General features: G+C 48.3%; 2 protein-coding genes and 1 pseudogene across 5 annotated transcripts; all 3 read right to left on the bottom strand.

Moving 5' to 3' along the window:
* Positions 1 to 37,899: 37,899 nt before the first annotated feature.
* On the bottom strand, positions 37,900 to 159,016 carry sdf4 (stromal cell derived factor 4). Of its 4 annotated transcripts, none has more exons than XM_038774000.1 (8): positions 158,879 to 159,016; positions 142,511 to 142,579; positions 135,032 to 135,371; positions 91,691 to 91,827; positions 75,113 to 75,226; positions 57,311 to 57,469; positions 51,948 to 52,123; positions 37,900 to 39,821 (listed from the first exon to the last, which is right to left on the bottom strand). In XM_038774000.1, exons 3-8 carry the CDS (start codon positions 135,340 to 135,342, stop codon positions 39,645 to 39,647), a joined length of 1,074 nt encoding a protein of 357 aa, XP_038629928.1. In that variant the 5' UTR covers positions 135,343 to 135,371; positions 142,511 to 142,579; positions 158,879 to 159,016; the 3' UTR covers positions 37,900 to 39,644. The 4 variants fall into 4 exon arrangements, with proteins under 4 accessions (XP_038629928.1, XP_038629929.1, XP_038629927.1 ...); XM_038774001.1 differs by having other exon boundaries at positions 135,032 to 135,352; XM_038773999.1 differs by lacking the exons at positions 142,511 to 142,579; positions 158,879 to 159,016 and adding an exon at positions 135,439 to 135,746.
* LOC119950972 lies at positions 125,065 to 125,521 on the bottom strand (annotated as a pseudogene).
* b3galt6 (UDP-Gal:betaGal beta 1,3-galactosyltransferase polypeptide 6) lies at positions 149,553 to 159,051 on the bottom strand. The gene is made up of 2 exons (XM_038774003.1): positions 158,879 to 159,051; positions 149,553 to 151,601 (listed from the first exon to the last, which is right to left on the bottom strand). The coding sequence occupies exon 2, from the start codon at positions 151,565 to 151,567 to the stop codon at positions 150,575 to 150,577; it is 993 nt and encodes a 330-aa protein (XP_038629931.1). The 5' UTR covers positions 151,568 to 151,601; positions 158,879 to 159,051; the 3' UTR covers positions 149,553 to 150,574.
* Between the last annotated feature and the right edge of the window lie 97,695 nt (positions 159,052 to 256,746).

Genomic DNA, 256,746 nt, shown 5'->3' with positions numbered 1-256,746 from the left:
AGGGAGTCAGGCTCACCATTATAAGCAGGTGATAATACAGGAACCAGTTCATTGATTTAGAACTATTCTTGCCTCACAATGAGCTTACCTACACACAACACTGGGCCATTCATTGTGTTTGTTACCTACACACAACACTGGGCCATTCATTGTGTTTGTTAAACCTTCACTAACTGTGAAGGAATTTTATTTATCTAAAAGTTTAAAAGCGGTAAGTTTCACCACTTTATCTGCTCCTTTCAAAAAGCAGTCGCAAAGGATTGTATTCCCTCATGTCATTCTGTCTTCCGTAACCCCGTCTTGCAGCCTTTTGTGACCAATTCTGTTTTAAATGAAAAATGAAAATTGCTTATTGTCACGAGTAGGCTTCAATGAAGTTACTGTGAAAAGCCCCTAGTCGCCACATTCCGGCGCCTGTCCGGGAAGGCTGGTACGGGAAGGACAGTTGCAGCGAGAAAAAAAACATGTTTGCCTGCTCACTTGCAAATGTGTGATGTGATGGTTTGAACTCCATTAATGTCACCATGATATGACACGTGAGCCTGTTCCTCGCCAGGCAAAATCTTTGGCTTAAAAGTGCTTTGATGCCTTTTTAATGGTGAGTGTTGGGGAGACACAGTTCCACTTTTACAGGCAAAGCTGCTTGTAAGTCAGTGATTCCTTACCATTGAGATACTGCCAACCCAGCAGGTAACCACAAACGGGCATTTCAAGGACCTGAGGCCTACAGCCCCTAATTTTTGCAAGTCAATTTTTATATTTTAATTCTGCTTTGCTGTTCCTTTTAAGCATATATTGAATATTTAAAGTTATTTTGCATTGAACCTTACTTGGTAGACATTGATTTAAACCAGGATGTGATTGTGCTTTGATCAATTAATTATATGATCAGTAATATTGTTAACCGTAGATTTTGACATCTCCCCCCAAAGGGTTTTTCTTGCACATCATATTCACAACGGCTGTTTTGACTGAATATTGTAGATGAGCCATCACTAAAGAAAAAGTTATATATTTCCCCCACCCCATTGTTGGAACGGAAGAGATTAGGAAGAGATGCAAGATGGCGCCCAAAGACATCCTGAATGGGAATAACTGACTATGGAAACATAGGAACAAGAGGTTCCTATTGCCACATCTTGTGGTGCTTTATAGAAAGGACTCTTTTCAAGGCTGCCCCATGAATAAGGAGTAACTTTCCACTATATTTAGTGATGTCTACCAATTTGTATAAATATACTTGTTTACGAACTTCAACTGTACCTGCATTGTACTAATTAATACAGGTAGAGGCTTTTTATTCTCATTGTTACTTTAGATGTGCTGGAGATGGAGTTCAAGCCATTTTCTAGCTTCAATGAAACCAACAACTCCAATGGATCTAACTGTAGTCATCTCAATTTATGCTCCTATTCCAGAAACTCTACCTATGCTGCTTAAAATTGGTCCAGAAATAGCCAAAATGTCAGTTAGCTAGACATTTCATTGCAACATACAAATATAAATCCAGTTGTTCGACTTTTACTTCCAGATTTTTATTGAATGCATATTTCACCATCTACTGAGGTGGGATCCGAACCCAGGTCCCCAGAGCATTGGGTTTCCGGATTAGCATGTTGTTACATGCAGCCATAGAGTGTGACCAAATGTGTCACGAGATGTACTTGCAGGAGTGACACTGAGCCCATGCTCATATTTGATATATGTAACATAGGTCCAGCAGGCCGCTCGTGATCAATGGTTTAGGGAAGAGGTTGTGGTTCCTAAGTCTGTTTTACTGCAGTGGGAGTGAAAAGAGGAGAGGTGGTAGTAACACCAAAGGCAGTGGCAGCTTGGAAAAGCATGGCTGACATACAAGATGTATTGATAAAGCTTCCCCAGTGTACCCTTGCCTGATTAATTTTGAGGAGACACCAAGCCTGGTGATCCAGATGATTCTTTTTAAAAAAAATACTTTTATTCTCTTCCTTTTTCACATTTTCTCCCAAATTTGCACCCACCGACAATAAACAATAAGCAATAACGAATATAACGTCAGTCCCCATATTAACAACAACAATCCCATCCTCTCCAACCCCCAAACAACTGCCCGCATGTTAACATAAACAAATAACAAAAAGGAATCAGGAATCACCCATAGTCACCATTAACACACACGGTCCCCCCCACCCCCCCATTAATGTTCGATGTTATCCAATTCTTGAAAGTGCATGAAGAATGACGCCCATGAATTGTAGAACCCCTCCATCCTTCCCCTCCGTTCAAGCTTAACCTTCTCAAGAGTCAAGAATTCCAACAGGTCCCCCCGTCATGCCAGGGTACAGGGTGGAGAGGCCGCTCTCCATCCCAGCAGGATCCGCCTTCGGGCGATCAACGAGGCGAAGGCTCCAACATCTGCCTCTGCACCCGTTTCCAACCCCGGCCAGTCCGGCACCCCGAATATGGCCTTCTGGGGACCCGGGTCCAGTTTCAAGTGCACCACTTTAGAGATTACCCTAAAACCTCCTTCCAGTAATCCTCCAGCTTTGGACAGGACCAAAACATATGAATGTGATTTGCAGGATACCTTCTCCACACCTTCTCCACTGGGCAACTCCATACCTTCTCCACATTCACCGCCCAGTAATAACACATCAGGTTCGGAAGACCCAAACCCTCTGCCTGCCTTCCTCTCTGTAGCAGCACCTTTCTAACTCTGGCCACCTACCCTCGCTATATGAACGAGGTAATCATCCCTTCAATCTCCCTGAAAAATGCCTTTGGCAGGAAAACTGGCAGGCATTGGAAAATAAACAGAAATCGCAGCAACACATTCATTTTAACTGCCTGTACCTGACCCGCCAGTGACAGAGGGAGTCCATCCCACCTTGCCAGATCAGCTTTGATCCAGACGAATCTTACTGTTTACCTTTGTTACAGGACATTAAATGTTAATAGTTTCATACCTGTATTCCATCGTTTGTCTTTACCACATGTGCATTGAGCGTTAGCTGTGTTATTACATAGCTTTTTATACGTGGCACCATGTTCTGCATTAAAACAAAAAGCATTTTCACGAAATGGGCTTTTTATTACACCAGGGAGAAAAATATTTTAACGTTCATCTAATGTACACTGATTAAAAAAGAATTACAACATACAACAGTACATTCTCTCATTGGCTCCCCACTGTCTTCTTCAGTCAAGAAAACAAATGTCCAACTTCCTGCTCCTCCCAGGACATCTCTGATAACATAAATTTATTTAGGGAGATTCAATCCTGATGCTGTTGAGAATTCAATGCCACTAATGTAACAGTCTTACCCAAAGACGATCATAATTGTATAGGCCAACAATGGGACCCTCAGCTGGGACAGTAGGAGGGACTTTTTATGGACCCGTCCGTCTCTCTTATTTGACAATTTTCTCTCCCTCCTTCTCTCTCCTTACTTCCCCATTTCTCCAGCTCCTCCTCCTCCTTCACATCTGGACCAGATGATGGCCTTTTTCTTTTGTAACTCCCTCACCTTAATGCTGGCAGTAGCCGTCCCTCCATTGAGGTAAAGATTATGTCGTCATTAAAAAAAATGCCGTTGTTTTCAAATATTAGGAAAAGAGATAATGTAAAGAGAAGCAGAGAGGGAGCAGCCAAATGGACGTGTGTGGAAAGCCCCTGCTGAAGTTTGGACTTGGGTTTGACGAAAGGAAGATAAGACCATAAGACATATGTACAGAATTAGGCCACTCGGCCCATCGAGTCTGCTCCACCATTCAATCACGGCTGATATTTTTCTCATCCCCATTCTCCTGTCTTCTCCCCATAACCCCTGATCCCCTTATTAACCAAGATAAACCTTCTAGGCTGAAAATAGAATTGTGGATACAAAATTGTATGCGTGTGCCCGTCTTCATTCTTTGATTGAGCGATGAAAGCAATAAATACATCGAGAAACTCAATAATCGTCAAGAGACTCACCTTTGTTACAAACTGTGCAGAGGTGACAATAGCCGGACGTGTTCCATCCTTTTGAATACTTTCCCGAGGGGCATGGTTTACATGCTGCAGGCTCTCCACTGCGTTTACATCGCTCCTCCAAGTAGAATCCTATTTTAAAAAATGGCAGTAGTGCTGGTGAGTCTTGGGGAATTAATGATATGCCTGTATTATGTTGGAATGCTGCACTCTTGAATGGCTGGATAATTTTAACTAACGACTATTTGGAGCCTTTAGAAATTCTGACTGCAGTAACGGGGGGTGGGGGGGGGGTGGGATTCAGCCCCTTGTATCTGCTCCACCATTCAGTTGGATCGTTGGCTGATCTGTACCTTAACTCCAATCCGCCCACTACAGCCCCATCTCCCGTAAGATCTTTAACAAATCAGCGGAGAATCCGAGTCAGGAACAATGTAAAACTCGCATTCTGGATGTGGAGATGCCGGCGTTGGACTGGGGTGAGCACAGTAAAAAGTCTTACAACACCAGGTTAAAGTCCAACAGGTTTGTTTCAAACACGAGCTTTCGAAGCACTGCTCCTTCCTCAGGTGAATGAAGAGGTATGTTCCAGAAACATATATATATATATAGACAGAGTCAAAGATGTCAGACAATGCTTAGAATGCAAGCATTTGCAGGTAATTAAGTCTTTACAGAGTCTAGAGTCATGGATCATCTCTTGATCACCAGGAATAAAAATCCTGTGCTGGAAGAATGCATGGTAGAGCTGAAGATTAGAGAGTCCACAATATAGACTAAACTTACTTTGGATATTTTTATCCATTCTGTATCTATAGAATAGAATTTAGAATTTAGAACAGTACAGAACAGGCCCTTCGGCCCTCAATGTTGTGCCGAGCAATGATCACCCTATTCAAACTCACGTATCCACCCTATACCCGTAACCCAACAACTCCCCCTTAACCTTACTTTTTAGGACACTACGGGCAATTTAGCATGGCCAATCCACCTAACCCGCACATCTTTGGACTGTGGGAGGAAACCGGAGCACCCGGAGGAAACCCACGCACACACGGGGAGGATGTGCAGACTCCACACAGACAGTGACCCAGCTGGGAACCGAACCTGGGACCCTGGAGCTGTGAAGCATTGATGCTAACCACCATGCTGCCCAATACTTAATGCCTTACATAGAGATACAAACATTTTTAATCTGCAGGATTGCACACTTATCTTAACAAAAGTGACTAGTTAGGCTTATTGCAATTATATTTTTGAATTGATTCCCAGTGCTTGGGACAAAGTGGCCGAATGCGAGACATGCACTTCCTCCTTGTGTACAGAATCAAAACAGTGAAAGAGTCAAATAAAACTTAGAATGGTATATCATTACCACTGTGTGATCACCAATACAACGGTATTGCTGTCCCGAACACAAAATAGCTACTCAATTTGTGCTTCCTACATTGTATTGATAGTGTCCACGAACCCTCTCTTATTTTTAAATTTATTATTTTATGGAATAAGGGCATCACTGGCTAAGCCAACATTGCTCATTGTCTTTGGGCCGAATGGCTTGTAAGACCATTTCAAAGGGCAGTTAAGTGTAAACTCAATTGCTGTGGGTTACCTTTAGACCAGACCAGGCAAGGAAGCCAGATTACCTTTCCTCAAGTGGCATAGTGAGTCAGATGGGTTTTTAACAACAAACAATGATCGTTACTCAATGATCACCATTATTGAGATTTATTAATAGAATTAAAACTCCACCAGTTGCTCTTGTGGGATTTGAATCCATAATCCCCCAGGCAATAGCCTGGGCCTCACGATTACAAATCCAGTGATATTACTACTGTACCACCATCTCTTACAATAAATAATAATGATGTGGCAATGCCGGCGTTGGACTGGGGTGAGGCAGGAATGTTCCCTTCCAGTCGGGGAACACTTCAGCAGTCAAGGGCATTCAGCCTCTGGTCTCCGGGTAAGCATTCTCCAAGGCGGCCTTCAGGACGCGCAACAAAGTAGAATCGCTGAGCAGAAACTTATAGCCAAGTTCCGCACACATGAGTGCGGCCTCAACCGGGACCCAGGATTCATGTCGCATTACATTCATCCCCCACCATCTGGCCTGGACTTGCAAAATCCTACCAACTGTCCTGGCTTGAGACAATTCACACCTCTTTAACCAGGGGTTACCCCTATCTCTGCATCTGTAAAGATTTAATTACCTGCAAATGCTCGCATTCTAAGCATTGTCTGGCATCTTTGACTTTTTCTACATGTTTCTGGAACATTCCTCTTCATTCACCTGAGGAAGGAACAGTGCTCCGAAAGCTAGTGTTTGAAACAAACCTGTTGGACTTTAACCTGGTGTTGTAAGACTTCTTACAATAAATAATAAGTCTAATTATGGGCAATGGCATGGCTGCATAATGTTTCAATGCAATGGGCCATTTGTGTCATTTAATTAGCTTTGACAAGAAGTTTTCCTAGGAATGCAATGGAGTATCACATGACTCACTGTACTACTGACTGCTGTATTAAGAATGCACTGTTTTGCCATACACACAAATTCACTTAAATTCAGCAGCTCTTTTGACAGGAATAATTTGCAGCGCTATATGAATGAGCAATGGAGAGGGCTAAATTGGATAGCTCTTACAAATTACAAAAAGCCGTATAGACACAATTGCCAAAAGTTGTCCCTCTGTGCAGTTGTGACTTGATGATTCAATGACTTTCAGCATTATGTTGAAAAGCAATATTTAAAAAAATAATTTCTCATTTTCCAAAGTGGCAGATTATTACCGACTACAGCAACAGTGTTGGTGAAATACTGGAAGGTTCCGTCCAAAGTGTCCTTCAACAAATCGCATATTAGCTTACCACAGGAAATATGCACAGAAAACACAAGCTGTTGACTCAGTGACCAGTATAAGCTGTACTTATCTGCAACAGTGTGTATCTGAGCCAATTACTTTTACCGTGTATCAAAATGGCATAATGCCCATGTTAAATCTGGCTTCAAATTGGCTTCTCATGCCACTTATTGTCGAGTGAGGTGGCTATAATGATGTGCTTGCAAAGGTCATCTGTCTAGATCTATAATGAGGAAAATCATTATTTTGCTTAAATCATCAGTATGAAAGTTAACTATAGAGCCATATATTTACACACCCAATATCATTCACATGTAATAGTAGAAAACAGATAGAAGACCTTCCATTCTGTTAATTGTATAATCATAGAGAATTTAATTGTATTCAGGCGATGGGCATTAACTGGGGATTTACTTGGGCACCCAGAAATAGGGGCAGTTTAATTGAATTGCTTTACTCAAAGTAGTATACATATGAGCAGACTGAAGATGTGGCTGTTGGTTTATGAGGTTTGGAATGTCTGTCATTGTAAATAAAAGCTTGTTAAGTGTGTGTAATGATTAGGCTCCAGTTCTATTCTTCACGATCTTGGGAATTGGAATAAAACACATTCAGTCGATGGTTGTAAAGAACATGTGCTTTCTTAGGGACAAAAACTAAGAAACAAGGTACACACACAGCAGCCACTTTCTGCAGTAACCTGGAACCCAAAATCTTAAGGAATTCACTGTGAATTGCTTTGCAATTTATTGAATAGGAATAACCTGGAACCCAAAATGTTGGGGAATTCACTGCGAATTGCTTTGAAATTTATTGCATGTTCTGTTTTACTTTTAAGAACTTTGAATTGCAAAGAGGAAGCTTCGGAATCTAAATTGTCACGAGACTATCAATGCTCTTGACAGTTGTCAAAATATCAACATTTTTGGACAGCATTATAGAGGCGACAGTTATTTACTTTAATTTGAGCAAAGCACCCACAAAATAGGAATTTACAGATTATGCGTGCTCAATATTGAGACCGCTGGTAGAAAATACTATGGATTTCAATTTCTGGTCACATAATGGAAACATTCATTTTATTGTTTACTTCAGCGGAATTTACTATGATACCATTTTTAAATTTCCTTTACAATGACTCACTTACCTTTCATATATTTTCCACAGCACTCTTTCAGCAAAGTCTCTGGATCGCCCACTTTTTTGAAACATTTGCCCTTCATTTGCTATCTACTCCTCATAAGAAGCAATAGCTGTGTTTTTTTTCTTCTTTGGTACATTCTTTCAGTTGTAGTTATGCACCTAGCTATTTGCTATTGCTGCCCACATATCATTCGGTTCTTTATGCAGCTACTGATTACCTTGCATACTCAGCACCATATTTGGTTTATAAGTACTTTTGGTCTTTGCAGCAAGTTATAAATGTCTGATTAGTGTCTTGCTCAGCTACATTCTGCTTATAAAAACTATTTCCACTGAAAGTTACTTTTCTCTTTCGAATGACTGAAAGCACAACAACTTTGCAAGAGATTCACTTGAGCAAATTGCCGTCTGTCCTCCGTGTCAGACTGTACAAGTTCTAGTAACCAGCCTGAAACTAGGTTTTAATTTATTAAATAAAAAGATCAGACATCAGAATAAGGAGCTTTGCATGTCATGGATGTTGTCCATATATCTTCCTTGCACTGACATATCTGTGTTACACCATTGGTGTCATTCAATTATTCTGTCAAACCCTTCCAATGAAGTTGTAGTCTTCATGGTTAATGTAGCACGTTTAAAGCAAGCAAATCTGTTTATACACAAAAGCGGGACAAATGTTCTTCATGCTCTTGATCCCTGGATCTTACGGCAGTTCCAATGACTTTAACCAGACTTGTTTGAATAGTTCCTTTCATAATTAAAGATTCAGCCTTAACCTTGATGTAAACTGCACAGAACAGCAACTACTTTGGGGCCTCACGGTAGCATAGTGGTTAGCATCAATGCTTCACAGCTCCAGGGTCCCAGGTTCGATTCCCGGCTGGGTCACTGTCTGTGTGGAGTCTGCACGTCCTCCCCGTGTGTGCGTGGGTTTCCTCCGGGTGCTCCGGTTTCCTCCCACAGTCCAAAGATGTGCGGGTTAGGTGGATTGGCCATGCTAAATTGCCCGTAGTGTAAGGTTAATGGGGGGATTGTTGGGTTACGGGTATAGGGTGGATATGTGGGTTTAAGTAGGGTGATCATTGCTCGGCACAACATCAAGGGCCTGTTCTGTGCTGTACTGTTCTATGTAATCTATGTACTTCAATGCTCTATTTTATTGTGCTGAGTCAAGTATTATTGAAGCAATCACAGAACAATCATAGAATTTACAGTGCAGAAGGAGGCCATTCAGCCTATCGAGTCTGCACCGGCCCTAGGAAAGAGCACCCTACCTAAGCCCACACCCCCACCTTATCCCAGTAACCCCACCTAACCTTTTTGGACACTAAGGGACAATTTAGCATGGCCAATCCACCAAACCTGCACATTTTTAGACTGTGGGAAGAAACCGGAGCACCCGGAGGAAACCCACGCAGTCACGGGGAGAAAGTGCAAACTCCACACAGACAGTCACTCGAGACCAGAATTGAACCTGGGACCCTGGATAAAAGCAAATTGCTGCGGATGCTGGAATCTGAAACGAAAGAGAAAACGCTGGGAAATCTCAGCAGGTCTGGCAGCATCTGTAGAGGAAAGAGCTAACGTTTCGAGTCCAATGACTCTTTGACAAAGCTACATTCTCTGACTGTTAGCTTTGGCAAATATTCATTGGACTCGAAACATTAGCTCTTTTCTCTCCCTACAGATGCTGCCAGACCTGCTGAGATTTTCCAGCATTTTCTCTTTCGCTGGGGCCCTGGAGCTGTGAGGCAACAGTGCTAACCACTTCAAGATTTAGGATGCTTTAGGATTAGAAAACCAAAGCTGTCTGGGTCAGCTGTACATGTTTCTTTCGGGGTCCAATTTGCAGGTGGGGTTAAATGGAAGTTCTGGTCAGAAACATATCACATTGGGAGCCTGCAGATTAAACTGAGCACGACAATGGTTTCAATGCAACCCAATTCCTAATTATGAGTCATTAGAAGCAAAGTGTAGGCTTCTGAATGAAATCCCCTCCCTTTCTTAAAACCATTTCCCTTACAAGACCTTTGCCTTGCCTACTTTCGCCACACTATGTCCTCCATCAGCTGTCAAGGTAGGTGACTGACTCCCAAGTCTCCTCCCACCGCTCTGCTAGGCTCAATTACCTGGAGATGACAGAGAGACATGGGGAACTTCTAAAATGCTCTCCTTTGTGTGAGGAATTGCCTGAACTCTGCTCAACACTTCCAACAATGACATGGCGCAGTGTGTGAGGAGCCACAATTGTAAACTACTGTTCTACCACCTGCCGAGTCTTCAATGTACCATGCCACTTTGGTGACTCTTGTTAATACATACTCTTTATCTGACACCATTGAGGTTATTTTATAGGTCAGGTGGCTGATCAGACAAATATTCCCAACCCCACACCCATCATTTCACAGTTATGGACGATAGTTACACTTGTTATTTTCAAACTTATAAAGTTTGCTGCATAGGTCCCATTGTCACAAGCTCTCGAACTAAGGGTGACTTACACCCCCGTGCAACTTAGAAGGGGTTTAACTGAAATAGCAGCTGAAAAATAATAATTGACGTATATGTCCACTATTTCCTACGCTGGGTTAATTTTGCGTGTTTGTAGATGCGCTGTTTATGAACATAGGTGCTTTGAAATACTGTACACAATGGAAAATGTTGGGGATGGTGTGACAGACACACTCGGCTGTGTGGAAAATATGTGCTGCCATGTCCACATTTATTGGTCTTGATGCATTTTATAGTCATCATCAAAATCTCTCTTAAGGCCTTTGTGTCATCAACTGTATGAGACATTGATATTAAAATATCACACCACCAGCATGTTATTGGAACTACTTTATCACCTCAACAGCCTGGGTCCTCAAGTAACCTCAGCAGAAGGTAGCGTTGTGGTAATGTCACTGACCTAGTCATTCAGAGGCTCATGGGTACCTGGGTTCTTTATGGTAGCATTTGATTTCCGTTTGAACATCTGGATTAGAGGGCGGCATGGTGGCGCAGTGGTTAGCACTGCACCGAAGACCCAGGTTCGATCCTGGCCCCAGGTCACTGTCCGTGTGGAGTTTGCACATTCTCCCCGTCTCTGTGTGGGTCTCAACCCCACAACCCAAAGATGAGCAGGTAGGTGGATTGACCACGCCAAGTTGCCCTTTAATTGGATTTTCTTTTTAAAGAACACCTGGATCTGGTCACCATGACAACTATTATCAATAAAAAAAAACCCATCTGGTTCACTATTTCCTTTAGGGAAGGAAATCTGCCATCCTTATCTGGCCTGGCCTACTTGTGACTCCAGAGACCCAGCAAATGTAGTTGACTCTTAAGCGCCCTCTGAAATGATCTAGGGCTCAGTTCAAAGGTAACAATTAGGGATGGGCAACAAATCCTGACCTTCCTGGACATGGAAGAACAAATAAAACCCTTTTTAGAATTGACTGTTGGTCATTACATAGGAAGACTCCAAATAATTACGTGGCGATAGCTAGAAAAAAATGCCTCCAATCACCAGGCTCGCAATATTTATCGTCGGATCTCTGCATCACTCGCTCGTTCCTCACTCAAACATTTCCTTTTCATCCCACTCACCCCCACTAACCGAGATGAGATGGCAGATGTTAAACATTTTTGTCACTTTTTTTCGGTCAGGTTATTGTGCCTCAGCCCCTTAACTCTTCGCTATTTGTCACAATTCTGACAGTGGAGCAGATTCAGTGGAATAAGACATCCTCCAGACATTTCCTGCTCAGAGCTCGCCTTCCTGTTCCCCCTGCCGTCGCCTCTTCCCTGTCCCTTCTCGTCACTGAAAATCCCCCTCCCACTTCAGGTTGCGAGACTTCTGCTTCAAATCTTCCCTCCTCAGCCCACTTCCTTAGCTATCTGAAGCCACATCATGACTTTCCCCCGACCGTTACCTCCGCTGCGACTGCTGCACCTTCCACTCCCGTCACCTTGACTTTCACTGAGGTGCCAGAGCCACTGTCGGAATCCCAGCGGCTGTGTGAAAGGGCTACATCCCTTTCAGTGACATTCCGAATTCTGGGATCACTTTGAATAATTCCACCCCCACTTACACTGCAGCGATGAAGCCAAGGAGGGGTCACTAAACAGCGGCCATGCAGGAAACTGCACGGTCTGCCCTGGTGTAGGTGGAGACTGAGGCGTACAAGTGGGCGGGGGCTGTGAGTAAGAGAGAAGGCTGACAGTTCAATGCTAAATGTGTAAAATGATGTCAGCTGCCCATGTTTATTTTGGCTACATCAGGATCGGAGAGGGTGGTGTACCATTATACTGAATCTCTGCAACAATCAACTCGCAATAGTGCTCCTCTATTTTCCTGTTGTATAATAATAATCTTTATTAGTGTCACAAGTAGGCTTATATTAATACTGCAATGAAGTGACTGTGAAAATCCCCTAGTCGCCACACTCCAGCGCCTGTTTGGGTTCACTGAGGAAGAATTCAAAATGTCCAATTCACCTAACAAGCATGTCTTTCTAAACTTGTGGAGGAAACTGCAGCGCCTGGTGAGAACATGCCAACATGGTGAGAACGTGCAGACTCCGCACAGACAGTGACCCAAGCGGGAATTGAACCAGGGACCCTAGCGCTTGAAGCTACAGTGCCAACCACTGTGCTACCGTGCCGTAGCCGTAGTCTAATGTCATGTGTCCAGGCCCTGAATAAATAGAAGATAATATAAAATGAACACACGTGGATTAAACACGCCAACATATCACACAGGAAACCTGGGCTAGCTGGTAACTGAGGCAAATGGAAGCATAGGACTTGAGAGCAGGGCTTGCCCCTTTAAGCGTGCTACACCATTCAATAAGATCATAGTCATAGAGGTTTACAGCGCAGCAAGAGGCCCTTTGGCCCATTGTGTCTGTGCTGGCCATCAAGACCTATCCATTCTAATCCCATTTTCAGGCATGCGGTAGTCACCACTGTTGTATATATCACATACGAGATGTAATACGGTAAGGCTCCTGTACTACAGGTACGGGGTAGATCCCTGCCTGCTGGCTCCGCCCAGTAGGCGGAGTATAAATGGGTGTGCTCACTGAGCTGCAGCCATTTCGGCAGCAGCTGCACGAGGCTGCACATTTCTGCTTAATAAAGCCTCGATTACTCTCTACTCTCATCTCGTCGTAATTAATAGTGCATCAATTTATTAAGCATGGATTTTACAACGATGGACCTCCGCATCAAGCCAGATCGCCTGCAGCTGCACCCTCAAGCAGACAACGCCAAGTCGGCCTTCGCACATTGGCTAGCTTGCTTTGAAGCCTACATCGGATCTGCAACAGAACCACCCACAGAGGCACAGAAACTCCAGATCCTGTATACACGGCTGAGCTCCGACATCTTTCCCCTCATCCGGGACGTGCCTACCTATGCTGAGGCTATGGTGCTTCGGAAAGAGAACTACACCCAGCAGACCAACAACCTCTACGCCAGGCACCTCCTGTCCACACGGCATCAACTCCCCAGTGAGTCTTTGGAAGATTTCTGGCAGTGCCCTGCACGCCCTGGCGAGGGACTGCGATTGCCAGGCTGTTTCGGCCGTTGAACATTCCGAACTTCTAACCAGGGATGCTTTCATTACGGGCATAGAGTCAGCGTACATCCGCCAGCGCTTCTTAGAAAGGGCTACCCTCCACCTCAAGGCGACCAAGAAACTCACGACCTCACTAACGGTTGCCTCCCGTAATGTACAAGCGTACGCCCCCGCCCGCACGGCGCCCCCCTCCTGGACATCGTGGACCCCATCAGCGAACACCCCATCGTGGACCCCACCAGCGACCGCCCCCAGCCAACCCCAAGCCTGTGCCGCATGGCAGCCAGCCAACCCCGGGAACCCAAAGCACCCCTGGCAGCGCTGCCCGGCGCAGAGCGCACTCTGCAAGGCCTGCGGGAAGAAAGGACATTTTGTTGCGGTGTGCCAGGCCTAGTCGATCACTGCTGTAACCAGGCCCTGATGGTCGTGGCCGCAGATGGTGACATTATCCAGGTACGGGAAGGTGGCCCGCAGTCCGTACCAGTCAACCATTCAGTCCATCTCCCGTTGGAAGACCGAGACCCATTAGTGACACCGAAGGGAACCCTAAGGAACTGGTAAAGGCGGCCATCCGTTTCAAACGCAGTGTACGGGCCCGGTAACCATTGTTCCTACACCCCCCACGTGCGGCCCGTGGGTGTCACCATCTTCCTCGCTTCAGAACACGTGCGGCCCATGGGCGTCACCATCTTGCTTGCCTCAGGACACGTGTGGCCCACGGGCGCCGCCATCTTGCTTGCCTCAGGACACGTGTGGCCCATGGGCGCCGCCATCTTTAACGCTGTCCACTACGTGTGCCCTGTGGGCGCTGCCATCTTCCCCGCCTCAGGACCCCTGCTCATCAGGCACCTCATCGGGCCGCTCATCGCCTGCAACCACCGCCGACCAGCCAGGGGCCTTCCAACACCAGCTACAGCTCGCCTCCATCACGATCGACCAGTCCCGGCCGCACAACCTCGCAACCGCATCGATGACGGTAAAGGTCGATGGGCACAAGACATCATGTCTTCCTGACTCCCCTTCGCCGTCCCATGCCCCGATATGACGTCTGCCACAGTCATCGAAGCACTCAACACCACCTTCACCCTGTTCGGTTTCCCCGCCTACATCCACAGCTACCGGAGATCCGCCTTTATGAGTGATGAGCTGCGTCAGTACCTGCTCAGCAAGGGCATCGCCTCGAGCAGGACGAGCAGCTACAACCCCCGGGGAAACGGGCAGGTGGAGCGGGAGAATGGGACGGTCTGGAAGGCCGTCCAGCTGGGCCTACGGTCCAAAAATCTCACGCCGCCCTTCATTCCATCCGATCGCTACTTTGCACTGTGACTAATGCAACCCCCCATGAATGTCTCCTTGCCTTCCCCAGGAAGTCCACCACCGGGGTTTCACTCCCAATGTGGCTGGTAGCTCCAGGACCCGGTCTCCTCCGCAAGCATGTGCAGCTCCACAAGGCGGACCCGTTGGTCGGGAGGGTACAGCTACTCCATGCTAACCCGCAGTACACCTACGTGGCGTACCCCGCCAAGACACAATCTCCTTCAGGGACCGGCACCAGCTGGTTCCCCAACCCCCATTCTGCCCCAGCGCACCTCACCACAGCTCCCACTCCAGGATGATCCGTCCTCCCCTTGGTCCCACCCGGGGATGAAGATATGGTCTACACGCTCCCGGAGTCATCGGCGTCCGAGCCGGCGCCTGCATCGCCACCGAGACTGCGGCGCTTACAATGGAGGATCAAGGCACCCAATCGGCTGAATTTGTGAACTTTCCTCAAAATGTTAACCTTAAAATGCATGTAAATAGTTTTTCCACCACCCCCGCTGGACTCTTTTTTAACAGGGGGTGAATGTGGTAGTCACCACTGTTGTATATATATCACATACGAGATGTAATACAGTAAGGCTTCTGTACTACAGATACGGAGGTAGATCCCTGCCTGCTGGCTCCACCCAGAAGGCGGGGTATAAATGGGTGTGCTCACCAAGCTGCAGCCATTTCGGCAGCAGCTGCAGGAGGCTGCACATCTCTGCTTAATAAAGCCTCGATTACTCTCTACTCTCGTCTCGTCATAATTGATAGTGCATCAAGGCACTTGGCCTGTAGCCTTGTTGGCTGTGGCATTTCAAGTGCTCAACTAGATACTTCTTAAATGGTGTGAGGGTTCCCGTCTCAACCACCCTTTCCAGCAGTGAGTTCCAGATTCAGGCCAACCTCTGGGCTGAACAACATTTGAGGTGTTTTGCCTCAAATCACCTCAAACCTCCTGACGCTTACCTTAAATCTATGCCCAATGGTAATTGGCCCCTCTACGAAGGGGAAATGTTTCTTCCTATCTACGCTATCCATGTCTCTCATAATTTTGTACACGGCAATTAGGCCCCCCATCAGCCTTCTCTGCTCCAAGTAAAGCAACCCCAGCCTACCCAGCATCTCTTGAAAACTGAAATGCTCAGGCGACTGAAATGCTCAGGCAACATCCTGGTGAACCTCCTCTGCACCCTCTCTAGTGCAATCACATCCTTCCTATAGAATGCCGACCCAGAACTGGACACAGTACTCTAGCTGTGACCTAACAAGCATTTTATACAGCTCCAGCATAACCTCCCTGCTCTTATTCATGCTTCGGTTAATAAAGGCAAGAATCCCAAATGCCTTCTTAATAACCTTAACTACCTGTCCTGCTGCCTTCAGGGATCTATGGACATGCACCCAAGATCCCTCTGGTTCTCTGTACTTCCCAGCCTGCTTTTGTTCATTGTGTATTCCTTTGCCTTCTTAGTCCTTCTAAAATACATCACCTCACAGGTCTCAGGGTTACATTCCATTTGCCATTATTTTGCCCATTTGACCAACCCATCTAGATCGCCCTGTAACCTAAGGCTTTCCTCGCTATTTACCACACCACCAATTTTCGTGCCATCTTCAAACATACTGATCATACCACCTACACACCCATCTGGACCATTAATGTACACTTCAGCCAGAAAGGGACCCAGCACCGATCCCTGCGGTACATCACTGGACACAGGCTTCCAGTCACAGAAACAACTTCGACCATTATCCACCGCCTCCTGCCACTAAGTCAATTTTGGATCCAATTTGCCAAATTGCCCTTGATCCCAACTCAGCTTTGAATAACTTCAATTACGCAGCCTCCACTGTCTTTGTGGAAAGAGAATTTCACAGATTAACGACCCATTGAAAGAAAATAAACTCTCCTCATCTCCATTGTAAGAGGGAGACTTCTTATTTCTAAACAGTGAACCCTCGTTCTGGACTCCCCTACAGTGGAAACACCATCCCAGTATCCATCCTATGAAGACTGAACCATATCAAATCCTACATAACCTTGGTGAAACATCCAGTATAGAATTTGATTCTGTCTTGCCTGCTGGAAATGACTCTCTTAAACTGTATTAATGACTGCAGAGCTTTAACAATGGCCACTGTACTGCTCTGTAGCCTGACTACAGGATTGTTTGGAAGCAACTTCTACCTGTCATTGCATTTTTAAGCATGTAAGTCATAAAACATTAACAGATTTATAATTGGAAACTTGCCCATCTCCTGATGAGTTGGACACAGGGACTCAACCATGTGTAGTCTTCAGGTAAAACAGGGGATGCATTTGAGAAAAATAAATCTATGATCATTTGAAAACCATGCTCTCGGTCCAGAGTTCATGCACTTCCATTTTATAATTCCAGAGTAAAATGTATGCTAATTTGGAAAGTTACAATTTCTTTGCAGTAAAGTTCGATGGTAGACAACAAGAATAAAATGCTATATCACCACCAACGGTGGGAAAGTGAAATTACAGTGCTACAAATTTACATAGGCATAGAGCTATACAGCAAAGACTTTTCAGTCCATCGTGTCAGCATCAAGCACCTATCTATTCTAATCCCATTTTCCACCATTCGATCCATATCCTTGTATGCTCTGCTGTTTGAAGTGCTCATATAATTCCCACTTGGTTTACTGTCTGTGTGGAGTCTGTACACTCTCCCCGTGTCTCCATGGGTTTCCTCCGGGTGCCCTGCTTTCCTCCCACAAGTCTCGAAAGACGTAATTGTTAGGTGAATTGGACATTCTGAATTCTCCCTCAGTGTACCCGAACAGGCGCTGGAGTGTGATGGCTAGGGGATTTTCACAGTAACTTCATGGCAGTGTTAATGTAAGCCTATTTGTCACACTAATAAAGATTATGAATGCTTCTTAAAAGTTGTGAACATGGGTAGTTTCAATTATTATATTAAGTCTACGATGGAAAAATTGACAGAATTGCAGGCAAATCTAAGAATTTTAATAAATTGTAAGATCTGTTGATAACAGTGAACTGAAAAGACATGAACTGAAAATATCTTCACGTTCACTCCATCACTGCTTCTTTCAGCTCTGTCTTCTGCTGTGCCATCTTAATGAATAGAAGATTATTTGGTGAAAGGCTAGTGGTTTTTCCAACAAGTGCTGCATGTCGTTTCTTGAATGATTCCAGGATTCACTATGCTTCGCAAAAAATCTATCCCATGTATTGATCAGGCTTTGTGGGAAGCTCAACATTCTATCAATCCTATTTTTGCCCCTCTTATGTTTAAACGTGTGAGCCTCATTATTCCTCTGCAGTTTAGTTACAAATAATTATCTGACATTAGCTTTTTTTCCATATCATTCATTATCTGACACACTCCCATCAGATTACTTCTCGGACTTCTTTTCATGTTGAAAAATCCGACTTTGTTAAATGGAAACAGCCTTGCAGCTCTTCTCTGCCTGGGCTTCTCTGCCTGTATCTCCCTTGTCTCTCAGTAACCAGAACTGCATTACCAGAGGGATAGATAGTGTAACTAGAGCACACGACAGTAAGATTGCATCTTCCTCTGACTTATGTTCTCCTGGCCACATTGTGCAACATCCTTTTGATTCCTTTTGTTTTACCTTGTTTGGTAATGTTGGCATCGAGCCTCTTGGGACTCCTGTGCTTCTCAATGCCACTCACACTCATAGGAACATGTGTGACTTATATTTCCCGTGTGTCTTAAATTTCCCATGTGTGACTTATATTTCCCACGCATGCCTTAAATTTTCCTCTTATCTGCGGCATGCTACAATTGACTTTGTTACATTTCATCCATCAGGGTTCTTCCAGCCAATGATCCATTTTTCCCAACTTACTCTGCTATTTCTGTGTTGTTTCCTACCAATTCTACTGCCCGACTAGTCGGCTGGACTTGCAAATTTGATTGATTTTCATTCGGTTTCCTCACCAAGTTACTGATGTCAACAAGAAGCACAAGCACCACCGCCCCCCCCCCCCCCCATCCCCGTTACTCAGCACTGAAGACATCCCATTCCCCACACCCCCAGCATACTCCTCAACAAGTACAGATTCAGCTATTACACAACAGTACTGACTTGCAAATATAATCGCTGTTCCTTTACTGTCGCCGGGTCAAAATCCTGGAACTCCACCCCCTGCCCCAACAGCACTGTGGGTGTACCTACACCTCAGGGATTGCAGCGGTTCAAGAGGGCAGCTCACCACCACCTTGAGGGCAACTCGTGGCAGGCAATAAATGCTGGCCCAGCCGGAGAAGGCAGCTAAATTTTCGAATCTGGATGACTTTGACAAAGAGTCACCCCGATTCGAAACGTTTATCACTCTCCACAGGTGCTGAGATTGTCCCGCATTTTTTGTTTGTCCCACAACCTGGGGAAATGAATTTAAATCAAATTTCCAATGTCTACATTTTATCTCTTCAGCATTGAGCTCACCCAATAAGAGAGCTTCATGCAGAACCTTTCAAATACCTATTGGAATGTTGGTACTGCACCTGGCATGACTCCTCACTTGAGGAGGGGGGCAGGGGAGGTTGGCATTACTTCAGGTAAGTGGGTACGGGTGGTCTGGACCAATGTCCCCTTTCAACCCACGTTGTCTGTTGTTATGCAGCCTCATTCGATAGATCGACCACACTTTCAAATATCCCTGTCAGAAATTGGACTGGTAACTCATTCCTGGTACAGTTAAGTGGCCTGGGTGGATGGGTAAGGGACACATTTTGATGATTCTCCCAGTTAGAACTACCTGGTGGTCCAGTGCGCCTCAATAACTTGCCTTGCTAACATCCTGCCAATATTGGCAGACACACACCATCCTGCTCCAGGCAACTGATCTACAACATCAAGAAGCACCAGGAGGGGGAAGTTAGAAATAATCTGACCACTAACCCAGGTTATAGTTCACATCTCGAACGTAATTGAAAGCGCGTCCAAATTAAAATGTTCGTTTAGAAAGATGCGATGACTGCTCGAACAGACGCCAGGACGCACACAGCGCTTCCCAAAATCTCACTTTAAACACGGGGCCCTATCCACCGGTTCGAACCCCAGGAATGACTCTTGAGAGTGGGGCAGATTTTTAAAGGGGTACTTACCCGCAGGACACTTGGGGCAGCAGTGTTGGCCACCCTCGATAGACCAGCTGTACTGCTTAAGAGAACAAGATTGGGTTGTACCAGGAGAGGCGATGAAGAAAACGGTGAACAGGGGCAGCTGTTTGCAAAGCAGATGCCACATGTTGTCGCTGCTGCTGCTGCCGGATTAGCTGGTTCCAGAGGCAAGCCCACAGGAAGATGTCTGTCACTCAGACCCGAGCAGCCCTCCTGAGCCTGCTCTTTATACAGACAGCAGGGAATCCCCCTCCCACCCACCCAATTTCCCATTAAAGTTTCCTCTCGATGGTGAACTTCACAGGAACTTCACAAATGTAGCAAACTCAACAGACTGGAGAAGCAGCAACCATTCTCCCCCCCTGGAAACGGTGGAGGTTTTTATTTGATGGGAGAGAGGTGACCGATTTAGGATCATTGCAATAAGGCAGCAGAAGAGGGTGTTTCATTTTTTTACCCAGCCACCTATTGGGAGTCGGGACACTTCCCGATAGAGACGGCGTGTATCCTTGGAAACGGGTCACACCGAAGCTGCAGGGAAAAGGGCAACCAGCAGTGGAACTATGTTAGGTCTTTCAAAGAGCCAGCACGAAGGGGCGAATGGACTTCTGTCCTGTCTGATTCGCTGAACACGGACCACAGAATGGAAACACAGCAGAGTTACAGCACAGAGGGAGGCCATTCGGCCCGTCCTGACTTTACTGCCTCTGTGAAGGGGCACAGGAAGAAGTCTTACACCAGGTTAATCACCAGGACCGATTTGCCTCAACCACTCCCTCTCGCCTTCTCCCTGTCGTCCTGCACATTCTCCCCTTTTCAGATAACCGTCTCATTTCCTCTGGAAAGTCTCCATTGAAGCTCCCTCCAGCACACCTTCGCAGCTCATTCTACATCCTAACCACATGAAACATGAAAGCGTTTTTCCATCTTTCACCGTTGCTTCCTTCGTCCATTGTGTCCTCTGGGTCTCAATCCTTCCACCAATGGGAACAATTTCTCCCTAACTATTCCTTCCCGATGTTTCTTACTATTCCCCACTCTCCATTCGTCTGCTCTCTCCCTGGGCTCCTGCTCTCTCTTGTGCTTCTCCTCTCTCCCTGTTGTGTTATGTAATTTGGAAATGAAAATGAAAATGAAAATCGCTTATTGTCACGAGTAGGCTTCAATGAAGTTACTGTGAAAAGCCCCTAGTTGCCACATTCCGGCGCCTGTCCGGGGAGGCTGGTACGGGAATAACACAAGCTGCCACTTGATGCAGTTTTGACTAAAAGATGCTCCAGACTTTGAAGTGAGTTCAATGTGTTTTATTGAAATATTAGCACAGTTCTCAATGAGTTTGACTCTGCTAATCTAAATGTAGTAACTCAGTCTAACTGAACCAGCCTTGCTCTAAGCCATGTGCTGGGGTGTGATGCTGAGGATACACCTTGTCTCACTCTGTAGATGTTGGTCTGTGGAAAGAGGCGGGGTGTGAGTGCCTCATCCCTTTTATAGGTAGATACCACCCCTGAGTGTCCTGACTGCTCATTGGTCATGTCCTATTCTATGTGTTCATTAGCTGCATGTTTGCATATCATGACATCTCCCCTTTTTTATGTTTTGTTAGCATATGTGAATATATTTACATGTCAATGAGTCTGTCTAACGTGACTGACGGAGGACAACAGAACAGAGCAAACAAAACAAACGTTCACGGGTCCAGTCTCTGAAGCTGGGGTCTGATCCTGGTCGTCCGCCGGAGAGGTGGCGGAGGGGACAACGGTGCCTTGGCAGGTGGGATGGAAGCCTGACTGGTGGCCTCATGATGCGAGGTATCAGGAGGTGGCAATTCAACAAATGGAAATGGAGGAGAAAGTGGTTGCGGGCAGGCAACTTAGCGCAGTGCCCGTCGATTCATTCGCACGATGGAGCCATCAGCCATACGTACAACATAAGAGCGAGGCGCAGCCTGTTGAACAACGACAGCCGGGACAGACCACCCACCATCCGGTATCTTGATCCTGACAGTGTCTGCCGGGGATAGCACGGCCAGATCGGTGGCATGGGCATCATAGCCCTGCTTATGACGGTCTCTGAGCTGCTGCATCTTCTGCAGCACCGGCAGGTGATCCAGGTTGGGCAAGTGTATGGCTGGAAGCGTCGTCCGCAGGTCCCTGTTCATCAGGAGTTGAGCCGGCGACATGCCAGTGGACAATGAATTCGCCCTGTATACGAGCAGTGCAAGGTGTATGTCGGAAGCAGAGTCTGCGGCTTGCAGATGAGCTGTTTCTCTACTTTTCAATTGGACTGCGGATGGTGCGGACTGGAGGTGACATGCTGGAAATTGTATGACCTGGCAAACATGGACCATTCTCGACTGGTAAAGCACGGGCCATTGTCGCTCATGACGGTGATTGGGATGCCATGCCTTGAGAACGTCTCCTTACAGGCTTTGATGACAGTCTGAGAGGTGAGATCCGGGAGCTTCAGCACCTCAGGGTAATTCGAGAAATAGTCGATGATCAATACGTAGTCGCGACCATTTGCATGAAAGAAGTCGATGCCAACCTTGGACCACGGAGAGGTCACTATGTCATGCTGTTGAAGCGTCTCCTTGCTCTGTGCTGGCTGGTAGCACAGTTCAGGACCATGTTCGTAATGTCCTGACTGATGCCAGACCAGTAGACAGCTTGCCTGGTGCTGCACCTGCACTTCTCGACGCGTAGGTGTCCCTCATGAATCTGGCGCAGCACCAAGCTCTGGAGACTGAGCGGAATGACAATCCTGTCCGACTTGAGGAGTATACCATCAATTACCGGCAGGTCATCCTTCACATTGTAAAATTGTGGGTACTGCCCTTTCTGCCAGCCATTGGTGAGGTTATGGATGACGCGCTGCAAGAGGGGCTGTTTAGCTCACTGGGCTAATCGCTGGCTTTGAAAGCAGACCAAGGCAAGCCAGCAGCACGGTTCGATTCCCGTAACAGCCTCCCCGAACAGGCGCCGGAATGTGGCGACTAGGGGCTTTTCACAGTAACTTCATTTGAAGCCTACTCGTGACAATAAGTGATTTTCATTTCATTTCATTTTCATTTCATTTCAAGAGGGGGTCTTTGGCTGTCTCATCATGGATGAGAATTACCTTCTTATCTGTCGCCGGGAGAGTGCTAGCACACAGCTGCACCTGCGATTCGATGTGCTGGATGATCTCCAGCGGCTCACTGGGCGAGGTGACGGAGCGGGACAATGTATTAGCGATGATGAGCTACTTGCCAGGTGTGTACGCCAAGTTGAAGTCATACCTCCTAAGTTTAACCAGGATTCTCTGCAACCGAGGCGTTACGTCGTTCAGGTCCTTGTGGATGATGTGGACCAGAGGCCTATGATCCATCTCGACAGTGAATGTCAGCAGGCCATAGACATAATCATGAAATTTGAGGATGCCAGTGAGAAGACCCAAGCACTCCTTCTCAATCTGAGCATATCTGGATTCAGTGGGCGTCATCGCCCTTGATGCGTAGGCTGCTGATGCCCAGGATGATGTGTCACCTCACTGAAGCAACGCTACACCAATGCCATCCTGTCTCCCGGTCTGGGTCAAAGAATGCCTGGTGCAGTGGTGAGCTTGGCTTTCAGCTCCAGCCACTCTGTCTGGTGTGCCGCCTTCCACTCAAAGACAGTTGACATTTTCACCAGGTTGCGTAGGGCCGTGGTGTGTGTGGCCAAGTTTGGAATGAACTTGTCCAAAAAATTGACCATACCCAAGAAGCGCAGCACCACCTTTTTGACTTCAGGGATCTTCATAGCCTCAATGACCTTGATTTTGTCTGTGTCCGGGCACACACCATGCTGTGAGAGCTGGTCGCTTAGAAACTTGATGTGGCAAAACAACATTTGGACCTGTTTAACTTTAGGCCGTTGGCATGTACTCAGCGGAATACCTTCTGGAGATGGGGCACATGTTCTTCAGGGGTCATGGACCATATGATGATGTCGACCACGTACACATGAATCCCTTCAATGCCTTCCATCATCTGCTCCATGATGCAATGGAATATCTCCGATGACGAGGTGATGCCAAATGGCATGCGATTGTAGCAATATCTGCAGCACAGTAGCACAAGTGGATAGCACTGTGGCTTCACAGCGCCAGGGTCCCAGGTTCGATTCCCTGCTGGTCACTGTGCGGAGTCTGCACGTTCTCCCCGTGTCTGTGTGGGTTTCCTCCGGGTGCTCCAGTTTCCTCCCACAGTCCAAAGACGTGTAGGTTAGGTGGATTGGCCATGATAAATTGCCCTTAGTGACCAAAAAGGTTAGGAGGGGTGATTGGGTTACGGGGATAGGGTGGAAGTGAGGGCTTAAGTGGGTCGGTGCAGTTTTGATGGGTTAAATGGCCTCCTTCTGCACTGTATGTTCTATGTTCTAAAAAAAAAGGTGTGTTAAAGGTGCAGAGCCTTCTGCTGGACTCTTCCAGCTGGATTTGCCAAAATCCCTGTGATGCATCGAATTTGGTGAAGAAGTGCGGGTGTGCCATCTCACTCTGAGTTCCTCCCGATTCAGGATGAGGTAGTGTTCCCGAATGATATTCTTATTGAGATCCTTGGGATCAATGTAGATGCGCAGGTCCTCCAAAGGCTTCTTTACGTACACCGTCGAGCTGACCCAGTCAGTCGGCTCGGTGACCTTGGATATGTTGCCTTTTTGCTGAAGATCTTTGAGCTGTGCCTTCAGGTGCTCTCTCAGTGGAGCAGGGACACGTCGTGGTGCGTGGACCACTGGCTTTATTTTTCTCAGAGGGACGTGAGTCTCAGGAAACCTCTTCCTCAAAGGGCGGGGTTAGCACAGTTTTTGAATATTTTTAAGGCAGAGCTGGGAGATGCTTTGCATCTTAATTTTTTCCAATTAAGGGGCAATTTAGCATGGCCAATCCACCTACCCTGCACATCTTTTGGGTTGTAGGGGCGAAACCCACGCAAACACAGGGAGAATGTGCAAACTCCACACGGACTCCACACGGACAGTGACCCAGAGTCGGGATCGAACCTGGGATCTCGGCGCCGTGAGGCCGCATGGAGGGGTTTCAGGGGTCAGCAGGAATGTAGACTTGAGGTTACAATCCAAAGAACCATCACCTTATCGAATGGCAGAGCAGGCTTGAGGGGCTGAATGGCCTACTCCTGCTCCGAATTCGCATCTTTATAAAGTTCTTCCCAATATCGGTTTTAAATTTACTTTCTACGGGGATCACATTCCATGAATGGGGGAACGGCTGCGTGTTTGCAAGCTCTGGGTCTGCTCATTGCATAATCCTTTCTTTTATCTTGGTGCACATTTAATTTTTGTCTTTTTCTTGGGATATATGTCTTGTGCTATGACCCTGGAGGATACTGATTGGGATTTTGCGAAGAGGAGCCGAGATAAATTACAAGCAATCCATGTTTGACTGTGGTGGTCGGAGTGGGCTCAGCTTGCAGTGGTATCGTTGCTTGTGGACAGGCTTTCTCCTTGGCGGTGCTCTGTGTATCCGATCCGGATGATCCGTTGAGAATGTTGTTCTGGATGAAGATCTTGGCTCTGTAGTCCAGGTCTTTAGAGCTCACTTTGAAGATTTGAGACGTATCCTTGAGAGAATGGCAGAGGCGCGTGAGAGAGGCCTTGCATTCAGAAGAGCACTTTCCTTGGGAAGGGTCCGCATTTGAGATGTTCAGATCCTGCTGCATGGCGTCACATTTATCCTGATGGTTTGGGAGGTATGGGCCAGGCAAGGTGTGTCTGTGAGCCCGGTGCCTGGTGAGGAGTGGGAGGCGAGTTCCTGAGTGAGTTGAAGATTAGCTGCCATGCTTTAATTATCCTGATTTGGGGGCTGCTGCATCAGGTTTGACGGAGAGATCCGAACATGGCCTGGGGTCGGCTGGGTCTCCTGACCACTGGTCCTAAATGATCCTATCCTCAATGCTCACCATGAGGGATTGGTGGCCAAGCAGGTCGAGTCATTTCCTCCCGGGACCAGGATCAAACCGGGGTCCTCGGCGCCGTGAGGCAGCAGTGCTAACCACTGCACCATTGCCACCCAATAATGCCATGGGATCTTTTATTTTCTTTTTTAAATTTAAATGTCCAATTAGTTTTTTTTTCCAACGAAGGGACAATTTAGCGTGGCCAATCCATCCAACCTGCACATCTTTTTGGGTTGGGGGGGGGGGGGGGGGGGGAGGCGGGTAAGACCCACAAAAACACAGGAGAATCTGCAAACTCCATACGTACAGTGACCCGGGGCCAGGATCAAACCTGGGTCCTCAGCGCTGTGAGACAGCAGTGCTAACCACTATGCCGTCGTGTTCGACCAACATAGATGGTGCCCTTATCGAGCAATTCTTTTATAATCCTGGATGTTACTCCCTAGTAATTGTGATGTTGATTATTTATTGTTGTCTTTTCTCCTGCAAAGGTGTGAGTACGAGGCGAGTGTCGTTTGTTTCCTGTTCTAGCAAAAATTATATTGAGCCGATTTTGTGAAAAGTGGCCTGTGCCGAGTTATACTCCTTTTTGTCATTATGTGTTATAATCCTGCGGTTGTGGGAGTGAAGTGTTTTTTTTTTACATCCCCTTATCTTGTTTCTAATAAAGATGAGTGGAGCAAAGATGGGTTGATGGGCGGGTTGGGGCTAAGGAGGACAGAGACATGAGGGACAATGGGCTATTGTGATGTTGGATGGGAGGAGAGGGCAATGACGGCAGGCAGAAGAGAGACTGAGTGTGGGGAAGCTGGAGTTTGACATGGAAGACTAGAATGCAGTGGATGGGTTTCAAACTCTATGAATGGGAGGGATGCACGCAGGCTCTGGAATGGGAAGTGGGGGTGTTATGTTAGTGTGGCACAAGAGGGATTTGTTACACAGAGACACATGGGCTGGGAGACAGGGAAGGGAGACTGTGTTGTGATCAATCATGAAGGAACGGGACAGCTCAATGAAAGACAGTCCCTGGTCTGGGGCCAAGAGGTAGGAATGAGATATTAATGGCAGTCCCGGGGTTTTGTGCACCTCATAGCCAGCATGAGAAATTAACGGCAGTCCTGGGGCCTTGTGGGTCATGCTACTGGGCTATGCATGGCACACACATTGTAAGCCTACTCCCAGGATGGGCAAGGCCTGTGTGCTCAATTGGGATACGGCTGGGTGTTTTTTTATTCGCTATAGGACATGGGCATCACAGGTTCATAGAAGTTACAGTGCAGAAGGAGGCCATTCGGCCCATCGAATCTGCACCGGCTCTAGGATTAAGCACCCTATCCAAGCCCACACCTCTGAGAGTTTGGTCAAGTTAAAAATCAGAGCTTGATGGGAAATGTAATGTCAAGTTTGTGCAAAATGTGTACGTGCATTTTAAAATGAATCGCTTCTGTGAGAAGGCATTATCATGGCCTTGGCTGTCTGGAAAGCCTGTGAACTATCTGTGGGAGTCTAACTGTTTGTGAGAACTACACTCCTCAGGACTGTCGATAAAGACTTGCTATACTATGAAACATGTGAACTAACTATTACTAATGATGGGCTGGTTTAGCTCACTCAGCTAAATCGCTGGCTTTTAAACCAGACCAAGCAGGCCAGCAACACGGTTCGATTCCTGCACCAGCCTCCCCGGACAGGCGCCGGAATGTGGCGACCAGGGGCCTTTCACAGTAACTTCATTGCCAACATTTATTATCCATCCCTAATGTCCTTCCATGCAGCCCTAACCCTTGAAGGGCAGTGAAGAGTCAACCACAAGGCTTGGGGTAGGGAGTCACATATAGGCCAGACCAGGTAAGAATGCCGGATTTCCTTCCTTAAAGGACATTCGTGAGCCAGATGGATTTTCCCCGACAATCATCGTTGGACATTTTAATTCCAGATATTTTATTGAGTTTTATATTCCATCACCTGCCATGGCGGGATTCGAACCCGATTCCCCAGATCATTATCCTGGGTTTCTGGAATACTAGTCTAGTGACAATACCACTACGCCACCACTGGTGATGGGGTTGTCTGCCTTGGTACCCGACTAGAAATGGGATGGTCATGGTTAGGGGAGGCAATGGGGAAAAGGTAATGGGGGGGGGGGGGGGGGGTATTCAAAGCTCTCTTGCGCTCCTCGGTATGTGACTATGCACAAAGCCTCAAGATGGGAGGGGTGAGGTCCACATGGGGCTTGATGGATTCTGAGGGGAGGGCAGGAATGTCCATCACAGTGACAATGGCATCCACTGGAGGAGGCTGGAGAATAACTGGAGGGAGCCTGATGTGCACATTGGGGGGGGATCCAAATACTGCCAGTGAGGAGGGTCAAAGCTGGTCTTAAAGTAAAAATGCAGAGCCGCCACCTTGAAACCCCAAAGTTATTGTGCAATTGTTTCATTAACAGAGAGGGGCATGTGACTTCCGGTTGCGGCTATGACTAGCTAAGCCGCACATTTGGAAGCTCCTGCAACAAAGGTGTTTTTGGGCCAATTGGAGGGCCCCAACGGCGCTGGAAAAAACGAATCCCGGTGGGGGAAGGTCCCCTGAGGAGAACTAGACCGATTTTATGGTCGGTACCTGGAGTGGAGCGGCAAGAAAAACGGCAGCAGCTCCCCAAAAAAAGCGGGGGAAGAAAATCAAAATGGCGGCCGGCGGTGCATCGGAGGAGTGGAAGAAATGGGCGGAGGAGCAGCAGGCCGCTCTCCTCCGTTTTTTCACGGAGATGAAAGTGGAGCTCTTAGAGTCCATGAACGCGACGGCCACCAGGTTGGTGGGAGCCCAGGCGATCCAAGAGGCGTCGATTAAAGATCTGCAGCAGGAGATGACCGCGAGGGAGGAGGAGGCCACAGTCATCGGGGTGCACGAGGCACTCCACATGAAGTGGCAGAGCCGCTTCGAGGAGCTGGACACTCGGATGAGGAGGAAAAATTTGAGGATCCTGGGCCTGGAAGAAGGCCTGGAGGGGTCGGATCTCCCGGGATATGTGGCGGAGATGTTGAGCTCCCTGATGGGGGAAGGGGCCGGTCCGGCGCCCCTGGAATTGGAAGAGGCATACCGGGTCATGGCTAGGAGGCCTAGGGCAAACGAGCCCCCGAGGGCGGTGCTGGTGCGGTTCCAGCGGCTAAGTGATCGAGAGAAAGTCCTGAGGTGGGCAAAAAGGGAGAAAAGCAGCAAGTGGCAGAACTCGACGGTAAGGGTGTACCAGGACTGGAGTGCGGAGGTGGCAAAGCGGCGGGCCCGGTTCAACCGGACAAAGGCGGTGCTACACGCGAAAAAGATCAAATTTGGAATGCTGCAACCGGCGCGCTTGTGGGTCACCTACAAGGACCAACATCATTATTTCGAGTCCCCAGAGGAGGCCTGGACCTTTGTACAAGAGGAAAAGTTGGACACGAACTAAAACCTGGGAGCACCGGCGGTCGTAGCCGCCGGGGGACTCTTGATTGAGCAAGTGGCCCTTTTCTTTTTCAGGCCAGGTCGGAACTGGGTAACAGTTTCGTGGATTGTTTGGGGTGTTTTTTCGCGAACGGTGGACTTTTCTGAATATTTTGAAGGTTTCGAGTTGTTGGGTGTTTCTGTATATTTGTACTGTTGAAATCTCTATTGTGGGTCGTTGGCTTCTTATGGGGTGTTTCTTCCCGTTTCCAATTTCCCTTAGTTATTTACCCCTCTTACCCTTTTTCTTTGGGTGCTTGGGGGGGTTTTTTGTTCTTTTTTTCTTTTCGGGTTATGGTTATCTGCGGTTATTTATACTGTTTGATGGAGGGTGATGGTTGGGCACACTGTTAGTTGATAGCTAGTTAATTATTTTGTTATTTAAGTATGTAGTTAAGTATTTATGTATTTAGTTGCCATTGGGTATTTATATCGTTAAGTTGGGGAGACGGGACGGGGGGGAGCGGGTTGATTATGCGGGTCTTTCTCGGGGGTTTTAAGGGGATCTTTCACGGGCGCAGATGGGGTGAACCGGGAGGAGTCGGAATGTGGCAGGAGCAGCCGGGTCAGCGGAGACCAGCTGACTCTCGGGAGTACGATGTGGGGTACATCGCGGCTAGGAGGGGTCCTAGCCAAGGGGGGGGGGGGGGGGGGGAGAAGGGGGGGGGGGCTGGGGGGGGGACACCGGGTTGGTGCTGGAAAGACCAGGGACGAGAAGGGGAGAGCCGGGGGGGGGGGGGGGGGGGGGGGGGGGGGCCATCGCTATGGGAAGCGGGTCAGAAAAGAAGGGATGACCCGGGGCGAGCAAGGGACAAGACATGGCTAATCGACAGGGAGTAGGGACGGGTCGCTCTGCGACCCGATTGATCACGTGGAACGTAAGGGGGCTGAATGGGCCGGTCAAAAGATCAAGGGTCTTCTCACACCTGAAGGGACTGAAGGCTGATGTAGCAATGCTGCAGGAGACTCATTTGAGGGTAGCAGATCAGGTCCGCCTGAGAAGGGGGTGGGTGGGACAGGTGTTCCACTCAGGCTTGGATATCAAGAACCGGGGGGTGGCGATTTTGGTGGGAAAGAGGGTGTCGTTTGTGGCGGCAGAGGTGGTGGCAGACAAGGAGGGCAGGTACGTGATGGTGAGGGGTAGGCTGCAGGGAGAGAATGTGGTACTGGTAAATGTGTATGCCCCGAACTGGGACGACGCGGGTTTTATGAGGCGCCTGCTGGGCCTCATCCCGGGACTGGAGGCAGGGGGCCTGATCATGGGAGGGGACTTTAATACGGTGTTAGACCCTGGGCTGGATAGATCGAGTTCCAGGACGAATAGGAGGCCGGCAGCGGCAGAGGTGTTAAGGGGGTTCATGGAGCAGATGGGAGGGGTGGACCCATGGAGATTTGGTAGGCCTAGGGCGAGGGAGTATTCTTTTTTCTCCCACGTCCACAGAGTGTACTCTAGGATCGATTTTTTCGTATTGAACAGGGGGCTGATACCGAGAGTGCAGGACACGGAGTACTCGGCCATTGCGATATCGGACCATGCACCACATTGGGTGGACGTGGACATGGGGGAGGCGCGGGACCAACGCCCGTTGTGGCGCCTGGATGTAGGGCTGTTGGCGGATGAAGAGGTGTGCAGAAGGGTGAGAACGGGCATTGAGAACTATCTGGGTACGAATGACACAGGTGAGGTGCAGGTGGGGACGGTCTGGGAGGCCTTGAAAGCAGTGATTAGAGGAGAGCTGATCTCCATAAGGGCACACAGAGAGAGGATGGAGAGGCAGGAAAGGGAGAGGCTGGTGGGGGAGCTCCTAGAAGTAGATAGGAAATATGCGGCGGCACCAGAGGAGGGGCTATTAAGGGAGCGGCGTAGCTTGCAGGCCAGGTTCGACCTACTGACCACTAGGAAGGCGGAAATGCAGTGGAGAAGGGCGCAGGGTGCGGCGTATGAGTACGGGGAAAAGGCGAGCAGGATGCTGGCACACCAGCTTCGTAAGCGAGATGCAGCCAGAGAGATTGGGGGAGTGAGAGAGAGGGGTGGGGACGTAGTGCAGAAGGGGCAAGAGGTGAATAGGGTCTTTAGGGACTTCTATAGGGAATTGTATAGGTCTGAACCGCCGAAGAGGAGAGGGGGAATGAAGAACTTTCTCGACAAATTGGGGTTCCCAAAGGTACAGGAGGAGCTGGTGGAAGGGTTGGGGGCGCCGATAGAGCTGCAGGAGCTAATTAAAGGGATAGGCCAGATGCAGGCGGGGAAGGCGCCGGGGCCGGATGGGTTCCCGGTGGAGTTTTACAGGAAATTTGTGGACTTGGTGGGTCCAGTGCTGGTGCGAGCCTTTAATGAGGCGCGCGAGGGGGGGGTTCTGCCCCCAACAATGTCGCAGGCCCTGATCTCCTTGATTTTGAAGCGGGACAAGGACCCGTCCAGTGCGGGTCCTACAGGCCCATCTCCCTCCTGAATGTTGACGCCAAGCTGTTAGCAAAGGTCCTGGCAACCAGGATAGAGGACTGTGTGCCAGGGGTAGTCCATGAAGACCAGACGGGGTTCGTGAAGGGACGCCAACTTAACACAAATGTCCGGAGATTGTTAAATGTGATTATGATGCCAGCAGTGGAAGGGGAGGCGGAGATAGTGGTAGCGCTGGACGCGGAGAAGGCATTTGACAGGGTGGAGTGGGAATACTTGTGGGAGACGTTGGAAAGGTTTGGGTTTGGGGAGGGATTTATCAAGTGGGTAAAACTGCTCTATTCAGCTCCGATGGCAAGTGTGGTAACAAACGGGAGGAGGTCAGAATATTTTGGGCTCCATCGAGGTACTAGGCAGGGATGTCCCCTATCCCCCTTACTCTTTGCATTAGCGATTGAGCCGTTGGCGATGGCACTGAGGGGTTCAGGGGGGTGGAGAGGACTGACAAGGGGAGGGGAGGAACATCGGGTCTCGCTCTATGCGGATGATTTGTTGTTGTATGTGGCAGACCCGGAGGGGGGAATGCCGGAGGTAATGGGGATACTAGCGGAGTTCGGGGACTTTTCGGGATATAAATTAAATCTGGGGAAAAGTGAGGTCTTTGTAATACACCCGGGAGACCAAGGGGAGGGAATTGGGAGGCTCCCCTTCAAAAGAGCAGTTAAAAGTTTTAGGTATTTGGGGGTGCAGGTGGCAAAGAACTGGGGGACCCTCCACAAGTTGAACTTTTCCAGACTGGTGGAACAGATGGAGGAGGAGTTTAAGAGGTGGGACATGGTGCCGCTGTCGCTGGCAGGGAGGGTGCAGTCAGTTAAAATGACGGTCCTCCCGAGGTTCTTGTTTTTGTTCCAGTGTCTGCCCATCTTCCTCCCCAGGGCCTTTTTCAAGAAGGTAACGAGTAGTATCATGGGGTATGTGTGGGCACATGGCACCCCGAGAGTTAGAAGGGTCTTTTTGGAGCGGAGTAGGGATAGTGGAGGGCTGGCGTTACCCAACCTTTCAGGATATTACTGGGCGGCAAATACATCGATGGTACGAAAGTGGATGATGGAAGGGGAGGGGGCAGCCTGGAAGCGCATGGAGAGGGCGTCCTGCGGCAACATAAGCTTAGGGGCACTGGTAACGGCACCATGGCCGCTCCCTCCCACGAGGTATACCACGAGCCCGGTGGTGGCGGCCACCCTAAAGATCTGGGGGCAGTGGAGGCGACACAGGGGGGAAGTGGGAGGTCTGATAGGGGCACCACTAAGAGGGAACCACAGATTTGCGCCGGGAAACACAGGAGGGGGATTCCAGAGCTGGCAGAGGGCGGGTATTAGACAACTGAGGGACTTGTTTATAGAGGGGAGGTTTGCGAGCCTGGGAGAGCTGGAGGAGAAATTTGGGCTCCCACCGGGGAACACGTTCAGGTACCTCCAAGTGAAGGCATTTGCCAGACGACAGGTAGCGGGGTTCCCCGCGCTCCCCGACAGGGGGGTGAGTGATAGGGTGCTATCAGGGGTCTGGGTCGGGGAGGGGAAGATCTCGGACATCTATAAGATTATGCAGGAGGTGGAGGAGGTACCAGTAGAGGAGCTGAAAGATAAGTGGGAGTTAGAGCTGGGGGAACAGATAGAGGACGGGACATGGGCAGACGCCCTGGAGAGGGTCAACTCGTCGTCGTCATGTGCGAGACTAAGTCTCATTCAATTTAAGGTACTGCATAGAGCCCACATGACGGGGACAAGGATGAGTCGGTTTTTTCGGGGGTGAAGACAGGTGTATTAGATGTTCGGGAAGCCCTGCGAATCATGCACATATGTTTTGGGCATGTCCGGCACTGGAGGAGTTCTGGAAGGGGGTGGCAGGGACGGTGTCGAGAGTGGTGGGGTCCAGGGTCAAGCCAGGATGGGGACTTGCGATCTTCGGGGTTGGGGTGGAACCGGGGGTACAGGAGGCGAGGGAGGCTGGAATATTAGCCTTTGCGTCCTTGGTGGCTCGGAGGAGGATCCTGATTCAGTGGAGGGACGAAAGGCCTCCGAGTGTTAACACCTGGTTAAACGACATGGCAAACTTCATCCAATTGGAAAGGATCAAATTCGCCCTGAGAGGGTCGGTGCAGGGGTTTTTCAGGCGATGGCAACCCTTCCTAGACCTCTTGGATCAGAGATAGAAACTGAGGCCGTGACAGCAGCAACCCGGGAAGGGAAGGGAGGGCGGGAGGGAGGGGGGGAGGAGGGGGGGGGGGGGGGGGGGGGAGGGGGAGGACAAAGACGAAGGAAGTACGGTAGCGGTGGTGGCACGGGCAAGGCCTGCCCGAGGACGCTGCTAGAAATGATAAGTTGGTCTGACTGTCGGTTCGCCGGCGGGGGGGGGGGGGGGGGGTGGGGGTGGTGGGGGGGGACGCGCGAGTAGGGGGGGGGGGGGGGGGGGGACTTTTCTTTTCTTTTCTTGTTAAGTAGGGGGGTTTGACTTTGTTTTGTTATAATTTAAATGTAAATGTAGGGGGGGTTAAAATGTTTGTATTTTGAAAAATTTCTTCAATAAAAATTATTTAAAAAAAAAAACAGAGAGGGGCATGTGAGAATGGATAACGTAGATAACCAGTAAGGAATAGAGCTGCTCCATATCTGCCAGATCATCAACGAAAGCCTTGAATGCATGTTCTCCAATTGGCATGGATAACATCTAGTTGCTGAAGAGCAAGTTGAGCTTAATCAGCATTCCAGATCAGATTGCAGGAATGCATTTGATAAAGTGGCACATTTCCCACATGCGTCTAAACCTCTTCCAATCTCTGTGGGACTGAGATGTCATCTGGATGCGAGTCAGCACCTCAGCTGCAAGGCTGTATCAGTGAAAAGCTGGTCTTACAGATACAACTGTAGGGCATGACAGTGACTTCCTTTTTGCGAGTGGGAGTTCTGCTATATTTTCCCAGTGTTCGTTCGCCTGTAACACCTTCAACCGTCATGATTCACCAGACCGTAATCTTTGGAAAGGTCAGTGGGGAACCCTGAATCCGTGCACTCTGGGAAGTGAAAGTCAGCTCAATAGCACAAACATTGCATCAAAGGACTGTTGTTTTATTATAAATTTAGAGTACCCAATTCTTTTTTTTCCAACTGAGGGGCAATTTAGCGTGGCCAATTAACTTAGCCTGCACATCTTTTTGGGTTGTGGGGGTGAGACCCACGCAGACACAGGGAGAATGTGCAAACTCCACACGGACAGTGACCCGAGGCCGGGATCGAACGCGGGTCCTTGGCGCCGTGAGGCAGCAGTGCTAACCCCTGTGCCACCGTGCTGCCCCTGCAAAGTACTTGATGTCGACATCATAAACTTTTCACCAGACACGGAGATGCGTGCATGGTTGGAGAGACCATCATGACTGTAGGTCTTGCGCTTTGGCACAACCAATGACGGCAGCAATCTCATTTGGATAAACATTTACTCAAAGGCAACTGAGCCTGACTCCACGTTTTCTGGTAAGGAGTAGAGGTTACCAACTCATTTTGCAAACAATTTTAGCCATCTCCCTGACGTATCACAAGGATCCAGTAGCTATCATGACTCAGTTGCACATCACATGAATGAGACTCATAAAGGGAATAATTACGGAGGGCACAATTCAAGGGCACATACAGGCATATGATGAATGCTTTCAAATCACAAGATCGCTCTCGTGAGCAGCAAATGTATTTACAAAAGGTGCAAGTTATAAACAGCGATGGGGGGCAGCACGGTGGCGCAGTGGGTTAGCCCTGCTGCCTCACGGCGCCAAGGTCCCAGGTTCGATCCCGGCCCTGGGTTACTGTCCGTGTGGAGTTTGCACATTCTCCCCGTGTTTGCGTGGGTTTCACCCCCACAACCCAAAGATGTGCAGGCTACGTGGATTGGCTATGCTAAATTGCCCCTTAATTAGAAAAAATGAATTGGGTACTCTAAAAAATAAAATAAATAAATAAAGTGATTGAACACCCGTGACCCAGAAGCGATGTCAAAGTTTTTTAATGTTTCTAGCCCGACCGCTATGTTTCGATGCATCCCCGATATCAGCAGCCGGAATGGAGGCAGCCCACTTACTCCTGCACCCTGTTGTCTTTGGTGACTTTGGCGAATGTCCTCTAGAGGGCCATGATCCAAAGGTCACCAGCCTGCTGTGGATGTCCTGCTGTGGGGTAGGTGCACCACCCCTTGGTCTGTCCAGTTTGAGGTGATGGGGACAGAGGCAGAGGGGCTTTGGTAAGGCTGGCCTCTCTTGGGGTCACCTGGGTCTCCAGCAGTTGGTCGTCCCCCCGTGTGTGCATGAGAGCCCCTGCCTGACTCCCTGAGGAGAAGGGGTGTCTAACCACTGATGGATCCCACCAATGCCTATAGAACATAGAGCATAGAACAGTACAGCACAGAACAGGCCCTTCGGAGTGCAGGTCCGAGCATAAATCCAGCAGTCTCTGCTGGATCAAGGTCTCCAAGGCACCTGCCACCCTTCCCATGGAGACCTCAGGGCGCTTGCATGACGAGACCACGACATTAGACAGAACGCAAACGGACTCTTCCATCCTTCGCTCGAGTCCAGGCTTGTCCAACCTTTTAGCTCCGAGGGCCACATTTGAATATTATTTTTATTCGAGGGGCCGATTTCAGAAAGATAAGGGGCTGGATTCTCCATTCCTGAGTCTGTGCTGACACCACCGGAGGATCCGTGGAGTTCCACGTCAGAAACATCGGCGCTGCACCTGCGCCAATTCCGATGTGGGCCCAGCACCGGCGCCGCGTGGAACACCGGTACACTGGAAAAACGGCGGGGGATATCTCCGGGTCCGTGAAGGCCACTCACAGGGCTGACAAGCTGCAGCAGCGCTCACACTGTACACCCCCCCCCCCCCCCCCCCCCCCCCACACACACACACACACACACACACACACTGATCAGGGCCGAAAAGAAGGCACTGGTTGTTCTGGACCGCTCATACAGCTGATGGGACGTCTGGGATCAGAGGCCACTGTGATTTTCACAGTAACTTTGCAGTGTTAATGTAAACCTACTTGTGACACTAACAAAGATTATTAAAGCAATATCGTGGTGATAAATTGTTGAGTTAAAAAAGAGCAAGCAATACAAATCACCCGACTGTTGGAGGTTGTGTGCGTCGGTGCATAATAATAATCTTTATTGTCACAAGTAGGCTCACATTAACACTGCAGTGAGGTTACTGTGAAAAGCCCCTAGTCGCCACATTCCGGCACCTGTTCGGGTACACAGAGGGAGAATTCAGAATGTCCAAATTATCTAACAACACGTCTTTTGGGATTTGTGGGAGGTATCCGGAGCGCCCGGAGGAAACCCATGCACACACGGGGAGAAGGTGCAGACTCCACACAGACAGTGACCCAAGCCGGGAATGGAACCTGGGACCCTGGCGCTGTGAAGTGACAGTGCTAACCACTGTGCTACGGTGCCCACGCCATAAAATGTTTGGTGCGGGTAGCAGCCCAGGAGCAGGAAGCGTGATTTTTAACCTGAAATGGTTAGAGGGCCGGAAGGAGTAAAGGGGAGAGGGGATGGAAGAGACAGAGAGAGAGAGGGTCTCACTTCAGGGGCTGCCCTTTGCTGATTGCGGATTGGCCATCCTCAGTGCGACACCCCCCCCCCCCCCCCCCCCCCACACCTTCCTTCCTTCCTCTACGCTCCCTCCCTTAAACCCAGTCCCTTCCTCCACTGCCCCTCGCCCTAACCCTCCCCCAGGCAAGACCTTGGGACTTACCTGCTCCAGGGATCCTGGGCTTTGGGGTCCGCTCTTCACCTGCAGTCCCGCCAGCTGCCACTCACACCTTCCCGGCACTGTCGAGGCTGAGGGAGCTGCTGGCCAATCCAATAGGAAGTTCCACTCGGCCCTGGTTATTGAGCCCCACAGGGGTAAGGAGAACGGAACATGCCAGCTCCAAAATGACATGTGCTGTCCGCCCCCACCCTCTGAATTACCCCCCCCCCACCCCACTGACCCTCAACTAAATACTTTTCAAAGGGTTATTCATCATTTAGTCCAATAAAAACATTTGTAAAGTATTTATTTCTCTAATCCACAATTTTATTTGATTTGATAAGCACATGTGTGATAAACAGATTCACAGGAACAACAAATAGCAAGAGCGATAAAGGTAATCAAAGTCAAACCCAAGGAATAGCAAGATAAAGCTGGTTCAAATTTTTGAAGTGAATGATCAATTAATAATAAATTACCAAGCTTCTCCGGAACTCCGATGCTTATTGGCAATGGCGGTTCACTGAACCTCCAGCAACACAACAGCATTTCACGGCACAGTTTCTATGTTTTAAGAGAACTATGCTGGAGTTCATTCTGGAGCGGTGGTTCAAACGCTTATTGTAAGCTTTTTTGCAAAAACTACGAAATCAAATGCATTAAAAGAAGCGGTTTCAAAAGATAATTCTGAGAAAGAAAAAGGCGATTACTGAAATAGTCCCCCCTCCCCCCCCCCCTCACCATGCACTATCCTGAAAATCTGCCATGCCACAAAACAGTTGATTTATTTCGTTGATATAGATGTGTCGATTCAGATTGCCGTTATCAGTTGCCAAACACTAATCTTGCACCAGAGAGTAACACTTGGATGAACACCATAGATCCCCAACTATCTGGTGTGAGCACAGCACTGGAGTCTCTGGGAGCTCCCGTTTCTTAATTCCAATCTGATAGCGCTCTGCAGTGCTTCTTTTGATGAGCAGAGGAGTTTCAAAGGAAACAACTTGAGCTGTGTACATTTTCCAATCGGGAGACAATTATTTTGCTTATTCACATAAATCTGTGGTGCAATATCACACATACACACACACACACACACACACACACAGAATTCTAGAAATAGAATTAAAGAATCCTGGTGTCCACAACTGTATGAACTTTTACTCGGTTTGCACTAACACTAGTTTTGCACTTTCAGAGGCACAATGAACCAACCTCTTTTCAGCCCAAATAATTGACCATCGTTATAAACACGTGCCGTGGATATCAGAAGGAAACTCCACCCCCAGCATGTCTACGGACTATTTCAAAACACTTCAGTTAGCGGTCATGGTTAGAGGTCTTGCATCCTTAGCAGGTGCTGGTGTGTTTGCTTCGAGATGCATTTGAGGTGACTGGGCAGGTCCCGGTGTGCAAACCAACTGGAGCAGCCAGGTTGCTACGAAAAGAAAAAAGGCCTGTTTACAATTTTGACCATTGAAGGGACTGCGTAACTAAACCACCGAGTCCTGGTTCCAGACAGCAGTGCCATTTGGGACTGCAGGATGAGCTAGAAGCTCTTCAGCACAGCCTAGTGGCGTTTTAATTTTCCATTTAAGCGATAGTGTCTAGGTGGTGCTTTGAAGATGAACGGAAACTAGACGTGATGCAGCTACTGTTACTGCTCAGCATGACCATCCTAGCAACGGTGCAGCAAGTATCCTCTGTGGGCCTTGCGTGCCAGTGATTCACAATGCCAGCCACACTGGTGGTTCCCTGAACACTACTCCGTCAATCTCACTTAGCGGTCCTTCAGTAATTGCAGCATCCAAAGCAGGGCCTGTTCTGGCCTTTTCTGTGATACAACGAGATTTCAAACAAAATTATCAAGTGGTCTTCCTGCTTTGAAGGTTAAGAAGTTGTCTCAAACAGTTGGGGAAATTGTACGCACAAGGGATACAAGCAGCAGGATTATGAAAAGCATTTTTTTTTTGTTCTGTTAAACACATTTCTGGCTGATAAAAAGTTTAAAGAAATTCCCCAAGTATGTGATCTGGGATCCTCTCATTCTTCAGAATTCTTCATGTACACTCTGAGCATAATTCATCAGTTTACTCCCTGTGAAGTATTCGCTGTATTTCAGGATCTCTTCCAGTTCAAGATAGTGGTCCTGGTTCTCGTCCGCTACAGCTATCATCTGTTTCGCCTCATTCAGGGCACTGTATTCATTCATGGGATCCATATATTCCTGTTGATAAAACAATAATGAATTACTCACAAGTGTATTTAATTTCCCTATGTGGGAGAGCGAGACAGGAACATGAAGGGGCAGAACCATTTTTATTTTAAAAAGGAAAGCGATATTAATTAATACGAGAGAAGATGGTGGCGTCTTGGTAATGTCATTGGACCATTAATTCAGAAGCCCAGGCTGATACTCGGGGGGCCATGGGTTCAAATCCCACCAGGGCAGCTTGTGGAATTTAAATTCAAAGACTAAAATCTGGAATTATAAAACAAGTCTCAGTAACGGTGACCATGAAACTATCATCGATTTTAAAAAAAACATCTGGTTCACCAATGTCCTTCAGGGAAAATAAATCTGCCGTCCTTACCTGGTCTGGCCTACATGAACAAGAGCATGGGGGAGTTATTTGTGATATCCTGGTCAAGATTGATCCCTTAATCAACTTCGCAAAAACAGACGGCATGATCATGAACACATTGCTGTTTTCATGCTGGCTGCCGCATTTCCTATATTACAACAGTGGCTGCACTTCAAAAAGTACTTTGAGGTGTCCGGTGAAGTGAAAAGCGCCATAATAAAGATTATTTATTTATAAGTTGTAACTTTTTATTTAAGTCAATTGAGCTAACAGCAATGTATTTAACTCTAATTACCCTCTGAAATGGCCTAGCAAGCGACTCAGTTCAAGGGCAATTAGGGATGGGCAACAAATGCTGGCCCAGCCAGCGACGCCCACATCCCATGGCAGAATAAGTTGATAAAAAAAAAGCCCAAATATATTATTGTTTCAAACAATTATCTAAATTTAATTGAAGATTTGGGTCTATTGACCGTAGCCGATTATTGATATTTATACTTCCAGGAATAGACAGGGTAGATGCAGGCCACATGTTTCCCTTGGTCGGGGAGTCTAGATCCAGGGGACACAAGTTCAAAGTAAGAGGGAAGCCACTTAGCACCGAGTTGAGGAGAAATTTCTTTCCACAGAGGGTTGTGAATATTTGGAATTCCCTATCTCAGAGGGCTGTGGAAACTCAATTATTGAGTATGTTTAAAACAGAGACTGATAGATTTCTGATCAACAATAACATAAAGGGTTATGGGGATAGATGGTGTAAAAGGCATCCAGGTGTGCAATCAGCCCTGATCGTATTGAATGATGGAGCAGGCTCGAGGGGCTGAATGGCCTACTCTTGTTCCTATATTCATTTAATTTTGAAGGATAGGATGGTAAGGAGCAAGGAAACTGGACACAGCGACTGATTCAAATGGCCTCTTCCATCTCTCTGGGTTGGGGTCAGAGATCGAATGCGGCTATAGACGGTGGAAAGGGTCAAGGAAGAGTTGGAGAAGGGGTTGGAATTCATGTCAATCATTTAAATTCTCTTCTCTTGCTGACATGCGGCTTCCCACCCCCCCCCCCCCCCAACGTTCACCGTGGTTCTGCACTTGGAATAAACATTCTACGTCTCTTTCCTCCAAGCGTTTGCCCACTTTCTTCCAGGTCATTATCCACATCGGGATGGCAGCATTTTAATGAATACAAACCTGTGCACTTTCCTCACCTTGTTGCCTCCAATTTTGTGTTTGTCCAATTGCAACCTCCTGATGGAACCATCAATTCACTAGACACGTGCTTTTAAGATATGAACAGTGGTTTTAATCTACTTACTACAGAGCCAGCCTGTTACCCGTTGAACTCTCGATGAACTGACAGGCTGGCTCTGGACAAGGGTATTTATACAGCAATCCAGGGGGAGGAGTCATGGGCGGAGCCAAGGGTGGAGCCCTGTACAAACTCCTGAGCATTCCTAGAGCTACTTCCCCTAGTGGTCGGATAACGCTACTGCGTTTACAATGGTATTGGTAAATACAGTGTGAATTACTAAGTTACATTCACCACACCTCCTATCTCTCTATGCCGTGACTGTGGTAGCCGCACCCCCGAGGCACTTGGCAGCTTTGCTTCCAGCAGCAGCCTTAAGAGTGTCAGCCGTGACTTAGCTGATTGTACCTTCGCCTGTTGAGTCTCAAGGTTCAAGTCCTACCCCAGGGGTCGAGTACAAAAATCAAAACTAGCACTCCAGTGTGTCCTGAGGGAGCACCGTTGGCAGCGCACTCTATTACGTGAGATATTAAAGATCCCATGGCTCTATTTTGAAGAAGAGCAGAGGGAGTTATTAGACTGATTCTGGCCAAGATTCCCTGTGGAGTTTGCACATTCTCCCCATGTCTGAGTCTTACCCCCACAACCCAAAAAAGATGTGCAGGCTAGGTGTCTTGGTCACGCTAAATTGCCCCTTAATTAGAAAAAATTGGGTACTCTAAATTTATATTTTTTAAAAATCTGGCCAACATTTATCCCTCAATCGACTTCACAAAGCTAGACGATGTGATCGTCAGCCCATTGCTGTTAGTGTGAGCTAAGCTCACTCTGCACATACTGGCAACTGTATTTCCTACATTAAAACAGTGACTACTCTTCAAAAAGTACTGTGAGATGTCTGGTAATGTGAAAAGCACTAGATAAATTGTAACTTTTTAAAAAAAAAGTGGATTAAGGTGGCAATGTGTGCTCTTTTGTTGCTAACCTCATTTTCCTTTAAGAAAGCAGAGTGCTTTCAACATCAACCTTGCGGGGAGCCAGGAAATGCAGCAGCACCATGCCTCTCTGTAGTTTGCCCAAGGACAGAAATCACAGATTCATAGATTCACATTCTCCCCGTGTCTGTGTGGGCCTCACCCCCACAACCCAAAGATGGGCAGGGTTAGGTGGATTGGCCACGCTAAATTGCCCCTTAATTGAAAAAAAAAGAATTGGGTGGCCAGTGGTTAGCACTGCTGCCTCACCGCGACAGGGACCCAGGTTCAATTCCGGCCTTGAGTGACTGCATGGAATCGGCACGTTCTCCCTGTATCTGCATGGATTTCCTCCGGGTGCTCCGGCTTCCTCCCACAGTCCAAAGATGTGCAGGTTAGGTGGATTGGCCATGATAAATTGACCCTTGGTGTCCAGGGATGTGCAGGTTATGTTAAAGGGTAATAGGAATAGGGTGGGGAATGGGCTTGGGGGGAATGCTCTTTTGGAGGGTTGGTGCAGATTTGATGGGCCGAAGGGCCTCCTTATGAACATTCGGGATTCTATGATTATATTCAGCCCATTGAGTCCGCATTTTCTCTCCGAAACAGCATCCTACCTCGGCTCACTCCAATGCGCCATCCCTGTAATCCCACCTAACCTGCACATCTTTGGACACTAAGGGGCAATTTATCACGGCCAATTCACCTACCCTGCACATCTTCGGACTGTGGGGAGAAACCGGAGCACCCGGAGGAAACCCACGCAGTCACGGGGAGAAAGTGCAAACTCCACACAGTCAACCGAGGCTGGAATTGAACCTGGGACCCTGGCGTTGTGAGGCAGCAGTGCTAATCACTGTGCCACTGTCCCGCCCTAAATTATTTTTTTTTTCCTTTCTTTTTTTTTTAGGGAGGGTATGCTGTGGTCAGTTTTTCTAAGGGGGAGGGGCGACTGTGGTCAGATTTTCTGAGTGAGGGAGTGTTGGGGTCAGTTTTTTTATCAGGGGAAGGGGATTGTGGTCAGTTTTGCTGAGTGTTGTGGTCAGTTTCTTCTGAGTGGAGGGCGATTGTGGTCGGTTTTCCTGAGGGAGGGAGTATTCTGGTGAGTTTTTCGGAGGGGAGGGAGTGTGTGGTCAGTTTGACGGGCTCCCTGTCTGTTTGTAATTAAATGGGGGGAGAATGCAGTGTTTGTTTGCCTGGATTCTCGGCTTGGCTGCAGCGATTGTCACTGACCGTCCTTTGGCGGCCATTGTCCAGCGCCGGGACCCACAGGAAATGAATCCACCTGAAATGATTATTTCAGGGTTGAGAGTAGTGAGGTCACGAGTAAGGTTTCAAAGTTGCAGGAGTGTACCGGCAGGAAGGAAGGTGGTTTAAAGTGCGTCTACTTCAATGCCAGGAGCATCCGGAATAAGGTGGGTGAACTTGCGGCATGGGTTGGTACATGGGACTTTGATGTTGTGGCCATTTCGGAGATATGGATAGAGCAGGGAGAGGATTGGTTGTTGCAGGTGCCGGGGTTTAGATATTTCAGTAAGCTCAGGGAAGGTGGTAAGAGAGGGGGAGGGGTGGCATTGTTAGTCAAGGACAGTATTAAGGTGACAGAAAGGATGTTTGATGAGGACTCGTCTACTGAGGTAGTATGGGCTGAGGTTAGAAACAGGAAAAGAGAGGTCACCCTGTTAGGGGTTTTCTACAGGCCTCCGAAAAGTTCCACAGATGTAGAGGAAAGGATTGCAAAGATGATTCTGGATAGGAGTGAAAGTAACAGGGTAGCTGTTATGGGGGACTTTAACTTTCCAAATATTGACTGGAAACACTATAGTTCGAGTACTTTAGATGGGTCCATTTTTGTCCAATGTGTGCAGCAGGGTTTCCTGACACAGTATGTAGCTAGGCCAACGAGAGGCGAGGCCGTATTGGATTTTGTACTGGGTAATGAACCAGGACAGGTGTTAGATTTGGAGGTAGGTGAGCACTTTGGTGACAGTGACCACAATTCGATTACGTTTACTTTAGCGATGGAAAGGGATAGGTATATACCGCAAGGCAAGAGTCATATCTGTGGGAAAGGCAATTATGATGCGATGAGGCAAGACTTAGGATGCATCGGATGGAGAGTAAAACTGCAGGGGATGGGTACAATGGAAATGTGGAGCATGTTCAAGGAACAGCTACTGCGTGTCCTTGATAAGTATGTACCTGTCAGGCAGGGAGGAAGTGGTCGAGCGAGGGAACCATGGTTTACTAAAGCAGTTGAAACACTTGTCAAGAGGAAGAAGGAGGCTTATGTAACGATGAGACGTGAAGGTTCAGTTAGGGCGCTTGAGAGTTACAAGTTAGCTAGGAAGGATCTAAAAAGAGAGCTAAGAAGAGCCAGGAGAGGACATGAGAAGTCTTTGGCAGGTAGGATCAAGTATAACCCTAAAGCTTTCTATAGATATTTCAGGAATAAAAGAATGACTAGGGTAAGAGTAAGGCCAGTCAAGGACAGTAGTGGGAAGTTGTGCGTGGAGTCCGAGGAGATAGGAGAGGTGGTAAATGAGTATTTTTCGTCAGTATTCACACAGGAAAAAGACAATGTTGTCGAGGAGAATACTGAGATAGAGGCTACTAGACTAGAAGGGCTTGAGGTTCATAAGAAGGAGGAGGTGTTAGCGATTCTGGAAAGTGTTAAAATAGATAAGTCCCCTGGGCCGGATGGGATTTATCCTAGGATTCTCTGGGAAGCTAGGGAAGAGATTGCTGAGCCTTTGGCTTTGATCTTTAAGTCATCTTTGTCTACAGGAATAGTGCCAGAAGACTGGAGGATAGAAAATGTGTCCCCTTGTTCAAGAAGGGGAGTAGAGAAAACCCCGGTAACTATAGACCAGTGAGCCTTACTTCTGTTGTGGGCAAAGTCTTGGGAAGGTTTATAAGAGATCGGATGTATAATCATCTGGAAAGGAATAATTTGATCAGAGATAGTCAACATGGTTTTGTGAAGGGTAGGTCGTGCCTCACAAACCTTATTGAGTTCTTTGAGAAGATGACCAGACAGGTGGATGAGGGTAAAGCAGTTGATGTGGTGTATATGGATTTCAGTAAAGCGTTTGATAAGGTTCCCCACGGTAGGCTATTGCAGAAAATACGGAGGCATGGGATTCAGGATGATTTAGCAGTTAGGATCAGAAATTGGCTTGCTGGAAGAAGACAAAGTGTGGTGGTTGATGGGAAATGTTCAGACGGGAGTCCAGTTACTAGTGGTGTACCACAAAGATCTGTTTTGGGGGCACTGCTGTTTGTTATTTTTATAAATGTCCTGGAGGAGGGCGTAGAACGATGGGTGAGTAAATTTGCAGATTACACTAAGGTCGGTGGAGTTGTGGACAGTGCAGAAGGATGTTACAAGTTACAGAGGGTCATAGATAAGCTGCAGAGCTGGGCTGACAGGTGGCAAATGGAGTTTAATGCAGAACAGTGTGAGGTGATTCATTTTGGAAGGAATAACAGGAAGACAGAGTACTGGGCTAATGGTAAGATTCTTGGTAGTGTGGATGAGCAGAGAGATCTCGGTGTCCATGTACATAGATCCCTGAAAGTTGCCACCCAGGTTGAGAGGATTGTTAAGAAGGCGTACAGTGTGTTAGCTTTTATTGGTAGAGGAATTGAGTTTCGGAGCCATGAGGTCATGTTGCAGTTGTACAAAACTCTGGTGCGGCCGCATTTGGAGTATTGCGTTCAGTTCTGGTCGCCGCATTATAGGAAGGATGTGGAAGCATTGGAAAGGGTGCAGAGGAATCTTACCAGGATGTTGCCTGGTATGGAGGGAAGAACTTATGAGGAAAGGCTGAAGGACTTGAGGCTGTTTTCATTTAGAGAGAAGAAGGTTAAGAGGTGACTTAATTGAGGCATACAAGATGATCAGAGGATTAGATAGGGTGGACAGTGAGAGCCTTTTCCTCGGATGGTGATGTCTAGCATGAGGGGACATAGCTTTAAATTGAGGGGGGATAGATATAGGACAGATGTCAGAGGTAGGTTCGTTACTCAGAGAGTAGTAAGGGCATGGAATGCCCTGCCTGCAACAGTAGTGGACTCGCCAACACGAAACGCATTCAAATGGTCATTGGATAGACATATGGACGATAAGGGAATAGTGCAGATGGGCTTTAGAGGGATTTCACAGGTCGGCGCAACATCGAGGGCCGAAGGGCCGGTACTGCGCTGTAATGTTCTATGTTCCATGTATTCGGGCGCGATATTGGGCCCAGGCCCTGGGCCCCTCATACACTTTCCGCACGTCTGTATTGTGCATACATTACTTTGGTTGTAGGGCAGGCAAGATTTAAGGTGCTCCTGCCCTTTTCGATGACTCCAACATGGGTTCGAGGAGCAGCTGCTCTCACGAATGCTGCATGGGTTGGAGGTGCCATTGGTTGAAATGATAAACTGAGTCCCCTCATGCCAACAATTATGAAGGCAAGCAGCAGAGTTCCCTCTGGTGTCCAAGTCAATATGTGTGGCAAAGCCAACATGGCTAAGACAGATTATCCACTCATTGTCATTGGCTGTGGAAGTTAGGTGTGAGCAATTTCAAAGTAGGAAACACAGCAGTCAATGGTGGCAATGGGCTAGATTTTTTGGCTGTTCCTGCCAGCGGCGGCCCCTCCTCCCCATGGTGGATTCCCCAGTGGCGGACAGTGCGAACAATGGAAAACCCTGCTGGACAGTGGTGTGACTGGAAAATCGCCTCCCGCTGCCAGTTGGTGGCGGGCCGCCTCCGCCAAACACACTTTGGGTGGGGGGGTGGGGATGGGGGGCGGGGGGTGGGGGGGGGTATGGTGGAATATCCCACCCTATACTTACAAAGGTACTTAATTGACTGTAAAACATCTTGGGATATCCTGAAGGCTCTAACTAAATGCAATCTTTCTCTTTTTTAAAAAAAAGTCGTGAAGTGACTTTGTGACTCTGAATCTAAGTCCTAGAACCGGAGGGAAGAAGAAAAATCATTTAATTGGAATTGTTACCAAGTTGAAAATGCCAGTAAACGGGTCCACACAAAGGAGACATTAAAAATCGATATCACTCAGCAGAAAGCTATGAGCAAGAAGCCGAACCCACTTCCTTTTGGCAAAGGTAAGGTACACGGTATCTAAACCACTCTTGCAAAAACGGCTAATTCATCTCATCGCTTGGGTTTTACACAGAATGAGATTTAACCATAAGGTCTTTATTTTTAAAAAAAGGTATATTTATCAAGATTTTACATTTTAGCTGGCAACACAACGAAGCCACAAGAATGGTACAGCACATCAAGCAAAAAAAAGGCTCTGCAGACATGAATCTAGAGGGGGAACAGGAGAACATTATAACTCGATCAATACAATCATGACACATAGCTAGTTGCCTCTGAAAGCTCAATCAGAGTCCAAGGGATAATCAGGATAATCAGGAAAACATGGTAATGTGGTGCGCACCCTCCCACGATGCACCTGCCCGCAATTGCCATGAGAATTCAGGATACATTTCTCACACCATGTTCGGGCGCGCACCAATATACTTCGCCCTCAACTCCAGCGCCAGACACCAGTGACACACCACCGCCACTTCCTCTCCTCTCCTCGGATACCCGACCCGTCTGCCCCTATGCAGGAACCAGTCACAAATTCTTTATACCCACCGTTTAAAAAGAAAAGGGAAAACATACAACGAAAATTCGCAACAAACCCGGTTCTTAAAGGGTAATACACATGCTCCACACGACGCAACATAAACCCAGTCTCAGGGCCATTATGCAACCAACATCATTTCATACAATTATCTAGAGACAAGACCGACCCCGGTGCACACCCACCACCTATTAATGAAGAGGAGAATAAGTTGCTCCTTCAAACAAGAAAGCATCCCAGCCATTAATGGGGAGGGGAGGTGGGGTGGGGAAATTACAACAGGATATCAATCAAAGTACAAGACTCAGCTCAATCACAGCTCCCCCCCCCACTGTGTACAGAAGAAGCAAAACCCAACCTCTGAGGACGTCCCTAATAAATGCCTTCAAGATGGAACATCCCAAGCTCCAGGGGACAACAGGATACCAGCCACAGCACCAGACCTGGCCTAGCCCAGCACACCCTTCCACACAGGAATCAAGACCTCCGGCACACCCCAAAACCTACACTCCAGGTCTTTATATTTCTATCTACAATGTTCACACATGTCACGGCTTTCTCCTGATGTGACTAGCCTTGAAAAAAAAAAAATCTGCTGGTTCATTGACGAGGTTGCAAAAGCACAGATAAAACCACACACATTTCAGAGTTTAACATTTCCTTTTGGTTCTTGGTCTTTTAATATGAAACTGTGCGAGACCACAGCCTAATTTCACGTTGCTTGTGATGGGAAAAACGTCTTCTCATTCAACAACACAACAGTTTTGTTTCATCAAGGTGGTTCAACCAATTGACTTCCAATGGTTAGCATTCTAAATATCTCTGACAGAAAGACAAGAAGTTACATTTATGGCACGGTTCGTCAGCTCAGGACATCCCAGTGTGCTTTACAAGCAATTATGTACTTTTGTATTGCAGCCACTATTACAATGTAGGTGACACAGAAGTCGATTTGCACTCAGCGAATTCCCACACGTAGCAATGACCAGATAATCCACTTCTGCACCAGATAATCCACTTCTGCAATGATTGAGGGGCGAATATTGGTCAGGAGATTTGGGAGACCTCCTCTATGCTTCAAAGTAGGGCCATGAAATCTTTTACATCTACGAGAGAAAGACAGAGGGCAGGATTCTCCAAAATGGAGGTAGTGTCCGCGATGGCGTTCACGTCGGCGCAAAACGGGCACGGGCACTACCAATACTGGCCCCCGATGCAACATGGCATGGGGGGTCAGGAGCCGGCCGTGTAACAAAATAGGGCCGGGGCTGGAGAGGCGGACCCGCCGATCGGTGGACCCCGACCGCGGGCCAGACCCCATCGGAGGCCCCCCCTCACCCTCCCATGAAGGAGCCCCCTTCCATCCCCACAGGCCGCCCCCGACCCTACATGCAGAGTTCCTGCTGGCTGCGAACAGGTGTGAACGGCGCCGGCGGGACTCTGCCGTGTCCACGGGGCCGCATGGCCATCAAGGCTGGCGAATCGGCGGCCCGGCCGCGGACAGCAGCCCGTGACCGGCGCCGCGCCAAAAGCGCCGGCGCAAATGGCACCGATTCTCCGCTCCTCGGTGAATCACGTGCCGGCGACGGGGTGGCGTGGCGCAGTTGTGGCAATTCTCCGGCCCAGCGCGGGGCTCGGAGAATCCTGCCCCCTGTCTAGGTTTAATGTCTCATCGAACAGTTGCACCTGTGACAGTGCAGCACTCCCTGCTGCCATCCTTTTAAGGCACCAAAGCCCCTGATGCAGACAGTTAACTGCCTGATCGACATCTAATTTGTTTTCTGGCCATTAAGCCAACAAGGTCAATTGTAGTCCATGAACTGCTGGCTAGGCTGATGGTAGGTAACCAAGTACAGACTTGGATTAAGGTTTGTGAATGGTGTGGGTTAATGCTACACGAGGCAACGCTTAACGCTCTGGCCTTGGATTAAAGCTTGTGAATGGTGTGGGTTAATGCTACACCAGGCAATGCTTAACCCTCTGGCCTTGGATTAAAGCTTGTGAATGGCGTGGGTTAATGCTACACGAGGCAACGCTTAACGCTCTGGCCTTGGATTAAAGCTTGTGAATGGCGTGGGTTAATGCTACACGAGGCAACGCTTAACGCTCTGGACCTTGGATTAAAGCTTGTGAATGGTGTGGGTTAATGCTACACGAGGCAACGCTTAACGCTCTGGACCTTTACAGAATCCCATAGAACCACATAATTGTTATGGCTACGCAGGAGGAGGCCTTTTGGCCCTTCCATCATGCCTGCACCTGCTCGCTCAATGAGCATTATGGCTTAATGCCATTCCCCTGCCTTTTCCCTCCCATCACCCTGCACATCGGTCCCATTCAAATAACCATCGAAGGCCCTCTTGAATTCCTCAATTGAACCTGCCTCCACCACGCTTCCAGGCTGTGCATTCCAGGCCCCAACCACTCACTGTGTGAAAAAGGTTTCTTTTGCAAATCACTTTAACCCTGTGCCCTCTCGTTCTTTCACAAGCAGGAACAGTGTGTTCCCATCTCCTCTGAGCCCCCTCATGATTTTGAGCATCTATAACGAATCTCCTCTTAGCCGGCTTCTCTCCAGGGAGAACAGTCGCAACCTCCCCAAATCCATCCTCATAACTGAAGTTTCTCACCCTTGGAGCCGTCCTTGTAAGCTACAAAGTCGGCATCAGGGACTTTGAGGTTTGTTCCTGCAAGACTAAAGAGTCAGGAACAATATCTTGTTTTACAATGATAAAGGTAAACCATCCTTCCTCATTCTTCTCAACCTGTCAGGAACTTTGACATTGCTGACCATATAATTCTTCTCCAGGTTTCTCCACTGTCATCCAACTGAGTGGGACTGCTTTCTTCTAGTTTCCATATCCATCTTTCTATAGCCAGAGTATCATTGCTGCAATATCTTCTGTTGGCACTCCCAGACCGTTACCTCTGATCTATCCCTGATTTTCCACCACCACTCCTGTTTCTCATCTACATGTTGCCCCATCAGCAGTACAATCCAAAAACGCAGCGCTAATTTTCACGTGTACTATGGTCGGCACGGTAGCACAGTGGTTCGCCCTGTTGCTTCACAGCTCCAGGGTCCCAGGTTGACTGTCTGTGCGGAGTTGCATGTTCTCCCCATGTCTGTGTGGGTTTCCTCTGGGTTCATTGGACAGTCTGAATTCTCCCTCAGTGTGCCCGAGCAGGTGCCGGAATGTGGCGACTAGGGGCTTTTCACAGTAACTTCATTGCAGTGCTAATGTGAGCCTCCTTGTGACACTAATAAAGATTATTATAATGTTCAGCAAGCATCTGTAGCCTCCTCTTTGGCTGACAGACAGAGCAGAAGAGGATGCTAATCACCTCCTGAAGCAGTCAGTAAGCCACTAGGAACTATCTTCAGGTTCTTATAGTTTGCAGCAGATGAATAAACCCAGTAGAGTTCGGAAAGGTTAATCATGTTACCTGAATGGTTTTTGTATGATCCTTATTTGCCTAAATTTTGAAGTAAAATGGGTTTCTGAAAGTTTGTAACTAATAATACAGAACGCAGGAGTGACACAAATGACAGAGTCCATTTTACTAGGAAATAATTATTTTTTTCTGTAGGTTTTCAGCCAGAGTTGGAGTTTCCAATATAGAACATAGAGAGGTGTTGATGTCAACTGTTGATTGGGAGGTGGTGGAACAGGAAAACAACACACCAATTTATACAGCAACAATTAAAATGCTTGCATGACTTGGCCAATTGTGTGGCTGCCAAACTCTCCCCTCCCATATTAAGTAATTTTACAGAGAATCAGCTGAACCCGAAATGTTCGTGTTTTCAACACAAAAGTTCACAAAGAGAAAAAAAAAAGCTGTGGTTTAACACTCTTACCATTAAAGAATGTTTGAAGAAAATACCCACCTCCAGCTCTTCCATTGTGACAATGCCATCGTGATCAGCATCAATAACCTCTTCAAACTCCTTCCTTCTCTCTTTCACCCAATCATCATCAATGTCTTGAGCCTCTTGGTTCTCCACGGTGCCAACTGGCAACGAAATGAACTCCGATACAGTCAACCTTTTGTCTCCATCTTGATCTGCAGGAGAGGTCAAATCCATTATTAGCATGATGTGGAGATGCCGGCGTTGGACTGGGGTGGGCCACAGTAAGAAGTCTTACAACACCAGGTTAAAGTCCAACTGGTTTGTTTCAAACACGAGCTTTCGGAGCGCAGCTCCTTCACCTGAGGAAGGATCAGTGCTCCAAAAGCTAGTGTTTGAAACAAACCTGTTGGACTTTTACCTGGTGTTGTAAGACTTCTTACATTATTAGCACACCAGAGACAAAAAATAAATAAATTCCATCAGGCAAGGCAGAGGGCACCTTTCAAACCTGGGCATTTTTTTCCTTTGTTCAACTGTATCGACTGCGCGGAGGATGCGCAATAAAACAAAAACAGGTGTCGTATAGAACGCAAGAACTCTAGTGATCAAAGTATCAGCAATTAGCATTGACGGTGCAGTATACCAAGACTCAAATGCCAAAAGGTCCATGTATTGTACAATTGCTGTCCAGAGATCCACTATTCAACCTTCTCCCCTAATCGTGAAAGAATTTCTGCAGCTTTCCTTGTGGGTGTCAAAATAATTATTTTTTTCTAGTTCATGGGATGTGGGCGTCGCTGGCTAGGCCAGTATTTATTGCCCCTCCCCAATTGCCCTTGAGAAATTCTACCCAGCAGGGCTTTCACCCATCACTAAAAAGGGATTGGTTTACTCTTTCCATGTTTCTGTCTGGATTCCATTTTGGCACCAAAACTGTTTTCTCCATTGGGAATGAATTGTGTTCTACTTTACACCCTCAGTTCATTTCGAGTGTCAGACCCGGCTAGTTTGGGGAGTCAGACGCTGCCATGCTCTCCCTCCCACTCCTTTCCCAACACAGGGGCACTCCCATTTTCTAGCACCATCTTTGTGAATGTGTCTCTGTTGCGTGGCCAGGCAACCTTTCCAAAGTGTTAAAATGGGCCTCCACATGGGGGTCACAGTAGCCTTCTAGAGTTGTCACCAGGAGCGTCACCTCCGGCAACTCCAGGGGCCCAGGTGTGAATTTAATTCCCGTTGAAAAGCCATTTCGTATTCTTCCCTCACACACTTTTTGAGATGTCTTGGCAGCAAGCACCATTTCCCTGGCAACAGCGGGTTGTGTTTTTCTGGGTTAAGGCCCTCTCGGTGTGGGTCATCTGATTCCATATTCACCAATTAGGTTAATGCAAATTTCCACCCATTGGCAATTTGAAAATGAGACGGATCTGGATACGAGAAATCCGCACAGGAACCCACAGGTTGGGTCCATAGCTGAAGGAGAACAGGAATTAGCCATCATCTTAAACCTGTCAGCAGGTTTCTGGGAAATTAGGTCAGCTGTGAAAAACAAAAGAATTTCAGAGCATTCACTCCAATCTCCAGTAGTCCCACTTAGCTGGCTCAAACAAAATCCTGATGGAAAACCTGCTCTTCCGGGCCTACTTCTCTTCAGAGTGTCATACCACACTTTACAATCAATTCCTATGTTGGTTGAAGGACGAATGCCGACAAGGAAATCAAAAGGACTCATTTTCTTCAAACGAAGCCATGTGGATACCATGTGAACTTTTACAACACTTTATTTCATTTATGCACCTGGCTGTGGACCGTGCAGCTTGATGTCAAGGTGAACAATCCATTCCACGGCTCCCGCTGACCCAGTGACGATGCCACCAGGAACGGATCTCTCAGGGCCGAAGTTCGGTATGTGGGTGATGGTCCGACTTGGATGGCCCTCCCGTCACAGTTTCAGCTGTCCCTCACATTCCACTCATTCCACATCATCCCTGGCCCATTCCTCAAGCAGCTCGAGGTTTGTCCAGATTTTCTGGGGCAGGTTGGAACCAGAGACAGCACCACTCGGCTCAGTTACCAGTCAATGAAGGGGGCGCTTGCAGTCAACAATGAGATGTGCCAGCTGGCTGTTGTAAGGACGTGGAATGTGGGGGTTTTCAGAAGCGTTCGTGGGTTTAGTTTAAATTTTAGGTCTTGTATCAATGGGAGTGCTTCCTTAGTTGAGAGTCGATAGTATTCTGTAAGTAAGAGGCTTTCTCCCTGGGCATAATGAGGTTCAATGTGCGCTAACAAGCCACAGGAACATCCGCCTGAAACAGACAGGTAGAGATTCATTAGAGGCGACCCAGTGGCACAGGGGTTAGCGCTGCTGCCTCACAGCGCCAGGGACCCGGGTTCGATTCCGACATTGGGTGACAGTCTGTGTGGAGTTTGCACGTTTTCCCCATGTCTGCGTGGGTTTCACCCTCACAACCCAAAGATGTGCAAGGTAGGTGGATTGGCCACGCTAAATTGCCCCTTAATTGGAAAAAATAATTGGGTACTAAAAAGAAAATGCATTTTTTACAAGATTTAATAAATGGCTCTTAAGATTGTCGAACCGCTGGGAGAGACATATATAGTTTTTGAAGTATAGACATTTAACTATATATGGCTTAATATGAAATGGAACTTAATATAAATTAATTACTTTTATGTAAGGTGGATTCCTTTACAGACTCTTGTTCCTGATCTCCAGCAGGAGATGGGATTAATCCTGGACAGAAGCTTCTAACTCGGAGGCGACACTGCCGCTGACTAATTCAAGCGGATATGTGAAACCTCAATTGAAATTGTCTTTGTGCCAATGTTTCTGCTTTATGAATGACTTTTCTGGCGTGAGTTGATTCAAAGTGCCACTGCAGCGGAACCACAAGAGTTGGCTACAAGAGGCTGAAAAGCATTGTGACGGCTGCATAGCGGCCCTACTTCAATGGCACAGAAGAGGGATCTCTGAGTCAAAACCAGCCAGAAATCATATTCAAGTTCTCAATAGCGTATATGTTAGACCAGCAAGAGAAAAGATAACCTTTCAAGTTTTTGCAAGCACTGGAGTACATGCAGGTTGTAAAAATATGTGGAGGACTGTTTCCAGCGTGTCAGGTGGAAACCCAAAGTTGAAAGGAAGTATGTCATATCTCACTGAGTATCTGCAAAGTTACGTTAAGTGCTATATTTTGAGTAACGTTTTGCATAATTTGAGTTTCCAAGCATTTTTCTTGAAGACCTATATAATTTCTTCCCAGCCTCTTGTCTCTAATCCCCCTCCACCAACCGGTTATCAGGCCTTTTCCAAGACTTCTGCCAAGGTTACTCCATGAAAACTGGTGCCAGAATCGATTGGGAAGGCATTTTCCCTTCCTCCCAGAGTCAGCATTTCCCAGCAGATCACAAATGAGGTCTGTGCGATGAGACAGTGATCACTCACCCTACCCTATTGATCAAAGATGGATGTGTGGATTTTGGCAGCTTCTTGCAGTAGCTAATGGGACATTTGTTCTTTCCGACGCCCCCTGCTAACAGGTTAGATATACGACAGGTTTGACACAGGGCAATACTTCACTCAGCAACTTCCTTCACATCCAACTTCAGAACACCATTTCCAAATTCTCCTCTGTTGCGCATCATCCTGAATGGCACGTACATTTACCACTAGGTGACAGAATTTTCTCTCAGAAACATTGGGCGGGATTTTCCATGGCGGGTTCCCTCACGATCGGCACGGCAAGTCAGTCAAAAATCCGTTGATTTCAGCAGGGCGGGAAGATCCTGTTGGCGGGCGCGGCTGGAAAATTCCGGCCATTTTGGGGAACATCGTCACTGCCGACCTGAAGACCATCACCCTCTCTGAACAACTAAAAGGGAACGGGCGTGCCGACAACCTTTAAGCAAGTTTTTTTGTTAAAAAACGGTGTGTTCAATTGCACCAGATTTGATATTTCAGCTTCCTACTTTTCATGACCTCGGGGGAAGGAGCTGGCAACCCTTTCCTGCATGAAACAACTGTCATGGGTCAGAGTGGTCATCAGCCATCAAAGTCCAACTTGCTGAAACTGCAAGTGTCCCCTCCATGCACATGGTGAGGCACTGGGTTTTGAATCAGCAGAGAGCCAGATGCAGAGCTGTTGCCAATGTGTACCATCAGGCTGGCGCAGCCAGTTAGTCAACTGGTCAACTTATACCCACCATCAGCCCCCTTCCAGATAATCGGCAGGAGGTAATTATGGAACGTCAATTGGAGCAATCATTCTCGTAATCAGCTGGCACACATCCTTCTCCATTACATAAGGAGCTACTTCCATACAGATACCTCGACTTTCCTTTCCCCTCCAGTTTTGCCCATCACCCCTTAATCCTTTCATCTTTTAGGAAGACACAGATTGTCTGTGTCTGTGTGAGTATGTATGTCTAATAATAATAACGTGCGTCTGAGTGTGTGTGTGTGAGAGGTCCGGGTTCAATTCTGATCTTGGATGACAATCCAAAGATGTGCAGGTTAGGTGGTAAATGCTAAATTGCCCCTTAGTGTCCAAAAGGTTAGGTGGGGTGACTGGGTTTCGGGGATAGGGTCTGGCGTGGGCCTAGATAGGGTGCTCTTTCCAAGGGTTGTTGCAGACCCGATGGACCGAATGGCCTCCTTCTGCACTGTAGAGATTCTATGTCAGGCGCAATCGAAAGGCCTCATCGCGCCAGACTTGGTGACGCAAAAAGGTCGGTCAATCACTCGAGGCATCTTGCCCTCGCTGGGTTCATTTAAATATGTCGGCACACGATTCTCCCGAGGCTGAGGAGCGATTTCTCATATCCCTGGAACCATTCCTGTAAATATTTCTAGTGCCTTCTCTAACGTTTTCACAGCCTTCCTAAAATGCAGAGCCCAGAATTCCACAGTACTCACTTTGAGACTAAACCAGTGTTTTAGAAATGTTCATCATAACCTCCCTGCTTCTGAACTCTATGCATAAAACTCATGAAGCCTTATTAGCTGCTCTCTCAACCTGACCTTTTATAATAGCGATATTTTAAAAAGAAAACTTTGTGTAATTTGCATATGTTCCATACCAGCCATCGCACAACAAACAAAATACACAAAGAAAGCAAGGTTCAAATTTAATTTTACAAGACATTCCAGATTCCAATCTGTGAAGTTCCCTCATCATGCGACAATTGAACTCCAACTCACCCAAAGACTGTTTACTTAACAACAGAGGGTGTGAATGCATTACATGGCATTACAAGCCTTATAAATCAGGCCTCTCTCACCACACATATTGCGAGTAATGCTCAAGAAGCTCCGCCAGGTTTTATTGAAAACAATTTTTAAAAACACCTCACTCCGTTAAAATAGTTGAAATCATTTTTACCTAAATCACGGATAATCTCCTTCACCATGAACTTGAGCATCCCACGGCTGTGTTCCGGGTGAAGGAAAGCCAAGAATTCTTCTTCATTCAGGAGATGGTCAGCTGGAGGTTCATCAGCCTGAAACCACCGATCTTTCAGATTATCCAGGACTTCCTGAGCTGCAATCCAACAGAAGCACATTTTACTAATCATCGTTTTTCAGGACGACTGCCTACTTGGGATAGAAAATTAAGTACGTTGAAGAACAGAGCATTTCCCGGTTCACGTTCAGCCGATAACATCCAAATAGGATTCTCAGGAGATCAAAGTGGGTGGACGCTGAGAGGTTGCTTCCGCTTGTGGGAGAGTCGAGGACCAGAGGGCATAAACTCAGAGTAAGAGGTCATCCACTTCAGACAAAGGTGAGGAGGAATTTCTTCTCTTAGGGGGTGGTGAATCGGTGGAATTCTTTACCGCAAAGGATAAAGTTAATGCACCATCACATACCATGCTTAGTCCTTTTAATGGACAGTTCAACTTGGTTGGGTTTTTATGGAATGAGCAATCACATTAAGTTATTAGGTTTTCAAACAATAACGACTGGAATTTTCTGGTCTCACCAATAGGTGGACAAAGTCATGGAAATCGGAATGTAAAAAAAAATTTAGAGTACCCAATTATTTTTTTTCCAATTAAGGAGCAATTTAGCATGGCCAATCCACCTACCCTGCACATCTTTGGGTTATGGGGGTGAGACCCACGCAGACACGGGGAGAAACTGCAAACTCCACACGGACAGTGACCCAGGGACGGGATTCAAACCCGGGTTCTCAGTGCCGTAGACAGCAGTGCTAACAACTGCGCCACCGGGCCGCCCCTCGAAATGGGAGAATTTGGAGGAGAGCGGCCAAGCATCTTTATCCGACTCGCCGGACCAGTGTGTCCGTCAGTGGCAACGGCCCCTCTTCGTGCTCCAGAAGTGGACAGTACAAAATGTAGTGGTTCCAGTGCCTAGGCGCTACACAGCATGTGCCCTCTGGGATTACTCTGCTGACCACGTCTCCCAGAACGAGGTCAACTCACTTTTAATCAGGCCGTTCAGCACCTAATACCCTTGGGCATGGGTAGCTCGCAAGGTCGGGGACTTAACCAGCAGCTGTTAAAGGGCTGCTAGCTGCTCATAGAACTGTGTCTCCATTTCATTTTCACAACATGAGGAAAATAAGCTGGTTGGGGAAGTCTGCTCCTCTTGTTGATTACGGAAGGTGCTAGAATGAAGGGTCTGTACAGAAATGGGAGTCACACACGATAAAACCAGAATGTGACGCGATTCAGTGGCCCAAGTATAAAAGCGAAATTCAGGCCCATTTTAAAGATTTATTTCAAAAGGAGGTTTTAAATTTCTATATTGATATGAAGGATCCAGCAGTCCTCCGTTAGCGAACACCGAGGGTTTACAATAATTTCCCGTGCTCCTCTCGGCGAGCTACTGTGGCACACTGGGTAGCTTCCCTGTCTCTGAGCCACAAGTTCCAGGTTCAAGCCCCACTCCAGGAATTGATGGCCACGAGAGGCGTGTTCACAAAGCAGCCAAACGTCCCAACATGCCTATCGCAGGTGGTAAGAGTGGGAGAGATTCCTGGCCAGCCATGGAAGATATAGCTTCAGGATAGTGACCTGCTCCGGGAAAAACAAGCTATAGAAATGGACATGCTCAGTTTGCCTCAAGTTCCTGTCGAGATGGAATGTCTTCTAAGTTTACGTCTCTGTAATGGACCCCATGGCTCATGTACAGGAATACTGTAATCCAGGGGCAGCACGGTGGTGCAATGGATAACACTGCTGCCTCACGGCACTGTGGACCTAAGTTTGAACCCGACTCTGGATCAATGTCCATGTGGAGTTTGCACATTCTCCCTGTGTTTGTGTGGGTTTCGCCCCCACAACCCAAAGATGTGCAGGGTAGGTGGATTGGCCATGCTGAATTGCCCCTTAATTGGAAAAAATGAATTGGGTACTCTAAATTTATTTTTAAAAAGGAATACTGTAATCCATGTGGAGGACAACCTGTGGACCAGGGGCCACATTCGGCCCATCAGCATTCGGAGTGCGGCCCACAAGACACTTTGATTTTAAAAAACGTTTATGATTAAGGGCCAATTTAGCATGGCCAATCCGCTTATCCTGCATATTTCTGGTTTTGGGGGAGGTGGGGGGTGGGGGTGAGACCCACCCAGACACGGGGAGAATATGCAAACTCCATACGGACAGTGACCTGGGGCCAGGATCGAACCTGGGTCCTCGGCATCGTGAGGCAGCAGTGCTAACCACTGCGCCACTGTACCGCCCCCCACAAGACACTTTGTTGACCGTTGCCCACCCGCAGAGTCAGCACATTCAGCTGGTTTCCATCTGCATAACTTTCTTTTTACCGGTATGACTGAAGTGATTCACACGTAACTCAAGGGCAAGTGAGGTGAGGTGTGTGCTAATTGCGCACAACGTTGACTGTGAGAGCCGTGCGCTCCCTCTGTGTCCAATCAATGTTTACTTCTGTTCTTATCATTTGAAGTTTATGACAGTTCTACTCATATATGAATAATTAAACATTCTCTATAACTTTCAAAATATTCAGCATGTATTAAATATATTTGATCTTATTCATGGGGTCATAGTTAGTGAACAAGTCCGATTTCAATCTTGCCGCCCACTGAGATGAAGGAGGGTCACTCATGCAGCCCACTCACCAGCCAAGATTGCCCATCACTGCTGTAATCTGTTATAATTGCACTTTCGGGCGCTTTCTCATTGGAGTCCAGAATCATTTGCTCTTTGCTTTACTTTCACTACTGGAAACTTTGAAAAAAAATACACGCCCCCAAGTTTGCGAATATTGAAAAAATGAAACTGACCAAGAGCGCCCTTTCATCTAGGGAATCTGTTTCCTTCTCAGTCACTTCCCCAACCGACCTGCAATCACTGCACGAATACAGCAACAAAGCACACCAGCCTGATCGCCAGTTACCTCACAGTAGGAAACCACAGAAACTGTGCAAGCACAGCTTGGTGGCAAGACTGAAATTTGTCTCGTCAAAATGCCATTTGGCCGCACCGAACAATAAAGAACAACCACTGAATCACTCAACATCGAATGGTAAGGAAGTCCTTGGCAAAATGCCAGCGTGAATGCAAAACTTTGGCAACAATCCAATCTGCGAAAAGCTAAAGTCCAGAAAGTAAAGCCGGAGGTTCTCGCCACCATCTGGTTCACTTTAGAGAAGGAAATCTGCCATCCCTACTCGGTCTGGCTTACATGTGACTCTAGACCTACAGCAATGTGGTTGAATCTTAAATGGCCCAGCAAAATCATTCAGTCATTCCTGCTTTAAAGGGTCAACAGAATAGTGGGTCGTAATCAATAGCCCAGATTTTCCATTGGCCATAATACCTGTCCGATTCGCTATAATTATTTCCAGTTTAAAGGGAAGCAGTGACCTAGTGGTATTATCACTGGGCTAGTATTCCAGAGGCTCAGGTAAATGTCCTGGACACCCTGGTTCAAATCCCACCATGGCAGATTGTGAAATTTGAATTCAGTAGAAATCTGGGATGAAAAGTTAAACGGTGGCCACGAAACCATTGTCGATTATCATAAAAACTCAGTCTGGTTCACTGCTGTTCTTTAGGGAGGGAAATCTGCAGTCCTCACCTGGTCTGGCCTACTTACACTCTGGTGACTCCAGATCTACAGCAATGTGTTTGCCTTTTAACTTTGCCCTCAAGGACAATTAAGGGTGGACAATAAATGCTGGCCCACCCATGTCCCATAAATAATTTTTTTAAATTAGAACAGCGTTCGTGTCACATTTTCCATCATTATCACCTCATTACCATCACTGGTGTAAAATAGTGAGGTAATACAGATCAGCTAGAAATGGATATTAAACTGTTTATTTCCCGGTCACTTCCAGCATTTATTTTACTACAATCTTTTGTGTTTCGGTTGCTGGTCTCCATTTCTAAAACCCCGCCACCCTCACCTCCAACCCCACCAAATCAAAGGGGCATCCCGTAGAGAAGAAGTAACAGAGGGAGGATGGAGAGGTTGGACAGTCCACGAAGCACCCAGCAACCATCTGAAATACTGAACACCTGGACCACCGTGTCCTTACCGACTCAGAAGCACTGCGTCACCGGTCGAGTAATCCAGGAGCCCAGGCTAATGTTCTGAGGTCAAGGGTTCAAGTGGCAGCTGGAGGAGTTTAAATTCTATTATTAAATTCTATAATTCGTTTCATGGTCACTATTACTGAGACTGACATCATTGAAAACTCATCTGATTCACTAATGTCTTCTAGGGAAGGAAATCTGACTTGATCTGGCCCACATGTGACTCCAGGCCCACAACAAATGTGGTTGACCCTTGACTGCCCCCTGAAATGGCTGAGCAAGTCGTTCAGTTTAAGGGCAGTTAGGGTTCGCAACAATCGCTGGCCTTACCAGTGATGCCCACATCGCAAGAAAGAATAACATTTTCTAAAAAAAGATGTAGGTTACTCTCTGCAGGCGTGGCTGGTGAACTTTCCCAGGATAGCAGCTGAACACTCCTAGGAGAACATTCATTCTCACACCCATACCGTTATAGAACATTCTAGAATGCTGATGTTCATGTGCCTGCGTCAGTCTCCTGAGCAAGTGCCATCATCTGGGAGAGCTGCACTGTCAGAGGTACCATTATTTAATACGGCCCCACTCGTTCCACCATTCAAGTGGATGTCAATGATCCCCTGGAACTATCTGAAGAACAGGAGTTCTCCCAGTGTCCTGGCCAATATCCCTCCTTTAACCAACATCACTACAACAGGTTGACTAGTTAATCACCACATCTGATACCTGTGAGTGCTAGGGGAGGTGACAGTGTGGTGGTAATGTCACTGGACTAGTAATCCAAAGGCCCCTGGCTAATGCTCTGGGGGACACAGGTTCAAATCCCACCCCTGATGGGCCGTGAAACTACCATCAATCATTGGCAGGACTGCTGGTTGGTGATGTGGGTTCAATTCCCGCACCTGCTGAGGTTATTCACAAAGGCCCCAACTTCTCAACTTTGTCCCTCGCCTCAGGTTAAAATCACTTCCAGACAGCCCGCAGTGAGCGACAAACGGCAGCAGGCTTCCGAGACTCAGGAATATGTTGCAGACCTCCAGAATTTCTCTTGAGTCATTCAGGAAAATCTGGTTACGAAGGAGTCATGTTCCTATGAACAATGATGCACAAATAAGGCCACCGCGGATTTTCAGTTCCTGTTAGAAGCCCATTTGAATTTTATTGTTTTCATTTCAACAATTCAGTTCTGCGTATTCTGAGGCACAAACTCCCCCATTGGTAATAATTCCCTTACCTTATAGTTACATGGTATTTGAACAGAACAACTGACATCTCTAGAACATTCCTGGCACAGAGAGCAAATGCTGGGAGGAGATATTCAGCTCCTGTACCCAGATATTCTCACCAAGGCACCCAATTAGAGTTTCTGTTTATCTCCACTTCTCAGACTGGTAGAAATGACCCATTTCTATCACCTGCCCTCATTGAACAAAGGTTTATCTTGACACATCGTACAGAGGTCCCTCCCTAACAGCACGGTGGGTGCACCTACACCTCAGGGATTGCAGCGGTTGAAGAGGGCCGTTCACCACCACCTTCTCAAGGGCAATTAGGGATGGGCAATAAATTCTGAATCCCAACCAGCGACACACACATCCAGTGAAAGAGTTTAAAAAAAAATTATTTTGCCATTTGAAATGTGGCTCCAAATCACAGATACCGGTTTGAAATTTATTTTTCACTAATTTCTATTCATGCCCTCAGAATGTGAGACAATTTGTCATTCCCATTAAATTAGAGTTATTTGTGGCACAGAATGAGGCCATTCAGCCCATCAGGTACATGCCAGCTCTACCCTCCCCCCACAGAGCAATCTAGTCAGTTCCTATACTCTCTTCCCTTTCGCCCAGCAAATTTATTTCCTTCCTATGTCCACCCAATTTCCTTTTGAAATCAATGCTTGTTTCAGCGTCTAACACCGTTATCGGCAGCGAGTTACAGCTTATTACCACTCGCTGTGTAAAAAAAAGGTTCTTCCACACATTCGTCTCGCACTAAATCTTAAATCTGTGACCCCTTGGGCCGGGATTCTCCGATAATGGGGCTATGTCCCCACGCCCGCGTGTAAACGGGCGCGAATCACTCCTGACTTTTTTCTAGAAAGTCCAGGGTGATTCTCCGTTTTTAAGGGGGCTTGCAGGGCTCCCGGAGTGCTCCACGCAGCTCCGGCTGCCGATATGGGAACCTGCGCTTCCGGCTGCGGGTCCGCGCATGTGCACAGTGGCCGCCTGCGGCGAGACATGGCGGACCCACACAGCGGGCCAGCACCGAAGAAGTAGGCCCCTCCCCAGATTGCATGTGCCCGCCGATCGGTGGCTCCCGATCACGGGACTGGCTGTCGTGGAGGCGAGGCCCCCCCCCCCCCCCATGGTCATGGATCCCCCTGCCCACCATCAGGACGGCCACCGCAGCCGCTACTCCGAGCTCCCGCCGGGTTTAACCTTGTTAGAACCACATGCGGCGACTGCCGGTGATTCTCCGGTCGCCGGAGAATCGCAGGAAGGCGTCGCAGGTCCGACGCCCCATTCTCCACCCTCCGGATGAGCGCGATTGCAGCGCTGAGGTTCAGAGAATCCCGACCCTCGTCTTTCTACCAGAATTGTTTCGCTGTCATAGTCTTGTACACGTCCATCACATCTCCCCTCAATCTCTATTGCTCCAAGGAGGACAAGCCCAATCTAACCACGTCGGTGGAACCATTCTGATAAAATCTCCTCTGCGCCCTCTCAGGAACTTTCCCATTCTTCCTGAAGTGTGGTGGCCAGATCTGGAAGCAAAACCCTCGCTGGAGCCTAACCAAAGCTTTATGAGAGATTCAACATGAGCTCCCTGCTTTCGTACTCAATGCCTCCAGTTAGGAAGCTCATCATCCCATATGCTTTGCTAACCCCTCTCCCAATATATCCTGCTAAAAATCGATGTGCATGCACCCCCCCCACGTGCCTCCATCCGTGCACACTCTTTCGAATTGTGCCATTAAGTCTTTATTGCCTCTTCTGCCAAAATGTAGCATCCTACACTTCTCCTGTCTTCAATTCCATCAACCACAGTCTGCCCATTCTGCTAGTCTCTCTTCTGTCACAGGCAACTTGTATCAATCCCACTCCTCCAAGTTTGGTAATGTTGGCAAAATTACCCTGCATTCCAAGGTACGTCGTTTATGTTTAGCAACAGAAGTAGAGCTGCTGGCACCGACCTTGGTGAACACCACCACCTTCCACCCACTTGTCCGAGATACGACCCTCGGCCACGACTCACTGCTTTCTGTCATTAAGCCAATGTCGTAACCAATTGGAAACTGGCCTCAGTTTTGTTAATGGGCCTTTTGTGTGATACTTTGTCAAACACTTTCTTGAAACCCATTTAAACAACATTCACCACCTTCTCTTCAGCAATCCTTTCTGTTACTTTATCAAAAATAAGTCCATTATGGGGCAGCATGGTGGTTAGAACAAAGAACAAAGAAAAGTACAGCACAGGAACAGGCCCTTCGGCCCTCCAAGCCCGTGCCGACCATGCTGCCCGTCTAAACTAAAACCTTCTACACTTTCTGGGTCTGTATCCCTCTATTCCCATCCTATTCATGTGTTTGTCCAGATGCTCCTTAAATGTCACTATCGTCCCTGCTTCCACCACCTCCTCTGGCAGCGAGTTCCAGGCACCCACTACCCTCTGTGTAAAAAACTTGCCTTGTACATCTCCCCTAAACCTTGCCCCTCACACCTTAAACCTATGCCCCCTAGTAATTGACCTCTCTACCCTGGGGAAAAGCCTCTGAGTATCCACTCTGTCTATGCCCCTCATAATTTTGTAGACCTCTATCAGGTCGCCCCTCAACCTCCGTCGTTCCACGAGGGTATGTGGTGCTCCTCATAGCTAATGCCCTCCATACCAGGCAACATCCTGGTAAATCTCTTCTACACTCTCTCTAAAGCCTCCACATCCTTCTGGTAGTGTGGCGACCAGAATTGAACACTATACTCCAAGTGTGACCTAACTAAGGTTCTATACAGCTGCAACATGACTTATACTCAATGCCCCGGCCAATGAAGGCAAGCATGCCATATGCCTTCTTGACTACCTTCTCCACCTGTGTTGCCCCTTTCAGTGACCTGTGGACCTGTGCACCTAGATCCCTCTGACTTTCAATACTCTTGAGGGTTCTACCATTCACTGTATATTCCCTACCTGCATTAGACCTTCCAAAATGCATTACCTCACATTTGTCCGGATTAAACTCCATCTGCCATCTCTCCGCCCAAGTCTCCAAATGATCTAAATCCTGTTGTATCCTCTGACAGTCCTCATCGCTATCCGCAATTCCACCAACCTTTGTGTCGTCTGCAAACTTACTAATCAGACCAGTTACATTTTCCTCCAAATCATTTATATAGACTATGAACAGCAAAGGTCCCAGCACTGATCCCTGCGGAACACCACTAGTCACAGCCCTCCAATTAGAAAAGCACCCTTCCATTGCTACTCTCTGCCTTCTATGACCTAGCCAGTTCTGTATCCACCTTGCCAGCTCACCCCTGATCCCGTGTGACTTTACCTTTTGTCCCAGTCTACCATGAGGAACCTTGTCAAAGGCCTTACTGAAGTCCATATAGACAACATCCACTTCCCTACCTGCATCAATCATCTTTGTGACCTCTTCGAAAAACTCAAGTTAGTGAGACATGACCTCCCCTTCACAAAACCATGCTGCCTCTCACTAATATATCCATTTGCTTCCAAATGGGAGTAGATCCTGTCTCGAAGAACCACAGTTAGCACCACAGTGGTTAGCACTGCTGCCTACGGCACCAAGGATCCAGGTTGGATCCCGGCCCGTGTGGAGTTTGCACATTGTCCTAGTGTCTGCGTGGGTCTCACCCCCACAAACCAAAAATGTGCAGGGAAGGTGGATTGGCCACACTAAATTGCCCCTTTTTTGGAAAAAATAAATAATTGGGTACTCTAAATTTATTTTTAAAAAGTCAGCGAGATGTGGGAAAATCAGCCCAACATCACTGACTGGTGAAAATAGCGTTAAAGGTCAGTGAGGTGAGAAGAACAAAGTAAACAACAACCAACGGAGCGTCAAAAGGGGAAGATCACGCCTGAATGACTAGCTTTTTTTCTGAGGAAGTGACAGTGCATAAACTACACAATGCAGTGCCAGCGCATTTCTGCAAGATCCTCGTTAAAACCCCTCACAAAGGCAATAGAATTTTAGGGAAAGGCCTCGTCTGGATTAACAGTCAATTGAAGGAAGGGAATCATCAGGGGAGATCAAGTAGGAGCAAGAAGATAGTGACTGGAATGTCCTGGGACTTGATGATTGGCCCCATACCATTTCAAACCATAATGACACCCAACTCAGAAAAGAAAAACAATGACTACTGCTCAAATTCTTAATTGAGAGAGTCCAGACAGAGGAAGGAACCAGGGGCTAAATTCTCCCCTACCCGGCGGGGCGGGGGGGTCCCGGCGTAGCGGAGTGCCGCCAACCACTCCGGCATCGGGCCTCCCCAAAGGTGCGGAATTCTCCAAATGGGAGTAGATCCTGTCACCACCCTGGGCTGATGTCACCACTGGCGCTTGCGCGGTGGAGGGGGTCTCTTCTGCCTCCGCCATGGTGGAGGCCGTGGTGGCGGCGGCGGAAGAAAAAGAGTGCCCCCACGGCACTGGCCCGCCGGCCGATCGGTAGGCCCCGATCGCGGGCCAGGCCACCGTGGGGACACCCCCCGGGGTCCGATCGGCCCCCCCCCCCCCCCAAGGACCCCAGGGCCCACTCGCGCCGCCTGCTCCAGCCGGCACAGAGGTGGTTTAAACTACGTCGGCGGGAGAGGCCTATTAGCAGCGGGACTTCGGCCCATCGCGGGCCAGAGAACCACCGCGGGGGGTCCGCCGACCGGCGCGGGGGGCCCGCCGACTGGTGGGGCGCGATTCCCGGCCCCGCCGATTCCCGGGTGGCGGAGAATTCCGGCCATGGCGGGGGGGGGGGGATTTACGAAGGCCCAGGGCGATTTCCCGACCCTGCGGGGGGGTCGGAGAGTTCCGCCCCAGGTACTGAACAATTCTCCAGCCCCCAACGTGGCTGGATTTTACCCACGAGAGGGATCTTCCAGTCTCACCGAAGTCAATGGCAATGTGAATGTCTCGCCCATCCCGCCGCCAGAGTCGATTGCGGCAGAACAGGAAGATCCACTGATGGGATGGACTGGAAAATCCCGTCCAATGTCTCAACGAGGCAGATGAAGCTCAATGAGGGCAACTGCAAAATCTTAATGCCCTTTTAGTCGCAAGAAACAAAACAGAATTATCCACTTTCCCCACCACTGTCCCACTGATAAAGATTTAAAAAAAATAAAGATCCTTTACTGTCACAAGTAGGCTTACATTAACACTGCAATGAAGTTACTGTGAAAAGCTCCTAGTCCCCACGCACCGGTGGCTGTTCGGGTACACAGAGGGAGAATTCAGAATTCTCAGTTGGTACGGGAATGCGCTGCTGGCCTTGTTCTGCATCAAAACCAGCTGTCTAGCCCACTGGGCTAAACCAGCTCCTGTCTCCCGGGCCCACATGCTACCCTTTCCTCCATGTCATAGATGCGCCAGATAACTTTCTTTGGCTTGGTATGTCTGATCGTTCCCACAAATAGTTCCTATGTTTATTTTTGTTTGCATCTTCACACCCACTTCTTTCCCATTGGAGAATAGTGGGGGAAGCGTCAGATGGATGAGCAGGCTGATTATCACTGTGATAATCACTGTGCCACTCACTGTGTCATATGACCTTCTTATAACCAAGAGTTTACCATTACTGGCAAACAGCTTGTGGATGATAATAAATGAAATGAAATGAAAATCGCTTATTGTCACAAGTAGGCTTCAAATGAGGTTACTGTGAAAAGCCCCTAGTCGCCACATTCCGGCGCCTGTTCGGGGAGGCTGATACGGGAATCAAACCGTGCTGCTGGCCTGCCTTGGTCTGCTTTCAAAGCCAGCGATTTAGCCCTGTTGCTAAACAGCCCCTAAAATCTGGAATTTCTCAGCAACTGCGACAGTCACAACTACCATCAATTGGTGTAAAACCCATCTGGTTCACTAAAGCCCTTTAGAGAGGGAAATCTTCCATCCTTACCCGGTCTGGCCTGTATGTGACTCCAGGCCCAGAGCAGTGTGGTTGACTCTTAATTCCCTCTGGAATGGCTGAGCAAGCCACTCAGTTCAAGGGCAATTGAGGATGGGCAACAAATGCTGGCTTAGCCTGCGACGCCCACATCCCAGGAACAAATAGAGAAGTATGTATTTTTTTAAACTGGATGTTCTGGACTACGGCACACAGACCACCCACCCCTCTCATTACCCGGACCTCAAAATAAAATTGTTTCAAAGACCTCAGGGGAACTGCTTAATATCCGTGGGCTCCCAACGCCTCTGTCAAAGTGGAAAAAGGTGTCAATCCCCTTGGGGAGCCTAATAATCGAGTTTTTGAAGTGAAATTCGGTTTGAATCCCCAAACATGTGACTTATCAAAAACTGTATCATAGAACATAGAACAGTACAGCACAGAACAGGCCCCTCGGCCCTCGACGTTGTGCCGAGCAACGACCACCCCACTTAAACCCACGTAACCCGTATACCCGTAACCCAACAATCCCCTCATTAACCTTACACTACGGGCAATTTAGCATGGCCAATCCACCTAACCCGCACATCTTTGGACTGTGGGAGGAAACCGGAGCACCCGGAGGAAACCCACGCACACACGGGGAGGACGTGCAGACTCCACACAGACAGTGACCCAGCCGGGAATCGAACCTGGGACCCTGGAGCTGTGAAGCATTGATGCTAACCACCATGCTACCGTGAGGCCCCTACAACAACAAAACCTGCTAAATTTAAATTAGTTTATTGATGCAAGATTTTCTCTTTGAGCAAATGGTCAAAATCGTCGCGCCTACGTACAATCCTCTTGAGGTGCAAAAGGATTTGGGAGTCCGAATAAACAAATGATTGAAATACGTCCAAAGGGCAAAAACAGAAAGGATCATGAAATATAGGCCTCAAGGGAGCTGGAATGTAGAAGTGATGTTTCAATTGTATAAAGATTTGGTCAAACCCCATTCGGAGTATGGTGTTCAGTTTGGGTACTGTACCTCAGGTCTTGAAGAGGGTACAGGACAGATCATCAGTATGATTAGCAGGGCAATAATTATCCACAGTAAGAAGTCTTACAGCACCAGGTTAAAGTCCAACAGGTTTATTTGGAATCACTACCTTTCGGAGTGTCATTCCGTCATCAGGTGAGTCACCTGATGAAGGAGCGACACTCTGAAAGTTAATGATTCGAAACAAACCTGTTGGTCTTTAACCTGGTGTTGTAAGGCTTACTGTGCCCACCCCAGTCCAACGCCGGCATCTCCACATAGTAATTATCCATGCACTGATAATATACGGGATGATCATTTGACACATGTTTTTAATAGTGAGTTTACTAGCAGAAACAATTCTGGAAAGTCCTGTGTGTGAGGAATCCGAGGAGGGTTATCACTGGCTTTGATTATTGTGATGTACTTTTAGTCACATACAGGGAATGGGTTAAATAGAACAGTACAAAGCAATAGGATTGGGAGAGGTGAACCAATAATAATAATCTTTATAAGTGTCACAAGTAGGTTTACATTAACACTGCAATGAAGTTACTGCAAAATAATGTCTTAAGAGAGTGGCTTAGTAAATACTCACGGTACTCGGCTCAAAAAAACCCCATAAGTGGAACAGAAGGTAATTTCAATTTCCTGACATCTGAATTTAACCCGTTCAGTGGTGGATTAGGCAACACAAAAAATTCCCCAGATGTAAATAGCAAATATCTACCTGGTATTTCAGATCAAAATGTTTCCACTCTTTTACAGGCAAATATTGCTGACTTTGAAACAATGTTTGGAGACAAAACTGATAACATCTCCAACGTGAGCACAATTACCCTTTCGTGAGGGGGCGCTCGGGTTTTCTGCAACATTTAGCTTCATGGTTTGCAAAGAGAGATGTAAAGAAAACAGGAAGCACAGCGAGTTTCGGAAGGCCTGGTGTCCTTTTTAAAAGGTTACCGTGAGTGGATAATTCTTCTGCTCCACACTAAACCTTTGTGCCCTTGCTCAGCACACGTACACAGTTGTTGACCGCCCTCTGACGGCCCGTTCTCCATGCACGAGGAAGGTGAGCAAAGCTGCTCAACTACTGGATGCATCAAAACAGTGCCCCATCCAGTTCTCATCACTGCCCCACTTGCACTGTGGGAAATTGGCTGATAGGACGACATTATATTTTTAAAATGTCAAACCATTTCAAATTAAAAATGGACCTATGATTTTTTTATTTATTCATGTGGGTGTCACTGGCTGGGCCAGCATTTGTTGCCCATCTCGAATGGCCCTTAGACTGAGTGGCTTGCTGGGCCATTTAAAGAGTCAACCACATTGCTGTGGATCTGGAGCCACAAGTCGGCCAGACTGGGTAAGGACAGCCAATTTCCTTCCCTAAAGGACATTAGCGATGGGTTTTTATTTATTTTTATTTTTAAAATAAATTTAGAGTACTCAATTGCTTTTTTCCAATTAAGGGACAATTTAGCGTGGCAAATCCACCTTACCTGCACATCTTTGTGTTGTGGGGGTGAAACCCACGCAGACACGGGGAGAATGTGCAAACTCCACACGGACAGTGACCCAGAGCCGTGATTCGAACCCGGGTCCTCAGCGCCATCGGCAGCAATGCTAACTACTGTGCCACCGTGCTGCCCTAGCAATGGTTTTTATGACAACTGACAGTGGTTTCTTGGTAATCATTAGACGTTTAATTCCAGATTTTTCTGGAATTCAAATTTCATCATTGCCACGGTGGGATTCGAACTCAGGCCCTGAGAGCATTAACCTGGTCTCTGGATTACTAGTCCAGCAACAATACCACAAGGCCATGCCTCGTCTCCTTGATACGAGCTATTCCCTCTCACCTTGCTAAGTAACAGAGACAGAAGGCAAATGACATGCTCCACAATCTCCACTAACGCAATGTCTTAACCAAAGAGCTGTAGGTATACAACAGACGTTCAGGCTAATTTAACTCTGACTGTCTGGTCATCCCTATGCTTCAGCCAACATGAGACGAGGTATAATTTAACTGGGAATTATACAGACACAATCCCAGAAGGAAAGCTCTGTGACAGTGTATTCGTCACTGTTATTCACTCTATTGGTCTTATTTTTTTTGTTGGAGATTTGGGGTACTTATATGTCTTGTATTCATCTGAGATAATAAAAACATGCTGGTACTTTCACCATTAATTTTATTACGACCCCAGACCAGGTACTACAACAGTTGCTAGTGTACTGGACAGAAAGTCCAATATTTTATTTAATTTGTCAGACTGCGAGGAAAAGATACTTCTCTCCGGAGTGACGCCACGCACAAAAAGGGATATGGTATATTGAAACAAACTTTTATACTGACACAGGATTAAACTAACTTTAACATTATACTAGAAACAGCTTTCAATTACCAGTTAAACAATGCTTAACAATAAAATGAAATTCTTCAACTCCTAACTATTATCTTTTTATCTCCAATCAAGCAAAACCTATCTCAGGTCAAAATCCACTTTTAAATACAGTTAGCAAACACAGGAACACTTTCTGCATAGAGAGGTCTTGCCCAAACTGCTTTGAGAGAGAAGGATCCTTCAGGAAATAGCCTGTGTCAAACTCTTGGTTAACGTCACTGTATTTGGCCAAAAGCTGCTGTTCTGTCCAAAGCCAAATCTAAAACTGAACACCTGACTGCTTCAGCGGCTGACTTCTCCCATTCACAACATCATCTCTATCCCATTAACTGCGTTGTGGCCAGCATACTGAGGTTAAACACGTTCTCTAATTATCTACCCTCCAGGGAACCTTATTTCTATAAACAAAATTCCATTAGCCCTATTTCATTAAACAATATACATGATTGGAATGAATTATTGTCTTACTTTTACGGTGCTTTAATTACAGGAATAATGTACCTGACATTCTGAGAAACATAAGTTTTAGTGAGGAGCTGAAGGAAATTAGTATCAGTTGTGAAATAGTTTGGGGGAAATTAATGGGATGAAGGCCGATAAATCTCCTGGGCCTAATAATCTTCATCTCGGAGTTCTTAAGGAAGTGACCCGAGAAAGAGTAGATCCATTGGTCATTTTCCAAAATTCTTTTGATTCTGAAATGGTTCCTTCAAATTGGAGGGTTGCTAATATAATCCCGCTATTTAAAAAGTGAGGGAGAGAGAAAACAGGGAACTATAGATCAGCGAGCCTAATATCAGTAGTAGGGAAGTTGCTAGAGTCCATTATTGAGGATTTCATAGCGCAGCATTTGGAAATAAGTGGTATAATCAGACAAAGTCAGCATGGATTTACAAACGGGAAATCATGCTTGATAAATCTACTGGGATTCTTTGAAGATGTAATCAGTAGAGTTGACCAGGGAGATCCGCTGGGTGTGGTTTATTTAGATTTTCCGAATGCTTTTGACAGGTCTCACATAACAGATTACTGTGTAAAGTTAAAGCGGATGGGATTGTGGGCGGTGTCTTGAGATGGATGGAAAGCTGTTCAGCAGACAGGAAGCAAAACGTTGGGATTAATGGGTCTTTTTCCATGGTAGCACATGGACTTGTGTTAGGACCCCACCTGTTCACATTATATATTAATTATTTGGACGAAGGAACTAAACATATCATCTCCAAATTTGCAGACGATACAAAGTTGGGAGGGAGAGTTGTTAGGAGGATGCAGAGGTGCTTCAATAGGATTTGGACAGGCTGAGTGGGCATATGCATGGCAGATGAAATATAATGTGGATAAATGTGAGGTTATCCGCTTAGGTAGTACAAATAGGAAGCTAGATTATTATTTGAATGGGTGTAAATTGAGAGAGAGATAGATACTCAGCGAGACCTTGGTGTCTTTGTGCATCGCGCAGATATCGGACTTCATAGCAAGAGGATTTGAGTATACGAATAGGGATCTTTTACTGCAATTGTATAGGGCATTGGCGAGGCCACACCTGTGTGCAGTTTTGGTGTCCTTATCTGAGGAAAGATGATCTTGTTATGGAGGGAGTGCAGCGAAGGCTTACCAGACCGATTCCTGGGATGGCAGGCCTGACTAAATCAGTTATAGGATTATATTCATTGAAGTTTAGAAGAGTGGTAAGGGATATCATAGAAACGTTTAAAATTCTGACAGGATTAGATAAGGTAGATTCAGAAAGAATGTTCCCGATGGTGTAGGAGTCCTGACCAGGGGTCATAGTTTGAGGATAAGGGGTAAACGATCTAGGACTGAGGTGAGGAGAAATTTCTTCGCACAGAGAGTGGTGACTCTGTGGAACTCACTACCACAAAAAGTAGTTGAGGCCAAAACACGGTAGCACAGTGGTTAGCAATGTTGCTTCACAGCTCCAGGGTCCCAGGTTCGATTCCCGGCTTGGGTCACTGTCTGTGCGGAGTCTGCACGTTCTCCCAGTGTCTGCGTGGATTTCCTCCGGGTGCTCCGGTTTCCTCCCACAGTCTAAAGATGTGCAGCTTAGGTGGGTTGGCCATGCTAAATTTCCCTTATTGTCCAAAAATGTTAAATGGATGGGGTGGAGGTGTGGGCTGAAGTGGGATTCTCTTTCCAAGGGTCAGTGCGGCTCAATGGGCAGAATGGCCTCCTTCTGCACTGTAGATTATATGATTGTGTAATTTCAAAAAGGAGTTAGATATGGCTCTTGGGGGCTAAATAATAATAATAATAGCTTATTCTCACAAGTCGGCTTCAATGAAATTACTGTGAAAAGCCCCTAGTCGCCACATTCCAGCGCCTGTTCGGGGAGGCTGGTACAGGAATTGAATCCGCTCTGCTGGCCATGTTCTGCATTACAAGCCAGCTGTTTAGCCCACTGTGCTAAACCAGCCCCTAAAGGATCAAGGGATTGGGGGGGGGGGGGGGGGGGGCTGGATCCGGGTATTGAACTTGATGATCAGCAGGCTCGAAAGGCCGAATGGCCTCCTCCTGTTTCTGTTTTCCATGTATGTATCCCTTATGCAGCCCCAGCGTCTACCTGTCTTTAAACCAAGATTTTTTAAAACATCACTGCAGTAGCCACGTACACACAATAACACAGTCTATTAACCCTTACGGCACCAGATACATATAATACAATATATATGTCAGACAATATTTAAAAAAGCAAGATGGTGCCAGAGCGTGGCGCCTCTGTGAGCTCTCCCCCCTAGATCCTCGTCCCACATCTCTTATAATCTGCTGAAACATAATTCTCGCATTAATATTATCTTTAACCAGGTTATGTATTTCTATTATGTATCCTCATGTATTTATCACATGTTCTACATTTTCATTTACGGAGCTATCTGCCTGGACAATACGTTTCACTGTACCTCAGTACACATGACAATAAATCTAAATATATCTGAAATTCCTACATTCATCACAATATAGCTTGTTCTGCTCTTGAATATTGCTTTCTTAATTATTGGCATTTGAAATAGCACGCACGTATAGGAAGTGCACAGCAAGAGGTAAATGTGCGCATTTTGTTAGTCTACCGTCAATTGATACTTACTTTCTTCATCGATCTTCAGTTCCTCGTTGTTTTTGATTTTCTCCGCCACCTCTTTCTCATTAAACCCCTTGCTTGCCAGAAACTTTATTCGATACTCATCCCAGGACACTTGACCTACAGAAAGATGGTACATTCACATTTAAAAGAAAAATAAGAAGAGTGCTTGCAGAAAATTGTGTGGCACAAAGTGAGTGGATATCTTTTTTTGGGGCGAGGGGGGGGGGGAAAGAAATTAAAGTTTCTGCCTGAGGCGGAACTGGCTCCCAAATTCAGAAGTGAGCGGACTTTACTCTCCCTCTTGCACAACTCACTCATTCCAGTTACCAGAAAAATAAACTATCCCTTCCTTCATTTCCACCATCTCGCTCATTGGTATGCTCATTGGTCATCCTCTGAAGTAGAAGTTAATGAGGATCAGCAATTGCAGAGATGGGTGGAATCGTGGTTGGGTTGGGGGTGGGGGGGCACAAGAAATGGAGTGACAATTTTAACCTAACGTGTCCGTCCAAAAAATTGGTCTGACCGGATGCAAAAGCTGGATTTCCACTATGCCCAATTTTACTCTCCATTGGGGTCACTCTGTCGGGCAGGGTGCAAAATTGGCCTCCCAACCCAATCTCATGGCTTTTCTGCTTGGCCCCAGAGTCTGTTAATGGCAGGGATTCTGGGACGGCAAGTGGAGATCCGCATGGTTCTGTATGGGGATGGATATTTTTCAAGATTCATCTCAAAGTTGGAGGATGAAGCCAAAATAGCAGGGTTAATTAACCCGGGGAAGAATGGGGCCAAGTTACTGGGATTAATAGAACCATTTTGTGGGAGATGGGCCAACAATTGGAAAATTAAGTCGAGGACTTGCATTTCTATAGGGTCTTTTATGACATCAGACATTGTAACGGGTTTCATAGAATCCCTACAATGCAGGAGGCTATCGAGTCACCAATCCTCTGAAAGAGCACCCTACCCCAGGGCGGAAATGGCTGTCACGAGGGGACATCATTTTAAGGTATAGGGGAGATGTCAGAGGTCGGTTCTTTACACAGAGAGTGGTGGGTGTGTGGAATGCACTGCCAGCAGAGGTGGTGGAGTCTGAGTCATTCGGGACATTGAAGCGACTCTTAGACAGGCACATGGACAGCAATAAATTGAAGGCGTTTAGGTTAGGTTGATCTTAGATTAGGATAAATGGTTGGCACAACATTTGGACCAAAGGGCTTGTACTGTGCTGTACTGTTCTATGTTCTATGTACCTAGGCACACTCCCCCACCTTATCCCCATGACCCTATCTAACCGTTGGACACTAAGGGGCAGTTTAGCATGACCAATGCACCCACTACTTGCACATCTTTTGAATGTGGGAGGAAACCGAAGCACTCGGAGGAATCCCACAGACATATGGGGAGAACATGCAAACTCCACACAGTCACCCAAACTCGGAATTGAACCCGGGTCCCTGGCGCTGTGAGGCAGCAGTGCTAACCACTGTGCCACCCGTTTTACAACCAATTAAGTACTTTTGAAATAGTCGTTGCTGTAAATGTAGGAAACGCCTCAGATAATATATAGAATTAGTCATAGAATTTACAGTGCAGAAGGAGGTCATTCAGCCCATCGAGTCTGCATCGGCTCTTGGAAAGAGCACCCTACCCAAGGTCAACAACTCCACCCTATCCTCATAACCCAGTAACCCCACCCAACACTAAGGGCAATTTTGGACACTAAGGGTAATTTATCATGGCCAATCCACCTAACCTGCACATCTTTGGACTGTGGGAGGAAACCGGAGCACCCGGAGGAAACCCACGCACACACGGGGAGGATGTGCAGACTCCGCACAGATAGTGACCCAAGCCAGAATCGAACCTGGGACCCTGGAGCTGTGAAGCGATTGTGCTATCCAGAATGCTACCGTGCTGCCCATGCATATGCAGCAGATTCTGCCTATGCACAGAAAGCTCCCATAAACCGCAGTGAGATAATGACCAGATCATCTATTTCAGTGAAGTTGGTTGAGATGTGATTATTAGCCTGGGCACCAGGTGTAACTACTTTGTCCTTCCTCAAAAATCAAACTGTGGGAGGTTTTAGGTCCACCGGAGAGGGGTCTCGGTTTAATGTCCAATCAGAGACAGAGCAGCACTCCATCAATACTGCACAGCAAGTAACCTTCACTGTTGTGCTCAAGTCTCTGGAGTGGGAACTTGAACTCACAATCTGCTGACTAAGAGGCAAGACTGCTACCAACTGAGCTGAGCCACGGCTGACACCATGAAGGCTGTTTAATGTAGATAAATAAAGTTGTATCTTAGACATACAGAATAAATAGAAGTACAAGATCATCTATGAAGCACAAGTCAGGAATACTCTCCGCTTGCCTGGATGAGAGCAGCTCCAACAGCACTTGGGAAGCTCGACACCATCCAATGGCTCACTTGGTTGGCATTCCATCCACTACCTCAAACAGTCACTCCTTCCACCACCGATGCACAGTGGGAGCAGAGTACCATCTACAAGATGGACCCCAGCAACTCACCAAGGCTCCTTCAACAGCACCCTCCTTACTCATGACCTCTACCATCTTACAGGACATGGGCACCTCAGGTACTGCAGCGGTTCAAGAAGGCGGCTCACCACCACCTCCTCAAGGGCAATTGGGGAATGGGCACCAAAGGCTGACCCAGTCAGTGATGCCCAGAGCTCAAGGACGGAAAAAAAATAATGCAAGTAATGCAGAAAGACAAACCAGTAAGCAAATCTGAGATTGAAAGTAGATTGATCATCAAGACATCAGTCCAGAGCCTGGCAGCTGTTAAAGAAATCAAATAGACTGCTAAATAATTTAGGGAAAAGAACAAAATGACTATGTAGAAGAATTCTGAAATGTTTTATCCTGCGGGACAACACAGGATAAGTAATCTGGTTTGAATGAACCAACAAGGTGGCAATAGGAGCCTGATCCATGATGTAGACCTGATGTTATCCATAGAGTGATGGGCGAGGTAAATTTGTTCTGGCATTCTTTATAAGCACATCAATTCATCCACGGAGAGTGTAGATTTCAGGGCTAATGGTGGGATTTAGCGGTGCAAAGGTGGACCTCCTTCTGTGTCATAACGACTCTTCAACTCTTGGGACTGGGAATTTCCAGCCCCTCTACTCCCCCCGTGGCAGAGGGGCTCTCCATTGGGCTGTGGGAGATGGGGGAATCTTCCGGTCCTGCCAAGGTTTATGCCGGTGTGTCCAGTTTGCCCACTCTGCACTCGGAGTACACGTCACGGCAAAGAGAGGGGGGGGGGGAGGAGGTATCCTGGCTGTTAAACTCCCTATCGATTAAAATTTAAAAGCCAAGGTCACCAAAATAAATTTAGACAGAAATGATTTCATCCCAAGCGCTAAAGGTAAATGGGTTCACGAAAGATTTTAACATTACATTTGGCAAGGTGGTTACAGGAATTTGCAGACGTGATAAGACTGTGGCGAGCGGTGCTTCCTTTATATCCCGCAAAGCCGCCATTGGCCATTCATTCTCTTTGTATCAGGTGAACTACGAATTTGCTGACTCGTGCAGACGTCACTTCAGGTTGGGGAGGGGGCGGGGCAGGGAGGGAATGAGTCATCTATGAAGAGATAAGATGTTTAACCTATATCAAAAGATATCAGACGCTAATATTTCTGATCCGCCTACTTGTGGCAGGCAAACTACTTATCATAGCCGTCACAAGTACATTTAGATGACAGCTTTGGCAGATAGAAATAGCCACCAGGCCCCTCCGCTGCAAAGTTGGACACCAAACCCAGTCTCCTGACCAGGGCGGCACAGTGGTTAGCAGTGCTCCTTCACAGCTCCAGTGTCTGCATGGGTTTCCTCCAGGTGCTCCCTTTTCTTCTCCCAGTCCAAAGATGTGCAGGTTAGGTGGATTGGCCATTTTAAATTCCCCCTTAGTAGGGTTACTGGGTTATGGGGATAGGTTGGAGGTGTGGGCTTAAGTAAGATGCAATTTCCAAGGACCAGTACAGACTCCATGGGCCGAATGGCCTTCTTCTGCACTGTATGATTCTAAAGTAGTGATATACCAGACTGACTGCTGGGATGAAGCGTTGTCTTATGAGGAAATGTTGTGCAGGTTGGGCCTGTGCTCATTGGAGTACAGGATACTGGGGGGGGGGGGGGGGGGGGTTTGACAGGATAGACGGGAAGGATAATGCAAAAAATGACTACCAAATGGGAACAGAGTCCCATAGCGAGCGCATTTAGCAGCATGTTTCCTGGCACTCGCAGCACCAAGAAACACAATGCATTCTAATATGGACATGGGTTAGATACGGGGCCTCAGCTGGGAATGCACGGCCAAGGCTGCATTTAGTCCCGTTTCCTGCACAGAGGAGCCCCGCGCACCGAAACTCCTCAGTGCAGGGAGAGATCGGGGTGCCATTTCTAAATGGCGCCCTGCTTTTTCAAGCCCCCAACACAACCCCGGAATTGCCAGGGTGCTCAGGTGGCACTTGTGCCAGGGAACCACCCTTCCCAGAAGGCATGAACCTGGGGGCCTCCAATCCCCTGGAAGTCCCCAAGTGCCGTTCTGCCTGGTCCCCATTTGTGGAGACCACTATTGAATGGCACTTGCCCAAGGTCTCCAAGGCCAACACCTCGGTTCCTCAGGGAATGGCAATAAAAATGAGACAAGCTGTCTCGCTCAATATGCAGATTTACCAAAATGTGATCCCGCCCACAATGGGCGGGCTTCATATCGTGACGTCTCACAAGATTGCGTGAGAGCTCGCTCGGTGTGGCGAGCCGGGTAAATCCTGGGGGCGTTATTTACTGGCCATGTTACACCGTAGCGTGTACTTTTCGGGTGCTCTATGGATGGTAGATCGCAACCTAGTGTAATTTTGGGTGGGTTTGTAGAGTGACTAGTGCCGTGTGTTTGGGTGCGGCCCAGACTAGCATTCACCCACACTTAGGGCTGAATTCTCTGCTTCCCGATGCCGGCTGCAAGAATTGTGATTGGGCACAGAACAGCGCGCAAGTGAGAAATAGCGATTTGTGCCTGGCGCCGATTCCATCAGCAGGCTCTGGTCCTTCACTGGCGGCCGTATCAAAGTTTGCATCTCGCACCAGCGGATCCGGAACGGTCATTTGCATGGATTTGAACCTCATTTAAACCACTCCGGAATGCTCTGCCCCTCTCAGGCGGCAGTCACGCGGGCACGATTTGGTGCAAGGATTGACAAGTGGGACCTTGGCACCATTGCTGCGAAGGGGGAGCAAGAGGCAAAGAAAATACTCAAAAAGCCTCAAGCATTGTCAGGTTTGCTGGGGGGATGGCTGACGGGGCCGGGAGCAGTAGCGGGGAATGACTTGGTACCAAGTCTTTGCACTCGAGGGGTCCCCTCGGGATCACAATGGCCTGGCTCAGACCGCCATTGCTGATTGAAACTCGCCCCTTTGGTGCTACTTACAGGCTCCTGGCTGCTCACACTGCTGAGTGCTCACTGTGTCCTGTGAATGTCCAGAGAGCCTCTGATCATCTGGGAGCACACCCAGGCCACCCCTCTGGACACGCTCATACCCCAGCTGCATCATCAAGGTGATGGGCTTGGCCAAGCTCAATCAGTGACCCACCAGGTGTTGTCACGCTCAGAAGTGTTGCCCCACTGTAGAGAAAGCAGGTGATTACACGCCCCTTCACTCTCCCTTGACATCCTGACAGTACCGACCTGGCACCCGGACACACTGTCTCTGGCATCCTTGCAGTGCCAGGTTGGCACAACCAGGGCACTGTCCTGCTCTGTACTTGGCCACCGGAGGACTCCAATGGCCTCAAGAGTCCTCTGGCGTCACCATCACCCCAGGTCTCAGTCTGTGGAGACCAGTATTACCGGACTGAGGGCTTGCTGGTGCAGCCAGTGACTGTCAGGAGCTGGGAAATTGTGGCCTCAAACGAGCTCTGCATATCACGGCCAATGAGGAAGTGATCCAGATCGCATCGTGCGTAGCGAGTCACGTGCATCTCAATCAACAAACACACCCACACCCACATAAAACCACGCCTCATCCACAAACACTACAGCAAATGATCAAAAGCTTGGTTAAAAAGGCGGTAGGTTTTTAAGAGCATCGTAACGGAGGAAAGAGAGCTTCGGGCCTGGCTGCCAAAAAAAAACCAACATAAGTGTACTTTACCTGAATGCTCGTAGTATTCGGAATAAAGTAAATGAGTTGATGGCACAAATCATCGTAAATGACTATGATTTAGTGGCCATTACTGAAACATGGTTAAAGGATGGTCACGACTGGGAGTTAAATATCCGAGGGTATCAAACTATTCGGAAGGACAGAGTGGATGGTAAGGGAGGTGGTGTAGCTCTGTTATTTAAGGATGACATCCGGGCAATAGTAAGGGATGACATCGGTGCTATGGAGGATAAGGTTGAATCCATTTGGGTGGAAATCAGGAATAGTAAGGCGAAAAAGTCACTGATAGGAGTAGTCTATCGGCCACCAAATAGTAACGATATGGTGGGGCAGGCAATAAACAAAGAAATAACTGATGCATGTAGAAATGGTACAGCAGTTATCATGGGGGATTTTAATCTACATGTCGATTGGTTTAACCAGGTCGGTAAAGGCAACCTTGAGGAGGAGTTTATAGAATGTATCCGCGATAGTTTCCTAGAACAGTATGTAATGGAACCTACGAGGGAACAAGCGGTCCTAGATCTTGTCCTGTGTAATGAGACAGGATTGATTCATGATCTCATAGTTAGGGATCCTCTCGGAAGGAGCGATCACAATATGGTGGAATTTAAAATACAGATGGAGGGTGAGAAAGTAAAATCAAATACTAGTGTTTTGTGTTTAAACAAAGGAGATTACAAGGGGATGAGAGAAGAACTAGCTAAGGTAGACTGGGAGCAAAGACTTTATGGTGGAACAGTTGAGGAACAGTGGAGAACCTTCCAAGCGATTTTTCACAGTGCTCAGCAAAGGTTTATACCAACAAAAAGGAAGGACGGAAGAAAGAGGGAAAATCGATCGTGGATATCTAAGGAAATAAGGGAGAGTATCAAATTGAAGGAAAAAGCATATAAAGTGGCAAAGAGTGCTGGGAGATTAGAGGACTGGGAAATCTTTAGGGGGCAACAGAAAGCTACTAAAAAAGCTATAAAGAGTAAGATAGAGTATGAGAGTAAACTTGCTCAGAATATAAAAACAGACAGTAAAAGTTTTTACAAATATATAAGACAAAAAAGAGTGTCTAAGGTAAATATTGGTCCTTTAGAGGATGAGAAGGGAGTTTTAATAATGGGAAATGAGGAAATAGCTGAGGAACTGAACAGGTTTTTTAGGTCGGTCTTCACAGTGGAAGACACAAATAACATGCCAGCGACTGATAGAAATGAGGCTATGACAGGTGAGGACCTTGAGAGGATTGTTATCAATAAGGAGGGAGTGATGGGCAAGCTATTGGGGCTAAAGGTAGACAAGTCTCCAGGCCCTGATGGAATGCATCCCAGAGTGCTAAAAGAGATGGCTAGGGAAATTGCAGATGCACTAGTGATAATTTACCGAAAATCACTAGACTCTGGGGTGGTCCCGGTGGATTGGAAATTAGCAAACGTGATGCCGCTGTTTAAAAAGGAGGTAGACAGAAAGCAGGAAATTATAGGCCAGTGAGCTTAACTTCGGTAGTAGGGAAGATGCTGGAATCTATCATCAAGGAAGAAATTGCGAGGCATCTGGATAGAAATTGTCCCATTGGGCAGACACAGCATGGGTTCGTAAAGGGCAGGTCATGCCTAACTAATTTAGTGGAATTTTTTGAGGACATTACCAGTGCAGTAGATAATGGGGAGCCGATGGATGTGGTATATCTGGATTTCCAGAAAGCCTTTGACAAGGTGCCACACAAAAGGTTGCTACATAAGATAAAGATGCATGGCATTAAGGGTAAAGTAGTAGCATGGATAGAGGATTGGTTAATTAATAGAAAGCAAAGAGTTGGGATAAATGGGTGTTTCTCTGGTTGGCAATCAGTAGCTAGTGGTGTCCCTCAGGGATCCGTGTTGGGCCCACAATTGTTCACAATTTACATAGATGATTTGGAGTTGGGGACGAAGGGCAATGTGTCCAAGTTTGCAGATGACACTAAGATGAGTGGTAAAGCGAAAAGTGCAGAGGATACTGGAAGTCTGCAGAGGGATTTGGATAGGTTAAGTGAATGGGCTAGGGTCTGGCAGATGGAATACAATGTTGACAAATGTGAGGTTATCCATTTTGGTAGGAATAACAGCAAACGGGATTATTATTTAAACTATAAAATATTAAAGCATGCCGCTGTTCAGAGAGACTTGGGTGTGCTAGTGCATGAGTCACAGAAGGTTGGTTTACAAGTGCAACAGGTGATTAAGAAGGCAAATGGAATTTTGTCCTTCATTGCTAGAGGGATGGAGTTTAAGACTAGGGAGGTTATGTTGCAATTGTATAAGGTGTTAGTGCGGCCACACCTGGAGTATTGTGTTCAGTTTTGGTCTCCTTACTTGAGAAAGGACGTACTGGCGCTGGAGGGTGTGCAGGGGAGATTCACTAGGTTAATCCCAGAGCTGAAGGGGTTGGATTATGAGGAGAGGTTGAGTAGACTGGGACTGTACTCGTTGGAATTTAGAAGGATGAGGGGGGATCTTATAGAAACATTTAAAATTATGAAGGGAATAGATAGGATAGATGCGGGCAGGTTGTTTCCACTGGCGGGTGACAGCAGAACTAGGGGACATAGCCTCAAAATAAGGGGAAGTAGATTTAGGACTGAGTTTAGGAGGAACTTCTTCACCCAAAGGGTTGTGAATCTATGGAATTCCTTGCCCAGTGAAGCAGTTGAGGCTCCTTCATTACATGTTTTTAAGGTAAAGATAGATAGTTTTTTGAAGAATAAAGGGATTAAGGGTATAGTGCAGAAGGAGGCCATTCAGCCCACTGAGTCTGCACCGGCCCTTGGAAAGAACACCCTACTTCAGCCCATGCCTCCACTCTATCCCCGTAACCCCACCTCACCTTTTGGCTGGAATTGAACCCGGGTCCCTGGCGCTGTGAAGCAGCAGTGCTAACCACTGTGCCACCATGCCACCCAAGGGGCAAGCAAGGATAAGAATTTTAAAATCACGATGTTGCTTGACTGGTAGCGAATGTAGATCAGTAAGCACAGGCATGAATGAGGACATGCCAGGAGTTATGATACAGGTAGCAGAGATTTGGAATACCTTGGGCGGGATTCTCCATCCCGCCACACCAGATATCTGGTGCGGCACACCATTGGGATTCTCCGTTTCGGTGCTGCTCAACAGGGTTTCCCATTGTTGGGCAGCCCCACACCGTCGGGAAACCCCCGGGCTGCCGGTAAAACGGAGAATCCCGCCGGCGGAGAATTCAGCCCCGTGAGTTTATAGTGTTGACAGCAGGATATGAAATAATCATGTATGAAAGTGGACATGGAAAGGAAGTGTCATCTTGTGGGAGTACGTCCAGAACCGGTGGGCAACAAAGGGGCGACACGGTAGCACAAAATGGGAGCACTGTTGCTTCACAGTGCCAGGGACCCGGGTTCAATTCCTGCCTTGGGTCACTGTCTATGTGGAGTCTGCACGTTCTCCCAGTGTCTGCGTGGGTTTCCTCTGGGTGCTCCGGTTTCCTCCCATAAGTCCCGAAAGACGTGCTGTTAGGTAATTTGGACATTCTGAATTCTCCCGCATTGTACCCGAACAGACGCCAGAGTGTGGCGGCTAATGGCTTTTCACAACAACTTAATTGCAGTGTTAATGTAAGCCTCCTTGTGACACTAATAAAGATTATTATTACAAATGGCGGAGCAGGCTCGAGGGGCCGAATGGCCTACTTCTGCTCCCATTTTGTATGTTTGTACGTCTCCTCGCCTTGTCAGAGTCCACTTGCGGTCTCACAATCCTATCTGAAGTGAGTTTATCCGTGAATGAACAGGGAAGGCTCGTTACATTTGTCTTCACAGAACTGTGTCTTTTTTCACTAACTGCTGCTCTGAAAAAGCTGAGATTAAGCGGGTTCGCATCATGCAACGTGACTGCAGAAGCATAAACCACATCTGAAAAAGGACTTTAAAAAAAAATAAATCACATGCATCTGATGTCAATAATGGCCCAGGAAATTTGTTTCACCACGGCTACCGCCACCCAAGCCACCACTTTCCAGGACACAATCACATGTGGTGATTAACTAAACCACTGTACATTCAGCGTGATGCTTTCAGAAGATGCGATTGTTCACCTTGGAACAGAGATGTTCAGAATCACGACGGCCTTTAATAGGCCGAGGAGAAATGGCTTCCATTGGCAGGAGGGGCGGTAATCAAAGGCCGCAAATTTCCTATCATAAATTTTTAAGAATACCGCGGAAGCTGGAAACCCGCAAGAAAAACAGAAAGTGCTGGAAAAACTCAGCAGGTCTGGCAGCGTCCATGGAGAGAGAAACAGTCAGGGTTGCGAGTCCTTATCACTCTTCTTCAGAGGTAAAGAGAGGGAGAAATGTGATGGATTATATCGAAGAGGGACTGGAAAAAAATAGAAAGTCTGTGAAAGGTGGGAGCTGGGAGAGATTGCACAAACGTGTGTAGGGCACAATACAGAGGAAGTGTTAATGTCAGTGTGAACAGCTTCTTCTCCGCTGAATGACCCTCGTATGGACTGATCGGATCTCTTCAAACATCTTCTCTACTGAGTAGTACTGCACCCCTGTATTCTTCACCCGATGCCTGTGACTATGTATTTACATTGTGTATTTATGCACGCCCTATGTTTTTTTCATGTATGGAATGATTTGTCTGGACTGTACAATACTTTTCACTGTACCTCGGTACACGTAACAATAAAACGTGTGGAGGGACTATGGAAGGGGCTGATAGTGGCATGAAGGCAAGATGGCAGAATGTGTTACTAGGAGAACAAAATGTCAGTGCAAAGGTGAAGAACAAGTGACAGATGGCCCAGTAGGGGAGGGGAGGTGGAGGTACTTTGCTTTGGGACAAACACTTTTGGGGATTTGAAGAAAGGAGTCAAGGCGGAAGAAAAAGGTCACAGTCTGATGTTGGTGAACACAATATTGAATCCGCAGGGTTGCAATGTGCTTAACCGGAAAATGAGGTGCTCCTCCTCAGGTTTACAGTAATTGGCAAAAGAAAGTGGGGGAAGGACGGCATGGTGGCGCAGTGTTTAGCACTGCTGCCTCACAATGCTGAGGTCCCGGGTTCAATCCCGGCCCCGGGTCACTGCCAGGTGGAGTTTGCACATTTTCACCGTGTCTGCATGGGTTTCACCCCCACCCCACAATCCAAAGATGTGCAGGGTAGGTGGATTGGCCACGCTAAATTGCCCCTTAACTGGGAAAAAAAAAAGAATTAAGAACTCTAAATTTATAAAAACAAATAAAATGGAGGAAGATGAGAACATTTAAAAAAAAATAAAGGTAGCAAGTTCTGAGGATCTGGAAAGATGGTGGAAGCCAATTCATAGTAATTTTCAAATGGTACTCGGTAAATAAGATGGCCTAGTGGTATTGTCACTGGGCTAGCTATCCAGAGACCAAGGGTACTGCCCTGGAGAGTTGGGTTTGAATCCCACCATGGCAGATGGTGAAATCTGAATTCAATAAAATTCTAATGATGAGCATGAAACCACTGTCAATTGTCTACATGTGACTGGCCTACATTTGACTTCAAACTCTAAGTATGGTGGTTGATTCTTAACTGCCCTCAATAAATACTTGCCCAGCCAGTGAAGCCTAAAGCCAATATAACTATACCATCTCCAAACCACCATCCTCCACCACAGAGACACGATGGGGAAAAGTCGCCGAGTAAGACCTTTCAACTGGGAATTGTATAGAACCCGTTGAGTGAATGTACATGGTGAATCACATTTATCATAATTGTATTGAAAAAACTCTTAATGTAACCAACCTCAATACCATTTTGGTATATTCATAAGATATGAGCAGAAATAGGCCATTTAGCCCATCGCGTCTGCTCCGTCATTCAATCACGACTGATATGTTCCTCATCCCCATCCTCCTGCCTTCTCCCCATAACCCCTGATCTTCATACTAATCAAGAAATTCCCTATTGATCATGAACTTCATATTTGTGCTGTTACCTACAGTGCTACAGACCAAGAGATGGATGGTGAAATCAGCCAGAGTGGTTCTTTTTTTAATATAATATAAACTTGCACCAATAACCCCAATTTTAAACAGGGAGGAGGGAGCAGGACACATGACCCCCTAAGTGACCGCCACACCTGCAGAATCCAAGAATGCGCTGGTCCTCATTTCAATCAAAGTTCCTGGATTGGTGGGGATTTGGTGACAGACAGCCAGGGACTCATGGGAGCAGTCCCAATCACATTATTCCTCCCACCACCTCGATTAGGGCCTGGTCAGGGACAGGAAGCATAGGTATTGTGGCGAGCATGTGGTCCCATTGGGGCAACTACTCTGGCCAATCAGCAGCTGCAGAGAGAGACTGGAAACGGCTCAGCCACCATCACTGGGAGGGCAAAGCGGTTTGTACATTAGATTGAGCAACAGATAGCCAAGTATAACAGATCATCCCGCGACAAGCTCAAGGCTTCTAAACACTGATGGTAGAAAATTCCGCACATCCCACCGAATGCAGTTAATGGCGGGAGAAGACTTGCAGTCATTGTTCTGGACCATTCCCTTGAGCAAGATGCACTGGAGAAAAACTATATAGAGGCTTCTGCATAGCCAGCCCAATTAGAATACAACTGATTTGGGCAGCACGGTGGCCTAGTGGTTAGCACAACCGCCTCACGGCGCTGAGGTCCCAGGTTCGATCCCGGCTCTGGGTCACTGTCCGTGTGGAGTTTGCACATTCTCCCCGTGTCTGCGTGGGTTTCGCCCCCACAACCCAAAAATGTGCAGAGTAGGTGGATTGGCCACGCTAAATTGCCCCATAATTGGAAAAAATAATTGGGTAATCTAAATTTTAAAAAAAAAATACAACTGATTTGAAAGATCCCTTCAGCTAGGTGCATCTTTCCCGTCCATCGGTTGTGGGAATGGTGGCTAACGGACTGAGCAAACAGACAGGGTTGGTCCGGTTCACAAACGTGGTCAAGGTAGCTGTTTCTCAGTACTGCCTGTTCTGAATCAACTGTGCCCTAAGATAACTTGACACCAGTCTCTCTTGAGAGGTTAAGGCACGTTAGAAAAGGGAACGGAAGGAAATAAATTCATTACTCTCAATATGACACAAATTCTGTAACACGCAAGACAGATCTTTCAGCACCTGCGGTGGCTGATGGCAGGTGAACTTATCAGATTCCAACCCTTCATCAGAACCGAAGACCTGAAAAAAAGAGAGCTGCCAAAAAAGTGGCAAACACAGGAAAAAGGGCTGGGGGTGGAGGGCTGGGGGGATAAAGCAACAGATATGACAATGTGACAGGCATTGTAATCACAAGGAGGAAGTTAATGGGTTGCATGACCTCAATAGGCAGGAAATGAGGAGATGATTGACGAAATCTCAGTGAGAGATTCAGATGACTCTAAAAGGAACAAAAGGATGTGAAAACATCCAAAGTGGCAAGGAGCGTGTCCCACGCGAAGAGCTGAGCCCCCCCCCCCCCCCCCCATTGAGGAGCTCTGAAATTCAAAGAGTGAAGGCTGGAACATCGGGCCCACCTGTGCAATGCTATGGGTGCACACGCCGTCACCGCTCCGACTCGGAATGAACAGGGACAACCCAAAGGGAACATGTCTTTTGGCAAACAGACGGAAATGGAAAAAGAGGAATGTGCGTGGTGGTGGGATTACATCACTAAGTGACTGAAATGGTAAAAATGTGGCTGAGAGCAGTTGGTGTTTTGGAACCCAGAACGAGGAAACCGGACTGACATTGGCACAATCCACCGTTACTTGGGTTGCCAACTGTGATTCAGTGTAGTCCTGGAGGTTTTGACACATGACTTGCTCCCATACTCCAGTCATTAGTCAGCTAACACATCCTTGTGACGCACTGACTCCCTACACCAATTGGAAAGCAGGAAGCTCAAATGCCTGATGCTTGACTGCTAATTAAAATGCCATTTTCCTCCCATTTTCAATTTCAATATTTTAATTTCTGGTGAAGAAAAATCTTGAAAGAAAATTTTTTAAAATATTTTTTCTTGTGTCTCAATGGACTTTCTCCAGGGTTGCACAGGTGTCCTGGAGATTGATCTTCAATTCAGAGACTCCATGCCAATTCTTTTTTGCAAATTAATTTACGGGATGTGGGCGCCGCTGGCTCAGCCAACATTTATTGCCCATCCCTAGTTGCCCTTGTGAAGGTGGTGGTGAGCTGCCTTCTTGAACCCCTACAGGCTCGGAGGTGCATGTGCACCCACAGTGCCGGAGAGTTTTTAACCGTAATCATTGCTGAGGAGAGAGAAAGGAGGGCATCTCAGCTATGTTGTGGAAAATTGAATCATCTGACTGGGTACGACAGAGACAGTGACACTGGGAGAGAAGGATGGAGTGTTTATAAGGAAAGACCATTGCAGAGATGAAGGGAGAGACATCAAAGAAGAGAAGAGCTGAGATGGACAACGAGAAACTGCTGTATTTCTGGGTCCCACTTTTCTTAAACTTTAAGTTATCCTCATATCTTTTAGGCCCTGTATTTCAGATAACGCTTCCAGAGGTGTCATATTTCAGGGAGCGCTTTCACTTTCTCAGATAGTTTGGTAAATTTGTTGTGTGCGCAGTGAATACATTTTACTTCAATTCCTGGTTTACTAATGCTCCCTTCCAGGATCTTCAAAGGTAGCTGAATAACTACACCCCAACTTTGGACTAAAGCCTGACTGCCCAAGGAGTCATGGAATATTTTGTGCACGCTGAGCTTCATAAGACGGTTATGCTTTGAAATGTACCTTAAACCCAACATAAAACAGAGCATTCTGAATAACCATGTCACATGGGGTCATGCCCATGTGATCTGGTTGCTATGGAGTGAGATACTCAACATTGAGGCAGGGTGACAAGTTTTAACACCTTGTCATTGTACCTCACAGAAAAAGGACAGCTGTTATTGGAGATGGAGAAATAAAGAAGCTGCAGCTGTGGGGGAGCAGGGTGAACTGTTTTTGTATGATGCTTTGGAGAAAGGTGAAATACTGCGGATGCTGGAATCTGAAACAAAAACAGAACTGGCCGCCAATACTCAGCAGCTCAGGCAGCACCTGTGGAGCGAGAAACAGAATTAACAGTTCAAGTCGATGACCTTTCATCGGAACTGAGGAAAAGTTAGTGATGTCATAGAGCTTGAGCAAGGGGTGGGGGGAACGAGGAGGAAGGAAGATCTATGATAGGGTGCAAGGCAGGAGAGATTGAATGACAGAAGAGTTCGCCTTACAAGGGTCAACGGCAGCACAGTTGCTTCACAGCTCCAGGGTCTCCGGTTCGATTCCCGGTTTGGGTCACTGTCTGTGCGGAGTCTGCACATTCTCCCCGTGGTCTGCGTGGGTTTGCTCCGGGGGTCCGGTTTCCTCCGACAGTCCAAAGATGTGCAGGTTAGGTGGATTGGCCATGCTAAATTACCCCTTAGTGTCCAAAAAAAGTTAAGTGGGGCTACTGGTTATGGGGGTAGGGTGGAGGTGTGGGTGCTCTTTCCAAGGGTCGGTGCAGACTCGATGGGCCAAACGGCCTCCTTCTGCATTGTAAATTCTATGTCGATGAATGGTGATGAGGTAAGAAAAGAAACCTGCCTAGAGCACGCGAGCTGCTGTCTGAAAGAAAAATGAGCGAAAACTGAAAGATGCAAAGAAAATGAAACAAATTAGGGGACAGAACTTACGGTCTGAAATTGTTGAACTCAAAGTTGAGTCTAGATGGCTGTAAAGTGCCCAATAGAAAGAAGAGGGTTCCCCTTTTCCTCACATTCCACCCCTCCAGCCTCTGTATTCAATGTATTCATGTCCTGCCATTGCCAACACTTTCAGCATGATGCGATCACCAACACATATTTTCCCCTCCCTTCCCTATTCAGTATTCCAAAAGGGACCATTCCCTCCACGATACCCTGGTCCAGTCCTCAACCTTCCCAGCATCCCACCCCTTTTCCACGTCACCTTCCCGTACAAATGTAGGAGATGTCCTTTGACCTCCTCACTCTCCTCACTGTCCTGAATACTCCTTCCAGATGAAACTCAGATTTATGAGTTTCTCTTTTTTTCTGAAACGTTATCAGACTCTTGTTGGAACCATTTAACACTTTACAAACAATGTTTTCAAAATTCTTTAAGAATAAGATCTCATGGATTGTTCTATATTTCATTTTTGGAGTTCATCACAAAACTACTAAATATTATAATTTAAGACGCTTCACAAGAAAAATGGAGAAAACGGATACGGAGGTAACAAAAAGATAAAGGAGCATGATCAACGTCATAGAGATGGGCTTTAAAAAGGGAGGCTGTCATAGGTGGAAAGTTCAGTAGAGAAGTTTAGGGAGGGAAGGAATCTCATACACGTAAATAAATTGCATTACCATCTCCATCAGGGTCTACAGCTTTGAAGTGTAGTTTGTTCTCCTCCGTGGCCTGTTGGAAATGCTCCTCGGTCTTCTCCATAATCCATCGCTGCATCTCATTTGCACTAATTTTCTTGTCAACATTGACATCAACCCTGAAGGACAGGAAGACAGTGAACTGGTGAACATTACTGCCCAACAGAAAACACATTTCAGCTTTTTGGATCACTGACACTACAGGCGGGATTCTCCGGCTGTGTTTATCCACGACCAGAGAATCCTGCCCGAGATCAATGGATTTTTCCATTGTTGGTGTCTCACCTGTGGCATTCTTGTGGCGGACGAATCCAGCCCTACGTCTTATGGTCTTATATCAGTATGAGGAATCAAGCCCTGCGGGATAAGATGGGAAAGTGGGGTAGAAGATTCCCAGATCACTCATGAGCTCACTGAATGGCGGAGCAGATTCGATGGGCCGAATGGTCTACTTCTGCTCCTAAGTCTTCTGGAAACAGCGATTCTGTAATTGGATCTCCTTGATTAGCTCTCTCGGCCTGCGTTCTCATCATAACCTACTTCAGCCCCTGGCTTATTTGCGTGTTCATTAGCGAACCGCATTTGTTTTCTAACTATTCATGACAGGAACACCCTTTCCCATCACCTCAAAAGGGTTTGACCTTTTGTGGACAGAAGCAGTCAGCGGTGAGCGTCTAAGTCTTGGGGAATAGGACTTGGAAGCTGCATCATTACAAAATACTTCAAGTTTCTCGGGCTGGGGTGGGGGGTGGGTGCGGAGAGAAGAGAAGTGAGATGAAATGAGATGCCAAACATACATTCAAGAACATCAGTTGGTGCATTCAAGAACATCAGTTGGTGAAGGACAGAACTGGAGCTAATCTTTACCCATTGATTTAGAGAGAATCACGAGAAGCATAACCTCCCAACTCAACTACCCACCCCCCCCCCCACACTCCAGTTTCAGTGAGCTCCTCTTTATAACTTCTGAACTAAAACCCCAATTTACACCCTCCACTTGCATAGGACTAAACACAATTTATATAAATAAATCACAATAAACTTTCCAGCCAAATTATATTACCTTACTAAAATGACATGTGCAAAGTAAAACTCGACTGACAATGTCTAAGACGTGTCTGACTTTTAGAAGTTTTGCACTTTTCAATGTGTTGCACAATCAAATTTTTTTTTTTTAAATTTAGAGCACCCAATTATTTTTTCCAATTAAGGGACAATTTAGAGTGTTCAATCTACCTATCCTGCACATCTTTGGGTTGTGGGAGCGAAACCCACGCAGACACGGGGAGAATGTGCAAACTCCACACGGACAGTGACCCAGGGCCGGGATTCGAACCCGGGTCCTCAGCGCCGTAGGCAGCAATGCTAACCACTGTGCCACCGTGCTGCCCCGCACAATCAAATTTGATTGTTTAGCTGGGTGGTGCTTTTTTAAAAAAAATAAGGCCTCGAGGGTAAATTCTCCAAAAGGGGCAGGGGGACGCACTATCTGGAACAATTTTGTATTTACTTTGAGAGAGATCAGGCTAGTTACCTGATGAGGACTGAGCATCCCCTCCTATTGGGCCTTGGACCTCACTACAATGAAGGCTCAGGCCATTGTGCTGCCCTGATAAGTGGGCAATCCTTTGGGTTTTTGTAGTATGGGGGGGTTGAGCAGTGATCCTGATATTTGGACGAGGGAGAACAGGGTTCGTTAGGGAGCAGAAGGCAGAGAGTGGGGATAAAGAGGTCTTTTCACGATGCCAGCCGGTGACTAGTGGTATTCCGCAGGGGTCAGCGTTGGGACCACAACTAATCACGATATACATTAACAATCTGGAAGAAGGAACTGGGGCATTGTTGCTAAGTTTGCAGATGACAAAAGATCTGTAGAGGGACAGGTAATGTTGAGGAAGCAGGGAGGCTGCAGAAGGACAGGCTAGGAGAGTGGGCAAAGAAGTGACAGATGGAATACAATGTGGAAAAGTGTAAAGTTATGCACTTTGGTAGGAATAGAGGCATCAACTGTTTTCTAAATAGGGAAAGACTTTGGAAATCTGAAGCACAAAGAGACTTAGAAGTCCTAGTTCAAGATTCTCTTCAGGTTAACATGTAGGTTTAGTTGCCAGTTAAGAAGGCAAATACAATGTTAGCATTCATTTTGAGAGGGCTAGAATAGAAGAGCATGGATGTACTGCTGAGGCTGTATAAGGCTCTGTTCAGACCCCATTTGGAATATCTTGAGCAGTTTTGGAGCCTGTATCTAAGGAAGGATGTGCAGGCCTTGGAGGGAGGAGGAGCAGAGGAGGCTCAGAAGGCTGATCCAGGGAATGAAGAACTTGTCATATGAGGAGAGGTCGAGGACTCTGGGTCTATACTTGATGAAGTTTAGAAGGATGGGGGGGGGGATCTCATTGAAACTTACAGAATACTGAGAGTGAGCGTGGAGACGATGTTTCCACTGGTAGGAGAGACTAGAACCCGTGAGCACAGCCTCAGACTGAAGGAACGATCCTTTAAAACTGAGATGAGAGACAGCACGGTGGCGCAGTGGGTTAGCACTGCTGCCTCATGGCGCCGAGGTCCCAGGTTCGATCCCGGCTCTGGTCACTGTCCGTCTGGAGTTTGCACATTCTCCCTGTGTTTGCATCGGTTTTGTCCCCACAGCCCAAAAGATGTGCAAGCTAGGTGGATTGGCCACGCTAAATTGCCCCTTAATTGGAAAAAAAAAGAATTGGGTACTCTAATTTAAAAAAAAAAAATTTTTTAAACTGAGATGAGGAGGAATTTCTTCAGCCAGAGGGTAGTGCCTCTTTGGAACTCTTTGCCGCAGAAGGCTGCGGAGGCCAAATCACTGAGATAAGACAGAGATAGACAGGTTCTTGATTAATAAGGGGATCGGGGTTATGGGGAGGAGACAGGAGAATGGGGATGAGAAAAATATCAGCCGTGATCGAATGGCGGAGCAGACTCGATGGGCCGAATGGTCTAATTCTGCTCCTATGTCTTATGGAGCGACCGGGGTCCTGCAGGTCAGTGGATGGGGGGAAAATGCTTTGGAGGGGTGGCAATAGGAACGATAACTGTGGTAAATACTTTGCTTCTTTTTTATAAAATCACTCGCAATTTTCAACAATGAATCAGGGTGAGCCTAATGACCGTGTTCGGAGGAAAAATACAAACTCATGCTACAAGCAGGCAGACATCCACACCATAATGCATTTGGAAGTAATTAGTGTCTATTTAAATGCGTACTATAACTTATTTTACTGTTGCTGACTCGTATCGTACAGTAACTGAATTACATTGAGCACTATTTGAAGAGAAAGAAAACATCGATAGCTTTTGATTCTGTGAAGACACATGGGATGATTTTTTGCTGAGGAACTGCAGAAATGTAAGATGTCAAAAGGTCCCATGAAAATCCTAAGAGATAGATGTCTGTTCAAGGAGACAATCAGCAGTTCCAAGCACATTTGATTAATACTACTTTGCATTTTTGTTTATCTAATCCTAAAAAGACAATTCAATAACTTACATGGTTATGGATGTAATTACTCATAGAATTTATCATAGAATTTACAGTGTAGGAGGCCACTCAGCCCATCGAGTCTGCACTGGCTCTTGGAAAGAGCACCCTACCCGAGGTCAACACCTCCACCCTATCCCCATAACCCAGTAACCCCACCCAACACTAACGGCAATTTTGGACACTAAGGGCAATTTATCATGGCCAATCCACCTAACCTGCACATCTTCGGACTGTGGGAGGAAACCGGAGCACCCGGAGGAAACCGTTGCACTTAGACCATTAATTTTAAAGTTGGGGTGAAAAGGTTAAAATCACGGGAACAGTTGTGATAATCTAAAAACACACTCAAGATTGAAAGCACGAGTGACCAGCCAATGGAGAGTATCCCATTGCATTTCTGACTTGTAGGATGGGGAATCAGATGATTTACTTACAGCAGGATTCCTAGCCTCTGACCTGCTCTTGTAGCCACCATAGTTACATGTCACTCCGGTTCAGCTGCTGGTCAATGGCAGCCCCCCCCACCCCCCCCCCCCCCCCCCCACACCCCCCACACGCGCACACACAGGATGTTGCTATTGGGGGATTCAGTCATGTATTGCCATTGAATGTCAAGGGGTGATGGTTAGATTATCTTCGATTGCAGCAGGAGGGAATAGATCGGAGAGCTGATCGAGCATTTCCCCAAACACCAGTACCGAGTCGAGGTGGCCAAGTAGTAGGGAATTGGACCATCTCTTCCTCATCCTGACTGAAATTGGGCACAAAACAAAGCAATAACAGGCTGCCGCTGGGATTTTAAATGTAATCCGTTTTTCCAAGATGGCGCCAGAGCGTGGCAATTCTCTGCGAGCTCTCCCCGACAGATCCTCTTCCTACATCTTTGATTACTGTTATAGTATGTTCTATAATTATTAATTATTATAGTATGTTCTATGTATTCATGAATGGAGCGGATCTGCCAGGACTGTAAGCAGAACAATACTTTTCACCGTACCTCGGTACACGTGACAATAAATAAATAAAATCATGTAAGCCCAGTCAGAAAATGCTGGAAATGCACTGCCAGCCAGTCAGCACTGGACTGCACAGAATAGGTTCAGATTTTGGGGAGCTGGTGAGGGGAGTCTGGATCAGATTTTTCCTGTACTCGTGGTTCTTCTTTCTCAGAAGGTTCTGCAGCTGATTCATCAACGGGATTTTTCTTCCTTCTCTGTGAATTTCCAGCCCCTAATTTGGTTTATCTGCCTCCCTGGTCAGTCTCCTACATTGCACCCACTGCAAACTTGAACTCTTCCCGAACTCTGCTGTCCGTATTCTAACTCACACCACGTCCCAATCTCCGAGTCGAACAAATGTCCTGATTTTAAAATTCGCATCCTGGTCTTCGAATCCTTCCCAGGTCCCGCTCCGTTTCAGACTCCGGAGCCTCCTCCAATCCTCCAAGGTTTCTGTGTTCCTCCAATTCTGGCCTGTTGCGCATCCTCAAATTTAATTGCTCCACCACTCAATGACCATGATTTCAACTGCCTACCCGCTGTAATTCCCACCCCAAACATCTCCAGCCCTCTCGCTGTCCTCAATTATGATGCTCTGTAAAATCTACCGCTTTGATCAAACCGTTGGTCACCTGTCCTGATATATGTCGCTCGGTATCAAATTTTGTTTGATATTATAAGTCATAGAATTTACAGTGCAGAAAGAAGGAGGCCATTCAGCCCATCAAGTCTACATCAGCCCCTGAAAGAGCGCCCTATACAAGCCCACACCTCTACCCCATTCACGCCATCCAGCAACCTCACCTAACATTTGAACACCCAAGTGGCAATTTAGCATGACCAATCGACCTAACCCGCATATCTTTGGACTGTGGGAGGAAACCCACGCAGACACGGGGAGAACGTGCAGACTCCGCAGACAGTTTCCCAAGCCGGGAATCGAACCCGGGCCCCTGGCGCTGTAAAGCAACAATGCTAACCACTGTGCTACCGTGCCGCCCACTGGACTACGCGCCTTGGGACGTTTTACAATGTTAACATTCACTATATAAAGGCAAGCTGTTTTTCTGAGTCAAATGTTGGCATCACTCTCACCTCTGAGGCTCAAGTTCACTCTGAGGCACAGGTTTTTGGGTTCAAGTCCCACTCCAGGGCTTGAGTACCAAAATCAAAGCAGACTCTCCAGTGCTCCGCTGAGGGGAGTGCTGCCGGAGGGTGCTGTCTATCGAATGAGGTGCTAAACCGAATCCCCAACTGCTCGGTAGGGCGGATGTAAAAGACCCCAGGCCACTATTTTGAAGAAGCGCAGGCGAGTTACCTTCGGTTTCCCGGCCAATTTTTATCCCCCAATTTACATCGCAAAGAGCAGATTGCTTGGTCTTGATAATACTGCTGTTTGTGGGATCTTGCTGGGCGTAAATTGGCTGCCACATTTCCCACCTTACAACAGCGACTATATTTTAAAGAGTTCAATTGGCTGAAAAGTGCTTTCAGATATCCTGCGGTCATGAAAAGTGCGATTCAAACCTCTGTTTTACAAAAAAAATTAGTGACTCCTTCTCCACCCAGCGTAATTTGGAGGCAAGTTTCACATGCGGAGCTGCTATAGACCGAGGAGAGAACATGAAAAATCAAACTGCCGTCCTGAACCGAGAACCTAGCGACTCAAAGAGGCGCGCGTGCTCCGAAGCGAGCCACAACTGACGCAGAGCAACAGCTCGACTTTGTACAGTGACTTTTAAGATAGCAAGAATTGTATTTCCAGCATTTTCCATTTTCAGTGAAAGATAAGCGAGGGCATAAGGAAATCTTGCTCAAAACTGTAATAAGGTAAAGTACATCCCCAGAGGGGAACTGTCTGCACTTTGGCAATACACCATCATCTAGGTTCTGCTGTGGGTGTAAAACACAAGGTGTAACCACAGAAAATTCACATCTTCATCATTCTTTCCAAAAATCTCAGTCTTCTAGCAGCCATTGTTCTCGTCTGATGTAGTTTCAGTGTTATTTTAATCAGACTCTCTGTATCTCTTCCCCGCCCCCTCCGCACGCATCATTCGCCAGCCGAATGAGTGGGCAAGGGGCCCGTTTCCCGATCTCTCTGAATGCTGACTGTGAACTTTAGCACCATGGCTGGCCAGAGATTACTCCTACAGCAGGCAGGCAGAGATTTTCCTTGGCTAGATAATGGGAAAGGGTCAAAAATTCAGATCTCCGGTCAGCGCTGTGGAGACTTCTCAAAACTGATGAAGGAAGTCTCCTATAAGTTTAAAACAAAGTCAAATATTGGGGAGGGGGGGGGGGAATCGTTGCCCCTCCCAACCCAGCCCCGGTCCTGTGAAGGGAGGTAGACTCCATCAAATCTGATTCTCACAAAGCACTTCCTTTAAAAATGGAAAAGGCCAGAATTATAAATTTTACAATATTAAAAGTCACCACTGCCGTCTAATCTTCCACAATGGCAGATTTTTTTCTTGTTCTTTTTGCGTGTACTTATTCTGGTTTCATAGCCACTAATTTCTGACCCGTGCCGGCCAGGGATTGTGCTGTCCCCTGCCTCCATCCCACCCCAGTTTGCCACAGGAGTACGGCATGAGCAGCAAGGTAGCAGAGTGGTTAGCACTGTTGCTTCACGGCGCTAGGGACCCGGGTTTGATTCCCTGCTTGGGTTACTGTCTGGAGTCTGCACGTCCTCCCCGTGTCTGCGTGGGTTTCCTCCGGGCGCTCTGGTTTCCTCCCACTAGTCCCGAAAGATGTGTTCGGTGAATTGGACATTCTCAACTCTCCCTCAGTGCACCCGAGCAGGTGCCGCAGTGTGGCGACTAGGGGAATTTCACAGTAACTTCATTGCAATGTTAATGTACACCTACGTGTGACAATAATAAAGATTGAAAAGACTGATTGAAAAGGAGTAAATGGCGACAGGAACACAAACTTTCGAGAGGCCAGAAATGATGATGTCGCCGATGAGACCTCGTAATGTGGTTGCCTCCAACTCCCTCCCACCCCCTCTCCCCGACACCAACCACTGATGTTACGCAGTTCACACCCAGGCATGTCGGCAACCTCATTTAAATATATTTCAATATTAACGGGCTTCCCTGCTGTAACATGCTCCCAACATTCAGATTTGGCAAGGTTTACAACAAGTCTGGACCAATAGAAGCAGGTGAATAGAAGCCACCGATGGCCGTACAGGTAATTACAGTCCCTGAGGGAGGAGTTCAGGACATGTCCAGGGAGTATCCCAGCACTGCACATGGCACTGTCCACTAGTGCCAGGGTATTGTTGGCGCAGTGCCAGTGGGGGATCTCCTCTGTCATGGGGAGTGGGTTCCCCATGTACGTACGGGAGATGGGGGGAATTTTGGGTTTTAATTTCAGTGCTGTTAGATCGGGACGTCCTTTAAAAATGGCACCCCAATCTCTGGAAGGCCCAAGTCGCCAGCGGAGCGGGTCGTGACAGCGTGGGCCCGCCTCCTTTTTCCAAAGTGCTGGAAAATATGGCAGGCAAAGCTGACAGCCGGCGGGGTACATTGTTATTTTTTCTCACCTGAGACAACACTGTGAAAAAACACGACGGAACATTCCGCCCAACAACTACCAAGAATGCCTTGCAGCTCTCGAGGGGCTCGGTGTGAAGTGGAGCTGTGTTGCGTGTGAGCCCAGAGTCTCGGAAAGTTCAGGCAGGTCCCCAGATCTACACTAATAACCGATCTCGGTTTGAGAGGGCTGCAATTGGCCAGCATGCCCCAGGGACGGCATGGGGTGGGAGGCCACGGAAATAATATCAATCATTACGTATCCTTCTAGCCCTCCAGCGATTGAACCCCATTGTACAGTGCCCTCACCTTGATATTAAGGGCCCAGTGTCAGCCAATACTAGTTCTCACTAGTCTCCAAGAGGCGGTTGGCCGGTACTCACTGGGCTGATGTCAGAGGTAGAGATGAGGGGTGGAGAATCAGGCCGGGTTGGTTTGAATGGCGAAGTAGGCCCGAGGGACTGAATGGCCGACTTCTGCTCTTATTATCTAACTTATGGTCCTAACTGCATCTCCATGCTTTCAGAAAAGGAGGAAACACGGACCAGGAGTGGGGTGGGGGAGTGATTGTGTGTGTGTGTGGGGGGGGGGGGGGTTACAGGTCTCTGTACATTATTTTCAAGGGAGTCAAGAGGAAGACTGAGAAATATCCACAAGAAATTAATGGGAAAGAGGAAGGCAGAAGTGGGTGGTGGCGAGAGGGAGGTGGGAGTGACCTAGGAGCCCATGTTTGTTGCACCTTTCCGTTCAATATGGTGCAAGGGGAGATAATGGAAAAACCACGGATTTGGCCAAAATGGAACTCGTTGAGGCACTGGCAAATTAAAAAGATTTTTTTTTTAAAGGGGATGTGGTCATCGCTGACTAGGCCGACAATTATTGCCCATCATAAGTTACCCTGGGAGTGATTGCTTCACGCTCAGATCAACAGAAGGACGGACCTGTATCACTTGGTCGAGAGGGTAGTGGGATGGTGACTGTGTTCTTTTTCACCCCTTGACCAGCCTGAGCATTCCTATGATTGGCCGGATGGGTTACCCAGGATGCCCCTGACACAGTGAACATCAATGCACTGCAGCGGCAGGACGGGTGTTCAAAAGGGTATTAGCGACACAAGTTGGAGTTGCTATGTACCGAGGACACATTAAAACGGTTGTATTTGTTCTCTTCCTCTGCTGCTATTTTTAACATGCTGCTTTTAAGATACCGCTGGGAGTGGGTGCTATTCCCAGCAAAGCTCTGGCTCTTTATTTAAAAACAACACTCAAATGTTGTTGACTGAGAAAAAAAAACAAGTGTCAGCACCAGTAAAGAACTTCCATCTACATAGCGCCATGTTGAAAAAACATCCCAAGGAAGGACGGTGGAACAATCTAGCCGGTAGCAGAGGCGTAATATAGCATTAGAAAAAAGTACAGATTAAATGAGTGGAGGAGAGGTTAGATAAGAGTTGACAAAGGCAGTCAGCTGAGTGTGGGTGGTTTACTATAATGAACTGTTAACAGGGGAAGCTCAAGACACAAATATAGATCAATAGCGGGCAGCTGAGGGTGGGGAAGATTTGAATGTTTAGAAAGTATTCTGATATCACACCTTGCAAAATTTTTAATACCAGGAAATGTAATATTTTGAAATCAGTATCTCACTCCGTGCACACACCAAAATGGGGTCAGCTCTATATACAGTGCTTGCAAACGTGTGCTCCTTCATTCTCCCCTTGAAACCTTCAACATTGTTTCCAGTGCTTGGCTGTGGAATTTTAACCAACTTGAATCATCTTTACACTGTCGGGGGCTGCTCTTGGCGGGGCACGGACCCCCCCCCCCCCCCCCCACCCCCCCACTCCCATCTCCTCACACACACACCCACCCACAAAACTACCCCCCTCCTTCGCCCTTCCACCCTGCACACACTCCCCACACACTACAAAATGAAACTCCTTTTAGAGTATCTTCTGTTGGTGTCACCTCCACACAATCCCGGGACCAATTTTCTGGTTTAAAATAGCTGTGAACGAGATGTAAAGCAGCCTAGATATCTGGGGCAACGTTCAGAGACGGTGGCTTCCTAGAATTCCCATTTAACAGCCTCAAAAGGGACCAAGCCGACAGGCTGCGGCCATCTTTAATATGGTCGGCCTATATCAGAGGGGTCCTCGAGGGAGGGTCTTTTCTCAGAATTCGTCTTCCTCGAGCCTCGTTCGCTACCTCAGGATGTCGCAACGGTGGAATCATCTTCTTCCATCGGGCAGGAGATACAGAAGTCTGAGAACACGCGCGAACAGACTCAAAAACAGCTTCTTCCCCACTGTCACCAGACTCCTAAATGACCCTCTTATGGACTGACCTCATTGACACTACACCCTGTATGCTTCATCCGATGCCAGTGCTTACGTAGTTACATTGTATATCTTGTGTTGCCCTATTACGTATTTTCTTTGATTGGCTTTTCTTCCCATATACTTAATGATCTGTTGAGCTGCTGACAGAAAAATACTTCTCACTGGATCCTCGGTACACGTGACAATAAACAAATCCAATCCAATCGCTGCAGCAGTCATTTGTAGCCATTGAAGCTCCCTTCCTCACAGCACTGTTGGTATAGCTACACCACACGGCCTGTTCAAGAAAACTGCCCCAACCCACCTTTTTGAGGGCAATTAGGGACGGAGGATAAATTTTGGCCGAGCCAGCAAGGCCCACACCCAGTGAAAGATTTTTTTTCGTTTTAAATGTAGGAAAGGTAGCAATTTGGGCAAAGCCAGGCCGATTGAAAACCGTCTCTCGCGCCAGGTCCTGTTTTCCCAACTCTGAAACGGCTAACGTCCCGGGGGGGGGTCAAAGAAAAGGCTACAGAGGCACTCTGAAGCTCTCCTTGAAGCCCAGCGACTGCAGTGACAATGGGAGAAGCTTCAAAATGGCACCACCATGATGAGTTCAGTCACATGGAGACCCATGGCGGGACGGCCAGGACCCTCGGGAGATGTTGCCTGAGAATCCAGGGACACCCGTCGACAATGACCCTTCCTGGAAAGTATGCAAATAAAAAAACGCAGGAATGCTTTTCTTTGCATGCTCAGCCTCCCAAAAACAGCAGCACATCAGCAATCGCTTCATGCTGTACACAGCCCTGTCGCTGACGGTGTAGGAGAATGCTGAATAAGGATAAGTCAATGTAAAAATTCACAGCCTGGCGAAAAAAAAGTGTGAATGAACACGTTTGGCGTGGGTGGGGATGAAGAAGCAGACAATAGGCAAGGAATGCGTAAACTGTGGGGGAAACTGATACCAAACAAACAGCTCCAATCAGCAGAAAATAAATAAATGAAACAGAAAGTGATGTTGTTGTCTACTACCAATGTCTCATTAATGCCGGGACCTGGAGCCAGAAAAAAACCACGTTCAGTTTTTGAATTAATCACTTGTTTGTCAGGAAACGACCGATTACAACGTGGAGATGGCTTCCAGAATCAGGAGCTGTGGTAACTACGCCCCCCAAAATCGCACACTACTCGACCTTCGCCTGGATGCTGAGGTCCGTGGACCGCACCACCACCCCCCCCCCCCCCCCCCAAGTCTGTCTGGGTGCAGAATCTGTCCCTGTTATCTCTTCTCCCCTCCACCCACCTGCACCCCCCCCCCCCCAAACTCCTAAGCTGTCAAAGCAGTTTTTGTGGGGGGTTTTTCAATCCTGAAATGTCCCAAATTGGCACAAACGATCCACCTCTCCGACCTGTCTTCCTCACCACAGGGAGACTGGGCAGTATTAGGCAACAGACTCGCACTGGTGCAAATCCATTGAGGTGAGGCTACCCGAAGGCAGCTCTTTTGTTCAAGGGACGGCTGTCGTTATTCATGCCAAGGAATCTGTGCATTAAGCCTTTAAGCAGAGGGTATATTCCTTCCAGCACACTTGGCATCTTCCCAGAGGTGACACAAGTGCAATGATCCACTCCCTCTTTTCAGAGGTTTGATATTTTCTCAACACCCCTTCGGTTAGCTGCCTGGTGTCTAATCCTATCACGAAAGGGTGATTTTCCCCCAGATATCCTCCAATGTCACTGGCCATGAGACAAGGACACAGGTAACCAGAGCAATGCGCCTTTCAAATTCCTGTTCTGGTCGTCAACACAGCAAAAATGGGTGAAGTGACCATGAGGCTCCAGTCTGAGACACTCAGCCAAAGGATTGGAAGCCCTGGGAAACCACTTGGGGGCTCTATGTACCCAAGAAGGTTTACCAAGAAATGTAAATGATTATTGGAGCTGGAACCCCTGATTGGAAGTGTAAAGAGGAACCTCAATACACATGCTGCACTGAAAGAAACCCAAACTGCTGCATTTTGTGCAATGTCAAGTTTGAACTGTTACACAATGTATTTTCACAATTTTTAGTGCAGTTGCTGACTAAACAGCAGATTTTTAAAACATTATTTGGTGGGATGTGGGTGTCGCTGCAAAAGCCAACATTTGTTGCCCATCCCCAAAGGGCTGGTTTAGCTCACTCAGCTAAATCGCTGGCTTTTAAAGCAGACCAAGCAGGCCAGCAGCACGGTTCGATTCCCGTACCAGCCTCCCCGGACAGGCGCCGGAATGTGGCGACTAGGGGCTTTTCACAGTAACTTCATTGAAACCTACTCGTGACGATAAGCGATTTTCATTTTTTCATTTCAATTGCCCTTTAGCCGAGTGTTTGGCTGGGCCATTTCAGGGGGCAGCCAAGAGTCAACCACATTGCTGTGGGTCTGGAGTCAAATGTAGGCCAGACCGGGTAAGGATGGCAGATTTCCTTCCCTAACAGGACAGGAGCGAACCAGATGGGTTTTTATGACAATCCTGCTCTGAGTCTCTATATTTGCAAAGTCACGGAACCCGTATAACATTTTAAAAATTCTGACAAGATCAGTGTTTCTGAGACTAATTTCAGGTTAATTTACTAACTGGATTTAAATTCCCCCAGCCGCTGTAGTGAGATTTCAAGCAATGTCGTCGAATCATTAGTCCAGGCCTCTGGATCGTGTATCATTGGCTGATGAGAGCAGACAACTGGGAGACTGTCCCCGACAGCAGTGATCTCTGGAGCAGAGGGGTACTGAAAGAGGCAAGGAGAATCAAATAGCATCGTTGGCCCGAGAAGTGGGCCCACAGCAGGCAGAGACCAGCAAACCCTGCACCTTCTCGGCTCACTCTCTGCTTCTGCAGGACATGCCAAGCCAGGAGAGGGCCCCTGAACCTAACCAGGCAATGCTCAACAGGGTTGACTGCCACGTCGCAAACCATTGCCTCCTGAGACAGAGGGGCCTAGTCCAGCTCAGTTGAGTCATCCTCCAACAGTCTGGGGATGTAGACTGGGTCCTCGTGGACAAGGTACGTGGACTGCCCACCCACATGGAATGGGACTCCAGTGGCGCAATGGTAATGTCAAGTAACTGTGGTAGTATGACTAGGGAGATCATATTACCTTAGAACCAAGCTGCCATTGGTACAGCAGTCCCGCTGCCCATTGGCCCAGGTAAGTCATGTGCCTCTCTGCCAATTGGCTGTGGCTAGTCATGTGACTCCCCGCCGATTGGCCGAGAGGATGGTAGCTCCGCCTACAAGGTGGGGTATAAAAGCTCGTACCAGCTGGCAGTCGGCCTTTCCTTGTACGAACACTGCCGGGCTCACATCTAGCTTATTAAAGCCTGATATTTGGATCCTCTCTACGACTCGTGTCCGATTGATGGCACATCAATTTAAGAAGCTAGATTTTGAAGATGGAACTGCGGATCAAGCCCGAATGCCTCCGCATCAGCCGGCATGCTGCAAACGCCTCAGCAACTTTTAAACATTGGCTGGCGTGTTTTAATGGCTACCTCGCTACTGCAGAAAACCGCCCGACAAAGGAGCAAAAACTCCACATCCTCCACTTGTGCGTGGGCACCGCCATCTACTCGCTGATAGAAGATGAACTAGACTATGATGCACTATGGACATTTTATCAGGTCAGTGAACCAGGACTACGCGCGGCATCTCCTGGCTACAAGGCAACAATTCCCCGGTGAGTCCCTCGAAGAATTCTATTGGGCCCTCATTGTCCTAGGGAGAAATTGCGCCTGCCCGCAAGACTCTGCGGCCGAACACACTGAACTCTTGATCAGAGACGCCTTCGTTGCAGGCATGCAGTCACCTCAGATACGCCAGAGACTCCTTGAAAAAGACATTCTAAGCCTCGCGGAGGCACGGATCCTCGCATCCTCTCTGGAGGTCGCTGACCGCAACGCGCGCGTTTATGCCCCTGGCTGCGCTGCAGCTCCTTGGGCAACGTGGCACACGGCCCCCCTCGCCCCCGCCTACTCGGACCCCCAGACCTGCGCTACGGGATGTCCCGATAAGCCCACGGGCTCCCGCTGCTATTTTTGTGGTCAGGCCAAGCACCCCCGCCCGCGCTACCCAGCCCGCACCGCAGTCTGTAAAAGCTGCGGCAAGAAGGGCCACTTTGCAGCCATCTGCCAATCGAAGTCGGTCGCTGCCGTCCCGGACAGCGACCATGGATCTCCCCCACCGTGCTCATCTAGGGCCCCGTGTGGCCCGCGGACCTCGCTGCCTCCACCCGCCCCCCCCCCCCCCCGACTCCCGGATGCCGCCATCCTGGGCCCCCGATGCCACGTGCGACCTGCGGGCGCCGCTATTTTGGGCCCCCGACTACACGTGCGACCCCTGGGTGCCGCCATTTTGTTTGCCCCCCACCACGTGCGGCCGACGGGCGCAGCCATCTTGGATCAGCTCGGTGGACCCCGCAAGCGACTACTTTGTTGTGGATGACGACTCAGAGTTCCTGCCGCGACTCGCCTTGGTGACTCTGGACCAATCAAGGCCCCGTACGCCCTCCATGGCGACCACGCAGATCCGTCTACGGACACGAAGCGAGCTGTTTACTGGACTCCGGGAGCACAGAGAGTTTTGTCCACCCCGACACGGTAAGACGCTGCGCGCTCCCCGTCCTCCCAGTAAAGCACAACATCGCTCTGGCCTCGGGTTTGCACTCCGTCCAAATCACTGGGTGCTGCGTAGCGGATCTCACCGTCCAGGGAAGGGTTTTAAAAAATTATTAATTTCTCATCCTTCCCCGCCTCTGCACACCGGCACTTCTTGGACTGGATTTTCAGTGCAACCTACAGAGCTTGACTTTTAAATTCAACGGCCCTATTCCCCCCCTTACTGTCTGCAGCCTCGCGCCCCTCAAGGTCGACCCCCCCTTCCCTGTTTGCGAACCTCACCCCGATTGCAAACCCGTCGCCACCAGGAGCAGACGATAGAGTGCCCAGGACCGGACCTTCATCAGGTCAGAGGTCCAAAGGCTGCTGAAGGAAGGAGTCGTTGAGGCCAGCAACAGTCCCTGGCGAGCCCAAGTGCTGGTGGTTAGGACTGGGGAGAAAAACCGGATGGTCATCGACAGCAGTCAGACCATCAACAGGTTTACGCAGCTGGATGCGTATCCTCTCCCCCGTATCTCCGACCTGGTTAACAGGATCGCGCAGTACAAGGTCTTCTCCACGGTGGACCTTAAGTCCACCTATCACCAGCTCCCCATCCGCGCGGGTGACCGAAAGTACACCGCGTTCGAAGCGGATGGGCGACTCTATCACTTTTTAAGGGTTCCATTCGGTGTCACCAATGGGGTCTCGGTCTTCCAAAGGGAGATGGACTGAATGGTTGACCAATACGGTTTACGGGCCACCTTCCCGTATCTCAACAATGTCACCATCTGCGGCCATAACCAGCAGGACCACGACATCAACCTCCAAAAATTCCTCCGTACCGCAAAACTCCTTAACCTCACTTACAATAAGGATAAGTGCGTGTTCAGCACCGACCATCTAGCCATCCTCGGCTACGTAGTGTGTAACGGAGTAATAGGCCCCGACCCCAAACGCATGCGCCCCCTAATGGAACTCCCTCTCCCCAACTCACTCAAAGCCCTCAAACGCTGTCTGGGCTTCTTTTCCTATTACGCCCAGTGGGTCCCCAACTACACCGACAAAGCCCGTCCACTTATCCAGTCCAACACTTTCCCCCTGTCGATGGAGGCCTGCCAGGCCTTTAGCCACATCAAAGCGGATATCGCAAAGGCCACGATGCGAGCTATTGACGAGTCCCTCCCATTCCAGGTCGAGAGCGACGCGTCCGATGTAGCTCTGGCGGCCACACTCAACCAAGTGGGCAGACCCGTGGCCTTCTTCTCTCGAACCCTCCACACTTCCGAACTCCGCCATTCCTCGGTGGAACAGGCCATAGTAGAAGCTGTGCGACACTGGAGGCACTATCTGGCCGGCAGGAGGTTCACCCTCCTCACAGACCAACGGTCAGTGGCTTTTATGTTCGATAATGCACAGAGGGGCAAGATCAAGAACGACAAGATCTTGTGGTAGTGGATCGAGTTGTCCACGTACAACTATGATATCTTGTATCGTCCTGGGAAGCTCAAAGAGCCTCCAGATGCCCTGTCCCACAGTACCTGCGCCAACGCGCTGATAGACCGCCTCCGCACCCTCCACGCGGACCTCTGCCATCCAGGGGTAACCCGCTTCCTTCATTTCATTTAGACCCGCAACCTGCCCTACTCCATCGAAGAGGTCAGGACTGTGACCAGGGATTGCCACATTTGCACAGAGTGCAAACCGCACTTTTACCGCCCCGAGCAGGCGCATCTGGTAAAGGCTTCCCGCCCCTTTGAACGTCTCAGCATGGACTTCAAGGCCCCTCCCCTCCAACAATCGTAACATATACTTTTTAAATGTGGTTGACATGTACTCCCGCTTCCCTTTTGCCATTCTCTGTCCCGACATGACCACGACAACCATCATCAAAGCCCTCCACTCCATTTTCTCCCTGTTCGGTTACCCCGCGTACATCCAAAGCGACCGGGGGTCCTCCTTCATGAGTGACGAGCTGCATCAATTCCTGCTTAGCAGGGGCATCGCCTCTAGCAGGACGACCAGGTATAACCCCCGGGGTAACGGTCAGGTCGAGTGTGAGAAAGGTACAGTCTAGAAGACCGTCCTACTGGCCCTTCGGTCCAGGAGTCTCCCGGTCTCCCATTGGCAAGAGGTTCTCCCAGACGCCCTCCACTCTATTCGGTCTCTCCTCTGTACTGCCACGAATCAAACACCTCACGAACGTCTTCTTGTTTTCCCCAGGAAGTCTTCTTCTGGGACCCCACTCCCGACCTGGCTGGCCGCCCCCGGGCCCATCCTGCTCCGGAAGCATGTGCGGGTGCACAAGTCCGACCTGTTGGTTGAAAGAGTCCAGTTACTCCACGCAAACCCGCAGTACACATACGTGGAGTATCCCGACGGACGACAGGACACGGTCTCCCTTCGGGACCTGGCACCCGCCGGCGTGCGGCCACAACCCCCAGCATCAGCACCCTCCCCCCAGTCCCAACCACCCCCAGAGCCCCCGCAACCCAGCGCACAGGAACCCCCTTCCCCGGCCCGACTACCGCTAGCTCCGACCAGGGGTACGGACACAGGACCACGACCAACGCACCCGGAGTCATGGACGACCACTGCTCCACCGTCACCGGCGCCGCTGCGCAGATCCGGCAGGACACCGAAGGAACCCATTCAGCTGATCGAGTCAATTTGATGGACCTTATGGACTTTCATGTTCGGCATATGTTCCTTGCCTGTGTTTTTTTATTATTATTATGGTTATTGTTGTTTTTTTTCTCCTGTACACTGTATATAGTTCGTTGGTTTTCTTACACGTTCGTCGCGGGCCAGTGGGCAGCCATAGTTATCTCGGTGCTACTTGAGTAGGTCTCTAGTCATACTACCAGTCTTATGGGACCCCCCCCCCCCGTCTATCCTTCCCACCCACCCCCCCGCTTCTTTCTCACCAAGGGGTGAATGTGGTAGTATGGCTAGGGAGATCATATTACCTTAGAACCAAGCTGTTATTGGTACAGCAGTCCCGCTGCCCATTGGCCCAGGCAAGTCATGTGCCTCTCTGCCAATTGGCTGTGGCTAGTCATGTGACTCCCCGCCGATTGGCCGAGAGGATGGTAGCTCCGCCTACAAGGCGGGGTACAAAAGCTCGTACCAGCTGGCAGTCAGCCTTTCCTTGTACGAACACTGCCGGGCTCACATCTAGCTTATTAAAGCCTGGTATTTGGATCCTCTCTACGACTCGTGTCCGATTGATGGTACATCAGTAACCTTGCCAAATGTTTTGGGGATATTGGTTCAAATCCCACCACGGCAGCTAGTGGAATTTGAACTAAATTAGTAAAATCTCGAATATAAAGCTAGTCTCAGTAATGGCGACCACAGAACTATCATTGATTGTTGTACAAACCCATCTGGGTTCACTAATGTCATAAGTCTTGCTTGGAGGACGACTCAACTGAGCTGGACTCATTGCTGTCGCGGACAATCTCCCAGTGATCTGCTCTCAGCAGCTACATCGATACACATAATCTTCCAGAAACAATCCCTCCAGAATGAACGGCAGTTGAAATCCTGTCAGATTTTTTCCCCCATGTGTAGCCCAGGTAAACGGATTGCCTTATTTCAATCCTGTGAAATCAAAAGTCAAGATGCTGCCATGGTGTCTGGCTGTTCTTTGCTTCGTCACAGCTCCAGGGGCCGGGATTCAATTCCGACCTTGGGCCTCTGTATTTGGAGTTTGCACTTTCTCCCCATGTCTGCGTGTGTTTCCTCCCACAGTCCAAAGACGTGCAGGTCAGGTGGATTGGCCATGCTAAATTGCCCCTTAGGGTGGGGTCGCTGGAATAGGTCAGGGGTTGGGCCTAGGAAGGCTGGTCTTTCGACGGGTCGGTGCAGACTGAATGGGTCGATCGGCCTCCTGCAGCCCGGTAGGAATTCTACGATTCTACGAAATTGTCAGCTTGGTCACATTCTAGCTATTGACTCTGGAGTGATGCCACGTGCCAATGGGCAGAGAGGGCAGAAACGCGAGCGAGAACCCAGCTTTGTTATTGTCTCACATCTACCTGACCATAAACCACAAGCAGGTGACCAGCCGACTAACAAACAAAACAGTTTCCAAATGGGTTCAAAGGTTTGCTTATCAGATGCGCTGGCAACAAGAGTTCACAGTCAATTCCTTTTAAGTTTCTAAGAGGTGTCACCTCCCTTTCTGCATGTATCAGTCTGTTGACAGTGACACCGTGGGGTGCAGCTGTCGCTGCCTGGCTGCCTGACAGAGCAATGGCAACACTCGCTTTCACTTTGTGACTCAGTTTAATCTTCCCGAGGACTCACAAACACAAGATGGGTTTGAGCTGAACAGCCTTTCCTGATCCCTCGATATTCTTGTGTCCACAGTGCAAGAATCTAACAGGGAAAACTAGCAACGTTCAAGTGGCTGGGGGGGGGGGGGGGGGGGGGAGGGGGTTATGAAGGACACCTTTCTTTTCTGTAAAAATACACTTTATTCATTAAAAGGCACGTTGCATAAGGTCAGATGTAACATTGCATAAAGTGCAAAGCAGGTCAGTGTCCTGCAATGCAGTACGTGACACGCTGAATACTTCACAATTCCAGGTTATATTTACAATTCTAAATGTCAAACATCCAGTCAGAAGGATTGCCCAAGAGCTAGGTTGGGGGGGGGGGGGGGGGGGGGGCGAGGACAGGCCGGCGAGGAGCACAAGACATTCACAACTACCAGACATTTCAAAGTGTTTTCCAGCAAATTAATTTAAAGTACCCAATTCTTTTTTCCCCCCCAATTAAAGGGCAACTTAGCGTGGCCAATCCACCTAACCTACACGTCTTTGGGTTGTGGGGGTGAGACTCATGCAGACACGGGGAGAAAATGACGTGTTATTTGAAGTGTCGTCACTATTGGAATGTAGGAAATGTGGCAGCCAATGTGTGCCCTGCTTTTCAGTGAAGTAGTACCATGGGATCTGTTCCATTCAATGGAAGAGAATGTCTGATCTAAAGGACAGGGCCTCAGACAGTGCAGCACCCCCTCAGTGCCGTGCTAGAGTGTCAACCTTAATTTTGTGCTCCAGTGCTGGAGTGTGATTGGAACCCAGACCCTCGGTACTCGGAGGAGAGTGTGCTGCCAGCTCCGTTTACACACTGGTTCAACTGCAGAGACGTTCGGTGAGGGATGGTCCAGGTTACAGGTGAAGGCCGATAGCTGTATCTATCGGTGCAGTGGAGAGCACAGTGTACTCCAGCAGAAACTTGGCACAGAGCATCATCCTCTCCAACACATCACTCCAATCACATCCGCTTGAGGTACTCACCACCACCCTGAAGCAGGTGACAGCACAGCTTACATCAAGGCTCTGGGTCCCACTGCTCAAAGGGGCTTCCCGGGTTTCACAGTGGTTCATCAATCTGTTCACCAACAGGGTCAGTCAGGTTGCTGGGGAATATTTTGTCTATTCGTTCATGGGATATGGACATCGCTGGTCTTGCCAACATTTATTGCCGATCCTTAATTCCTTTTGAACGGAGTGCTTTGATCGGCCATTTCAGAGGGAAGTTAAGAATCAACCACAGTGTTGTGGGTCCAGAGTCACATCTAGGCCACACCAGGTGAAGATGTGCAGAATGGACATTACGACAATTGTCAATGGTTTCACAGACATAGTTAGACATTTAATTCCAGATTTTTACTGAATTCAAATTGCACCATCTGTCGTGGTGGGATTCGAACCTGGTTCCTCAGGGCATTATAGTGGGCAACACGGTAGCATAGTGATAGCACAATTGTTTCAGAGCTCCAGGGGCCCAGGTTCGATTCCCGGCTTGGGTCACTGTCTGTGCCGAGTCGCAGTTTCTCTCCATGACTGCGTGGGTTTCCTCCGGGTGCTCCGGTGTTCTCCCACAGTCCAAAGATATGCAGGTTAGGTGGACTGGCTATGATAAATTGCCCTTTGTGTCCAAAAAGGTTGGGTGGGATTACTGGGTTACAGGGATAGGGTGGAGGTGTGGGCTTAAGTGGGGTGCTTTTTCCAGGGGCTGGTGCAAACTCGATTGGCCGAATGATCTCCTTCTGCACTGTAAATTCTATGATATCTCGGGTCTCTGGATTACTGGTCCAGTGACAATACCAGCGTGCCACCACCTCCCCATCGTCACAAGTGAGTGGCAGTGGCTTCACAGTGTACGAATCCCCTCTTCCTGTCCCCCCCCCCTCTTCCAATCTGCCAGCGGCCTTTGCTGTTAACTATCGACCAGCCAGCCCAGACTGCTGCTACCCATGCCAAGATGGTGCAGTGTGAAGCCAGGCCCTCTAGGGCACCAGAACCTCTCGACGGCGCCCTCCAGCTGTAGGTGGAGGTCAGAGGCTTTCCACCAGCCATGCTGCACCCACCGGGGAACCATCCTGTGGGAGCACTCGAATAGATAAAGTCAGACATGCCCCGAGGGTGTTTTGGTTAATTTTATATGCATTATTTAATGATTGATTTGATAAATTTGGATTTGCGAAATCTTGATTTGAGTTTGCAGTTGATGCTGGTGTTATTCATCACTGAGGGAGGAACCAAGAAGTCACAACGGTCAGTCTGAAATGAAATAAGGTGCATCAGCTTTTAGTGAACAGTGAGGTGTAGTTGAGGTTTCTGTGCATGAATGATCTGATCACGTAACTCCCTGGCATAAAGGTCAGTGGCCTCCAGTTCCTCATTCTCTTCCTCGACAGGCTTCTGCTAGTGAGAACCCTCACTCACCCTGCCTCACCTCCTCCACCAGTAATTTCTCCTGCTCTGCGTGCTCTCTTTATTCTCCCGGCCATGTTCAATTCCCGGGGGAAGCCCCACCAGGTCACGCAACTTCTCTCAGCACAAAATTTAAAAATGTCCGATAATGTCTGCAGGTCAGACTGGGCGGCCTCAGACCACTGACATTTTAGCCAAAGATAGGGGCCCTGCAATCGCACCGGCATTCAGAAGAAAAGACCCAGTGAATGACCCGTCGTCATCATCATAATCCGTACATCATGATGCCTTCCTGCCATTTACCTTTGTGTTCTGCTGCGTGAGGCTAAGATGGTACATCGGCTGGAGCGTGGAGTTGCAAAGCAAACACTGGCAGCTTCAAATGCACATTCATCCACACCATGATGTCGTCAGTAGTCGTCGGCCACACGCTTCCTCTGGCATGTCAGGCATATGCGCGAATACCTTGGACTCCATTTTGAAACCTTAGCTGGCCATATACTGCCTGAACAAAAATAACCACTGAGTGGCCCAAGTTGGTCCAATTATATTTTCTATTTTTATCTACAGTTAGCCTCATTAGCAAACTGATAACTGCCTCAGATTAATGCATTGCTCTCGCACAGGAATCCACTCCTGATATATATAAATATAAAATTTCACCATCTACGATGGTGGGATTCAAACCCAGGTCCCCTGAGCATTCACCTGGGTCTCTGGATTACTAGCCCAGTGACAATACCACGAGGCTACCACCTCCACTTGAGGCTCAGACAAGCTTAGATTTCTTTTATGATGCAAAGTTGATATTGTTACGGAAAACAACAAATGCTCAGATAAAAGCTCAACCTTCTAAATACACAGTTCAACTCTTCCCCCTAGTGGAGAAGGTGAAAGAAAGAAAGGAGGAACTTGCATTTCTGTAGCACCTTTTCACAGGGCGTCCCAGGAATCCCACAGCCGGTCGACTGCTTGTCCTTGTAATCTGGACAAACACAGCAGCCAATTTGCACATAGCAAGTCCCCACATTCAAAAATGTAATAAATAGCAAACAATTTTGTTTTTTGGAGGTGCTGGTGGTAGAATAAACAGTGACCCGGGGGGGGGGTGGGGGTTGGCACAGGGAGAACACCAGTTTATTGTGTGAGAATGCTTTGATGCTGCTTATCAGACTTCCGGTCACATTGACGTGCTGAGTGACGCACATCTGGTGGCTCTCCTCTAGACCAAGAACCAAATAGGCATTTTTAGGTGAATTTTGCCCAAAAACCAAATTACCCTCAATGGTGAGGCAACACGGGGCAGCATGGTAGCACAGTGGTTAGCACAGTTGCCCCACAGCTCCAGGGTCCCAGGTTCCGATTCCCGTCTTGGGATACTGTCTGTGCGGAGTCTGCACATTCTCCCCGTGTCTGCGTGGGTTTCCTCCGGGTGCTCCGGTTTCCTCCCACAGTCCAAAGACGTGCAGGTTAGGTGGATAGGCCATGCTAAATTGCCCCTTAGTGACCAAAGAGGTGAGGTGGGGTTACGGGGATAGGTGTGGGCTTAGGTAGGGTGCTCTTTCCAAGAGCCGATGCAGACTCGATGGGCCAAATGGCCTCCTTCTGCACTGTAAATTCTATGATTCTATGGGAAGATAAGATGAACAGCAAAATGCTGGCAAACGGGAGCTCGAGGTGTCGAAGGGACAGCAGAAGTGGTGGAAAGGGCCACGAGCAGCAGGATAAACCGGCGGACCTACAGACCCATGAGGGGACCACCCAAGAGAGAGGGAAGCCATCGACCCGAGCATCAGCCACCCCACCCCCCCCAAACCACCTGGAGAAGGATGGAAGACCTTCCTCATGAAGGAGCTGGCCGCCATGAAAGAGCCGTCAGGATAGAAATCCAGGTCAAGGTGGATGTGACAGAGGCAATGGTCACCATAGAAAAAAAAACGATCGACGGGTTGGGGAAGAAGGTGGAAGAACAGGAAGACAATTCAAAACCGTGTGAAAGCCTAGACGGATCAGGGCAACAGGATCGTAGCCCTGGAAGCCGAAACTAGAAGGTTGGTGGCGGCCCAGGGAAAGTCAAGGACCCAAGAAACCAGGTCCCGACGACAAAACATTCGGATGGTGGGCCTGCCAGAAGGTATTGAGGGCAGGGACCTGACGGACTACGCTGCCCAAATGCTGGGCAACCTAATCGGGAGAGGCAGCTTCTCCAAACCACCCAGAGCTCAACAGAGCACACAGGCCGCTCAGCCCGAAACCCAGGGCGAGGGAACAGCTGAGGGCGGCCATCGCAAACCTGCACCGATAACAGGATCATGAGAGGATCCTGAGGTTGGGCAAGACAAACTAAAGCAAGTACCTGGGAAGGGCACAATTTCTGAAATCATGAAGACATTGGGGCAGACCCAACAAAACGCGGGGCTGAGTTTAATCAAGCAAGATCAGCCCGTTACAAGAATGGAGTGCGATTCAGTATGCTGTTCCCAGCCAGGCTCTGGGTCACGCACCAGAACAAATAGCACTATTTCAACACCCCGGTGGAGGCAAACAAATTTGTACAAACCAACGGCCTGGATAAGGGACAGGCGAGGCAGCGATGAAGGTTTATCAGAGGAGGATTGCTAAAGAGAGAGAGAGAGAGAGAGACTTATTAGACATGCGATATGTTTGCGCGGGACTGTGCTCCGTCGCTCTGATCAAAAAGACCGGGCCACAGGAAAATGTGAGGGCTGGAGAATGCAAGTGAAGGTGAGGAACAGGCAGCGAAAGTGGACAGTCAGCGGGCGTAAGTTAGGGGCTAGGCCAGCCCCAAGGATAGCTAGCACGGGAAAACAGACAACCATTTCCGATTGGCTTCAGCAGGTAAGGAACGTGTTAGAACATAGAACAGTACAGCACAGAACAGGCCCTTCGGCCCTCAATGTTGTGCCGAACAATGATCACCCTACTTTAAACCCACGTAACCCGTATACCCGTAACCCAACAATCCCCCCATTAACCTTACACTACGGGCAATTTAGCATGGCCAATCCACCTAACCCGCACATCTTTGGACTGTGGGAGGAAACCGGAGCACCCGGAGGAAACCCACGCGCACACGGGGAGGACGTGCAGACTCCACACAGACAGTGACCCAGCCGGGAATCGAACCTGGGACCCTGGAGCTGTGAAGCATTGATGCTAACCACTATGCTACCGTGAGGCCCGTGTTGAGGAAACAGGATGGCGCAAGCCACCACTTTGGAGGGTCTCTAAACAAAGGAGACCTCAAAGTTCAGGAGATCAGCCTCATGGTGAGAACGACCATCTTGGTCAGCCCCCTAACAAAGTCAAACCCCGGAATGCAGGTAGGTATGGTTGATTCCGCAGGAAGGGGGGGGGAGCATAAACCCCCCCAACAGAATTCGCCCATTTGATAAGTTTGAAAGCCAACATGATCTTCCTGCAGGAGACACAGCTGGGGGAGAAGGACCGACTGCGGGTAAGAAAGGGCTGGGTGGGACAGACGTACCTTTCATGTTATGGGGCGAGGGCTGGGGGAGTAGCTATACTAATTAGTAAGAGGATGATGTTTACAGCGACAAGGACGGTGACGGACCCAGGGGGTCGGTACATCATGGTCAGCGGTGACCTTGACGGGGCACCGGTAGTTCTGATGAACGTGTACGCATCCACTGGGACGACACAGACTTTATAAAGAAGACTATGGTGGAAATCCCCAACATCGACACATACCGACTGATCATGGGGGACAACTCAATGGTGTACAGGACCCACTGACGGACCGATCAAACCCCAGATCGGGGAAAAGGACAGGCATGGATAGGGAACTCGGAACATTCATGGAACAGATGGGGACAGTGGGCCCATGGCAGTTTCTACACCCTGGTGTGAAAGAATTTTTGTTCTTTTCACTGGTGCACAAAGTGTACTCACGGATTGACTTCTTTGCAGTGGGGAAATCGGTGCTTCCAGAAATAGCTATGGGCGGAATAATCCACGGATGTCATCTCCGACCACGCTCCACATTACAGGGATGTGAGGTTGGAGACAGGCCGTGCCCAAGCCCCACATGGAGAGTGGACTCAGATCTCTTCGCCAATAAGGCCTTCTGCCAGAAAACATCACAGCTATAGGCGAGTACGTTACTAATAACCAGAACAAAGAAGTCTCACCTTCCACGTTCTCAGAGACATTGATGGCCGTGATTAGGGGAGAGATTTTAGCCTACGAGGTGTGTAGACACAGGGAGGTGATCATCTTCCTGGGCACAGAAAAGGCCTTTGACAGAGTCGAATGGAAATACCTCGTTGAGGTACTGAAGCGGTTTGGGCTAGGGACGGGTGTCACCTCATGGGTGAAACTCCTGTACAACATCCCCAAGGCAAGCGTTCGGACCAACACCACCAGCTCTGAATTCTTCCAGTTACACAGAGACACCAGGCCGGATGTCCCCGCTCCTGTCCGTCCTGACAACTGAACCCCTGGCGATCGTTCTGCGAGACTCGAAAGGCTGGAAGGGCATCCAAAGAGGTGGCAGAGAGCACAGAGTTTCCCTCTATGCTGATGACCTGCTTGTCTACAACTCAGACCCACAGAACGGCCGGAGAGCAATCATGCAGCTCCTGAAAGAGTTTGTGGCCTTCTCAGGCTACAAACTCAACCTGGGCGAGAGGGAGGCTTTCCTGGTGAACCTGAACAGGGGTGGGACAGAGCTGGAGAGACTACCATTCAAACTAGCCCAAAGCAAATTCCGCCATCTGGGGATGCAGATAGCCCACGACTGGACATGGACCCACAAGTGGAATCTGACCAGTCTGGCGGAGGAAGTTAAAAAGGATCTGCAGAGATGGGACACGGTCCCACTCTCCCTGGCAGGGAGGGTGCAGACGATCAAGATGAGCGTACTGCCAAAGTTCCTCTTCCTGTTTAGATCCATACCGATCTTCATCCCCAAAAGATAGACAAAATGATCATGGAATTTGTGTGGGGGATCAAGAACCCAAGAATCGCTAAGTTGACACTGCAAAGGAGGAAAAATATGGGTGGCCTGGCCCTACCGAACCTGCAATATGAGCACTGGGCAGCCACAACCGAGAGGGTGAGGGGATGGATACGAGAAGCCAATATGGAATGGGTGAGGATGGAGAAGTCTTCTTGCAAGGGAACGACCCTCCAGGCCGTCACCATGGCAGTGCTCCCACCCCCTCCCCCCCAACAATGTACACATCCTGCCCAGTGGTGGTAGCTACATGGAGGACAGGGAACCAAATGAGGCAGCATTTCGGTCAAACCAAGACATCCTCCGTGGCCCCCACCTGCGGCACAACCACAAATTCCCACCAGCCATCCTCAACACCACCTCTATAAAATGGAGACAGGACGGGGGCGGGGGCGGGAGACGCTAGTAGTCAGGGACATTTACATAGGGGACAGACTCGCGAACTGATGCAAGACCTTGAGCTACTGACAGGACAGGAACTCGGACACCTTCAAATTAAACACTTTCTCTGCAAGGAGACGGCAAGGTACCCCAGGGCCCCGAGAGACGCCGTACTGGAATAGCTAATAATCATGGACTGAAAGGGGGGGGGGGGATTGTGGGGACATCTATGGACGGTTGCTGGAAAGGGAAAGAACGCCATTGGATGGAGCCAGATGAAAATGGGAGGACGAACTGGGGACGGAAGTGGATTGGGGACTCTGGAGCAAAGCACAGAGCAAGGCCATCGCCACCATATTCTCAATATGTTACAATATCCCTTCCCATTACCAACCCTCCCAAAACCGTTTGCCCGCACATGTTGAAATTCAGTCATAGTCAGCAGTTTTGCAGCACGGTCCAAGTCCATCCTCATGTTAGCAATAGCAGGGCAGAGATGGGTGGGTGGGGGCGAAATTTTCCCAGGAAGAGTGGAAAGAAAATTAGGAAAGTGGTGGGAAAGGAGGGTACCCAAGGGAGTATCAGAGCAAAACTCGGGGGAAAAGGGAGGAGGTACTAGCCGCCCATCCCCCCCCCCCCCCCCCCCCCCACACAATGCCGCAAGGACAACAACTAAAACCGCAACAGACAGGAGCAGAGCACAGTGTGTGACACCCAGGCCGGAAGCTGATACTAGGGAAAAACCAGACTACCAACAGGGGTGGGGGTGGGGGGCAGACGGAGGGAGTGTATGTAAATTGTGGAAATAAGAAACGTCACTAGATATAAATGCCAGGTGCACTGTAGATTGAGTTGTTTACTCTATAAAAACTGAAAAAATGCTTATAAAAGTATTTCCAAAAAAAAGAAAAGAAAAGGGGAAAATCGCCGCTGAGAGATGACCCGATCGTCTAGGATTGTTTTCTTCGAGGTCTGCAGTGAGTGCCCGTGCTTAACTGCTGCTAGAAATTCCAGGCTGCTGCTGGGTTTGTTCAGAGTCAGACAGTTGGCAGGGTTGATCATTTCCCAATTCTGTTAACTCAGGGGCCGTTTTCTCAATACGTTGCAACATCCTCTTCCCATCACCAATCCTCCCAAAACCGTTTGCCCGCACATGTTGAAATTCAGTCATAGTCAGCAGTTTTGCAGCATGGTCCAAGTCCATCCTCATTTTAGCAATGGCAGTGCAGGGATTTGGGGTTGCACTATTCCCGGGGTGGGGCAAAGAAAATTAGGAAAGTAGTGGGGGGCCACATCAGGGCGGGCTCCTCGATGCATACGCACATACAGGGAGGTTTACCCAGAGGTCAGCCGCCCATCCCCATCCCAGCCCCCATCCCCCCCCCCCCCCACACACACACACACACACACACACACACTGGCTACCTAATGTGGCGATCCCATGTAACTAAACTGAAAGAGGAAGAGAGAGCGGATTCTGGTAAGGACCAGGGACGTCCTATGAACGTGTTAAACCTTTGGCCATGATGGTCAGGAACAGCTCAGATCTCCAAATCAGTTAATTCTCTATAAATTATTAACGCTGCTAATTTGTTTCAAGCCCTGTGACTGAATTCCGCTTCATTATCAATCAGTTCACACCCAAACCCGAGCAAAGGAGGTGGTTCCAGGCGGACCTGAGTTTAGATATGGATCTGAGCCAGATCAGATTCCCTGAACTGGGCCTGGAGAGTACAAAAAAGATTCCTACTAATGGCCCCCGGGATGAGGTTGTTCAGTTACGTAGACGGACTGGAGAAGGTTGACACCAAATATGATGAAAGCATTCAAAACAATGAGGAGTTTGGGCAGAGGGTGAAGAACCAGGAGATGCTGATTTAAGCTAATTGGCAAAAGAAACCATGGTGACAGGAGGAAAACCTTATTACGCAATGAATGGTTAATGTCTGGAATGCTCTGCCTGTTCAATTAAAGCATTCCGGCAGGAATTAGGCCATTATCTGAAAAGGAAGAATGTGCAAGGTTACAGGGAGAAAGGAGGAGAATGACACCAGGTGCATTGCTCGTACGGAGAGCCTGTGCAGACATGTTGGGCCGAATGGGCTCCTTCTTCCCTGTAACAATTCTGTACATCCCAGTTAGAGGAGGTGGAGGGCACAAGCCATCAGAAGAGGGTACTCAGCAAAGTACACTCCTCCGCCATGCTGCGTTAACAACTGAACAACTGTGTGACTCTTCCTTCATGCTTTTCACTGCCTGGTTGGTGTTGTAACTACACAGCTGATTTTGGTTTTACATTAAGAGCTTCCATCCCACCGAGGAGGCGTCAAGTCAATCCACATCAAACAACCTGCTCTGAAAACGCTGCTCACATTTTAAGACAGCCGGGACAAATTCCACCCCAGCAGCTGAGACAACCCTCAACACTTGAAAACAGTCACCAATATTCTAAACAGAACAACCTGCAGTATTCTTTATTAAAAAACGTCAATCCGGCCTATGCCTTGATGTTAATTGATCCTTTCAAAACCATTCCATGATCCGGATCTGCACCTTTGCCAGAAGCGAACCAGTTCTTCCTTGTGCTGTTACCTATCAACGTACCAGGTTTTGTTGAAATCTGTTCATTAGTTTCCGAGAACAAACAGAGGTGAAAACATTGCTTCTGTCCAGCTTCAGTGGCATCAATTACTGTGCAAAATGAACAAACTAGCTCGAATTTCACAGTCAGAACATACATCTACTGCCGAAGCAGGCCAAGATCACATTCAGCTATCCTCACCATTAAAATGCGTGAGCATAGTTTAAATTATTCATTAAAGTAACAGATATTAATTAATCCCCGTTGACACCAAACAGTTCAATTAGGCATTCACTGAAGGATGCTAAACGAGCTCTCGCAGTTTGGGGCTCTGTGATCACTTCTCCTCAACTCACACTCCTGGGTGATGTGCATTGCGACTACACCAGAAGGGTCCATGACATACAGTGCGGCCTTCTGCCGCTGTGAAGCTCTTCCCAAACGTAGGGGGTCATTCCAGGTCTACAGCCGGACACTTGATCCTTGAGAACATTACTACGAAAACTCCCACAGACAAAAGCACATCTGAACTACGGGCAGTAAACATGCACCCGATAAAAGGTCACTGTCATTATGATATTAAGTAGAATAACGTTGTAAATGTAATAATGAGATGCTGTTAAAACAAAGCATTCTCAATGATACTGTCAAAATGAAAGCAACAATTTAACCCATATATAAAACCATGTATGCTACGCGCACACATGCCAACCTCACCATCTCTCAAACTCAGCGATAAACTGTTAAAAATCAAGAGACCTGGTGTAAACAGGATTGCTAAACCAATTTAGATTGACAGTTGATTTATAAATCTCACTATTGGCCTATTTAATCTCCAACAGGCCCAAGCTCTTATAAAAACATTAATGCTGCATCTGAAAATGCTTTACAACAAAACGCTTTCAATCCAACCTGTTATCCTTGCATGATATATCCTTAAAGAAGGGTCCACCCTCCCATGACATAGAACATAGAACATTACAGCACAGTACAGGCCCTTCGGCCCTCGATGTTGCGCCGACCTGTGAAAGCCCTCTAAAGCCCATCTACACTATTCGCTTATCGTCCATATGGGTATCCAATGACCATTTGAATGCGTTTAGTGTTGGCGAGTCCACTACTGTTGTAGGCAGGGCATTCCACACCCTTACTACTCTCTGAGTAAAGAACCTACCTCTGACATCTGTCCTATATCTATCTCCCCTCAATTTAAAGCTATGTCCCCTCGTACTAGACATCACCATTCGAAGAAAAAGGCTCTCACTGTCCACCCTATCTAATCCTCTGATCACCTTGTATGCCTCAATTAAGTCACCTCTTAACCTTCTTCTCTCTAACGAAAACAACCTCAAGTCCCTCAGCCTTTCCTCATAAGATCGTCCCTCCATACCAGGCAGCATCCTGGTAAATCTCCTCTGCACCCTTTCCAATGTTTCCACATCCTTCCTATAATGTGGCGACCAGAACTGCACGCAATATTCCAAATGCGGCCGCACCAGAGTTTTGTACAACTGCAACATGACCTCATGGCTCCGAAACTCAATTCCACTACCAATAAAAGCTAACACACCGTACGCCTTCTTAACAACCCTCTCAACCTGGGTGGCAACTTTCAGGGATCTATGGACATGGACACCGAGATCTCTCTGCTCATCCACACTACCAAGAATCTTACCATTAGCCCAGTACTCTGTCTTCCTGTTATTCCTTCCAAAATGAATCACCTCACACTTTTTTGCATTAAACTCCATTTGCCACCTGTCAGCCCAGCTCTGAAGCTTATCTATGACCCTCTGTAACTTGTAACATCCTTCTGCACTGTCCACAACTCCCCTGACTTTAATGTCATCTGCAAATTTACTCACCCATCCTTCTACACCCTCCTCCAGGTCATTTATAAATTACAGCCACTATTGGCTGAAAGCAGCTGAATCCTTATTGGATGAAATCTAACACACTTTCCACTTTAATGCATTAATATCCCTCCAATTTATTTATCTACAGTGGACTGCCAAAGTTGAGTTATTCAAAACATGGTACATATGAATGAGGAGGTGGTGTAGACCTTTTCGCCCCCCTGAGCCTGCTCCACTATTCAATCAGATCATGGCTGATCTGACTGTAACCTCCCGCCGACCCCGGTAACCTTTCACCTTGTTTATCTATCTGTGAATCTATCCACCTCTGCCTTGAAAACATGGAAAGATTCAGCTGCCATTGCCTTTTGAGGAAGAGAGTTCTAAAGACTTACTACTTCGTTTTTAAACGGACAATGATTTTAATTGGTCATTTTAAACAATGACCCTAGTTCTAGATTCTCACACAAGAGGAGACGTGTTCCCCATATCCATCCTGTCAAGACCCCCCCCCCCACCCCCGAACCTTATCTGTATTTGGAGTGAAAATTAATATGAACAATAACTGCCAGGTAAATGATCCAGGTGTGGCCCCACCAGCCTATCCCACACAATTGCACTAGCCTGTTTGTCACTTGACTTGCCTCTCCATAAAAATGTTCAGATTTTACATGAACAACTTGGAGGATGGAAGCGAATGTACTGTAGCCAAATTTGCAGACAACACAAGAATAGTTGGAAAGGCAAGAGAGGGATAGAGTTTGCAAAGAGATATTGATAAGTTAAGTAAGGGGGCAAAAAGTTGGCGAATGTGGGAAAATGTGAAGTTGTTCATTTTGGAAGGGGGAACAGAGTATTATTAACATAGAACATTACAGCACAGAACAGGCCCTTCGGCCCTCAATGTTGTGCCAAGCCATGATCACCCTACTCAAACCCACGTATCCACCCTATACCCATAACCCAACAACCCCCCCTTAACATTACTTTTTAGGACACTACGGGCAATTTAGCATGGCCAATCCACCTAACCCGCACATCTTTGGACTGTGGGAGGAAACCGGAGCACCCGGAGGAAACCCATGCACACAGGGGGAGGACGTGCAGACTCCGCACAGACAGTGACCCAGCCGGGAATCGAACCTGGGACCCTGGAGCTGTGAAGCATTTATGCTAACCACCATGCTACCCTGCTGCCCCTAAATTATTGAAATGGAGAAAAGCTGCAGAAAGCTGCAATATCAGGGTACGGGGAGGTACTTGTGCACAAAACACACAAAGCTAACTCACAAGTGCGGCAGGTAATCAGGGAGGTTAATGGAACGTTGGCCCTCATTCCAAGGGGGTTGGAGTATAAGAGTCGGGAAGCGTTGCTGCAACTGTACAAGATACTGGTGAGACCACATCTGGAGAACCGTGAGCAGTTTTGGTCCCTTTAGTTAAGGAAAGATATTATTTAACTGGATGCGGTTCAGAGAAGGTTCACTAGGATGACCCCGATGTAGAGGGATTGGCTTTTGAACAATGGTTTAACGGGGACTCCACTAGTGAAATTTGGTGATCTCATTGGAACATATGGGATTCTTAAGAGTAAATGCTGAGAGGATGTTTCCCCTCATGGGAGTGTCTGGGACCAGAGGGCATAGTCTCGGAATAAAGGGGTGCCAATTTAAGACGGAGATGAGAAGGAATTTCTTCTCTCCAGAAGGTTGAGAGTCTTTGGAACTCCTCACCACAGAGAGCCGTTGGGGCAGAGTCCTTGTGCACATTTAATGAAGTTTATTTTTTCCTCTGTTCACACAATAAACATTTATGCTTTCTTGCTGGCTTCCTTCTTCAGCTTTGACAACTCATGCTTGATGATTTTGTTTCTCATTTTCTTGGCCCTCATGACTTTGTAGCGGTCAAAGTCTGTCATTTTGGCTCTCTTTGCACGGGCTTCAATTTTCTTTGCCCAGTGAGTGGCTTCCCATTTCTCAGTGACTTTCTCCTTTTACCATGCGGCTTTCACAGACTTGTGGCAGACACTGTGGGGTATTTGAATCTTGAAATCAGTGAGCTGCATACATTTAAATGGCATTGCTTGTCTCCGCACTCTACTGCAAGGGGGAATCCACCAATGCCCGGTTCTGGTCAATCACATCCACGATTGCCACCAGCTTGCCGGCGTACTGGCCAAAGGCGATGTAGGCCACGCGGCCGATCTCCGTGTATCGATTGTAGACCATGGCGGCCCGGAGAGAGAGAGAGAGAGAGAGAGCCTTGTGTACATTTAAGGCTGAGATAGATTCTTGATCAGGGAGGGAATCAAGGGTTACGGGGAAAGGGCAGGAACATGGAAGTGAAGAATGCCAGATCAGTCATCATCCTATTGAATGACGGGAGCAAGCTCGAGGGGCTGAACGGCCTACTCCTGTTCCTATTTCTTACCGTCACATTTCAAATATCTGTTTCAAAGATCGGGATTAATCGTTATTTTAATATGTGATATCTTGAAACAATTTAATCGAACAAATGTCCATGAAATAGATACTTTATCAAGAGCACGGCTGCGTGGTGGCAACAATTTGCAATTTAGCAGGAAACTTTACACCTCGTAGTGCATAACCGTGGATGTTAAGCAGCAATAGAAAGCCTAAAAACAAAGAGTACATTGGGGAAATGGAAGACAGCTGAAAATGGTGTTACAGGGATTTGTTTTTATCTTCGAGAGGATGGAGAGAACTGGGAAGAGGGGGGTCAGAGTGTAGTGGCTAACTGAGAGGCCATTTATAATGGGGAGGGGAGAAAGACAGCAAGAGGCCAGCTGTTAAGACGGGTGGAGGGAGCAATGCAAGAATTTGAAAGTAAGTCAACCCCTGGCACATGGGAACCACTGGATCTTCGGGAGAAGATGGATGCCAGCAGAGCTGACTTGTAGGCCTGTGCCCAAGGCCTGTGGAAAGGAGTCACAGAATTTAAACCCCGAGGTGGTGCTGCATGGGTTGGGATTTTAAGTGGAGGCTAGAACTAAAAAGGATGCCCCGTTTTGACAGCATTAAGCAGCAGAAAACTGGTGCGATTTCACGCTCTCATTCATTGTCTTCAACCTATTGTGTTTCCGATTTCAACGTTAAAAGAAATATATAGTGAACGGTGATTGTTTCGTAATAAACAATAATAGAATGATACAGCACGGTTGGAAGCCATCATGACTCTGTTGTCCTGCTCCCACTGCCCATGGGCCTGCAAAGATTGTCCCCTCCAAGTTTGTGCAGAGTTCAGATCCAGACGTTATCACCAGCAAAGTCTGTTGAATTTTAAATTTAGCTCCCAGCTTCTGATATTCCCCGAGCAGAATTTCCTTTGACCTAGCCCCCACCATCGCTGCTCCTGACATGGATCATAACAATTCCCTCCAGACCCCCTCTCCAGTTGTTTGGAGATATCAGCACTCCTTCTTGGCGTCTTCGTCACAGCTGCAGAGAACGGCCCCTACCCGCGAATGACTGCTCTTCCTAAACGACTGCAATTTTTCTAATCCATCACCGTGCCAACCTTGGATGGCCTTGTGCTCCCCCGGGTACCCAGGCTGGCATCCTGCCCATCCTCCCTGCAGGTCTCATCCTTCTCCTCACGGGCAGCAAGCACGTGCTGAGTAGGCCCATGGCCTACCCAGGAGGTTACAGCGATAGGGAAGGACAAGTCACTGAAGGATTTTGATTTTCAGCTCTATCTCCCCATCTGACTCATGGTCAGACCCGTCCCCCTCCCCCTCCCTTCCTTTCCTGGGGGTGTGGCTGCACTTGGGTTAAAACTATGCAATTACTCCTTCTGTGTCAGATAGTCTGCAACTTGCATTCTCGCTCAATAACTTTGGGCCCAGCTGACTCAAGGCAAAGACATTTCCTGCAGCTGTGCCAATTCACAAACTCCCACACACACTGCCTGGCACACTCTCTGTACACTTCCTGGTGGGTTTTTGTTAAAAAGGAGGGGGACACTGAATTAGTGGTGGAGCTACAAATAAAGACAATGCGGGAGATGATAACTGTAAATCTGATGAGTCCCTCCCCAGTTATTTAAAGACCGAGACGGACAACATTCCTGTTGTAAACATAAACCAAAGTCAGTAGTTTAGTTCAGCTGAGTTGTAATGCATTGCGAGACCAGCAGCGCGGGTTCAATTCTCATGCCGGCTGAGGTTATTCATGAAGGCCCTGCCTTCTCAACCTCACCTGAGGTGTGATGCCCTTCAGGTTAAATCACCGCCAGTCAGCCGCAGCCTTAGGCCATCTGGGACTATGACGACTTTACTTTATCGAAATGTTTGATAAACCTGTCTTCCGTAACCAACAAGCGCTGGAGAGGGACTCGAAGGGGGCAACAGAATTATCCCCTCATAATGAATTTACATTAAGAAACAGTGTTTAGCATACAGGCAATGGTTTTCTGGAGTCTTTCGCATGTGCACAGGCAGGATGTGTCTGCGACCAGGCTGGGGGCCATGTTCTCTACAACCACAGAGCTGACAGAAAAAATTAAAAAGCAGCAGATCCAACAACAACAACTTGTAAGTACAGAGCATCTTAAAAAATGGTAAAATAGTCCAAGGCACTTCAGAGAACGTGTTCGCGAATAAAAATGGAGGCCACAGAAGGAGAAATTCATGATCCACTTTTAGCAAAAGCAGGAAGAGTCTCACAAAAAAGAAACAAGCTGAATCGAATCGCAAAAATGAAGTGCAACGAGTTTGCCTTCAGCATTCCGTTCACACCTTCCTTCGCAGTCAACCCACATTCTCAAAAAACTGACCCGGGTTTTTCTATGCTTATCAATAAAGGCAAGATTTGATCTCTCTGTAGTCCTCATCGGACCAAATTACATCTTTTATTCTTTATTCCAGCGATCTCCTCGGCCGCTCTCTCAGGCTGAACCAGGTGGTTTGGAAGCTCGATGACCTATTCAGCCCAAAGCTGCATTATTGACTCCATAACAACAACTTGTTCACCTGTATATCATATATCACCTGTAATCGAACACAATGTCCCAGGGAGCTTCAACAGGAGCACAATCAAACTAGAATTTTAGCCAAAGAAGATGGCGTTTAGGGATGGTGATGAAAAGCCAGGTCTGGGGCAGGTTTTGAACCAAGGATATTGTTCTAGCCAAGGAGATGCCAGACCAGGATAGACTCTTTGTCTTGGATACTGAATTCCACCTCCTACCTCCGCCCCTATCACAGTCCATCTGCTGTTACATCCCTCCCTTCATACTTCTATCACCCCCAGAATCCACTATTTTATATACTTAGTGTCAGCCTCCTTCTGACCAACCTCCGCCAACATCAGCACTTCAAACATTCTGCTGCTCATATCCAACACTACTCCAAGTCCCATTCATCATCAACCATTCTCCTCACTCACATTGTTGACTATTCATCCCTCAACTGCTTACATCTCAAATTCTTATCCCCCTTTTCAAAATCCTTCAGTGACTTGTCCTTCCCTAGCACTGTAACCTCCTCCTACCCCTCACCGTCCCCATCGCTGTAACCTCCTCCTGTCCATCCCAATCGCTGTTGTTACGGGCCAGGGCTTAGAGAACCCCAAAGTGTATCATGGAGTTCACCTGGCCCACAACTTTTAATAGATTGTGGTATGGGGAGCACACGGCCCACTCTACAGGTGTGGTACAGCAGAAATCGAAAAGTATTTTTTAAAGCAAAACAATGTTTATTCTATGAACTCAAGTTAACCTTTTTAAAACAGATAGTGAACATCTTAGCAACCATTAATTCAAATACAACCCCAAAGAATCTAACACTAAGTAATCCATAAGCTGTCCTTTTAACATCCAGAAGACTTTTTTTTTAAATCAGTAATACCCACTTGTCCTGTGGCCATTTCATTTGTTTAGCTACCTTCTAAAATGGAATGAAAAAGGCTTCTACCTCCTTCTCATCAAACCTTGGCAATGCTTGGACATATTTAAATAAATCCCTACCAAGCCTTTGACTCTGAAGCTCTTTCTCACTATCCTCATCCAACTGTACATTTCCCTTTGTGTCTGCCAATTTTAACTGACTGTCATGTTTCATGGCCATTTTCTGAAGTTCAAACTCTCTCTCTTTATCTTTTTCCCTGATCTGTAACTCCCTTTCTCTTTCTTTTTGTTCTGCTAGGGCTATTCTTTCTTCTCTCTCTCTCCTTTTTCCTTTCTCTCTCTTTCGTATTCAAGCCACTTTAATTCTTTCTCATGTTCCATTTGTTTTAGTTGTAACTGAATTTTTGTCATTTCCAATGAGTCAAACCGTATCTCAGGCAACTTTAAATGCTTAGCCATTGCCATAATTACCTCATCTTGTCACATTTTGTCAGGTACTGTTAACTGCAATATTTTTGCCAACTCTTAACAGTCTGCTTTTAGTCTCTGTCCATAAGGTACTGCGTGTGACTGTCTCCACCCCCAAAAACTTCAGAGCTTCTAAAACAGCCATTGTCCACAACACTCTCCCTACTTAAAACTAAAATACCATACCTGAAAAGCAACCACAATATGCTCACTCCTCACTGTCTTTAAGTTCACTAATCTAATCCAATAGATAGACTTCTATCCCCCTCGAGCTCCCAATTTGTTATGGGCCAGGGTTTAGAGAACCCCAAAGTGTATCATGGAGTTCACCTGACACCCAACTTTTAATAGCTTGTGGTATGGAGAGCACACGGCCCACTCTACATGTGTGGTACAGCAGAAATGGAAACATATTTTTGAAAGCAAAACAATGTTTATTCTATCAACTCAAGTTAACCTTTTTAAAACATACACAGTGAACATCTTAGCAACCATCAATTCAAATACAATCACCAAAGAATACAACACTAAGTAATCCTTAATAACTTCCCAAACGACATCAAGACGACAAAAGAAACACCTTTTAACAGAAGCACATCAGGTTTACATTCACTACTGAAAACATTTAGAATTCCAAATTCACCAAATGATCAAGAGATAGACTTTTCATGGCAGAGAGAACAGCAGTACAGCTGCTTTATCTGGCTTCAGATCCGACACTGAAAACGAAACCAAAGAAACAGACACACCCAAGCTTTTCTCAAAGCGAAACTAAAAAGCAGAGCCAGAGCTCAGCTCCGCCCACAATCTGACATCACGGCAGTAACATGAGCAGCCAAACATTTCTTAAAGTGACATTCTCATGACACTGTAGCCTCCTCCTGTCTGGCTCAGCTCCATATCTAAACTCAGGTCCGCCCGGAACCACCTCCTTCGGTCCGGTCGGGGTGTGAACTGACTGATAATGAAGCTGTATTCAGTCACAGGGCTTGAAACAAATAACAAATAATTCTGCTAATTGGCTGGCCTCCTTGTGGGGGGGGGGGGGGGGGGGGGGTGGTGAATGATAGCACAATTCGGGACACACAGCGTTTGTACAACAGGGGCACAGCATTCTATAGTAAAGGCACCAAGACTGAGGGAATTCAGTCATGTTGAGTTCCAAGGGAGTTAAGACATGTTTACTTTAATGCTCTGAGTGTTACAAGTAAGATTAATGAGTTAAAAGCATGGATTGACGTGGAATTGTGATATTGCTGCCATCACAGAGACCTAGTTGAGGGAGCAGCAAGACAGGCAACTCAACATTCCGGAGTTTAGGATCTCCAGGCGAGACAGGGAGGATGTAACGAGGAGATGGTGTCACATTATTAATTGAGGGGTCAAGTTACTGCATTAAGGGAAGGGTCTTCAAATAAGGCTTTGTGGGTAGAGCTTACGAATAAAAAAGGGGCCGTCACATTTCTGGGCATGTTTTATAGGTCCCCAAACAGTCAGCTGGCAATAGAGGAACAGATATGTAGACAATTCACTGAGGTGTGTGACAATAATAGGGTAATTATGTTAGGGGATTTAAATTTCCCCTGCATTATGATTATCCCAATTAATGTTAAAGGTTTAGAAGGTGCGGATTTCTTGAAATATATTCAGGAGAGTTTCATATTTCAATATGTCAAAAGGTCCAACAAGGGATAGTTCAGTGCTGGATCTAATTCTAGGGAACGAAGCCGGACGGGTGTTCAAGGTGGCAGTGAAGGAGCATTTCAGTGATAGTGACCACAACAATTCAAGTTTGTTATGGTAACGGGGAAGGCGTACCAAAAGGAAATGGGGTGAGTACAGCCCTACCATATTCCCTTTAGAGTGAATTGTAGGAGCAACAGGCCCAGAGATGTCCAGGAATATTCGGGACTGGATAAAAAAGGCTTTTAGCAGGTACAATGGGAGCAAATCAGCAGAGGCCTTAGTAGAGCATAGAAAGTACAGGGGGAATTAAAGAAAGCAATTATGGGGGCAAAGAGGAGGCATAAAAAAGCACAGGCGAGTAGATTAGGGATAATCCCAAGATATATTCTATGTATAAGGCAAAGAGTAGGCACATTAGGGACCAAGGGGGGGGCAACCTGTGCATGGAGCCGGAGGACACTGATAGGACGTTAGGCAAGTACTTTACATCTGTCTTCACTGGGGGGAAGGAGGCTGTAGGTACAGAATTCCGGGAGAGGGACTGAGAGGTTCTTGAACAGTCCCTCTCTGTTGTGAAGAAATATTGGAAGTTTTGGCAGGCTTCAAAGTGGACAAATCTCCAGGTCTGGATGAGGTGTATCCTACCAGGCTGCTGTGTGTGGCAAGGGAGCAAATTACAAGGGCTCGCAACCAAACTTGCTAATGTGGTTCCATTTTTCAAAAAGGGTGGTAGAGCTAAACCAGGGAATTACAGATCAGTGAGTCTCACATCAGTGGTAGGGAAACTATTGGAGAAAATTCTGAAGGAAACAATTTATTTCCCTTTGGAGACAAGGTTTGATCAGGGAGAGTCAGCATGGCTTTGTCAGGGCGATATCGTGCCTAATGAACGGGATTGAATTTTTTTGAAGTGGTGACCAGGTGTGTAGATGAGGGTAATGCAGTTGATGTAGTTTATATGGATTTCAGCAAAGCCTTTGACAAGGTTCTACATGGAACGATGATTTAAAAAAGCAGAATCACATGGGATCCAGGGTAACTTGGCAAGTTGGATCCACAACTGGCTTAGTAATAGAAGACAGAGGGTGGTGGTGGAAGGCTGTTTGTGTGACTGGAGGCTGGTGATCAGTGGCGTATCACAGGGATCCATGTTAGGCCCCTTATTGTTCGTGTAAAAATGATATAGATCAGAACATTGGGGGATGGTAGGATTCATAAGTTTGCTGATGACACGAAGATTGGCTTGGTGATTAATAGTGAGGATAAAGGTCTTCGTTTGGAGGAAGATATAGACCGGTTGGCCAGATGGGCAAACCAGTGACAAATGGAATTTAACTCTGAAAAGCGATGCACCTTGAAAGGAGTAACAAGGTAAGGGAGTACTTAATGAGTGGCGGGTTACTAGGAAGCTCAGAGGGATCATAGAATCACCAGAGTGCAGAAGGAGGCCATTCAACCCATAAGAGTCTGTACCGACCCTCTTAAAGGGTACCCTACCTCGGGTCAGGCCCCCAACCCTATCTCCTTAACTCAGTAACCCCACCTAACCTAAACTCTAACCTTCTGGGCACTAAGGGGCAATTTAGCATGGCTAATCTACCTAACTTGCACATCTTTGGACTGTGGGAGGAAACCAGACCACCAAGAGGAAACCCACGCAGACACGGGGAGAAAGTGCAAACTCCACACAGACAGTCACTCGAGGTGGGAACTGAACCCGGATCCCTGGAGCTGTGAGGCAGCAGTGCTAATCACTGTGCCACCGTGCCGCCCCAAATCTTGGGGTGCTTGTCCACAGGTCCCTGAAGGCAGCAGGACAGGTTCGTAGGGTAGTTAAGAAGGTATATGGGGCACCTGCCTTTATCAGTCGTGGCATAGATTATCAAAGCAGGGAGGTTATGTTGGAGCTGTACAAAAATTTGGTTAGGCCTCACCTGTAGTTGTGTGCGCAGTTCTGGCCACCGCATTTTAGGAAGGATGTGATTGGACTGGAGAGGGTGCAGAGGAAATTCATCAGAATGTTGCCTGGGATGCAGCATGTGAGCTATGAAGAGAGGCTGGATAAGCTCGAGTTGTTTTCTTTAGAGCAGAGAAGGCTGAGGAGGGACCTGATTGAGGTGTACAAGATTATGAGAGGTACGGACAGGGTCAATAGGAAGCAGTTGTTCCCCTTAGTTCCAGGGTCAATAACAAGGGGGCATAATTTTAAGATGGGAATTTGAAGAAAATCTTTTTCACCTGGAGGATGGTGGGAGTCTGGAATGCACTGCCTGGGAGGGTAGTAGAAGTGAGAAACCTCATAACCTATAAAAGGTATGTGGATGAGCACTTGAAATGTCATAACATTGAAGGCTATGGGCGAAGTGCTGGAAAGTGGGACGAGTGTAGATATAATGTAGTTTTGTCGGTGCAGACTCGATGGGCCGAATGGCCTCTTCTGTACTGTGTGACTCTATGACCTTTATGGTATTGCTTGTAAATGGCCATGCAAAGAAAAATGGTACAGTATTGCATACTTAAATGAATAGGACACGAACAACAAAACTGAGAGGGTGCTTTGCTCATCACCGCCTTCTCAAACACAGTTTGGGATTGCAGCAAGTGCTGGTCTTGCCAGAAATTCCCACATTCCATGATGACGAAAACAAAATGTTGCTGCCACACATTAACCATATGCTCTCCACATACAGACCCGAAAGGCTCTGATTAAACATTGCAGCAATGCTGCGTAATTATTTACTCACTCAGTGTAGACATCACAGAGTAGAATCAACAAAAGGGGGTAAATATAGGGGTGCCAGCAGAAGGCTCACAGTGGGGCTCAATAGCAACAACAATTTATATTTATCTAGCACCTTTAACATAATAAAACACCCCAAGGGGTGTTATAAAATAAAGGACTTCACCGAGCCACATAGGGAGTTATGAGGTGAGATGACCAAAAGCTCGGTCAAGGAGGTAGGTTTTAAGGAGAGGTGGAGAGGGTATTCCAGAGCTTGCAGGCCTTGGCAACTGAAAGCATGCACACCGGTAATCGAGCAATTCAAATGGGGGATGACAAGAGGCCAGAATTAGAGAACTGCTGGAATGATTGTAGGGCTGGCAGAGATCACAGACACAGAAGGGGGTTTGAAATCAAATGGGAATCTTAAAATCAAGAGTAATAAATGCCACACACATGCGTTCTCTTAAGCGGCATCTCACTCTTTGTCTCGTCTCAGGGACCAGTGACGAATATAAAGGACAGACAACACCACAGTTCTCATCCTTGTTTAGAAAACATGATCCACTGACTGGAGGACAGGGTGCATCAGGACTCGATATGCAAGAGTTTGGCATTTATTCTGAATTCACTCTAATCTGAATTTATTATAATCTTAAAAGTTTTGGTACCCCAATTGGCACACATTTACTGTAATCTGAATTTATTATAATCTTTAAAATTGTGGTACCCCAATTGGCACACAATCATTGTCATCTCAATTTATTATAATCTTAAAAATTGTGGTACCCCAATTGGCATACAATCATTGTCATCTCAATTTATTATAATCTTAAAAGTTTTGGTACCCCAATTGGCACACATTTACTGTAATCTGAATTGGTTATAATCTTAAAAGTTTTGGTACCCCAATTGGCACACATTTACTGTAATCTGATTTTATTATCTTAAAAGTTTTGGCACATCTGCAATCACACCCGTTTCCTCGCCGCCCCCCCAAAAAAAATCCCTGGGGAACCTTACTTCTCAAATATGCCAATGAGCTTCTTTCTGTTCCGTATGGGTTCCGAGTCCACCTCGAATTCCTCCATGTCCTTGCCCAGGAAGACCTCCTGGTGAAAGTCCTTGTTGAGGACACCCCCTTTCTCCAGCTTGAGGCCGTTCAGGTGGTTGGGGGGCTGGATCTCGTTCTCCTCCTTGCTGGCGCCCGGCTTCTCCTTCCTGGCCGCCGAGTTGTTGGTGGGCCGGGCTTGAACGCCGACCAGCAAGAGGGCACAGAGGGAGGCCAGGCAAAGGCTGCCCAGCTCGCACCTGATCCAGGTCATCTTCAACATGCGCCGAGTGCTGGAGGGAGGTAGAGAAACTAACAAGAGGTGAATTCCAAGAATAATAACACACACACTCTCGCAAGCTGCGTCAATTTCAGGTACCTGTCATATCAGCCTTGCCAAGAGAGGGAGAGAAAGAGAGGTTTTCCCCTCCTGGGATTAACTGGGACAGAGGCAATCTGTCAGTGTCCCCAACAAGCCGGAGACTTTCTTTTTTGTACACGTGGCTGTCCCAGATCTTTCAGAAAACCTGCAGTACAACAGGATTGCGAACAGGAAGCCACTGAAAGAAATAAACAAATAACCCACTTGGGGAAGGCAGGCAGGCACACACTGTTAGCTTTGAGCAAGATCTGACTCCAGTCAACGAGGAAGTACTTGGTCAGCTCCTCTCTCTCTCCCACTCTGGCTCTCCCTAGCCTGGATGACTTCACTTTGCCTCACTGTGACTCTCTCTCCCTCCCAAGCCTTTTTTGGGGAGAGACTGAAAATGAATGACTGCGCTCAGCGGGAAGGGGGAGGTGTTTAACTGCAGCAAGAACTTGCATTTGAAATTAAAACAGAAAGTGCTGGGGGGAAAACTTCAGCCGGGCTGGCAGCATCTGTGGAGAGAGAGAGAGAGAGGGTGTAGTCCATCGACGGAGGGAAGAGTTATATTGGACTCGAAATGTTAACTCTTCCTCTCCAGTGTTGCTGAGTTTATCCAGCATTTTCTGTTTTTATTTCAGATTTTCAGCATCCGTATTTTGCTTTTATCAACTTGCATTTATCTATCATCCATTAAAATATGCCCAGATGCCTCACCTGGGCTATATATATATATAATAGGGTGGCAGTGTTATAGGACAGCACTGCTCTCTCACAGCGCAAGGAGCTTGGGTCGATTCTGACATTGGGTGACTGTGTGGAGTGTGCAAGTTCTTCCTGTGTCTGCCTGCATTTCCTCCGGTGCTCCGGTTTCCTCCCACAGTCCAAAGATGTGACAGTTAGGTGGATTGGCCAGGCTAAGTTGTCCCTTAGTGTCCTAAAGGGGTTACGGGCATTGGCTGGGGGTGTGGGCCTAGGTAGGGTGCATATCAGAGAGTTGGCACAGACTCGATGGGCTGAATGGCCTCCTTCTGTACAGTAGTGATTCTATGATATATACATTTTATATAATGTAAAGACACCGAGCCACTTGAGAAGATCAAGAGCTTGGACAAAGAAAATGCCAATAAAACTTGGAATGACTGGCACTGGTCTGAACTAGTCTTGTGCACCTTAAAATAGAATTCCACCCTGTTTAGAACTGGTGGCCAAGGTAGGTCAGTGAGCACAGGGGCAGAGAGGGGAACAGGATGACACAAGAAAGGAGAACTGGAGTTTTGAATGACTTCAAGTTTACAGGGAGTATACGTTTACAGGGAGTTTACGTTTACAGAGAGCCCAGCCAGCCAGGTGTGTATTGGAATAATCAAGTCCAGAGATAACAAAGATTTGGGTATGTAAGACTTTCAGCAGGAGATAAGGTGAGCAGGGCAGAGCTGGGTGATGTTACACAGGTGGAAGGAGGTGTTCTTCATGACCATTCATGGCCCATTTCTGGCCTCGGACACGGGTTCTGTGTGAACGTGACAGCTCGGAAGTGAACTTTCTGTCAGAGCTGACCGGTCTGTCCTTGGGCTTTGCATGAGAAAGCTAGGAAGCACAGAGTGACCTGAACCAAAGCGAGAGATTGCACAAAGGGGTAGTGGGCTGCTGTTAGAGGTACTTGTCACAGGGGCACATCATTCTAAACTCAGCTCAACAGCAAAATCAAAACACTTCCTGATATCGGATTCAATAGAGTTTTCACCAAAATTACAGTACAGGAGAAGGCCATTTGACGCGAGTGCCAGTGATGACACACTCGCCTGTAACACCATTGACCTTCCAAAGATCCTTTATAGACCTCCTTCTCAAATACTTCTCACATTCCCATTTAAACAAAAGGAATTTACCCCCTTTAGTGTTTCAGCACTGCCCAAGAATAACTAGGTTTAATATTAAACGACCTTTACTAATATTCCAATCTCTACCTCAATAGCTTCATGGTGAAACATCCCAATGGTCTTCAATCCAAAAACCTTCCTCCTTGGCTATCGTCCAGCAAAAAACTTTATTCCCCCCCTTGTTCCCCATTCTCACAACCAGTGGAAACCACTATTTACCCACGCTGTATACCAGTTAGAGCTTGGTTTGTTGCACTCTCGACTCTGGCTGTGTGGGCTTAAGTCCCATCCTAGGCCTGGAGCACGAAAACGGAGGCTGACACTCCAATGTGGTGCTGACTGTCTGAGGTGTTGTTTTGTGGATGAGACATTAAACTGAGACCCCTGTCTCCTCTCAAATGGGTGTAAAAGATCCCATGATACTACTTCAAACAAGAGCAGCAGAGTTATTATTCATACCCTGGGGAATATTTGTCCTTTGCTCAACATCACAAAAGCAGATGATTCAGTTACGGGAACTTGCCGTGTGCATATTGTTCCAAAACAGCAGCAGTGACGGCACTTCAGAAATACTTCATAGATTGTAAAGTGCTTTGGGATGTCTGGTGGTCATGAAGAATGCTATATAAATGCAAGTCTTCCTTTTTACAGTAAGGTCCCCAACTAAATTTATTCCATTATTGGCTGCTAAGCTCGTGGTGCTGCTCCCACTTACGTTGCGGCCACAGCTCTACAAGTCTCCACACGCGCCCCTTTCCTGCTTCCCCTTTCCAAACTCCAATTCCCGCTACCCTCTAGCCCCCTCCCATGATTCCTGACTCCCCGCCCTCCGACCATCAACTACTCCCCCACTGGTTCCAGGTCTCTGCAGTGATTTGTTTTAAAATGTATTATATTACAAACATACATCAAAACAGATTACAACACATCAACACCCCGGGAAACATACATCCCAGCAATCAACCACACAGTTTGTACAAATCTTTTCCTCTTTTACACCCCTCCCACCCCCCAGCCAAGCTGCTACCTCCGGTGGCGATGCCGACTGCCACTCCAGTAAAATTTGCCACCGTGCCATCAGAGAGGTGAAGGCCACAGCATCGGCCTTCCTCATCTCCATGAGCCCCGGCTTCTCTGAAACCCCAAATAGCGCCTCCAAAGGGTTTGGGTCCACCTCCTCCTTCACTATCCTGGCTAAGAATGTGAACACTCTTCCCAATTTTTCGCAACCCCAAAACACGTGCTCATGATTCGCTGGCCCCCGCCCGCACCTCTCACACTCATCTGCTACCCCCTGAAAGAACCCACTCATTTACGACCGGGTCATATGCGCCCTGTGCACCACCTTAAACTGTATCAGGCTCATCCTTGCACAGGTCGCTGCAGTGGTAATGGTGGCTGGTGAGGAGCAGGAGGGCTCTAATGTCACAGAGTTGGGCACAGCCTGTGGCTAGTCGCTGATGTGGTCGGAAGGTTGGCAGCCTTAGTGTGCAGATGAATTTCCTGTTCGCAATCCTTCTAGTGAATCTGTGTGCCCTTTGACTCACGGAGCTCAAATTCAATTCTGGGTTAATTTTCTCCAACAATCTTCTGTACTCCTATAAGATCACCTCTTAGTCACCTACATATCCTCAACTGCTCACAACCTCAGCATCCTACTTAACCCTGAGTTGAGCTTCCAATCCCATATCCTCTCGGTCACCGAGACTGCCTCTGTCGTAATGCACATCTCCACTCCTACCTCATTTCATCCACTGTTGATACCTCCATTGGAGCTCTTGTTAGTGCAAATTTAATTACTCCAATGGTCAACTGGCTGGACTTCCATCTCCCACCCTTTAGCAATGGCAACTCATCCAAACTCTTCTGTCCATGTGCCAGCTCACGCCAAGGCTGGTCTATCTCTCACCCATGTGCTTTCTGTTCCTACTTTGCTTCCTGGTCTATCGATGCCTTCATTTTAAAATTTCTCATCCTGGTTCTCAAATTCTTCCATGACCTTCTCCCACACTATCTTTATAACCTCCCACCATCCTCCAAGATCTCTGTGCTCCTGCAATCCTGGCCTCTCAATCAGTCCAATTTTTTTCACCTCTGCCTGGCTAGGCGATAAGTTCAGCAGTTTCCTACGTAAATTTCTCCACATTGCTCCCACCTCCTTTAAGGGGCACCATAAAACCTATTGATTGATTTGATTTATTGTCACACGTACTGAAGTACAGTGAAAAATATTTCACTGAGGCCAAGGGAACGTACACAGTACGTACTTAGTAGACAATAAAGAAGAAGAATCGACAAAGTATATTGACAAATGGTACATCAACAAACAGTGATTGGTTACAGTACGGAACAAGGGGCCCAAACAAAGCAAATACATGAGCAAGAGCAGCATAGGACGTCGTGAATAGTGTTCTTACAGGGAATAGATCTGTCCGAGGGAGAGTCGTTGAGGAGTCGAGTAGCTGTGGGGAAGAAGCTGTTCCTATGTCTGGATGTACGGGTCTTCAGATTTCTGTATCTTCCAGATCCAGAGACGTTTACAGCACACAAGGAGACCATTTGGCCCATCGTGTCCACACCGTTCAACAAAGATCTGCCTACATTAATCCCATTTTCTGCATTTGGCCCATAGCCCTGGAGGTTATGGCAGCGCAAGTGACTCTCTAAATACTTGCGTTTCTGACTCCACCACCCTGTTGAATGCGCGGTAAGCAGAACACACAGACGATAGTAGAAATTAATAAACAAAGTTTATTACAATATAATTCCAAAACTCCTCCGCTCTCCTCAGGGTCTCCTCTCCCAACCTGCACTCAGACTGAGGTTTTAATACAGTTGGGGCTCTCCTTGGTAAGGGGAAGCCCGCCCCCTTAAAAGGGAAGTTCATATTCTGGGAAGGTCATGGGAAACCCTGGGACCTCCACTGGGGTTATAACACGCCCTTTCAGGCAGTGAGTTCCAAACTCCCACTGCCCTGTTGGTGAAAAACATTCTCCTCAACTCCCTTCTTAGCCTTCTGGTTTTTACTTAAATCTATGGCCTCTGACTATTAACCTCTTTATTAATGGAAAGAACCACCCTATCTATGCCCCTCATAATATTCTACACCTTTATTGGGCCCCCTCTCAGCCTTCACTGCTCCAAAGAAAATTTGCAGATGACACAAAGATTGGCAGTGAGTTAACAGTGAGGTTGAGTGTCTTGGGTTACAGGAAGATATTGATGTGATGGTCAAATGGGTAGATAGTAGCAGATGGAATTTAACCCTGAAAAGTGTGAGGTGATACACTTTGGAAGGAGTAATTTTACAAGGAAGTATTTCATGAATGGCTTGACACGGAGAAGTTTCGAGGAACAAAGGAACCTTGGTGTGTTTGTCCATAGATCCCTGAAGGTGGAAGGGCAGGTTAATAGGATGGTGAAAAAGGCATATGGGACTCTTGCCTTTATCAATCGAAGCAGAGAGTACAAAAGCAGGGAGGTCATGGAGTTCTATAGAACTTTGGTGAGGCCACAGCTGGAGTACTGTGTGTGATTCTGGTCGCCACATTATAGGAAGGATGCGATTACACTGGAGGGGTTGCAGAGGCGATTCATCAAGATGTTGCCTGGGATGGAACATTAAAGTAACGAAGCGAAGTTGGATAGACTTGGATTGTTTTCACTGGAGCAGAGAAGTCTGAGGGGCGATCTGATCGAGATGTACAAGATTATGAGGAGCATGGACAGGGTGAATTGGGAGAAGCTGTTCCCGTCAGTTGAAGGGTCAGTTACGAGGGGACACAAGCTCAAGGTGAGGGGCAGGAGGTCTGGGGGGGGATTTGAGCAAAAATGTTTTTACCCAGAGGGTGATGACAGTCAGGAATGCACTGGCTGGGAGGGTGGTAGTGGCGCGTTGCCTTAAATCCGTAAAAGAGTACCTGGATGTTCAAGGCTATGGGCCAAGTGCTGGCAAATGGGATTAGGTGGGCAGGTCTGGTGTTTTTTATGCATCAGTGCAGAGTCGATGGGCCGAAGGGTCTCTTCTGCAATATATTATTCTGTGATTCAGTGAAAATAGCCCCAGCCTATCTAATATCTCCTCATAGCCCAGACAGCATCCTGGTGAATCTCCTTTGCACCTTCTCCAGTGCAATCACATCCTTCCTGTAGTTTGGTGACCAGAACTGCACACAGTACTCTAGTTGTTGCCTAACCAGCGTTCAGACAGCTGCCCAATAATCTCTTGCTTTGGCTCAGTGTTAGCTTTTATCTGATCACGCTGCTGTGAAGGTCTTAGGGAACTTTTACTTACTACTTTAAAGCCGCTGCATAAACATAAGTTGTGATATTATCCAAACTAAAAGTATCTTGAATCATACCATAATAAGACAGGAGATCAGCCTCATGCCCTTTCCCTGCATGGCCTCCAGAGGATGAATGTCTGTTGTTCCATGGCAACCGAAAGTGTACATACACGGTAATCAATGTGGAGCTTTGATCATTACTTCTTCTTGACATACACTCTACTTTTTTATTATGATGTTCACCACTTTATTGGCTTTGTTGATTGCTGCTCTGCATTTGCTGGAGACATGTTTAGCAGCGAGTCCACAAACATTCCTGAATTGTTCTTACAAGTTAATCAAGATGACACATTTCGGTGGGCTGGTGCATGCGTTGTAACAGTAATGAATATAACTATTAGCAAATGTACCAAGACACCCTTATCAGTCTTACCCTTCTGATTTTATCTACCATTGAATAAAGCATTTATATTTTGCGTTATGTAAGTCCTTTGTCAGAGAGAATGAAAATTCATAACAATCTGCTCCTGATCACAAAAGTTCATTACACTCACACAGTGAGTACAGTAAGACGTCTTACAACACCAGGTTAAAGTCCAACAGGTTTGTTTCGAATCACTAGCTTTTGGAGCACTGCTCCTTCCTCAGGTGAATTCATTCCTCATTCACCCGAGGAAGGAGCAGTGCTCCAAAAGCTAGTGATTCGAAACAAACCTGTTGGACTTTAACCTGGTGTTGTAAGACTTCTTACTGTGCTCACCCCAGTCCAACGCCGGCATCTCCACATCATCACAGTGAGTAGACATAGGGCACAGGGACCTCTGTAAAAATAAATAGCCATTCTGACCATTTAAGGGAGTGACAGTCATCATTTAACCTGACAGGTATGTACTACAAAATCAAATTGTTAATACTTGCCTCCTGGATCTTCTGGAATTATGTGTTTCTCTTCAGTTCAGAAACATCCTGATGGTCCTTATTGGAAGCCTTGGATTTAAAAAAATAAATAAATTTAGAGTACCCAATTCATTTTTTCCAATTAAGGGGCAATTTAACGCAGCCAATCCACCTATCCTGCACATCTTTGGGCTGTGGGGGTGAAACCCACGCAAACACAGGGAGAATGTGCAAATTCCACACGGACAGTGACTCAGATCCGGGATTGAACCTGGGACCTCGGCGCCGTGAGTAACCCCTGAATACTTAAAAGTATTTAACTGTTTTCCGAATTGCTCTGGAGTAGCCTGGTAATGTGAAAAGTAGCATAATATATATACATTAACAGTTCTTTTCTTTCATTTCAATAATCTTCTTCTTGCCTACTCTAGTTGAGACTCTTGCTGGTTTGATTATTCACCCACAGCCAGTTAGCTAACTCAATCTCTCTGTCGAAATATTACATCCCACTCTTCAGTTCATTTTAAATATTTAAAGTGTCTTTGGTTGACAGCTGCTATTTAGTATCCCGGCCAAAGCCATCACAATGATCAGCCTGTAGCTTTTAACATTAGACATTTGTTGGATTCGGTGTCCCACTATTTGGGCTGCCCAGGTAGTGTCTATATTCTAAAGAGTTCCTTGTCTTGCCCCTTGTCTCGATATATTTTCATGAGATGTTAACAAAGAATCCACTCTGTACATCAATGCCTGAAATGTCACATACACTGCCACATGAATCCCGTCTCTACACAGATGGTGGACAGTATCATAGAATATAGGAGCAGGAGGCCATTCGACCCATCGAGCCTTCTCCGTCACCATTCATTATCATGGCTGATCATCCAACTCAATAGCCCAATCCTGCTTTCCCCCCATATCCTTTGATCCCCTTCGCCCCAAGTGCTACATCTAACTGCTTCTTGAAAACATGCAATATTTTGGCCTCAACTACATCCCGTGGTAACGAATTCCACAGGCCGACCACTCTCTGGGTGAAGAAATTTCTCCTCATCTATGCCCTAAATGGTCTACTCTGCATCCTCAAGACTGTGAGCCCCTGGTTCTGGACACACCATTGGGAACATCCTTCTTGTCTTCTTATCAAGGGAGGACACAACACTTAAAAATATGTTGATTAATTTAGATAAAATATGCAAATTACCATGAACATGCTTCAAAGCTAACAAGTTCAGCCTTTTAAAATGTGAACAACCATTGCCGTGAAAACACAAATCTGTGTCTATGAGACACTTTACAAACTGCCCACACTTAAGTTTGCCTAATGGGAATTCCGCACACAAGTTGTCAATCATAATTTTTACCCCATGATAAAGGAGTAGAAGTGCAAGCCTGCCGAGTCAAACACCTCATTGTGCAAATAGAATGGAATGCCACCTGGATGCTCATGTAAACCAAGGAGCGATTTTCTCACACAGCCCAAACAGTTTGAGATTGTTTATATCTTAATGTCCTTACCATTTATTCAGCCTCCACAATTAAATATCTCCCCTGACAAAACATATCCTTTCTATAACTCATTTTTTATTTATCATATTTGTAAAAAAACCCTATTTATTTTTATTTGCTTGTGTTTTCTACATGACCTTTTAATCATAGAATGAGTACGAAAGGAGGCCATTTGACCCATCATGCCAATGGTAGCTCTTTAAAAGAGCTACCCCATTGGTTCCACTTCCTTGCTCTTTTCCCATAACCCAGAAAATGTCTCCTTTTTAAGGACTTATCCAATTCCCTTTAGAAAGTGTGATGGTGTCCAGCTTGCTGGATCCAGCGCCATTTTGTGCAGTTGGTGGAATGAGGCCAGTGTTACCATCTGCATTTCCTGTGCTGTGGAAGCAGAGGTTGGACTGATTCGATATGATGGAACAGGAGGATAAAATGTTTACTAACCTGGAGCCAGCAGTTGAAGTAAAAGAGCACAAAAACCCACAACCCCTTGACCTGGCGGTGCAGCGTGAAACAGGTCCACGTGATGGAGTTTTGGTGGGAAGAGAAGGTGGTTGATATGATTGAAGACAGATAACCTGAAAGCTGGATCTGGGATTGGGCATTAAGTAAAGGTTGCTGCCATTGCTTCAACAATGGTTCAGATTAACATGGTTCAACAAAATTAAGACTTTAGAGACGGGTTAATAAAAAAAATATAGTAGATAGTAAGCAAGAGGGAGTAGATCCACCTTGTTGAGAATTCTAAAAGGCTGGATGCAGTAGTCATGGAAGAAAACATCAAGGTCGCATATACAAGTTTTCACTATTGAGTGGTCCATTTGGCTCCTTCCCTTTCTCCTATCTTCCATGGTTTAATACTGCTTGGGTGATTATTTGCAAGGGGTCCCTAATGTGATGATGCACCCCACAGTACTTAATGTAGGAAATGCTTCTGGGACTTATTTTAAGGCTCTTATCTTCTGGCAAATATTTGAATCAGCATTCTGGATTTTGCAAGTCCTGGGTTGAGGTTGCCTGTGGCTTCGGTACGTCTGCTGTGGGTACAGGGAGGACATCACTCTGCCTGCCTGCACCCCCTCCTGGAAAAAAACATGCATAAGGAATGCAATTGGTTGGCAGCAGGAAATCTGGCCAGATATCAGCTCCTAAAACGCTGCTTGCCCTTAAAGAGAGTGTCACTTTTTATTGCCTTTGCTCGCCAAATAAAGAGATAAATTTGGGCACAATTGTTGTATTTGAAGATGACCTCATATAGGTGCTATTGCAGGAAATGACGTGAAGAAGGGTGACTCTAACTGAACCTAAAGATATTCCTCCTGTGAAAGTTGCATGGAGGGAATTGTCCCGAAGTCAATACAATCGCCCAAGTCTGTCACAGTGGGTGAAAGCAAGGAAGATGCTTGCTAGTGTAGGGGGATAGCAAGAGGGGTGATTTTGTATCCATTTCCATCAGGGCCCATCACATGTAGCAGAAATCTAAGTTGTAAACAGTCCCCTCAGGAGGGTTTCATTTAAACACACTTCCAAGACATTCTATCCCAAAATACTTGTAACATATCCTCCAGGAACACAAGGGACTGGCGTATTCCCTCTAGCCTGCTCCACCACTCAATTAGATCAGGATGACCTGCATCTCATTTATTACATCTGCCCTCCCCAATTCACACCACATCCCTTGAAACTCTTCCCCAACAGAAAACTATCAACTTCAGACCTAGAAGCTTGAATTAAGTCAGCACGCACAAGCTTATGGGAAGGGAGGAGGGAGAGAAGTGAAAAAGAGTTCAAAATGTCAACTGTGTTGTGTGTGTAAATGGTGAATAAATAAGCAACACACAGCAACCAACATGAATGGGTCTACATACTTGATTTGAATTTATTGACCATAAATTGTGCAATATTTAAACAACATCCTCTTGTCATTGCTTTTTACATAATGATTCCAACATTTTAAAATAAATACACCATGATAATTTTTATTGGATCATAAATGTCACTGCAAAATATTTCAATAGAATTTGTCAATAGCTTCTGTGGCTTTCTTTCAAAGTCCACTTGTCCTTTGAGCTCTATTAATAAGAACATAAGAAATAGGAGCAGGAGTAGCCATAAGGCCCCTCGAGCCTGTTCCACCTTCAATATGATAATGACTGATCTGACCACGGCCTCAAATCCACTCTCCTGCCTACACCATCGACTCCCCTTTGGTTCAGAAATCTGTGTGTCTATCTCTGCTTTGGAATATGTTCAATGGCTCAGCCTCCACAGCTCTCGGGAGGGGGTGAGGGGGGGGGGAAGGGAATTCTAATGATTCATGCCCCCAAGAGAAAGACTTCTCTCCCATCTCAGTCTTCAAAGGCCAGTGTTAGTCAAGGGCAGTCCAGGGCCTTTGCACAGTGGATTTGTACAGGTTTCAGTTGGCTGTTGTTTATGGGCAGACACTGGGGCGCAGGCTGCCCATTGGCAGACTGCCAGCTTCATCATATGCTGAAGGACATGCGCATTAGCAGTGATGGTGATCCGTTGACAGGCAGACAGGGGCATGTGAAGAATAAGCAGAATTAATCAGACCGGGAGTGAAGTGGGCAGAGAAGGGCAAAGAGTTTAAAATGGGATGAGAGAAATGATGAATATGTGGGAGGGTATCAGACAGAAAAAAAAGGGAAAATTAAAACTTGGATCAAACCATAAGCTGCATGAGCAAAACTCAGACTATGAAATGTCATGGGAATATCCTAGATAATTAATCTTTAACTTCTATATGCAAGTTCTAAATTTGCAATTTCCCAGGTTTAGGAGCTGTACTTTCAAAATGAAACAATTGAATAGTGTGTGATTTAAACAAATGCATAGCATTAATAATGCAAAAGGATATTTCAAAAATACACAATTATTCCATCTCGTGCTCTAAAATGCTGAGGTCTACATGTTATATAGAGTTTCAACCTTCTACACTACATTGACATAGATACAAATGCAACATTGTGACTCTACAGCTGACAAGTAACTTTCAAAGATTCCAACAATACCACAAAGGGAAATAAAGCTTCAAGTACTGGAATTTAACTGAGTGCCTGATAGTAGAAATTATTTGTTTCAGCAGTTAGTTACAAGAGTCTGGACGTGAACACAGGCAAGGATGAATTGCGTTATTGATTTAGACTTGTTGCAATGGTAGAATATCTGTCAATAGCGGATCTTCTAAAGCTTTGCCCTGAGAAACTGAACTATCCTCAGAGAGCTAATGAATCCCAAACCAAGGTGGCAAACCAAGCTCCAGATGTAACTGTGTGATGAGCAACCTTATAAGACCGTGAGACATAGGAGGAGCAGTAGGCCATTCAGCCCATCAAGTCTGCTCCACCGTTCAACGAGATCATGACTGATCTGATGTGATAATCCTCAACTCCATTTCCCCGCCTTATCCCCATACCCCTCGATTTCCTTACTGATTAAAAATGTCTATCTCAGCCTTGACCTAACCTCTACAGCTCTCTGCAGTACAGAATTCCACAGATTCACTACCCTCAGAGAAGAAATACCACCTCATCTCAGTCTTAAATAGGTGACCCCTTACTCTGAGATTATGCCCTCTGGTCCTAGACTCTTCCACAAGGGGAAACCCCACTAAGACGCCACCCAGAGGCATGACTGATGGTAGATGCCTAAGGAAGGCACACACCATCCATGGCAAAGTTAATTCATCACATCTCAGGCCTGGATGAAGGAGGGACTGTTTTGTTTTTCATTTTAAAAATTATTCTGGATGGAAGGCCATCATTAACCTTTATCACCAGAATGATATGCTGCTTTCATAGAATACAAATAAATAATACTTCATGTTCATTCATTCATATGGTTTACTCGATAAAGCATTGTCCAGTAAGAGGAAACATCAGGAATGGCAGCAGAGTGAATGATACAGCACTCAGAGAGAGAGGTACACAGTACAAACCCATCAGCTGGATCAACAGCCACAAGTATGCCTCACTCAATTAAATAAGTACACAGACAGTTTAACTTTTCCAGCATAAGCGCTAGAACTCAAGTCCAGGTTTTCAAGACCATCTCAAATTGGGCAAGAGCAAAATCATATTTGGGACAAACAATCCTAATCTACACACTGCCGAGATCCATGTCCAGGCAAAATGTTTGCTGGGTCAAGGTTCAAAGACAGTGATTCATTTGTTTCCGTATTATTTCTCCATTCTGGTCCCAGTATAAAAATGTACTCCTTGGAACTGGCCAATTTAATAAGTTCTCAATGAATGGCAAAGGATGTGATTTGTCATGGGAAATTCGACCAAAAATTCCTCAACAGTTTTCAATTTAAAAGAACAACCATACGTTCCCCAAAATGGAGTCGTCACCTGCTTTTTTACCCCCACCTGCGTGGCAGCTGTGCTCCTGAAATTGTCACTAATCAGAGGCCTGAATGCAAGTGTGCACCAGTGTTCAGAGTGCACAAGGTATGTTTCCTAATACTTAGCTACTGAGTAGTACAACATACCAGACCCTGTCTGCCACGTCACTGATTAAAAGGTGCTCGTGTGTGACGGAACCCTCAGCCCCAAAGGTCACCTGCTGTGTGAAACTCGGATTCCGATTGAAACAAATAGCGGTGGGTCTGATTCTAATTGGAAGGCAGCACCATGAATAATGCTCTTGGGCTGGACAACTGAAATGGGTTGGAATAGTGCAATAATGATTGGCATCAATGTAAAAGAAAAACATACGAAAACAACCTTAGCTCAGACTGTCTCCCCAAGCTCAGTTAACTGATTCTTTTCATCTGCCGTTATCAACCAGAAGCAATTACATCTTCGAAAAAACAAATAATTTTCCCTCCACAAAATCAGTCTGCTTATAAAAATCACTACTACTTTTCACATGATGCTGCTCAGTACTGTAACAAACCTTATCTTTTCTTAATTTGGAAGGTTTTTAATTTCTTGCAAATAAGCTTCTGTGGAACGGTAAAATGTCAAACATGAACACTTGAAATTTCTCAGAATGTTTTGTACTTCCATTACTAGAGGAAAATATATTCCCAGGATTATTGAGAACAGAAATGTATTGTACAATACACCAGAATTGTTACAGTATTTGTATTCAATATATACTCAATACTGTTAATAATCAATAATGGCAATTTTTAAAGCACCCAAACTATTCTTGAACCAAATTTGTTTGACTCCAGGTGTTAGAAATCTTTTTTTAAAATAATTTTTATCCAGTTCTTAAAGTTGCAAATCCAATGCGCAGCGTTGACAGGGCAAGCTCTTAAACCATCTCACTGCTTGTGGTCTCCACAAGAGAGACATACAAGATCCAAGCTGACAAGAAAAGGCAACGCATCTCATCTTGGGTTTGATCTGACGCTTGATCTTAGCCAAAAGGCTTAGAAGCGGTAGAAATCAACCCAGCAAAAGTCCTGGATTCTCCTGTTCCCAGAGAGCAGAGACCAGAGAGCAAAAGAAACTCAACGTAATGCACTCTCCTAAAGCTAAACCAGACAAACTACTACCCCCCCCCCCCCCCCCCCCCCCCCCCCAAATGCCCAGTAAAGCTGTACTTCAAAGATGGGCCGACTGCAGCTAGTTAAAGAGAAAAGCACAACAATATCAGCAGTTACCACACAGCATCAGGACTTCAGTCACAGGCCCAACTATCTCCATGCAAATTTAGTTGGAGGAGTTAAAAAAAATCCTGTCTTGCAATTCGTTAAACAAAAACTGGACCTGGGTGACTACTTTAAAAGGTTAGCTTGGCAGCAGAAGGTTGGGAAGGTAAGATGCTTCCTAGACATTCTCAAGTTCTGTTTTAAAAAGTTTTTTTGCAACTCAACTTCAGAAAATGTTTTTTCCTACTACCTGGTCAGGTGAGGGAGAATTCTAACTAGTACCAGTTAGACAGGAGCAAGCTGGATGAAATAGATGGCTTAGAACCATTTTAAAGACTTTTACCTACATAAGCAGCCTATACATTTATACACATACACACTTATGCACAACACAGGCACACAGATACATATGTAAATACATTAATACAATAAAATTACTTTTAGTATAATGGAATTACACAAATCCCAGAACTTTAAACTCTTGTGCAATCAAATCCGAGGTACGATAAAACCAAGGAGATATCTGCGAACACTGCTCAGGTTGGCATACTGGGTAGGATTAGGAACACCAGGTGTTTCTTTGGCGTATTCCTCACACAGGGAACCAATGGAAGAAAAAGGGTGACCAAAATGTAAAACCTGTCTAATAATGGCAGACAACCAGGAATAAAGCCCTTGGCACCACAATGAGCCAATCCGTACTCTGCTTAGGGAGAACAGCAACTTTGTGCTTTTTGGAGGAAAACCACTCAAGGTACAACCTCTCCAACTTGCAGACTCTGTATTAAGTTAAGTGGATAAAACATACGCACTGTCAAAAATACTGGAAATAGGTGCCGTGTCGATGCTGGAGCTCCTTTCAGGAGAAACGTCCTGCATTAACAGCCTCAAGTTTTGAAATCACCATGCATATCTCACTGTCTCCTCTTCGCCGACGCTATGCTGTAGTGTCAGGGTATGCCATCTTTTCGTTGGCAGCATTGGGATGGTGGGACGTACCAATCGTAAATATAAGACAGTCTCACTTTAATTTCTTCTTTGCACAGTTTCCCTTCTCTTTGGAGTGTCTGATACTTTTCCAGCATATCCTCAATGCTCTGCTTGTGTGTCACAATGTACTTGTTATTGCATCCGCGCGATTTGTACTCTGTATCAAACCGTGGGTCGTGTAGGCGTTTGACGTCTACAGGCGCCAGCCAGGCCCCCAAAGAGACATCCTCACTCTGCCACACCTTCAAGTAATCAATGTTAATTCGAATGTAGTGCACCAAATCAGCAGACAGGACATAACCACCCCCTAGGGCATAGGGTAAGTAATAGTCACACAAAACCCAAGTGCTCTCCTTCCATTTTCCACCAGACTTAACTCTTCCTCTTCCAGAAAAGAACCCCCAGTAGAGTTTCTTTGGCTCTTTTGCCTTCAGTTCATCCTTAATGATATCTAACCTTGCAAAAGTGTCATCATCTGCTTTCAGCACAAACTTACAGTCAACATTTTGGTCTACCCAAGCGTACATGTGAAGGATCTTATTGGTAAGGTTTTCGTAGGAGTCCCTCAAGTCCGGGAGCAGCAGCAGATCGTGGTGCCGGGCATTCTCCTGCTCCAGGTTCTGAACTTCCTCCGCAGCAAGCCCACTGGTGCCAATGGCAAAGTAAGGGAGGATTTCCGGGTCCCGATTGGCCAGCCACGTGCTCCTGATGATGCTTCTCCTCTCTGTGTACTTGGGCCCGGTGGTGATCATCAGCACAAGGAAAGCCGAGAGGTCTTTGCTCCTGCTGTGGCCTTGACTGTCGCTCCGTCTTTCGACCCCGTGAGGTAACCCCGGGGATTTCAAAGTCTCCGAGGTGCATTTAGCCAAATAAATCAGCATCAGTACAAACAAGGACAGAGTCGCGACGCCAAGGGCTGTTTTGTGGCGACAAACAAGCCGCACTAGATTCATTGTGCAAACGCTTGAATCTCTGGAGTGCTTTCAGCTGGAGGGGATAAAAAAAAATGAAGGTTACAACAGGAAGCAAGATTCTCTCATGCTAATAAAAAGCCTGATTCTTTGCCATCAGCCCACTGCAGCAAGCGTACCTTTGACTACTCTCTGAACTCAATTACTAGATGTTCCTGATTTCATGTATGTTGCTTGTTTTTATTTATCTCCTTACAACAGTAGCTTGTGTGAGCAGCATTAACTAATACAACTAAATTAGCCAAGAGACAGCCAGACACATAAATCAAACATAGGCTCATAGATGCCGGGAATAAGATGATATCACCTCGCTCCTGATTTCTAAAACAAGGGTCTGTGCCGGTTCAAAATTAGCTTTCAGTCTGCAGCTCTTTCCCGATATGTTAGTCAGAACCTTTAGGACAAAAAAACCCTCAAATATTTATCACCTTTGGATGAAATTGAGTGTATTGCTATTCTTGGGAGCTGCTATCTAAATCAGCAAGGAGGCTGTTATCAGTAAAACCAAATCAGCAACTTCCCGGAATCTCATGGGCATTGCATTAACAAGTCAAAGCAAGTTCATTGATGTCGAATCTCTTGCTGGCAAAGCCAATTAACAGGTAGGTCACCGTTACCCCAAAAGGGATACTGATACACTGGAAATCGTTCAGGAGAGAAGATAGGGTTCATGTATTAATAATGATTGAGGATACAGGAGAAAAGACTTGAAGAACATATGATTCAGGTCCTAAATAAAGGGTATGACTATTGCTTAGGTAGATCAGCTATATATCTTTTTTTAAAGTTAGAGTACCCAATTCATTTTTTCCAATTAAGGGGCAATGTGGCGTGGCCTATCCACCTAGCCTGCACATCTTTGGGTTGTGGGGGCGAAACCCACGCAAACACGGGGAGAAGGTGTAAACTCCACATGGACAATGACCCAGAGCCAGGATCGAACCTGGGACCTCGGCGCCGTGAGGCAGCAGTGCTAACCACTGTGCCACCCTTATCAGCTATATCATGTACAGTGAGTTCAGAGTTACAAAATCAAGCCTTGACCAAGATTAGAATTTTTAGCACCCAAGTGCCAGGAATGGTTAATCCCAACTCAAAGGGCTCTCTTGAAAAGAAACTGGATCATTGTTTGTTGAGAAAGCAGACCAGGCCCTTAGAACAGAGTTTTTCAAACAGCGGGTTGCGACCCACGGGAGGGTTGCAGAGCGATCAGTCGCGGCATTCCCGATTACGGGGAAAACGCTCAACGGCTGTGACCGGCTTAAGAATACTGGCTGCAACTGGCTCTTAAATTCAGAATGCCGGCGAGTGATTTGGCAGAGTTCCTGCATTTGGAAAAGATCAAGTTCACCATTCGAGGGGTGAACAGGGATTTACCTTGAGGTGGAAGTTGTTTATTGACTTCTTTAAGTGGTATTGAGTCATTGGGGAGTGGGAGGGCTGTTGTTTTTTTTGTTTAGGTGGGGAGGGGGGTGGGGGTGGGGGGTTGGAAAATGGAGGCAGATGCCGAGGTGGCTGCAAGCTGAGTGGGGGGTGGAATTTGTTGCCGCGTTTGGCTTCTGTAATTTTGTGATTATGTGTACATTTAAAATGCCTTTGATCAAATGTTTCTTTAAAAAAGTATGCCAGCTGTGACTGGCTTTTCAATGCGAACGATGGAGTCTTCCCACCAGAAGTGGGGCGACTCCCCACCCTATCCCCGTAACCCCACCTAACGTTTGGACACTATAGGGCAATTTAGCGTGACCAATCCACCTAACCAATACATCTTTTGGACTGCGGGAGGAAACTGGAGCACCCGGAGGAAACCTACGCAGACACGGGGAGAACGTGCAGAGTCCGCACAGTGACCCAAGCCGGGAATCGAACCTGGGTCCCTGGCGCTGTGAAGCAACAGTGCTAACCACTGTGCTACTGTGCCATCATCTCACAGGAGTGGGATTGTCAGCATAATGGTTGTCATTTAAAAGCCTCCTATATGAATGCAATGTTGAGTGATGTTTATGAGAAGCAATCACTCCTCTATTGCCATTACTGCGGAGTTGCTCAAAAGAATAATGCTCAAACTGCTTTCAAGGAGCCGATGTGATTCACTGAGTTACCTTGACACATCAGCCAGTTTCTTTCAGAGAAAATGGTTTTAGAATGGAGAAATGTGTACAGCTGAGAATTAACCAATGTGCAAATGGAAAAGACCTTGCATTTATATAGATAGTCCTGTACAAGGGACATCATAAATTGCCTTATAGCCAAAAGAAATCCTTTAGAAATCTAATAATTGTTACGATATAGGAAACAGCACCTTTGCTCCTCCCCTTGCGTTGGTGGCCCGGTTAATCATACTGTGAGAAGAAAAATAAGAGGTATAAGAGGTCAGTGTGCAAAATTAAAGTGCATGGGATTGGGGGGTAATATGTTGGCATGGACTGAGAATTGGTTAGCAGACAGGAAACAGAGAGGAGGAATAAATAGGTCCTGGAAGGCAGTGACTAGTGGGGTTCCACAGGAATCAGTGCTTGGGCCCCAGCTAGTCACAATATACATCAATGATTTAGACGAGGAAACCAAAAATTATATTTCCAAGTTTGCTGACCACGCAAACTTGGTGGAAATGTGAGTGGTGAGGAGGATGTTAAGTGATTTAGACAAGTTGAGTGAGTGGGCAAATATATGGCAGATGCAGTACAACATGGATAAGTATGATGTTATCCACTTCAGACAGAGAAACAGAATGGCAGAGTATTATTTTGGTGATAGATTGGGAAATATTAACGTATATAGGGACCTGGATGTCCTTGCACACCAGTCACTGAAAATAAGCATGCGGATATAGCAAGCAATTAAGGCAGCAAATGGCATGTTGGCCTTCATTGCAAGAGGACTTGGAACACAGGAGCAAGCTGTACAGGGCCTTGGTGAGATCACACCTGGTGTACTGTGTGCAGTTTTGGTCTCCTTTGCTAAGATAAATTTGCATGGAGTGAGTTCAGTGAAGGTTCACCAAACTGATTCTTGAGATGGCAGGATAGTTGTACGAGGAGAGATTGTGTTGAATGGGCCTGTATTCACTGGAGTTTAGAAGAATGAGAGGGGAACTCATTGAAACGTATAAACCTCGGACAGAGCTGGAAAGACTGGATGCAGGATGATCTAGAACAAGGGGTCACAGTGTCTGGATACAGGATTGGCATTTAGGACTGAGATGAGGAGAAACCTCTTCACTCAGAAGGTGGTGACCCTGTGGCATTCTCTGCCACACAAGGCCAAGTCACTGAATAGGTTTCAGAAGGAAATAGATTTTTGGACTCTAAACGTGTCAAGGGGCATGGGGAGAGTGCTGGAGTATGGTATTGAGATAGAGGATTGGCCATGATCATACTGAATGGGAGTGCAGGCTCAAAGGGCCAAATTGCCTACTTCTGCTCCTACTTTCTATGTCTCTATGTTTTTAAAGATTTAAAAAAGACTATTTTTAGATTGGAGGTGAAAATAGCATCTTGCTTTGTTAGGGCACTCAAAAGGGTTAATACTACACCTAGTATAGAATACAGACTAAGTGTCAGGTTAGTACTGGGAAATCTGTATGAAGAGAGAATGCACTGGAATGAGGTTAGGAGTAGGAGAGCTGTCAGGAGGTTGCAGGTTTAAGGGTGCAACGTGCGGGCGTGTGCAGCCCCAATTGGAGGGTTCTAAAACTCACCACTATTTATGGGGATGTACGACGAGGCTGGAGTATAATCCCAAGGTACCAACTGGGTGGCTGCGAGGGTCGAGCACTCAGCTCAAGATCCTGCTTATGACTGTTGTGGAAAGGGACCAGGTGGGCCGCAGCAAGAAACTGGCAACGGGGTAGCTGTAAATGGGTTAGGTGGATAGAGTGGACTCTAAATATCAGTCCCAAGCTGCGAGCATTGTGTGCAGGGGTGCCAGAAACCTAGTTTGAAACTGCCCAGAAAATAGAGAACGCAGGTAGGTTATCTGTCTATCAGTGTTATCTATTTTCAGGGCTGTAATATTGACTGTTATAAGTAAATTTTGAAGTAAACTAATGATCTTTGCCCCTCTCCCAAATGCTCAATTGTTCTGAATCTATTCTATTCCAGATCTTATGGTCTTCCATGTGATATTTTCCACAGGTTGGAAGGACAGTCACTGCCACAAAGATGGATTAAAATTCTCACAACAAATGGCCCACTAATTAAGCCAGGTCCTAACACTGACAACTGCAGCTTGGGATTTCCTACCTGCATTCAGCAGCCGCCTGATGTGGTCAGTGGCTTCACTGTTCATTAGTGACAGATTCTAGTGGCCTGTGCTAAACAGCAGTCCCGCCACTGCCGGTTCAAAGTCCTTCATGATTCTGATGCTAAATTTTGCTTTTACACTGCACACCAAGAACCCACTAATTAAATGCGATCCAATATCAGAATGGTATTCTATATTCTGTGAACTACAGTGCATAAACATTCACACAGTTTTGTTATTCAATGCAGCATAATATAATTCAGCACTCATCCCCAATCAGGCAACAGTAGTCACATTTGGCTCAGCAACATAGTAATGGGCAGCACAGTAGCACAATTGGCTAGCACTGTGGCTTCACAGCACCAGGATCCCAGGTTCAATTCCCCGCTGGGTCAGTCTGTGCGGAGTCTGCACGTTCTCCCTGTGTCTGCATGGGTTTCCACCGAGTGCTCCGGTTTCCTCCCACAGTCCAAAGACGTGCAGCTTAGGTGGATTGGCCATTGCTAAATTGCCCTTAGTGTCCAAAAAAGATTAGGAGGGATTATTGGGTTACGGGGATAGGGTGGAAGTGAGGGCTTAAGTGCGTCGGTGCAGTCTCGATGGGCCAGATGGCCTCCTTCTGCACTATACGTTCTATGTTCTATGCAATATTCAATACAGCACTATTATTACTCACTACGCTGCATCAGCAGCATTATTCAGCAGAGAACAGGATTCTGCCTTAGAGGTAAAAAGCAGAGTGTGTTTTTGCTGAAAAGATTCTGGTGTACAATGCTCAGCTTGGGGTCAAATAGGACGCCGGGGTTGCAAACAGTTAAGTTCAACATGAGACAGCAGCGGCAAGGGAGAAGATAGAATCGGGGGCAAGCGAATGGAGCTTGTGACAAGACGATGGCTTCAGGCTCTCCAACATATAACCACGTATCCAATACTAGATGCCGAATACATTGAAGGGACAAGATTGAGGTCGAGCTGAGTGTCAGCAGTGTGTGTGTGTGGGACCTGACTTCATATCTTTAGATGATGTTACTAAGAGGTAGTGTGTGGATAAGGAAAGCAGGTCAAGAATAGACCCTTAAAGAGGGTTTGAGAAGTAGCAGGGCAGCGTTGCTGGAGATACTGTAAGTATAATTAGAAAGATAACAAACAAACCAAGCAAGAGCAGCTTCACACAGCCAGACAACATAGAGGAGAGGCACTGAGGCATGTGCAGCTGGCCATGTCAAAAACTGTACGAGAAGGATAGTGCACTGTAGTCACAGTAAAGAAGTATTTTATCTGTACCCCTGATTAGGGATGTTTCAGTGCTGTTACTGGAGACATTCAAACATGGTGTTGCACAAAAGCGAAAGATTGTTATGGATTTGAGAAGCAACAACATGTTAAAGGAGCTTGGAGACAAAAGAGAAGCTTGGGCTGTCATTTGTAAGAATAGTGGTTAGCACAAATGCTTCACAGCTCCAGGGTCCCAGGTTCGATTCCCGGCTTGGGTCACTGTCTGTGTGGAGTTTGCACTTTCTCCCTGTGTCTGCGTGGGTTTCCTCCGGGTACTCCGGTTTCCTCCCACAGTCCAAAGATGTGCAGGTTAGGTGGATTGGCCATGCTAAATTGCATGTGTCCAAAATTACCCTTAGTGTTGGGTGGGGTTACTGAGTTATAGGGATAGGGTGGAGATGTGGGCCTGAATAAGGTGCTCTTTCCAAGAGCCGGTGCAGACTCGATGGGCCGAATGGCCTCCTTCTGTACTGTAAATTCTATGAATCTATGAATCTATAAACTGAATAACAAAAATTCTGTATTATCCTGAATAATAATATTGGATCTCCCCAAATAATACTGAACTGTTTGAATAATATGTCTTGAATTATATTGCAGTACACAGAAATATCACGTGTATGCTTATGGAAGGTCGTCAATCTGAAACGTTAACTCTGTTTTCTCACTCCACAGTTCCTACATCGTCTGCTGAGTACTTCCAGCATTTTCTGATTTGATATTAGCCCTTTAGGTTTAAGGAGACAGCTGATAGTGGAGTAACAATGGTGGGGTTATCTTTTCCCTCCAGGATCATCTCATAATTTGACAAAGGAGGGGAACAATCGTATCTGTGTGATCCAACAATGAGTGGTTAAACCGGTTGGTACGCCAGGCTTGTGCAAGATTGGATATCTGAGGGCAAAGATGGGAACCACACAAGGATGAACGACTGAGGTGGGAGGGAGTAAGCTTTGATGTACTGGACAAGGTCACCATTGAATGTGGCAGTGAGGGAGCAGGTAAGCAGATCAACAGCTGAAGCAGTGATGTGGGTTGGAGACATGAGACCAGCAAGGGCTGCTGATGCCCTTGAATACAATTTTGAAAGTAAGAGTGGAGGCAATGTCGAGGGGGTTTGTCACGTCGAAGGATAAACGAGCTTATGCCAAGGGGGAAAAAGCTGGACAGTAACGAAATCAGAAGAAAAAGGGCACGAGACGAGATGGAGATTGAAACCACTGAGAATTATGCCTAGCTCAATGCAGGAGGAGGGAGATTGTCTCCGTGAGCCACTCAAATGGGCTTTGGAGGATTTTGATGGCAGCCAGGGAACTGGAACAAGAGGAGGATTCAGGACTATTCACCACAGTGACAGCTCAATGCACTGCAAGATTATTAGACTCGGCATTATTATTCAGGAAAATTCAATCAATGTTATTCACGGCACATTATTATTCAGGTATTAAAATTTAAAACATTACCATTCAGGACAGTGTAGTACCATCATTTAGGGCAATATTATTCAGGACACTGCAGCATTATTATTCAGGTGAGTGGAGTATTACTTGAGGCACTGTGATATTATTTAAGACATTATTATTCAGTGTGACTTAGATGTCAAGCATTATTTAGGGTGATGCAGTATTGAGCTGAGCATTATTCTTTGAAGGCAGTGCTGTGATTATGGGACATTATCAACCCAGACTGCACAATATTGGAGCACTGTGCTGCACAACATTATTATTCTGCACTGACCAACTTTGATAAAATGATGGAGATCCCGCCACTTACCGCTCCATTGGATTCTGACGGAATGAGGCCGACTGCCCGACAGAGGCCGTCGATCATTCAGAGAGACCGCCCGTCCAGCGGCTCTCTCACAACCGCTGCTGCCGCCTCCTGGGCCGCGATACCCGGGGAAAAGCGCAGCAGCGACACCATCCCCGTGGGCAATGGCCCGCGCATGGTGGGGGGGGGGGGGGGAGACGTGATGACGTATCCGCGGGCCGTGACGTTGCGCCACCTGCCCTCTCCGCTGGGACCCACCAGCCGCATCGAGCATGCGCCGCCTGTCCGTGGCAGGAGGGGTGGGAGAGGCGCTCAATAGCGCCACCGGTGGCCGGGAGGACTTGCCGGATGAATTCCATTCACACCGTGGTGGAGTTTTGTATTTTTATTCTCCATCAGTGGTGGCAAGGTTTTCAGCTTAGGCCCTAAACTCAGGATTTCCCTTCGTAAATCCCTCTTCCTGAAATTCTACCTCTCGGTCATCTGACAAATATCTCCTTGTGTTTGCAGTAAGAAGTCTTACAACACCAGATTAAAGTCCAACAGCTTTGTTTTGAATCACTAACTTGCGCTCCTTCTTTTTTTTTTAAATACTTTTTATTGAAGAAATTTTTCAGAGTACAAACATTTTAACCCCCCCTACATTTGAATTATATCAAAACAAAGTCAAACCCCCCTACTTAACAAGAATCCCCCCCCAACCCCCCCCCCCCCCGCCTCCCCCCCCCCCGCCGACGCACCGGCCGCCAGACCATCTTGTCGTTTCTGGCAGTGTCCTCGGGCAGGCCTTGCCCGTGACACCACCAATACCGTGTTTCCTTCGTTGTTATCCCCCCTCCCCCCCCCTCCCTCCCGCCCGCCCTCCCCTCCCCTCCCGGGTTGCTGCTGTCACGACCCCAGTTTCTATCTCTGATCTAAGAGGTCCAGGAAGGGTTGCCATCGCCTGAAAAACCCCTGCACCGACCCTCTCAGGGCGAATTTGATTCTTTCCAATTGGATGAAGTTTGCCATGTCGTTTAACCAGGTGTTAACACTTGGAGGCCTTGCGTCCCTCCACTGAATCAAGATCCTCCTCCGAGCCACCAAGGACGCAAAGGCTAATATTCCAGCCTCCCTCGCCTCCTGTACCCCCGGCTCCACCCCAACCCCGAAGATCGCAAATCCCCATCCTGGCTTGACCCTGGACCCCACCACTCTCGACACCGTCCCTGCCACCCCCTTCCAGAACTCCTCCAGTGCCGTAACTTGCGCTCCTTCCTCAGGTGAATGTCAATATGTGCAATCTTCTTGGAAATCCTCTCTTCTTTGAGCCGGCAGTTTGCGGTGTAGACAGGGCCGGCCCAAGGCACCGGCAACTCGGGCAGTCGCCCGGGGCGCCATGTGCTAGGGGGCGCCAGAGACTCGGGTCCCGCGCATGCGCAGTTGGGCCGGTGCCAACTAGCGCATGCGCGGTGGCCGCCCTCCGCCCCCCCCTCCGTCCGCCCCCCCCTCGGCCCCGCCCCCGCCCCTGCCCCCCCCGCCTCGCCCCCCCCCCCCGCCTCCGGGCCCCCCCCCGCCTCGGGGGCCCCCCCCCGCCTTGGGCCCCCCCCGCCCCCCCCCGGCCCCCCTCGGCACGCCTCAGCCCGCCCCCGCCCCCCCCGGCCCTCCCCCCCCCCCCCCGGGCCCCGGCCCCTCCCCCCCCGGGCCCCCTCCCCCCCGGCCCCTCCCCCCCCCGGCCCCCCCCCCCCCCCCAGCCCCGGCCCCCCCCCCGAAGGGCGCCGAAGTTCAGCTTGCCCGGGGCGCCAGCAACCCTAGGGCCGGCGCTGGGTGTAGATGGTAGCCATGATATGGAGATGCCGGCATTGGACTGGGGTGGGCACAGTAAGAAGTCTAACAACACCAGGTTAAAGTCCAACAGGTTTGTTGCGAATCACTAGCTTTCGGAGGGCAGCTCCTTCCTCAGGTGAATGATTCACCAAAAGCTAGTGATTTGAAACAAACCTGTTGGACTTTAACCTGGAGCAAGACATCTTATTGTGCCCGCCCCAGTCCAACGTCAGCATCTCCAAGTCCTTGGGTTTGGTAATTGCATCTGTGAACATATTTGGGATGTTTTATCGTGATGAATGTGCTATATAAATGCGGGTATTTGTTGTATGTGGGTACCTCTTCCTTGCTCTTTCAGTTTATTTGGCCCCCAGGTTATATGTTTTTCGTTTTATTATTTCAAACCAGAGCTGGGTGCTCTGCAGCTGTTCAGTGTTCTCCTTCGCCCTGGAACCAGGGAGGCAGCACTCCACTCTGGATTCATATCTGAGGCCACAGAAATGCCTATCTACCCCTTAGTCTCAAATCACCTATCACTACTGCTTTTCCAGGTTTCTTTATACCCCTGTGTACACTGAGCCACTAATTGGCCTGTGAACTTGGCTCTGGCGGCAGTCCCCAGGTGAACCATCACTCCCATCAATATTCATAAACTGAATACTAGTTGGAGAGTGGGATGCGCTCGGGACTCCTGCACCACCTGTCGGTTTCTACTTGGTTGTTTCGGTGGTCACCCCATTCCCTCACTCCCTGTGTACTCTTGAGCTGCAGGGTTACCACATCTTTACATGTGCAAACAAGTACGCTCTCAACCTCACAGATGCACCATAGTGATGGTAGTTGCTGCTCATCTCCCGCAACTGGAGTTCAAGCTGCTGCAACTGAAGCTGATTACTGCACAGATGATTATTCCAGACACAGGAAATGTTCTGTAGTTCCCACATAGGACAGGGTGTGTACTCTAGAAGTTGGGGTAGCCCTGCAATTTCTTTATCTGTTAGTTATAACCTTGCTGCTGCTAATAAATCTTTACCCATATTAATAAACCTTACTACTATTCATACTCCTTACCAATATTAATAAACCTTACTATTGTGGGTGGCACGGTAGCAAGGTGGTTAGCACTGTTGCTTCACAGCGCCAGGGACTCAGATTCAATTCCCGGCTTGCGTCACTGTCTGCGCAGAGTCTGCACGTTCTCCCGTGTCTGCATGGGCTTCCTCCAGGTACTCTGGTTTCCTCCCACAAGTCCCAAAAGACATGCTTGTTATGTAATTTGGACATTCTGACAGAACGTGGATCATACAGACCCATTTAACTGCTGAACGTGGATGCAAAAATACTCGCAAAGGTGCTGGCCAAAAGGCTGGAGGGCTGCGTACCAGAGGTGGTCGCAGTGGACCAAACGGGCTTTGTCAAGGGTAGGCAGCTCACAGCGAACATCAGGCGGCTGCTGAATGTGATAGTGACCCCCCCCCCCTGCGGGGAGAGAACACCAGAGATGATCATCTCCCTGGACACAGAAAAGGCCTTCGACAGAGTCGAATGGAAATACCTTCTCGAGGTACTGGACCGGTTTGGGCTCGGAGCGGGATTCACTGCCTGGGTGAGGCTCCCGTACTACGCTCCCAAAGAGAGTGTCCGAACTAACACTACCAGTTCTGAATACTTCCAACTACAGAGAGGAACAAGACAGGGCTGCCCCCTGTCCCCACTCTTGTTCACGCTAGCGATTGAACCCCTGGTGATGCAAAAAGCTGGAAGGGAATCTGGAGAGGAGACAGAGAGCACAGAGTCTCAGTCTATGCAGATAACCTGCTCCTCTTTGTCTCAAAGCCACAGGAGGGACTGAAGGCAATCCTGCAAATACTGAAAGAGTTTGGAACCTTCTAGGGCTACAAACTTAACCTGGGCAAAAGTGAGACATTCCCAGTGAACCCAAAAGGGGGGGGACAGAGCTGAAGGGGCTCCCGTTCAAAACGGCCCAGAACAGATTCCGTTATTTGGGGATGCAGATAGCCAGAGACTGGGCACAGATCCAAAAGTGAAACCTGACCAGCCTGGTGGAGGAAGTAAGAAAGGACCTTCAATGGTGGGGCTCACTCCCACTCTCCCTAGCGGGGAGAGTGCAGATGATCAAGATGAACGTACTGCCAAGGTCCACGACCATGCGGAATTTTTCCCCGGTCTTGACGACCACCACCTGAGCTCTCCAGGGGCTGTTGCTGGCCTCTATGATCCCCTCACGTAGCAGCCTCCGGACCTCTGTTCTGATAAACACCCTGTCCTGCAGGCTGCACCGCCTGCTGTGAGTGGCTACGGGTTTACAGTTCGGAGTGAGATTGGCAAAGAGTGGAGGGAGATTTGCAGCGTGGCTAGGCTGCAGATGGTGAGTGGGGGTAGGGGTCCGACGAAGCTGAGGGTGAGACTTGAGGTTACACTGGAAGTCGAATCCCAGTAAGAGTGGGGCGCAGAGTTCGGGCAGGACGTATTGTTGAAAATTAGAGTAGCTAGCGCTTTGGATCGTTAGGGTCGCGACGGTCCACCCTTGGAGGTGAACAGAGTGGGAGCCCGAAGCGAGGGAGATAGTTTGCCGTGCAGGAAAAACAGGGAGCAAACAGCTGGTCTTACCAGATCTGGGTGTACGAAGCTCTCGGTGCTCCCGTTGATTTTAACGGTCATCATGGAGTTGCGGAGGTGTTTCGGACGCGACTGGTCCAACGTGACCATGCTGAGTTGTGGGTAGTCGGCGCTTGATCAGCTGTGCTGGAGTGGCCCCGTGATGAATGCCCGCTAAGGTCGCAGTCTTCAATCTGGGTTGCTGAGTTTGGAGAGGATGGAGCCCAAGATGGCCGCCCCCATGAGTTGCACATGGCCGGCCGCATGGAGGAGGATTGCCAAGATGGCCGCCCCCATGAGTCGCACATGGCCGGCCGCATGGAGGAGGATTACCAAGATGGCCGCCCCCATGAATCGCACATGTCGGGAGGGGGCGGAGTCGGCATACAGGCCGCAGCATTTCAGGGCCTGCGGGCCTGTGAATTCAGGGAACAAGTGCTTTGAGCCATGGGAGGGTTAGAGGCTGGGGCGGAACGAGTGCTTTGAGCCGTGGAGGGTTAGAGGCTGGGGCTTTCTTCGCCAGACACACTCTGGCATAGTGTCCTTTTCGCCCGCAGCTGCTGCAGGTCGGGTTGCGGGCCGGGCAGTGCTGCCGCGAGTGCTGATTCTGGCCGCAAAAGTGGCAGGCTGGGGCAGCATTGTGGCTGGGTGGCTGCCCGGCGCAGGCCTGGGGGAGTCGCTGGTCGGGGGCCCATGACGGGGTCCCGGTGTCCGCGGGGAACGAGGTGAGGCTGCGGAAGGAGACCTCCATAGTGGTAGCAAGTTCAACAGTCGCTTCAAGATTTACAGCCCCCTTTTCCAGCAGTCGCTGGCGCACGTAATTTGACCTAAGGCCCGCAACAAAGGCATCGCGTACAGCAAGTTCTCTATGTTCTGCCGCGGTAACCGCCTGGTAATTACAGTCACTAGATAAAGTTTTAAGCTCTCTCAGGAATTCTGCGAGCGATTACATAGGCCGCCGGAGGCGAGTAGTGAACACATGTCGTGCATAGACTTCATTAACAGGCCTCACATACATTTTGTCGAGTAGCGCTAGGGCCTCAGTATACGAACTGGCAGTTTAGTTGAGTAGAGATTCTGTGGCTCACCCTCACGTGCAGTAGGCTCAGTTTCTGCTCCTCCGTTGTTTCGGCTGTGCTTGCTTCCGCCAGGTAGGCTTTAAAACACCGGAGCCAATGAGAAAAAATTTCTTTTGCCTCTGCATCCTGTGGGTCGAGTTCCAGTCGCTCAGGCTTGAGGGCTGATTCCATGATTGATCCTGACTGTTCCCTAAGTAGATTAAATTGATGAGACCATGTATTCACTAGACACGTGCTTTGAGATATGAACAGTGGTTTTAATCTACTTACTACAGAGCCAGCCTGTTACACGTTGAACTCTCGATGAACTGGTCGGCTGGCTCTGGGCATCGATATTTATACAGCAGTCCAGGGGGAGGAGCCGTGGGCGGAGCCAAGGGTGGAGCCCTGTACAAACTCCTAAGCATTCCCAGAGCTACTCCCCCTAGTGGTCGGGCAACGCAACTGCGCTTACAATCGTACGGTCTCATATATGTATCACAGTGTGAATGACAGAGTTACATTCACCACACACATGTCGGGTGGGGGCGGAGTCGACATACAGGCTGCAGCATTTCGGGGCCTGCGGGCCTGTGAGTTTTGGAAGCGAGTACTTTGGGCTGTGGGAGAGTTTGGTGAGGGGGATTTCTTCACCAGGCAGACCCGGGCATAGTGTCCTTTGCGACCGCAGTTGCTGCAGGTCGCGTTGCGGGCCGGGCAGTACTGCCGTGGGTGCTGGGGCTATCCGCAAAAATGGCACACTGGGGCTGCGTGATGGCTGTGTGGCCATGTGGCTCAGGCCTGGGGCAGTCACTGGTCGGCAGCCCATGACGGGGTCGCGGAGTCCGCGGGGAACGAGGTGAGGCTGCGGAACGAGACCTCCATAGTAGTGGCGAGTTCTACAGTGTCTTCTAAGTTTTGGGCCCCCTTCTCAAGCAACCGCTGGCGCATGTAATTGGATCTGAGGCCTGCAACAAATACATCGCGGACAGCGAGTTCCCTATGTTCTGCAGCATTTACAGCTTGGTAATTACTGTCCCGGGATAAGGTTTTTAAGTCTCTTAGGAATTCGTCTAGCGATTCTGTGGGGCGTGGCGGCGAGTAGTAAAAACGAGGTGCGTGTAGACCTCATTGACGGGCCTCACGTACATTCTGTCGAGTAGGGCCAGGGCCTCTGTACATGAGCCGGTACAATTAAGTTGAGTAGATATACGATGGCTCACCCTTGCGTGCAGTAGGCTGAGTTTCTGCTCCTCCGCAGTTTCTGTAGTGCTTGCTTCAGCCAGGTAGGCCTTAAAACATCGGAGCCAGTGTGAAAAGATTTCTTTCGCCTCTGCATCCTGTGGGTCGAGTTCCAGTCGATCAGGTTTGAGGGCTGATTCCATGGTCATTCCTTACTGTTTCTTAAGACGATTAAATTGATGAGACCATCAATTTGCGCGACACGTAGTTCGAAGCGAACAGTGGTTTTAATCGTCTTACAACAGAGCCTGCCTGTAACAAGGTGAACTCTTGATGAACTGGCAGGCAGGCTCACAACAGCAACCTTTATACTACTGGTTAGGGGGAGGAGCCATGGGCGGAGCCATGGGTAGAGCCAAGGGTGGAGCCCAGTACAAGCTCCTCATCTCCCCCTATGGGTAGAGCTGCGCAACTACACATGATCTGATACAAGGTACAGGCTCAACACATGTTCTACAATACAGTATGGATTATTAGTGTTTATAATTCACCACACCCTGCCAGCTCCTTTGCCATCTGCAACCTTCCCATTGACCTGGGGCACGACCTGTCCACCCTCGGCTCCAGTACACAGTTAAATCCACCTCCGATAATCAACTGGTGCGTGGCTAAGTCTGGAATCGCTCTCAATAACTCCCTCACAAACCCCACATCGTCCCAATTCAATGTGTATACATTCACTAACACTACCAGCATCCCCTCCAACACCCTGCTCGCTATCACATATCTCCCACCCAGGTCCCTCACGTCCCTCGCACTCACAAACCCCCAAGTTTTTACTCACCCCCATGCGACTTTGAGTCACACCCCGAGTGAAATACCTGGCGCACCCATCCCTTTCTCAGCCTGACCTGGTCCCTCACACGGAGGTGCGTCTCCTGCAGAAAGACCATCTCTGCCTTAAAACTCCTCAGGTGCGCAAAGACCCGAGAACTCTTCACCGGTCCATTGAGCCCAGCATATTTCTTGTTATAAGCCTTACCAGAGGCTTAAACCTCCATTCCCTTCTACCGCCCGCCATCGTCCTCTATCGGCTCTATCCCCTTAAATTTTGCCTGGTATCAGGCCCATCCTTCTCCACCCCTGACCAAGATTCTTCTCCATTCCTGCCATGTCTCCATCCCCCCACTCCCCCTCCGCCTTTTGGCTATCCCTCGTGGCCATCTCCCCCACCTCACTCCCGTTCACCAGCATTACCTGCCACTGTGGCAACTCCTGCCTAAAGGCTCCTCCTATTAACCCCCCACCCTCTCCTCTTTGATCTGTGTAAGTGGCTTCCCATGGACCTCACCCTCCCCCACCCAAAGCCACAGGTCACCTCCTCCAAAAAATAAACACCTCCACAGGCAGCAGGAGGAGGGGGGGATTGGGGGGGGGGGGGGGACAGTTGCCCCCTTACAAACATATACCATCTGCAACAAACATTTGACCCAACGAAAACTCTCCCCCTAGGAAAAAAAGAACCCCCCCCACCCTCCAACCCCCACATTACCCGCATCCACCAAACTCCTCCATTGTGCCAGCTCCTCCGTCTCCCATTGAAGTTCAGTTCTCCTCCAGTTTGTGCTCTTTAATAAAGTTATTGGCTACCTCTGGGGTTTCAAAATAATACTCTGGCCTTCAAAAGTCACCCACAGTTTTGCCGGGTGGAGCACCTGAACCTAATCCAAATCGATAAATCACCGCCTTCGCCCTGTTGTACCCCGTACGCTTTTTCCACTCCAATGCCCTGATATATTCGGACCTTGTTCCCTTCCCATTCACAGTTCCGTTTCTCCCCGGCCCACTGCAGGATCTTTTCCTTTTCCACAAACTTGTGGAGTCTTACAATCACCGTCCATAGCAGCTCCCCTGCTCTCTGCTTCTGCCTTAGAGACCTGTGTGTCCTATCCACCTCTGGGGCCTTCTCCAGCACCCCCTCCACCACCAGCCCCGCCGGCATCCTTGAGGCACTCTTGTGTCTTGTGTCACTCGTGCCTTCCACACCCTCAGGCAGGCCAACGATACACAGATTCTGCCTTCTAAATCTCTTCTCCTGCTCTTCCACCTTCGCTTTCAGCGTTTTGCAAAGGTCTCCCAGGAGCCCCACCTCTGCCTTCAATGCCACCACCCAATCACTGTGGTCCGACATCACCCTCTCCATCTCCCAGATCTGCGACTCCTGTGCCTACTAACACTTCTCAGCTCTTTCCATCAAGCCTTTCAGGGGTGCAATTGTCCCTTCAATGGCCTTTGATTGGTCCCCTTGCATCTCGCACGTGCTGACGAAACGCTTCTCTAATAAAAGCCATCAACTGCTCCATCTGGGGCTTTCCAACCTGCACTGGCCCTTCCCCCTCCGCCATTTTTCCACTAGCTGCTGTGCCACAGGTCTCTTCCAGAAACTTGGCCAAGTCCTTCACCTTCTTCTGCCAGGTCTGGTAACCAGCAGACATACCACTCCTGGGGGTAACTTCTCCTCCACACCTGCAACTCCACTTTGCCGTCAAAATGTCTCCTGTTTTCAGCCAGGTCTTCCATTTGGGGCTTGACGCTAAGACCAGAGGGGCACGATCATGATTAACAAACGGGTTAAATTTGAGGCGGACAGAACAGTTGCGGATGGGGATGGTAGATTTCCCATGGTCCGGGGCAAGCTTGAGGGGGTGAGGGTGGTCCTAGTGAATGTTTACGCTGCAAACTGGGATGATGTAGATTTCATCAAAAGGCTGCTGGGGAAAATCCCCATCTTGGATTCGCACAAGTTGATTATGGGTGGGGACTTTAATACAGTCCTCGAGCTCGACCGGTCGTGCTCCAGAACGGGCAGGGTCCCGGCAATGGCAAGGGAACTGAGAGGGTTCATGGAACAAATGGGGGGGGGGGTAGACCCCTGGAGAATCAGCCGGCTGACGGGGAAGGAGTTCTCGTTCTATTCACATGTTCACAAGGTTTATTCTCGTATTGACTTCTCTATTATGAGTAGGGACTTTTTGGAGGGGGTGAGGGATACAGAATACTCGGCGATCACTATTTCGGACCATGCTCCACATTGGGTCGACCTGCTGGTCTGCAAAGAAAGTTACCAGCGCCCACAATGGAGGTTAGAGGTGGGATTGTTGGCAGAGGAGAGGGTGTGTGAGAGAGTGGGGAAATGCATGCAGGACTACCTGCAGGTCAACGATACAGGGGAAGTCTCAGCAGCGGTGCTCTGGGAGGCACTGAAGGCGGTGGTGAGAGGGGAACTGATCGGTGCTCTGGGAGGCGCTGAAGGTGGTGGTGAGAGGGGAACTGATCGGTGCTCTGGGAGGCGCTGAAGGTGGTGGTGAGAGGGGAACTGATCGGTGCTCTGGGAGGCGCTGAAGGCGGTGGTGAGAGGGGAACTGATCGGTGCTCTGGGAGGCGCTGAAGGTGGTGGCGAGAGGGAAACTGATCTCAATCCGAGCCCATAGGGACAGAACGGATAGGGCAGAGATGGACAGACTGGAGGAGGAGTTGACACGGACAGATAGGGAATATGCGGACTCCCCTGAGGTCAGAACTACATAGGGAATGACGGAGACTGCAGGCGGAGCTGGGAGCGCTATCCACTGGGAAGGATGTAGAGCAACATAGAAAGGCCAGGGGCGCGGTGAATGAGTATGGGGAGAAAGCTAGCAGAATGCTTGCACAGCAACTTAGGAAGGGAGAGGCGGCCAGGGAGATAGGGACGGTAGTGGACGGGGCAGGGAACCGGGTTGGAGACTCGGCAGGATTGAACAGGGTATTCAGGGACTTTTACAGTAAGCTGTATACCTCGGAAACCCCCATGGGGCCAGAGGGGATGAGGCGCTTCTTAGATGGGCTGACCTTCCCAAAGGTGGGCAGGGGGATGGTAGCGGGGCTGGGGGCCCCGATTAGAGCTGAAGAAGTAATGGGGGGCCTGAAAGCCATGCAGTCGGGTATCCAGTGGAGTTCTACAAAAGGTTTGCGAGTATACTGGGGCCGGTGCTGGTTAGGGTGTTTAACGAGGCGAGGGACAATGGGGTGCTACCCCCGACGATGTCGCAAGCCACCATCTCGCTGATATTAAAATGGGATAAGGATCCGGAGGTTTGTGGGTCCTATAGGCCAATCTCCCTGATTAATGTAGACGCTAAACTGCTGGCCAAGATCCTGGCGTCCAGAATCGAAGACTGCGTACCAGATGTGATTGTGGAGGACCAAACGGGGTTTGTTAAGGGCAGGCAGCTGGTAGCCAATCTCAGAAGGCTACTCAATCTGATTATGATGCCCCCGGAGGGCTAGAGGTGGAGGTAGTGGTGGCAATGGATGCCGAAAAGGCTTTTGACCGGTGGAGTGGGACTACTTATGGGAGGTGCTGGGATGATTTGGGTTTGGAGAAGGCTTGTGGACTGGGTTAAACTGCTATATCAGGCCCCGGAGGCTAGCGTAAGGATGAAAAGGACGACATCTGAGTATCTTAGACTACACCGCGGGACAAGACAGGGATGCCCCCTCTCTCCACTGCTGTTTGCGTTGGCCATAGAACTGCTGGCAATTGCTCTGAGAGCGGCAAGGGGATGGAAGGGAATGGTCGGGGAGGGGATAGAACACAAGGTCTCACTATATGCGGATGACCTGCTTTTGTATGTGTCAGATCCAGCGCAGGGATGGACGGGATTATGGAAATACTCGGGGAATTTAGCCGGTTTTCGGGCTATAAGCTGAACACGGCAAAAAGCGAGATGTTTGTGGTGCTGGCATAGGGTCAGGAGAATAGGCTGAGGGAGCTACCATTTAGGCTGGTTGTGAAAAGTTTTAGGTATCTAGGGATACAAGTGGTGCGCGACTGGGATAAGATGCATAAGTTGAACTTGTCTCGGCTGGTGGAGCAAATGAGGAGTGAATTTCGGAGGTGGGATGCACTCCCGCTGTCACTAGCGGGGAGAGAACAGACGGTGAAGATGACGATCCTCCCTAGATTCCTGTTTATTTTTCAGTGTCTCCCTATTTTCATTCCACGGTCCCTCTTTAAAAGAATCAATAAAATCTTCCTGGGATTTGTTTGGGCGGGGAAGTCCCCACGGGTAAAGAGGGGGATGTTGAAATGGAACCGTAGCGGGGGGGTGGGGGGGGGCTGGCGTTGCCGAACCTCAGCAACTACTACTGGGCGGCTAACATAGCCATGATAAGGAAATGGATGGTGGGTACGGGGTCGGTTTGGGAGTGGGTGGAGGCTGCTTCGTGCAGGGGCACCAGCTTGGCAGCCCTGGTCATGGCTCTTCTGCCGCTCCCGCCGGCCAGGTACTCCACCAGCCCTGTAGTGGTGGCGGATTTGCGGATTTGGGGCCAATGGAGGAAGCATGCGGGGGAAGTGGGGACGCATGGGAGCGTCGGTCTGGTCCCCAATATGTGACAACCACCGATTTGTCCCGGGGAAGATGGATGGCGGGTTTCGAGCGTGGCGGAGGGTGGCGGTGGGAAGGACGGGTGACTTGTTCCTGGAAGGGAGCTTCGCGAACATGAGGGCGCTGGAGGAGAAATTCGGGCTGGCGAGGGGGAATGACTTTCGGTACTTGCAGGTGCAGGATTTCGTACGTAGACAGGTCCCATCCTTTCCACGCCTTCCACCAAGGGGGATCCAGGACATGGTAGTCTCCAGGGGTGAGGTAGGAGAGGGGAGAGTCTCAGATATTCATAAGGAGCTTATGGGAGCGGAGGACACAGGGACCGAGGAACTGAAACTCAAGTGGGAGGAGGAGCTTGGTGGAGAGTTCGAGGGAGGTGTATGGGCAGACGCTCTGAGGAGGGTAAATGCAACCGTAACATGTGCCAGGCTCGGCCTGATTCAGTTCAAGTTCGTTCACCGGGCCCACATGATGGTGGACCGGATGAGCAAATTCTTTGGACTGGAGGACAAGTGTGCTAAATGTGGGGGAGGACCAGCCAACCATGTCCACATGTTCTGGGCGTGTCCAAAACTCAGGGGATACTGGCAGGGATTTGCGGACGTCATATCCCGGGTACTGAAAACAAGGGTGGTGATGAGTCCAGAGGTGGCGATTTTTGGGGTGTCAGAGGACCCGGGAGTCCAGGAGGGGATAGAGGCCAACGTTGTGGCCTTTGCTTCCCTGATAGCCCGGCGACGAATACTGTTGGCCTGGAGGGACTCAAAGTCCCCAAGGACCGAAGTATGGCTGTCGGACATGGCAAGCTTTCTCGGCTTGGAAAAAAATCAAGTTTGCCTTACGGGGATCACTATCGGGGTTCGCCCGGAGGTGGCAACCATTCATCGACTTCTTCGCGGGGAACTAATCATCAGCGCGGGGGGGGGTAGAATAGTGTAGAGTAGGGGGGGAAGAATAGGCGGGCCTATTTGCGAGAGTGGTACTGTTGTTTGCACTATGTTTTTTTGTAATTGGTATCTGTACACTAATGTATATTGTTACTGTTTACAACGCCAAAAATACCTCAATAAAATTGTCTGTTAAAAAAAAATGTCTCGACTTCCGGTTGCGGCTATGACCAGCTAAGTCGCACGTTTGGCTGCTCCTGCTACAAAGGTGTTTTCGGGCCGATTGGAGGGCCCCAACGGCGCTGTAAGGACAAATCCCGGTGGGTGAAGGCTCCCTGAAAAGAACCAGACCAACTTTATGGTCGGTACCCGGAGTGGGGTGGTAAAGAAAGCAACAGCAGCTCCCAAAAAAAAGCGGGGGAAGAAGACCAAAATGGCGGCCGGTGGAGCACCCGAGGAATGGAGGAAATGGGCGGAGGAGCAGCAGGCCGCTCTCCTGCGCTTCTTTACGGAGCTGAAAATGGAGCTCTTGGAGTCAATGAATGCGACGACCACCAGGCTGATGGGAGCCCAGGCGACCCAAGAGGCGTCGATTCGGGAGCTGCAACAGGAGATGACTGTGAGGGAGGAGGAGGCCACGGTCCTCGTGGGAAAGGTAGAGGTGCACGAGGCACTCCACCTGAAATGGCAGAGCCGTTTTGAGGAGCTGGATACCCGAATGAGGCGGAAGAACCTGAGGATCTTGGGCCTGGCAGAAGGCCTGGAGGGGTCAGACCTCCCGGGATATGTAGCAGAAATGCTGAGCTCCCTGTTGGGGGCAGGGGCCGTCCCTTCGCCCCTGGAGCTGGAAGAGGCCTACAGGGTCATGGCTAGGAGGCCAAGAGCAAATGAGCCCCCGAGGGCGGTGCTGGTGCGGTTCCAGCGACTCAGCGACCGTGAGAGAGTGCTGGAGTGGGCCAAGAGGGAAAGGAGCAGCAAGTGGGAGAATTCGACGGTGAGGGTCTACCAGGACTGGAGTGCGGAGGTGGCAAAGCGGCGGGCCCGGTACAACCGGACGAAGGCGGTGCTACATGCAAAACGGATCAGGTTCGGAATGCTGCAGCCAGCGCGCTTGTGGGTCACCTACAGGAACCAACACCACTATTTTGAGTCCCCAGAGGAGGCGTGGGCCTTTGTACAGGAAGAGAAACTGGACTCGAATTAGACCCAGGGGATACTTGGCGGCCGTAGCCGCTCGGGTACTTTCAGCTGAATTCTTTGTTTGGATTTTGAACTCTTGCTGTGGTTTTTCTTCTGATGTTTTTTCCCCCTTTGCCAACTTCCCTTAGTTATTGTTATTGTGGTTATTCATGGTTATTTATGGTTATTTATGCTGTTTGGTAGAGGGCGACTGTTAAGTACATTGTTATTTGTTATTTATCTGTTATTTATAATGTTAAGTTGGGGAGGTGGGACGGGGGGGAGAGCAGATCGGGGATATGGGCTCCTAGGGGGGGTTCTTTTACAGGCATGGACGGGGACGGGGGTGGAACTGAAGATGGCGGGGTGGGGTGTGGCAGGGCGAAAGCGCGGGCTTTCCTCTGTTTTCCCGCGCGCGGGGCAGAGGAGGGGGGAGGGGAGGAGTGCGGGGCGTGGCTAGCAATGGCGACCTTTCCCGCGCTGGAGCGGGGCCAGGGAGGAGTGGCAAGGGGGGGGGAGGCCCCCCCCGAGCCGGGGGGAGTCGGAGTGGGGCAGGAGCAGCCGGGTCAGCGTGAACCAGCTGACTTACGGGAGTACGATGGAGGGTACATCGCGGCTAGGAGGGGTCCTAGCCTGGGGGGGGGGGGAGGGGGGTTAGGGAGGGACACCGGGTTGCTGCTGAAAAGACCAGAAACGGGAAGTGGAGGACGGGAGAGGTGGGGGGGAGGGGGACATCGCCATGGGGAGCGGGTCAGAAGGGGAGGGTCGACCCGGGGCGAGCAGGGAACAGGACATGGCTAATCGGCAGGGGAAGGGGGCGGGTCGTCCCGCGACCCGGCTGATCACTTGGAACGTGAGGGGGTTGAATGGGCCGGTCAAGAGATCAAGGGTATTCTCACACCTGAAGGGACTGAAGGCTGATGTAGCAATGTTACAGGAGACCCATTTGAAGGTAGTGGACCAGGTTCGCCTGAGAAGGGGGTGGGTGGGACAGGTGTTCCACTCTGGATTGGACGCAAAGAACCGGGGGGTGGCGATTCTGGTGGGAAAGAGGGTGTCGTTCGTGGCGGAGGAGGTGGTGGCGGATAAGGAGGGTAGGTATGTGATGGTGAAGGGTAAGCTGCAGGGGGAGAAAGTGGTGATGGTCAACGTATATGCCCCGAACTGGGATGACGCGGGTTTTATGAGGCGCCTATTGGGCCTCATTCCGGGACTGGAGGCAGGGGGCTTGATCATGGGGGGGGACTTTAACACAGTGCTGGACCCCGGGCTAGACAGATCGAGCGCAAGGACCAATAGGAGGCCGGCAGCGGCAGAAGTGCTGAGGGGGTACATGGAGCAGATGGGAGGAGTAGACCCATGGAGGTTTGGTAGGCCGAGGGCGAGGGAGTATTCCTTTTTCTCCCACGTCCATAGAGTGTACTCCAGAATCGATTTCTTCGTGTTGAGCAGGGGGCTGATCCCGAGGGTACGGGAAGCTGAGTACTCGGCCATTGCGATCTCTGATCATGCACCGCATTGGGTGGATGTGGAAATGGGGGAGGCGCGGGACCAGCGCCCGCTGTGGCGGCTGGATGTGGGGCTGTTAGCGGACGACGAGGTGTGTAAAAGGGTCCGGAAGAGCATTGAGAGCTATCTGGACTTGAATGACACGGGTGAGGTGCAGGTGGGGATGGTCTGGGAGGCCCTGAAGGCAGTGATCAGGGGAGAGCTGATCTCCATAAGGGCGCATAGAGAAAGAAAGGAGAGGCAGGAGAGGGAGAGGCTGGTGGGGGAGCTATTGGAAGTGGATAGGAGATATGCGGAGGCACCAGAGGAGGGGCTGCTGGAAGAACGGCGCAGCCTGCAGGTCAAGTTCGACCTGCTGACCACCAGGAAGGCAGAGACGCAGTGGAGAAGGGCACAGGGCGCGGTCTATGAGTATGGGGAAAAGGCGAGCAGGATGCTGGCACACCAGCTTCGCAAACGAAATGCGGCTAGGGAGATTGGGGGAGTGAAGGAGAGGGGCGGGAAGGTAGTGCAGAAGGGGCAAGAAGTGAACGGGGTCTTCAGGGATTTTTACAAGGAGTTGTATCGGTCTGAGCCGCCGACAAGGAGAGGGGGAATGGAGGACTTCCTAAACAAATTGAGGTTCCCAAGGGTCCAGGAGGGGCTGGTAGAAGGGCTGGGGGCGCCAATAGGGCTAGAGGAGCTAGTCAAGGGAATAGGTCAGATGCAAGCGGGGAAGGCGCCGGGGCCAGATGGGTTCCCGGTGGAATTCTATAAGAAAAATGTGGACTTGGTGGGACCGGTACTGGTACGAGCCTTTAATGAGGCGCGAGAGGGGGGGGTTCTGCCCCCGACAATGTCGCAGGCTCTGATCTCCCTGATATTGAAGCGGGATAAAGACCCCGTGCAGTGCGGGTCCTACAGGCCTATCTCGCTTCTGAACGTGGATGCCAAGTTGCTGGCAAAGATCCTGGCAGCTAGAATAGAGGATTGTGTGCCAGGGGTAATCCATGAGGACCAGACGGGGTTCGTGAAGGGGCGGCAGCTCAACACGAACGTGCGGAGATTGCTGAATGTAATTATGATGCCGGCAGTGGAGGGGGGAGGCTGAGATAGTGGTAGCGCTGGACGCGGAGAAGGCATTCGATAGGGTGGAGTGGGAGTACCTGTGGGAGACGTTGAAACGGTTTGGGTTTGGGGAAGGGTTTATTAAGTGGGTGAAGTTGCTCTACTCGGCCCCGACGGCGAGTGTAGTGACAAACGGGAGGAGGTCGGAGTATTTCGGGCTCCACCGAGGGACCAGGCAGGGATGTCCCCTATCCCCCCTACTTTTCGCACTGGCGATTGAACCGTTGGCGATGGCACTGAGGGGTTCAGGGGGGTGGAGAGGACTGACTAGGGGAGGGGAGGAACATCGAGTATCGCTGTATGCGGATGATCTACTGCTGTACGTGGCAGACCCAGAAGGGGGAATGCCGGAGATAATGGAACTATTAGCAGAGTTTGGGGACTTTTCGGGGTACAAATTAAATTTGGGCAAAAGCGAGGTTTTTGTGATACACCCGGGGGACCAGGGAGAGGGTATTGGGAGACTCCCCTTCAAGCGAGCAGGAAAGAGCTTTAGGTACTTAGGGGTGCAGGTGGCAAGGAACTGGGGGACCCTCCACAAGTTGAACTTTTCCAGGCTGGTGGAACAGATGGAGGAGGAGTTTAAGAGGTGGGACATGGTACCGTTGTCGCTGGCGGGGAGGGTGCAGTCAATCAAAATGACGGTCCTCCCAAGGTTCTTGTTTTTATTTCAGTGCTTGCCCATCTTCCTCCCTAGGGCCTTCTTCAAAAAGGTGACGAGTAGCATCGTGAGCTACGTGTGGGCGCATGGCACCCCAAGGGTGAGGAGGGTCTTTTTGGAGCGGAGTAGGGACAGTGGAGGGCTGGCACTGCCCAATCTCTCGGGGTACTACTGGGCGGCAAATGTGTCAATGGTGCGCAAGTGGATGATGGAAGGGGAGGGGGCAGCTTGGAAACGAATGGAGAGGGCGTCCTGTGGCAACACAAGCCTGGGGGCCCTAGTAACGGCACCATGGCCGCTCCCCCCCACGAGGTACACCACGAGCCCGGTGGTGGCGGCCACCCTCAAGATATGGGGGCAGTGGAGGCGACATAGGGGTGAAATGGGAGGTCTGTTGGCGGCGCAATAAGAGGGAACCATAGATTCATCCCGGGGAACATCGACGGGGGATTTCAGAGCTGGTACAGGGTGGGCATACGGCAGCTGAAGGACCTGTTTATAGAGGGGAGGTTTGCGAGCCTGGGAGGGCTGGAGGAGAAGTTTGAGCTCCCCCCGGGAACATGTTCAGATATTTACAAGTGAAGGCATTTGCTAGGCGGCAGGTGGAGGGGTTTCCCCTGCTCCCCAGTAAGGGGGCGAGTGATAGGGTGCTCTCGGGGGTCTGGGTCGGAGGGGGGAAGATATCAGACATCTACAAGATAATGCAGGAGGCGGAAGCAGCATCGGGGGAGGAGCTGAAAGCCAAGTGGGAAGGGGAGCTGGGAGAGCAGATAGAAGACGGGACGTGGGCGGATGCACTGGAGAAGGTCAACTCTTCCTCCTCGTGTGCGAGACTGAGCCTCATTCAATTTAAGGTGCTGCATAGAGCTCACATGACGGGGACAAGGATGAGCCGGTTCTTTGGGGGTGAGGACAGGTGTGTCAGATGTCTGGGAAGCCCAGCGAACCATGTGCATATGTTCTGGGCATGTCCGGTGCTGGAAGGGTTCTGGAAGGGGGTGGCAAGGACGGTGTCGAAGGTGGTGGGGTCCAGGGTCAAACCAGGATGGGGGCTTGCGATCTTTGGGGTCGGGGTAGACCGGGGGTACAGGAGGCTAGGGAGGCCGGAATACTGGCCTTTGCGTCCCTAGTGGCTCGACGAAGGATATTAATTCAATGGAAGGACGCGAGGCCTCCAAGCGTTGAAACTTGGATTAACGATATGGCTAGCTATATTCAGCTAGAAAGGATCAAATTTGCCCTGAGAGGGTCGGTACAGGGATTCGCCAGGCGGTGGCAACCTTTCCTTGACTTTTTAGATCAGAGATAGACGTTCGGGGTCGTGGCAGCAGCAACCCGGGGGGGGGGGGGGGGGGGGGGGGGGGGGGGGGGATGGTGGGGGAGGGGGAGGGGGGGAGGGAGGGGGGGGGAGGGGAGGGGGGGGGCAGCAAGGGTCCGTGGGGGACACGCAGACTGTAACGCGGGCAAGCCTGCTCGCTGCTCATGTCTGAAACTGTAGGCTGCCTGGTTGTTAAGGTTGCCCTGGGGGGGGGGGGGGGGGGGGGGGGGGAGGACTGGTGCGGCAAATGTCTCCTGTTTTCGGGTAAAAAAGAGCTAAGTTCTACGCCTTCAAGCAGGAGCTGCCGTGTGTGTGACCACTCATTCCATGGCTGCCATTGAAGTCCCAACATTCAATACATTGCACCAGAACCATCAGAGAGTTATGAACACTACGAATCTGGATTAGAAATGAGTAACCACAGGAACACATCACATGGCACCTGCTGTAATCTCAAATCACAGGCCCAAGCAACCCATTCCCTTCCAACAATTTGTCTTCTTTGTCCATTGTCTCCCATTTTGAATCCTTAACTCTAATCCCACACTCCACTGTTTCTCTCTTATTTTCCTGTGTTTCATCAGTCCCCTGGCAATCTGTACCTGTCACATCCAAATGCTTCCTTCCTATTTCATGTATGCTGGCTGGTAACTCACCTCGTAACTCCCCAAAGCCCGGCCACCACCTACAAGGTACAAGTCAGGAGTGTAATGGAATACTCTCCACTTGCCTGGATGGCAGCCCCAACAACACTCAAGAACACCATCCAGGACTTACGCCCGCTTGATTGCTCCCCCTTCCACAAACATTCAAACCCTCCACCATCGACGAACAGTGTGTACCATCTACAAGATGCACTGCAGTAACTTACCAAGTTTCCTTGAACAACACCTTCCAGACCCATGACTACTACAACCTTGAAGGAAAAGGGCAGCAGATACCTGGGAACACTCACCATCTTGACTTGGAAATCTAACTCGGGGTGGGCAATAAATGCTGGCCTAGCCAGCAAAGCCCACATCCCGCAAAATTAATTTTTAAAAATGTTGGCTGGTATCTTCTGCATGCACCGGGATTTAATGAAGCACAATATAAAAATTGTTAGACAGAGGTTGGTGCATTTCCAGGTCAGGAATAGTAGCATCCGACACATCTCCATCACTTTACCTGTCACTTGCCTCCATCATTGGGTGGAACATTTCCTAAAGATGGCCAAATGTCAGGTTCAGTCAGAAAATCCGTGTGTGTCTAACAGGCTGGTTCCCCGACGAGATTGCCCCAAACTTTGCCATTTTTCTAAAGAGGGGCATGGTTTGTGCCAGCATTGTGAGGATGGGGCCTAAACTCTCTGGCAAGCCTGGCTTCACAGAGCTCAAGCCGCCATTATTAAAGAGCGCCCCTTTCTCTAAATGAAGTTAAAGACTCCCCCCACCATGGATATCGGGAACCCCCCCCATCAATGATCACTGGCATTAACTCCCCCTTCCCACCCCATGGATCGTTGACATCAGCCCCCGGCAACCCCCCCCCCCCCCCCCCCCCCCATGCTGCCAGGATCGCTGGCATTTACCCCCCTCCCCCAAGAATTGCTGGATTCAAGACCCCCCCTCACACCGTTGCCCCCCCCCCCCCCCCCCCCCCACCCCCCCAAGAATCGCCGGCGACGCAGCCATCCCACTGAGTCTCCCGATAGGCCCTTCAGGCTTCTCCCTTTGGCACTGCCCCTGGCACCTTGGAAGTCCCATGGAACACCACCAGAGGGCAGTGCCCTGCCATGTTCTCAACCACCCGGGAACTACAATGGCTTCCGAGCTCCCTGGCGGGGTCGTCACGCCAGATCTCCCTTTGTGGAGATCAGTGGAGATTCCCTCTGCTGCCATGTCATGCCGGCAGGCGGGAACATTGCCCTTTCCTGGGAGATTCGGCTTTAAGCGGATTTTGAATCTTAAAATCCATTTGAAATGAATGGTAATCAGATACATGGCCTCGCTCGGAGCATCACAAACTGTTTGGCGCCCAAAGCAAATCCCGTTTCAGTCCTCTCCCGGAATTTTCCTGACATAGAAAACCGTCCCATTGCTATTAACTTCTCACTTTTGACTTTTTCATGCTTTCTCTGCCTTATTCACTAGATGGCAGACTGGCCAACCATTTATCTTTTTTTTACCATCAATGCTTTCAATAAGAAACTTTATTTTATTTGTTCATGGGAGGTGGGCATTGTTGGCTAGGCTAGCATATATTGCCAATCCCTGTAAGTGCCCTTGAGAAGGTGGTGGTGAGCTGCCTTCTTGAACCGCTGCAGTCCATGTGGTGTTGTTAGGGCACTTACAGTGCTGTTAGGGGGGGAGTTCCAAGACTTTGACCCAATGACAGTGAAGGAACGGTGATATGCTTCCAGGTCAAATGGTGTGTGGCTTGGAGGGGAATATGTAGGTGGTGGTGTTCCTTGTGTGTTTTCTGCTCTAGCCCTTGTAGGTAGAATAATTCTATCATGGGTTTGGAAGGTGTGGTCACATAGTTGAGGCTGAGATAGACTTTGGGGAATCAAGGAATATGAGGATTGGACAGTAAAGTGGAGCTGGAGTGAAAGATCAGCCATGCTCCTTCCTGAATGGCAGAGCAGGCTTGAAGGGCCAAGCGATCTGCTCACATTTCTCATGTGTTCATAGAATCATAGCATCCCTACAGTGCAGAAAGAGGCCATTTGGCCCATTAAGTCTGCACCGACCCTCCATAAGAGAACTCTACCCAATGCTTCCCTGCCCATCTCGCCCCATCCCTGTAATCCCACCTAACCTGCACATCCCTTACACTGCAGGCCAATTTAGCTTGGCCAATTCACTTCATCTGCACATCTTTGGCCTCTGGGAGGAAACCAACGCAGACACGGGGAGAGTGTGCAAACTCCACACAGTCACCCAAGGCTGGAATCAAACCCTGGTTCCTGGCTAACCACTGTGCCACTGATGAAGCCTTGGTGAGTGAGTACTTTTGCAGTCTTTTGTAGTACCCGCTTCAGCCACTGTGCACAGTGGGGGAGAGATGTTTCAGGTGTAACAGGATGGGGTTGGCTGTACCTGTTGGTTGAGGGGGGTGGGGGAGTGCCCAAACACACAGATTTAAGGCGGTTGGCAGAGGAAGTAGCAGTGACACGAGGAAAAAGATTTTTATGCAGAGACTGGTTAGGATCTGAAATGAATGCACTGAATCTGGTGGAGGCAGGTTGAATCGAGGCCTTCAAAAGAGAATTAGATAATTATCTGAAGAGAAAAGAAAATGCTGGGAAATGGTGAGGGAGAGGACTAACTGAGTTGTTCTTGCAGACAGGGGTCACAGAAACGACAGGGCCGAATAGCCTCCTTCTGTGCTGTAATCATTCTATAATTGTCTCTCACGAAATATGTGAAGGAGAGTCTCACTAGCCCCCAATAACAAGAAAGGGTGAGGAGCGACTAAGGAAGAAGTGAATTAAGAAAGTGTAAGAGTTGTAGAGTGGACAAAACATGAGGAAACAGCCCGATAGATAAACCTTAAAGAGCACAAAGTGAATGAGGTAAACAAGAAAAGGAAAGGACAAAGTCTGGAGGAAGTGAGAGAGAATGAGAGAGAGAGGCTTGAATTGTATCTTTCCCTGAATTCAGGACATCCCGGGTTGCTTTACAAGCCATGAATCACTTTTGAATTGTTGCACTGTTGTAACATCGGGAGACACAGAGAAACATATGAATGTGAAGGAGGAAGAGAGAAGTATAGGGCGGAATCTTACCAAACAATGGCAAAGTGTCAGGCCCAGTGAGAAAAACATCTCGTTGAATCCTGAGCCTCTTAGGAAAATAACTGAATGGGTGTGGTTTACACCACCACACTGACGAGGCAGGGACTCTTAGGGCACGAACCAATGACCACGCTGTGCCTGAAAAGCAGCTCGCCAAGGCGCAGCGGTCTGATAAAAGCCGGGAGATTCCGCTCCCGGGATCTACCTGGCTCGCAATGCCCCGCGATATCTAACGCGATCTCGCGAGACGTTGCAATGTAAATCCCGCCCATTGTGGGTGGGATGACTTTTCCGCAAACCTGCATATTAGAACGAGACGGTTAATCACTCTAACGTGCAGATTCCCGAGGTACCTGAGGCATTGGATCTATCCCCTTCGCCTTCGAGACCTCGGGCGAGCGCTGTTCAGCACTAGTGCCCACAAACGGTCACCAGACGGAATGGCACTCATGGGGGTCTCCTCAGGGATCAGAGTCCCCCAGCTGCATGTCCTTTGCGCAAGGTAGTGCCCTGGCACTGCTGGTGCCATCTGGGCACCCTCCCAGCCTGGCACCTTTGCAGTGCCACCTGGCATGGGCACTACCAGGGTGCCAGGTTGGCACTGTCGAGGCACTCAGCTGGCAAGGTTTGCGCGTGCGATTGGGCAGGGTCACAATCGAGCGGGGAAACCCCTCCACCCTGGAAGCCATTTTAGGACTCCCCTTCGATTCTCTGCCCCTGCGACCATTCCCGCCCGCCAGAAACAGGGGTGGAAAATCCCCACCCTCTCAACAGTGAGCCTCACAATGGAAGACAAAATGAGAGCGGTCATGAAGCAAAGGAAGTGAGAACGAGAAGTAGGAATGGAAGAAATATGTGAAAGAGCTGAGAGAAGGTAAGACGCTCACTTACATTTTTCACTGCCACTGTTTACATTGAGGGAAAAGGGGGGGACAAGCGCAGCCTTGATGGACCGAATGGCTTCCTTCTGTGCTTCAAACATTCCATGTGTTTCTTTTTTATTTGGCTTGGTGTAAGAGAAGAAAATAATCAGCAGAGAAATACGATTGAGTTCAAAACACAAAACTGCTACATCCTGGGCAAATGAGATAAAGTCCATCCAATACATGGAGTAAATAACTTTATGTCACCATCTGAGGTACCAGAGAAAATTAAACCCAAAGTCATCAGTGTTGTGTTATGCTGCTTCAGATAACACAGGCTGATGTAGACTTGATGCAGTCTTAACTAAAGGATGCTCCAGACACTAAAATGAGTTTAACGTGTTTATTGAACTATTAACACAGTTCTCAAATGAGTTCGACTATCTGCTAATCTAACTGTAGTAACTCAGTCTAACTGTACCAGCTTGCTCTAAGCCATGTGCTGGGGTGTGATGCTGCTGATCAACCCTGTCTAACTCTCTAGATGTCTGTCTGCCTCATCCCTTTTACAGTGTTTATGTCATGCCCCCCTCTGGTGATGGCACCTCTGTGTGTCCTGACTGCCCATTGGTTGTGTCCTACTCTGAGTGTTCATTGGTTGCATGTTTGCATATCATGACAATCAGAACACAGTGTCGGTTGTTTGATGCAAATTTAATATCAATGATTGGTATTTGAACGGGTATAGATTTAAATTATTATTCTCTGTGGCAATTGGGCGTAAAAATATTTAGTGCGAAGTATGGGCTGGAACAGGGGGAAATATTTAGCTACATGAAGGTTGTAGACTTTGCCAGAAAGGAGATACAGAGCTTCCCAGTAGAGCCGGCTTCCACATTGCTGGAGGAGATGCTGACAGCAGGGGGACTGGAGAAGGGGGTAGTACTGGAGGTTTATGGGGCTATTTTAGAGGTGGAGAAGGTGCCGCTAGAAGGGATCAAGGCAAAGTGGGAGGAAGAGTTGGGCGAGGGAATGGAGGAGGGGTTCTGGTGTGAGGTGCTCCGGAGGGTGAACACCTCCACCTCGTGTGTGAGGTTGGGGCTGATACAGCTGAAGGTGGTGTATAGAACACACCTTACAAGGGCGAGGATGAGCCGGCTCTTTGAGAGGGCAGAAGATGTGTGTTGCTGGGAGGGGAGGCCCCGCAAACCACATTTATATGTTTTGGTCCAAAGCTGGAGGATTACTGGAAGAAGGTGTTTAGAATAATCTCTAAAGTGGTGCCCATGAAACTGGACCCGGGCCCTCGGGAGGCCATATTCGGGGTGTCGGACCAGCCGGGGTTGGAAACGGGTGCGGAGACAGATGTTGTAGCCTTCGCCTCGTTGATCGCCCGAAGGTGGATCCTGATAGGGTGGAGATCAACCTCTCCACCCTGTGCCCTGGCGTGGCCGGGGAGGGGGGGGGGGGGGGGGGGGGGGGGGGGGAGACTGCTGGAATTCTTAATGCTTGAAAAGGTCAAATTTGAACAGAGGGGAAGGATGGAGGGGTTCTACAATTCATGGGCATTATTCATTATGCACTTTTGAGAATTGGATCACATCAAACATTAGAGGGGTTGGGGGCTGGGAGGGTTGAGGGGTGAGGGACTGTATGTGTTAGTGGTGACTATGGGTGATTCCTGATTCCTTTTTGTCATTTGTTTATGTTAACATGCGGGCCAATGTCTGGGGGTTGGTGGGAGGATGGGATCGTTGTTATTGATATGGGGAGTGACATTACATTCGTTACTGATTATTGTTTATTGTTGGGTGTAAATTTGGGAGAAAATGTGAAACAGGAGGAGAATAAAAAAATATTTGAAAAAATATATATATTTTGTGATAGAATGTGACTTTTTCGACAGTTCGTACCTCCATGCTACCACAGGAGGTCACTAAGACACAGTACTTAGCATCCAATTAGCATTATGTAACACGGCAACCTACTTCTGCTCTGAGCGTTCCATCTCTTGTTTTACTCTGCTGTCAAATTCCATATCCAAATCAAACTCTGAACAAAACAGAACATCTCTTGGTGATACACATTTCAGAACTCTACGTGACTGGAATGGAAATGCTCAAAAAAACATGGAATTCCTGAAAGCTGAGCGGCTGATAAAATCGTAATCGGCATAGAATGAGCTTGAAAAGCATCTGTCGACATTAAACACATGGTTTAAATATGTGAAATGTTGTGCAACCATTGACGGCCACGGAGAACCGCAGACATTAATAATTCTTCCACCAAATCATTCCATGCCACCATCTTGAAAATGGCAGCCCATTAGCACTGCTACCTCACGGCGCCGAGGACCTGGGTTCGATCCCAGCCCCGGGTCACTGTCTGTGTGGAGTTTGCACATTCTCCCCGTGTCTGCGTGGGTCTCACCCTATCAACCCAAAGATGTGCCGGGTAAGTGGATTGACCACGCTAAATTGCCCCTTAAAAAAATGAAAGAAAATAACAGCCCAAAATTAAAGCTTCTTTTAAAGGTGTTAAGGCTCGTTCCTAATTTCAAAAGTTAGTTTACATATTGATAAAAGCTTAACATCTGTGAATTAAAACTCCAATTGGGATAATTATTGGGAGTAGACCCAATTAACAGGAGTTCCAATTAGTTACATGGTGCACTCCACCAGCATGGGTATCACATTCAAGTCAGGGTCTAACAGTGCAGACAGGCCGACGCTGATATGCTTCAGGACTTTGTTCAACCTGACAACTTTTGTCATCACCTTCTGTCAGCTCTGGCTCAGCTGGTAGCAGTCTCATCTTGACGCAGAAGGTTGTGAGTTCAAGCCCCACACCAGGACTTGAGCGCAGGAATCTGGGTTGACATTCCCGTGCAGCACTGGGGGAGCACTGCACCATCAGATGGATGTAAGGGATCACAGGGAACTGCTTTGAAGTAGACTGCGGAGTTATTCCCGGTGTCCAGGTCAATATTCATCTCTGTCACAAAAGTAGATAATCTGGCCATTATCACAATGCTGTTTGTGGGAGCTTGCTGTGCACAAATTGGCTGTCGCACTTCCTACATTACAACACTTCAAAAGTAGTTCAATGGATATAAAGTGCTTTGAGATGTTCTGTGGTTGTGAAAGGCACCATATAAATGCACGTCCTTTTTTCCCCAACAAATATAATACATTCAACAACATCCTAGGAATTATAGCCATCACACTTGGGGCAGGAATTGGATTACTGAAGGCTTCAGATGTAGATATGAAATGGAATTAAATTGGCAAGCAGGGAACCAGGTGAGAGGTATAAAGAAATGAATCTATCAAGAATTAGGACAAGATGACAAGTATATCAAACTTTCACTGTGTAGCATGTGAGATTCTTTAAAAGTCATGAGGTAAATGTGCCACTTTATACTTCTGTTAAAGCAAAGCAGACAGAATTGTCACCCATTTATTCTTGTGGGCATGAGTTGCTCCATGCTTACTGCTCACTGATTTGAACCTATTTCCTTCACTGCAGCAGCTGTTGCTGCTGAATATCATTCCCTGAACTGAAGGCACAGTCAAATTCACATTCCCTCTGCCAAGTTGTATGCCGATAGTGTTTCAGAACAGCTTCAAGACAAGTTACGGTCACCAGGACAAAGAAAAATTAAAAATCCAGCGTAGCTGATTAAGTGTCAGCCTTTGGCTGGGCTTGGCTGGCAGTCCTCATGTTTCTGAATCCGAAAACTAAGTTGAAGCTCCGGTGTAGGCTTGAGCACGATATTCTTAGTTGACATATGGCGCTGCATTATAAATGCTGCTGACGTTAACTTCAAACCCCTGTCGGCCTGTAAAAGATTGACCAGCGCTATTTGAAGAAGAGAAGGGAATTCTTCTGCTGTTTTAACCAACCTTCCTCCCTCAACCAAAAAAGATTAATTCACTTGCTGTTTGTGGGACATTTCTTGGCACTTTTATCTGCAAAACAGAGACTGCCCTTCAAAATTATTCCATTAGCAATAACACACACTGGGACACCCTTTGCTTTGCCTGCAGAAACCCATGTTAACTTTCCCAGAAATTAAGAGAATGGAAATTGTAACTGACATTTTTGCCAGACTACCCTTTATATTTTGGCAGCGGTTTTCCCCGATGCTTTGAATCCAGCCGATTGTTGTGTCCCATTAACTTATTTTTCTTCTAATCTTTATTTCTCATACCTGTTGCCTGATTAACCGAGGATGGGTGCCGGAATCCTGTCAGTGCTTCTCTTGACTAGGTTGTGTATTGTATATGAATGAACTGGGGTGACTCATGCACTCTTCCTGGGAGGTCTCAGTTTCCAGTACCTCTTCCTGCAAGGTGGCTGTCAGAATTCCAGGTGTGTGGGAAAAATGGCCGTGTCTGAATTTCCAGCACAACGGAGATTTCAATTGGACTTGGCTCTGCTTGCCAATGCCAGTCATGTGCAACATCCACTCTTAGAGATCAATTAATATTTTCCAATTGGGAACTCATCTCATGGATGTAGGTATAGAAAGTGTAAGACACAGAAAGAAGTCAATAGGCCCACTGTGGTTAATGGCAGGGAATTTCAAAATGTGCAACAAGCCCATAATGAATCCAGTAGTTGCCCTCATGACCATCCAAATCATGTTCAATTCCCTTTGTGCACAAAGGCAGACTTTCCTCTGTTTCCATAGCGAGTAACTCCTGGAGCAGGTCGCTAGACTGTCACCAGGGGCGTATAGTTTGAGGTTCACCACTCCACGTTAAATGTGGCTGACCAAAAGTCTCTCCCGCTCTAACCACCAGCCATTAGCATGTTTGAAAGGAATTTGCAGGTTTTCAATATAATCCCTAGAGCGCAGAAGGAGGCCATTCGGCCCATCATGTCTACACTGACCCTCTGAAAGAGCACCCCACCCAAACCCACATCCCCCAACCTATCCCCGTAATCCCATCTAACCGCCACATCTTTGGGCAATAATGAGCAATTTTTTAATCATGGCCAATCCACGTAACCTGCCGATTTTTGGACTGTGGGAGGAAAACGGAGCAGCCGGAGGAAGCCCATGCAGGCACTGGGAAGAACATGCAAACTCCACACAGACCCAAGGCCGGAATTGAACCTGACTTCCCGGAGCTGCGAGGCAGTCATGCTAACCCTTGTGCCATCGTGCCTGCGTCAGCCTGTTTGACCGGGTTATGAATGCATCTTCTTTGGCCATCAGGTCGTGGGTTGGGGCTTGACTCCAGGCTCAAAGGCAGGGTGCTACCCACTGCAGCAGAAGACCTCCTAACTAGACCACATGCTCATAAATTATTGCCTGCTCCCCAGACCAAAATAAATACTTTTATTTTTAAGTATTTTAAAGTAAAAAAGCTTTTCCAGTCTTAGAAAAGCCAAAGTTTGAGTTCAAACCTCGCAGCTGGATTTTGACCATTTGTGAACGGCTTTAACTTCAAGACAACATTGAGAAGGTAGTCCATAATGAGCAGCAGTCCACAGTACCTGGCACAAATGCAGATAGGATAGCACTGGCCAGCAGTTAAAACAAACCGCCAAAGCAGAACATGAGGTAAGCTTTCCCCCCCCCCCCCCCAAAAAGCTGATAGCCTGTTTAAAATCCCTCTCACCTCTTCCTTCACATCTAACCGCCTTAGACACCACACAGAAGTGAATGAGAAAGAGAATCATGGCATTACTACCTCACACTCGCTTCCCCCACTCAATGGAAATGATAGAAAGCGAAATGTCCACTATCGATTAACCAAACTACAGCGTCACAATGGGCAGCTGGGAGTGGAAAATCCAAACTAGATATCTCTTTATATTACTTAAAATATGAATGCCAACAGTTTTGAAGTTTAAATTGGGTATTGCGAATTGAATACATTCACTTAATGTGATGACGTAATTATTTCATTTCAATGTTATTGATTTCCATTTTAAAAGCTTGATGAAGACCACACACTCCCAAATTAAATATATCCACATGCAAACCCGGTGATGATTATTATTATGACTGAGAGTCAAACATTTTAGAATTTAACATTCTTTTTTAAAAGGACTGAACTTTTATTGAAATATGTTCGATAAATTCTTTTTTTGTTTTCTAAACACGGTAATCTGGTTGCTGATTAAAAATGGCACACAGCCATTCTCACGCACAGACAAGTTGGATTTTCATCCTTGAGACTCATTACTTATTTTTTTTATAAAAACCTAATACACCATGTGACAATCATTTAGACCCTTTAAACAGTAGAAACTGAAATGCATTTGCAATCTCTTAACTGTGTGAAAATAAATATTGTGAATTTGACACATAGATCAAAACTGCCAAGCCATGTTTTCTCTGGGGCTCAGGTGTTTCAATGAACAAATGGATTTCTGTGCTCTCAACCAAGTCTCAAAATGTATTCTTGGCTGACAGCCCTCACTCCATTAGAGACTTGGCATGGAGGGGGCATGAGGAGGACATTTTGATCTTATCTTTTAAAAGGCCCCCTCATGGAGGCTCCTCTGAGGTTCCAATAATTAACACTCTATCAAAGGTTAGCCCGCCTACATGAAAATTGCGAAGGACTAGGGCATGCCTATTCCCACAATGGAGTTAGCCAAGTCGGGAGAGAAGGGCACTGACTTGCAACCCGAAACAGGCCATACCCTTAAAAGTCACTCCCGAGAATCGGAGACCTCGGGAATGGGACTGGGAATTCCGAAGCAAAACCCATTCTGACGGGGTGAAAATCCAGGCCAATAACACTGCCACATCAGATCAGTCATGATCTGATTGAATGGCAGTGCAGGTTGCAAGAACAAGAACAAAGAAGAAAGAGCAATACAGCGCAGGAACAGGCCTTTTGGCCCTCTAAGCCTGTACTGGTCATGATACTAACTATAGGGGCTGAATGGCCTACTTCTGCTCTTATGCTCTTACTTCTACTTTCTTCCTTGATGAAGGGCCTTCATGTCATGCTCCATTCCTTGGTGCAGCGGTAGTCAAGTAATCTGCTATCAGGTCTTGGCTTTGCTACTTTGGAATATTCCCATTGTGTAAGAGCAGTCAAGGGAACAGATGTTTTCCTCACTCCCTTGGTGGGAAACACATTGTGGGCATTTCGTGTGTTTCTGAATGATGTGCATATCAGAATCATGCTGGATAGAAAAAGGTGATTAATGCTTGGAATGACATGGAGGTCTTATATGGCTCAGTGGCAGCACCCCTACCTCTGAACCAGAAATTGTGGGTTCGAGTCCAACACCAGAACTTGCTGGCCACTGGAGGAGAGCTCACAATAGGGTTCAACAGGCTGATAATCAGCGTTCCACCACTTCCCCCACTATTCCCCAAATGGAAACAAACCCACTTCACCCCCACCCCTCCTCCCCCCACCACCACTATTCCTCAAAGGGAGATAAAGGGTGTGAAAAGAAATGCTTGGAAATACTTGGTGGGCGGAGTAGGGGAAATGAGGGATTCTCAAAATACAGATGGATGCAATAACAGGAGAGATGGGTAGCAGAGATTAAAACCTGCCCCAGTTTTCTCATGAAGTACATCTTTGTTCTAATTTATTCATTCATGGGATGTGGGTGTTGCCAGCAAGGCCAGCATTTGTTTCCCATTCTTAATTGCCCTTGAATTGAGTGGCTTACCAGGCCATTTCAGAGGGCAATTTAGATTCGACCACGGTCCTGAGGATCTGGAGTGACATGTAGGCCAGACTGGGAAGAGGCGACACAGGAGGAACAGGAAGGTGAGCTCTGAGCAGGATGTCCCGGGGGATGTCTTGTTCCGTTGTGTCTGCTTCACTTTTAGAATTGTGATGAATAGTTAAAAGTTAAGGGGCTGAGGCACAATAACCTCACTGAAAGAGACTGAAAATGTGCTTGGCAAAAGATTATCATAGAATTTACAATGCAGAAGGAGGCCATTCGGCCCATCGAGTCTGCACCGGCTCTTGGAAAGAGCACCCTACCCAAGGTCAACACCTCCACCCTATCCCCATAATCCAGTAACCCCACCCAACACTAAGGGAAATTTTGGACACTAAGGGCAATTTATCATGGCCAATCCACCTAACCTGCACATCTTTGGACTGTGGGAGGAAACCGGAGCACCCGGAGGAAATCCACGCAGTCATGGGGAGAAACTTACTCTGCACAGACAGTGGCCCAAGCCGGAATCGAACCTGGGACCCTGGAGCTGTGAAGCAGTTGTGCTATCCACAATGCTATCGTGCTGCCCCCAAATTGATCAACCTGTACCCTCATGATGGGATTTTCATCTCCGTCAACGGTATGAGTGGGATGAAAAGCTAATGTTTGAGAGTGAGGAATGAGTGAGGGGTGCAGAAATATGAAATGTATACTGTGAGCTAGCTGGTGAGAGGCATTTTTTCTAGTTATGTACATATAATGATTTAGAGTCTTCATATGTAATGATCACAGTCCACTATTACTCCTAAAAAGGTTTTCATTTATTCTTTTGTGGGATGTGGGTGTTGTTGGCAATGCTAAAATTTGTTGTCCATCCTAATTACCCTTGAACGGAGTGTTTGGCTAGACCATTTCAGGGGGCAGTTATGAGTCAACCACATTGCTGTCGGTTTGGAGTCACATATAGGCCAGACCAGGTAAGGATGGCAAATTTCTAACCCTAAAAGGACATTTGTGAACCAGATTTACAACAATCCTACGCTGTGCCTCTATTTGTGAAGTCATGCAACCCCTATAACATTTTAAAAATGACGACAAGGTCAGCGTTTCTGAGACTAATTCTGGATTAATTTACTAACTGAATTTAAATGACCCACAGCCGCTGTAATGGGATTTGAACCAATGTTGCTGAATCATGGGCGGGATTCTACCATCCCGCGGCAGAGTGTCTACGTCGTTGTAAACGCCGTTGCGTTTAATGACGGCGTGAGCCGGCTGCTGCCCGTAGTAATTCTGGCCCCAACAGGGGGCCAGCACGGCGCTGGAGTGGTTCACACCGCTCCAGCTGCCATTCCCGGCATAAACTGGATGCCATGGGATCTGCGCATGCGGGTGCGCCGGCACCAACGCTTACGTGCGCAGTGGCCTCCTTCAACACGCTGGCCCCGACGCAACATGGCGCAGGAGTACAGGGGCCAGCGGGTAGGAAAAGAGGCCGGGGGACAGAGAGGCCAGCCCGCCGATCAGAGGCTCCCCCCCACCCCGGAGTCGGAACCCACCTTCCCCCCCACAGGCCACCACCCGACCCTTGCATGCAGAGTTCCCACCGGCTGCCAGCAGCTGTGGACGTCGCCGGTGGGACTCATCATTTTAACTGCAGCCACCTGGCCCATCCCGGGCTGTGAATCAGCGGACCGGCCGTATAGAGCGGCCCGCGACTGGCTCCGCGCCAAACACGCTGGCGCCAATGGCGCTGATTCTCCGCTCCTGCGGAGAATCGCGTGCCGGCGTCGGGGTGGCGTGGCCCCGTCGCGGGGATTCTCTGGCCCGGCCCTGGGCTGAGAGAATCCCGCCCCATTAGTCCAGGCCTCTGGAATACTCTCCCAGCAAGACGTCCGCTACCCTCTGTTCATGTATGCAACACACTTCCTTATTAATAACCTTCGGCTCCCTAATATTGAAGTTCACCAGGTCATGACTGGGGTTCTGTTCTGGTAAACAGGAGAGTGAAACACATTCGCCTTCATTTAAAGTTGTTTGTGCAACACTTAGGCCTCACTCCACACAGACTATTTTCCAATCAGAGCTGGTCACAGTCGACTCTTCTCTGTCCAGCAGAGGTGAGGTAATGGAATTAGGCACAAACTAAAATTAAGTAAAATCAAAGCAGCTGTTGAAAATAAAATGAGTGCTGGCAGTGTCATGTGGATTTCGTGCTTTAATCAGTACTCTGTCCCCATTCCAGCATACAGGCCCATGGGAATGTTCATTAGAACCATAGTAAGCTCTCACTGTCACAATCTTCATTGTGCGGTAACTTCTGTTACAGCCAACATCACTTCTGGCTCTTTGATCTGGTACCCAAATGACACACTCTTCTTGCACTTTTTAATAAGGAGAGAACTTGGATTTCCGCAGTGCCGTCTACTTCCTTGGGACCCTCTGGAGCCACTTCAACAGCAACAAATGATTTTTGAAGTGCACTGACTGTTGTACATTGGCAGACCCAGCAGCCAAGGTCCCATGAATAGCAGATGAGATAATTATCCAGCTAATCTGCTCTTGGTGCTCTGTTAGCGGAGGGATGAGTGTCGTCCGAGAAGAACTCTCTCCTTTTCTTTGGGACCCAAAAATGGCAGGTGTGATCCTGGTGTGAAAGAAGAGGGAATTCTGCACCCATGTAGTGGTGAGTATGTGGAACCCACTACTGCAGCGAGTGGCTGAAGCAAATAGTATAGATGTATTTAAGGGAAAACTAGACAGGAATATGAGGGAGAAGGGTACAGAGGGTTACGATGATAGAATTAGATGAGTAAAGATGGGAGGAGACTCAAGTGAAGCGGAAATGCTAGAATGGACTGGGGGGTTCGAAGGTCTACTCAATGTAATTCAATGTAAATGGCATCAATGGCAATGTAACCCTCCTTCGTTTCTCAGGCTGGAGAAGATAAAGTTTGCCTTGCGAGGATCTCTGCAGGGGTTCTCCGGGTGGTGGCAACCGTTTCTTGACTTCCTCGCGGAATGATAGGTGCAGGTCAGCAGCAGCAGCAACCCGAGGAGGGGGGTTGTTTCTACATTATTTGTTAGGGGCAGATGCCCCATTTTGTTTTGTTTTGTTCAATTTTTTTAGCCGGTTAGAGGGTTAAGTGGTTTTTGTTGATATTTTGCTTTGTTCTCTTTGCATTATTTTCCTGTTTTTGTAGTGTTGTGTAAAAAATTATTGAGAAATTTGGAATAAAAACATTTATTAAAAAAACCCTCCTTCAAAAACAAAAACCATGACTAATCTTCTTCTCCCCACCCCCACAATCCCTAGTTCAGGTTGTATCATATCTGCGGAACCCTGGTTCACACCAGCTAACTCATGATAGACCAAAAATTGAAGCAATTATATCTGGGTGCATTTTTGCAGCCTCCATTGTAGCAATGTCACTTTTCCAGCAAATAATCTGCGATTTCAAGTGTGCTAAAGACAGGTTGGGTGTTCACCGAATCAGGAAGACTCGGCGGCCCTTTAAAAATGGTGGCCGGGTTACCGATTCTGGGATTCCTAATGCCATACCTGGGGTTTAGCATTTTTGGCAGTGCCTTTTGGCTGGCTCGGGTCAGGAGCACCCATTCTGACCTGGCCGGCCCCATTGCGGAGGTAGGCATGTCCTTGTCCTCCGCAATTTTCATGGAGTCAGGCCAGATTTTGAGTGGATGTGGTTCACGGCACATCAAAAATGTCATGAACCATGATCTCACGCGCTTCTTGGCAGCCATGTTAAGATATGCCCCGATCCACCCTCATAGAACATAGAACATAGAACATAGAACGATACAGCGCAGTACAGGCCCTTCGGCCCTCGATGTTGCACCGACATGGAAAAAAAAACTAAAGGCCATCTAACCTACACTATGCCCTTATCATCCATATGCTTATCCAATAAATTTTTAAATGCCCTCAATGTTGGCGAGTTCACTACTGTTGCAGGTAGGGCATTCCACGGCCTCACCACTCTTTGCGTAAAAAACCCACCTCTGACCTCTGTCCTATATCTATTACCCCTCAATTTAAGTCTATGTCCCCTCGTGCTAGCCACCTCCATCCGCGGGAGAAGGCTCTCGCTGTCCACCCTATCTAACCCTCTGATCATTTTGTATGCCTCTATTAAGTCACCTCTTAACCTTCTTCTCTCTAACGAAAACAACCTCAAGTCCATCAGCCTTTCTTCATAAGATTTTCCCTCCATACCAGGCAACATCCTGGTAAATCTCCTCTGCACCCGTTCCAAAGCTTCCACGTCCTTCCTATAATGAGGCGACCAGAACTGTACGCAATACTCCAAATGCGGCCGTACCAGAGTTTGGTACAGCTGCATCATGACCTCATGGCTCCGGAACTCAATCCCTCTACCAATAACTCATGATAGACCAAAAATTGAAGCAATTATATCTGGGTGCATTTTTGCAGCCTCCATTGTAGCAATGTCACTTTTCCTTATGCCCCAATGCCAAGATATGCCCTCCAAACAACCCCGATTTCCCCCATGCCAAGCTGTGGAACTCCCATGTCCATTGATCCATGATAAAACAAATGAACCCTATTGTGACAATAGAATGTGTAAAAAATTTCAATAACTTCAAAAACAGCTTCAATAGCTGAAACTGAAAGCACGTGAAACCTCTTAACCTGTGTAAGTAAACATTGTGAAATTGACAGCTGAGATCAGAGAGCCAGAGTTGTCAACCAAGCAATGTTTCATCTGGAATGAGGTGTTTTAGTATAATGAGGCTTGGCTGAAGCTCAGAAATCCATTAGTCTGCTGTTTATTTTCACTGGAAGGAAGTTCCACAACACTGAGGTGGGCATTTTAACCAGTCCATCTTCACTCCTGCAGCCTCTGTGGCTGCTTTCGAACTTTATCCCGGGTCGGCGGCCTTACCCCAGCCCGCACTTGCTCTCCTCACAATGGAAATCCCATCCTTGCGGTCAGTCCCAAGGGCAGTGCGCCGAGCCGGGAATTTTGCCGACCCTGTTACTCTCCTCGAGGATGGAAGTCCAGGCCAATTTTTCAACATGGAGGAGCCCAAGACCAATGGTGGTAAGTATAAGAGAGTCACTCATAAATCCAATAAGGAATTCTGGTAGAACTGCTTTACTCAGAGCGTGGCGAGAATATGCAAGATGCTCTCACAGGTGAGTAGATGCTATGAAGCGGCAGTTAAATAAGTACATTGCGGTCTTTCTGGCCGCGACGTCTTTGTCAATCTCCACCTATTGCTGGCGCTCCATCCAGCTGTATTTCCGGTTCTCACCAGCTTTGACAAAGTGTCATCCAGACTCGAAACGTTAGTTCCCCTCTCTCTCCACAGACGCTGTCAGACCTGCGGAGATTGTCCAGTATTTTCTGTTTTTGATTCCAACACCCGCAGTAATTTGCTTTTTATCTCTTAGCAATAAACCTCTTCCACCAGGAGCACGTACTGGAAACTCGGAGATGCACTGCTGACAGTTACTGGATTTCTAACATGGTGCTGCTGTGGGGAATCACTGCCGCTGAGGAAGATTGGCAAAATGCTTCCAACTGCATAAGTCAAATGGAACTGGCATTCTGCAGTGTTAGACATCCAGTCGAGGGGTCGGCATTTCAGCTGTTAGCACCATGCGGAGGGTTGCCTTGGCTACAGTTCACAATTCAGCGATGCCTTAAGAAGAAATAAAAGAGATTGAAGCTATCGTCTCACATATCAAAACATACATTGCAGAAGGAGGCTGTTTGACCTGTGGTGCCTGGGTCAACTTTTTACAAGTCCCGCTCTCCTCTCTTTTCCCATAGCCCTGCAAAGTTTTCCTTTCCATTAAGTTATCCAATTTCTTTTTGAAAGTTACCATTGAATCTACTTCCACCACACTTTCTTGCAGTGCATTCCAGTTCAATGCATGAAAAAAAGATTCTCCTCATCGCTACTCTGGTACTGTCGCCAGTAACCTTAAGCCTGTGTCTTCTGGTTGCTGATCTCCCAACCAATGGAAACAATTTCTCCCCATATACTCTATCAGAACTCCTTGTCATTTTGTCCATTGATGACCTTAGTCATTAATCGTGACTCATGACAATAATGACTACCATGAAATCTCCCCTTATCCGTGACCATCCCATGTACCATTGAAAGAAATAGGGCGTGATTCTCCGCTGCCCATGACGGGTCGGAGAATAGCGGGAGAACCTTCCTGACAATTTTCACGCCCTACCGCTATTCCCCCCCCCCCCCCCCCCGCCCCACGACACGAATCGCTACCTGCCGTTTTTTACGCCGAACAGCGATTCTCCCCAGGCTGATGGGCCGAGTTCCCAGGCCTTTACGGCCGTTTTCACGAACGTGATCACACCTGCTCTCACCGTTCGTGAAAACGACCGCAAAGTGCCGTCCCGGACAACCGTGGCATCGATTGGCACGGCCGCACCACGGCCGTGCCAAGGGTGGCATGGGCCTGTGATCGGTGGGCACCAATCACAGGCTTGCAGTGTCAAGTTGCCAGGTGGCAGCGGAAGTGCCAGGGTACCACCCTGCCCGGAGGCATAACACCCTGCCCAGAACCCGACCACCTGAGGGCCTCCGATGGCCAGTGAGACCTCGCCAGGTGCCGTTACGCCTGGTCAACTATTGTGTGGACCAGTGCTAACTGGCGCTATGGCGAGGTCTCCCAGGCATGGGCATTTGTTCCTGGGTGTCGGGAGCATCGGAGGGAGAGATCCAGATTGTGATCTCCTGCACAATTTTGTTAGATCTCACGAGGTATTCAGAGAATCGCAAATCTTGTGAGATGTAATGGCCTCGTGCACCACTGAGTCGGGCACGACAAAGCCAGTCGATCTCGCCCATAGTGTACAAAGCAGATGTAAATATTAATGTATGTTCAACTGATGTCACTTATTATAGATAAATGGAGTGTTATGCACTTGGGTAACCCCAGAAACTGACTGGAACAGCCCTATAAATACTACAAGAGCAGGCCAAAAGCAAGGAATCTTGTGGCGAGTGACTCATCTCCTGACTCCTGAAAGACTGTCCACCGCAAACAAGGTGCAAGTCAGGAGTGTAATGAAATATTCTCCACTTGCCTGGATGGGTGCAGCTCCAACAACATTTAAGAAGCTCAACACCATCCAGGACAAAGCAGCCTGTTTGATTGCTATCCCTTCCACAAACATTCACTCCCTCCACCACTGACAAACAGTAGCAGCAGTGTGTACCATCTACAAAATGCACTGCAGGAACTTACCAAGGTTCCTTAGGCAGCATCTTCAAACCCAAGACCACTATCATCTAGAAGGACAAAGACTGCAGGCACCTGGGAATCCCACCAGCTGGAAGGTCCCCTCCTAGTTACTCACCATCCTGATTTGGAAATATATCACCATTCCTTCACTGTCACTGGGTCAAAATCCTGGAACTTCCCTAATAGCACTGTGGGTGTATCTGCACCTCAGGGTTTGCAGCAGTTCAAGAAGGCAGCTCTTCATCACCTTCTCATGAGCAACTTGGGAATACATGCTGGCCTAGTCAGCAACGCCCACACCCGTAAATAATTTTTTTTTTAAAGGACTAACTCCAGGCATATGTAGGACATTGCAAATTTAGGAACTGTTGAGTGGGAGGAAAAGCTAGGTGTTATAGTACATGATTCTTTTAATGTTTGTGTCCCACGCTACAAATATATCACTGGCGAAATCCAACATAAGACAAAAAATATTACTCTGTCCTTGTGCAAGAAGGCGTTAACTAGAATATTGCATCAAGTTTTGCTCTACTCACATGGTGGGATTTATAGAGGGCCTGAAAAGGTTTAGAAGACGGCCACAAGTATGATACCTGAAGGCCTTATTTACCATGAAAACTGGGGCCATTTGATGTAAAGATTCACAGATTTCAAGGAGATTTGATTGAGGCCTTAAAGATATTGGAAGGACCAGGAGGGGACAACCAAAAGGCATGTGCATAGCATCAAACTGGATTCAATATCATCAGGGACACAAAGAGTCAGCAACCTTTGGGACAAGTTAACAATTTAGTGAGTGTGGATTTATTGCAACGAGGAACAAGATGGCCCCCCTTACTACGGCTGGCGTCGTGATTTGCAAACAACAGTCCAGTGTATTGGGCAATGTGTCTCTCAGTCATTGCTATTTCCTGGAACATGTTTTTAATCACCTTCAGAGGTCAGAGAGGAATGTCCCAGATTTGTTGTTTATCCATGAGTTGACCTTGGGTCTTGGCTCAAGTTTTATTTGCCTCTTCCAAGAAATTACACAGTCAATGGTGGATGGAAGCTAATAAGAGCATCGTGGTGTTAAGACGCACTGTGATGGTATGGACCAACTCTCTTCCACCCCATGATTTTCCAATGTTTGCATGCTTGTTTTCCTTGGCTCCTTGATCTGTGCTGTGGTGAAGGCAATATTTGATTGCTCAAGGGTGTAGCAGGGATCCTAGCCCTGACTTGTGTAGCTTTTGTGTGGCAATGGGGGAGGCCTTCTCTCACTAGACTAATGGGAGAAAAAACTGCACTACGTTGTAGGTATTAATACTTTGGAAAATGGGTCTTGTGGTGCAGCAGCATCCATGTCTCTGGGTCAGAAGTTCTGGGTTCAAGTCCCACTTCAGGACTTGATGGCCAAGGAATAATGCGTTCATAATGTGGCCCAAACAAGTTGATTATCAGCCTGTAAAATACTTCCAATATGCCTAATGGCAGGCGGTAAGAATGGGAGAGTTTTGTGGTCTGCAATACTGCAGAAAGCAACAGCAAACCACTGCAGTACTTTGCCAAGCATAATCATCGACCGGTGCGATGGATGGGGACAGGACCCTTCTGCATATCTCGTTTTGGAGAAAGTCATTTTCTACAATCCCTGTGACACAGTTTTTAAGTAATGACGCCTGTTTATCTGTCACTGGCAGTTCAGGATAGTAATGAAATGGATTCCAAGCAGTGTTCGTCCAAGTCTCAAGGGACATTAGATCACAGCACAACAGCTGTAAACTTGGACGCTTTCCTGGGAAATTCTAATTTAAAGCTGTTTGAATGCAAAATATACTATCTCGGCCCTCAAAATGCAGCACCTCGTTGCCAACTCAGAATTAAAAAAAATACTACTGAAATAAAGAAAACTGAAGTTTCTGAAAGTAATCTTGATGAAGGAGGTTCGGTGATAGTCCATTAGGAATGTGAAGGTACTAATCTATAAATATCGGAACGTTGGTGCTGTAAACGGTGAGGAGAGCGTAGAATTTCAAAAGGATGCAGACAGATTGGACAAGTGGCAGATGAAATTTGTGCAGAGAAGTATTTTTTTATAAATGTTTTTTTATTGAGTTTTCATATTTTATATATGACAAATTACAAGTTATTAGAGAGAGAGAAAAAAAAAAAAGAAAACACAAAAATTTAACATGAATATTTACAGGTAAGCATCTTCATAACAATAATTGTGGCCGCCCCCTTTAGCCAGCATACATATTTTACATTCCCCAATATGGCCGAGGCACATGTTTATAGGCATTTATTTATAGTTTGGTTTTGGGCCTTGGCTTGCCATCAAACCCCCATACCGAGCCCGTATCCCCCCCCCCCCCCCTCCCCCCGGCTACCTTCCCCCGATTCCCGTCCATTTTCCCCTGGTTCTTGGCCACCCGACTATTCTTCCTCATGTACGTTGGCCACAAACAGGTCCCGGAACAGTTGCATGAATGGCTCCCACGTTCTGTGGAAGCCGTCGTCCGACCCTCGGATGGCGAATTTGATTTTCTCCATTTGGAGAGATTCCGAGAGGTCGGACAGCCAGTCTGCAGCTCTGGGTGGTGCTGCTGGCCGCCAGCCAAACAGGATTCTACGGCGGGCAATCAGGGAGGCAAAGGCAAGGGCGTCCGCCCTCCTCCCCAGGAATAGATCTGGCTGGTCTGAAACCCCGAAGACCGCCACTATCGGGCATGGCTCCACCCTCACCCCCACCACTTTGGACATAGCCTCGAAGAAGGCTGTCCAGTACTCCACAAGTCTGGGGCAAGACCAGAACATGTGGGCGTGGTTGGCCGGGCCTCTTTGGCACCGCTCACATTTGTCCTCCACCTCTGGGAAGAACCTACTCATACGGTTTCTCGTTAAGTGGGCTCTATGTACCACTTTTAGTTGCGTCAGGCTGAGCCTTGCGCACGTGGAGGTGGAGTTGACCCTATGCAGTGCTTCGCTCCAGAGTCCCCACCCTATCTCCAACCCCAGGTCGTCCTCCCATTTCCTTCTTGTTGCGTCCAGTACGGTGTCGTCCCTATCTACCAGTCGGTCATACATGTCACTACAGTTCCCTTTCTCTAGGATACTTGCGTCCAGTAGGTCTTCCAGTAGTGTCTGTCGTGGCGGTTGTGGGTACGTCCTTGTCTCCTTTCGTAGGAAGTTTTTGAGCTGCAGGTACCGTAGCTCGTTCCCCCCAGCTAGCTGAAATTTCTCTGTCAGTTCGTCCAGTGTTGCGATCCTGTCGTCCGTGTATAGGTCCCTGACTGTCAGTGTCCCCCCGTCCTGCCTCCACCTTTTGAAGGTGGCGTCAGTCAGTGCTGGTTTGAACCTATGGTTGTTGCAGATGGGAGCCTTGTCCGACATTTTGTACAGGCCAAATTGCTGCCGCAGTTGGTTCCAGGATTGGAGGGTGGCTGTCACCACTGGGCTGGTGGAGTGTTTTTTGGGTGGGGATGGGAGTGCTGCCGTGGCGAGGGCCCGGAGGGAGGTTCCCATGCAGGAGGCCTCCTCCGCACGCACCCACTCGGCTTCTGGCTCCTGGATCCATCCCCTTACTCGCTCGGCTGTTGCCGCCTAGTGGTAGAATTGTAGATTCGGGAGGGCTAGCCCCCCCCTGGATTTTGTTTTTTGTATGACCTTCTTTGGGATCCTAGCATTTTTACCCCCCCATACGAACGCCATGATATGTTTGTCCAGCGCTTTGAAAAAGGCCTTGGGGATGTAGATCGGAATGGATCTAAACAGGAAAAGGAACCTGGGCAGTACGTTCATTTTGATCGTCTGGACTCTCCCCGCGAGGGAGAGCGGGAGTGTGTTCCATCTTTGCAGGTCCTTTTTAACTTCCTCCGTCAGGCTGGTGAGGTTCCATTTGTGGATCCCTTTCCAGTCATGGGCTATTTGGATCCCCAGGTAGCGGAATTTATTTCGGGCTTGTTTGAATGGCAGCCCCTTTAGTGCTGCCCCCCCCCCCCTTGCGGGTGTACTGGGAAGATCTCACTTTTGCTCTTTTGAGTTTGTAGCCCGAGAAGGCTCCAAACTCTTTCAGGAGCGCTATGATTCCGTCCATGCTGCTTTGTGGGTCCGAGATATAGAGGAGCAGATCATCCGCATAGAGTGAGACTCTGTGCTCTCTACCTCCCCTTCGGATCCCCCTCCAATTTTTTGCTGCCCTGAGTGTGCAGAGAAGTATGAAGTGAAGTGGGGAGGCAATGGTGCAGCGGTCTTGTCACTGGGCTATCAGGGAAGCAAAGGCCAAAACATCGGCCTCTTTCTCCCCCTGGACTCCCAGGTCTTCCGAAACCCCAAAAATTGCCACCCCTGGACCCATCGCCACCCTTGTTTTTAGCACCCAGGACATGACGCCCGCAAATCCCTCCCAGTACCCCCTAAGCTTAGGGCATGCCCAAAACATGTGAACGTGGTTCGCTGGTCCTCCCGCGCACCTAGCGCATTTGTCCTCTATCCCAAAGAATTTGCTCATCCGAGACACCGTCATATGGGCCCGGTGAACGACCTTAAATTGAATCAGCCCGAGCCTGGCACATGTCGCGGTCAAATTTACCCTACTCAGGGCCTCTGCCCACAGCCCGTCCTCCATTTCCCCGCCTAGCTCCTCCTCCCATTTAAGTTTCAGTTCCTCCGTCTGGGACCCTCCCTCCCTCATGAGCACCTTATAAATACCAGAGACTCTACCCTCCCCTTCTTCCCCCCTAGAGACTATTCTGTCTTGGATCCCCATTGGCGGGAGGCGTGGGAAAGATGGGACCTGTCTACGAACAAAGTCCCGCAACTGTACGTACCTAAAATCATTTCCCCTTACCAGCCCAAATTTCTCCTCCAAGCTCCTCAAACTCGCAAAGCTCCCTTTCAGGAACATATCGCCCACCCTTCCCACCCCCGCCCGCTGCCATACTCGAAACCCCCCATCCATACTCCCGGGGGCAAACCGATGGTTGTCGCAGATTGGCGCCCAAACTGACGCCCCCGTCTCCCCAACATGCCTCCTCTACTGGCCCCATATCCGCAGGGTCGCCACCACTACCGGGCTGGTCGAGTACTTCCCATCCCGGCCACTGGGTCCGACACGTACAGGAACAGGTCGTCTGCGTAAAGAGAGACCCTATGTTCTACCCCGCCCCTCACCATCCCCTTCCATTCCTCTGCGGCTCTCAGCGCAATCGCCGGCGGCTCTATGGCCAGCGCAAACAGCAGCGGGGAGAGCGGGCAGCCCTGTCTGGTCCCTCGGTACAGCCTAAAGTACTCCGACACTTCTCTGTTAGTCCTGACGCTGGCCCTCGGGGCCTGATATAATAATTTGATCCAATCCACCAGTCCCTCCCCGAACCCAAACCGTCCGAGCACCTCCCATAGATAGTCCCACTCCACCCGGTCAAAGGCCTTCTCGGCGTCCATCGCCACCACTACCTCCACCTCCCTGCCCACCGGGGGCATCATTATCACATTAAGTAATCTTCTCAGATTGGCCGCCAGCTGCCTACCTTTCACGAACCCAGTTTGGTCCTCCCCAATCACCTCCGGTACGCAGTCCTCCATTCTAACCGCCAGTACCTTTGCCAGGAGCTTGGCGTCTACATTAATCAGGGAGATTGGCCTGTAGGACCCGCACGCCTCCGGGTCTTTACCCCGCCTGAATATCAGTGATATAGTGGCTTGCGACATTGTCGGCGGCAGGGTCCCTCTGTCCATTGCCTCATTGAAAACCCTCGCCAAGACCGGGCCCACCAGCTCAGAAAACTTCCTATAGAACTCTACTGGATATCCATCTGCCCCCGGGGCTTTCCCCGACTGCATGGCCTTTAGGCCCCCCAATACCTCCTCCACTCTAATCGGGGCCCCCAGCTCATCCACTCGCCCCCCACCTACTGTTGGGAATGTTAACCCGTCCAGAAACCTTTTCATCTCCTCCGGTTCTTCCGGCAGCTCCGAAGTATACAGCTTGTGATAGAAGTCCCGGAATACCTTATTCAATCCTGCCGGGTCCTCCACTTTGCGCCCTTCCCCACCCATCACTCTACCTATTTCCCTGGCCGCCTCCCTCCTCCTGAGTTGCTGCGCTAACAGTTTGCTAGCCTTTTCCCCATGCTCGTACACCACACCCCTTGCCTTCCTAAGCTGTTCCACGGCCCTACTCGTGGATAGTGCCCCCAGTTCCGCCTGTAGTCTCTGCCTCTCCCTGAGTAAAACCTCCCCCGGGGACTCCGCGTGCTCTTCATCTATCCGACCCATTTCCCTGACCAAGCTATCCATCTCTGCCCTGTCTGCCTGTGGGCCCCAATTGAAATCAGCTCCTCCCGCACTACTGCCTTTAGCGCCTCCCACAGGGTCGCCGCTGAGACCTCCCCCGTGTCATTCACCTGCAAGTAATTTTGCCTACACCAACGAAGCCTCTCACAGATCCCCTCCTCCGACAGCAGTCCCACGTCTAGCCTCCATTGCGGGCGTTGGTAGCTCGCCCCCCCCCCCCCCCCCCCCCCCCCCTCCCCCCCGATCTGCAGGTCTACCCAGTGCGGGGCATGGTCTGAGATAGTAATTGCCGAATATTCCGTGTTCTTTACCTCCCCTATACAATAGTCCGTGCTTAGTCCGAAGAAATCTATCCTAGAATATACTTTATGGACGTGCGAGTAAAACGAGTAGCCCCTTCCTGTCGGCTGTCTAGCTCTCCAGGGGTCCACTGCCCCCATTTGCTCCATGAACCCTTTCAGCTCCCTTGCCATTGCTGAGAGTCTACCCGTTCTGGGACACGACCGATCCAAAACCGGGTCAAAGACCATGTTAAAGTCCCCCCCCATTAGTAGCCTGCGAGAATCCAGGTCCGGGATCTTCCCCAGCACTCTTTTAATGAAGTCCACGTCATCCCAGTTCGGGGCATATATATTCACCAGCACCACTCTTCTCCCCTCCAGTCTGCCCCGTACTATCAGGTATCTGCCCCCCTGTCTGCGGCTATGCCCTCCGCCTCAAATTGCACCCGCTTGTTGATCATGATTGCCACCCCCCTGGACTTCGAGTCCAAGTCCGAGTGGAAGACCTGGCTAATCCAGCCCTTCCTTAGCCTGGTCTGGTCAGACACTTTCAGATGTGTCTCCTGCAACATAATTACGTCCGCCCTCAGAGCCCGCAAGTGCGCGAACACCCGCGCCCTCTTAACCGGCCCATTCAGTCCCCTGACGTTCCAGGTGATCAGCCTGGTCGGGGGCACAACCCACCCACCCACCCCCCCCCCCCCCCCCCCCACCACGCTGGTCAGCCATAGCCTTTCCTGGCCCGCCCTTTGGCTGCCTCCACCCTCGACCTCCTTTCCAGTGCCTATTTCAAGTCCCTCCCACGTCAGCAGAACAACCCCCCCCCCCCCCCCCCCCCCCCCCAACCACATCCCCGATGCCCCCACCCCTGCCATCCACTGGCTGTGATCTCCCCCCCCACCTGACTCCCTTGACTAGCCAATCTGCTAGCCCGGTGACTCAACACTCCGGCGCCTTCCTGTCTCATTCCCATTGTTTCCTCGTCCTCTTCCCCACTCCCCGGCGCCCCATCCCCCTCTCCCACTGGAGCAAACTCACTGGCACAGGAAGGCATGGACATCAACAAAACAAACAAAAAAAACCAAAAAAAAAACCCCAAGAAAAACCCCCCCAACCCACGTCCTTGCTGACCGGACCCCCTTCGTTACCGTGCCGGCTCCAGTGTCCTCCGCGAGCTGCACAAAAAGTACAAATCCGCCCAAAAAGGAAAAAACTGAAAAAAGAGGAAAAAACAAAAACATAAGAGAAAAAACAAACAATAAAAAAAACCCCAAACCAATGTCCATGAACAAAGGAAAGAGTCCCAAATGTTCCGCTTGGCACCTTTGACCCAGCAAATCGTTGAACAGCAGTCCAGGCCCATTCGGCGTACCTTCCCACGGTAATCCTCGGGCCCTAATTCGCGTCCGTGGGGCCTCTTTTCGGGACCAGCCCCTGATCCCTCGCAAAGTCCATCGCTTCTTCAGGCTCGGAGAAGTAGTGGTGTTGACCCTGGTGCGTGACCCATAGACGAGCCGGGAATAGCAGACCAAACTTCACGTGCTTCTTGAACAGCACCTCCTTGACATTCTTAAAGGCTGCTCGCCGCCGAGCCACCTCCTGGCTTAGGTCCTGGTAAATGCGGAGAACACTGTTGTTCCACGTGCTGCTCCTGGCGCTCTTTGCCCACCGCAACACCCGCTCCTTGTCCACGAACCTGTGGAACCTAATCACCATCGGGCGGGGGGGGTCCGCCCGGCCGCCCCTGCCTCGCCTGCACTCTGTGTGCCCTCTCCAGCTCCGGCGGTCGCGGAAAGGTTTCGGCCCCCATCAGCTACATCAATAAGTCTGCTACAAACGCTGCGGCATCAGCTCCCTCAGCCCCCTCCGGGAGGCCAACCATCCTCAGGTTGTTCCTGCGGGCTCTATTCTCCAGCTCCTCCACTCTGTCCAGCAGTCTTCTCTGCCGCTCCTTCAGCCCGTCAACATCTAGCGCCGCAACCGTCTGTGCATCCGCCTGCTCCTCCACCGCCTCTCCCAGCTCCTTAACTTTAACATCCTGGGCGTCCAGCCTCTGGTTCAGCTGATCCACCGCTTTCTGGATTGAGTCCAAGCTGTTCCGCTTCAGCGCTTCAAAACTGGACTTCATTACCTGGAGCATGTTATCCAGCGCCTGCTGGATTGCTGAGTCTGGGGTCCGTGTGTCTGCCATCTTAGGTTCCAGGTAAGTTTCTTCAGGTCCTTGCCTCTGTCCCTTTTTCTCTCTTTTCTTCTGCCTCCTGGACTCCCGCTATTCCATGTGCCGCAGCCCGTTCCTCAGCACTTTCGCTGCCGCCTTCCTTCAGGTCCTTGGTCCCGCTATCGCGGGGAATCAGCCCCTAAACACCCGCCGGAGTGAGAGCCCGCCGAATGTGCGGCTCACTCGGACATCGCCGCCACCGGAAGCGAACGGGTTGGTTTTAAGGAGAAATCATTGCAAGCTCTTGAAAACCAGAGAAGGCTTTCACAACAACATGATGGATGACAAATCTACATCAGAAACAGCACCGGCTGCAGTGTCAGATAGTTCAGCAGTTCCTGAGCACGAGAATGTCATGGAGAACTTTGAATCTACAAGTTCTGAGCAGCAAGGTCAAACTTTGAGAAGATCAAGCAGAGTCAGAGGAAAACCTGATCGACTCAATTTGTAGATTTGGACTATTTGTACATACTATGCTTGCTGTTCTTATATATGTGTATACATTTGTTCAACCCATTTTAAAACTTTTAAAGAACAAAATTAATACTGTTAGACTCAAAGGTTAACGATATCACATGTAAATATACTGATGATAATGTATTAATTTATTCCTTCAAAGGAAAGGGGATGCAGTGATATCATGGTTGTGTTGTAATTCACCGACTGACCACCAGGAGTCTCATTAGTATATAAGTGAATGTTAGAGTCAGGTGACCTCAGACTGACTAGGGAGCTGGGAGAGAGGTTGCTTGTGCATGTTCATACTGTTATTCATCTGTTGTTTTGCATATAGTTGATCCACAGTTAATGTTAATAAATCGTTTATAGCTTTAGCTACTAGTGTTCTTGTAATTTAAATCAGGCCATCCGACAAGAACATTACAGAAACGAGACCCAAGGTCCAATATCGGAGGGGGGGCACACCATTTTAAGCACTGAGATCCTGCTCGGCATTCCCCCCACTGCACGCCCAATGACAGGCATATATTGTATTTGGAATTTTAAATCTTCTCAAATTAAGGGATGACGGTACCAACTGAGACCAACAATTATCAACCTGAAGGGACAAACCTGTGAGGAAATGAATAGAGTTTCAAAATTCAAATAACTTACTTCACCCAAAAATGTGGATAAAAAAGGGGACCCAAAAATGAACAGCATGGACGTTCTTAGATTTAACTGCATATTTTATAATAATTTTTATTATTGTCACAAGAAGGTTTACATTAACACTGCAGTGAAGTTACTGTGAGAATCTCCGAGTCACCACACTCTGGCGCCTGTTCAGGTACACTGAGGGAGAATTCAGTATATGCAATTCACCTAACAAGCACGTCTTTTGGGACTTGTGAGAGGAAATCGGAGCATCCGGAGCAAACCCACGCAGAGACAGGGAGAACGTGCAGACTCCGCACAGACAGTGACCCAAGCCGGGAATCGAACCCAGGACCCCAGCGCTGTGAAGCAACATTGCTAACCACTGTGCTACTGTGCCGCCCAACTGCAAAAAGGAGGAGTTTCCCAGTAGGTCACTTGAAACCTGATTACATAACCGACAACTTTCCTACGGTGCTGTGGTATAGGATTATTCGGAGCCAGAAAGAATAGGGGATGTTGCCAACTGCTAACAAACGTTTGATACTAGACCCAGCTGTCGTCGGACCAAAGCAGATAAGCAATCTCTTCTGGGAATTTGTCAACTAATTTTAATTATATTAGATGTACTCCATGTGGTCATGTTTTGAGTCTATTGTTTCTGCCCAAAGTTAGTTTGAATCATGTGTCTACCACTAGAATCTCCACCTATCGCTGGCCCCCTATCCAGCCCCTCCGCTCCACACCTCCCCCCACAACAGTAAAACTCTGACCCGATTCCCAATTCCCGCCAGCTTCGACAAAGAGTCAAAACGTTAGCTCCCTTCTCTCCCAACAGACGCTGTCAGACCTGCTGAGATTGTGCAGTATTTTCTGTTTTTGTTTCAGATTCCAGCATCCGCAGTAATTTGCTTTTATCTAGAATCTCCTACATTAACCTCGGGCCATATCATTTGGAAAATCAGGACCACACAGTGAAGCCACTGCATTGTTGGTTTGACACACAATCTGCTTCCCATTCATTTTTTGACCAATAGTTTTGCACGTGCATTGTGTCCTTCCAAACTCAGCAAACTTACCCGGCCGGTTTTAACTTCATTCTCTTGAGAAAGCCATCAATCACTTGTAGTGTTTTCTTTTCTCTTCAGCCACTGTGGTTGCCATGGGGGCAGTCCATTGATCACGCCGGATCTGCTTTCCCAAGGCTCTTGAAAACATTGTGGGACGACATGCTGTGGGCATCCATCAACACACCCCAGGCTCGTGAACGAGATTCATTGTATGTGGAGGAAGCCAATGCTGGGTGTCCAACAACTTCACAAGACTGGTCTTTATTGCTGCTGAGAGTGAGGACAATGGGACACCACAGGCTTTGGCAACAATAGAGGGAATGAGGCAGGAGGCATCAAATAAAAGTGGGAAAAAAAGGTCATGCATTTCATTGAAATAAAACAGGGAGAAAGCAGAGTGGGCAGAGCAACAGCAATTGAAGAGCCTAAATAAAATTAGCAAGTCCAGGCACTGGTAGATAGAGAACACAAATGAGCCCTCAGAATAGGGAGCTCAGTTGGAAACAGATACATGGATTGCCTTCCCATCCAACAAATAGCTCAAGGAGAACTCGGATTTGGACTCGTAGAATATTAGGTTGAAGAAACTGCTAGAGATAGAGGGCATGGGAGAAAAGAAGAGTTAGATAACAGGATCAGATACATGAGAGATAAAAACAGAAAAGACTCAAAATGCCCGACAGGTATTGACTTCCTCTCCAGCTATGGAGAGGAAGTCAATGATCAACAGAACTTCAACAGAACTGCCTGACCTGCCAAGGGTTTTCAGTATTTTGTTCTTTTATTTTAGATTTTCAGCATCCTCTGGTGCTACTTACAGGCCCCAGGCTGTTCACACTGCTGACTGCTCACTGTGTCCTGTGAATGTTCAGTGAGCCTCTGGTGATATTGATGCCCACTCAAGATGCCCCTCTGGAAACCCTCATATCCCAGTAGTATCATCAAGGGGATGGGTGTGGACAAGATCAATCACTGGCCTACCAGGCATTGGCACGGCTCAATGCACTCCTCAAAAGCGATGCACCACTGCAGAAGAAGCAAGGGATTAGCAGAGCTCACCCCAACCAAATGATTCCTGCACCATGGCTTTTGCAACCCTCCCTGGCACACTGCCCCTCTCAGAGCAGAGGTCTTACCAGTGACATCCTTCAGGATCACGAGCTGTCTCCTCCTGGTGAGGCTGGAGGCACTGACTACCTCTGCCACCTCCTCCCAGATGCTGTAAGGAGTGTGGGCTTGAGTGTGCAGCTCAACCTGGGGAAGAGGGTGTCTCTCCTCTCCTCATTGGCATCAAGCAGTGGGTCCACGTCAGAATCCCGAAATCGGGGAGGGCAGGTCTTCTCTCAGCCATCTTTGTGAGTGCAATGAGCATGTGGTGAGTGGAATGCTTAAAGGCAGCTCCAGCTTGTCAGGTTCGTTAATGCCAATTGTAGCCCCAGCGGTTAACACTGCCTGTTGGACCGGGAATTGCATCCAATTCATGCCGGCAGAGTGCTGGCCTATTTGCATGTTCTGAATCGCGGACCAAATAGCGCCCCTATTTGAAACAGGAATTGCACGCTATTCAGTCTCCCCAATGGAGAATCCCGGCCTTGGTATTCTAGTGTCTGTCCTGGTGAGTGCAAGATGAAAAACTTTGGCAACATGTCTCTCTTTTCTGCAATACTTTGTGTATCATAGTAAGAAGTCTTACAAGATCAGGTTAAAGTCCAACAGGTTTGTTTCAAATCATTAGCTTTCGGAGCATTGCTCCTTCCTCAAGTGAATGAAGAGGTATCTTTAACCTGGTGTTGTAAGACTTCTTACTGTGCTTACCCCAGTCCAACGCCGGCATCTCCACATCATTGTATATCATAACAGGGTCAGCTCAATAGAGAGCATTCCACTGTATTGTAGCTGAGAATCAGGAGAGCACATACTAAATAGCCCTTAACAGGGAGAATGTTATGACAAGGGAGGAGTGCACTGTTTATACAGCAAAACATTTTAATGTTGATATATGTTTAATGATTATTTGCTATGTAAACAGTTTAAAGTAATAATTTGAGCAAACTAGATGCACTGTTGAAAGTATGAACATAAATGATTTTCATCCTCTTGTTACTGTTTACATCTTACATAATGCTTTTACAGGCACTAGGTGTGGACTAGACTGCTGCTCTGCCCATTTCACAATGTCCTGTGGGGTTGGTTTGAAGTATGGGGTAGCTGATTAACAGGGTGTGCTCACTGGTCCCCCGATAGTGTCAGTGAGAGGCTCAGCCAGCATGTGAGATCCCTTCATTGCCAAGCTGCCAATACCAACTAGTTGTCGCCTGCTGCCTGCAGGCTAGCTCAGTGTTGGTGAGCCTGGAGGCTGAGCCAGCCAGCAGCAAGGTTGGTCCAGGGGCTGGAAATCTGGACACTGGAGGCACAGTATAGTAATTGTGAAGGCTGAAAATGCACCGCAAATGAATAGGTTATCTTTGATCAGATCCGTTTCTGTCCAAATGTTCAACAAACTACAGACTAAACATTAAAATAAACATTCACTTGCCTTCAACAGGTTCCACTGCCAAGAACATCGGGATATGGCTACGGACTACAACAACTTATATTTAGATAACACCGTTAAGATCGTAAAATGGCAGCAAGGCGCTTCACAGGAGCATTATAAAACCAAGTAGGACACTAAGCCATATAAAGAGATTTAGGTCCAGATATTTGGTCAAAGAATAGGTTTTAAGTAGTGTCTTAAAGGGGAAAACGCGAGGTAGATGGGCAGAGAGGTCTGGGGAGGATATTCCAGAACTTGGGGCCTGAGCAACTGATGGTGCGGCTATCAGTGGTGGATGATGGAACTTGAGAATGCACAAGAGGCCAGAATTGGTGGAGCAGAAATGAGAATGTTAAAGAGATGGGAGCTGGAGACCGGCAGTGACGGGGGTTGAGGTAAAGGACGAGAATTTTAAAAGCAAGACTTTGCTTGACCGGGTGCCAGTTATGGTCAGTGGGCACAGGGAAGAGAGGGAAATAGGCCATGGTGCGAGTTAAAACATGGGCAGTGGGATTTTAGACAATCTCGAGTTTATGGAGAGTAGAATATGAGAGATCATCAGGAGTGCATTGGAATAGTCAAATCTCGAATTAAGAAAGAGATGAATGTCTAACCCATTCTTTCCACAAATCAGTCATGAATCGCTCAATCTTCACTTTCTCCTACAAGTTGGGCCTTATCTAATCACGACTTCCTGATCCGAACATTTTCCTTTTAAACTCAATTCGGTTTTTCAACACTTTATCAAAAAATCTAATTTTTCCTTACTCTGACTTCATTTCTTGGGCCTTCATCAAATTTGAAGTTTAGAATTGGACTTTCAAACACCCTTTAGGTTTGTCGAGTTGGAAGTTTTTCCTGAAGTAAGAGTTTTCCCCCAAGCTTTTACCATGTTGGCTGGTTTCCAATCCATTTGGACAGCTCCAGAATTAGTTCACTCCCTTCTCATTACTTTCAACACTTTATAGATCTCCCCTCTAATCTCATGTCACACCCTCAGGTACATACCATTCATCGCTGGAAACCTATTAGGTCTGAAACTGTCTGGTGCCTCCATATAAGTTATGTCACTCATTAGGTTCAAGTGTAGAACCTCTTTAATGGCGAGTATGCTATTAGTGTCTTCTGGAGTGAATTCTCCTAGGAAGCGATAATTTATTAAGTATTTTTAGTTTGTCAGTTTCAACCCTGTTTGAACTCTCAGAGGATTTCAATTCTTCTTTGAAAGCCGTCTCGCTTTTAGAGCAGGGCAAGAATGCCTCTCTTGCATTTTCCAGGTCCCTCTTTTCCCTTCTAACTGCCTTTTCTTAATATACTTTGGAGGTTTCTGTGTCAGTCCCAGTGTTTTTCCTCCCCTTTCCTCCACGTGTACATAATCCACGTATTTCCAAACGTTCATCGTCCCCACGTCTTCAGATTCTCTGTGCTACTCTTTTGCTGTCAATTCTGGGCCATACGACTCCCAGCTGTGCAAGTGGACAGTGTGATGCCTGGAATATCGGGCAGGATTCTCCGTCCCTGCGGCTAAGTGCCGGTTTGAACGCAGAATTTGCAGGACGTTCACGTCCATAAAATTGAAGCGAACTCCTCACCGTTTCCCGTACCGGTGAGGGGCTAACACTGGCGCTGCGTGAAATGCCTCAGATCGCGTTGAGAAGGGCTGGAGAATGGCTGGGTCCAGGGCTGTGCATGCACACTGCTGCCAACCTGCACTGGTCGCACCGTACAACATAATAATAATAATCGCTTATTGTCACAAGTAGGCTTCAATAAAGTTACTGTGAAAAGCCCCGAGTCGCCACATTCTGGCGCCTCACTGCCAACCGCGACCCCACAGCCCACCCCCTGGCCACCCCCCCCAGCCACCTCTGACCAGCCGCCCGAGCCTTAGCAAATGCCCCTACAGCCAGCGGCAAAGATCCCTCCTGGGTGTGGTGTTGCTAGACACAGTCTGCAGCTGGCACGCCAGCTCACACCACACATGACCCGCACCATCGGGAACCCGGCCCATCGGAGGCAGAGCATCACGGGTGGGCCGGCCAATGATGCTACAACGGCATTGTGACTGCACGTGGCGCGCATCACGATGACGCCGGTTTGGACTGGGCGGGGAATCACAAACCGCCGTCAAACTGGCGCGGGCCCCGATTCCGACGTCGGAATTGATTCGCCGCCCGATCGCCGATTATGATTTTGGCGTCGGGCAATGGAGAATCCCGCCCATCATCTTCCAAAACTTCTCGCTCTCCAATTCTAACCCCTGCTGAGTGTTCCCCTCAGCTTCACCAGCTCTCTTCCATTCTACTGAAGGATGTTGTGATCGTACATCCTCCTCATTCGGGCAAATTTGGAGGGATGGGATTTCTTCCCCACCGTGTGTTTTTCGCTGGTGGAGGCGGGTGGTCGTGCGGTCCGGCAGCCACTGTTGGTGTTCTGCGTGGCTCGCACGGCCCACGGCTGTGGAACCCGCCATGGGGGGGGGGGAGGGGGTTGTATTCGGCAGGATCGAGGATCAGAAGATCCCACCAGTTGGGAGGGTGAGGTCTATCCTGTCCCTTGCCTTCTCCTGTTCTTCAGCAAATGCTGGACATTTGGACTAAGTGTTGTGAATGTGAAGCGCAGCAGGTCTCTCCTTGTCTGAAAAAAAAAACGAAGGCTGGTTAATGTTGAGAGTGATGACACTTTGTCAGAACTGATAGAACAAGGTAATTTTGAGAAGCCTGCCTAAAATCCTGCAAGGACAGAAATATTGCAAAGCAGCAGCTGATGGATTTATTAGCCTCCAGGCAGATTTTGCTTTCAGTCAGGAATTGCTGAAAGACATATAACAAAACAATAAACTCCGCCAGTTTTGTGAGAAGGCAGTTCCAGAAAGAAAGGTGATTAACTAAGAATCACAGAATGGTTACAGCACAGCAGGAGGCCATTCAGTCCCCGTGTCTGTGCTGGCTCTCTGCAAGAACGCCTCACCTAGTTCCACGCTCTCATCTTTCCCCCTTGACCTGCAAATATTTTCTCCTCAGATAATGATCCAATTTCCTTTGGAAAACCGCAATTGAATCTGCCTCCAACACTCTCTCAGACAGTGCATTCCAGATCCTAACCACGCGCTGTGTGAACCTGCCTCCACCACACTCACAGACAGTGCATTCCAGATCCTAACGACTCGCTGTGTGAATCTGTCCCCACCACACTCACAGACAGTGCATTCCAGATCCTAACGACTCGCTGTGTGAATCTGCCTCCACCACACTCTCAGACAGTGCATTCCAGATCCTAACGACTCGCTGTGTGAATCTGTCCCCACCACACTCACAGACAGTGCATTCCAGATCCTAACCACGCGCTGTGTGAACCTGCCTCCACCACACTCACAGACAGTGCATTCCAGATCCCAACACTTGTTGTGTGAATTTACCTCCACCACACTCTCAGACAGTACATTCCACATCCTAACCACTCGTTGTGTGAATATGCCTCCACCACACTCTCAGACAGAGCAGTGCAGATCCTAACCACTCGTTGTGTGAATCTGTCCCCACCACGCTCTCAGACAGTGCGTTCCAGATCCCAACACTCGCTGTGTGAATCTGCCTCCACCACACTCTCAGACAGTGTATTCCAGATCCTAACCACTCGCTGTGTGAACTTGCCTCCACCCCACTCTCAGACAGTGCATTCCAGATCCTAACCACTCACTGTGTGAATCTGCCTCCACCAAACTCTCAGACAGTGCATTCCAGATCCTAACCACGCGCTGTATGAATCTGCCTCCACCACACTCTCAGACAGTGCATTCCAGATCCTAACCATGCGCTGTGTTAATCTGCCTCCACCACACTCTCAGACAGTGCATTCCAGATCCTAACCACGCGCTTTGTGAATCTGCCTCCACCACACTCTCAGACAGTGCATTCCGGATCCTAACCACTCGCTGTGTAAAATTATTTTTCCTCATGCTGCAATTGCTTCCTTTGCCAATTACCTTAAATAGGTGTGTCTGGTTCTCGATCCTTTTTTAAATAATCTTTATTGTCACAAGTAGGCTTACATGAACACTACAATGAAGTCACTGTGAAAAGCCCCTAGTCGTCACATTCCGGCACCTGTTCGGGTACACTGAGGGAGAATTCCGAATGTCCAAATTACCTTACCTTACAGCACGTCTTTCGGGACTTGTGAGAGGAAACCGGAGCACCCAGAGGAAACCCACGCAGACACAGGGAGAATGTGCAGCCTCTGCACAGACAGTGACCCAAGCCAAGAATGGAACCTGGGACCCTGGAGCTAAATATGAACACCTCTTTCATAATATCCTCTTAATGTTCTCTTCCCCAAGGAGACCAGTCTTCACTGGATCCTGTCCAATGCGTGAAGTTGAATCTAAGGAACAGCAGCATTCTTTGCTGGAGAGAGTTCATTAGCTTAGTTCACAGTCACCACTACCTCACCAACCAGTGCCCCACCTATCCCCATTGATAAGTGTTCAAATATCTATCACCTATTTAACAATGTAATTCCCATGAAATCTCAACAATACAATGAATAAGACACTGATAAACGGCCCCAGCTTCTCCAATCTATCAACGTAACCGAAATTCTTAATTTCTGGAGCTATTCTCACAAATCTTTTCTGCACCCTCCCCAAAGCCTTCACATCCTTCATAAAGTACCCAGAACTGAACTCAATACTTCAGTTGAAGCTGCACTGGGGGTTTTAAGCAATTTATCATAACTTGGTGGGATGTGAATGGAAGAATCCAACAGGAAAACTGGGAAGTGAGCTAAAGTCTGGGGCTGCTGTATTTATTACTCTGGGACTCTGCTATAATGTGGTCCAGGGGGGTCCATACCCCCTGACCATGCTATAGGTGAGGCTGCACTATGTCGTAGCTGGTGCCTGGCAGTCAGACCCAGTGCCTGGGCCAATGCTGCACACATATCCCCCCAGCTTCCAGTTATCATGTTGCAAAATAAATGAATAATAGCCGATGGTGTTTAAAATTAACCACATAAATGGCTGCTTTTCATTTCCCTCTTTTAAAAGTGAGTGGCTGTTTTTGTAGTAAGGGGAGACTTGTGGGCGGAATATTCCCCGAAAATGACTACAGGTGCGATCTAACGGAAAGGTTTCTGGGTGGGATTTACCTGTCGCAGTGAGACACACGCAGTGCAACGTGACTGGCAGATGCCGGGCCATCCCACTCCTGGGATCTACCCGGCTCGCTGCACCTCGCGAGATCTAACGCCACCTTGCGAGACATCGCAATGTGAATCCCAACCATTGGGGGATCACTTCCTGGCAAATCTGCATATGAGAGTGAGATCCAACCAAGGCGTGGGATCTAACGCCTCGCCTTGGAGGCCTTGGGCGAATGCCGTTCAGTATTGGTCTCCACAATCAGGGATCAGACGGAACGTCTCTCGTGCGGAGTCTCCCAGGGGATTGGAGGCTGCCAGGTGCATGCCCTATGGGCAAGGCTGTACACTGGCGTTGCTGATGCCACCTGGGTGCCAGGCTGGCACTGCATGGATGTGGGATGGGGGCGCCGGGAGGCCCGGGGTCCTCCTTATAGTGAGTTGGGACTTGGCCGGGGGGGGGGGGATTCAGGGGTCATGTCCGGTGCTCAGGAATTTTAGACGACTGATAAAATGGCGTCCTGGTCTCTTGCTGCACTAAAAGTTCCAGCAAAGCAGCAAATGGGATAAGTGCAGCCTCATTGGGGAGTTCCGCACTGAGACCTCCGACCTACCCAGATGGGCGATGGATAGCCGGGTGTTTCTCAGCTCTATGAGTGCCGGGAAATACCCGGCTAATCTCACGCGTTACGGGACTCTGTCCCTATTTGGGTAGATTGCGCCCTCCAAGTGTCACTTCTGGCGGGTTTGGCTGAGAGTTTCTCCCCGGCTATATCAGCGAGTTCCCCACCGCAGGCTAACCACACTAAGCCCACTTTTTTGGGACCTGGGAAGTTTCTCTTCGGGCTAGCTTAGAATTATTTTCATCTCTGGGGAGCTGAACTGGCCAGACCGGCTGCTCAGAGATCGGGCCACCATTTTGAAAGGGTGCCCGATCGCTTGTGAACTTGAGGGTCCCGCACACCTCCCACCCACGGGCAACATCACCCCCACACACATGGACATCATCCCCCCCCTCACCCCCCCAGGTGCGGGCACCCTGTTATGGGGTCACTCTTTTCAGGCCTCCCTCTTGCCGGACATGCACCTTTCACCTCCCCTATCTTCCGGAGGTTGTTTCATACCCGCCCTTCACCCTTCCATCCTTCATAGCCCCTTTAGCCCTCCTTTCATGGACATGGCCCCACCCCCCCCCACCAGGCCCTGGCCAGTGACAATGCCAGCTTGGCACCCAGGGACAGTTCCCCTGACAGCCTGGCAGTGCCAAGGTGTCCAGGTGCCAAGGTAGACCAGGGTGCCACCCTGCCCGGCCCTGACCACCCAGGGGCCTCCAATAGCCTGGGAGACTCTACGGGTGCTGCGCTGCAGGGTCTGCATTTCTATTGACCGATACTAATTGGCGCCTGGCTTGGGTCTCCTTAGGGGGAGGCAGTAGATGCTGGGAGCTGGTTAGATCTGGTTAGGCTAGCACGGTTCACATTTAAGCATGTGAGACTGGGCCCCACCCATTGTGGTTAGATTTCGCGAGGCCTACTGGCAGTCGGTAAGCCAGTGGGAGGCTTCTCCCGGCATCTACTGGCCATCCCATACAGCCGTTCGGGTAGGACGCAGCCGGTAGATCACGCCCTATATGTCTTTTTGGGTGCAAAAAAATCAGGGTGAATCCGGCCGACTGTTCTGACGTGATTTCCATCGCAACCTTCCTGCAATTAGTCATTTATTTGGTTAGGGTCATGACTTGCACCAGCATTGAGATGGGCGGGGCCTCAACACATCAGTGAACCTGACTTCACAGAAATCGAGGTGCGTATAAAGGGTGCCCCAATGTCAAATTGCAAAGTGCCAGTAAAGGTCCCCACCCTCCAACATTGCTGGTATTGGGGCCTCTGTGCTTTCTCCACCGCCCCACCATCTTCGCTGATATCAATCCCCCCCCACCATCTTCGCCAGTATCAACCCCCTCTCCTCCCCACACACAACCACCCCGGGCCCTCTCAGTAGGTCTCCCTTCAGGCCCCACCCACTTCTCACCAGCATAGTCCCCTCCCACTCCTCGCCGGCAACAGGACCCCCCTAATCGGCGGTACCAGCGACTACCCCCACATATCTCACCCAGGTGAGCGACAGCCTGCTATGGGGTCACCAAATGCCACTCCCTTCATGCCCCACCTCATGTCCCCCCTTCATGCCCTTCCCCTTTAAAGCCCCAGGCTTTTCAGATCCCACTCCTTGACAGTGCCAACCTCGCTCTCCGCTGGAACCCTGGCAGCACCAATCTGGCAGTGCCTGCTTAGCAGTGCTGCAGGATGCTTGGCACTGCCCTGCCATGTCTCTGACCACCCGGGGAGCCACTATGTCTCCAGAACCCCCCGGTGTGGTCATCATGTCTCATCTACAGTGGTGGAGACCAATAGTGATTCCCTCTGGCTTCTTGTTGCGTCAGCAGGCAGGAGTATAACGGGAGCCGGGAGAATCCGGCTTAAAGCCGATCTTGAATATGTTAATGCTGCTGTTAATATGCAAATCTTGTTCATGTCCAGCAGGGGTGTGAACTAGATCACGTCAGCTGCAATGGGCCGGGAGCATCGCATATTGGACAGGATTCTCTAATAATGGGGCTATGTCCCCACGCCAGTGTGAAAACTGGCACCAACGACTCCGGCGTCAACGGCCCCCGAAAGTGAGGAATTATCACCAATCTAGGGGGCTAGGTTGGAGCGGGAGTTGTCCCCGCAGCTCCAGCTGGCATGGAACGGCTCGCGCGAGTCCGCGCATGCGCAGAATGGTCGGCGTATTTTCGTGCATGCGTGGAATGGCCGGGGTTCCCTTCCCCGTGCTGGCCCCCGGGCAATATGGCGGAGCCCTACAGGGGCCCGCCGTGGAGTAAAGTAGGCCCCCACGGAACCAGCCCACCTGCCGATTGGCAGGCCCCGATTGCGGGCCAGGCCACCGTGGGGGCACCCCGGGGTCGGATACCTCTGCCCCCCCCTCCAGGAGGGCCTCCGCACACTCACCTTCCAGGGCCCACCGTGTGGGACCTGAGTAATCCACGCCGGCGGAACTCGGCCAAACCCGTCGGCCACTCGGCCCATCGGGGCCCGGAGAATCGCCGGGGGGGGCCCACTATCAACTGCTCCTGACTGGCGTGCGGCCACCCCGCCGGCGCCTGAAAAACAGCAGCGGACAATGGGGAAGCTGGAGTTGGGGCGGCGGGGCGTAATTCTCGCGCCCCCCCCCTTCCCCCCAACCCCCCGGGAATTCTCCGACCCGCCGCTGAGTCAGAGAATCCCGGCCACTGTTCGGCACCAGGCACAGATCCTATTTCGGCCCTCACCCACTATTCTTTTGACATAGCGTGATTTCCACCAGGCGTAATACCATGCATAAATTTCTCTGTAAGTATTGAATTGAAAAGCTAGCCAATTCCAGATTCTTAACCGCCAGATTGGTTTGCAAACAACATTGTCAGCATGAATTTTAAATGGTAAAAATGATGGCCTTGCAAATGGAAGAAGGAAGCAAAATAAACAGCTGCCCGATGGCATGAAGCTTGCACATTGCGTCTTGAATATTACAAAGAGAGAGATGTTGTTGAAGGTTTCCATCTTGCACTCAAAAGGACAAATGCAAGAATGTCAAATTTCAAATGGTCACAGCAATTTGTGCTACAGGAGCGAAGGGTGCTGGATCCTGAGTGGTCCCCGGGTGGTCAGAGACATGGCAGGGCAGTGCCAAGCATCCTGCGCCAATAGCTACACTAACAACCAATTTAAGATAATCAGTCAAACTCCTAGCATGGCTCATTTATACTTGCGAGAAGAGACACACAAGGACCCATTCTCTGCAAATAAAAGGAACATGTTCAAGCCTTGTACCTTGAATTACCCAGGAGGTAAGGAAGCCTAGGGAGTCCTCTGTTGCTTATTCCATGGCAACGCTTGGCCAATCAAGATCAACATGCCGACCAATCAGCACCCTTTTCTCCTGCAGTATAAATTGTTGTGATCATTTGAAATTTGGCATTCTCGCATTTTTTCTGATGAGTGCAAGATGAAAAGATTTGGCAATGGGTCACTCTTTTCAGCAAATAAAATAAACAGAGCAAAGCTGCCTTGTTAAATCAGTGAGTTAAAAAGGGACATTGTTGAACAAATAAATACTTTTTGCCCTCCTTCATTAAATCGCTTTTATGTCTGGCTGACCTTTGCTTTTCTTTTGGTCAGAAAGTGTGCATTAAATCTGCATCTGCAGCTAACTTTTGCTCGCTGTATATTTTAAACGGTACTTGTGTTTTGTGAGCCATTCATAATGTTAACGCACAGGTCGGTGACCTGTCAGTGCAATTATTTCCAGACACTGGATGTATTCGTTCTGACATTTTGTTTAGGCGTGAGTGAACCAGTTTGTGTCCCGCAGTTTTTCCTCTGATAATCATCACAAGGCATGTATGCATAATTTCAATTTCAACATGTACCAAGATCAAAGACGATCAGAGCATTAACATTTGGGAATGTAAGAATCCAATAATATTCCAGCCCAGAAATTGGGATATACAAATGTGGAGTTGGAAGTTAGCGGCAGGGGGCTGTTGTTGATGGAGTGGAGGTTAACAGTGCCTGAGCAAAGGGAATATAGCTCACACTGCTATATTGCTGTCTCTGTATTTTGTGCTGTGAGTAACAAATGTAGCTCGTTGTAGGCTAACTGCGGCTGGCCTTTTACAGATTATAGGCCGGGGTTTCTGCTCAAAGTCAACAGATCTTTGTCCGGTCCGATAAATTTTCTGTCCCACCTGTGATGGGTCCCACTGGGCGGGAGAAGGAAATCCAGGCCAATTGCCCTTTTGGAGGCAGGAGCCCTTTGCTAAATGGTGACCCAATGCAGGAGCTAAACCAACTTGCAGCTGGTGAAAATGTTAGTTTGTGTGGTACATTCCCTGACTGGCAAAGTTTAGACACAGATATATATAAGCTGTCTCACAGTGCCAGGGACCGGGGTTCAATTCCGGCCTTGGGTGACTGAGTGGAATTTGTACGTTCTCCCCGTGTCTGCATGGGTTTCCTGCGGGTGCGCCACTTTCCTCCCATTGTCCAAAGATGTGCAGGTTAGGTGGATTGGCCGTGATAAATTGCCCCTTAGTGTCCAACGGGTGCCAGAGTTATTGGGATAGGGCAGGGGAGTGGGCATAGGTAGGGTGTTCTTTCAGAGGGTGGTTTGAGACTCGATGGGCCAAATGGCCTCCTTCTGCACTATAGGGACTCGATCCTATAGAAATTGGATAATTGTGCAACCTTCCCTTTTCAAAGGCCTAACAACTGTTGCTAAATTGATCACGTCTCGGCTTTTTGGCTAAGGTCAAGGATAGGATCAAGCGTGAGATCAGGTGTAAAGCCTGTTCTTGTCAGCTTAGATCCAGTATGTCTCTATTGTGGGTGCCATGAATTGGATTCAATTTGAATTTTAATTGGTTTTTGAAGCAAGCAAGGAGATGGATTAAAGGTTTGCCCTGTCCACTCTGCGCATTGGCTTTGTAACTCTGAGAAAGGAATAACATTTAAACGCTGCAGTTGCCATATTAGGGGCAGCACCTGGTTCTGGGATCAAAAGAAGAAACACCTGGAGGAAAGAACTGAGCACCTCGGAGGTGGTGCAAGGTGCAATGGGAAGACCCAAACCAATTGCCTTCGATCCCCATCACAATCACTGCTCCCAAGCCACCTCGCGCTGGCAACTGTCTGAGGTTCAACCAAGCTGTTCACAACCTCAATGTCATATGTGAGCCTGAGCTGAAGTTCTGAATGCATATCCACAATGTCACTAAGATCATCTGTTTCCACCATTGTTGCATCACCTGACTCCATTCATATTTGAATCCATCTGCTGCTGAAACTGTCATTCATACTTTCCTTACTTTTAGAGTTGACTATTCCAACATAGTCCAGGTTGGGCAACCCCTTTCTACTCTCTGTAACCTTGAGGTTATCCAAACCTCTGCTGCCGTGACTTGACACGCACCAATTCCCATTTACCCATCAACCCCTGTGCTCGCTGACCTGCATTGGTTCCCAATGAAGCAACTTTTAAAACTCTTAACCTTGTTTTCAAATCTCTCCATGGTCTCAGCCCTCCCTATTTGCATTCTCGCCTCCTGCCCCAGAACCCTCCGGGTTATTCATGCTCCTTCCAATTCTCACTTCTTGGGCATCCCTAATTTTAATTCTTCCATAATTGGCAGCCATGCCTTCAGCTGTCAAGCCTCCACAAACTTTAAAACCCCCTCCCCAAAACTATCCGCCTCGCTACCTCCCTATCCTCCTTACCTCTTCGAACAGGCTTTTGGTCATCTGCTGTACTAGCTGCTTATCTGCTTTGGTTACTAATTTTGTTTCATTCTGCTCCCTTGAAGTGTCTTAATTGGGATGTTTTCTTCTGATAATGATAACACAAGTTGTTGTTGCAGGGATGGGTCACCCTTATCCACCGAAGAGATATTCAAAGTTACTTAGCAGGGAGTGGCTGTGAATGCAGCTGTTATTATCCAGAGACTGCGCGAGGACACAGAGGGTGATGAGCCATCAATCGAACGCGAGACGAGTTGCTGTACAAAAGTTAGGCTTTAATAAGCTAGAAGTTAGCCCTGCGGTCGACTACAGGAAATGGACGACTGCCGGGCGTTCTGACTATTTATACCTCGGTATGGAGGCGAAGCTGAGAAAGAAGCCGGGGGGGGGGGGGGGTATCAACGAGAGCCGGGGGCGGGGGGAGAGAACTGGTGGTATGAGTAGCAGCCGGGGAAGGGAGAGAGAGAAAAAAAATTTCTCTTCTTTTCTTTTATTACATTTTTTGGCTTCCCACTGACCCAGACAATTAACAATAGTACACAAAGTCCCAACAAAGTCCATGGAGCTGTTGTAATTTAAATCGATTCGATCAGTCTTTTCGTGGCCCGTGACGTTCTGGCAGACCGCCGCAGTGGAGTAGGCGACGTCGGTTCAGCCGATGGTGGTGGTTCCGCTGACATCCTGGAGTCCGGGAGCGATGGTCCTTGAACAGTCTCCGTCACCCGAGCTGGCTGTGGAGACGCCATGGATAGGGAAGGGGTGGCCTGGGTGGGGCGCTGGGGGGAAAAAACAGGGGGGGGTCTGTGGTGAAGGGGGGGAAGGCTGCACGCCGGCGGGTCCCAGGTCCCGGAGGGAGACCGTGTCCTGCCGAACGTCGGGGTACTCCACATACGCATACTGCGGGTCAGCGTGGAGTAACTGGACTTGTTCCACCAACGGGTCGGACCTGTGCACCCGCACATGCTTCCGGAGCAAGATGGGTCCAAGGGCGGCCAGCCACGTCGGGAGAGGGGATCCGGAGGACGACTTCCGTGGTAGGGTGAACGAAACTTTCCGTGCTCCCGGAGTCCGGCAGGCAGCCCGTCTCGTGGCCGTTGAGGTGGATCAGCGTTGTCGTTTTGGCGAGCGTGCGTGGACGTGACTGGTCGAGCTGAATGGCCGCGAGCCGTGGAGAAGATCCATAGTCGTTGTCGTCGGCCGAGTAGGTGCTGGAAGAACCTTGCGTGCCAGTTATGGAAGGTGGTGCCCAGGAACCGCACGTGGAGCCGGGATCCCAAGATGGCGGCGGCCGCGGGGCCCTCGTGATTGAGGGGGGCGGAGTTAGCGGTGCCGGCGAGCCGACCGGAGCGGCTGGGAGCGGGGGCAGCGAGGCACGCAGGCCAGGCGCAGGGGCCCGGGGGTGGCGAGGAGAGAGTTGCGCGGTGCGCTAGAGGGGCCCGGAAGGGCCCGGAGGAGAGAGAGAGGCGTGCAGGCCGGGCGCAGGGGCCCGGGGACGGGGGGGGGAGAGATTGCCGCGATGTACTGGAGGGGCCAGCAAAGGCCCAGAGGGGGGGATCCGATTTGGCGTGGCAGACGGAGGAGAAGTGGCCCTTCTTCCCGCAGCTCTTACAGAGGGCGGAGCGGGATGGGCAGCGCGGGCGAGGGTGATTCGCGAACCCACAAAAATAGCAGCGGGGCCCCGTGGACTTGTCGGGGCGCCCCGCGGCGTAGGCCTGAGGGCGGTCGGGAGCGGCGGATGGCGGTGGGGAAGCGTGCCAGGAGGCCCAGGGTGGTGCAGCGCGGCTGTGGACATAGGCACGGGCGTTTAAATCGGCGACCTTCAGGGAGGTGGAGAGAGTCCGTGCCTCAGTTAAGCTGTGGTTGTCTTTCTCCAGCATCCGCTGGCGGATAGCGGGGGACTGCATCCCAGCCATGTAAGCATCTCTGATCAGCAGTTCCATGTGCTCCGTGGCTGAAACTTGGAGGCAGGAGCAATTCCTCCCCAGGACAGCGAGGGCCTGGTAAAATTGGTCTAATGACTCACCGGGGAGCTGTTGTCTGGTGGCCAGCAGATGTCGGGCGAATACTCTGTTGACTGGTTTAAGAAACCATGCTTAAGCTGTCCATTCAGCTTAAGCATGGCCGCATCGTAATCTTTCTCTTCCTTGATCATCGCAGATCATTTGCAGACTCCAGGTATCCTTTGAGACATGCCAGCCAATGTTGAAAAATTTCTGAAGCGTTCTGAGTTTGCGGGCTGATGCGGAGGCATTCGGGCTTGATCCGGAACTCCATCTTCAAAAATCTAGCTTATTAAATTGATGAGCCATCAATCGAACGCGAGACGAGTTGCTGTACAAAAGTTAGGCTTTAATAAGCTAGAAGTTAGCCCTGCGGTCGACTACAGTAAATGGACGACCGCCGGGCGTTCTGACTATTTATACCTCGGTATGGAGGCGGGGTTAACTCAGCCTCTCGACCAATTGGAGAGCCATCACATGACTGGTCTCAACCAATCGGTCGAGAGGCACATGACCGACCAGGGCCAATGGTAAGCCAGTGTTCTGCACCAATGGCAGACAGCTATGCAAATCATACCACCACAGGGGGGAAAATTTCAACACCAGCAAGCAGTCCTTTAAGCACGAGACCCCCCGAGTTCTGCGTTCTGCTGTTCCTCTGCAATCTGGAGAGGGAATTAAGTTACAAAACCAAAAATTAAAATGCTTTTTCTGCTTCAGACATTTATCAAGTAGCCAGTCCTGAGAAAAAGGCCTTTGACTGCGTTTCCACCAGGGCTGCTGCCCATAGGAACCATTGATATATCTTCCTGTTTGTGGGGACCAGTACTAATCGGCGCTCTAATATCTCCGAGGTGAAGGTTAGATCGCAACACCTTGGGTAGATCAGGCGAGCTGCACATTAGATTGAAACTAGCTACTCACTCTAATATGCAGATTTGCCACAAAAACTGCACGGCAAATAGGCAGCATGGTAGCATTGTGGATAGCACAAATGCTTCACAGCTCCAGGGTCCCAGGTTCGATTCCGGCTTGGGTCACTATCTGTGTGGAGTCTGCACGTTCTCCCCGTGTCTGCGTGGGTTTCCTCCGGGTGCTCCGGTTTCCTCCCACAGTCCAAAGATGTGCAGGTTAGGTGGATTGGCCATGCTAAATTGCCCTTAGTGTCCAAAATTGCCCTTAGTGTTGGGTGGGGTTACTGGGTTATGGGGATAGGGTGGAGGTGTTGACCTTGGGTAGGGTGCTCTTTCCAAGAGCCGGTGCAGACTCGATGGGCCGAATGGCCTCCTTCTGCACTGTAAATTCTATGATCTATGATCCCGCCTACTATGGACAGGATTCAGATTGCGATGTCTCGCGAGATCCCATTAGATCTCGTAAGACGTGGCGAGCTGGGTAGATCCCGGAAGAGGCCACTGTCGGCATTTACCGGCCGCGCCACACCCGCTTTCACAAGAACTGGGGTGTGACGTGGCAAGTAGATCACACCTCTCTTCTTTTCCAATCCCTTCTCAGCTCCAACCTATCACTGACTTCCCATTCTGCTCCACCCCCCCCCCCCCCTCTCCAAGTATATAAGTCATTGTATTTCTATCCCTTTTCAGCTCTGTAGAAGGGTCAAAGGACTAAAAATGTTAAGTCTGTTTCTGATGGAACCATCAATTCTACGGACACGTGCTTGTAGGATTAGAATAGCGGTTTTAATATACTCACAACAGAGCCAGCCGGTTAGCCATTGAACTTTCGATGAACTGGCTGGCTGACTCTGTGGCACGGATCTTTATACAGCAGCTCCAGGGGGAGGAGTTTTGGGCGGAGCCAAGGGGAGGAGCCCAGTACAAACTCTCGAGTACTCCCAGAGCTACTCCCCCTGGTGGTCAGGTAGTGCAACTGCACTTTCAAAATCGGTACATATATATACTGGGAACAGAGTGGCATTGGTAACTTATAATACCATGCAAATCTCATTCACCACAGTTTCTCTCTCCACAGATGCTGCCAGACCTGCTGAGTTTATCCAGCATTTTTTGTTGTTATTTCAAATTTCTAGCAGCATTTTGCTTTTACATAGCTGCACAGAGGGATTGGGTCTCTTCCGCTTTGTGCCTCAGATGACATAGTACAAGTGCACTGTGCTCCACGGGGTGTTCCCATGGAATTATATTGAGACAAACATCACTTGTTGCTGGAGGATCATCAACTCGGTGAAAGAGGCTCTTTGGTCTGCCTGAAACCTGTTGGTCTTCCAGTGCAAAGAGTTGTCCACAAAAAGAGTGCTGACATATTCCAACATTCAGTGTTACCGTGCTGAGGGATACACTAAAACGTGATGCAGCAGCCGCACAGGCAGGGTGGGGAAAGGTTGCATCAGCCCTTTCAGCCGTAGTACACTGAGAGGCTGGAAATTGTATAGAACAAATTGTAGAGAGAGAGAGACGCAAAAGAGGTAGAAAGAAACAGAACCAGAAAAGGAGAGGCAAAGAAAACAACTTTGAAAAAATTCTCCAACACCATGAGAGATCCACTCTTTCTCAAAAAGTTTTTTTCGAATACCCAATTCTTTTTTTCTAATTAAGAGACAATTTAACGTGACAAATCCACCTACCCTGTGCATCTTTGGGTTGTGGGGGTGAGACCCACGCAGACAACATGCAAACTCCACACAGTGACCCAGTGCTGGGATCGAACCCGGGCCCTCTGCACTGTGAGGCAGCAGTGCTAACCACTGTGCCACCCCAAGATCCACTAGTTTAGACAAAGTTCTGACGATTTGAATAAATGAATAACGTTTTTTAAACATGTATTGGAATTTGTGCTGGCAGAGATGTTAAAACAAAACAGGCAGACTTCTACAAATGTTTTATACATTTTACCCAATGAACTTCCCGATATTGGAGAAGATGCATCAACAATGATCTCTGTGTGACACAAAAGGCGCTAAAACAAGGGTACGGGTAAACATGGAATACTAACATAAGCAGAAAGGATTAAGGGTTAGTGCTCATTTTATAGTGGGAGTCAGAACCAGGTCAGCTTACAAAAAGACAGTAAGGTTGATCTTCCTCTGTTTAATGTCTGGAAGCAGAGCTGGTCGACACATAGCTGAGGGAAAGTGGCAAGGTCTCATGTTGCAGGATCTCGCTCCCCTCCCACCTCCCTGCGCTGTCTGCGATTTCTAGAGTTTCCTATGAGGCGGTGATGATGTTGAACCGATCACTATGGCTGTCCGCACATTGCATAAGTAATAATGACTTCAAAATCTTTCAAAATTGGGTGCAATCAGTCCAGCACCAAGTCAACTCCTGCATGTGTCAGGAGTGCGATGGAATCCTGACCACTTGCTTGTACGTGGGCAGCTGCAACACTCAAGAAGCTCAACACCAAACGAAGCTTGATGACTCAATATGTCACACAATTATAAATTAATAAAAGACGATATTATCTCATCAACTCGTCTAAACACCCACTGAACTGGTGGCTGCAGAATGTACTATCGACAACAGGATGTACCGCAGCAATTCACTGATGCTTCTTTGGCTGCATCTCCCAAGCCTGTGACCTCTAACGCTCAGGTGAACATGGGCAATAAGGGCGTGGGAATGTCCAAGTTCCCCTCCAATTCGCTCCCTTTGCTGCCTTGGATATATATTGCCTGGAAATCCCTACTTATCGGCATTGAAGGAGCACCTTTGTCACACGGACTGCAGTGTTTGAAGAATTTAGTTCACTACCTTCTCAGGAAAGCACGGTAGCATTGTGGATAGCACAATCGCTTCACAGCTCCAGGGTCCCAGGTTTGATTCCCGGCTTGGGTCACTGTCTGTGCAGAGTCTGCACGTTCTCCCCGTGTCTGCGTGGGTTTCCTCCGGGTGCTCCGGTTTCCTCCCACAGTCCAAAGATGTGCAGGTTAGGTGAATTAGCCATGCTAAATTGCCCTTAGTGCCCCTTAGTGTTGGGTGGGGTTACTGGGTTATGGGGATAGGGTGGGGGTGTTAACCTTGGGTAGGGTGCTCTTTCCAGGAGCCGGTGCAGACTTGTTGGGCCGAATGGCCTCCTTCTGCACTGTAAATTCTATGATCTATGAATTCTATGATCTAGGAAAGGCAGGGTGAGTGATAAATGCTCACCTTGCGTTTGACACCCACACCTTGAGGATAGATTTTAAAGATCATACAGGTACAATTGGTTACCTGATAATTTTGTTTTAACTATATCGGGCGGCACGGTGGTGGAGTGGTTAGCACTGCTGCCTACGACGCTGAGGACCCAGGTTCGATCCCGGCTATGGTCACTGTCTGCGTGGAATTTGCACACTCTCCCCATGTCTGCATGGGTCTCACCCCACAACCCAAAGGTTGGCAACACTAAATTGCCCCTTAATTGGAAAAAAAAAGAATTGGGTACGTTTTAAATGTATTTTAAAAAACTATGTTTGAACTCAGACAAACAATGCTGAACAAAATATTGTCATATTAATTTGATTGCAAAATGACAAAATACATCTGCATTGTCTGCAACAAACTGCATTAGACGTTTCCAATTCTCTTCCCACACCTAGTGGTGCGCTAAGGCAATCTTTCATCTGTTTCCATAACTAGCAATACCCGGAACAGATTACTAGTCTGTCACCAGGGGCTTATAGCTTGAGGGCGCCACTCCATATCAAGCGTGGTTGGCCAGGAGTCTCTTCTGCTCTTACTGCCCGCCATTGATGTGTTTGGAAGGAGTCTGAAGGTTGACACATTCAACTTGTTTGACCCCGTTACGAATGCACCTTCTTTGGACATTAAGTTGTGGGGTGGGATTCGAACATGGAGCTTCTGCTCAGAGGCAGGGCCACTACCCACTGTGCCCAATAGATCTCCCATATCATACCGAGGTTATTCTTTTTATGAAATAAATTTAGAGTATCCTATACTTCTTTTCCAATGAAGGGACAATGTAGCATGGCCAATCCACCTAACGTGCACATCTTTGCGTTGTGGGGGTGGGACCCACACAGAAACGGGGAGAATGTGCAAACTACACATGGACAGTGACTCGGGGCCAGAATCGAGCCTGCGCTGTGAGGCAGCAGTGCTAACCACTGTGCCACCATGCTGACCCTCTAGGTCATTCTAAACGTTAAGTTTGTGCTGATATTTTGAAATCTTCACATAATTAATCCTAGTTCTGCAATCTGAATTTGAGGTGAGGTTTTTAATGATTTTAACAAGCATTTTATTCTCAGGTTTCCCATCTGCTTCAGGAGGGCTGCAGGGCTCGGAGTGCAGGTCGAGCATTTATTATCCGGAAATCCAAAACCCAAACACATCCAAAAACTGCACTTTCTCTAAAACTCACTGACCTTTAAGTGTGGGAAGTCTAGTTGCTTGCCTGCACTGTTCACCTTGTGATTTTTGTAGTGAACATATCAAAAGGAAATTTATTACTGATAGCCTGTATTTATTATTCATTGATACATCTTACTTTTCTAACCATTTTATTTACTTCAGTCTACAGCTAGCCCACATGGTGGCACAGTGAGTGCCACGGACCTGGATTCAATTCCGACCTTGGGTGCCTGTGTGGAGTTTGTACATTATCCCATGTGGGCTTCCTCCAGGTGCTCCGGCTTGTAGAATTTACAGTGCAGAAGGAGAGCATTCGGCCATTGAGTCTGCACCAACGCAGTGTAAGAGCACCCTACTTAAGCCCACATCTTCACCTTATCTCTGTAACCCCACTAACCTTTTGGACACTAGGGAACAATTTTGCATGGCGAATCCACCTAACCTGCACATCTTTGGACTGGGGAGCAAACCGGAGCACCCGGAGGAAACCCACGCGGACATGGGGGGAACGTGCAGACTCCACATGGACAGTCACCCGAGGCCAGAATTGAACCCGGGTCCCTGGAGCTGTGAGGCAGCAGTGCTAACCAGTGTGCCACCGTGTCACCCCAGTCCAAAGACGTGCCGGTTAGGTGAACTGGCTACACAAAATTGCCCCTTAGTTTGATTGTGTGTGAGTGTGGCTCCTGAAGCTATAAGCCCCTAGTGACGGACCAGCAACCTGTTCCAGCAATAAGTAGCGACAGCAACAGACAAAAGTCTGATCAGGTTGCGGAAAGGATGAGCGAGACAGAGATAGCTAGCCTAGGCTTAGGCTATCATTATGTATGTTTATATGCAGCATCGGAAAAGCAAAACTATCTACAAAAACAATCGGTCCCGAGGAATTCCGATAAAGAATATTCAAACTGCAACTGCAATATTGGAAGAAAACCGATTAATTATTCCCACCAGTCCTGTGCATCAATATTAACTTCTTTTGCTAAATGTAAAACAGAGACAAACATGGCTCTTGATCTTTTGTTAACTGTTCTAGAAACTTAGCACTGTGGTACAGAACAGTTGAGCTGCATGAAATGTAAATATTCCTGTTTTCCCAGAGCAGCTGCAGAGATTTTATGACAGTGCTCGACTGGAATTCCATTTTCCCCCTTGTTGTTTGACTTGCCTCCATGGTGATGCATTAGTTTTGCCTCATGGTCCACTATTATTTGGAAACATTTTCCTTTTGAAACAAAGAGCACCAACCGCAAACTTTCACCATTTCTGGCCGCCCTGGTTAGTGTCTCCTTAAAAAAAAAACATTTTCTTTCCCAGCGTTGACAAAATGCAAATTGTATTTGTACTTTTTCTTTAAATAGATGAGGGAACGGAGTCTTCGAAAAAGGCATTCTAGTAGTGGGCATGATCCTGGCACCAATAGGAAAAGTCTTTTTTTATTTTAAATTTTACATTAGATTTATTGTCACAAGTAGGCTTACATTAACACTGCAATGAAGTTACTGTGAAAAGCCCCTACTCGCCACATTCCGGAGCCTGTTCAGGTACACAGAGGGAGAATTCAGAATGCCCAATTCACCTAATATCACATCGTTCGGGACTTGTGGGAGGAAACTGGAGGAAACCCACGCAGACACAGGGCGGAAGTGCAGACTCCGCACAGACAGTGACCCAAGCCTCGAATCGAAGCTGGGGCCCTGGAGCTGTGAAGCAACAGTGCTAACCACTGTGCTACCCTGCCGCCCATGATGTGAGGGTACATTAGCAGAATAAAGGAACTGGGAGAGGCAGGTAGGTTTGAACTGTTTTGGTGAAGGTAGATGCATCGGTTGAGCTCCAGATCAATGGGGAACTGTGAAATGTGCAGGCCTCTTTGACCTTCAATGCTTTCTTCGCCCCAAATCAGGGAGAAAATCAGCTGGTGACTCAAGTACAACAAAAATGCATAGAATAGAAGTAAGAAACATTTTTAAAAACCATTGTTCGTGCAGTCAAAGTCTTCGCAGTCCCGATATCTTTTCCGATTTTGACATTGGCTGTCCAAAATGAAGCTGAACCTAAACAAAACTGTTCATGTTTGATGGAGAAGGGAGAAACAATTGTTTTAAATTGTGTTCTTTCAAACAGGAAATGTGGTAACATTATACAGGAAGTAGAGCCATATGGAATCATATACATCTGAAGATCTGGGGAATGTTTTTTTCAAAGTTTGTTTAACATCCTGCTGACTTTTTAAACTAAAAAAAACAACATTTTGATGAGAGAAAATTAAGCTTACCAATAATAATAATCTCCTTTAATGTAACCAAACATCTAAAATGGGTTAAGGCAGAGAGAGGAGGAGAGTAAAGACATTCTGTTAGCAGCAAAGACTTGGATGAGGGGTTCAGGGAACTGGTGGAAGGCACAGTTGAGTCAAGAAGATTAGTTTTGCAGAGATGTTCAGACTCGAAACGTGAGCTCTGTTCTCCCTGCACAGATACTGTCAGACCTGCCGAGATTTTCCAGCATTTTCTGTATTTCGTTTTTGTGAATATTCCCTGTATCCTTCTCATAGACATGAGATTGAATCCCTCTGGAGGGTGCAGTTGACAGTGATAGGTGGTTGTGGGGGTGGTACGGAGCCCAGGTTGAAGCAGAGCACAGAGGTGGGAAGAAACAAGTGATGGTGGCAGGCAGAGAGCAAGAACATAGTGGCAAGGTTTCTGCCATCAATGCGACCCTGAAACAAAGGGTACTACTTGCTCCAACATAACAACAGCACTAGCTAATCTAACCACCAGTCCCCCGTATTTGTTATGTGTGTGTGTCTGGAACATCAACATCGGCTGTTAGATTGTAGTCAGCCGGAGGCAGAAATAGTCAGATGAAACGTGTGGTGAATGTGGAAATTACAGATAGATTGTATTATAAGTATTTAGTTAAGTAAGAGTTAAACAACTGAGTTAGGATGTGTTTGACTGCTGCAGTCATGTTTTTAAAAACATCTTGGTTTGAGAGACAGCAAAGCTTTTAGGAGCCTGGGGTGCAATTAACCATCGTAAAAGCTTGGGCCAATGAAATTTTGTTTTGATTAAGGGGGAGTTGCCCTGGGGTGTTAGTTAGTTTTCAGCTTGGTGAGATGATGTCATTGCTGGATGGAGCTAAGGCATCAGGGCCTTTTGAAAAAGCATTTTTCAGTTTCAGTTCTGATTCTGGCTGAAGCTGAGGCTGAGTAAGGCTGTTTCATCTCCCTGTATGTTTGTTAAAAGAGATTAACTATTCGAAGCAGGGCAGACTTTTCTGAGGACAAGGAGGAACTGAAACAAACCAGTTGAAAGACATTCAGCCAGAGCTCAGACCAGAGTCAGATCTGTTCTGTAAAGCACTGACAAGAGATCTGTTTCTCAAAGAATAACTCTGTAAAGCAAGTATTCTTCTGAGCCATTGGTATTTAGGGTGGATTGGAAGCTGAAATAGTCTGTTTTGTGTTGTTTAAGTGGGAAGAAAGATGAAGTAAGGGTATTGTATTCACTGTGTTGAGTTGTATTGTTTAAGGAGTAATTGTAAGCTATTTTCAGATGTGATGTTAAAGATTTTAATACTGTGTTAGTAATAAAGTTTTGTTTTACTACACCATATACCTATCTCCAAAATCCTGGAGCGAACATAGAACATAGAACAGTACAGCACAGAACAGGCCCTTCAGCCCTCGATGTTGTGCCGAGCAATGATCACCCTACTCAAACCCACGTATCCACCCTATACCCGTAACCGAACAACCCCTCCTTAACCTTACTTTTTTTAGGACACTACGGGCAATTTTAGCATGGCCAATCCACCTAACCCGCACATCTTCGGAGGAAACCCACGCACACATGGGGAGGACGTGCAGACTCCACACAGACAGTGACCCAGCCGGGAATCGAACCTAGGACCCTGGAGCTGTGAAGCATTTATGCTAACCACCATGCTACCTTGCTGCCCTTTCCTCACATACTAACAAAATTAAAATAAAATATTAGGTGTTCAGGCCGGTATCCTAGCCACTGTTGGGTCTGGGATCATGATAAACATTGGAAGACAAGTCAGCATTTGTGAAGAGAAAAGGAGATTAACAATTCAGCTATAACAAATAATTTGTCTTTTCTTTTTCTATAATTGGCCAATACCTCCTGACTCCCCACCATCTACAAGGCAGAAGTCAGGAGGAGTGTAATGGAATACTCTCCATTTGCCTGGATGAGTGCAGCTCCAACAAAACTCAAGAAGCTCGACACCATCCATTACAAAGCAGCCGCTTGATTAGCATCCTAACCAGAAACATTCACTCCCTCCACCACCAACAAACACCGTGTACCACCAACAAAATGCACTGCAGGAACTCACCAAGGCTCCTTAGACAGCACCTTTCAAAGCCATGACCCCTACCATCTCGAAGGACAAGGGCATCAGATACATGGGAACAGCACTACCTGGAGGTTCCCCTCCAAGTCCCTCACCATCCGGACTTGGAAATATATCGCCGTCCCTTCACTGTCGCTGGGTCAAATTCTTGGAACCCCTCCCTAACAGCACTGTGGGTGTACCTACAGCATATAGATGGCAGCAAATCAATAAGGCACCTTCCATCTTCTCACAGGCAACTAGGGATGGGAGATAAATGCTGGCCTAGCCAGTGACGCCCACATCCAGTGAATGAATCAAACAAAAATAGCATCATGCTACCACAAAGATAGTGAAAGGTAAGCTAGATGGGTTGTGATTTATTTTGTTTGTTCAGGAGTTGCTCTCTGGTTTAGTTGACTGATCCGCTGTGTATTTCTAGACTTTTCTGCTTTTCTATTCAATTTTCTACATTTGCACCTTTTTCAGTTCTCGGTGATCTCGAGGTGGAGGCCCTTGCTTTGCTCCAGGCCTTCTTGCCGATGGTGCAAATCTCTGCACGGAGCTCCCTGCACTGACCCGCAGTTATGTGGGTGGAGTTGCTCCTTTACATGGGAAGGTAGGCACACTAAGGCTTGCTTGAATGATCAGTGGCTTATGTCAGGTGTGACCATTGTGACTGAGCTGCTCTCTGATCTCTCTGACATCCTGCCTTTCACTGTATTTCATTGCCAATGCTGAGGCACACCCAAACTAAATTGCGAACTTTATTGTCGCTTGCTACTTATATGGGACCCTGCAGTTTGCACCGAGATATCCTGAGATGCCTTGAGCCCTTGAGAAAGTTTGTAAAGTGGAAAAAGTCCTTTTCATATGTCCCTTATTTTTCAACCTGTTACCTCAGCTGAATCTGCTGCCTGGTGGTTTAGTGATCAGCAATAGACATTGCCCCAAACATTGAAAAAACCTCTATAAAATATTATTGGACAGCGCTTTCTCCAGCAATCGTTCCAAAAGACTTATTATCATTAAAAAAATACAGATATGCTGAGGAAATCTCTAATAGGTTCCTGCCCTTCTTGCCAGCAGGATCTTCAGTCAAAAATGACCCTCTCACCCCTTCTGCGAGGGTGGGGGGGGGGGGTCCCCTGTGACAGGAGAGGCAAGACACACATAACGCGTGGACATCGTTGCCTCCGCCGCCAGAAACTACTCCGTGAAGGGGGGGGGGGGGGGGCTGGAAAATCCCATCCTGTATTACGAAAAATAAAATCTCTCTAAGATCTTTTCACTTATGAAGCTTCCCTTAGTTATTCCAAACTGGACTTGAAAACAAAAAAAAAAAACCCAAACCGGCATAATAAACCCATGAAATTATAATGGATACTTACTGGAATGTTTTTGCATAAAATGTGTGCAGCAGAATTCTGGCACATAGCAGCAGAAATTGAGCCGAAGCCACGCCTGAGGCCTACTTATTTTCCTAACACCCCCATCCACCCCCCCCCCCCCCCCGCCTGATCTGCATCTGTGCAACCAGTGTGGCTGATCAGGAAATCTCTCCTGTCTGCTGTCTGAGCCGACACTTTTGCTGATGGACTACAGTTTCAGGGCCTTGGCTTTACTAGTTGAATCTATCATCTCCCGTCTTTTTCTAATAATTGCAACATAATTGCTTTGTGTACACTTCAACAAATCAAAGCATCAAGAAAGCGTATTGTTTCCCCCGAGGATCCTTGTTTATTTGTCACTCATGGCCCTTCAACCTTTGTAGTCAGAATGCAAAAAATGGCCCATTACTCAAAGACTTTGCTGGCTGTCAAAAGGAAGACACAAACATGGCAGAAAAAAGCTGCTCCCAAGTGATTTCCAGCTTGTTATTCGCAGCTGAAATCAGCACCTATTGCCAACTCAGGCAAACCATACTCATCACCGATTATCCTTTTCCCTTCCACTCTCCATGCCAATTCACCCAACATCAACCATGAACTGACCTCAGGACCCATAAGTATCTATTGATGAATTCACTATTTTAAAAAACCCTCTAATTTATAAAAACCCATTCAATGGATTTAACTTCCTTTAATTCATTATAAGAACATGCATTTGTATTCATAGTCCCATTTCAAAGACTTTATAAGTACTTGGAGTTGTCACTCAAACTGTGAACTGACAGGCACCCTGCTGTGATAACATTAGGTTGTGGGGTAACTCTCAGACTTATGTCAACAGACAGAGTGAAAAAGCAAGCAATACTTTTTTACAATGCAGTTTCTTTTTTCAAATATTCAAAGCACAGGAGATTTAAATAACTTGACAGCTCCCTGTGGCAGCTCTTTTTTTTTGTTTTATAAATTTAGAGTACCCAATAATTTTTTCCAATTAAGGGGCAATTTAACATGGCCAATCCACCTAACCTGCACATCTTTGGGTTGTGGGGGCGAGACCCACGCAGACACGGGGAGAATGTGCAAACTCCTCACAGACAGTGGTGGCAGCTCTTTTTGACAGTTCCAATGAGCATGACAGTTGCAAAGAGTTTATGCACTTTTTACACATATTCATGTCCACATTTAACAATCTTAAAGGGCATTTGACCTCTTCCAAAGGGCACCTTTCCTCTCCTAAAGATGTCCCGGGACCACCACCAAAAGGATACCTCTCCAAATAATCCTGGTAAGTTTATATCTTCTCCTACCAGGTCCAATATGCATAAGTCATATGTCCCACACTCTGTATGAAAATCAGATTAGAGTGAATGCAGCTGCCATTCAACATATGAAGCTGCTTCTGTGAGCCACAGATTTGCGCAATTCGATACATCCCCATTCCTCCACAGCTATGATAATGGCGGGGGGAGGGTTCGAAGCCAGGGCTTCAGGCTTTGCCCCTTCTGAGCTTTTTTTTTTGCAGGGATGGTGAGCTTCTCCATCTCGCGAAATGTCCGGAACCTCAGCTGCTGCTCAGCTGTATTAAAGTTCTACAAACACGGATTATAATGGATCAAAGGGAAGGTCTACCATCACCTCCTCAGGAGTGGATGTCAAATATGGGCCTTGCTAACAATGCCAATTATCCTGCGAATGAATTTTTTAAAAGGGTAATACTGACTACATTAGTGTATGGGTGGAATTCTCTGCTCCCGCTGAACTGAATGGAGTTTTGACCGAGCGCCAAATTCTCCATTCCCGCTGGCAGCGGTAGGGGGGCAAATTCGGAACAGAGAATCCCGGCCTATGTTTATGAAGTGGGATTATTTTTACTTCAGGATGGGTTTACCGCAGTGTAAAGTACAAGGGTGCCCTTTCTCAGGTGTCCTGAAGTCATGAAAAGTGCTCTATAAATGCAGTTGTTCATTTCTAAAATGACTATTACCTTTGCAGACGGCGAGGGTGCCGCAATACGGCCACTTGGAGATGTTCTGAGCTGCTGTCGCTGATGGAGAAATGTTAAACTGATGTGGACCACATTCAGGTCAATTCATTCCAAGCAGAATACATAGAATCATAGAATTTACAGTGCAGAAGGAGGCCATTCGGCCCATCGAGTCTGCACCGGCTCTTTTTTGAAAGAGCACCCTACCCAAGCCCACACCTCCACCCTATCCCCATAACCCAGTAACCCCACCCAACACTAAGGGCAATTTTGGACACTAAGGGCAATTTAGCATGGCCAATCCACCTAACCTGCACATCTTTGGACTGTGGGAGGAAATCGGAGCCCCCGGAGGAAACCCACGCACACACGGGGAGGACGTGCAGACTCCGCATAGACAGTGACCCAAGCCGGGAATCGAACCTGGGACCCTGGAGCTGTGAAGCAATTGTGCTAACCACCATGCTACCGTGCTGCCCACAGTCATGAAAAGATTTTTGGCATCATGCAAGCCTTCTTCTTCGGAGGTGCTCTCAGAGCAGCAAACACATGCCTAAGGCCACTTCACAAACCATTTAATTTTAAATAAACAACTACCCTATGAAGAGAATGTCTCATCACTCATTGAGGGTTCACCACCAACAAACATTAACATTTTCTTCAAAGACATTGACTGATTAAACAGGTGGCACAGTCGATGGGTCACGCCATCACACACACATTGGAGTGTTCCTTTTGGAACAGCTGTATACACAAACAAACAATTTAGGAGCATTTTCTACAGATGGCACCCTGGGGAAGTTTTGTATTTAACATCTGTTTGATCTGTAGACTGGAACAATGGAGCGAGATAGGAGTTAACTCTAACCAGTTAACTTTAAACCGAAACAAGTAACACCCCAACTCACTTGGAATATGCCAGTGGCTTCCATTATCAGGAGCTGGAATTAATCATTCAAATGCCCATTGGCTCCGGTGGGATCGCCTGTGGGAGGAGCTGGAAAATTCTATCCTATGAAACAGGAGTGCAGATAATATACACATGGCCCCTGGGAGTATATGGAGGCTTAGATACTTAGCTGGATAAGATCGGTACGACTAGGTAGTGAGTTAGACAGGCAATTGGTTCATTGAAAATGCAGGTTCCAAATTGTGAGGATATTATAAATAATCCAAGTAATCATAATTCATAAAACAAAGAGCTTTGATAAGACATTCCCTTTTGTCAGCAATACTCAAGTTCTGCCACTATTCATAATTTATAACATAACTTATAGACAACCATTACATTCAAAATAAAGTATAATATAATAAAAGAATTGTACAATTATGAACATTTCAATATTTAAGAAAAAATCTTTTTATTCTCCTCATTTTCAACATTTTCATCAAATACACAACAAAAGAAAACAACCAAAAACAAATACAGCATCCCCCAAACAGCATCCATTCCATATACAGACCAAAACAGCCTCCGTGCATTCCAAGTAAAAAAGGAAATTAACACTCAATTACTTCATTCACCTGAGGAAGGAGCAGTGCTCCGAAAGCTAGTGTTTGAAACAAACATGTTGGACTTTAACCTGGTGTTGTAAGACTTCTTACTATACTATTTATGAGTTGTATAAAGTGAGGGATTGGGCTGTCTCATGATCTAATTGTTCCATATCTCATTTGAAAGGTTAATTTTCTTCTTTATTCCATTGCACATTTACGTTTGTGTGGTGGTGGCAAGAGATCGTGGCGACGTATTTGTGCCTTTGAAGGAAGAACTGGATCAATACCTGAAGAGGAGAAATTGCCGGGCTACGGGGAGAAGGGCTGCAGTGTGAGATTCTCTCAGAGAGCTAGCATGTGCACAACAATGTAACCATTCTAGAATTTGATTTCTGGTAGCAGGAATATTTCTACAGTCTTTATCAGTTAATTTTATTAATTCATCGGATGTGGGTGGCATTGATTAGGCCAGCATTTAATGCCCATCTCTAATTGCCCTTGAGAAAGTGGCGACGAGCTGCTGTTTTGAATCGCTGCAGTGCATGTGGTGTAGGTGCACCCACAGTGCTGTTAGGGAGTTCCAGAATTTTGATCCCATGACAATGAAGGAACGGTGATATAGGGCGAGATTTACCGGTTGTTCACGCTGGCGAGAAATTCCGGTCCCACACTGACGCAAGGGCTTCCCGGCAACGAGGGGTGCAGTCATTCCATTGATAACGGCGGGATGGGTAGATCCCGCTGGCGGGCCGCCTCTGCCGCCGGAAAACTCTCGGCGGGATGGTCGGTAAATCCCGCCCTAAGTTCCAAGTCAAGATACTGTGTAGCTTGGAGGGGAACTTGCAGGTGGTATACCTAGGTATCTGCTGCCCTTCTCGATGGTAGTGGTCGTGGGTCTTGAAGGTTCTATGGAAGGATGCTTGGCAAATTGCTGCAGTGCACCCTGGATATGGTTGGACACTAAGGTCACTATGTGCCAGAGCTGGAGGGAGTGTATGTTTAAGATGGAGGATGAGGTGCCAAACAAACAGGCTGCTTTGTCTCGTTTTAAACATAAATGAAATTGGATGTAGACTTGAAAATGGAAAATTGGGAAAGAGCGAGGCTGTGGAATTAATAAGATAACTCTTCAATAGAGCCAGCACAGGCACAATGTGCCAAATGGCCTTTATCTGTGTTATTCTAATTCTAGAATCTTCCAGTGCAAAGACTGTCCATTTACACAATCCGATTTGCACCACTGGTTTTCTCTACATGAGCCATTTTTCCTTCTCTATCCTTTAACGTTCCTCTTTTTCAAGCAACCAATTCTCCTTGAAAAATAATGCATGGACTCTGCTCCCATAAGGTTTGGAGCAGAGTGTTGCATATTCCAACTGCCCTCTGGGTAAAGTTTTCTTTCCCAGCCTCCCCCGTAATTCTTTGATCATATTTAAAAACCTCCTTATCTCTTGAAGCAGAGCAACACCAACATAATCGTCCAAGCGCAGCAGAGCAAATCCAAAGCCGATTGAGTAGAGCTGCTCGAACAATAGATGAAGCAACCGGGAGATAGGGTCATGAGGGACAAAACAAAATACACAGAATTTGCCCTCAAAATAAGACCACACTAACGTTAAGAAGTGATTCCTGAGGTGAACATAATGTTATTATTTAATAAGTATACCAAGGGACATACCTGGAAACCATTTAATCTCAGCTTTAGGAAAACAAACATTGTGGTGTCTGGCTCCTGTTTTAACCACTTCACCATTGACGGTCATGCCTCAACTGCTTTGGGGTTCTGGAATTTTCTGCCGAAACCTCTCCGTCTCTCCACCTCACACCCCTCCCTAAAGATGTCCCTTAAATCGACCGCTTAGACACAACCTTTACTCGCCTATCCATAACATCTCTTTATGTGACTCTGAGTAGTTAAGTTATGATAACCGTGCTTTGGGAAGTTTTCAGCTGCATTGCACCTGCCGCATATCCTATTATGCCGGGAAAATACCAGGAGAACCCTGAAACAGTGTTCGCACCTGGCACCAAACAGTTCATGATGTTCCCAGGTCCTCCTAGCAGACGTGACCTGGTTCACGCCCTTGTGGGGCATGAATCAGATTAACATATTTAAACCCACATTTAAATATTCAGGATCTGCTTTTAGCCGGATTCTCCCGGCTCTAGCAATTCTCCCACCCGTTGGCGCAGCGTGAATCCGGCGCGAATCCCTACTGGTCTCCATAAACTTAGATCAGATGGGATGACCACACCAGGGGCTGAGAGGCGATTATACACCTCAAGTGGTGAGGAACTGACAGGGCAATGCCCTGGCACTATCAGGTTGGCACTGCCAGGTTGCCAGTGGCACTGCCAGGTTGCCAGTGGCAGTGTCAGGGTGCCAGGGACAGTGTCAAGGTGGAGCCTGATGGGGTGGACCCTCGGCTCCCCTATAGTACAAAAATCTATCCATCTCAACGTTGGAATGTTCTCAATTATTCAGCCTCCCGGGGTAGAGAATTCCTAGGATTCATTACCGTGAGAGAAGAAATTCCTCCTTACCTCCGTCTTAAATGGGCAACTCTTCCTTCCGAAACCCGGCTCCCCTAAAGTTCTAGGTTCCCCCTTGAAGGGGAAACAAACATCCTCTCAGCATCTTCCCTGTCAAGCCCCCCACACCACCATATGTGTTTCAAATCGATCACCTCTCATTCGTCTAAACCCCATTGAGTATGGGCCCAACCTATTTTTCAAAAGAACACTTAATCCCCAATTGGAGACCAGTGGTTACAGTCACATCGAGAATGTGGCATAAGACTTCCGCTTGTGACCGTGGAGTGATTGGTCACATAAAGGGCTGTTCCTGTTCAAAGTCACAGAAAAGGGCTCTTCTTACCCAGATCCGGGTGGAACTTTGATGAAAAGGTGTAGGTGAATGTTAGAGGAGCAGTTTACCCCTGGAATGGTATGTCTTCTGATCACCAGACCCGGCAGAAAACTGAGAGGTTTGGCTGGAAAGTTGAAACAGTCTTGTGCTTCATAGTCTCTTCCGGCATGCAGGTGGGGGAGGGGCAAGCTGTAAGGCCCCAGAAACAGGAACTGATGACTTTTATCAAGGAGGAATTCCATAAACAGAGGAAAGAAATGCATAAGGATCATGCACAGGCCATTGCAGAAGCTGTGGCACCCCTGAAGAGTACTTTGGAGCGGATGGAGAGGTGTTGGGAGGTGCCGGGGGAACAGATTCGGGAGATTGAAGGAGTGATCTCGGACCACAGCGATCATGTGGTGACTCTGGAGGCGGAGGTGGGGCTCCGAGGAGATCTCTGTAAAACATTGAGGGCAAAGGTGGAGGAGCAGGAGAATGCCTCGAGAAGGCAGAACCTGCGAATAGTGGGCCTGCCTGAAGGAGTGGAAGGTGTGAGTGCCACGAGGTATGTCTCGAGGATGCTGGCGGGACTGGTGGCGGAAGGGGTGCTGGATAAGGCACCTGAAGTGAACCGACGCATAGGTCTCTGAGGCAGAAGCCTAGAGCTGGGGAGCCGCCGCGGGCGGTGATCGTGGGACTCCATAAATTTGTGGAGAAAGAGAAAATTCTACGGTGGGCCAGGGAGAAGGGTAGCTGCGACTGGGAGGGAAATAACGTCTGGATTTATCAGGACATCGGAGCCGGGTTGGCAAAATGGCGGGCAGGTTTCAACAAGGTCAAGGCAGTGCTGTACCGGCGGCAGATCAGGTTTGTGTCGTGTTAAGCACACTAAGATAACACGGGCTGCAACTGGATGCAGCTTTACCTGAGAGATACTCCAGACCTTGAAGTTGTTCAACTTGATTTATTGAACCTGTCACACAGTTAGCACAGTTCTCTGTGAGTTCGACTCTCTGCTAACCTAAGTGTGATTACTCTGCCTGACTGAACCAGACTAGCTCTTAGCCACGTGCAGTAGGAGTTATATGATCTGTACATCCTGACTCACACTGTAAATGTCACAAGTGGAAAGAGGCTGGGTGTGAGTGCCTCGTGCCTTTGATAGTGGGAAACCACCTCCAAGTGTTCTGCCTGCTGATTGGTTATGTCCTGTTGTCTGTGTTCATTAGCTGCCTGTCTGTATCTCATTATGTGCATGTCTGCATATCATGACAGTTTGGGGTGCTCTACCGGAATTATGGGGGACATTCAGAGGCCGGGAGTATTATTTCAAGACCCCAGAAGCAGCTGAAGACTTCATTGAGGAGCATAAACTGGGGGAGAACTGAGTGGACAATGCTTGGAAACCGGGGTGCTGGCACTATGTAATGGTCGGGGAGCATGTTTGAAGCGGATGTAGGGATTGGGGGATTTTTGCCTTTTTTGTGGGGGGGGGGGGGGGAAGGGGGGGGGGGTTCTGTTCAATGTTGAGATTGTAAGGAATTATAAAGGTGAAAGTTTAGGTGGGGATGGATGTACCCATCCCCCCTCCTGTCTTATGGGACTGTTTGTGTTTAACATCTGTTTGTTTGCTTTTGGAGAAGGCTACCTGGAGTTCAGGAGAAATCCTTGTTTGGGTGGGGGAGGGTAAGGCCATCAGGAGGCCGTCTTTGAGCGGAGGAGTGGGAGGGGGAGAGGGAGGGGGAGGTCATTAGGATGTGCCTTTGGGCAGGGGCAGCCTCGCTAGCAGGTTATGCTGGTGAACGGAAGTGAGGTGGTGGGGGAGAAGGCCAAGAGGGGTGGCCGGGGGGAGGGGGGAAAGGGGAAGTGGGGGGGGGAAGAAGGGGGAAAGCGGGGGCGGAGGGTTTCTGCGACACGGCAGGGGGTGAGAGATGGCATGGTCAAGGACGAAGAAAGGGACCATCTGGGATGGGCTAGGTACAGAATGGAATTAAAGGGGCAGGAGTTAAGAGGGGAAGACGACGGACGGTAGAGGGGATTGGAGGCGCAAGCCTCCGGTAAGGTTGGTAACTTGGAACGTCCGGGGACTGAATGGGCCGGTTAAAAGGTTGCGGGTGTTCGCGCACCTCAGGAGCTTGAAAGCGGGGGTTGTCTTTTTGCAGGAGACACATCTCCGTGTGAAGGACCAGGTTAGGTTAAGGAAGGGATGGGTCGGGCAGATTTTTCACTCGGGGTTTGATTTAAAATCGAGGGATGTGGCGATTTTAATGAGCAAAAAAATGGGATTCGTGAGTGCGAAGGAGGTGAGAGATCCAAGTGGGAGATATGTGATTGTGAGCGGGATATTGGAAGGGGCACTGGTAGTGTTGGTAATGTGTCTGCCCCAAATTGGGATGATGTGGGTTTTATGAGGGGGTTGCTGGCAGCAATCCCGGATTTGGCCACGTACCAGTTGATCATGGGAGGAGATTTTAACTGTCCTGGAGCCGAGGGTGGATAGATCGAGTCCCAGGTCGATGGGTAGGGTACGAATGGCAAGGGAGCTGGGGGGGTTTATGGAGAGAATGGGTATGGTGGATCCATGGTGCTTTCAGAACCCAGGATTCTTCTTTTCACATGTCTATAAGGTGTATTCGAGGATTGATTATTTGTAGTGAGTCGGGAGATTTTGGTTGGTGTGGAGGGGGCAGAGTATGCGGAGATAGTTATCTCAGACTATTCGGTTTAGTACGGGACGAGAGCAGAGGCCGGGGTGGAGGTTTGACTCGGGGTTGTGGCGGATGGTGGTTTTTGTGATACGGTGCGGTCGGCGATTAGGGATGATGTGGAGTTCAATCAGAATGGGGAGGTGTCGGCGGGCATTTTTTGGGAAGCACTGAAGGCAGTGGTCCGGCGAGAAATTATCTCATTTACGGTTCGTGCAAATAAGGAAAGGAGGAGCGGAACATGACCGTCTAGTGAGCGAGATAGTGGAGGTGGACAGGGAATATTCGAGGGTGCCCACCGTGGAGGGATTGGCGAGGAGGAAAAGGTTGCAGGGGCAATTTGACAGGCTGACAATGGGGAGGGCGGTAGGGCAACTGCATAGGGCAAGAGGGGTGCAATACGAGTATGGGGAGAAGGTGAGCCGCTTGCTGGTGCACCAGCTGTGGAGGCAGTCTGCGTCCAGGGAAATATTGAAGATCCGGACTGGGGCAGGGAATGTGGTGTCAGAGCCAGGGAAGATAAATGAGGAATTTAGAGAGTATTACCAGGGACTTTATGAGGCAGACCCAGGAGGTTTCTGGACAAGCTGGAATTTCCCCAGGTGCACGAATCAAAGAGGCAGGAGTTGGAGGAGCCCCTGGGGCTGATGGAGGTGCTGGATAGTATCAGCGGTATGAAGTCGGGGAAGGCCCCTGGGCCGGATGGGTACCCGGAAGAATTTTATAAGGAATTTGTGGCGGACCTGGCACCACATGTGTTGGGGGCGTTTAATGAAGCACTGGAGAAGGGGGAGTTGCTGGAGACGATGAAGCAGGCAGTAATCACACTAATCCCAAAAAAAGGGAAGGATCCGGTGGAATGTGGGTCATATAGACCCATATCACTATTGAACACGGATGTGAAAGTATTGGCTAAGTTGTTGGCGGGGAGGATGGAGGATTGTGTCCCAGGAGTGGTTGCAGAAGATCAAACAGGCTTTGTGAAGGGCAGGCAGTTCGCGAGTAATATAAGACGGCTATTGAATGTGGTGATGAATCTGTTGAGAGCTCTGGTACTGGAGGTGGAGGTGTCCATGGACGTGGAGAAAGCATTTGATTGGGTGGAGTGGCGGTACTTGTTCGAAGTTTTGGGAAGGTTTGGGTTTGGGCTGAGATTTGTGGCATGGGTGCGGTTGCTGTATGTGGTGCCAAGAGCGAGGATGAGGACGAATGATATGAGCTCACAAAGCTTTGACTTACGCAGGAGTACGAGGCAGGGGTGCCCGCTGTCACCGCAGCTGTTTGCGCTGGCCATAGAGCCATTGGCGATATATTCTGCCGAGGTTCTTGTTTATCTTTCAGGCTCTCCCGATCTTTATACCAAAGGCCTTTTTTTGGAAAGTGGACACAATCATCTCTGACTTTATATGGATGGGGAAGGTGCCAAGGGTGGGGAGGACCCTGCTACAGAGGCAGAGGCAGCTGGGGGGTTGCCAATGCCGAACTTGCTTCATTATTAATGGGCAGCGAATGTGGACAAGGTGCTACGGTGGTGGTGGGAAGGAAAAGGGGTAGAGTGGGTTAGGATGCAGGAGGAATCTTGTAAGGTGTCTAGTTTGAGGGCTTTGGTGACGGCAGCACTGCCAATGGCTCCGAGTAGGTATTCAGGGAGCCCAGTGGTGCAGTCCACGGTGAAGATATGGAATCAGCTGAGGAGCCATTTTAGAGTGGAAGGCACGTCGGTGATAACGCCGCTGTGCGAGAATCATGGGTTTGAACCGGGGTGTATGGATAGTGTATACAGGAGGTGGAGGGAAGTGGGGCTGGTCAAGGTGAGGGATTTGTATTTGGAGGAAGGGTTCGCCAGTCTGGAGGAGCTAAGGGAAAGGGTGGAGCTGCCGAGGGGTAGTGAGTTCAGGTATCTACAGGTTAGGGACTTTGCACGAAAGGTCTGGAAGGGGTTCCTTAGATTGCTGGGATACACCCTGCTGGAGCGACTGCTGCTTCCAGATGTGGAAGGGGAGGGATGATTTGGGGATATGTATAAGTGGCTGCGGGAGCACGGAGGCGAGCGAGTGGTGAAGATCAAGGAGAAATGGGAAGCGGAGTTGGGAATGGAGATCAATTGGGGAGTATGGAGTGAGGCACTGCGAAGGGTAAACGGGGCCTCCTCTTGTGCAAGGATGAGCCTGATACAGTTTAAGGTGGTGCACAGGGTGCATATGACTCGGGCGAGAATGAGTGGGTTCTTTCAGGGGGTAGATGAGTGTGAGAGGTGCGGGCGGGGGCCAGCGAATCATGCGCACATGTTTTGGGTTGTGAAAAATTGGGAAGATTCTGGGCGGGAGTGTTCGCGGTCTTAGCCAGGATAGTGGAGGAGGGAGTGGACACACCCTTTGGTGGCGATATTTGGGGTTTCAGAGAAGCCGGAGCTCATGGAGAGGAGGAAGGCCGATGTCATGGCCTTCGCTTCTCTGACTGCACGGCGACGAATTTTGCTGGAGTGGCGGTCGGCATCGCCACCGGGGGTAGCAGCATGGTTGGGTGACCTGTATGACTTCCTGCGGTCAGAGAAGATAAAGTATGAGTTAAGGGGCTCAGCAGGGGAGTTTGAGAAAAGGTGGGAGATATTTGTGACTGTGTTTTCAGCGCAGTGTGGGGCGGGATGATAGGAAGAGGGTGGGGAGGGGGGGGGGGGTGTGAAAAAGGAGAAAATTCTGTACAAACTGTATAGTTGGTTGTTGGGAAGACATCCCTGGTGTTTATTTGCTGTAACCTACTTTGATACAAGTTTGAATAAAATGTGTTTGAAAAAAAGAGAATGTGGCATAAGAACCGGCCATTCGGCCCAACTGGGCCGTACAAGCCTCCTCCAACCTTACTTCATCCAACTCACTCAGCATATCGTTCCAGAGATGTGGGAAAGGTATAAAGTGATGGGTTGAGAGGAACAACAAAAATAACAGTATTAAGTGGAAACCTCTCAAACCGCAATGTAGGTTATTATAGCTACAGCAGCCAAATAAGGAACAGTAAATTTAAGATCCGATTAAGAACTGGCTTTAATTCTTTTGCTTTCAGGATTCTGTTGAATCGGTTGCACAATCTAGCTGCTAGACTCTAGCTAGTGTATGTTGGCAGGGCCGAGACTTTGACATATCCATACTCACAGGCCGACAAAAGACGGTTCGCTTGTGCGGAGTCAGAGATTAAACTGTTTTGGAGAGGACGCATCGTTTGTAGGTCAGGTGTGTGAAATCACATTATGGGCACAATGTACTAATTATAAACCAACATTGGCAATGTGATTTATGGGTTATTGAGATCAAGCTGATTTTCAAATACATGACTTGACCCGCAAATAAGAAGCTATAAATTGCACTGTCACTGGCTTTTTATAAATAAATAGTCTAGGTCATAAAAGCAAAGAAATGAATGTCTGCAATTGGGGCCAATGCTGGTCTTCTGCACATAAATAACAGTGGGAATATAATTTAGAGGCTGGAAGATGATGGATTTGGATTGGGGAGCACTGGGAATAGGAAGTGGGATTTCAATGGGGCAGAGTCTGCAGTAAGGGAGCACAGTTTGAAGAGCAGCGGGGTGATGCACGATCAATTGCACAAAGACGAGAGTTGGATACAACTGAGGCTTTATTGCTCTAAGATGTGTGGCCTCCCACAGCAGCTGGCGAAATGGCTGCAGCATGGAGGACACACACATTTATACTCCAGAGCCAGCAGGCAGGGACTACCGAGGTACCTGTAGTACAGGTCCTACCATACATCACCTAATATATGCAACAGCTTGTCAGTGGATTGATTGAATGACAACAAAGGCTCCCCACAGTGGATGGAAACTTGAGCAGTAAAGCAGCTGGAATGTCAGTGGCCATGGGTCGCCAACTCTGATGGGCGTTTGTCCTGCAAATTTCGTCACATGACCTCCCCCCACTAACGGGCCCTCCGGTTTACACAACCTTTCCTTCTTCCTCCCCATGCCCTAGAACCCCACCCCGAGACCTTTATTACCCAACAGATAGAAATGAAAAATACACAATTTTTTTTTTTGCTGCTCCTATAATTTTTCTCGCTGGTTGCTAAGGACTTTACTTCGGCCCTGAGGAAGGTAAAGGTTGTCTATTCATGGACACCAGTACACAACTGGGTGACCAGTTGGTGGGGGAGGTTAAGCTATGAGTACGGCCACATCTGGAGTGCCGTACGCACGATAGCCAAGCTTTGGAGGCTACGCAAAGAGGAGCGACCAGACTTGATATGCAGCCTTTGGCATCTGAACTACCAGGAGAGGTTAAAGAGCTTGGGATTGTTTACTAGAAGGAAAACCCAAGGGAAACATTATTCAAGCATTCAACGTACTTAAGGGAATGAATAAATTAAGTTACAAAAGTAGACTTGCGTTCACTAAAACCAGTGGGCACATGCCGAGGTTTAACTCGTTTAGGTTTAATTAGTTTGTGCCAAGGCTGGTGATTGTATAGGAGGGGTTTTAAAAAAATTATTTCATGGGATGGAGGCATCGCTGGCAAGACTAGCATTTATTGCCCCACCCTAATTGCTGTTGACCTGAATAGCCTGCTTCAGACGGCAGTTAAGCGTCAACCACATTGCTGTGGGTCTGGAGTCACATGTAGGCCAGACCGGGTAAGAATGGCAGATTTCCTCCCCTATAAGACATGAATGAACCACATGGTGATGTTTTGAAGGCTGCCATTATTGAGAGACCAGGACTGGGATTCTCCCCTACCCGGCAGGGCGGGGGGTCCCGGCGGGATGGAGTGGTGTGAACCACTCCGGAGTCAGGCCGCACCAAAGGTGCGGAAGTCTCCGCACCTTTAGGGGCCAAGCCCTAACATTGAGGGGCTATGCCCGCGCCGGAGTGGTTGGCGCTCCGCCAGCTGGCGGGAACGGCCTTTGGTGCCACGCCAGCCCAGGCCGAAGGGACTTCGCCAGCCGGCGGAAGTCCGCGCATGCGCCGGAGCATCAGCGGAGGGGGTCACTTCCGCCTCCGCCATCATGAAGACCATGACGAAGGCGGAAGGAAAAGAGTACCCCCACGGCACAGGCCTGCTCACCAATCGGTGGGCGCACCCCGCGGGGCCAGATCACCCCGCGCCCCCCCCCCCCCCAAATCAGGATCCCGGAGCCCGCTCGTGCCGCCTGGTCCCGCTGGTAAGGTAGGTGGTTTGATCCACGCCGGTGGGACCAGCATGACAGCGGCAGGACTTCGGGCCATCGCGGGCCGGAGAATCGCCGGGAGGGGTGGGGCCGCCGACTGGCGCAGCGCGATTCCCACCCTCACCGAATCTCCGGTGCCGGAGACTTCGGGACACAGTGGGGGCGGGATTGACACCGGCCCCCGGCGATTCTCCGACCCGGCGGGGTGTCGGAGAATCCCGCCCCAGCTTTGTATTCCAGACTCTTTTCATTAAAAGACTGAGTTTATTAATTAATTGAATTCACATTTGATCTGTTGTCATTTGACACCACTTCCCAGGGCTTTAGCCTAGGTTTCTGTATTATTGTCCAATGATCTTACCACAACATCTCCCTAATTAGGCTCAACAGGTAATCGGGAAGGCAAATGAACTGTTCATCTTTATTTCAAAGGGAAAGGAGTAGGAAAATAGAGAAGTCTTGCTAAAACTATACAAGGCACTAGTTAGACCACACCTGTAATACTGTGAACTGTTTTGATCTCCTTATCTCAGGAAAGATATACTGGCGTTGGAGGCAGTACAGAGCAGGTTCACTAGGTTGATCTTAGTAATGGAGAGATTTTCTTTTGAGGAGAAGTCGAGGAGGTTGGGCCTGTACTCATTGGAGTTTAGAAGAATTAGAGGCGACCGTATTGAGATATATAGGATCCTCTGGGGCTTGACAGGGTAGATACTGAGAGGAGTTTCCCCTCGTGGGAGGGCCTATGACCAGAGGCCATAATCTCAGAGTAAGGGGTCGCTTATTTAAGACAGAGATGAGGAGGAATTTCTTCTCTCAGAGGGTAGTGAATCTGTGGAATTATTTACCGCAGAGAGCTGTCACGGGAGGGGGGGTGTCATTAAATATGTTCAAGGTTGAGATAGACGTATTTTTAATCAGTAAGAGAATCAAGGCTTATGGGGATAAGGCGGGAAAATGAAGTTGAGGATTATTAGAACATAGAACAGTACAGCACAGAACAGGCCCTTCGGCCCTCGATGTTGTGCCGAGCCATGATCACCCTACTTAAACCCACGTAACCCGTATACCCGTAACCCAACAATCCCCCCATTAACCTTACACTACGGGCAATTTAGCATGGCCAATCCACCTAACCCGCACATCTTTGGACTGTGGGAGGAAACCGGAGCACCCGGAGGAAACCCACGCACACACGGGGAGGACGTGCAGACTCCACACAGACAGTGACCCAGCCGGGAATCGAACCTGGGACCCTGGAGCTGTGAAGCATTGATGCTAACCACCATGCTACCGTGAGGCCCCGGTATTACACCAGATCAATCATGATCTCACTGAAAGGCAGAGCAGACTCGATGGGCCAAATGGCCTACTTCTGCACTGATGTCTTATTGTCTCATGGAATGTCATAACCGTCACGAGGCCCACAGGGAAACCATTATTGACCTCCCAATAGAGTTCGTGAAGTACGAACTTCCCAGGTAGGATGGGGACGCCACCCAGCTGGGGCTCGTTAGAACTGAAAATAATAGCCGGCCCGAGCAGGGACTGCCACCTTAGTTGTACCAACGGGGACTGTATTGTAGTTACTGCTGTGGGAAGAGTATTGTTATGAGTAAAATAAATATTCTTCTTCCTAGTGCTGACTTGCTCGGTCATTAAATGGAGTCACCTAGGGACACTTATAATGTGGAATTTCAAGGGCAGATACCTGAGGGAGTGGACAATCCGTGTCAGGGACAAAGATGGACTACAGCGTCACTTCTGGTCCTGTGCATTCTTGGACTTCCCAGCTTCTCTGCCATCTGTGATTGTTATTCTCCATCCATTTCACTCAGCTTTGATTCCCGAATTGTTTATGTAGATTTAGGTTGACTTGCCAGAGTAACATCTGGTCTGTATTTGCATCACAAGTTCTGCCTAAATGAGATACATTATGACGTGTCAACTCCAGAATTAAGCTAGTATTTGTCTAGTTTAAAGAGGTCCTCATGGTCTTAATCTTAAACCTTGGTAAGAGGCCAAGATCAATACAGTGTGGCTGAGCACCAAGGTTGGATCAAGGACTAATGATTAGGTGATGTGAAATTTGAGGTTTAAAAGTCACGTCACTTCAGCAGAGAAGGCGGATGACGGGAGAGAGTTTTGTATTTTTGTGGTACCCGAGAACCAGAGAGCGCATCCGCAAAGCATGCGAAGAAGAGAGTTAGCTCCGTTACAACCTTTTTTGTCCCTTTTTTATTTGTTCAGTACTATTATTTTGGCACACCGATAAAATAGAACTGCCAAGAAAGCTTGTAATGGGAAAAAAACATTAGGGTAGATGACGAAAGGATCACCTATCAGACACACACCTTTCCCTTGTTTCCAGACTAGAACTGAGGTGTCCTATGTCCGCCAATATAGGAACTAATTTACCCGGTTCGTGATCGTGCAGTGTTCAACATCGGCAACGAAGCCCCCAAACCGTCTAAGGTTGGCGGAATCTCATTGATTTGGATTAGGCACAATTTACCGACTTGGTGACACGCCGCGGCCGCTCGCGAGATTCGTCACACTCAAAACATCTCGCGAGATGCAATGAAATCTCACGAGACGTCGTGATCTGGATCTCGTCCTCACTGGGCGAGATCCAGATTAGCACATTTAAAATGAGCCATTAGGGTTATTTAAATATGTCTGTGCCAGATTCTCCCGGCGCCCGGGACCTAACGGACGTGCCTGGGAGACCTCGCCAGGGTGCCGTTTAGCACTGATACACACAAACATGGACCAGGCATACCCGCACCTGGGAGGGTCTCCCAGGCCATTAGAGACGCCCGGGTGGTTGGGCTCTAGACAGGGTGCCACCTTGGCACTTCCACTGGCACTTGGGCACCTTGGCATGGTCAGCCTGGCACCTTGGCATGGGCAGCCTGACATCTTTGCACTGCCACCTGGGCACCATGGCAGTGCCACCCTGGGCTGCAAGGGTGCCCATGTGCCTGGGTGCCAGGTTGCCCATGCCTGGGTTCGGGCCCAGGGTACCTTGCCCATAAGGGGTGGAGATGAGGAGGACCCCGGTAGAGGTTAGGTTTGCTGCAGTGCGGGGGGGTGGGGGACCAGGCCACGGTGGGATCCCTGAGGAGGGTTGAAAGATCGGGGCGGCCTTTGAAAATGGTGCTCTGATCCATAAGTTGCCTTCCTGCACTGGCCAACTGAGCTAGTCTGTGCAGGAAATGATGTAAGTGTGGCCTCGATGGGGCGTTCCCTGTCATGGCCAAAAGAAAGGGCAAAGTTGCCATTGAATAGCAGAGTGTTTCTCGGCACAGTATGTGCCAAGAAATACCCCGCAAATCGCGCCCGAAACGGGACCCTGTTTTTGTCCTGTTGAATCGTGCCCATTGAGTGCACAGCATTGAAACCAGCCATGCCAGTCTTTGTACTCCACACTATTTATTATTCAGCAAACACAAAGCCAAGGGGTATCCTCCTCATTTGCTGGGTTAAAGGTGATTGAGCTGCCACTTAGTCTGCAGAGGGATGTACCATGTTGCTCCTGCCTTTCCACAAGGGTAATGTACGGGGGTCCCAGCAGTGCAGGTTGGCTTTACGGCCCCTTGGCCTGCCTTGAACCTGTTTAGCAAGGACCACTGTCCCTATGGCAGTTGAAAGCCTGCTATTCGACAGATGAGGTTTGACACTAGGAATTTGTTCGTGACTTCCTGCGTTTCCCCTTCCTTGATCTGAGGGCTGTCCACGGATGGATGCTCAGGTAGTGTGCTCCATATTGGGCAACACGGTAGCATGGTGGTTAGCACAATTGCTTCACAGCTCCAGGGTCCCAGGTTCGATTCCCGGCTTGGTTCACTGTCTGTGCGGAGTCTGCGCGTTCTCCCCGTGTCTGCGTGGGTTTCCTCCGGGTGCTCCGGTTTCCTCCCACAGTCCAAAGCTGTGCAGGTTAGATGGATTGGTCATGCTAAAATTGCCCTTAGTGTCCAAAATTGCCCTTAGTGTTTGGTCGGGTTACTGGATTAAGGGGATAGGGTGGAGGTGTGGGATTGGTTAGGGTGCTCTTTCAAAAAGCTGGTACAGACTCGATGGGCCAAATAGCCTCCTTCTGTACTGTAAATTCTATGATTTTATGATATTGGGCCCAGGGCGCAAAGCAGGCAGTGGAGGAAGGGGGGGGGGGGGGGGGGGGGGGGGGAATCAAACAGGTCATTATTGAGTGGTAAGCGAGGTGAAGCACGGATGGTCTCGACCAGCTTTCGTCTGTCGGGGGAGCATGGGTGTGGTAGTATGACTAGATGTACTACAGTACCTGGGCGTGTGAGCTGCTATTGGTGTAGAAGGCTCGCTTCCCATTTTGCCCAAGTATTGTCTTCTCATTGGTCGAGAGGAAGGTAGCTCTGCCTATGAGGCGGAGTATAAGAACTCGTGTTTCCCAGCAGCCATCGTTCTTCCTGTACTCATGCTGCTGGGCACACTTCTTGTAGATTAAAGCCTTCTATTCGGACTACTTGGGCAGCACGGTAGCATTGTGGATAGCACAAATGCTTCACAGCTCCAGGGTCCCAGGTTCGATTCCGGCTTGGGTCACTGTCTGTGCGGAGTCTGCACATCCTCCCCGTGTGTGCGTGGGTTTCCTCCGGGTGCTCTGGTTTCCTCCCACAGTCCAAAGATGTGCAGGTTAGGTGGATTGGCCATGATAAATTGCCCTTAGTGTCCAAAATTGCCCTTAGTGTTGGGTGTGGTTACTGGGTTATGGGGTAGGGTGGAGTTGGTGATCTTGGGTAGGGTGCTCTTTCCAAGAGCCGGTGCAGACTCGATGGGCCGAATGGCCTCCTTCTGCACTGTAAATTCTATGTCTATGTCTAATCCTTCGCGCAACAATAGGCGAGCGATGTTTGCATGGAGAGGAAGCTTGGGGAGCGGTGTTGAGTGGAGAGTTCCAGTTATGATAGAGCACGTGCTGAGCTCTGCAGGGTTGTGTCAACAGCACCTCATGTAGGTCCAGCACATTTGGTTAGTAGATTGTATCTGGTTTTGAACTTTGCTGCTATTTTCTTCAAATGATCCTGTGAGTTCCAAGTACGTTGGGTTGGGACCATACTCTGGCCATCCATGTAGAAATGCAATTCATTTTTGGCACAGCCTCCATGAGTCCCTTCCAAACTTACTTTATTTCTGTAACTTTTTGTTCTTTCTTCTCTCATCTGTTTGTTTGGAAGTCCCATTTGACCTGTGTGCGTGGATTTTTCTGAACCGAAGGTTTAGAAGGAAATGGGAAAGTCAGCTCAAAGACCTTGATGTATTTTTTTCAGAACCGTTTAACTGTTAATTGAAAAGCTGTTTTTTCCTGGGATGTTAATGGGGTTAATCCTGTGTTAAGAATAAAGTTTGTTTTAATATACAAATCCCTATTTGTCAGTGGAATTATTTCTGGAGTGAAGTATCCTTTCCTCAGTTTACAAATTGAAAAATTGTTGGGGTCTTGTCCGGTGTCCTCATCTAAATTGGGGACTGGCCCAGGTACCGTAACACTGACATCTGAGCAAGTGTAAAGAGACATAACTAAGTAGAATTTTCAACAAGTGTTCTCCCGCTCTCCTGTTCGACAGTCGGCAGAAGATCTGTCTAAATACCATCAGAAAGCATAAATAGCTTTAATTTTCCACTATATCAGGGGCTGGATTCTCTGATCTTGAGGCTAAGTGTTGACGCGGGGGCAGGATTCGTGGACTTTCACGACAGCAATACTAATGTTGAACCTGGACCGATTCTGCGACCGTTGAGGGGCTTGCACCGTCGCCATGCGAAACGCAATCGATTCCAATCAGAAACGGTGCTAGATTCGCCGGGTCCGTGACACCCGGGAGGCATATACACATTACAATCCTCACACACACTCATCCCGGCCAACAAGATGGCACTGGTGTTCTGTGCCCATGCCCCCCACCCCACAGCCCACCTCCTGGCCACCGCCCGCTACTCCCCCCGGCCCGGGCAGAAGCCCCCCGGCCAGCGGCACAACTGTCAGCAAACTATGGCTACTTTCCGTGCCCCTTCTCTCACCCTCAGCAGCCACGACGCCAGTTTCACGATTTTTAAAAGCACAAGTGAATGGCGGCATCGGGAATTCGGGCCACCGGAGGCGGAGAATCGCGGAGGCCTCAGAGAATACCAGGTCAGGCCCGCGAATGATATGCAAACGGTGTTTACTGTACGTGCGTTCCGGACTGCATTGGCGCCGCTGACGAGGTGATGGAGAATTGCGATTTGGCGTCAAATCGGCGGCCGCTGCGATTTTGGTGTCGGAACCTATTCTCCTCCCAATTGCGTTTCCCGATTTCGGCGTCAGCCAACGGAGAATCTCACCGATTATGTATGAACAATAGGAACAGTCCATCCAGCCTGCCCCACACTGTCATGATGCTTGTAATACTGTAATTAAACATCCCTTACCCAACTGCAGCATGAGAGAGGAAAAAATATATTTAAAAACAAAGGGCTGGATTCTCCGTCGGCGGGGGCATTTCCTGCCCGCCAAACCCCTGCTGAGTTCATCTTCATGGACTGTGCTGCTGGAATTATGGACCCTCCTGTGTCACGGAGCCGGATTAGTACTATACCTGGGGTTGGGGAGTACAGGGGATTCCTTTCCCCTGGTGCCACACACCAGTATCTATCTGGACAGCACTGTGCTGTGAGACTCATTCAACCACCCCAACAAAGATCTGAAATTTGACCGGGGATGGAGTTGGGGGGGTAAGGCCAGCGGTGGGGGGGAGGGGGGGTTGGCATGACGAAGAAATGGGGGGCAATATGAAAGGAGGGCTGTGTAAGGAGAGCGGGGGGGGGGGGGAAGGGTGAGGCAAGCTGAGGGGCAAAGACATGGATGAAGAAGTTAACAATGGAAGACAGAGGGAAGATTGGAGGGGGGTGGTGGAGGAGACTGAAGTGCCCCGTGTAAAGCTCACTAACAATGGTGTCAAAGGGATACCACATTGTTTACTGGAAGGGGATGCATGAAGACTCCAGATGCAGTGGGTAGAGGTCCACGCGGGGCATGGACACCTTGCAGGTGATGGGTTTAGGGGAAGGCTGGTTGAATCGAGGAACAGACTTCCTCTTGAGGCTGCTAGCCTTTTCCCTCTGGGTGCTGACTTGCTGCATGGTCAGCTGAAGACAGGTGGGCTGGAGTGAGTGATGAGTGTGTTGGACTGGTGTTTAAACATGGCGCTGGGACCTTTGACCTTGTCAGCTGAGTGCGTGGGCGGATGAATCAGCTGCTGTTCTGCCAGG

Source organism: Scyliorhinus canicula, chromosome 16 (genome assembly GCF_902713615.1).
Source record: "Scyliorhinus canicula chromosome 16, sScyCan1.1, whole genome shotgun sequence".
NCBI classification, from domain to species: domain Eukaryota; kingdom Metazoa; phylum Chordata; class Chondrichthyes; order Carcharhiniformes; family Scyliorhinidae; genus Scyliorhinus; species Scyliorhinus canicula.
This window is presented reverse-complemented; position numbering and strand designations above follow the sequence as displayed.

Coding starts and splice junctions, on each gene's coding strand:
- b3galt6 (XM_038774003.1), bottom strand. CDS start 151,567: ATGAATCTAGTGCGGCTTGTTTGTCGCCACAAAACAGCCCTTGGCGTC.
- sdf4 (XM_038773999.1), bottom strand. Junction 91,828..135,031: donor CTCATTGGCATATTTGAGAA/GTAAGGTTCCCC, acceptor CCTGTCCTTCAG/GGTTGATGTCAATGTTGACA. Junction 52,124..57,310: donor GGAGATTATCCGTGATTTAG/GTAAAAATGATT, acceptor CCTCTCCTGCAG/ATCAAGATGGAGACAAAAGG.